At 38.0% G+C, this 279,470-nt stretch overlaps 9 protein-coding genes and 1 non-coding gene across 19 annotated transcripts in view; 4 read left to right on the top strand and 6 right to left on the bottom strand.

The window, feature by feature from the left end:
- Positions 1-2,612: 2,612 nt before the first annotated feature.
- On the bottom strand, positions 2,613-8,531 carry LOC139979798 (post-GPI attachment to proteins factor 2-like). 2 transcript variants are annotated; one of them, XM_071990912.1, is made up of 7 exons: positions 8,136-8,531; positions 7,528-7,704; positions 6,815-7,064; positions 6,075-6,178; positions 5,429-5,537; positions 4,878-5,004; positions 2,613-4,298 (listed from the first exon to the last, which is right to left on the bottom strand). In XM_071990912.1, exons 2-7 carry the CDS (start codon positions 7,699-7,701, stop codon positions 4,289-4,291), a joined length of 774 nt encoding a protein of 257 aa, XP_071847013.1. In that variant the 5' UTR covers positions 7,702-7,704; positions 8,136-8,531; the 3' UTR covers positions 2,613-4,288. The 2 variants fall into 2 exon arrangements, with proteins under 2 accessions (XP_071847013.1, XP_071847014.1); XM_071990913.1 differs by having other exon boundaries at positions 8,286-8,531.
- A 9,862-nt stretch (positions 8,532-18,393) lies between these two features.
- Positions 18,394-41,966, top strand: LOC139979628 (uncharacterized). Of its 2 annotated transcripts, none has more exons than XM_071990613.1 (14): positions 18,394-18,738; positions 21,887-22,015; positions 24,001-24,198; positions 24,891-25,094; positions 26,157-26,417; positions 26,760-27,760; positions 28,172-28,328; positions 29,217-30,958; positions 31,580-32,856; positions 33,437-33,782; positions 34,505-34,731; positions 35,898-35,995; positions 36,387-36,515; positions 36,986-41,966. In XM_071990613.1, the coding sequence occupies exons 1-14, from the start codon at positions 18,586-18,588 to the stop codon at positions 38,351-38,353; spliced, it is 7,290 nt and encodes a 2,429-aa protein (XP_071846714.1). In that variant the 5' UTR covers positions 18,394-18,585; the 3' UTR covers positions 38,354-41,966. The 2 variants fall into 2 exon arrangements, with proteins under 2 accessions (XP_071846714.1, XP_071846713.1); XM_071990612.1 differs by having other exon boundaries at positions 33,434-33,782.
- LOC139979629 (uncharacterized) lies at positions 41,538-47,945 on the bottom strand. Its single transcript, XM_071990614.1, has 7 exons — positions 47,837-47,945; positions 46,518-46,590; positions 45,625-45,759; positions 44,893-44,992; positions 44,186-44,293; positions 43,742-44,012; positions 41,538-42,818 (listed from the first exon to the last, which is right to left on the bottom strand). Coding segments are annotated over exons 1-7 (912 nt in total). The 5' UTR covers positions 47,839-47,945; the 3' UTR covers positions 41,538-42,595.
- An 8,038-nt stretch (positions 47,946-55,983) lies between these two features.
- On the bottom strand, positions 55,984-66,070 carry LOC139979626 (membrane-associated progesterone receptor component 1-like). Its single transcript, XM_071990611.1, has 3 exons — positions 65,765-66,070; positions 59,716-59,871; positions 55,984-57,939 (listed from the first exon to the last, which is right to left on the bottom strand). The coding sequence occupies exons 1-3, from the start codon at positions 66,033-66,035 to the stop codon at positions 57,839-57,841; spliced, it is 528 nt and encodes a 175-aa protein (XP_071846712.1). The 5' UTR covers positions 66,036-66,070; the 3' UTR covers positions 55,984-57,838.
- Positions 66,071-70,340: 4,270 nt separating this feature from the next.
- Positions 70,341-125,945, top strand: LOC139979625 (sodium- and chloride-dependent glycine transporter 1-like). Of its 6 annotated transcripts, none has more exons than XM_071990606.1 (16): positions 70,341-70,740; positions 90,763-90,881; positions 97,742-97,845; positions 110,307-110,477; positions 111,043-111,174; positions 111,688-111,982; positions 112,141-112,273; positions 112,802-112,936; positions 115,038-115,141; positions 115,840-115,964; positions 117,591-117,703; positions 118,176-118,316; positions 119,142-119,241; positions 119,614-119,714; positions 120,601-120,771; positions 122,827-125,945. In XM_071990606.1, exons 3-16 carry the CDS (start codon positions 97,755-97,757, stop codon positions 122,959-122,961), a joined length of 1,947 nt encoding a protein of 648 aa, XP_071846707.1. In that variant the 5' UTR covers positions 70,341-70,740; positions 90,763-90,881; positions 97,742-97,754; the 3' UTR covers positions 122,962-125,945. The 6 variants fall into 6 exon arrangements, with proteins under 6 accessions (XP_071846707.1, XP_071846706.1, XP_071846708.1 ...); XM_071990605.1 differs by lacking the exon at positions 70,341-70,740 and adding an exon at positions 88,499-88,685; XM_071990607.1 differs by lacking the exon at positions 70,341-70,740 and adding an exon at positions 89,531-89,800.
- Positions 125,946-129,279: 3,334 nt separating this feature from the next.
- Positions 129,280-170,165, top strand: LOC139979624 (sodium- and chloride-dependent glycine transporter 1-like). Of its 3 annotated transcripts, none has more exons than XM_071990604.1 (14): positions 129,280-129,415; positions 147,664-147,870; positions 149,306-149,437; positions 149,729-149,987; positions 150,825-150,957; positions 155,560-155,694; positions 157,508-157,611; positions 158,602-158,726; positions 159,588-159,700; positions 160,183-160,323; positions 161,727-161,826; positions 162,727-162,827; positions 163,659-163,829; positions 164,763-170,165. In XM_071990604.1, exons 2-14 carry the CDS (start codon positions 147,804-147,806, stop codon positions 164,928-164,930), a joined length of 1,749 nt encoding a protein of 582 aa, XP_071846705.1. In that variant the 5' UTR covers positions 129,280-129,415; positions 147,664-147,803; the 3' UTR covers positions 164,931-170,165. The 3 variants fall into 3 exon arrangements, with proteins under 3 accessions (XP_071846705.1, XP_071846702.1, XP_071846704.1); XM_071990601.1 differs by lacking the exon at positions 129,280-129,415 and adding an exon at positions 132,189-132,401; XM_071990603.1 differs by lacking the exon at positions 129,280-129,415 and adding an exon at positions 146,869-147,024.
- Positions 170,166-175,436: 5,271 nt separating this feature from the next.
- LOC139979587 (uncharacterized) lies at positions 175,437-205,578 on the top strand. The gene is made up of 8 exons (XM_071990534.1): positions 175,437-175,886; positions 179,905-179,947; positions 182,357-182,399; positions 189,885-189,944; positions 191,594-191,741; positions 192,674-192,824; positions 196,044-196,216; positions 197,698-205,578. The coding sequence occupies exons 1-8, from the start codon at positions 175,748-175,750 to the stop codon at positions 197,868-197,870; spliced, it is 930 nt and encodes a 309-aa protein (XP_071846635.1). The 5' UTR covers positions 175,437-175,747; the 3' UTR covers positions 197,871-205,578.
- Positions 205,579-211,863: 6,285 nt separating this feature from the next.
- Trnay-aua (transfer RNA tyrosine (anticodon AUA)) lies at positions 211,864-211,935 on the bottom strand. Its single transcript has one exon. It is a non-coding gene; the product is annotated as a tRNA-Tyr (tRNA).
- A 2,327-nt stretch (positions 211,936-214,262) lies between these two features.
- LOC139979549 (uncharacterized) lies at positions 214,263-244,948 on the bottom strand. Its single transcript, XM_071990472.1, has 3 exons — positions 244,543-244,948; positions 228,674-229,586; positions 214,263-216,138 (listed from the first exon to the last, which is right to left on the bottom strand). Exons 1-3 carry the CDS (start codon positions 244,663-244,665, stop codon positions 215,822-215,824), a joined length of 1,353 nt encoding a protein of 450 aa, XP_071846573.1. The 5' UTR covers positions 244,666-244,948; the 3' UTR covers positions 214,263-215,821.
- A 29,067-nt stretch (positions 244,949-274,015) lies between these two features.
- LOC139979586 (uncharacterized) overlaps positions 274,016-279,470 on the bottom strand; it is a 22,200-nt gene continuing 16,745 nt past the window's right edge. Inside the window, exon 2 of the mRNA XM_071990533.1 lies at positions 274,016-276,406. Coding sequence (XP_071846634.1) covers positions 275,533-276,406 — 874 coding nt within the window. The 3' untranslated portion in view covers positions 274,016-275,532. The remainder of the gene's footprint in view (positions 276,407-279,470) is intronic.

Here is a 279,470-nt window from a genome sequence, read left to right as displayed (position 1 = left end):
GACAGTAGTGGTAGAGGGACTTGCATTGATTAGACAGTAGTGGTATAGGGACTTGCATTGATTAGACAGTAGTGGTATAGGGACTTGCATTGATTAGACAGTAGTGGTATAGGGACTTGCATTGATTAGACAGTAGTAGTAAAGGGTCTTGCATTGATTAGACAGTAGTGGTAGAGGGTCTTGTATTGATTAGACAGTAGTAGTAAAGGGTCTTGCATTGATTAGACAGTAGTGGTATAGGGTCTTGTATTGATTAGACAGTAGTAGTAAAGGGTCTTGTATTGATTAGACAGTAGTGGTATAGGGACTTGTATTGATTAGACAGTAGTGGTAGAGGGACTTGTATTGATTAGACAGTAGTGGTATAGGGACTTGCATTGATTAGACAGTAGTGGTAGAGGGACTTGCATTGATTAGACAGTAGTAGTAAAGGGTCTTGTATTGATTAGACAGTAGTGGTATAGGGTCTTGTATTGATTAGACAGTAGTAGTAAAGGGTCTTGTATTGATTAGACAGTAGTGGTATAGGGTCTTGCATTGATTAGACAGTAGTGGTATAGGTTCTTGTATTGATTAGACAGTAGTAGTAAAGGGTCTTGTATTGATTAGACAGTAGTGGTATAGGGTCTTGCATTGATTAGACAGTAGTGGTATAGGTTCTTGCATTGATTAGACAGTAGTGGTATAAGGACTTGCATTAATTAGACAGTAGTGGTATAGGGTCTTGTATTGATTAGACAGTAGTGGTATAGGGACTTGCATTGATTAGACAGTAGTGGTATAGGGTCTTGCATTTGTATGAGTGATTCAGGATTTGTTGGGTGCAAACCATAATGAGTATCTCAAAGAATTAATTCACTACAAAGGATATCCAGTCCTTGGGTTCTGAAATCTCTCTGCCGCGGTTGGATGGCATTCTAAATTCCCAAACTTTGTACAACTTAAAAAATGAGGAAATCTGAGACCAGTTAGTTAGTAACATATATCTTCCTTCTTTAGCTCATAAATATATTTTTACTTCTTCAGACATATAACATAAATAAGATATCTAACACTGACAAAGCTGACACTAATGATCCATCTTGACTTTTGGCATCAACCAGTAAAATCTGTTTTGGAATGAGTTAAAGGTCCAAGAATGTAGAGTCTTAAATAGATGACTTGGGGCAAAAGACAGTAACCTTGGTAACGTTGCAGAGCGTTAATAACAAGCCCGCCATCAGTTCAGGTTTTCTATACCATTCTTAATATTGATACATGACCCTTTCAAGCTAAAAGAACATGTTTTTGATTGAATTATGACAATTTATAAACAAAGGATTAATAAGGGGTTAATCAACAGTCTAGCGTGCGTTACTCACAGGATTAATGCACGATCGGGGGATAATGCAAGCGATGCACGAGGGCGGAGCCCGAGTGCATCCAGCGATAGCATTAACACTCGGAGTGCATTAATCATGTGAGTAACGCACGCTAGACCGTTGATTAACCCCGTTCATTCATACACTACCATTTGTGTGGGGGAAAAATCATAAAACAAAACATTTCTGGTTACATATAACCAAAGATTTATTTAAGTGATGCCCCGTAATTTTACCGTGCGTTACTCACAGGATTAACCACGGTCAGCTGACCTGAATGGACCAATAGGATTTAGGAATCTTTACTAAGTATGAATGAACATCATTTAATACATGCGTAACTCATTAGGGAATTTAAAAAAAATGTGATTCTTGACAGATTTACATATTAGTATGTTCCCCAATTTCTTATTGTCTGGAGAAACCAACCTTAACAAACTCTTGCATTTCTAGTCACTAGTACTGAGCTAACTATGAGCAAAACCAAGGGTGAATATTACTACTGCTCTGTTCATAGTAGACATGTTGAACATTTATTACAAATCACAACAACATGACGGAATTTTCAACATTAGTCTATTCTGAAGGCTGATAGAAATATTCACACTTAACAGTAATTTTCCAAGGATTACAAAAATAACTATTCTTGATATGGGCATTAGCTGGAAATATCTAAGCTTGAAAGAACTAAGAAGAGGCCAAAGTCAGAATAGCAAAGCATCATATATTCATTTAGACTTCAGAAGAGAAGGAAAGAAACAACAACAAATATTGCATATTTATCCATCATAGCTTAAACTTTTGCATAACAATCAAAAATTTCTAAGATACAATCAAGTTTAAAACATTTTGACTTCTTGACCTGAGTGAGTCAAAGCACATAGCTCTCAAAAGTCATCAGTATTGCTTCCAAATATGCTAGAGTCAGAAAATGGACACCCAATGCGGCATTTACAACCAGTTTTTTCCTGCAACCGTAAAAATTGATTCCATACTATGATAATCAAATGTCTATTTTATAACAATTCCCAATGGCTGGTACTAATCACAGCCTCTAGGAAGTTGCTTTTGAAAACTTCTAGCACTTTTAGCATGCTAAAATTTAGGCTCATGTCAATTTACTTCCAACCCTTGGAATGCCAAATGTGACAATATGTAGATACTTATATATTGGTAAGAAAATAAAGGATACTAAACCAAGAGCACGAGTGATGAATCAGTTATTCTTAACATGAGAAGTACCAGGGGAAGATTCCGGATTTGTTAATGCAGGGGGCATGGCCCTTTCTTTGAAGCCAACTCCCATGTAGGGGGTCTGGGGGCATCCTGCCCAGAAAAATATTAAAATTTTAGACGTCTAATGGTGCATTAAATGCAAGGTTGTGCTAGTTACTACCTTAAACAGTAGGAAGGATGCGGGGGCAGGCTTGCAAAAGGGGTTGGCAGGTCTGACTACTTGACACGACAGATGGAATCTGGCTTGGCCTAATTTAGAGGCAAGATCACTGGAAACCTGCGAGCACAAAATTAATTGTCAATCTGCCTAGTGCTATTTTAGAAGTAATGATGTTATAAATTGTTATACATTGCAAATTTGTGACAACAACCCATAAGATCTTGGCCTAGAAAGTGGTGGTTCAGGAATCGTTCTGCATGTTTTCCATCTCTGTAAAGCATTCCTGCATTTCACATGGTATAGCGATAACAATCATAACATTTCACAGGATGTTACTAATGAGAATTACTGCTATATTTGAGCTGATTGATCAAACGGATAGATCAATAAATTGATCAATGCAATCAAGTTAATCAATCAAGTTAATGGCAAGGGCTCAAAGTAATAAAGTGAGCTTTCTCTAGCTCAAGAAAAAGATATTCAAATTTCTTCATCACAAGGAGAGTAAAATAATCTTACAGAAATTTTTCATTTAGAAACTTTGTAGTACAAGTATGTTAAGTATAGCAGAAGTTCTACATATGACGGAAATATAAATGGCTTACCATCAAAGCGTACGAGCGCTTTCATATGTTTATACTGCAGCAGTTACACATCTCACAAAATTTAAAGACAAATCTGGTTTTAGATCGAACAGCACAAAAAAGGGCAATGAAAGCAACACATGCACAAAACATCATTAGTCTTTCCATATCTACTAAACAAAAAGTTTGATTGACCATGATCTGAACAAGTTAAAATTTTTCTGCTTATCTGTTTATCCACCAAAGCAACGGTAAAAGCAAAACCAAATGATATCAAGCCAGATTAGGTGGGAGTATCATTCATGGATGGGCCTTTATTAACAACATTAATTTTGACATGCTACACTGATAAAAACACTAGTATCAGTCAATGTTATATTTCTATAACACTTTTCACTTTTTGAGAAATGAACATTGCAACCGCTCTGTTTTCATCTGCTAAAGTAACTGGACAATATATTTATGAGAAAACCGTAGACTTTCATTGGCTTTAAATGACTATGTTTTCAATGCATTGCAAAGTTGTCAAAGGTAAATAGTGTTGAATGACATCCAACGGTGATCCGTTGTTTATATGAAATTAATAGAACCTGCTCTGATTCAGTTATTAAAAATTGATAAACAATGGATTAAAATAGACATCGACATTAAGGCCTACACTGAGGAGCAGCACACATCATTATTAGGTTTAGTCTTAAAGGAGCACTCCAGAGATTTAGCATAATTTTAAAGGTGAATAACTTGAAACTGAAACAGCTGTAGAAACACTACCAGCACTCACTTTCTTCATACTTCTTGGACTTTAACAAATCATCACTAAAATTCTTCCGCCTAAAGGCATCCTTTAACTTGATGAATGAGCCTCTGAAGTAAGGTTCTCTAATATAAGCTGACATCATTTCTGTTCAGTTTTATGAGTAACCGCTTGAATTTGTACAGGAGCTCAGTCATCTACACCTTCAAAAAACAGAAGAGATCAAAATATGGACAATGAAGCACTTCTGTTTCAAATCCATTTTTATACTGTGGATGATCTTTAAACTCATTTTGAAAGCTAAACATGCAACTCCAACACAACTTTTAATCAGCAAGCCAAAGATGCAAGACTTGAAATTTAAAAAAAAAAATCAATTTCCACTGAGTGCCTTCAGGGGAGAATAAAAACACCCTTGAATTTGTTGCACCTCAGTTGAACCTTCTATCACTCTGAAAGTAAACTTAGTTTAACCTGAGTATAAGAGAAGAGCAAAGATTCGAAATACCACTTGGCCAGCAAGTTTTTTCATAGCATGAATTATTGCCCAAAATAATCTTAATGTAAATTGAAAGAGACAGTTATATATACTATATATGTACTCTAAATATCCTATCGTTGCTAATGACTGTCAAAAAGCTCAACATATCCATCAGGTAACTTGGAAAAAGAAAGAACCTTGAAGCCATTATGAAAGCACTTTATAATAGTGAAATCTTGCTTATTGCACTGTATATAAAGAAAGAATACATTTATCCATTCCGAGGACCCTTGATACTTACGAGTTTTTGTTGCTTTGTCTGACTCCGAATCGGATCTCCCTGTCACTAAAGTCAAGGCTTACGCGTACATGGTATGCAATATTACTCAGGACAATAATGTACTCGAAGAAGGCGAAGACCGTATACACTGTAGGAAAGGAACGCACACCAAAACAAGAAAAAGATACACATTATTAGTTAGGGCACCTAAAAATTATAAATGTAAAAAAAGGTAATCCTGCACCTTCATTCAACTTTTGACAAATTTTCTGTTATAATGTACCTCTCACTTCAAACAATTAACTTTGACTAGCAACATACAATAGAAATGCTACACGATGATAGACAGAGCCTTTGATCTCTTTTCCTGTTGATTCAACTAAGTATCCTCTTTCAAGCTTTCTTATTGTAAGCAGGAGTTGAAAAGGAACCAAGGGAGGGATTTGGGAAGGGGGGGGGGGGTAGGGTGTGGTGGATGATCAGGTTGTGGAGATACTTATTTTATTCTAGTTGGTCATATAAACTGACAGGCAGCTTGTAATTAGTCAGTGCAACTAGTCCAACATACTTACCGCCTGGTCTACAATATGCATTGTGAAGATAATAAGAACCCATCGCTAAAACGAAAGCAGCAACGTTTGTCAAGAAAGCCCCCCACTTCCATTTGAGTGATTTTGTGTTCTGTAAAAGCAATAGTAAAAGAATATATTAAAGCAATAGTAAATGACGATACTAAAGCAATAGCAATTGACAGTGAATCTTTTACTGAACACCCAAACTTTGGTTAAACTGACACCAAACCTTATAGCACTACTTTAAACACCACCCTCCAGTGCAATAGTTACTTCACAATAAATATTTTAACATTAAATGTTGCAATACCCCTTGCATGTGTTAATTGATCCATTCATGACACAGACTAGGCGTTACATGGGTACAGCAACAGACTGGCAGTGCATAATTTGCTGCTGCTCAGAGATCCAACCGACATCACTGGGTATTGGACACAAGTGACGCATTTGGGCACCACCTCATATGAAACTAATCCCTTTCGTGACCAGTAAGCCAGTAGACTAATCCAACACTCACATGGGTGGTCCGAGTGGGATTAAATTCTACCAAGTTCCACTTACCACTATAGGTTGGCTATTACAGGCATCAGCAAACTGCTCCAACATGTGATCTGAGACAAAAGAGTATAACTTATTGATTTCTCACCGAATTGTCTTCTGACATTGTGGCCATGCTATACACAATGCACATGAGAAACATAAAGATAACTGCGAACAGCTGGAAACCAATGAAGAACATCGCGTGCAAGCCTGAAATAAGACAGAGAATACTAATCAATACATAAATTACCAAACAAAGATTAATAGGTTTAGGGAAGAAAGTGAAATAATCAAAATACTATATTTAACTTGTTTTCCACATTATCAAAAGTCTCCTACAATAAATAGACCTGCTTTTACTACATGTACCTAAGAGGGCATGAAAACATATCTGTCCTAACTAAAATTCATCATGAATTCCTTGAAGTTGAAAGCCAGAAGAGAACATATCTGAATCAAGCAGCTTTAATTAGTGTGCACATAGTAGTGGTATTGAACTCACTGGTAACCAAGGTAGAAATGAAATTCTCTTTTGTGGTCAGTAATAAAACTTAGAAGAGCCAAAAACAATTTCAACTAAGTCAATTTATTTAGTAAGTTAGGCTAGCGGACAGTGCACAAACTGTTAGGCCCACACCTCAGTAGCTTGCACGAAGACTGCGCTACAAAACACCAGACAACCACCCGTCCGATTTGATGCTCGGAATACATGAAAGTTACCTTGGAGGCTTGGACTATGGACAATAGCTATGTAGCTCTGAAAATTAGATACATTTTCTGACGCCTGGGCAAAAAAAAAAACAATACGCTTAGGAAACAAATACTATGACTAATTTCAATACCTACCGTGGTTTTCTGTTGATGAAATACATGTTAAACCAATTAGGCAAAGATTCTCCAGAAACTCAGACCCAAAACAAAGTTTACACAGTCTTCTGTAGTATGAGTTTGGGACAAAGATGTTGGAATAATGCTTGTGATGAAAAACAACAGTACATAGTCTTTGTGATGCACAAGAGGCCACCACAAGCCTCCATATATATGCAGATGGTGGTACAGATATTGCAGCACTAATCGATGGAAGGTAATTGGGAACCTGGAAAAAATTGAAACATGACCACTTACTTTTTAATACATTGATTGAAGTGCATTGATAGGTTTACATGTAAACTATCTAATTAGCTCGTGAATGTCTATATGTCATGTTTGATTATCTAGAGCACTAGAATGTGTTGGAGAAAAATTTCTGAAATCAATGTTTTCATTCCAAAACTATCCTATCCAGCAGTCAAAAAAATGGACAATAGGTCATCTGAGGTCAACAATTTTGTTACCTTCAACTTTGGTCTCAAAGACTTTGTTGGAGTTTATGTTAGCTTTTTAAAAAATGGATGATCATCTTGGTTGATAAAACTTGAAAGCCAAAAGGCTTTGGGTTTCTTTGTTTGAAAAAGAACCGATCTTCTTTAGAATAATGATCAGTAAGGCTTGTGAAAATCCTCAAAATTGGATTGTTAAGTTATCATAATAGCAACTAAGTATACGTTGTAACATATTACCTGACAATGTGTCCAAGTTGTACGCTCAAAGTGATATACTAATGCAAGAATTATGCAAAGGACGAAACCACCGGACACTATTATCGAGCTCACAATGGTAGCCCCTCTAAACGGAATATACACGACATCATCTGTCATCTCAAAGGGATCTCTCGAACTTTTCTTTGTCATCATGACCTGTGAAAATAAAGGAACAAAATGTCAAACTTGGAAGAAAACTGAATTCAAAGCAAGCTTTAATTCTTGAGTTGGACTAATGAAATCTTTAGACAAATGATGAAAAGACTCATTTAGCAAAGCCGGTTTTGATTCAAACGTATGCATTAATGGTAAAAAATTTCATTACAGAAACTGTCAGACTTTAACAGTCATAAATTTGATCTGACATCTCAAGCTTCATTATTCAAAAAGACTCTAAAGTGCCTCTTTCAATAATTGATGAGCCTTCATTGCCTATAGGGTATTTTTTCAAAAGCTCTGAAATGACAGACGGAATAGATTGGTATAAAATTAAGCATACAATAGAGCTAGCCGAAAAGACTAGGCTATTCTAACTAATTTAGTGTGGCACAGCCTATAAATGTATTATTAATCAAAAATAATCTTACCTGAGTAGTATCACATAGTGGGTCGGCAAAGATGCTAATTTTTGCTAAACCATCAAGTTTTCGACTTATTTTAGGCTACAATTAGGCTAGATATTTTAAAGACTATACACGGAGATGGTAGTACCACTAGAACAGGCCTATTTTATTTACCAGTTCCGCGAAATCAGTCGATTTTATGTTTGCAATGCATCATTGAAATTGTTCGGCAGACAAACTTTATCCGTTCTCCAAAACAGGCATAGGAGGATTGCAAGCAAGATTTACACAAAAGGATACCACGTAACTCATAAATATTCCATTTCCGTAATGGATCAGAACTACAACAACATGTAACTGCTAATTAGTAATATAGCAATATCTTCCGCATACACAGCTGTATGATAACAGATATATGTACGAATCAGCGTTACCAGCGACAGTTGACGAAAAAACGCTAGATTTGCGAAAATAAAACCCTAGAAAACGCTAAATGGTAGTTTCCCTAACATTCGTGTTGTTTGGAGTCAATTTAGCACAGATTCGTAGGATGAATGGTCACCGATCACAAAATAGATTTTGAATAGTTGATTTGAGTGATAGTCTGACCCAGAAAATTTGAAAAAAATATGGAAATTTTCGGTAGGAAGTTCCGAAGATTGGGCAAAAATACTCAAAATAAATTTGGATGGGTCTCCAAGTAAGAATTTTGTCTAAATAATCTGAAAAGTGGTCAATTTTTGGTAAATTGAACTAGTTTTAGGCAAAAAACGGTAGAATTACCAAAATTAGAAAAAACGTGCGCTAGAACCCCACAAATGACTAAAAACGCTAGATCTAGTGTAAAAACGCTAACTCTGGTAACACTGGTACGAATGCTGTGGATATGATAGAACTTGCTACACATGACCATTTGAAATACATGAAGTGAATGGAATTTACGAAAGCCGAATAGTGCCGTTAACAACAACAATGATAAAAAATAAATTAAATAAACAAAACACATACATTCACAAAAGAATAAGCAAAGTGATAATTAAATAAATGGTAAAATAACAAACGCAATCAAAGCCAAAGATAAACACGAAAACAAAACCAAAACCGTTCACGAAATCGAAAACTGAGGCTAAAACCAATACCGACAAAAGCAAACATCACACCTTGGAAACGAAAACGAGAACACAAACGTCTTCTCTCTATCTTCAAGATGTATATATTGTGAAACTGTGAGAAACATATTTTGGCAAAGTTGGTTTCCGAAATATATTTATTTAACTAAAGTAACAAATGACATTTCCATACATAGCTGATTAATCCATTCATATAGGGCTGGATTTACCTTAAAGGCATTGAAGACCCGCCCCAAACCGCGTGCCGCGCTCTGAAAAAGTTAACTTTCCGTTGCTTGCAAGCTTGCAATCCAGGGGGGGGGACGGGGGGACACGTCCCCCGTCCCCCCCTGGACACGTCCCCCCACATTTCGATGGGTGGGGGAAACAATATCAAATGTCCCCCCCACACACACATTTGGAAGAAGAGTAATGTCGAGTCTCTATTTGGTTAGGACTTACACATCTCAGGATTCATATCATCGAATATCACTCAATGTTGCTGAATGGAGAATTCCACCAGATCTCGTGAGTTGGTACCCTGAGCTCTCCGACAATCTTAAGCTTAGTCTGCCTTTCTTTCGAGGCCAGTTCCAGTTGTTGTCGGTTGAAGGGTATCATAGGCGTAGGAGCCTCATTTGATTTGGGGGGGGGGGGGCTGTAACGACTTGCCCGAAAAATATAACCAAAATTTTTCGCGCGCTCCGCGCGCGTTCCGCGCATGTTATTGTGCATATCATGTAGGCATTCATCCCTTATTACATCACATGCCAATAACATAAAATCATTTTTCGTGTTATTACCCTTCCATATTGGTTATAATTATTGGGGAAGTCGTTACAACAATAATAATAATAATATAAGTTTAACTATTGAAAAACACATTGCAAATTTTTCTTCTTTCAGTAGGTGCCAGTGGCGGAGCTAGGGGTATTGGTCAGGGGGAGAGAGAATGGTCTGTAGGGGCGCTTTCGACACTATCTAAGCGGAGCGCCACCACGGGTTGGCGCGGAGCGTGCAAAAAATTTTTGAGTAAAGATACTCCCTAGATCGCCGGAAATCACCCTTTCCAGGCCTAGCTAATTTACAGATAAACGAAGAATAAATAGGTGTCATCGCCATTTGTCAGAAAATTGCACCAACAAAATGTGACAAATGTCAATAGGTATTTCAGAGCGCAATAAAAAAGTCAATAATCGCGAATAAGTAGAAAGTGGTAAAAAGCTGAAAAGGGCGCCAGCAGTCCGTTTGAGTCCGTCAGGGGGGCATCCGCCCCCTCTGACTGTATGGACGCTCCGCCACTGGTAGGTGCCCAAAAAATTCTCAGCGTATTGTCCAAATTTTCACCCAAAAAATTGAAAAACACACTGCAAATTGTTACTCTTTCAGTAAGTGCCCGAAAAATACTCAGCATATTGCCGAATTTTCACCCCCCCCAAAAAATGAAAAACACACTGCAAATTATTATTCTTCCAGTAGGTGCCCGAAAAATTCTCAGCATATTGCCCGAATTTTCACAAAAATAATTGGTTGGGGGGGCTGCAGCCCCCCCAGCCCCCCCCCCCCCCCCGCCTCCTACGCCTATGAAGGGTATAGACAAATATTCAGGTTGATGAACCCAGCGGTACGGGCTATGTTTGGTGAAGTCGAAGCTCTCTTGTGGTTGCTCCTCGTCTCCTCCGCCAGTTCGACGGAAGCCGAGAGATCTTTTAATGCTTTGAGGCGTTTGAAGACATGGCTATACGGAGCACCATGACTCAACAGAGGCTGAACCATGTGATAGTGTGCTATATTCACCGCGATCGTCTAGCCCAGTTGAAGCCTGAGGAGTTAAGTTCGTTGGTTCCTCGGATTACAGACGCCGCATCTTCGGGCGATTCCAGTTGAAAACTATAATGCGCTCCGTCATTATCATAAGAGACAGCACTTCATAGCTAGAGCCAAAGCTTGTACATAGTGGTTGTTTAGTTGTAGATGGTGTTTCAAAGACGGTGCCCGTTCCCTAATATTGGAGAAATGAAATATGGAGCATATTCCGTGGCAGCGCATCCCATGTTACCTTGTTGTTAAGTGATACCGGAGTTTACTCCACAGTGAGAACACTGGGTACACACAGGGACGTCGCTAGAGGGGGGTGTGTGAGTGTCTCACCCCAAACTTGGTCAAACTGACGATAGTTGGAAAATTGGAGTGCGACAGTCGGAATTTCCGACTGTCGCACTCTAGTTTATCTTGGCCTATTCATTTATTCCTGTGATTGTGCATGACCTAAAAATTGAAAAATGTCGGTCAAAATTTACCTTTAATCTGTCATATTTACCACGTTTGCCTTGCCACTTTGAGAAATTGTATCTCGCGATTCTTATACTCCACCGTACAAAACTTCGTATGATTTTGAATACTCCAATTAAAAAATGCCTAATAGAACTACCGTCATAGGCGTAGGAGCCAATTTGATTTGGGGGGGGGGGGGGTTGTAACGACTTGCCCGAAAAATATAACCAAAATTTGTCGCGCGCTACGCGCGCGTTCCACATGTTAATGCATATTATATAGACATGCATCGGTTTTTACATCGCATGCAAATAGCATACAATCATTTCCGTCTTATTACCCTTCCATATTGGTTACAATTATTTGAAAGTCGTTACAATATTAATGGTAATAATAATATAAGTTTAACTACTGAAAAACACGTTGCAAATTATCTTTCTTTCAGTAGGTGCCCGAAAATTTATCAGCGTTTTGACCGAAATTTCACAAAAATATTTGGTTGGGGTGGGGGGGGGGCTAATAAATTTGTGAAATGAGTGCCACAGTGGGTACAAATGTATCGAAAAAAAGTTCGGAACAAAAGTGCAGTCGCGAAAGATTGGGTGTCTGACTGACACTGACCCTATCGTTGACGAGTAGCGCGAGGGTGGGGGGGGGGTACAAAGCAGCAGTCGGAATTTTCTGGCTTAAACCCATCCAGTTGGATTTTCAAATACACCCCCCCCCCTCAATCATCAGGCATTAGCTACGTTCCTTGGTACACGGTGGTTACATAGTACGCTCCGATCAGAATTCACCCGATTACCAGATGCAGATCCACCTAGCAACCGAGGTAACTTGCGTGAGGACTCCAACGAACAACCACTGATTTATTTGGATGCCCTCATCACTTTAGCCCCCCACTCACATGGGACCTTTTCTAAGTCTGACGATAAAATTTATTCACAGATTGTTAGTTGTCATGGGTTCGAACAATTGAGGGGTATTCTATCCTAGGGCATAATGGGGCTGGGGTTCCAGTTCGCCACATCATTTGTCAACTTGCACTGGGTTCTAATGTTCATGTCAATTGGAATCACTAATAAAAGAAATAATCCACCAAAAATGAAGGTCGCATGAACTTTATTGCAGATTTCCTGAGTGACGAATTTGTAATTTTCACCCGATATCACGCAACTAGATGGCTGCTATCCAGCCTGACAAGTGCCATCTCCAGCGATCTGGCAGGTATTGAAATCTGAAATTTTCTTGGCACGCTGCGGGCCAACCGATGGTGGCGCTCCGCTTAGATAGTACTCAGAGCCTTATATAGAGATCTCTATATGCGGCTCTGATAGTACTTACGGCCGCAAAACTCGAATCGATTACGTCCCCCACCACTTTTCAAATCGGATTGACGCCCCTGCTTGCAAGTGAACTTTTCTGCTTGTCGCTACAAAATGCAGACAGTAATGAAACCATGGAGCTCTGTTTATAGCTCCATGATGAAACTAAACGTGATACATTGTTATCTTTAGCTGGACATCATCATGAGATGTCCTTGGCTGTATCGTTTGTACACTGTGCTGTGGGTATTGACCGCAGCTGTATATATGTACTGACAGTAGCCTACACTAGTATCTAATTACCGAAGGTAGCAAGCTCTGTGCTTATTTTCTGGGATCGATGGTGGTGTCTAAAACTTTCGTTACACCTCATTCGAAACTAGGTCAGATTACCGACATTAGACGTTTCTTTTTGCGCGAGTCTTCCCCCCCCCCCTTTAATTAATTCCTTGCGCCCCGGCTCTGCCTCAATTCAAGTGCCCAGGTAGCAAGCCCACATGGGTATCATATGGGATGCATATGGGCCAAGATATGGGTCCCACGTGGGATGTAACACATAGGCCCCATTAAATTTTGCACCAAAGATTCATATGGGACCCATATGGGTTAATTAGCCCGATAGCCCATGTTGTATAGAAATGGGGCCCACGTGGGCAACTAATTGGTTAATAATTAATATAGGATTATATATATATGAATCATATGTGGGCTTAGTATGGGCTGATAATGTAGGGTTCATCTGGGGCCCTTTTGGGCTACTTATTTGGGAAATATATGCGCTGAATATGGGTTAGCCCATTCCTAGGTCACCCAGGTAAATCCCATATGGGCTCAATATGGGCTTGCTACCTGGGTGAGCAAGGCAGCTTAAATTTACTGTATAGCCGTATACGGCTTCGTTTACAGGCGCGCAGTGGATTACATGATAAAGGTCTCATTCATATATAGCTTTCTATCGGTGGATAATTTACCACACCCTAAAAAATCGTTTATTGAAACGGATATTCGGTAACAGATTTCTCTATGACGAATTAAATGTCTCCCCGGCCTTTCCTTTTATTTTTGTGTCTCATAATGTTCGAGAACCCATAAAACAAGGGCCTCGACTTGACCCTTGCCGGCTGGCACTGTTAAAGTATTGTTGTTCTGCCTCTATGTACGTGGTAGTACACCAAGCTACATGTGCGATCTTGCATGTGGGGTACAGGTCTAGGGCCTATATACAGACCAAATTTATGCGACTTCCTGCTGATTGTAGCGTCCGATTAACATAAATAATGTTTCTAACTATACTCGTCCAAATCGAATACAAATGCAAGTATTTTGACAATCGAATCCGAGTTCTGAACATACAGCCTGCATAATCGCGTAATCGTAATTGTGTAATCGCCGTAGCCCTTATCTACAACAGCACTGCTATTTATACCCGGCCTTTGAGGATTGGACTCTGGAAAAGGGCTGTAAGCAATTCCCGTATAGTTCGTATACATAATTTTGAAGTCACGATATCAAAGCTACATCTCAAAATGCTAAGATTTCATTATAAATAGATATATGTAGGAATTTGGAACAAATTGATACCGTGAAATTGCACCAACATTACAGCACTGAACGACGAAAATAGAGATAAACCCCAAAGGTTTGTAATAATAATAAAAACAAAACTGTCATAGTCCCGACCGAAAAAGGTCTTGTTGTTTAGGCTGAAACGTGTATCCTCTGTCTCACTTTCTGCTCGAGGTGGTATAAGTTAAAAGACAACGTTTCTTGTTAATAAAAAATTGTAAGTGCAATCCAGCGCGATCAAGTCAATGTTAACTCAATTGATATGCCCTTATATATATTGTATCTAGTACATTTGGAAGGTTCATTAACATTTGCAAAATTTTCGAATAATGTTTTCGTTGTATTCATGAATTTCGTGATTATCTTACACGTTCTGCCTTCAGCTAGTCGGTACAGGCCCCAAATAATAGCATGCTATAATTGCTTGAAGTTTTCAAAAAGTACATTCCTGGAGGTGTTTACTCTCCGAATTGGTCTCAGACATATTTAAGGAACACACAAAATGATTGAATGCCCCAGTGAGGAAAATTTCCTCGAAGGTTGTAATAAAAACAGTTTAAGAATTTTGACCCAAGGTGACCATATTTGAATATCTAGCAGAGAATATATGACTGTATGAAGTTCTGTTGCGCCGGGAATAACTATTTACTGACTTTGTTTGTACATTAAATCAGTGGCTGAGCCATGGGACCCGGAAGCCCAAGAATATCCCCCCCAAATATATATTTAAAAAATTGTCATAAAAATATGTTTATGTAGAAGATAAGTTGTACCTGCAGTTTCCCCTACAATAGCATCAAGGGCGGCGGAACCGGGGGGGGGCACAGGGGGCACGTACCCCCCCCCCCCACTTTTCCTCAGGTTAAAAATGTGCCCTTTTCTACATAAAAATTGAGGTGTCTCAAGTAAGCAGCCAGGGAACCAGAATGAACACTCAGGGGCGTAGCGAATGTTTTTTTGTTGGGGGGGGGTGTGGAGAATTTGATTTGCCGACGGATCTGGAAGTGGTGACTGAAATGGGGGAGGGGTCTAAGGGGAGGGGGTGTCCCCTCCCCTTTGGCAATTTTTTAGATTTGAAACGTCCTTAGATGCAAACTGGTGTATATTTTAAGTCAAATTTCAATTGCCGACGGATCTGGAAGTGGTGACTGAAATGGGGGAGGGGTCTAAGGTTAGGGGGTCTACCCCTCCCCTTTGGAAAATTTTTAGTTTTGAAACGTCCTTAGATGCAATCTGGTGTATATTTTAAGTCAAATTTGATTTGCCGACGGATCTGGAAGTGGTGACTGAAATGGGGGAGGGGTCTAAGGGGAGGGGGTGTCCCCCTCCCCTTTGGAAAATTTTTAGTTTTGAAACGTCCTTAGATGCAATCTGGTGCATATTTTAAGTCAAATTTGATTTGCCGACGGATCTGGAAGTGGTGACTGAAATGGGGGAGGGGTCTAAGGTTAGGGGGTCTACCCCTCCCCTTTGGAAAATTTTTAGTTTTGAAACGTCCTTAGATGCAATCTGGTGCATATTTTAAGTCAAATTTGGGACGGAAGAAGCTCCCGTTCTCCCTTTCTCTATTCAGCTTTCCTTCTTTCTTCCCCTTCCGCTCTCTTCACCTTTTCTCCTTTTGCCGACAGACCCAAAATTTGCCGACAGCGACCAAATTATTGGGGGGGTGTGACACCCCCCCCCCCACACCCCCCCGCTCGCTACGCCCCTGTGAACACTCGGGAAGGGCCGTTTCCGGCCATCTGAGGGGTTTGTAAAACCACAAATTATCTTGTACTCTCCGCGCCAACTGATGGTGGGGCTCCGCTCAGATAGTCGTTCATACAAAAAATACAAAAAAAATTGTTAAGATATTAACAAGAATAAACTCTAATTCGGAAGATTCCTACTTTAGCAACTAGCCAGGCGCGGCGGAACGGAAAAATTATTGGGGGGGCTAATGTGTGGAGACTATCTAAGCGGAGCGCCACCATCGGTTGGCGCGGAGCGTACAAGAAAATTTTGGGTTTTTTCAAACCCCCAGATGGCCAGAAACGGCACTTTCCGAGTGTTTAATGCTGCGAATACCTAGCCCTAAAATATGGGTCTCAAGCCTGCAATTTCTCAGATTGCACGTAAAAGTCTGTAAAAACATTGTAATTTGTATATTCGATGTTTTTTTAAGAGAGTAGCTATTACTCGTAGTGTACTCGCAAAGATGTTTTTGAGTGTAGTAAGGGCAGTGGCGGAGCTAGAGTATTGGTCAGGGAGGGCAAGAATGGTCTGTAGGGGCGCTTTCGACACTATCTAAGCGGAGCGCCACCACAGGTTGGCGCGGAGCGTACAGAAAATTTTTGAGTAAAGATACTTCCTAGATTGCAGGAAATGACCCTCTCCGGGGCCTTGCTAACTTGCAGATAAATGGAGAATAAATAGGTGTCGTCGCCATTTTGTCGGAAAATTACACCAACAGAATATGACAAATGTCAATAGGTATATATGAGAGCGCAATAAAATAGTCAAAAATCGCGATTAGTAAAAAGTAGTGAAAAGCTGAAAAGGGCGCCAGCAGTCCATTTGAGTCCGTCAGGGGGGGGGGGGGGGTATCCGCCCCCTGACTGTATATATGGACGCTCCGCCACTAAGTAAGGGGATGTTGGAGAACTGGCTGAAATGAGGAAAATCATTGGCCTAAGACGAAATTGTGTTACGCTTACCGGTACTCACACTCACTGCTTCCACTTTTCACGGGGCGTGAAGACGCGGTTGGGGTGACAATGTGGTCTATAGCCAGGGGACGGGCCGAGGGTCCCCCAGCAATTACTTAAATTATTACACCTATAGAGTATACGTGTGCATCGGACAGATCGACAAGTATGCATTGAAAAATGGGCAGATGCACGTTTCGGAGCCTTGGTAAATATTGGGGGGGCTTATCATGCATTTGCCCCCTCAACTTTTTTATTGGGGGGCTGAGCCCCCCCAAGCCCCCCCCCCCCCGGTTCCGCCGCCACTGCAACTAGCATGATTTCCCCTCATTTTGTCTCAAAAGCAAACTTGTTCCTTGTTTCCCATTTTGCACATTGGTTATTGCAGTGCTAGTATGCATATTTACCTTCAAGGGGGGGGGGGGGGCGTTGATGGAGTGATGTGTATACGCAAATGAGAGTTATAAAGGGTACTAAATATAAGGCAGCATCAGTCCAATCGAATTTCTGCAAAGTGCCCTTTGATGTCGGTGCCCCCCCCCCCCCTAGATTAAAAGTGCTTTCGCCGCCCTTGAATAGCATTGAGAAATAAAAACACGAAGTTTTCTCTAGCTACGCCTATGCTTTTGATGCTTTCTGATCGGAGACTTAGACAGAAGTTGGCGATCGGGATGTGTCGAAACTGAAAACATATTACGCAAGACGACAAAAAATGTAAATGTCATCGACGTTGAAAATATAAGAAAGATTAAAATATGGTAGGAACAAACGGCGTGCCATTGTGCAGTTGTATTGGTATAGTTCTTTGGTATTCACCCAAATGCATTCTCCATACCATACCAGAGCTATAAAAACTTCATTAATTTCTTGGTATCGGCTTAATAACAACAGTTGAGCCTTTCACCCACACACATATGAAACAATTGTTCAATTCTACTAAGCCATGTCCAATGCTACAAATAATTCACCTACACGACCGCCGTAGCTCAGTTCTAAATGTTTGTGAAATACGAGATCGTTGATTGGTTAAATGATATTCATCAGAACTCAATTTATTTGGTATCAAATATGCAAAAAATGTTAAATTCTGTAATAAAAGTAATTTTATTGTCTTTATATAATTATTTCTAATATTTAAGTTACATATTTTTGGTTAAATTGTATTTTTTGTCTTATACAGGTGAACTATAGCTGTTAAGTCCCCTAGATTTGGTTATTGCAATGGGCCAATCAGATTCAATTGTAATTCTCAACCCTTCGTTGAACTATGTAACATACGCTAGACCTGCTGACTGATATGGGCACCACGACATGTTAATAGATATAGTGCACAGTACATATTTACAGCTAATCAAATGCGCAACTATGTGTACTCCAAAGAAGAACCATCGAGAAGAGACTGGCGCTCCCAAAACTGTTGCAGGAAAATAATTGTCAACTCCGACTAAATGACATTTGAATTGCCATGTAATTTTTAATTCAACCAAAATACAGCCTCTGGAACACAATCAAAATGGCAGCGGTGGTGTGCCAAGACTACGAAGCGTCTTTAGAAGACCTGAAGATCAACAGTAAACCGCTCATCAATATGTTGACGATGCTAGCCGATGAGAACAAGGAACACGCCGTTCATATCGTTCGATTGATCGAGAAAAGAATGCAAAAGGTCGCTAGAAGTTGCCAGAAATATTAATAGTTTATCACCGATCCAGTTACATGAACACTCTAATGTTTAATTAATTTTTCTTTTTAATTTTACGATATCTAGGCTAGGGCACGTAAGCCTTAGCCTAGCCTGTGAATTTTCACATGGTAGGCTAGAGCCTAGGCTAGTGCAGTACAGTAGGACTTGCCGGAACAGGTCTACACGACCCGTCGACGCGTTACATGACAGTGTCGTGCTACAGCTGTCGATCACAATGAGAGCGTTAGACTACACCAGTACTGTAGTGGTCGTCTTGTCATTGTTGTTGAATGTATCATTACAAGTTTGGATGTTCAGTAATATGTGCGTATGACGTTACAGCAGAATATGATCACAATAATTCCTTGTCTATATCATGTTTGAAGCTATGCAAAAGAATAGCTTCATTAGTTTTTACAACTGTGTTAGCCCCTAAGCCCTCATATGCAAATACTGCACATCTAGTTTGCAATGGTATGTTCATTTACAATGATGTGATGAAAACTAATGGACTTCATCCCAAGGCAAATCTTAATAGTTCTAGCTTAGTAAAGCAAACTTCTACTTGTTATCAATAGGTTTGATGTTACCACCCAGTTACTATCCAACTTTCCTGTCCCACCCCTTTCGTTCAGCCTAGGTTAGAATAGTAATAACAATTCAGACGGTGATTTCATACTTAAACTTTACATGACCTCAAACTTTGCATACTATGTAAAAAACATTCTTAGCTGCTGTGATCAACACATAAAACCCCTGTTTGAAAATCAACTTCAAAATGTAGCCTAGGCTAAGCACTTTTGCAATATAAACTTAAACTTTAAATTACCATCTCGATGAAAATTACCTTCAGGCTAGGCATGAAAGTTGTACAGCAGAACATAATTTCTCTATTATGTGGCTTCCATGAATTATTTCAACCATTTATCAGAATTAGTAAACTGTCCATGTGTGATGTCAGTGAAATTGTTCCTTCAAGCAGGAATATTGGTTATTTCTGGTGGGATCTTATCAAGACATCTGTGAAATCACATAGTTGCGGAAAGTATTTAACCCCAGAGCAAAATAGAGCAATACCCGTCACTGCTGCCCTATACATCAACATTTATGTAGTTAACATATACCATCGTGCCTTCATTGTCATTTGTTGGCTGTCGTTCAGAATCAAACAAATGAGCTGTTCTTACAAAAGGTTTCATCACAAAAGTGTTGGAGTACTACAGTCTTGCCATCAAATTATTGTTATAATTGAACAAAAGTGATCACTTAATGTCATTGATTGAAGTCAACAGTAGGATTTCTTAGGCCTAGGTGAGCTCAGTTGTTAACAGTTAACTGAATTACAGGAATCTGTGTCGCCCGTTAGATACTCTGCAATAAGAGAGATTGTCCTAGCAACATGTTGGATTAGAACTGTAGTTTCTCATAAACAAGGTTTTATCTTTATTGCAAACTTTCAGCTTCCTGAAATTTGTTAATAAAAATGCCCTAAACATTTTGATACAGAAGGTCATCTGCCTTTTGCTAACAAGTCTTAGTTTACCAGTGCATATTTGTGATTTTTTGTAAGATTGTTCCCACTTTGTTATCACAAAATTTACATATCAGTAATAGGAAATTGTCAATTACAGGACCGTCACCTAAAAATAACTTCTTCAGTTGAAGGTGCCTATGCACACAGTCATCTTGTCTCAGTGTGTCCACAGCTATGTTATTTGCATCTGTACTTGCTATGCCTGTAATGATGAAATCTGACAAGGAGGGCTTTTAATAAGTTTCTGTTGATTGCTTTGTCACTTTGCATGTGGTCAGTGATATGGAAGCTCTGCATTTTGGAACCAGTACATAGCATGCATAGATTTTGTACTATGTACTTTGTACTATGTGTGAAGATAAGATGTAAAAGCCCAGTGTATGGCAGTAGCTTTATATTCTAAATAAATTCATTGATCATTTGCCAAATCTCTTTTCTTCTCTGAAGGGACTATGTGAATAAGATTGTATTATGGAATGTTCATTTAATACCTTGTTATACTATGATGTATGAAGAAATATATATGTGTAATTTACCATTGCATTGGTCTCTCTCTGCTGGTTTTCAACTGCTAGTAGAGGTCATATAACAAACATACTTTCTCCGGCTCTAGAGTGTAGTGGGTGATGTGAACTATTTGTCCCATTCTTCTGTAAATACAAAAGACCTTAAACTGATAAGGCTGGAACTGCCGTATTACATGTCTATGAACAGGAATTTTGTTTCTGATTGCCATCCTCTACACTCGCTATCCAGGGAAAGTCTTTTGGCACTGCTTCTAATACTTAGAAGTCTGAACTCTGCCTTGCTGTTTCTTGTACAGAAGTACCCAACTCTTTGTCCCAATGAACAAAAACTTGAAATGGCAATGTGCAAACTGGATCTGCAAATAAAGGACCCTCACTAAGTTGTTGTTCTTGCATATAACGCACATCAAGAAGAAACCAGGATGAAGACGTGGCACCTTTACATATAAAGGCTTCGCTGTTTGGATTGATGGAGATTTCTACCAATATTTCAAGTCAAAGATCCTGTCCTTGAGGCATGAAACTTGCAAACATGACTAAGAAGGAATTGGAGTAGATGGTCTTATAGTCTTGAAGAGCAGCTTTGAAGGCATTAGACATTTGTGTTGCTATTTGCATGGCAAGAATTATTGGGTAGAAAAAAAGGGTGTGGCACATTAATATAAACAATGTGTGGTCGCAAACAGCAAAATTTCTAAAACATCACTTGCGTCTCATATTCTGTTTGACCCCTTTGAACTTTAGAAAAGAATTATAGCTCAAAGAAAGTGGCTATTTGAGGAAGTTTGCAGAGGGAAGAATCTGAGATGACAAAACCAAATAGGTTGTGATTTCATATTTCAAGATGGTAAGATTAATATGAAAATCAACTAGTCGAGTGCAGTAAATGCCTACTGGTGTCCAAAACTGGATATTGAATTTTCATAAACCCATTCTTGATACTCATTATTTAGCATAAAAAAAAAACGGGGAAGGAAGGGAAAAAATGTTGACTAAGGAAATGTCCTTGAAAACAACACCCCAGTTACAAGGGAACGAAAGGTCATTGAATATTCTTCTACCTACACAGGCTCAAGCTACTGAGAAATTACCAGTCGTCTATCTCATGGATTCCATCATCAAGAATGTCAAAGGTGGACCGTACCTGGGGTTATTTACGAAGAACCTTGTCCAGAATTTCAGTGGAGTATTTGCCCAGGTAATATAATATGAACAGTCATGGTGGGGTCAGTGCTTGGTTTAATCAGAGTTGACTACATTTGGAAAATGGCTGAAAATTTTATGCCATTGGATATAGTTGGAAACAAAAAGAAATTGGCACTTGTAAACTGATATGGTTCATGCTGTCTAGTCCAGCTAGTGCTAACCAAGAAATATTTCTCAACAATCTCAAAGGTGATTTAGCCATTTGGTTGCCAACTTTGCTATAATGGACATTCAGCAGTTTGAGATATATATTGCCATAAAGTATATTCTCACTTTTAAGTTGGGAGTTTGGCCACTACCATTGAGATCAGTGTAGGTAGTCCTCAAAATCAATATTTTCTAAACCTATGAAGGGAACCCTTGACCTAAACCCCCTTCCCTCTCCTCCAGGTTGAAACTTGTCCCAATATCTTCGGATAAAATTTGGTAACTCTGTACATAGGACTGGCAGTACCTCGTTGAAAGTAACTCGTCATCGGAGATTGTTGGGAGAGAGGATAGATTGAATTTTTCCAGCCTTTTGGGATGAAGTAGACTGACTACTTATTGTACAATGTAAAGGAAAAACTAATTTAGGCACATATCCCCATGATATTTAGAGATCAATACTTACAAAATGGGGTTCAATAGCAGATAACCTTGCTATATGTGAATAGTTTCACGGTAAGTGGACAATAGGGCGATTGTTAACAAGGGAGTAGCTGCCATAACATACATTGAGTTGAAAGATAACTGGGGGCATAAAGTTTGATTCAGCAGATCATTAAAAGAGTAACTTCTGTTCAGTACATTCCTACACATTCTTAGTTTGTGAGAAATTGTACTTCAAGACAAAATTTGCAAAAATTTAGGTGATGGCTTTCTTTAGTACTTACTAAAATTATGACAGCAGCATGAAACAGTATAAATCCTTGACTTGAGTAGCTTACTATGCAGCAGTACCAGAGAAAATTTAATGAAGTTAGATGCTAAACTCTTACAGGAAGATCTGTAATGTATTTCTTAGCAATGTATTTCTTAGCAGACTCATAGCTGGTAGTTGTTGACCAGCTAGAATTACAACCTGAATTCTCCAGACATGCTCCACTTTCATGAGTGTCTAGATGTATCTACAAACTTAAGAAATCTCCTGATTGTTAGTAAGTACGTCAATAAATACAGTAGAGAAAACCTTGATGATGATCCATTGCAGTTGGAATTGTTGTTATTTACAGTGTATGCTAGATTTAGCTGTTTTACTTTAAATTTAGTACAATTTTCATGAACGTACCATCAAAATCATTGTTTCCATCAAAGCCGGACTGTCAAATCTGTGCAGATTTCCAAAGAAAATCTGGAGATTGGTGCCTGAAAACCTGAAGATTTACAAATTTGAAAATCTTTGTTTTAACATTGTATAAAGTTATAAAGTGCATTGTATTCCTTTGCAACTTTCTTTGTCCTATTATACAAAAAAAAATATACTTAGTTCACCGGCTTAAGATGTTTTATATACATGTGAGATTTGGAGATCCCACTGTGAAATGATACATGACTCTGTGATTCTAGTAGTAGAGCCGTGAGAGTTGGCTGGTATTTCCAAAGTGTGGGTGAGAAACCCTTAACTTGGACCCCTTCCCCAGTTAGGCCTGACAACTTATCCTTATTTCTATAGATAAATTGAGCTACAATTCTGACTAGCTGGTGTACCACGATCTTAGCTGTATCTTCAGAACCTTTTAATGTGTACATTAATTTCCTCTGACATCTGCATTATAAGTAGGATGCAGTTATCTGATCTAGATGTTGGTCTTAAACATGAAGTAGTGCACATGTCATCAGTATATCATTTAGTAGGGTAAATCGAAAAGGTTTATAGTTTGAAGTTCTTTTTAGATTTGTCAAATCTAGTCAGTCACATATCAACAGTGCTCTATTCTAAATGAGCAAAGTTATTAACCGATTTCTTGTTCCATTAATATTCCTGGTCATGTGCAGGTTGGAGAAAAGGTGCGTCAATCGTTATTCAAGCTTCGGTCAACATGGACTGAATTTTTTCCGGCCAATCAGCTGTATGAATTGGACATGAAAGTTAAGCTGCTGGATCCTGCATGGCCAGTAATGGCTGTTCCAACCAACCCACCTGTTACTGTGGTAACTCCATCTATTCATGTCAATCCAAGGTTTATTAAAAAGGTTAGAAGAGCAAGTCTAAGACAACTGTAACCGTTGACAGGATCTATTTATATATCTCACAACATTCTTTAACACCAACTGGAAGCTCTTACATTCAGTAATAATGCTGATGACCTACAATTTACTGTTGTATAATTTGTTTGGCTGGTAGGTCAGATGAGATCTTCATTTATTATATGAAATCATAAGACACTTAGAAGTCGTGATTAGTCAGTGTATAAAAAAATCGCAATGAAATGAACTGGTGAATATGCTACTACATGAAGAGAAGCATGCATATCCCATGCTACAAGAAGCTTATTATTTGTGGTTATAGGTTAGTTGGCGTCAACAGAAAAATTTGAAATTGTTGTGAATATAAGTTTATGTATATATGTTTATATATTTATTTACAGTATAAGAGATCATTCTAGTTATAACTTTCAATGACAGTTACCCTCCACACCCTGCATCATCTATTCAATTGCCAAATAGGTCAGTATTCTTCCACACTAGCACCCAGTTTTTATTTGGGTTTTTATGAAAGACAACTAATTTATCATCATAAATTAACCTCTGATTTACAAAATGTAGTTAGCAACAAAATCCATGTCTTAATCTAGCTGTTTCAAGTCAAAACGTAGATATTTGAAAATTTAAACGATAAACTTTAGTATCTCCTTGAAACACAGTAATTTTTTTCTTCCATTCAGCAACACGAGGCTGCTGTCCAACAAGCAGTGCCGAAAACAAAAGCGACTCCATCAGCAAAAACAAAGCCAAATGTCAAGGATCTGCAGCAGAAGGAAGAACTGATGAGGCACAATTTAGTTGCTAAGCAACAAGAGCTTTTACACATTCATAAGCAACGACTAGAATTGGAATTGCAACAAACAAAAGCCAGACTCCAAGAACAGGTAGAGTAAAAACTTCAGCCATGTGAACAAATTCATATCCCAAAGCAACATTCTATGAAAATGTTGGTCATTGTATGTTGTTTTGATGTTTTATATAACCATACAGGCGTAAAGGTAGGATGTAATATTTTTAGGCTGTAATATTTTTAAGCTGTTATATTTTTAAGTTGTAGTATTATTATTTTATGTGATTCTGTGAAGTGCTTTGAGATCATTCTTTTGATGTAAAGTGCTGTATAAGAATAATTTATTATGATTATTATTGGTATCTCTTGACTCTCTCCATAATTCTCCTGTCATGAGGTATGAGTCATTAAGTCTTCTTGTTTCACTTTGGTTTGTTGTTAGTCAAATCTCCAAGCAGTTCAAGGCTTGGGAGCATAGCATTTCCAGGCAGTAAAAATGTATTTCTGTGTGTGTCAGTGGAGTGCTCAGGATTTCAGGTGTTAGGGGGGTGGGGGTGAGAAGGGGGTGGCAAATCCTAGATTTCCCTTGATTAAAGGGCCAGAGGCAAATCAATGTTTAACAAAGGAAGGTGTGTTCACTAAAGGTTGGGGGAAGGTTGGGGTCCTTCCCCTTAAAAGAATTCAAAGTTTGGATGTCAAGTGGTGCTTTGTGAGGCATATTTAGAATATAATTAGCTTTAAATAGAAGGTTTGGCTAATGAATACTTGTTTGAGGTTAACAGAGGTCATAGTCCTAACATCACGTCCACAATTACAACGGCTGTTTAGTTTGGTTGGACTTCATAGTGAGCATTTAGATATACCTTAGAGTGTGGTAAATGTTATAAATCAGAGAAGTGTACCAAACATGATGGAGGTGCATTTATACCTCAATGTAAGCCACATTAATCAGGGAAGGAATCCTGCTGATCATATGAAGTCATCAATGGTAAATACTTGAAAATCTACTGGTATTAGGAATCACTGAAAGATTGGCTTTTGGGTCAGTCACTTTCATGTAATAGTGTAACATCATATATTTTAAATGAATCTCCTATTAAATTTCTCCATCAATAATGTTGATGGTTTAAATTGCTACATTCTTCCTGGTGTTTAGGCATTGGAATTAGATAGGAAGAACCTTGAATTGCAGAGACAGAAGATATTGCAACAACAACAGCAGCAAGTGTTTGCAGCCCACGCAGCACTTGCTAACCCGACTCCAGCTCCATTAGCTCCAGTAGCAGCACCAAGAAGTAATGAAGCGATAACCAAGAACCCCCCATCTGCCAGTGTTGTTCCTCAAGAAAGCTACAGTTCCTCCCCTGCGGGCTGGGGTAGTACAGAAATAACTCCTCCTCAACCAGGCTCTGAACATGTAAGTAATACATGCATTAAGGTGCTCTGTATATCTTGGCATTCCAGGTCTTAAATCTTTCTAGCCTTTCAGATGTGTCCCCCCCCCCCCCCCCCCCCCGTAAAGTCATGGTCTAAAGTCTTTAAAGTTTGCCATCTAAGATCAAATGTCAAGTTATGAAGAATTGCTTTGACTCTTCAACCTCTGCCCTTGCACTGGCCTGGTTATTCTATCATTAAGCACCATGTCCTGAAGACAATTAAATTTTACAGTATCATTTATCAAAGTTATTGCCCATTACCATTATTAAAACGTTGAATAAATGAGTCTCATGTCTTTTCTGTTTGTTTGCCCTTACTACAGGTCAAAACAATGTTTGGTGTAAAGAGGGGTGATCCCAGAGCTGCCCCCCGGGATCCTCGTCTAGCAAGAGACCCACGCCTCAGGGGTACTTCTGCTATTTCACAACCAACTAAAACGCAACAAAACGCAATAGCTGTCCCGGCAGCTGCTACCAAGCCTAAAGTCACAACAGTACCACAGAAGCCTACAACAGTACCTGGAAGTACACATGTTGGACAACAGGCTAAACCAGTCATTACTGCTAATCAGGACACTGCAAAGAAACTGCAGGATCAAGGAGTCAACCCCCAAGTTGTAAGACTAAATAAGGCTGTCGTCCCACCTGTCAAAAAGCAGCAGGAAGCCACAACAGGGAACAGAGCAGTTGAAAAGAAGCTAGAAGAAATCATCGTAAACGTGGACTTGACGATAAGCGATGAGGATTCCTCATCGCAAAGTAAACCAAAATCTAAGGAAGAATCTCAACGCTCCAGAAGTAGGGAAAGCTCCAGAGATGGCTCCAGGAGCCCACGCGGTGGCAAACCCAACAAAAACGACAAACGCAAGGACTCTGAATCCAGGAGCAGAAGCGACAGAAACAGGAGGTCTTCGCGTAGCGGCAGATCGCGGTCCAGGTCCCGTTCCCGTTCCCGCTCCCCTCCTAGAAGAAATTCAAAGTACGGAAGGTCTGGGAGAAGGAGAGGCAGCGATGAGAAGGATAAATACGACAAGGATAAGAACGAAGAGAGAATGAAACTCAGGGATAAAAGAGAGGAGAGGATACTGAGAGAAAAACGGGACATATCCAAGCTAGGTCGTATCCCACGGAAAAGCGAGGCCAAGAAAGCGGAAGAGAAAGTTGCAGAAATTGGCATGAAGAGAAAATCGCCTCCTCGTGATAGAAGAGGAGAGGAAAGAGGCAGACAGGGAACCTTGGAGGTTTCGTCTGACCCAAAACGGGCTAGGGTGGAGCGGCTTGATCTTTCGGATGGGTTTCCAGAGAGAGGAGGTGGATTTGGACGGTAGGTTTAATGAAGATTTCAATATCTCTTGTACTTGAACGGTTTGATTTGTAGGATGTTAATTAATGATTTGATATAGAAGTCTAGAGAACTGGCAAGAATTAAAAAAAAAAAATTTAGTGGTAGACTTGCCATTTCTGTTTGTTGATACTGCTTTTTATTCCAGTTTTCTTTCCGAGATTTATCAATAACGGCTCCTTTGAGCTTTTACTGCCCCATTTCTGATGTTTGATCCAGGCAGAAAAGGTTTATGCTTCACTCTAGGATGAGTCTCAAGGAATATGGAAGCTTAGTAGAAAACTGTAAAATAAGTTTAAATAACATTGGCATTTAGAAAACTTTGAAATATGGTCTTTGATAGTGATTTAAATTGAGTAAAGTGCTTATCTTAAGATCTGTTTTCGTTTACAGTGGAGGAGGAGCTAGACTTGAGCCGTATGGAAGAAGTAGACCTTACGATGATAGAGTCGTTTCTCCTCCTGGAAGACGAAGGAGGAGCAGCATTGATCCATCTGTTGTAATACCAAAGGAGCTTTCTAGTGACAAAATGTCAGCTATACTAGCAAAGGTAAAGTCTGGTGTATGTGTGGCTGTGAAGAGGCTGTTATTGATCTGTTAGAGTTGATAAAACTGACATGAACTAATTCTGGTACATGAAGTGCAATAATTACTAATAGTGACTCACACCGAATGCACTTATTAAGGGGATGGGGGTCGGTGGTGGTTGGGGAGGGGGGGGAGTTATTCAAAGTGTTGAAAAACTAAGTGGGAGGGAGGTGACACTGGGTGTATTGTCCTCACATTGACAATCATGCGGTTCAGGTTTCTTCACCGTTTTTATTGTCTCCATCAAACAGTGTCCACTGATATGAGTTCTTCGTTGAGAAGAAGTTTCCCCTCATAGGACTGTGGTTTATTAGTTTCACAACTTATATGAAAAGGGTATATTTCATTCAGTATCTTATCGCTGTGGAAAGTGCTGTACAAAATAGTCAAATCGCTATATAAGTGCCAAGATGTATATCACAGCAAACATATCGATTTATAGCAGACAGATTTCAGAACCGTCAAAATAACCACACAAAATTTTGAATATAAATTATTCCCTGATAGGTGTAGTAGATACTGCATGATAGAGTTTTTTTGATTGAAATGAGTTTCCATCTTTTCTAATACACATAAGCCTGATATGAGTTTCGATATCTATGCAGATGTTAATAATAATCATAATAAAGAAGAGGATGTTAGAGACTTATCACTATGGACTTATGTTATGTGTTGAAATAAGGATAATGGATTGACCAAGTATCTTATCTTAAATTTCTGCTTCCATTAAAGAAGAAATCAAGTATGTCTCCTTCTCTGGTGATGTCTTTTATTTCATCTCTATTGTTCAGTCGGTTATTATCCTCCGATGGTGACACACCACACTCTTTCCGTCTTCTCTTCCTCTCAGGCTGATCGTCAGTTGCACACAGGTCAGATAACCCACGAGGAACACCAGAAACTTTTGAGTCAACTCGAAGATCTCTACCAGTTTCAAAAGTCCAAAGAAGAGCAGCGAAGTGTGCCGTCGCTGATCGGTGGCCCCAGAATGCGTTCCTTACTCACCGTGGCCGAGGCTGAACATCTAGGGGCTGGTGATCTTCCAGAGTCAGACGACTCATATGTTATGGAGGTCGCCAGAAAACTTGAGTATCAAAAGAGGATGGCAGGGCCCAAAGTGGTGGAAGCCATGGATGTCGAGCAAAGTGGATTTGACAAGCCGGCAGAAGAGAGTCCTTTTGGTTTTCCGGTCGGAAGAGACGTGGATTTGCGCGTTCTTGATCCGAGCTATCAAACAAGAATGCAAAAGTCTGTAGGGGATCAGAAGCCTGATGCCAAGGAGGATGGAGAGTCAGCAGTGATTGAATCAGTAGCAAAGACAGCAGAGGTCACAGAGAAGGTTAGCAAAGAGGAACAGGAAAAGCAGAAGGATGAAAAGGAGATCGTATCTAGTCAATCAGCAGATGAAGAGAAGAAGAAAGAAGTACCCGCAGCATCACCAAAGAATGAGGAGATGATTTCCCCAATGTCCCCTCCACCCGAGGACAGGGACGAGAGAATCAAAGCAGTGGTCGTTGAAAAGGTAGCAGAGGAAAGTAGTGGTAAGGAGGACCAGGGTGGTTCTGAGAAGAAGTCACAAGGTGCAGAAGGAAAGGAATTATCAATCAAGGAGGATTCCAAGGTTGCTAGGGGTGATGTTGACCATAGATTGACCAAAGAGAACAGTGATGTGGATGAAAGGAAAGTAGAACATTCAAGGGATGTGGATGTTGCCAAGGTCGACCTAAGGAAGGACAAGACAGAGTCAAAGAAGGATGTTGATGAAAGGAAAGTCAGTGATGTTACGGACGGGAATATACAGAAGCAAGATTTGAAGATTCGACGAGGACCTGCAGCTGGGGAGGATGTGGATGAGAGATTCAATAGTTTGGAGGAGGAGAAGGAGGATGGAAAAAAGAAAGCAACAGAAAAGGATGTGGATGACAGACGAATTGCTGTCGGTGATTCAGAGGAGTCGACCGAAGTGGAAATGAAGATGACCATCAAGGATACGGATGAACGCAAGTTAGAAAAGACTGGCCACGACGCTGGGGAACCAACGAAGGATGACAGAGGGGAGGATGAAAAGAAACAGATAAGCAGCGATCCAGTATCAAGTGCTAAAGACAAAAATACAACAAATATAGAATCACAAAAAGAGCTAGAGGAAGAAGCGGCAGCTAAAATGGACGTCGACGAAAGAAACGACTCGGCAAAAGGTGACCTTTCCAAAGCAGATTCATCGGATAGTAAACCCATAAATCATATAGCAGAAGACTCTACAGTACATCCAGGTGATAAAGTCATACCCACGGACAAGGACAAGCGATCTAAGGATCCAGGGATCGTCGAGGAGAAAACAGATGACGGGTCAGAAGTTAACAAGAAAGTGCGACAACCCCGCGATGACCTTCTTCCCGCTGCCTTTCGGGATGCGGTGGAACCGAGTGCAGTAGATCAAGATTTGAGAGACCTAGATGCCTACACCCGTGGCCCAAACGATGCATCTCCCAGGGCAAGAAACTGGGGTGATGTACCGAGGAACTTCTTCGATGCTGAAGGCAAAAGAGGAGCAGATGTAACAGAAGTGAGGGAGGACATTGATCTGAGAGGGTATGATGTCATACTTTTTAAAAGTAGTTTTTTTTTGGTTTTGTGAAGATCCTGTTTTCAAAGAATACTTTATTTTTTTACTCCACTTTGAAGATGAGTAATTTAACAAGAAATCACATGACCGTTAAGAATTAAGCTGTAAATTATCCTGTGGAGAACATGCTATAAATCTGTGAAATCGATGATAAGAACTAAACATTGCTACAGAAACTCTGAAAGCTATAGTTTTACAACAACTCTTGTGCATTTGGCTTCTCCCTCATTAATCTGTATTAATGAGACAATGAAGTGTCTAAAGTAAGATGTTTTTGCTGTCCCCGTACTAGTATATCTCCTGGGACACAGGAGACCAAATATTGGTCACTGAATGGATGCTATGGAGATGCCACTTATTTAAATCCTGTTTTAAAGTAGTGTTTTTACTTCCATGACTACTGTTAACCAAATAATGGGAATTTAATATCAGTCTGTAGCATCAACAACTTGCTATAAAGTTAACAGAGTTTACAACATTCAAACTATTTCTACCAGTAGAGACCTTTTACGTTCCTCAATCCATCCAAGTAATACATCTAAGATGAATAATATATTAACCCTTCTGTTCATTTCTACATCTAACAGACCCAGAATGGAGAACCAAGGAGCCGAGAAGCAACCTGCCATCCCTTCTTTGATGTCTCTGTCTGGCATCGCTGAGGCACATCCGAGATTTATCAGATCTTCACAAGATGTCGAAAGAAGACGGCTGAGGAGGGTCGAGCTCGCAGAGTCCGAGGAATACCATCGGATCATGGAAGAAGAGGAACAATTCCGCAGGGCAAGGATGTTCCCGGACAGGAAGAGGAAAATGCTACAGGAGGATGAGGAATGGGCATTGAGGAGGGGTTCCCCTCCCCCTGAATTCCCGGAGCAGATGGGACCGAGGGGTACATCAATGAGGGTTAGAGAACGACAAAAGGTTGTCGGAACGAGAGGTCCTCCACCACCACCACATATGCGAGGACCACCTAGAAGGAGACGGGAAGAAGAACTTGAAATGATGCACGAGGAGAGGATGCATAGACTCCACCCAAGACGAGGGCGAGAAGGAAGTCCCTATAGAGAGGACTTTGAATTGAGGCATAGACGTCCACCTCCTCACAGGGTGCACCATGAGGAGCGAAAAGAGTTTAGGTTGGAGGAAGAAAGGTTCCCTCCACGAGAGTTCATGGAGGAAGATGATCGTCGTATACCAATGAGCCGGCAACATCCACAGGATCCAAGGAGGGATCCCAGGAGGGATCCAAGGAGTGATCCCAGGAGGGATCCCAGGAGAGATCCCAGGAGAGAAGGGTTGCTCCGTCACCCCGACGAAGACCTTTTACCAAGAGGTTCCCCACATCACTTCCCGGAACACATGCAAGATGCTCATCCTCCTCGTGGTATTCATCTCGATGCAGCTAGGGTTCACCCTGATCGATCATCTCCTTACATGGAACTGAGAAATGTAAGACCCCCTCCACCTGGGGTTGGACTTCAGCGGGTTCCACCTGATGTCAGTGGGTCACTTGCATATGACCCATATCGACCAGCCATCCCTCTCCCAGGTTCAATTTATCAGGGTGCACATGGTCTGGATGTACCCAACTCCCAATCAGTGATGGAGAGGCAACACATTCCAATGCAGATGGTACCCATGCAGGGACTAGCACAGAGCCAACTTCAACCACATTTGCAAACTTCTGTTCCTCAGTCTGAACTTCCAGGACGTTATAATGAAGCCACCCCATTAGGGTATGGAATGCCTCCAGTTCTACCTCAGCCTATCCCTACCTATGTACCTACCCCGTCTTCAGCTTCGAGTGGCTTTCTGGGCAACCTGCCTGTTGATCCAATGCAGCCATCTGTGCTACCCATGGGTGAGTAAAGAGTGTTTGTTGGATGTCTTTTCTTTTTAAGTGTTTATGCATGATGATGTGAGGTTGTTAACATGATGGTTACCACCACAAAGAACCAGATTATAAACATGGCCAGGTAGCATTATACTGTGTAGTGTGTTCAAGATCTAGAATGTTCTTCTGGAGACAATTTTCTCCAAGTAACTGGCATATCGTAACCTGCCTGTACCACATTTGTTAAGGACATTGGAGGTTTATCTTGGACTTGATCCATTGCCAATTTTAATGATTTTGATGATAGGAATGTAAAAATAAGTTTAAATTTCTTCAATCTAAAAAGAGGAAGGGTACAAAGTATTTAGTCAGGTCGCAATTAGAGACAAAAAACACACTCATATGAATGTAATTTTGAAGAACTTTGAAAAAAAAATTGGGTTTGTGTCCTTGGAAGTCGGTTTCTATCTAGCATGCTTAGTGATGTTGTTGGACTTGAGGAAAAATAGTAATCATATATTAAGAGTCTGTTACCCCTTAACCTTTAGTTTGAATAATCTCCATCGATCATCCATTCACCCCATTTCCTTTTCCTCCTTCTAAGTAGAGGAAGCGGCCCCCGCCAACACATTGAAATCTCAAGTTGACATCAACGACCTCTTGAGCAAACTGATGTCGTCAGGAATATTGACGAAACCTCAGTCACCTGCTGCTCCCGAGCAATCGGGGACTCCTCCTCCTGCTCCTGCTGCTCCGGTAGTGGAGAAAGAAGATAAACCGCAAGAGAAGAAACCCACGAACAGGAATCGCAAGAAAAAGGCAAAGAAGGAAGAAGGAGAAGACGGTGAAAACGTGGAGAAGAAATCCAAAGTGAATTTACTAGAGGAGCTAAACCTACCGCCGGAGCAGAGGGTAGTTCCCCCTCTTGCATTAGGACACAGTGATATTAAACAGTAAGTGTAGTGATAGTTTTAATTTATGAATTATACAGCAGCGAAAAAATACAGGAATTAACATTCATCATTAACTTTGCTTCTAATTTGCAGGTTACTTTTCAAAGCCTCTTCAAATCCCAACATTAGATTCTCTCACTTTGACATATGTGATTCACTGAATTTTTTTCTTGTGTGAAATCGAAAAGCGTTGTCAGTTTTCGAAAGATAGGACACTTATGATTGCCTGGACAAAGAGAGACAACCACAGGGAATAATTTATCAGGTTCTCACATCGCAAGCTACTATGCTATATGCACGTATTGCTATACAAGTGCCAAGATTCATCACAGTTTCTGTACACAGGAATCAGCATTTAATTTGTGAGACAAAGTTCAAAATTTCAACACTGAATTATTCCCTGTACAGGGGTCATATCCAGTTCACATTTGTTGTAAATTACTTCTCGATTAGTTAGGATATAACTAGGTGTATTTCTTTCAGAGTGTTATTTGAATGGCAATGGCTGCTTTGTTCATTCTTTGGTGGACAAAGTTTCATTTAATTGAAAAGAAAAGAGAGCCTATATTTGCCTAAACTAATTGGCTATTGTGTTCGTAGGTTAGCTGTAGTAGGTATCGAAAGAAATGACCACAAAAACAGTTTTGGGTCAGTCAGTGTTTAGGATGGAACGATTGTTGACGAGCAGTTCCCCTTTCTCTCTTTTTTCTTTGGACGGTTAGACGATACCCTGGCGTCATCTACTCCATCATCTCTGGTACTCAGTGTTCGTCATGCGGGATGAGGTTTAGCATCGAACTGATGGAGGAATATCGCAAACATCTCGACTGGCACTTCAGACAGAATAGGAAAGACAAGGATGGCATAAAATCAGCAACCTCCAGAAAGTGGTACTATGAATTAGATGAGTGGCTCCTGTATGAAGAGATTGATGCATCAGAGGAAGGATGTAAGTAAAGAACCCCCTCATCTACCCCCCCCACCCCCCTCCTGATAGTATTAATCAGATAAGTGGCTCCTGTATGAAGAGATTGACGCATCAGAGGAAGGATGTAAGTAAAGAAGGATAGGTTATTAACCCCCTCATCCACCCCCCCACTACCCACCCCCTCCTGATAGTATTAATTAGATGAGTGGCTCCTGTATGAAGAAATTGATACCTCGGAGGAAGGATGTAAGTAAAGAAGGATAGGTCATTATCCCCCTCATCCACCCTACCCCCACCCCCCACCCCACCCCCTCCTGATAGTATTATTAAGATGAGTGGCTCCTGTATGAAGAAATTGATGCATCGGAGGAAGGATGTAAGTAAAGAAGGATAGGTCATTATTATCCCCCTCATCCACCCTACCCCCACCCCCCACCCCACCCCCTCCTGCTAGTATTATTTAGATGAGTGGCTCCTGTATGAAGAAATTGATGCATCAGAGGAATGATGTAAGTAAAGAATGATAGGTCATTGTTAACCCCCTCATCCACCCCTCCACCCCACCCACCTCCTGAGAGTATTAATCAGTTGAGTGGCTCCTTTATGAAGAGATTGATACCTCGGAGGAAGGATGTAAGTAAAGAAGGATAGGTCATTATTAACTCCCTCATCCAACCCTCCACTTCACCCCCACCTGATAGTATTAATTATATGATTGGCTCCTGTATGAAGAGATTGATGCATCAGAAGGATGTAAGTAGAGAAGGACAGGTTTTAATTATCCCTGGCCCCCCACCCCCTCCCAACCATCCCTTAGCCATCCCCTCCCATAGTACCATCCCCAATATCAGTACTTGCACCAGTTGTGTAGGTAGAAGAAGCAAGGAAGGCAGTGAACACCATTACTTGCAGATACCCCACTATTGGTGACAGGAAATTAAGTCAATTTGCAAAGATTTGCAGTTCTGGATATGTATCTAAAGTTATTATTGTGTTAAACAACTTTTTAAGGGTTTAGTTCATGTCTCGTGTCAGTATAAATTGAGTGAATGTAGCGTTGATGCGGATGACAAGATTGCTTCTCCAGTTGTCAAGTAACATGGTACATTATAATTCACAGTATACAGGTCACATTATTATACCTCAACTTTGTATACCTTACGAGTGTGGTCTTCTTATCTTCACAGATCGAAGCGCCTTCTTTGAACAACAGGCCGAGGAGGCTACTGTGGAATCGGAACAAGAAGGGCGAGGTGTTCCTGTCACTGGTGTGGAGGAGGATGAGGTAGGCACAATGACAATTTCTACAGAGAGTTCTTTCTCTAATTTTGTCCTTCACTTAACCAAAGTACTCAATTGGATTTCTGGCTTCAGCTACTTGAAAGTTCAGTGTGTTGTGATTTCATGATTCATCTCAAGCAAGCAACTTTTACTTGACATACAAACCAAAGTACTGTAGCACTGCTCTTGCAATTTTTAGTCAAATCACAGACTGCATTTTGAAACTGACATGAAAATTTAGTAAAAAAATTCTCACTCTTTTTAATGTTTTAATTTTAGTCTGTATTGTGACAGTCATAGTAGTTATTATAATGAGTATTGATAATGATTATCATAGTATGAAGATTCTCAACCTAGACTGACTTTGTATTATATCTCTCCCCCTCCCCCCTTAGTACTGCAAGATTTGCCAGGAACAATTTGAACAGTACTGGGATGAGGATGATGAAGCCTGGATGTTGAAAGATGCAGTGAAAGTAAACAATAAAACATATCATCCTACCTGCTTTGAAGATCTCAAGAATGTAAGTATGGCGGCGATCTGGAAGTATGCATAGTGTTATTTTTTTTTTTTTTGTAGTTTTGTACTATTGTCAGTTCAATTGGATTTACAAGTCAATGACGTTACCGTGGGAACCATAGTAATATGTCTTTCTATCTATCTGTCTGTCTGTCCAATTTAGCTCAAATGCTATTGGTTGTACAAACCTGTCATCTATAATATATTTTTGAAAGTTGCTGGGGTTGTTACTCATGTCCGAGGTGGACTGGGGCATAAATTGCTATGGGCACAGTAGTCCAACAAGGGGCACTGGGGCATGAAAGCAAAACCAGCCACTTAGTGCCTTGAATGAGACTAGCACCTTTTCGTTACTAAGAGCTAAGTCCTCAATCTGGTGGCATATGGTTATTGTGTTTCGATAATGTTCTAGTGAGAAATAAGACCTAGGCTCATTCTGCTTGTCCATTTATTTTCATTTTGTTTTCATTGCAGAGTTCTGTATTTGGAGAATCTTCAGGCAGTTTCCACGGGATCCCTGGAATGACAGATGGGACCCTTCCAGGTTTAGACTCTGACAACGAAGTGGATTCACAAGATGGTGGCACAGAGTTGGAAGACAACAAACCAACCGTTGAAGAAATATTAAACCCAACTTGGAAAGTCACCGATGAAATAAAGAGTGATGCAACCAAGGTTATAAAGGAAGAGCCCCCCCTATCTGAGATTATGGAAGAACCAACAGTAGATATCAAGAATGAATCAATAATAACTGAAATTAAGAAAGAATCTGCATCAGAAGAGATGAGCTCACAGCCATCTGTAGTTAAGGGCACTGCCTCTAATTTAGTAGAGGGTGTCATCTCTGGTCTGCAAGAGGGTGCTCCCTCCGGCATGGCAGAGAGTACTACCTCTGATGTTGCAGAGGACACTACCGCTACCAAGAGAAAGGAAGAGGATGTTAAATCTGGTCTTGTAGAGGGTGTTCTCCCTGGACTTACAGAGGGTGCTATCCCTGGACTCGTAGATGGTGCAACCCCTGAAGCCATGGAGGGTGTAATCCCTGGACTTGAAGAGGGTGTAATCCCTGGACTTGAAGAGGGTGTAACCCCTGGACTCAGAGAGGAATCTGCCTCTGATCTTGTGAAGGATGATACCTCTAATCTGGTAGAGGATGTTGCTCCTGTTAAAATGGAACAAGCAGAGGAAGACTCTGGTCCTTCCAAGATATTTGTGATAATGGAAGATGATTTACCTCCTATATCAAATGTGCCTAACCAAGCGGAGGAAACACCTGTCATAAAATCAGAGCCTGTCGATAATGATATGACAGAAATGGAAACCATGGACAGTTCTTCTGAGGTCAAAGGTCAACAAGCTTTGAGTAACACCAGTCTAGAACTGCCAACGGATTTAGCTAAAGATACACGTGCAATAGAAGAGACAGTTGTAGAAGCACAGAGTAACGTGGACGATCCCAGAGACATTAAATTCTCTGATTCTCAGAAGGACAAAGGAGAAGAGATTTTACAGGATGTTGTGAAAGAAGAAGACAGTACAAGTGCATCATCTAGTGTAGTTATAGGAAAAGTGAGTGAATCTGCTCAAGACACTGACCCTACTACTGTAGTAGTTAACCAGGCCAGTACTTCAAATCCAGTGAATTCTGAAGAAACTGAACCAGTTTTAGCTAAAGAAGCTACCCCCTCTGCGGAGAGTGACTTGGCCGGAGAGGAACCCTCATTGGATGAAGGAGCAGAGAGAGGAATGAAGGACGAAGATGACAAAGATGAAACTAGTAATGATACAGATTCTAAGCAACACACTGCAACTGAGAGTCAGCAGGAGACTAGTATAGCATAGCATCCCATAGAGTAGTAGTACATAGCATGCCACATGCAATATATATAGTATTACATCATGAATAACAGCTGAAATATGAAAACACAATTAAAGAAGTAATTGATAGGACATAACATTTAAGACATATTCATTATGAATAAACAAACATTACCACAGTACAGGCTCCGTCAAACTAAATGATCTAATATTTCTTTTACAAGTTAAAACACTTCCTGCAAGTTAGAATCATCCTGATCAAGAAAGAAATCAAGAAAACCTCAGAAAGTTATCAAATTTCTGATGATTGGGAACAGGAAACAATGATATACCATTCCCCCCCCCCTAAAAAAAAAACAGAAAAAAAGAAAAGCACAGATTTGATAATAAATTGGGAGGTATGAAATAGCACTCATTCGTATTGTTGCCTTAGCAACGACATTGCATTGCCATATTTGGACTATGTAGAGAAACCACTTGTACATTTAGTTTAATGGTACTGATGCAAAATAAAAAGGCAAAGAGATGAAACAGTTGGAACTGAGATGTGTTCTTAAACTTGAAGAAATCGTTTGTCAATTCCAAAGGTGTATTTGATTAAATTTCAGGAGAGCCAAATGATCATTGTCTGATACTTATGTGGTCTTTCATTCATGCTGATATTTCACTAGCTCTACTGTCAGGAGTATTTAATGTTTATAATTCTTGAAGGTGTTATCTTTGGCTCTGTATGTTTCGTTTTATCACAAGTGATCAATTTTGTACCCTTGAAAGCATCGACCCACATTAAAAGGAGTAAATTTACCAGAGATGGTGAGTATATTTGTATATAAGAGGAAGAAAACATTTGTCGTTTAATATTTCAATTAATGCTATAATATGTTGTTCACAAATGCATTCTTCAAATGTGCAGGAGTTGTTTGTATCAGGTTGGATGTGTTAAAGCGGCAGTCTGCAAAGTTTCAGGACCCAGGTTCTTCCATGAGGACTGAGGGCCCGACACAGGAGAACCCCATCCCTGATCAGAATGCATCAATCTAGCCTGGATTATGGACTGTAGTGTGTCAGTGCAGTTTGCTGACTGTGGTGTTGAAGTCTACTATCTTCATGTTCTTTAAAACAAGATATCATTGCCTTTGCTTGAAACATTTGAACATTCAACAAAAGATTTAGACACAGCAGATGTTGGTGATAGTTTTCATGGGCACCTCTGGTTAGTAGATATAAGTGTTAGTTCATAAGGTGGATAGTTGATTACATAAGCATGTTATAACACGTATTATAATCCTTGGTAATTCTCACAATGTGTTCACATGTAAATATTCCCATACAGTCAGTGTCACAAAAGTTTGGAAAAGTAGGGACTGCAAATTGACTCCTCCCTCCCTCCTTCTCTCCCTCCCAAAAAACAAAACCAAAGAGCATCTGTTGATTGCACAGCACTTTAGTTAAGATAATCTAGCTCAGCTTGTGACTCTAGCACAACATTTGGAATACAAAATTCACTCAAATCCTTGCATATCATGGGGATGGATTGAGAAACGTGAACATAAGTGTGTTTAATGCTTTGTGACCATTTTAGCATCTCTAACAATTTTTGAGCCATTTGATAGTGTCTTCAAGACACAAGGCTGCTTCAAGCCCATGTTTATTTATAACACATGTAGCAATGTTGAAACAAGCTGCTATTGTTAATGGTTGTTAAGCCCTCAAATCAAGCATACTTAAAATTGCTAAAAGTTTGAAAAATATGCTTTTGGGAGGTTCTGCCCCACTAAAATCACCAGACAAAAGTAAACAACTAAGAGATGGAACAAATGCCACGAGGGTGGATTAAACAACTAAGGGGTGGAACAAATGCCCCAAGGATGGAGTAAAAAACTAAGAGGTGGAACAAATGCCCAAGGGTGGCAGTACAATGCTTCTTGAAGTTTGAACATGAGTGACCGTTATTTGATTTCTAGCATATCTGCGGGCAATACCGATGCCCTTCAAGTAATTTGAAACTCAAGTTTCTGTTTTAAGTTTGTTTACAAAAACAGCCATTTAAATTGTTTTTGTTGCAGGATATATTTTTCTTGCGATTATTAAACCCTATAAATATCAGAACTGAATAACCCATTACAGCCTCTTGCAACGGTGCATTTAATACTGAATTAGCTGTTGTAGCAATGCATTATTCTTAGGGTCTGAAGTAGGGGAGAAAGGAAGGGGGAGCAGGTGAGGCGTGTTAAAGTCTGGTCACACCGGTCAGTAGTTTGAAATGTTGCTTGCAACTTTTTGCTTTTGTTCAAGTTTGCTACTTTTTTTTACATTTTATTTTATTTGTTATATTCTTACCGAACAGAACTGGACATTGAATTTGATTTCATTTTGCATTGGGTTATGGTACTATTATTATTATTTGGAACTCCAAAACGTTTGGTTCAGTTCGGCTATTGACTTCCTTCGGATTGAGGTGTCTTTAAACATGGTAATGTGAAGAGTATATTGTTGCATTAGATACATCTATTTATTGTAGATGAAATTGGACATGCTTGGTTTTTGTTGAATACCTGACTGGCCCAGTCTTTTGCAATGTTTAGATAGGTTTTCTGTAGCAATTGAACTCCAAATAAAATTGAATGATTTCATATTTGTTGTATAAATGAGAGTGCCATAGGCACCTACAAGCAAAATTTCAATTTCTAATGAGTAGAAACTGTCCTCAGATAGAAAATAGTCTAAATGAGACTTAACATTCCTTTTTTTTTAAATGACAACTCAAGGCTAGCTTATTGAAGAATATTGTCCGAATGGCCATCAAAGAGTAATACATTCACAATTTATGTTTACATAGAGAAATCCTGGAAATTCTCTAAATGTTTACCATTTTCTTCATATCATGTGATAAAAGAGTGACCGTCAGGGGTATGTGCCTTGAGAAATTTGCAGACTTATTTGTGAAATACCAATGTTTTTTTGAGTTTATACCATTTTTCATTTCTGTTACATGAAGAAGTCAAATTTATAACTAAAATGAATGAATTTGTGACTTGTAGATAGTAGATGGAAAAATATATAAAAGATAGATAAAAGATAAATAAAAAAGGAAACCATTTTACAGATTTGCATTGAAATTGTTGTTTTTTTATTTTGGTATTTTGTGTACAGTTTTAATATCATTCAGATATGTTACCAGCGGAACACATTAAATTAATCCTGTAACAGTGATTGGTAACTCAAAGCTCTGTTGTTGCCTGTATATGATATCATCTTATCGGTCTACTCTTGCTTTGCAAATGTCAGTTTGCATAATGACTGCTACATACCTCCTTTGTAAGACAGATCTAGAATGTTATATTAATGCTATATATTAATGTTATATTAAGTGTCTGCAACATTGTGGACTGGGTCAATCACAGATGAGCTCTTGCAACTGAGCTGAAAAATGAGCTGAATCTTGATAAAAATGATGAGTTCCAATCTCAGCAGAAAACAATCACTATGTGATGGAAAGTTGAAACAAATGACGTTGGGAAGTATCAAATAATAATTTCCAAATTGCATCGCAGTCTTCAGTTCTCCTGTATGTCAAAGGCATAAATATTTGTAATTCTCTTGATACCGGGACTACTTTGACAGTACAAAAAAAACCCAACAAATGAAAGATATATTGAAGGACCAAGGCATCAGACCCTCTCATTGTCCGACAGTCCTTGGTGACATCATGTGAAAACTGGAAACATTTTCTTAGATTTCCAGAGAATGCACCATTATACTATTTATTCCTTTGCTTGACAAGTAAACAGAATTATTTTATACTTTTGAAGCCCTCTATTTATAAAGCTCAGTATGTTCTTCAGAGCATCAGAGACCATCCATGTTGATATCTCATTGTATCCATCACTGTGTGGATACTTCCTTCTGTTGCACTGTATTACAAGTAACTTTAACATCACATGTTAAAGCATACTCACCACCAAATACACTGAAAACAGCTAAGAAGTTTAGTTACCTCTAATTAAATGATAAGCATACAAATACACCATTCAGTTTCTCCAGTGTCACTCGCTTGTGTTATTCTGTGACAAACTTAACAGATATACTGTACAGCATGTTTTTCTCTCTTTCTATGGTAACTACCACATATGCATATCAGCGTTTACTCTCAGTAATCTGAGGAATTGTTCTTCATATTTTTCTAAGCAAGGAACCTGTTTCCCTATGGTGACTTCATCCTTTCCCCATCTTTGAATCGACCTCCGACAGGCTGATAATTTTCCGTCATGTCTCGTCTCTCTGGCGTAGGCTTCTTCCTCCACCCTTCATTTTCCGTTTCTTGAACCCCACACTGACTTTCTCTCCTGACGAAGAAGCCATTGCTAATGAAGGTATAGTTTTTGTTCCAAATTCAATTTCCTCGACTGGCTGTCGTTGTTCCACCTGTGGTTGGTATTGACTTATGTAATTCCTGGCACTCTCTGGAAGCTGTAGATCTACTGGAGTACTGAGAAACGGAGCAGACACAAATCATCTATCCATCATCGTCATAAATCAACAATTATAATTAACGATAGATTCGCACATCCCGGAGTTTGCTTAATGTTTGTTCTTCATTGTATGTATCCTTTTAAATGTGTTACAATTCTACAAAATTAGTCAAAAGTATGACTTAATGCGCAAATTCTGATTTTCATATTTTGTAGAATGATAATACAAAAACATAATAAGAGAATACCACTATCAATTCAATAAGGGGTTAATCAACGGTCTAGCGTGTGTTACTCACAGGATTAATGCACGATCGGGGGATAATGCAAGCGATGCACGAGGGCGGAGCCCGAGTGCATCCAGCGATAGCATTAACACCGGGAGTGCATTAATCATGTGAGTAACGCATGCTAGACCGTTGATTAACCCCGTTCATTCATACACTACCATTTGTGTGGGGGAAATATCATAAAACAAAACATTTTTGGTTACATTTAACCAAAGATTTATTAAAGTGATGCCCCGTAATTTTACCGTGCGTTACTCACAGGATTAACCACGGTCAGCTGACCTGAATGGACCAATAGGATTTAGGAATCTTTACTAAGTATGAATGAACTTCTATTTAACACTTTTTATAAGTTTTGAGAAATGGCCCTTCGCAACATGTTAATCAATTTAAGTGGGAGGCAACACAAAAATCAAAAGGAAAACAAAACCATGATATGCCTCAAATAACGTATTTAGAATGCAAGGAATCAATGTTCTTAAATACCAAAATGACACGTTCACATTGAAATAATTGAGAGCATTAAATCTTTATCCATGATGTTAAAAACCTATATCTCCTTTTGATTTGGTTCTGTTTCCAGCTCTGGCTATCCTGCCCCTCCTCTGTGGGGGGGTGGGGTGGGGTGGGGTGGGGGGCTATTAACTTACCTCTCCTCATTTACTATCTCTGTCCACTGACCGTAAGCATCTCCCTTTCTCTTTCTCTCTCCTTTATGACTTGGTTCTGCTTTCTTTGTCTCTTTTTCATCCTCTTCCTTCTTCACACTCTTCTCGACACTATCTTCATCTTTGATTTCCTCTTCTCCTTGCTTCCCTTCATCCTCTTCAGTTTTAACTTTTTCTTTAGTATCACTGTCAGCTGTCGTGCTTGATGTGTCCTGGTAAGGAACAAACTTGGCTGGCTCTTCCCATTGTGACACTGTTGGTAAAACAAAGAACAATGTCAGATGATAAAGAAAATTGCAACATCTACAAGGTGAACATATTTCACTGGCAGATCTGAAAACTATTCCAAACTAATCATCATCATCATCATCGTTCAAGGGATACTGCACATTTTGGACCTAAATTGTTTTGACCAGATGAACTAACCTTCTGTTACATCATTCCAATAGTAAGAGTAGCCATCTTGGTTCTTGCATTCATACCAGGTGCCATCCTTTGATTGTTTGCTGGGTCTGGGCTCATTGGCTGCTTCTTCTACAAAAAAAAATACAAAAAAACAAATGTCAGTAAAGGATTAACAAAGAGGATTAAGTAACAAGATTTATTAAAGAGGATTTTGGTCATCATTAATTAAATTATACCGACGATGGCAGAAGCTCGTGGGCAGCAGAGTCGGCCAAATTTTTTATCGAAGAAACAAATGACAATATCAATAATTTGAAAAACTGCAAAGGAACTGTCACAATCGAAAACAACGTGACTGAAAGTGATATCTTTCAATGGATCATGCTGGAAACCCCCGTAAGATATGGTGAACACACTATTGAAAATGACTGTTTGAGGCTAAGATAGCAAAGAGCATGGTCTGACAAATAACAAGACCATGAAAATAAAACTCAGGTATGAGTTGCTTGATCTCTTAATCCCCACCCCCATCCCACCCTGATCAAGAAGAACTATACTGCATGGTGAAGCTAATTTTCTTCATTAATTTAATGAATTTACAAATAAAATTAGAGATAAAATAAGAGATATTAGAAATAGAAAGAGGTCAGAGAGTGATATAAGAAACAAAGGAATCAGAATGTCAGAATTAAAAGAGTTTACAGCTTGAAGGAGAGACTGTATTTTACCTTCAAACTGTCTGACTTTAAATTCAACAGCTGCTTGGTTGTACTGAGTGACCAAACTACTGTCCTTCTGGGCATCTTTCTTGAAGGCCTTCAATGCATCCTAACGATGCAAGCAAAAAAGAAAATGCACCCTTTCAATCATTTTATTTACAACAAGGGAGTATGGAGGGGGGGGGGGGGAATGGTTGGAAGAGGAAGGACAAAGAACCTTCTACGAATGTTCCATGAAACATCTGTCCCGTGGTTAAATACTGAACACAAAAAATAATTTGATTGAGGTAATGTATTTCTTGGCAATGAATGAAGTGTTATGGTGGATGCCGAGACAGTAGAAGGTTGTGTTTTCGAAGTAAAAAACAAAACAAGAACAAACACATCAGCAAGGTATATATGGACAAAATTTTCACATAAAAATCAGCAGAGACTAGACAACATTGATACATTATGATATATACTCTTTGGGCAAAACTAGTTTTAGGATCGCTCCCCAAACTCACCACCATACACTGGACCCAGCGTATTTCAAAGTAAGGAACTATAAAATCGGTTATATGCAAAAATAGTGTGGGAAAGAGGTAGAGACTGTATTACCAAGGAAACTATAAATTTCACAATCATAATGGGGTAGCTCAAGAGTAACATACTGTACAGTATGAAACATTTTGAGAGAATAAATTAGGATCCTTGGAAGATATTTGTAGCCATTTCAAATGATTTGAACAGGTCTTCTACCTCTTCCATTTGCTGTAGAAAATTCTTTGTGTGTTGTTGAGCTTCATGTTGCTTTAGGCCTTTCTTCGTCAATTCTCCTATTTTTCTCTGCACATTTTCTTGGTGCTTCTTTCCACGCTCATGAAAATCGATGCTCTACAAAGGAAGGCAAAAAAGGAGGGTGTTATCAAATTTACAAGCTCTCTGGCAGAAACTTACATAGAGTTAGCAAAATTTGTGGCTTACAACTATGTCTCTGAATAGCTTCAATGTTCATCTTGAAGGATTCAAGGACTGTTCACATCAAACGCAACAAAGAAGTAAATACTCAATTTAGAAGTCGAATATTGAACTTTGATACCAAATTTTCATGTCTTCTTTGGCACAGTGAGAAAAATAAACAAGCAATTTAAATACATGGATTGCATTCCCGGTAGTTATGAGTATGAAAAAACCTTATAAAGACAGCATATATAACTTTAACTTAAGAAAGAATATAAAAGGAGAAGGCTGAGTCCATTACTTGATTTCATATTATTATTTTATGAATGAAATACTGGACCAAAGCATAAAATGAAAGACAGTTCAATTAAAAATAACCTATTGTCTACTAGGAGAAGAATATAACATTCAAATGAAAACCTTCATAGATACATCTTACTCTTCCCTTTATAAGGTCGAGCCAGCAAATTGCAAAGAAGACCTATCAAACTCAAAATGAAAGGATCCAATTGGTTTGCACCATTGCCCACTATAAAAGTATAAACAAGGTTATATATAATTAAAACTATTATTTGTACTTAATTGGCTTTTTTTTGAGATATTTACTTAGAGGAGCTTTCAATACAGTTCATTGAACTTCATTCACAGCACTTGCCACTTAAAACTGAGAATTATAGACAAAGGCAACTTACCGACTTATTATCTGCAAACCAAACTCTGCAAAACTCACAAAACTTTTTGGGATTGGACTTCCAAAACTCAGTCCTACAAGAAGACGATTGATAGGAATTGCATATTATGATAAACTGAGCAACAAAATGAAAACGACATTATCTTATTTAAAGCATCTGACTGAGTTGAGTTGGTTGCCATGGGAACAGGGAATTTGCCAACATGTTTGAAACCCAGCAGTAAGATAGCTTGGATAGGTACTCAAAATATTCATATAGCTGCCAGCAAACAAGGAAATGCAAATGTTTTCTCTTGAATCTTAATGATGAAGTGAAAAACAGGTTCATGCTCATTCCCACCTTGTTCACATTTTATTGAAAGACATGCTTCAAAGCTTAGGTAGGTAGCAGACAGCCCTTCAAAGAAATTGCACAATGTTCTTTGCAACACAACACTTACCATGTTGTGAAAGAGTCAACTCTCAAAAAGTGAAAATGATCTCTTATCTAGCAGATTTTTTGGTGTCTGAGAACAAACAATGGGCTTGAGGATAGAAACTTTCAAATTATTTACCCTCAGAAGTAAGATGTCATATCTATATAGAACTACCACTTCACCTCTCCATCAGCAACCTGTACTGCCAGAGAGACATGTAACAGCGTAACAGGTTGATAATTCTGTAATGGGTCCTTCTAGCTGATTTCTAATACATATCGTTTAACTGGCTTTCAACAAAGGATTCTATATTTTTTGCAGCTGCTGGGTGAATAAAGATTCAAGGAAATGGGCCATTTTACTTTTCTGACAGCCTGGTGAAAAATGTGAGCAGTACCACTGTTCGCCTGGCTACCATATGAATAAAATGGTGCATTACCTAATTTCCCTTGTTACTGGGCTAAAATTGTAACATGAACACAACGTTAGGACCAAATTAGTCTACAGTTAGGCCTAGGCTAGACCCCACCATTATGTGACTCCCAAGATCAACAGAAGCAATGATAGTTCATGTTATGCAATGTTTTTCACGCACGTATTATCCGATTTTAAACATTCGGCGAAGTGAAGAGGAATATGGACGACGGTTCAGTTGCCACAACGATTGCATGATTAGCCTCGATCACGTTACGTCCACTATATACGTGACTACCATCACACTTTCCTTTTTCGCGCAACTACTTATAATGTTGGCTGTACCTGTGGTTTCTGTTTATCAAGCCATACATTAGGAAACGTAAAAAGGCTACAAAGTTACATTAGGTTACGTAACCAAACCGAAGTTGTAACTAGAAGGGAATTAGTAGTACACATTTTATGTTTTCAAGGAAATAAGGTTACTTACATTGTGATTTGCCACAAAAGCCTAAGAATGAAGTAACATTTACTAAGCTACTAGCTCAGTCGCCTAACGATTGTTTAGTGATGGCGCTACGCTACCTAGTATCTTAGAGATCCTACAATAGGGTCTCTATATTATCTCAGAGCCGTATATTCTCTACATACGGTTATTATTGGGGTATGATCTTTTGCTGTTGCATTTCGATAAGTTATTTGGCATAAGTTACCGTACCTCATGAAAGCAGCCTGGTCCCGCCGGTATAACAGATTCAAATGATATGTGATCATGACAAAGATTTTGGATCACTTCCCATAATTCGGCTTCTAGTTGTTGACTGTTTAGTGGCTGTTCTAATTTCTCGTCCTTCTTTGCCCTGACATAATCATGCACGTAACCAGGCCGGAGCAGAGGGCGACCTGACACCCCCTCCCCCCCCCCATGCATACTATTTTGCACCCATCCCACCATCTAAGCCAATATTATGTGTAAAAAGGTATAAGATACGAGTACTTTGACCCTCCTTAAAGGTATGCTGTATTGGCCCAAATAAGCTAGATATTTAAATATGGTCACCTTTGGTCAAAATTCTTCAACTGTTTTACTATTACAACCTTCGAGGAAATTTTCCTCTCTGGGACATTCAGTCATCTTGTGTGTTCCTTAAAAATGTCTGAGAACAATTAGGAGAGTATAAAGACCTCCAGGAGAGTACTTTTTGAAAACTTCTAGCAATTATAGCGTGCTATACTTTGGGGCCTATACTGACTACCTTTAAATTGCCTGAGTATAGACCATTCTTATTATCATCTTCTGTGTTGACCACAGAGTAAAACTAGAACTGCATTTGCCTGCAAATATGTAGTATTGTAATGCGCATGAAGAGTTTGCAGTATATACCATAAGGAAGAACTTTTCGGTTGTTCATTCATTGTGACATTTTTTGGGCGGAAAACACACCAGGGAGTATAGTCATATTGTAGGTACCTACAAAGTGAGGGCGCTTGTGACGCCGTGACAGGCTCAGAATAAGTTGGCTACGCAGCTAGCCTTTGGAACTGCAAATGTACAGAGACTATAAGAAACTTTAAGTTTCAACGTCCAGTCATGTCGGCATCGTTCACTTGGCCAGCAATGCCAATATTGTAGCGCGCAAGCGCACTACATCACAAGTACAATCATCGATTGTTTTGAGAACAAAGAGTTAGCGTGTGGTATTTTCCTTCATCTCTCAAAAGCTTTCGAAACCCTAGATCACTCTATTCTAATCTCTAAGCTTTTTCATTATGGTATTCGTGGAACTGCATTAAGCTGGATTAAAAGATACTTATTTGGTCGTTCTCAGTTTGTATCTACGTCTAACTATCATTCTCTTTTGAATTAAATAAAATATGGTGTGCCTCAAGGCTCTATCCTAGGGCCATTACTATTCATTATTTACATTAATGATCTTCCAAACTGCACTACCAATTTTAACTTTACCATGTATGCTGAAGACACGGATATTTTATCTTAAGGAAAGGACTTAAACAAACTTATACATAATATTAACACTGAAATTCCTAAAGTAATTACCTGGTGTAATGCTAACAAGCTTCATCTTTATGCTAAGAAATCTGTCTGTGTATTATTTCATCATCATAAAAATATTACTCAATCTTAACGATTTAGGCATCGTTATTCAGGATTGCATAATACCTTTCTCCCATTCCTTGGTGTAATAGATACTGCACTCGCATGGGTTCCTCACATTAATGCTGTTTGTAACGAAGTAGCTAAAGGTACATGGTATTCTATATAAAGTGAAAGACTGCCCCCACTAGCACTAATTCTTCCATATATTTCCTACGGTTCACCGTCTCTGGGGATTCTCCTTTTCTTCCTATGTTAATAAGATTCATATTTTACAGAAACGTGTTCTCAGAATTATCTGCGGTACTTCCTATCTTTCTCATTCCAGTCCTCTTTTTTATTGATTGAGAACATTAACGGTAATTGATATCACTACTCATCAGACTGCTACGTATAGTTATCAATATCTTCATAATATGCTCCCCCATAGTTTCAACAGCTACTTCATCAAATTCAATTCAGCTTATCATTCACGATCAGAAGGTACCATTCTCCTTCGTTTTTTATCGTCTCAAAAATAGCCAACGTTTTATTAAATACATGAGCCCCAAAATATGGAATTCTCTGCCGGATAAAACCAGTCTTATCTCATTTAAATGTCATCTATAAACGTTATCTAATTTCAAAGTATTCAACCGACGACTAATCTGTTATCAATTTCATATTTGCCTTTGTGTTATACTTTTTGCATCTGCATAATTAAGTGTAATTGTCTATTGTTGATGTTTCCTTTTGTCTGTTTTCCCTGTATCTGTCTTTTGTTCATAGACCATCTGCATAAGCTAGTTATAGCTTCTTTGGTATCCCCTCAACCTATTTTATCATTTACATTCATCATTTCTTTATTTTCAAGCTGCATAAAGGTATACACTTTATCCCACATTTTTGTATAACTATTCATACTTATTTTGTTAAGCGACGATGGTTGAAATAAAGTTTTTTTCAAATCAAAACAAATCAATAAACATGTAAAAGTAAGTGGGTCTGACGTTTCGATCCTAGCAGGATTTTCTACAGGGGCTGAATGACAAGAAACGACACTAAGGGACAAAATACAAAGAATACAGATAGGAATAATGAGCAGGGTGAAAACAAAAGAGATTGATGTAAAGGAACCAACAGGGGGAACTTGAGGAGAGGTACGTAGGAGATAAACTGTAGAAGGACAAAGACAGGAAAGTGTGGAGAAAAGAGGTGGAAGAGGGGTTAACAGAGAGGGAACAATGGGGGGGGGGGGGTGGCGGTGTGAGCAGAAGAGAGGTTAGTCATGTCCTTCCTGAATGTTGAACCCATAAGGTTGAATGGTGCGAAGGCGTTGCATCCACAGTCTCTCTCTCTCTCTCCTGAGTCGTAGAAGAGTCAGGACGACTACCCAAGGACTCACTCCCCTGTAGGGACATGTCAACATTAATAAACATTAGCAGTCGGGTCATATTGCAAAGTTCAAGCTTTGTTTTACTTTCAAACAAAGGTTCCGGTCACCGGTACTGTCGTTAATATGCCAAGACTATATACAAAACGGTCATCAGTGATCAAAGTTGCCGACAATATTATTGCCACGTGTTGGCGAGGTATGTGATCTTAATTAGCGGTTAATTAACTGGCTAGAGACAACTCTGTCAACTGACTTCTCTTTACTTTGTACAGAACTTTATTCTCATGAAATTACAGGCATTAAACTTTCTCAGCACGTTCCATACAGTACGTATAACGCAGAGCGCTTAGGCATCAAGGTATATATCATGAGTAACAGTGTTACAGGGATAATGACTAGGATATGTTCAAGAAATGGCTCGAAGAGCCTTCATGAACTGACCGAAGTAACCTATGAATACATTAAATTCGTCAGCAATTTCTTTGTACCGAAGAAAGTAACATTTGTATCTGATATGATGAAGCGACCGACTTTCAACAGATAACAGGATGAAGCTTTAGTGAAGGAGCAGATTAATGGGAATTGATTCAAGGGACAAAGCTAAGAGAAATCGGATACAGAGGGAAATCAACAAACTTGTTCACAAACACTGAAGTGAGCTAGGCTCCAGCGCAATTAGTTCGAACTATAACAGCCTATCATGGGACTTATTCAAGACAGGTCGAGAACCTGAAAAGAAACAGTTTTATATCTAAAGAACTCGGTGGGCAACTAAGTGATCATATTGGAGGATTCAATTCAGCAGTTATGAAAGATGTGATCATATACTTAACTGATCAGTAGGCCGAACCTCCTTGGGTTCAGTGGACGAAGTTGAAAGACAACTTAAGATAGTCGGAAATGGTGTTTCATCGGACTGTGACCAAATTCCTTGGTGTTTTTTTTCAGTTTTGCTCTGGTGAACAAGCTGGTACTTTTACACATATTTTTAAATGAACGTTTACACCAATGTCACATATACCCAGCTTCTGTAAGAATACCGTAACATCCCCAATACCTAAGGTTAAAACACCTTCCTCGGTTAATGACTTCAGACCCATAGATCTTGCCAGAAGATTTTATAACCATATTTAACAAATGCCATTGATACACATGTAGACCGATGGTCAGGGTGCTTATAGGAAGGGGCCGACAAGGGCGTAGGAACCGGGGGGCTGCAGTGAAAAATATGGAGGGGCGGAAGTATCATTCCGCCCCCCCCCCCCCCGCTTCGCAAGTCAGAAAACCCCTTTTTCATTTCCAAATGAGAAAAAAATCTCATTTGGAGCACCAAATTGCAAAATGCAAAATGATATACAAAATGGAGTGGGTGGGTTGAAGTGTGCTATATTGCACCAAATTGCATCAGAGGCCACCTGGAAATGCAAAAAAAAAAAATCCAAAGGGGAGGGGCACACCCCTCCCCTTAGGCCCCTCCCCCAGGCCGGCCATCAGTCTTCAGCCCCCCCCCCCACTCAAAAGTACCTTCCTACGCCACTGGAAGGGGGTTTCTTGTACGGATGCCGTCCTCACATTAGTCCATAATATTGTTCCCACTCTGAATCATGAACACACAAGCACATCTAAAGTTCTCTTTCTTGATGATTTTCCAGTGCTTTTAATACCGTACTATACCTTATCAGTTACTTCATGATTTAAATACCTTTGTTGAAGATCCCTGGATTATGCACTGGCCGGCTGATTTCATGAAAGGGTGGTCAAGACAAATTAAATTGAAAGAGGGTTCATATTACAAATCTGAAATTAGCGTTGGAGTGCTCCAGGGAGGTCCATTATCAGCACTGTTATTTACAGTTTACACTGACGAAATAAGATCGCAATGTAATTGTTCTGTCATCAAATATGTAGACGACACAGCAATCTCTGTTAAACTATCTAAATCCTCACATAATGTGGATCAAATTAATTATGAATCTGTGGTATCTCATGTTGTTACTGTCTGTGATAAAAAGAACTTACTTCTGAACCTCAAGAAATCTAAAATTCCAATATGAAATATGAAGGCATACTCACCACCAAAGCGAGGAGTCCGTGAGTTGACCGTACTGAACACACGATGTATTGGGGGGGGGGGGGGTGTATAGACAATAAGCTTAATTTTACGTGTCATGTTTCAAGAATTTTAAAAAGGGTTTATTATATCATTTCTACTTTATCTTTTATTGTGCCATATTTTAAGTTAGACGTAAGAATGGAAGTTTCTAATACCTATATTTTACCTCATATTGTTCCGGCCTGGTACCATTTTTACTTGTATAAAGGATCAGAAAAGAATATAGCGTCCTTGCATTAACTGTGACAAAATTTTAGCCTAGATTTTTAACACAAGTTAACGATGCAGCCATGAGAGATTTTGAAAGGCTTTCTCATAAAATTCATAGAGACGAGAAACACCCACTCCATAACGATCTGAAATCACTTCTTCAACAGACTAGTTATAATTTGAGAAATAGGACAAAATTTCGAACTGTACATTTTAAAAATTCTTTCCTTTATATGGCTGCCATATTTATTCAGGGTGTTGTTCCACAAACCTGCTTTCATTCTTTTATTAACTTTTGATTTATTATTTGTACATATATTGCACGGCTATTTTAATCTGTATCACTCTAAACTGTATTCATATCCTATTTATAAATATGTACTTTTATTAAACTGGATTTAATAAATTTCTTGAGTGTTCACAGACTTAACAAAAATAACACTAAACGTATAACACAAAGATACAGTATATATAACTATACAGTGTGACAAAAGTGGACGACTTTTATTTTAATATCACGCTCACGTGATCATCACTGACAGCTGATCTTCAATTTGACCTAAGAAAACATAACTTATTTACTAACTTCAGAGACCTATAGTATACTAAGTAGGGTAGTCAACATCGCTGACCTCACGAGGCAGTCTTAAAGGACCTCCCCCCTCCCCCACCACACACAGTTAGACAATTTACGAAACCTATATATCAACTTGACTAAAACATATACATAACATATACATATACATAACATAACATATACATAACACAATATATCATGCACTTGAGTATAAGTGTTTTAAAGTTCCAAATAAAAGTATAAATCAACCATAGAAATTGACTGGCCGAATATAGTTTGTTTAAATCTGTATTATTACAATTAACCACTGCTTGACCTATTTATATACGAAAATCATGTAGTTTAATTGCTATGTTAATAGGATATCGTTGAAGTAGCATATATGCTGGCTAAAATGCAGATACATGCTATAGTACATTACACAATTGAACATTTTGTTTTAGGACGAATTCACATTTGTGAAAACCTAAAACCATGGAGGTACCTGCACTGAGATTCAAGGGTATACGTATAGAATTACACACCGCAACGTAGATAGAATTGCAGGTAGGAATGCACACATTAAACGGCAGACTTTTCGCTGTATATATAGCTAAAAGTATAGGAAGAATAGCGACGGTTTCAAGGAAGTACGGAAATATCAAACTATTTTGGTCATAGTTAGAAATACAAAGATACTGAACGCGATAAATTAACTTTACAAAATCAACGAAAATAAAATGTACAAAATAGAGGTATCGCTTTTAGCACGCCGGGGCACTTTTCAATAAATACACATGGCGTGCGTAAAGGGCGGTGTCCCCACTCCCATCGTCAGTCGGGGGAAATGGTTCACACGGAAGCCATCGAGGGATATAGTGGGCTGTGTGTGGGGGAAACTATAAACTTACCTCACAAATAATGAAAAAAATTGAGCCCAACGGTCACTGTGGCTCCTTGCTTAGTGGACTTGCTTTGTGTTGTATGTCATCACCCTACCGTATATCATAATTTTTATTCCCACATGTACCAGCTACTAACCAACAACTGTATTCCAAGTTTGCTTCAATACGACTCAAGGTCACACAGAGTTATTGCAATGTCATTTCTATACGTTTGACCCCATAAGCTCATTAATATTCATAAAGTCAGCGCCAAAAACGACAGGGCACACTTTCTCACTAAAATACATCCACATTGCAAGTATGACAAAATTATATCCATCACTAAGTAGTTGAGTTATCAGTGTCACAGATGCACACACACACACACATACGCCAACCTGACTGTATAAATTCCTTTGTTTCCAACTAGGAACCAAAACTAATGAATCCTAACAAATGAAGGGTGCATAATTAAAATTAAGTGCACGAGCTGTCGTTTTCTTGTAACCTCTGGTCAGCTATTGTAACCAACTTTCACGAATAAATTATAGGTTAAGTCTCCCCCTTTTTGAATATTTCTCAACAAAAGAACACAAACCCCATTTTATTGTTATCAAAATCATTGGATGCAAAGGGTACTTTTCTTAAGTTAACCGAAAACGGTCACTTTTCAATCATGAAAGTTCGTTTTCTGCCACAAGAGTGGGCTTGGGGGGGGGGGGGGCGAGGGGGCTACGATCCGCCGCCCATACGCGTTACACCCATTAATAATTCTGTAATTGCAACCTCAACTGTACGCAAATGCTTGTACTGATACTTGACAGTTGAACGAAAACACCTTCCCTGTTCCCACTCCACCCAAACATATTAATCCATTCTTTTATATATTTTTCTACATCTGTCATACATATTCGTTTCGCATTATATGTTCGCTAAGAAACCCGAAATAAATGCCAGCATCCTTTTCCTCGAAATTTGTTTTAGATACTGTGTAAACATTGATTTGGGGTAGACTTCTTTTTTTTGTGCTGCTCTGAGGACAAACTTAAATGGACTGCAAAGTGAACTACTGTAGGTGGTCCAGTCACTTTGATGAACGATGAACGTTCAATAATTACAAGAGAAATTTCAAAAATTAAAGAAAAAGGGGGTAATAGATACAACTTAACTCGTCAATAGTTGTTTTTGATGATTTGTATATCATATCAAAATTGAGGAATTATGATCTTACAATCATACAATGACTCAAAATTGATTTTTGAAAAATTCTGAAAAATTCATCAAAATTCTCCCGAAATGTCTCACAGTTTGAAACCAATAATTATAAAAACAAAAAATACATAAAGATGGTCTGGGAAAGCAAAAGTGATAAACAAAATATGGTCATGGTCAGTTTAAACCAGCTACAAAAAGCAGTTAGGTCGATTTTATTTTGAACAAGGGCTTACAAATTGTCTGTATTCTTTTAACTTAATTCCAAATCTAGGTAATGGGCACCATACTTGTATTACTAATATAGTAATTTAATACAATAACAATACACTGAAAGTTTACTTTCATTAAATTAAGAGTAAACATCTCAAAATCCTTAATTACAAAACAAAACAAAAAATGAAAAGATTGCTAAAGGTATCTATATCTCCAGAGTACACACTACAGAATTGTAACTTTCCAGGTAGGGGTGGAAGGGGGGGTGGGAATACTTAGTGGAAATGTCCCCGACCCCCCCCCCCCCCATGATTAGTTAGGGCAAAGGTTCATGCAGGGGAATATTCAATCAAGGAACTTTTTCTAAATTCAAAAATTAGTAATATCACAACCTCGCCATTAGACCTAATCTATGCTTCAGAAGGCACCATTTGAACTCTCAACTTTGAATTTTTCTGGGGGAGGGGAAACACCCCAAGCCCACCTTATCTGGGAGTTGCATTCAATGATCCAAAGCCACACCCCTCTTTCGTAAAATTGGTTATCCACCTACATAGAGGTTCATGCGCATTCCTCACTAATTTGAGGAAATATGCAAATTTGGTCCCCCCCCCCCTCCATCATATCTCTAGAAACTGGACGAGTGACTCCCAACTTGTCTCATTGGCAATCCAAAAGTGATCAGTGAAGAAAAGGAATTTACTGCACATGGTTTCAAAAAGGTCTAGTGTATGTTAAGATAGAATACATTCACTGTTGGTATCTGTGGGGTGATGGAGGGGGGAAGGGGAAGGGGAACAAACTTTAGATCTTAATGTAGTTTAAGAAGGTTATAAATACTACAAAGTAATGATGGTTCTTCTGATGACAAAGGGTAGGTTAATTATCATAAGAATGTACCTATAAGTACAACACTTTATCACATTTTTTCTTAGCATTTATTGTCAAGGGAGTTTATACAGAAACCAAGTATGGACCTTGTGTGGTCATATAACGACAATTACGTCATACAAAAAGTGTAGCAAAATTAGCAAATGCATGTAAGTTCTCTAAGTGAGAGATCTAAGTGCATCAATTTTTAACAGGCACCTCAGTAAACTGTAGCTTATCATTAATTTATTCATTCTTTTCATTACTGTTGTCATCTTACATTCTATACTAGCATTGTGGTTGCTTCTCTCCATGTTTACCACAGACAGACCACCAGTCATTTGCTTTTTACCGATTACTGTTTGTACAATGACCCTGATTAAACGACACAGCACATGTAGTTTGCCCTGGCGCTAGTCCACAGAAACTGTGTTCAATGCCACAATAGTAGGCAGTTAAGGGAGACAATATGCAGTGTCCACCTACTTCCCGTCGCTCTTTTCAAAGTTCGTAAACCTTTGCAAAAGAAGTCTGAGATGGAACGGAGATTTTGCTTTGCTTGCAAACATTGGTGCCATAATTGTTTTTACATTGTGAATGATAATGATATCTGATACAAGGTGCAGTGTTTGGTGTTACTGATTAGTACGGCTGTATGCCAGAAGCGCTCAGTATGAAAGAAGAAAGAAAAAATAAAAACCAGGAAAAAAAACCCTCCCTGTTTAGAATGAAAGATTTAATGTCTAATTTAGAACTGAATCACAGTTTTACTGTGCATCACTACTCCCTCTTTATTAGCAGTAGTACCTTCAAAGTCATAATCATCATCATCTGATCATGCGATTCTCTTTATATAGTAAGAAGCATGCTAAGCTGTAGCATGTTATACTACGGTACTATTTAACTGTCTGAATCATTAACCAGCTTGCCAGCTAAATTACTAGGTGTCTTTCTTATCTCCTTCAGCATTCGATTCTTCATCTGAATAGTCAGTGGGGGCTTCCCCTGGCTTCAGCAGTTTCCCGATGTAGTCGTACTTTTCTGTAAAATGAAACGATAGATAAATTTGTAAATAAAATATAAAGGGAGGAAGAACGAAAATGACGAGTCAAGAATGAGATATATAGTTTGTATGTGTGTATGTAAGTATGTATGTATGTGCATATATGTATGTGTGTATGTATGTATGTACGTACGTACGTATGTAAGGCTGCATGCACGTATGTATGCATGTATGTATGTGTGTATCTATGTGCGTGTGTATGTGTGTGTGTGTACGTAGACGTGCATAAACTCATATAACCAGTATTAGCAATAGTTTACAGTATGCTGTGGCCGAGTGGATCAAGGCGGTGGCATTTGAAGCAATGAGGCGTAGCAATCAGGAGGTTTGATTCCTGGCCGGGTCATAGTAAGGTGGGTTTTTCATCCAAGAGCAATCTAGGGTTTTCATATCTGAAATGACTTTCTAAATTAAAAAGATTCCAATTTTGATTTAACATGTTTAACTGGAAGCCACCCAACGTGTAAGTTGTAATCCATAAGCCCTTGCGGGTTTCACCCACATTTGTGGTCGCATAAGCTTCATAAAAATAACTGCTTATAAATATTATTATGTCACTAGCCTTTACTTCGTGGAACTGGCTGTATGCATTTCATTGTGTACAGTAGTTAGCCTACACTAGGTTAAGAATCAGCTGACCCTTTATTCGATTGACCTGATATGAATTCTTTTTTTATTATGATCTAAGCCTCTGACAGAGTTATTCGTTGCACACCAAGATGGACAGCCCCTTGAGACATCCATTTCTAATAATCGCATGTAACCCCAAGTTGCTAGGTAGATCAACGATGTGTGTGTATTCCGCTAACTGTGCGTCATTGGCTACAGCTGTCAGCCTGTCAGCCTTGGAATGTGATTTGGAAAATCTTATTCATTATAACTTGTTATAAGAGTATAACTTGGCATATCAGTCTGTCAGCATGGACATTAAAATCGAATAGCTTAAACCATGAAACTTGAAACAGCATGAAACAAGTTTTCTACCATAGCACTGGTAGCACAGAATGAATGCAAATGATATCTAAACATCACAACAGACACACACATTACCTAACATACCTGAGGCTGAGGAGAGCATACATGTACAACATATAAACATCAGTACTTCACAACTGCTCCTTATGTTAGAGCAATTACCAATATTTAATATGACAGTTTATATTCCCAAGGCTGAAGGCCACAGCTGTTATAGCACTTCCATATATTACCAAGGCACTCCTAATGCAAATTGTTTTTACTGTGTAGTAAGAGTGCTATTTCTGCAGGTTCAATAAACTAAACTTAAAGGACTACTCCACTTCCCACACTTTGTACAATCATATTTCCCTGAAGTCATTAGTGTGATGCTTTGTACCAATGCTGCATGAATATTACCTCTTGCTAAAACTGGTGAAGACCGCTTGTTGGCAGAGGCAAGCATGGGTACCACCGTTATCTGCTTTACTTGAGCACTGTGAATGCTACTGTACTGTATACAGTATAGGCCTTACTTAAATCTGGACAATCAAAAGAGATTATCAAGAGGTGGTGATGTTCACACTACAGTGTGCACATTAATGTAACAAACCCATCACATACTGTACGTGGTACTCAGGCATTTGAACCGTGGAGATACAATACACACAGAACCACAAATGTAAATTACTTTGTGGATGTTCTCATCGAGGTACTGTGCTCGGCACTGCTTGTCCAACATTGTTTAAAATTCTCTGGTTATTGAGAGACTATGGTTGTTTATAGTGAAACGTACTAACCTCTAAACTGCATCTGCCATTCCCTGACACTTTCCATTTGTTCAGGGTTAAGGTTAGTAAGGTCATCAAATTCCTCAGGAAGAGAGTCTTTGTCGAGAGAAAACGTAGCCAGTGCTCGAGATGCATCGTGACCTCCAAATATACCGTAAGGCCCATCTGGAAAATGGAAGTCAAGATCTCAATTTAAAGTCCGAGTTGGATATTAGTGAATACAATCAATACATGAAAAGATTAAAAACAAAAAAGACAGTTATGACATTTGGATTGAGAAGGACATCAGCCTGATAGTTGTTTGTGTAATTCTCTCATTTAACTCTGAATATATATGGACACCATTGAGCAATGTCGGAGGGCTCGTCTAGATTCAAGTCACTGAATCCAGTCCGGCTGGCTCCGGTCTGGTTCACTGGACTCGGAAGTCTTGGCTTGGACTCAGCAGTAGCTGGACTCGTACTTGGAGCCGAGGCTGCCCAGTCCTTCACATTTACATTCAAGCACTCTGACATATTATCGCATGTCCTATACGGGACATACCCATTACTTTAATTGTACAGTAACTATCCAATACCCCATCAGCAAGTTACTTTATTTGTTGATTCACAATTTTAGTTGTATAGATGTACATGTAGGTCTGTCCAATCGCTTGTTGTACAGTATGTTAGTGGTGGTCTAGAGAGGCAGACATGGCTGAATTCATAACCAGAAAATATTTCAATAATTGTGAAATCAGTAATGTACAGGTTAATCAGAGTTCCACTTCCATCAATCCATCAAACTATTGCCAATTCATAATTTTTTCCGCCTACATGCCATCCCATTCAGTTTCAACTTCTCAAAGACAAATGAAATTGACAAAAAGAACACTGTGGTGACCTGTGTTGGTTTTGACAGAGTTCTGAGAGTATCTACAGTATATACTATACTTACTAATGACAAAACTATAGACCATTTGATAAGGTACAGAATACTGCTGAAAGCTCAATCATGTACCAGATGTGCTACACTGTACAAATCTCAGTCCTTCACCTCTTTTCAGAAAGGCCTTTCCAAGATGATTACTACTGAAAACTAAGTTACCTTAAACAAAATCAATCCAGTTGAGACACTTTTTTCATAATCTGACTGAACATGTATGAAAATGCTGCAAAGCACTTCTACCAAGAGTAGAGCTGCTCGGTTAACCGGTCTTAAAACTGGTTTTAAAATTAATAACAGCCCGGTTTTAACTTAAACCATGCAGCCTTAACCAAGAGAATGAGCAATATGAATCTTGGAATATGCATATGGATCCTGTTTCAATTAGATTATAACTTCTAAAGGTGCCACACGGTGTCAATATGATTGATAACTTGATGCATGATATGAGATGTAGCATACTGTACATGTACAGTACAGTAGTACTAGCATTAATCAGAAAATTTGTCTCAGGTGGCTGCTTAAAATTTGATTAGTTCTCTGTAGTCTCAGTAAGTGTAAGCACCATACAATAGTGTACGTCAGAAACTACGTGGTACATGGTACTCTTAGCCTGGAGGGCACTTTAACTCTAGCTAATGCGCACTCCAAAATTTACACAGCTCTATGACATGACTGAGACTAAATATCACTGAAGCTAGCTACTGTACACAGTACTTACAGCCTGCATACTAACTTTAGTGTGTTTAAGTCCTACTAGACAAATTAATTGATGATTAATCAGTACTAGTTTGTGCAAAGTAATCTTTCCCAAACCACAGTCCTTAGTCTTTCACAAATCTATAGAACTGTGTGTGATTTTGTGATAATTTTTCACTAGAGTTATAGAAATCGGGCCTCTCAGGTAAATCTGTTACCATTTTAAAGGTAAAGTTCTCAGTTAAGGAGACTCATGGTGTAAAACAACCTGATTTTATTTTACTAGTCAATGGTTTAGCCTCGAACAAACTAGTTCATGCTCATTGCAATGGTAGTACCACAGACCTTCATTACATAGATCTGCTACTTCCAGCTTGCTGCTTGCAGCAAATTTGAAAACCAACAGTTCACCCAAAAGCATCAACCTACACTGCCAGTTTACGCAGAGTCTCAACTTTAGGCGATGAAGTGCCCATGTAATTTTCCAGATTGTAAGAAAGTCTTGAAATGGTGAAAAATTAAATAAATACAGAATTGTGAGCCATTTCTCTGGTTATACTGTATGTATGGCGAGTGGAATTTAAAGGAAACGGAATCTGTATCATGTTACTATTATAAAGAACTTGGTTCCACGAAACGGTTTGTTGCCGCTAAATATGTACTGCTGGGAAGTGACAACACTTGACAGGGCCTATCTACGGGAGCATCCCGAACAGTCAACAACGTTTGTCTCAAGGTGCTAAGAAATTGCACTGCGGCTTCTAACTGAACAAATTTACAACTCGTAGGATGAAACCAAAGTTTTCTTCGATCAGTATTAGATCACCGCAAGACTGCGTCTGTCCTTTGGCATTTCACTGGCAGTGACACAGACCGGGTATAGCATAAGGCTTGCCCTAGCTTAGCCACAAGTTAACTAGTATTAGGTAGTATAACTATGAAGTTATCTTCGTAACTTAGTATCAAAGCTACACTAGCAACTAGGACTAGGCTATATTCAATTGCTAGGACAGGAAAGCAGAATTCAACTGAAGTAATGGTGACAACAAACTTTGTTGGGAACGGGATGACAGTCTGCTCTTGTTGTTTGTCAAGTAGGCCTGTATAGGCCAAACTGATTTGAATTTGCTAATTAATAAGAATTAGATGCAACACGACAGAGTCCTTGTTGTAACTACCTAAAATGACGATGAAGGTTACACGTTTGTGTTAATGTAGGCATTTTTTTGAGATTATGAAGGGCTAATTATTTTTATTTTCCTAGCACCTGCATCATCAGCTTATTTATAGCTTGTACATAGCAATAACAGCATCTTTGTTGTTTCATTACAGTCATTGTGATGTACCTTGCAGCAATGATTCAAAGTGGTATGCCCCTTCCTCTTTCAGACTAGTGATCACCCATCCATATCCCTTAAATTTGTCCCATCTTCATGTGAACAACCACTTCACAAGTAACAGCACATGAGTATTGTGCCCCTCTTTAAACTATTGGTGCCCCTCCATAAATTTTTGGTGCCCCTCCATAAATTGTTGGTGCCCCTCCAACTCAAACTTAGCATGGTAAACAATGTATAGACAGCTGGGCTCTGTGCGTTAGTCCCTTACCCAATATAAGCCCTAACATAAGTTTGTACAACATTTGAGAAAAAGCTAGGATGTTTTTTTATTCTTCAAAAAGAACAACTGTATAAGACACCTCACCCTATGCATTTGTCATTGTTTTGGGTGTACCAACATGGTGCGAGTGACCTTCAAATCGCTGCAAAGCATATTGTTGTCACCAGGTGCGAAGTGCCTTGTATCTGTAAATTTCTGTGGGTAATACTCATTAATCAACCATCCGTATATAATCTTCAAATAAATCAAACAATTACCAGTTTCAAGATCAAACACACACATTGTATTTTACACAAAGATTTCTATTATCGTTATCAAGTTCCATGATTCCATCAGTTCAGCAAGCTTTTACAACTAACATTCTTTTCGCATGATCAGAAATTCTGAATCAACTCATTCTACTGTACAATAGGCCCAGGCATACAGTACACCTTGATGTACAGTAAGAGCTCTGTGATATTGCTACAGTAATGTCTACTAGGTTCAAGTAGGTTGGTATGCCATGACGCCATGCCTTGTACAGTCTACTATTAAACTTACAACAATGCGATGACATTCATAACAGGCACTTAATATGTAGCTCATGATACAGTATGAGGATGGCCAACTTAAAACAGTTAAGAATGAAAGACTTTGGACTCCTGTCAGAACACTTACTGCACCAGTGGCAGTACTAGACTTAGGTCACTGCACTCCTATGGACCTATACAGTAGCTAGATGGAATCAACAGGGCTTATAATTTGCAGTTGGACAATTGCACTAGCAAATAAGTAAAGAAGAAGAGAAAAGAGACAAAATAAACCCAGAAAAGATTTCAGATCACTCTTTCAAAAATATCAGTAAAATATTCAGTTTTTTTTAATATGCTTCACTATAATTTTGCCAGATCTAAATATCTAAACTAAACATTAATTAGTTCAATCTTATCATAGGTCAACCGTTGAGACATCTAGCTACACTTCATAACAGTAATATTAAACATAAATCTGACATGGTCTTCTCGAGGTCTCTGCTGGTTTGGCAAGAATTGAACCTTACAGTATCATATTTAAGTCGTGCATACACTGTTCAGTCTCAGAGAGTTCTATTGCAGCCATAACCTAGCCTAAATATAAGGTGTGGAAGATTGTCTCCTTGCCTGTATGGCAAAGTGTACCTTAGGGGCGCCTGTGGTTCACACTTGAAACTGTCTAAAAATGTAACTGTACAGTCGTTTTGATATCCTCTTGCCACAGTTTGATCCTAATTTCAGTCGGTGTTATTATAGTCTGGTTTGTTTGTGGTTGACCTATGGAATTAAGGATCAAATTGTTGCTTAATTAGCAAGACAAACTTAGCCTAGCCTTAGTTAGACCCCTCTAAGGTAAGTTTTTGCTGGAGTATTCCTATTGCAGGCCATAGGCAATCCAGTATGGCACATGTCTTTATGTAAGTTGTGGTGCAAGGGGGTAGGGGCATGGTATGGTGGTATTTGTACCCCAATCATCATGTTTACCCCAGTAGATTACTGTAAAAAATATTGAAATACTCTCCCTTACATCCATATTTCCCAGACTTGGGTAACATTGGGCGAACAATAGACCTTCCGGGGCTTCATCCCCAGCTGGACCCTGATGGGTATTGAAGTACATTTCAATTAAATAATCCTCTCTGAAATGTACAAGTGTTTTACTTTAAAATGGCTACAAGAGAAGTGTCTGAAAGCACCACAGCTTCCCGGCTTGGAATATTTTCCACAGAAATTAAATTCTGTTTTCTGACATGTGTTTTTGTGCTTTAAAAGTCACTATGAGAGGATAAGAAATTTCAAACCAAATTTATTGGTTCCCCCAGCACCCTCCCCTCCACTTCAATGGAAATTCTGATGACGCCACTGGCGAGAAGATAACAGGTAACTTTGCAATTTAAATATAGTACGTCACTGGCGATGTTTAGAGTCCAGTTTACCAATGTATTCAACCACCATGTATGTCTGCTTTACTAATTGGCCAGTGAGAACACTTGTATAATAAGCATAGCTATGTATACATCCGGCTGATTAGTAATGCTGGTATGGCAGTTATGTACATTACTTCAAATGGTATAACTGGTCGACTGTTTCTGGTAACATCTTTTCATAAATACAAAATTTGGATGTTTTCTGCATTACATCCATCAGGAATAATGAGATATGAAGACTAAGTTTTCTTTAATAGCTTAACAACATTCTTGTAGGTTGTCCAGTGTCAAGAAATGAAAAAGTATAAAGACCTCATGATTACTTAAATATCTCAGAGATGTCATTCTAAGAAACATCCCCTTACAGTATAGTAATTGTGATAAGTTAGTGTTGGACTTTGCTTAAAAGTGCCCAATTTATGTCAATTTTGTTGTCCAAATTCTGATCTCGGTCCAAGGTCTCCCGTCCAACGTTGAATACAGAGGTTTGTTAACTTTGTACCTAGCCTGCATGCACTTTTCAAAACAGTGTGTCTGCCACAAATATGAATTATGATGGTACAGAAAGATGTTGCTTATGAACAAGTTAGGAGAGCAGGTTATCTTAAGGTGGAAGCTATACTTATGGCTGAACAGTTTCTTACCGTCCAGATTTCCTGACATTATCCACAACACTGTGGCTTAACCTGATCTGTCTTTGGCTACATCATACGTTGGCACCTGCGCTACCACAGCGGAATTTCCATATTTTGCTGATACAAAAATTAAAAAATTACGCAGGGCCAAAAAACTTAAATGTATAAATCACTTGAAGGACGGTCCTTCGGCAGCTGTTAGTGCTAGCTTGGAGCTCCCTGGTTTAACGCTAAAGCTTACCAGGTCCATAGAATTTTTTCCCTCTTGTCACATCAAACACCTGTCCATTGACAGCAATGAGAATACGTTCGTCGTCAACCCCGTTGTACTTTTTAAGATCTTGCAGCGTGAAATCCCTTCTTTTCATTCGGGGAAGTTCGGGTGGCCGTTGGGGTTCTGGCTGTTTCCTTCCTCCAGCAAATATTTTGTAAAGAAGAAAGACGCAAACAGATAGTAAGGCAACATTGATCGGATTGAAGAAGAGTTCTTGCATGAGCTCCGTGACCGCCATTTTGTCAGATAAGTGTGATGTGTGTTAGATTACGTTGCCAGGAAATTATTGCTTCAGAAGATTTATTACAGAGAAAGATAATAATTATAATGATGCATAATTTTCGCCTTGATAATCATTCTCAAATACCATAATTCCGTTCAATAGCGGATTAATTTAACATTTTTAGATTTTTAGATTAATTTATCCTAAACATGAAAGGCCCTAACCTCAAAATTATCACGTATTCTTCAGAAGGCCTTTTGAAAACATCAGCTGATAATCACGTGACATTTATAAAAGGCTGACTATTGTAATACAGTTGTAATATGCTAGTAATCAATTCAAATTATGCTAGTTAGAGAAGTGAAAATTTGACCAACTGCCCCTGCTCAGATAAACCTATCTTTGAACTCGTTGGTCAACATGTCTAGTATCCAATGACTAAGCATTCGGAGCCTTCAGGAGTGGGATTGGAGAGGATGAGGAAGGAAGATGGGTTATGACCATGTGATGTTCCTATTTTGTGCCTTTTACATTACAAGGCCGGCATAACTATCTCACAAAATTAATCAGTGATGTTATCAGTCCACACTGTATCTCTATTTAACTGTTAATATTTATTCCAGAAATGAACATTTTGCTTGATAGCTGATGTTCGGCAGTAAACAAATGACTACTCGAAAATCCAACTCGATAATCGAATAACCCGAGTAATATTTTGCAAGTACTCCATACTCGTACTTGATATAAGTTATTCGGATGCTAAAGAACTTGTTCTCCATTTGAAGTACTTGGTACTCGCTCATGATGATTTTACGAGTACTAACAGAAAAAAATTGTTATGAAAATCGAACGATACAGCAGGAAGCCGCATAAGTTGTCAATCCTTTTAGTACTATACTGATACATCTTTATCCCATATATGTAGCATATCTGAGATTAGTTATTATAACATACCTATATGGAGATGCCAAAAGTACGAGTGATGTAGCCTATGTTAACTGAATATAACATACCGGACGAATAGCATTATGATTGCAGTATTACTTGAACCTCTATGTATACGTCAGGAAGTTGCTTGCTAATGTCACCTTTGGTCGTCGCCGCTTCAGCTGTTCCTATCATTTTCTTACAATGGTAATCGGGGAGCTCTTAGATAATAATATGGTCCTTGCATATTTAATAACCGAAAAGTACTCCGGGGTGAAAAAGTACTCGTACTATGTACACGAAGGGCTATCATTCTAAAAATGACACTGGTACTCGGTCTATAATAATAAGTCTATGATATGAATGATGAGACATGTGTGTTATAAGCAGTAGGCATGGGATGTATGGAAAAGGACATGGGATAGAGTTGAGATGTTTAAGGCACTATGTCAGTGGCGGACTGGCCCCCCCCCCCCCATTTGGGCAATGCCCGGTATAGGCTGGTGGCCCGGTGGGCCGGTGGGCCGTTGGGCTGGGAAGCCTGGTAAAAATTACAGCCCATTTTCACAGTAGTTCATAGAATACAGACGGGCTGTGTAAAATATGTTTTAACTGTGGGAATCAGCTCATGAAATCACCATGTTAGTTAGTCTGTTAGTTCGTAACAAAAGAACGTGCAATTGCATGGCAACCCGTCCGTGCTAATATTTTTACGACAAGATATACAAGTATACGGTGACCAATGCATTCTGACATATACATAGCATTGACAGAGAATACAGATTTTATTAATCTGCACCTTGTCCTCAAGAAAACGAAGTAATAGAAGGTAAAATCTTAGTAGATTATTTGGATATCACTCAGTAGCTAAGTCCTGAGAGATTATGTATGAATAAAATATGACCTACATACAGTAGGGTGTTTGTACAATGACACAAGAACATCTTGAGGCGTTCATGTTGATGTCAGTGGAAAAAAGGATCTTGGTCATAAACTTGACACTAAAAATAGCATTCATGGTGTGGCTGCCAGAAGCAGCGAACTGCGTAGGCTCCTACTCTAGACATGACATGTGCTCGTGTTATTGAACATACCGTATATGTTTTAGTGGATTTTATTTTATTTAGTTTTTTTTTCTTTTTTCTCAAGAGAGCTGTCACAAAATGCTTGAAAAACTAAACAAAATCCAGTCTAAAACATATATTTTTGTATATTTTTTAACGTTTCTCAGTTTAATCAAGTGTTGCTTCTGGAAAATTAATTTTGGGTCTTTTTTAAAGGATTATTGTAACCTAACAAATTGAGAAATATAGCATCATTTTGAATCTAGGCATTCCTTAACTTCAAAAATATCTCAATGGGGAGGGTGTACACCCCTCCCCTTAGACCCCTCTCCCAGGACGGCGAACACTATGTAAGTAACATATCAATGAATAATGGGCCGGTCTAGGTGAAAAATGCCCGGGCCGGTTTTAGGACCCAGTCCGCCCCTGCATCATTTTTATATTTCTTTAACACTATACTTCTCTCTCGCATGCACGGCGGTCTGCATGAAGTAAGAATTGGACGGCGTTCGTTCCTTTGTTCACAGAAAGTACGAATGTACAAACAAAATAATAATAATGATTAACCCAAGTAAAAGGAAATGAATAATAAATAGATAAAAAAGAACGAAGGAAGGTGATGTCCATACAAAATAAAAGAATAACGAAAACCTAACGAATTAAAATCGTTACAAATCTTCTTCTAAAAGCTTTAACCTGAATACAATGAATCAGGGAGCCGGGAGTTGGAACTCACCCTGAATGAAATGAAATCTTATCTTACTTTTTACTTCATTTTGATCATAGCCTATGTAGAAAGAGAAGTTTTCCACATTTGAAGTCTCTTTTGTTTTTACTGATTTCATTTTGTCTCGGATAAAACTCCGGTGTAGCCGGATAAATCCAGTCGAATTATATACGTAAAAATCTGGTTCCGGCCGGTACATCGCTTGCAGTTAGTAAAGTTTTATTGCGTGCATCGTGCACTTGATGTTTTAAGACTATATATAATAATAAGTAAACCACTGTGTTGATCAACTGTAATCTGTTAGAGATATAAGTGTTTAAAGTACGGATATATTTGGGGTAATAAAATTATTCTTTAAGCAAATGCGTATTTATAAACCTTCCAACAAACACAACATCCAGATATTGATCTCTTCTAACCGTTTATCTATAAATGAACCGCCTTGATCTGCTTCCAATTCGTGACTATAACTGGGCGAAGTTGAATCGCTCCAGTCATTAATTAATGGACACTAAACGGGCGCGAGACGGGGCATAATTGCACGAGTAGGGGAAGAGGACCATCGCAGTGAGGTCGCGACGGGAGGGGGAAGACTGTCGAAAAACGTATACAGTATACTGTATACGTTATAGCCTATATAGATGGAGGAAATTGACTTTCTTTCTTTCTTTCTTCACCTTTTCAACCTTTCAACCTTTCTTTCAACCTTTCTTTCAACCTTTCTTTCAACCTTTCTTTCAACCTTTCTTTCAACCTTACTTTCAACCTTTCTTTCAACCTTTCTTTCAACCTTTCTTTCAACCTTTCTTTCAACCTTTCTTTCAACCTTACTTTCAACCTTTCTTTCAACCTTTCTTTCAACCTTTCTTTCAACCTTTATATATTATCATCATTATTATTTCATCGTCACTCATTCCAACTGATTTTGGTATATAGGCTATATAGGGGTATGAATATTAGACACGCTGCATGCAGGCGAACATGAAAATGTTCGAATGACGAGTGTGGCCATGAAGGGGTAGGGGTATATGGGATCCTCCCCCGGATAAGAACTCCCTGGTAAGATCATCATCATACCGGTACGTCACTCTCTCGAAATCAAAAATTCACTTCATATATACCAAGAAGCAATGTATATTTCACATGTGACGTCACAGGTTATTGAACAAATTGCCTCATCTCAATAAAAATGAATATGTGTCACTTTATCGTTCCAAGAAAGGCACAATTTAGTTAATACATGCTAGTTTAGTACAAGCTAGTTTAAGAAAATAAATTAAACCCTCACATCGATCAAGACCCAGCTTCTCTCAGCCATGTCGATAAGCAATAGGACCACCATTTTGTTTATTTTTTTTTTATTTCTGATATTTGATATGTATCAGTTAGGTACACAAGAGACATATTGACTTTGCGTATACATCAGAACGATATTTCCCTTATACCACAGCCAACACGTAAACGATGTACCAGTTGTGGTTATAACACATTGCGATAACCAGCATTATTAATATTTGTGAGCTTCGATATCATTCCGTTATACGTAACTCGTGATCATATAGAAGATGTCATATATCGTGAACGTTTGACCTTTTGCATCCATTTATGCTTTACCAGTTGTTAACCACGAAATCAAATCGATTTCAGGTTTGCTCGCGCGCTCCGTGTCATCAGTCTTTAAATAGCAATCGTATACGGTTCCATTTTCATATATTAAGTATCTGGATTCCAGTTATGATATTGAGCTCCGTACATTGAATGAACAGGAGATATAAAATAAGGGAAATAACGACCAATATTTATCAGGTGTTTTACAATAATATATACTATCAGAATCTGGCGATCTAGCGTTTTTTGGTGATTTCATCTTCCTGACTAACGGAATCCTGATTAAGGCATCGGAGACCAGTCGATTGTGAACGGTGATCGTGTAACAGCCCGGTTACAATCCGGTTGACCGTCGCACTATATTTGGGCTGCAAGACGTAGCTGCCCAGACAGGGTATGTTAAATCGATAGTTTTCTCATTTTCTCAATCTAAATATATATATATATATCTATATATCTCTCTCTTGCCCCTTTCTACTCTATTTCTCTATAATATATATATATATATATATATATATATATATATATATATATATATATATATATATATATATATATATATATATATATATATATATATATTATTTATCAAGCCTACATTTTCTGTTAACATTAATTTATTTTAAAGGTTGTTACCGCTTTTAAATTTTCCCTATCGATTTTAATATTTTCATATTTGACTATCCAATTCATCTTTTGTAATGCAAATGGAAATTCGTTCTGTTGTGTGTGTGTTTGTTCAGGAGGGCCGGCGATTTCCATTGCACATTCTACAATCAGGATCGACGAGGACGATGGAAAGTGGGGAGGGGGAGGGGAGGATCAGGTGGGTGCTATACAGACCGAATAAAGAATAAGTTATTAAAGGAATCAGTGAAAATATTGAAAGTCTGCCTTCACCTTGAAAAGTTCGCTTTTATTCACTCTGAATTTGACGTTCTGAGCCCTTGAATGTAATATAATATGGTACCTTTTTTTATGTTAACGAAAGTCAGGCACTGGATATTAGCTTGGGCACTTGAACCAAACAACTTTATGCACTTTCTCAGCATCAGTCCCCTTATATCGAGACATATATAACCGTATGACCATGACTATGTTACGTCCAGCGAAATATCACGGGTCCATTGGAAAGGGATATAGATATGCCAACTATGCATGATCTGGTTAAAGGTATACTGTGTATAAAACTGTTGACACTTGATCACATTTTCTAAGCCGATGTGACAGTGTATATAATCTCCCTCTGAGTATTTTACCCGGGGATTATTCTAGTTTAGTTTGAAGCTTCCTACCGGATAAAATAACAATAAGTTGCCAAATATCCCCTATTTTTAGTGTACAGAGCATGTGATCGGTGTTATTCATGTACGCTAAAGGGACGGGAATTTAGACTTGATGAACTTCTAGACATCACGACAAAATTATCATTAATGTGCATAACGTGTAGATTTTGCAATTAATTCGGACAAAACAGCACAAATGCGTTATGCAACGGTAGTCGCAATATAGTTCTTGTGTACTAACTACAAAATCCAGAGACCTAAATCAGCAGCTTTAGGTACAGGAAAATACACAAACTATCATACTGTATGGTATTGTATGGATACAGAGTAAACTGCCTGACAGTGCGAAGTCGAACTATTGGGTTAATGTCAGATCATCATAAACACCATGGCAACGACGATATATGCAAAACCGTAATGATCACATGACCATCATACGACTATCCAATTAATGTATAGGCATATAGAGGATAGGTGGTTCGAGTTATTTGGCGTTCATGAAGAACTGACCTAATGGTTTATGCATTCATATCCTGAGAGAATTACACTGGCTCCCGATCAAAGACAGAATTATTTTTAAAATATTGTTTTTCACATATCGCTATTTCGTTAGAACTTCCCCATTTCTACTTGTCAGAACTTCTGCAAACATATCACGCAAATGGCAGTTTCATGAGATCACACAAGAAATGACTTCTGTGTGAAAATTGTTCAAATCGGTCATGGGGCAATAGAGCTGTTGCTGCTGATGCCCCTTCTCTGTTATAGTCTTGTATAAAGACCCTAGTATGTGCAGCCGTGGAGTTATATAAACTGTTTATAGCTCCATGCTCTATGGTACATCCTAGTGTACCTTTCTTTTTTTCACAAAGTTATTCCCCCGTATCTTCTGTACTGCCAAGAGAACGCCCGCGGCAACGCTTTAGATTGATACTAGGTGGTTTGCATATAAGTTCACGCCCCCTCTTTAGAGAAATGTCAATGACGTTTGTATCGGACAAATCTTCGCACATGTAAAATACAGTTGGCAAGCACATTCGTGGTAGGCAGAAACATACTCTCAGCAGGGAGTTGTTATGGAATTACTCCCTGCTCTCAGGCATGTACAGTTTGCACGCGAGAAAAAAAAAATTATTACAAACAACTTGGCCAAGACTACTTCTCTGTGAATAAGCCTTCCAGAACATTCAAAACACCAGTCCAGTCCATCTCTTGCTTCTTTTAAACGCTCTCACCTGGCATTGATTGCTGAGGCATTGTTCTACATAAGGCCTTCGCTAACTTGCCTAGTTGAGAGTGGTACCTGGAAGCTGGCCCAGCTCCAAGAGCAAAATGTAAACAAGGAAGAGACCTGCTGTTCAAACTTATCTTGTGCTACATATAGACCACAAAATCACCTGATGCACTACATATATGACGGCTTAACCGATTTTTTAAAAACATATCTAATTTCACCAAAAATTAAAAACATATGTATGCAAACACGGTTTTTGTTGTGACTATACAGTAGGAACTGTATGCAGCGTGGGTTTTGTCGTAATCTGTACTTGCCCAGATGACGTCGTTCGCTATACTGTTCAAAGTATATTTGAAATATCCATCCTAAACGATTAACAATTCGTTTCTGTCAAACGCAATATTAGCGTTCCAATACTTGGAAAACATGTTTTGGAAAATTGTTTATCGTGTTTGAAGGTAACTTCTAATGGCTACCAGACAATTCTTTTAACTGGTTCGTACCCACCCGTAAGTCATCCAGGCGTGGACCACAGTAGGTGGTCTGTGATGTCATAAAGGCTAGTGTCCTTCCGTAACTTTACTTAATTTAAAGGGCTATTCTGGTGTCAAACAAAGTGAAACTTATATTGAAGACAAAAATTCGCTCAAATCGATCATGGGGCAAAAGAGCTTTTGCTGCTGCTGCCCCTTCTCTGTGGAACAGCCTCCCAGAACACTTAAAACACAGTCCATCTCTTGCTTCTTTTACACGCTTTCTCAAGACTCATCTGATGAAAACTGTTTAATTAAATGTTCACTGTTGCCCATTTTTGCTTGCATTTTTGCCTTGTACTATGTTTACTATTTTTTTATTTTTTTTTGCTGTCGCACTGTTTGTTGTCACTGCGCCATGAGCGTCTTTTTTGACGGATACTGGTGCATTATAAATGTCCATTGTTATTATTATTATTATTATTATTATTATTATTATTATTATTATTATTATTATTATTATTATTATATGTTAGAGTAAGTAGTCCAGCCGTTTAGTTGATGAACTTCAGATGTTTAAGAGCTCATTTCTCAATATTCAAAACGGTATATAGGAATGCAACCTGGACTAACAGCAGTGTTATTTTCATGTTCTCCAACATATGAAAAATTTAATTTCATCCCTCAAGTCATCCTTTGAAAGTATCTTCTAGTGGAAGAAGTTGATTGCTTCGCAAAAATGCTAAAAATGTTATGATTCCTCATGGGTTCGGCAAAACCAAATCCTTCATAGCATTTTGTATTGTGAAGATATTATGTTGGCTTTTATTTTTTTTACATTTTCTTTTTATACTTTGCAAATGCACCTGGCAACAACGAGGTGACTGGGGTTGGACAGGTGCAGTTATTTAAAATCTTAAATATAATAAAATTACAGTATAATCTTACAAGTGAATAATTTTTGTTACCCCTTTGCGGGCCTCCAGGCCAGAGATCCTTGCACAGTGACAGTATTCACCAGTTTTGTTGTGTAGGATCAGGGAGCTGCTACTTAGAGTAACAGCTCCTGTGGTAGGATTTGCTGTATAGACATTTTCCGCCTTGAGTATATCTGGAAGGAGTTCTATACAGGCTTGTACTGAGGCCTGATATGGTTGGTCGTTGGGCGGGGGGGGGGGGGAGAGGGGGAGGGGGTCACATGCGATGAGGGTTTCGTCCGGCCATGGGTTAAAGGTTGGAATTGTAATGGGCTTTAAAGCGAATACCGAGAGCAAGAGAATACTCTTCTTGTCTCTATTTCTGTCATGGTTGTCAAAGCGAGTTTGTTTCTAAAAATTAAAACTGGATTAGAACTTAAATTGTTTCGAAATGGCAGAAAAAAGATAGCAGAAAATTTAAAAAAAAAAAGTGAAGAAAATTCACAACTGACAATTGACGAGGACTTTGACTGCGTTGAAATCAACTTGTTTCAACTTAGGAGGAAGTTATACCTGATACTATATATGAAAGAACTTAGTAATTTGCAAATGACACTGAAAGGCAATTTGATGCGATTGAAGAAGTTCATTATGAATTGTTGGAGTTATTATCTGATGAGGAGTTTGAGAAAGAAGAGACCTTTTAATTTGTTTTACTGGGGAAGTACGTACAGTAGTATAGTAATCAATCATTTCGTATTTGTATTTAAGGTGTGGCAAGTAGCTTTTAGAGAGACATTCATGCAGAGAGAAATGAGTTACTTAATAAAGCGAATACCGGGAGTACTAGAAACATCTTCCTGACCATACTTTTGTCATTTCTCGTCCTCGAGAATAGATGTCATAAGGTCTACTGAGCGGGAAATGTCTTTTGGTTTCTCTTTCTAACAATTCAATCATTCATCCACAAAGGAAATAATATTTCTACAATAGAGTTGCATTTTTTAAATTCTACCTACAGAGAACATTGAAATATAATCAAACACTCCATTTGTATCGGGGAGATAAATCAACAAACACGAGTAAAGTAGTCTTAAAGGAATTATCTGGTGGAAGAGTTTGATACATTGTCCTCATAGTTCCAATTTTTCTCTTTCTAACCATGTGAAAATTGTCCCCATTCGACGAATTCTTCTTCTTGTAGAAATCTGGTTTGCAAATTCACCAGTTTCTCACCAATATGCACCGTTTGTTCGAACGCATCATTTTGGTGAACTTGAATGACGTAATGCAGGCAAATATGCAAAACGAGCGACTTGAAGTTAGCACTCTCTTTTCCTACCTATAAACCATGCCCAAACTGGTACGTACATTATCATTGCACATAATACACTCTCACACTCAAACCACAGTTCATAAACCGTTCTTCCCATTCGCTGAAATAGATTCACGGATCATCTTTACAGTAAAGGAAGCTTTTTTACTACTTGAAAAGTATTTGGAACATGGAAAGGTTAAAAATGGCTGAATCAATGTCGAATTTGTCCTTTCCCATCGCACTAATCCACATTCTATACACAGTTCATAGTTTTCCTCTTTTTCAGGGTCAGGAATAGCAAAATAACATTATTTTCTCTCCCTTTTCATTCACGCATCCATGCGAATGACTACATCATCAAAAAGCCTGGCACTGATTGCTGAGGCATTGTTTCATCAGGGAGCTGGTACGTTAGAGCAGGGAGATGTTTCCATAACAACTCCCTGGTTAGAGTAGCAGCTCCCTGGAAAGTTTCATAACAACTCCCTGGTTCCACACAAGGCCTTCGTTAACCTGCTTTGTTGAGGGTGGTACCTGCAAGCATGGAGCTATAAACAGCTGCAAGCTGGCCCAGCTCCAAGAGCGAAATGTAAACAACGATGAGACCTGCTGTTCAAACTTATCTTGTGTTACATTAAGACCACAAAATCACCTGATGCACTACATATATGACGGCTTAACCGATTTTTTTTAAAACATATTTAAATTATAAGAAATTTCACCAAAAATTAAAAACATATGTATTCAAACACGGTTTTTGTCGTGACTTCAGTAGGAACTGTACGCAGCGTGGGTTATGTCGTAATCTCTACTTGCCCAGATGACGTCACGTTCGCTACTGTTCAAAGTATATTTGAAATATCCATCCTAAACGATTAACAATTTGTTTGTGTTAAACGCAATATTAGCGTACTCATACTTGGAAAACATGGTTTGGGAAATTGTTTATCGTTTTTAAGGTAACTTCTAAGGGCTACCAGTCAATTCTTTTAACTGGTTTGTACCCGTAACTTCCGTAAGTCTTCCAGGAGTGGACCACAGTGGGCGGTCTGTGATGTCATCAAAATGTACTATTTGTATTACAGCGGTTCTATTGGACGTTTTCCGTTGATCTAGTTGATTTTTTACTATGACCAATCTCAATGCGAAATAATTGTGTAAAATGGTCTTAGTTTGGCAGTGATCAGTTCACGAGCTTTTGTTTGGATCGGCTGTTGATCTCAATTTGTGTAGTCTCTTCCACCAGTTTCAGCATAGCTAGGCCTTAAAAGTAACGTTCGACTTTCGTCACGTTTATGATTATGGGACAACTTGAACAAACATGGCTGGGCCTGTTAGCAATTTTATGTTGTCTAGGCCAGCAACGGTTCGGTAGAATAGGGTTCGTCAACACAACAACGTGAAGAATACCAATACACTTAAGATGGCAAAACATCTCCTTAATTATTTCTTAAGGCATTTTCCTACAGTCATAATTCGCAAAGTATAGAACAATTTAAGGAGCTTTGAGACAATTTTGCTGTTGTTGCTGCTAAGATTTTTGGAAGAGAGAGAATTTGTCGAGGCCTGAAAACAATGTGAAATTTTTATTGAAGACAAAAATATTCCACACTGCTCCATCTCAATATATACCCGTAAATATAGCGTAGTGCGCTATATAAGATTTTATTTACATTACATTACCCCCTAACTCGTGATATGGTTCATTGCAGTAACCTACTTTGACTAGCTAAACCCCCAACTGCTCCAGGAAGTTGGATCGCAGTAGGGGGGTCTGTCATGTCCGCTGCGCAAATGCATTCTGGAAGCTTTAATTAGGCTCTTATATTCTTCTCGATGATTTATCCTTGAAACCTGATACATTTGAAATGTTTGTGTGGCCTTGGTGAACTGTAAATAAGTGTATTGTGTAGGCCAAAGAGTGTGATCGAAGAAGGTGGACCCAGGTTGTCAACTATAGAAGTATCTAAACAAAATCAATAATTGGTGACAATAAAATGCAATGAGAATGAGAACAAAGACTAACAAGATACTAAATGTTGCTGGAAAATGTATGTCTGCCAGAGACTCACATTATAGCCTCCCCATGCCTCCCTATACTCTCTACAACAGTAATAAATGGGTCTCATAGGTCACCGGTTACTATGGCAACCAGCATGGCAACCAGCATGGCAGCAGTTAATGCTACTGTGAACTAAGATCAAACTCAACAGCTACTAACTGTAATGGAGTGTGTTGGTTATGTTGCACCGCGCAAATAATAAGTAAAATGAATTAAGAAACAGACATATGGTAGTGGGTTTCTATTATTTTAATGTCTCTCTTGCACAGCATCCAAGATCTAGACTACTCATATGCAATAATGGTAAATAGTAAGCATTATTGACAATCAGACTTGGCAGGAGTCCAGAGGGGTCAGGAGTTGACCCTGTCGGTATGCCAGTGAGATCAATGTGTCGGACAGGTGGCAAAGTACATACAGTGGCTAGTCAGATAAGATAAATTGCTGAACTTCAGTAATATATCACAGAGTGACAGCAACAACAATACATAATTGCAATAATAGCAAATGGTCATTGACTCCTAAAAGATCTGCTACATAGACCCCAACTATAGCACGCTATCATGGAAAAGTTTCTTTAGATTACGTAATCGACCTGCCTCGGTCGTACAATGACCTCCCTTGGCCAATTAGTCTGCAACGCCTTCCACATTTTTTTCTTGTACGAGGGTCTTTGTGTGAGCCCTGTATGATTAACTACACTGTAGACATGAACATATTTTTAAACAGTGTTTACACAAAGAGCCTAACGGTGTTAAGAGCATACGTATAGGCTAATCTTAGAGCCTGAGGTGGATTTACGACCTTGGCATGTCGACAACGTTATCACAAAACTTTCCTAACTATAGCGTCATATAATTGGAGTCAATAAAGCAGATCTTTAAAGGTTACAACAATTAAAAGTGAAGCTTAGCTAATCAGTTGTTGGATATTTTCCCCTCTTCTGGGGTGGTGCGGAATCAAGTCGATTTGCGTCCCGCGATCGCGTTTGTATACATTGGAAATTGAAATGTCCAGGATCCAAACTACCCGACACAATGTGCAGTAAGGTTTAATCGACTCACCGGTCCATTTGAAAGAAATCATATTAACAGTTCTCTTTGATGAGATTCAGAACACTGGATACTTGAGATGTTAGAGATCCAATTTACCAATAGGTAATCAGCTTCAACAGGTAAGTTCAAACTTACTATAGGAAGGAATCGTCATCTCTAGTAGTAAGTGACCGAGTTGTAAACATTTTTAAAAGGTTACTCGGTCACTCTTCCAAACTTAGGAAAACTCGCTCTATAGTACGGTATACAACAACTTTGTCCGGTGCAGCAACTTCAAGAGTGTAGTGCATTGAGGTTATATGGTGCATATACAATATTACAAAATGTGTAAAGAAAATATCTAAATCACATTTTTAGACTTGAACTTTCTAGCCAAAAGAACCAGAGGCTATGTAATACCGATAAGGGATTCTGAGATGAAAACCTCTCCGGAGAAAAGGAAAAATGAACCTCTCTCTTCGATAATAAATATTAAAAATAATCTTCTTCTCCCTCATCTCATGGTATGCTTGGATTTTAAAAACAGATCAGGGTGCCATAAGATCGCCCCATGACAACTTTTAGGGGTTGGTCAACAAACGTTTTAAGCCAATCAGCCACTGTTGGCCATTGTATATTAAACATGGACCACCAGCTTCTCAACTGGGTGAGAGAACCTGGACACCTATGGTTTTGTTTATAAGACACAGGATGGCCCCGTCTAAGAAATTTACAATGATTAAGTTAAAACAGCAATTCCCGGAATAGGAATTGGTCAGACTAGCGACTGCGTCCGATACAAGGTAACAGTGAAGCGCCATATCATTCCCAATTCCACATGATAGGAAATGTTAATAGATTTATACTAAACGGAGTCAACCACCATTCCAAAACTGTGTTTTAAGTCATGATTACAGAGAGTGGTTTATTGTCTCTTTGGCAATAATGAAACCAGTTTAATGAAAGCTATGTGACCTTGCTATACTCATCAGTTCTATATGACTTGGTCTGACAAGGCAAATAGTTACAGTATAATCCTCTGGACATTCACTCTGTGGATGCCTGGAATATCCATAGGGTTATATTTGCATAGCTGTGAAAGTTCTCTGTAATTAGAATTTCATCAAAATGTATCTCTTTCGTAGAATTATTTATTATGTGTGTGAATAAATAATTGAAAAATTCACAAAAAAAACAATGACATTTTTCTTTCAACTGAAGTGCCCTGATGACATCATCCACACTGCTGTTGCCAGATGCATTTTAAAAAATATCACTAAATTTAAAAATCTCATATATTGGCAATACTCAATGCTATGAGGATGTGGTTTCACAATTAGATTCAGAAAATGTTCAGCAATTTTGCTCAGCAATCAACTAAACTTAGGCACCAGAAAAATCTTTTAAAATTGTTAACATTCAAATAACTACATATCTCAATTTTGGGACAAGATATTGAGAATGTAGTTATCAACTAACAGCACCGGAAATATTTTATACAATCATGTGTCTCATCGGAATTTCCCTTTTATTAATTATAATGAAAAGACGCCACTCCGAATAGAGGGAGACAAATACGATTATCAAATACAATAATCGTTAAGTGGGAGTGGCCCATTTATGCGTGCTAAATATGACAAATTTAGACCAAATTAAGTGCAACAAAAGCATAAACTTGTTCTACAACTGCATAATGCCATTGGTTGAGTCGCGTGGGGCAGCGACTCCGGAAGCTGCGGCATTTCAGAAAACAAAAATCAAAGCGTGGATACAGCCCAAGTGGAGGTTGTAGGGGGAGGGGCAAAACGATCAAATATTCAAATCAAAGCTAGAATAGAAAAGCTTGCACAGTGTCTTCCGGACGAAACCCGGACAGAAGGTATTCACCATCTCACCACCGAAACATGCAAATCTCATTACAGCACAGCATGTTGCAGATGCTGCGTCAATTGACTTGACATTTATAGTCACATACGTCCCAAATTCCAAGCTGCGCTCTCTCGCCTACTCCCACCAGTCCAATAGCATTCCTGCAGATGAAAACAGCTAGCTAAACTGCTGGACAAGGGTCACGTTGACATACCATTCGCCATGCCAAGGGAAAAAATGTGTAGCAAGTTTGGAAGTATTTTGCCGCCATGATATACTAATTGTGTCCGAATCTTTGGATTTAGGATCCGTTTTTGTAGCTAGGCAACTGTTGAGGGAGTTATACATGAGTTAAATGTTGCTGATGCAAGGGGAAGGGGAGGGAGGGGAGGAGTTCGTATATACAGTGTCACACCGGGAATCATCTAATTTCACCTCTTTTGTCACGGTACAATCAAATCGAAATTCCTTTCATCAAGAAGCTGTAATGTTTTAACGGGTTAATTAGTTGCTACTACTTGTTGAACAATTGGCAGCCCTTCTGATCAGGCCTGATTGTTAATGTTTCCCCCCTTTGTTCCAAACAATTCCAGTAAGTCCCATGGATGGTTAGGTTACGGTAATACAGTTTTAAGAAATGTCACCCAAGACTAAAACACGTGCACGAACACCAAACTACTTGAGGAGCAGTCCAGCGATATAGCATATGTTAAAGGTGCATATCTTGATAACGAGAATAGCTATAGAACCAAATATGCCCCCCTCCGCCCCTCCCTACCCCTTCTTTTCTGAACTATGATATATCACGACATAAGGTCTGCATTAAGTCATCTTTTTAAGGTTACAATAAAGACAAAGAAAAAAAAAGTGTAACACCAGGAATGTTCTCTCGCAGTGAACAAAAGACTGCCTAAAGTATTTGCTTAACCATATATGGGATATAGGTAATAGTATGAATTATCGCCTCAGTAATGAAAATAAATGTAGGAATTGTGTTGAAGACATCGCTAACAAGAAGCTGAAAACAGTCAATTCACCTGTCACTATTATGATGATGATCCTTTCAGCCACACAGAAAGCGGCAAAGGTTTGCCTGTATTTCATCTTAACATACGTATTGTCTTCCTTAACTTTTCACATGAACTTTTTCGATTGCCTTTCTCCTAATTTTGATGTTATGATGCTCTCTGAAATAGGTTATACTGCCGGCCACAGCCAGTCTTTCTGTAGTTATTTGCCTGATTATGCCTCTGATTTTGTATCCCTCCCGCCCCCCCCCCCGCCCACCAACTGTGGGGGTGTTGCCTTTTTTTTATTCATAATTTTGATGTCATAATGCTCTCTGAAATAGATTACTGCCATAACCAGTCTATGTGTAATATTTTTGCCTGGTTATGCCTTTTGAGTTTGTATCCCAGCCCACCGTAACCGTGGGGTGCTGGCTTTTTTTGTTGATAAGAACAAATTTAGTAAAATTAAACTTAATAAAGATGTAACTATAGCTCCAGTCATAATTGCCAGTGTCAAACGTGTCAAGTCGAAGATTTCTAGCTTGAAGTCAAGTCAACTACAAAAACAACAACTGCTACAAGTTCGTTTTCTGTTACAGACATGATCCTAAAGGAAATGTTAAGCACTATATCATTGAAGCTTTGGAGTCTGCATTATAGTGTCACTAAAGACTATAGTGAAGTAGAGGGCGTTGTGGTCAAGTGGTTAAGGTAGTGGACTTGTGATCTAAGGATTACATGTTCGAGTCATTGCGTTGTGTCCTTGGGCAAGGCACTTTATCTCCATTGCCTCTCTTCATCCAGGTGTATAGATGGGGACTTGCCAGTGTAACTTGTAAATATAGTTGCGTGCGCCGGTTTGTGGCTGCACCCTATATGGGAAGTCCCCCAGGGGAAACGTGGTTGTGGTGCACAATGGTGCCCCAGGGGAGGTTCATTGAATTGTGCACACTTTGGTGTGTAGGTGTGAAAAGTTCCCAATGACCAGGGTTAAGTCGTGTAAGAGGGCCTTGGCCCTGAACAAGACTGTAAACCTAAATAATAATAATAATAAATATAGTGTGTACATTTGGAGGAGATCTTGACATCAATCTCCTTAAAAATGAATACTATTACTGCATGTAGTTAACAGCTTATTTTAATCTCATGAGGTGCAACCTCTTAACACCGCCGTACTTTGCCAACCAGACTTATAACTGAGAGTTCTAGTATACTCCCATCGACCATATCTTTGTTCGCCTGCCAATCGGTCGCACAACACAGATAATCTCTGGTAATTTGTAAGTTGCGATGTAAGCGATCATTTACTAGCTAATTTTGGCATTATCAGTGGCACTGACACCCATTGAGTCTGTTTTTACCTCCATGTGACACCTAACTCGAACCAAACTAGACAGACCAATGGTTAGGATTTCCAAAAGTTGCGATATCGCTCTCTTCTTTCAAACAATTGATTCGGCAGATTTTTCCTATGTTTATGCTGCAACGGACGTCAATGATGCTTATAGCACCCTTTTTTCTTTCTTTAAATATATCTAATCACGATTCTTTCCTTGAGTTAAAGGGTGTGAAGATTCGCGCACAAAGAAACGTCTCATGCCGGTAATCTGACCTAGTTTCGAATGAGGGGTAACAGAAGTGTTATAAGACACCACCATCGATCCTGCAGAAAATACACACACAGCTTGCTACCGTCGGTAATTAGACACTAGTGTACAGTCAATACATACAGCTACGGTCATTGAATACCCACAACACAGTTTACATAGCGGCGATGAACATCTCATGTCTAGATAAAAGATAGCAAGGTATCACGTTTCATTACTGTCTGCATTTTGTAGCGACAAGAAGAAAACGTCATTTGCAAGCAACGGGAAGTTAACTTTTTCAGATCGCGGCACGCCGTTTGGGGCGAGTCTTCAATGCCTTTAAAAATGTCCCGTTTAGGAACTCAAAATATAAACCATGAATTACACTGACCTGGAATTAAAAATTCAGTCAGTCACAAAAAGGACCATTGTCCGTAAATATATCAATTACCCCCCCCCTTCCCCCACCCCATCCCCTAGAGAGGAAAGCGAATTTGACAAATACAGATCATAAAGTATTCAGGCTAAGTCTTCATACTACAAAAATATCATTCAGGGTTTAAGCAGTACTCGGCTCAGGAAACTTGGTCAGTCCTTAATGAGCTTTTGATCACTGAAGGAAATACGCCTCCTACCATTTTTATTTACGACAATGGTACCATCACTGATGAAATTGGTATAGCTAATGCTTTCAACAACTATTTTTCGACTATTGGAAACAAACTTATATAGTCATGCCATTCGGAGTGACACTAATCCTATGCAATTCATGCATCCTGCAGTATAACCCCAAATATTGTCTTTCTTTCGCCCATCCACTTCTGATGAAATCTACAACAAAATTAATTCCTTTGAACGATGGAAAATCGCCTGGTATCGATGGTATATTCCACCTAAAATATGGTAATCTGTCTTCGATGTCATTGCTCCTAAATTCTTTGTCCTATTTTTAACCTCGTGTTCACCACTGGTACTAATCCGGTTGCCTTGAAGGTTGCTAAAGTTTACACCTATTTTCAAAAAGGGGGATCAAAAACCCCTCCCTGATAATAACCGCCTAATTATCACGCTGCCTTGCATTAACAAGATCTTGGGAAGATCTATTGAGAAACGTATGAGACCGTTCTTGGACAACAATCAACTGTCTCTTTGATTTTCAATTCGGTTTCAGACAAGGTCACGATACTGTAGGTGCCCTTTTGTATTCGTAGACACCGGTGAGAATGTCTTGGGTCTTTATCTAGATCTCAAGTAAGCCTTTGATACAGTCGACCACTCAATCCTCCTTTAGAAATTATCGAGTTACGGTATTCGTGGTATCGCTGTTGATACCATGCATATAATCTGCTTTATTGGCTCCAATTATAGCAGTAGTACGTTATAGCTAGGTGAGTGTTGTGATTAAATGGATTATAAGTGTTGTGATTATATAATCGACCTGCTACGGACGTTAATCCACCTCAGGCTCCACAATCAGCCTGTATAGCTTCTTAACACCATAAGGCTCTTGTGGAAACACTGTGTGGAAACAGGGAGTTGTTATACCACTCCCTGGTTGAAATATGTTCATGCAAGTCTACAGTGTAGTTAATCGTACAGCGTTCACACAAAGACCCTCATACAAGTAAAATTATGTGGCAGGCGTTGCAGATTACTTGGTAAAAAGAGGTATAATTTTCAAGTTGTATTCCTTTAAGCATGTGAACGGACGGTGACCCTTCCCCGTGTTTTAAGTGATTTTGTTAATCATGGTAATGCCTTAAGCACTCGTAACAGGACAAGGAATAATACACACTTTTCTGTTAGTATACGAACGCATACAAAACATGGTAAATTACTACTGAATAATTACTCTAATAAAATATGCCAACTTCTTCCTAATGATATAAAGTTGTCGAGTAAAGATATGCTACATTCAAACGCAAACTAAAATATCACTTCATTGAAAGTAATACAGACTAAATACTGTTTCTCTCTCGTATTACACTGACTGAACGTATACTGCTTCTTCATTATTTCTTCCTTTTTTATTTTTCCTACTTTATTTTCACTTTCTTTCTTTCTTTCTTTTTCATTTGGTCGCTAGCTCGATAAATTTTCCTTGTTTTATGGTGTCTTGTTTATACTATATACTTCATTTTTATTGTAAGCATATATAGACGAACTATTTATTTGCAACATACCATTTCCCCACGTTGCACCACTTCCTGTACCCTATTTGAGGAAAACATTGTCGACAAAGTTTGGGTCAGTTTCTTCACCGGGTTAGGCTAATCCGCCTACCGTTATGTAGACCCTACACCACCGATGTAAATATTGCACTAGACACAGTATATAATCTCACTGAGATGTAGCCTATACTATCTGACCGCGTTGTTACAATGATTCTATCATGAAGTGGTACAACTACATGCTCGTTATCTTTACAGGTTGTAACAATTTTGTTGTGATATATTTTATTAACAATATTTAATTTAAATTAGTCCTAATTCTTAACAGTTCTAAAAATTGAGACATCTCTACATTTTTGTTTAACTTCAAAAGCAACCATAAACCAATTTTCGTTATTATTGTTAATCATTCTCAATTTCCAATCCAAATTTCTGACCATAGTACGTTCTTTAAAGCGCTATGTGAAGATTAACGATGTCATATTGTCTTTAAGAAAGAAAGCTATATATCTTTCTTTTTCGGTAGGTAAACTTTTGTTGTAACCTATTTTGAATTACGATAGAACATCGTAAGCCTACGCTTGTCATGGTTCTCTTTTCCCCCAATATTTGTGACTCCAAATATATGGTTAACAGCACAAATTCAGTTTCTTGACACCATAAACTGGTGTCAATACACCGAGTTAAATAAAGACGATAACTGAACGTTTATAATATGCGCCTATAGAGTGCCCCGAGTACTGAAATAGACACATGTCGATTTAAATCGGCGTATGTTATTTTCTCGACCTTTCATTGCCCAACAACTTAGCTGATAAATGGACACTTATAGCCCACTCGGTGTGTTTGATCGTTTCCGCGAACATTGTCTGTCTGCAAGTGTAACCAGAACCATTGTCGCTTATTTTTTGAAAAAAAAAAGTAATTCCAGTCTCCTCATCACTGCAACTCTCGATCGAGAACGTTCGTCCTTGTGATAGAGTACCGTATGAATATGCATTACGTAAATATTCATTTCATAAGAAAGTTAGTTAATGCACGATACTTTATGGCGATGACTGCAAAACAGTAAAGAAAGTTAATCAAACCGATGACAACTGGTAAAGAAAATGCCCCCATAGGACTGTTGTGCCCTCCCTGTTCCCCCCCCCCCCCCGAATAAAAAGTCTGTTGAGGCCACTGGTTGAACACTATAGGCGTCCGCGAAAATGGAGGACGTCTTTTGCACTTGTATGACGCACTTCTCTCCTATTGGGAATAACGAATAACTTTTTACACATTATGGATTACGAACCCTTTGATCGATTATGAATATCGGACCCTTTATCCTTAAATGAATAACGAACCTTTTTTCCCATTATGAATAACGGACCCTTCGCTCCATTATGAATATCGGACCTCTTTTCCTATGAATAGTGAACCCTTTTGTCTATTATGGATTACGAACCCAATGTTCTATTACGAATATCGAACACTTTGTCCCGTTATGAATAACGAACCTTTTTGTCCATTATGGATATCGAACCGTTTTGCCCATTATGAATATCGAACCTTTGTTTCCAATATGAATACCGGACCTAATGAATTTTGATCCCTTTTTATTATGAATAACGAACCTTTATTTCCATTATGAATAGCGAACCTTTTTATCGAAAAAATGCACGTTATGAATAATGAACCTTATGAACAATGACCCTTATGAATAGCGGGCCTTATGAATATCGGACAGACCCCCTCTCGAGCATTTTGGCTAGTTCTGAAGCTCTAAATTCTTTGAATTTGTATACGTGTTTTTACGTCATGAAAGTCAACAGCGCAGTCAGCATCTAAGGAGACAACAACATCAAAGGAGACAACATCATCGAAGGAGACACCAACATTACAACAGAGAGAATAGAAGTAAACAACATAATACATGACCCTTTCGGCGTTCCATATTCTAATACTCCCTGTAGTGAGTCACTGCTTCCGGATGCCATTGTTGAACTCAGATGACACTGGGCCAACATCGCTGGACAAGAGGCTGGTATTTAGGCTGGAGCGAGATCAAGTTGGGATCGGAATTTCCGAGTTGAGGCAAGGGGATTGAGGTATAGAGTCCTTTACGGAGCTGTGCAATAACACGACCCAGGGTAGTATTTCCACGGACAGAGCATGTCACATGTTGTTAGTAATGCAAAGTACTTTCCTTTTGTGAACAGTGATTGAAATCTCCATTGATGACAATAATAGCATTTGGCGAGGAATTTTCAATCTCTTGAATGGCTTGGTACAACTCGTCAGCACCGTCCTTAGCAACAGAGCGATCGGGAACATAATGGAAATAACATGAGAAAACTCATGGGGCAAATAATATGGGCGTTTGCTAACAGTGAGAAGTTCCAGATTTTGTGTGCAGGAATGACCCCTGGTGACCCCAAATGACATTTGACCGCCACCAAAAACAATAGGCTTCTTGTACTCAATGTGGTGCGTACAGGCATACGCACCAAATATTAGATTGGTCAAGTTTCCCTTCTTGAGATATCGTGTTTACAAGCTGGGCGTCACAAACGCACACACACATTTATACATACGTACATACATACACACATACGCCATCATAAATGCAAAGATTACAATTATCATCGAAACCAAAAAGCACATTACTAAAATACACAATTGCATACACACACCAACAGCCAGTTTTTGCCGATAGCCCGACCAAGTAGTAGAAAAATTGAGAAATTGAAAGGCGGGACTGCGAGGCTTTGCTGCCGTCGGCCGCATCAGCAGCGCCAAGAGAAGAAAATTATTGCTACTGCTACTACTACTAATACTACTACTGATAATAATGACAACTACCAATAATAATAAAAACAAGAATACTACCATACTACTACTACTACTAATAACAATAATAATAACAACTACCAATCATAACAATAACAACAATAATAACAAGATACTATACTACTAATACTATACTACTACTTTACTACTAATACTATACTACTAATACTATACTACTATAACTACAACTGCTGCTATACTTTTCGCCCTACAATTACTATTCTACAAGGTTTATTTATTTTTTTTATTGAAAGGAATATACTATTCGACGTGTACAAAACCATCACGCTTAACTGACTCAGTTGACAATGCAACAACATAGTTGAGCTGTGTGTCATTCCGCCATTCAGATATTAGCCATGGCTGCGTGCAGAATCAATGGAAAATTCCATAAATCCAAGCACGTGCATAGTAATAATAATTAGCGGTATCGCTGTAGTTTAATACTTGGTCATATATGCATAGACCACTCATTTGTGTAGAGCTTTCACTACTTTTAGCATCTATTGGTGTTACTTCGAGACCGTTCTTTCTCCATTCAGTAAGTGGACTGTTCTTTTTGTGTTTAATTACTATATTACGTTCTCTGTGCATAATTAAAGATGTACCCAAGTTTGGAATAGGCATATGTATTGGCAATTAAAATATGTTTCTTAAGTGTTTTCCGATTTTAAACGATACTGCTATGAAATTATTGTGATCTTTCAGTAAATTTTAAAAGGGAAGCGATCACTTTGTTTTCAAGGTAAAATACACTAATTAGTTACTAAATCCACTGGAGACTTCCGTAGGTGCTAACAATTTGTACAAGTAACCTTATACGTTATAGATATATTCGGCGAATCCATGAAAACTTGCCATGAACTGTGTTATAACTGGTAGGTTATTTCATGGCTTTATTATACGTACAGAATATGTGTGCATGGCTGTTATCGTTTTGAATATTGACGACTTAAGTATACAACAAAAGTTTTATAAGCCTACTTGTATACAGCTGGTTGTTTATAACATGTTATTAAAGAACGCGAAGTAAACATCCAAGACACGTGGTACCAACTACATACATGAAGTATTGGAGGCGGCAACGTGTGAGGGGGGGGGGGGGGGTTGGTGAATTATCCCCAATCAAGTTTCCCACTCCCCCAGTCGGCTGCGGTAAAACAAAACTGAATTTCCAAATTTCCTTGCTTTGGTTAATATTAGGTGAATTTACGACCTGGTTATACAGTGACATTGTGGCATTCCAAGTACAAAATTAAAACAGAAAGTAACATTTGTTTGGCACCGATATTTTAATTTTGTCTTGTTCTGGCAGGAGATATATATGTAATTGCTGGCAATTTTGAACGTGAGTCATAAAGGCGTGTATATATATCGCTAGAACTGTTCAGTCTCTCAGAAGGCTGCTTGTGTATGCAGGAAATCCTTGTTAGAACATCCTGTGGATCGTGTATACTTAAACAAGTTAATCGGCAGGGAAAGGACAGCCATATACAGGTCACTTGAACTATTCAAATGGTTCTATAGCGTGTTGAATTGCAAATAACATTCCTGACAAAACACCTGTCTTGCAAACCGCCATGTTTATTCTTTGTATAATATCGACCATCTAGTATTTTTCCGTTCACCACGAGTTACGACAGCGAATCCGCCTCAGTAATAAGTTGTTGTTTATGTATAGTATTTTGTATACACGCCTTCAGCGATCCATATGGATTACCGTACGTGTGCTGGTATTGAATTTCTCCTTCAACACAGTGAATGAAGTATGGAGCAGTCCGTGTACACTACTGTTTGGAAGTAACTGAATAATGGAAGCACCGGACTGTGTTACCTTCGAATTTGCTATAGATCTAGATAAAATTCCATGGGTGCAGCACTAGTATATAAAGTATATTCCTAGGAAATATGCTACATTTGAAACGGGTATCAATTTTATTATTACCCACGAGCTTCTCTGCTTTCAGGTCATGGAATGACTGGCGTCGGTGATTATTGTTTAGTCATATTTTCTCGAAAGTACAGATATCAATATTTATCACTGCATTTATAGTACACATCTCAACGTCTTTTAAGTAAAAAAAAGTACAATGTCGGACAACACGTGCCCTTTTACAAATTGATATGTTATAATCTTTCCTTTATGCCATCTTGGAGGAGTGTCAAGTTATCTTTGATCACAAGCTGTGGACTCCGCGTCAACAAGAGACTATACAAAGGAAGTTATTCAACTCATACCATAATACGAGAGGAAGTGGCCACGGGGTAAAGGGGGAAGAACGAGTTATAAAGATTTGACCGTGTTGTAGTTTACTACGACACATCTCGACAATAATATTAGTGTAACAATATTTTAGTATTATAGGGCAAATATTGTGTTATGAGCGTGCTATCCAAATAAGTACAAACTGCACTGTCATAAATTAGACCTTCTTTATTGTCAGGTTAGCGTCGTAACTTGACAAATATATTTTTGACGTCTTGCCAAGCTGAGTGCAAATTCACAACTTTGCCAAATCTGTGTGAAGGTGTACAATTACAAAACAGTCGGTAATTTGATAAGACCACGGTACATCATAACTACTATTCTACAGTTGTATATTATTTTTTCTTCGAAGGAAATCGACTATAGCGAAGGAACTACGAGAACATATTCTATTGGACATCTCTACTATAACAGCTTGCAAAGGCGAGAAGAACAGCTGTAAGAATCTACTTCTACCAACCTGTGCCGAACGTAAGTTATACATTTGACCCTGTAAATGATAGGCCACCAAAATCCCCATTTAGTAAAGTCTCTAGAGAAGTACAGTAGGAAGTTTGTGGACAGTCCGAAAGGCTTAGAGTGACCCCGGTTGCCAACATGTGACCAACGCGTAAAATATAAAAGGTTGCTGAGGGTTTATATTTAACAGTGGCGTAGGAAGGTACTTTTGAGTGGGGGGGCTGAAGACTGATGACTGATGGCCGGCTTGGGGAGGGGTCTAAGGGGAGGGGGGTGGATTTTTTTTTGCATTTCCTGGTGGCCTCAGATGCAATTTGGTGCAATATAGCACACTTCAACACCCACTCCATTTTGTAAACTTAATTTTGTATTTTCACCTGGCCTTAGATGCAATTTGGTGCTCCAAATGAGATTTTTTTCTCATTTGGAAATGAAAAAGGGGTTTTCTGACTTGCGAAGCGGAGGGGCGGAATGATACTTCCGCCCTCCACATTTTTCACTGGGGGGCTGGCGCCCCCCAGCCCCCTGGTTCCTACGCCCTTGATATTTAAGATATGGTCACTTTTACAAGTTCTATCCATAATCATGGCTAAAGGTCTGTGTTAACGTCATCTTTATAGGCCTATATGTGCCGAGGTTGAAGAACAGAATTTCATTGAAAAAAACGATTTTCTAACCTTGGGGGGAAAAAGTGGAAGTTTTTACCTATATAAGTATCAGAGAAGCTCCTAATTTAAATTGTTATAAACGTTTACTACAGCCTTATATTTAATGTATATTTATCTACTTTACACATTATAAGACTCAATATATTTATTTTATTAATTCTTTTCATTCCTAAACCCCTTTCATATTTTACTATCCAATTGAGGGTTTTGTTTGTTTTAATTGTTTTCTCTCTTTTTTATGTTTTCTATTTCCTGTTGTTTCATTCTTCCGCTTCTCTTATTGTCTGTATTTCTATACCCGCCCTTTTATGCTCTTTCATTTTCTTCTTCTATTTGTGTATCTTAATTGTCTTAATTTGATTTTAATACCATTCTTTTAATTTCTCTTTGTAAATGAGTGGCCTTGGGAAGATAAGCTCTGGCTGACCGAGCCATCCTCAATTAAATAAAGTTTAAATTAAAAAAAATTAAAAATAAATTGAACTTCCTTCTGTTCTCTACTCCTACCATATAAACACGTCCTTTCCTATCTGGCTTAACAATCACACGTCTCCTTTGTCCACATAGAGGCCTCTCACTCTTAATCCAACCGCCCCCCCCCCCTTTGTTTTTCACTTAGTGTGCACAGTGCAGTGCTTTACCATATAAAAGTACAGTATCACAACAAAGAGTAGTGTAAACTTGTATGAAAATACACTATGTAAAGAGCTTACAGTCTTACATTTATACATATATATATATATGTGTGTGTATCCTGTCGTAGTATCGATGGGTTTTGTCACTTTTGTGTGTGGTTTTCTGTAGTACTGTGGGTAAACTATACGTATATGCCCCCATTGTTCAGTGGTGTACCGTATTCCACGTATAAGCTTCATACATCGTACAGTTTGAGAAATACCGGTACGTGTATATATGCATATAACTGTTGGTACTAAATATGTAGAATAACAGGGTTGCAGTGAACTGAACAACAAACGTTCTTCAATCGGAGCCATGCTGTTTTACGCTGCAGTAGGTCTCGTTCCTTTGATTTAGATCTCTATACAACGTTTAATTGTTATCGTTAAATTATCGGCAAATATACATAAAGCCTATATGGAGTATCACAAGATTGCACTTAATCCAATTTTGACCACCCAAGCGATTTTGGCCAATAAAACATAACGACTTCTTCATATCCTACAACATTTAATCGAAAGAATAGCGATCGATTGCGGAAGTTGATGTGAAACTTGGTTATTCTTGGTATAATGGAATAAATTAATAATTATAAAGGAAATTTAGGATATGACCGTGTCACAAATTGTTATAAAATTAAAGGAAAAAACCGTGGAAAATTAAATCATGCACCTTCACCAATGAATGTGACTCAGATATATGCGTATTGTGGACACCGTCCTCGATAAGCCCTCGAGAGACACCATTGTTTTGTAGTATGTTTGTTTCATATTGAAAACTTAGACTTCAGCAAGTCTAAATTACGTAATAAAGTCAAGTGCGTTAACAGTAGTATTTTGTTTTTAAATCTAAACATTTCTTTTTAATACCATCTTTTTAATAGTGTTATTTATTTTTCCTTTGTAATATTGCTTGAAAGCAGTGACACTGTCTTATGTTCAGTTAAACCATTTGGAGTTTTTAACGTTGTCAACTACTTTTTAAGAAAGAGTCGCCCAGGAAAGAACCTGGGCACGAACACCAAACTACCGAACGACTGATCCACTCTCAATCCCAGTCCCCTTGCATAGAGACTGTGACTGTGTGATCATCGTCAGGTGTGCATCACCATTCCCAACAGATAAGCCTACTACACATGATCTTAGCCAAAAGCATACCAGCAAGTTTTCAAGTTTCTTCGTCTGTAAGAAGTTAGGCTATATCGTAGACTGGTGCCATGTTGTTGAGATACATAGGCCATGGAAGAAACTGGTTTTAATAATAGAAGATAAAAGGTGATTGCTGAATATAACTCCAAACCAATTATGATCTGATTCCCACATCATAAGCTAGAAGAAGAAGAATTGATACGTATAGCTTACTACGGTAATTTCACAGTTGGCTATACTTTGTTACGATTTTATAGTCGTCACGGAATATGTGGCACACACGGCATATTTTTGCATGACACGACATATATAACAGAACATAATACGTGACATAAGCGCAGGGTATGTGACGTGCACAACACGGTACATTTGGCACACACAGAGAATATGTGGCACACTACCAGAATAGTTAGTTGACAAAGGCAGAATCAATTCATGGTCACATTGCTAAACTGTTTGTCTGAAGCACGTCTTGTAATTGTAAAGATCACTTCAAGTAGCCTATAGATATAAGTGGGTCTTTCATTTGGTATATCCTACACTTAAAGTCCAAACAATGTCAATCACGGTAGTCTCGAAGTCTCTACCATTGTCTACTGCTTACATTTGCCGAAGTTGGTGTTACATTCCTAACCTAAGCAAAATAGTCTGTAAGACGACACGTCGTTGGGAATATTTCTATTCTGGGGGTTGTTTATAAGAAAAATATGAAGATAAAAAACTCTGAACAATTCTTTTACCCGCGGCCGCAGTTCTTCCATACAGCAAACACTTTTCGTAGTCAAATATTCTACTTAACTTCAAAATGTTTGCGCCTATAACAGTGAAACGATTCAGTGAAGAACGGGCAAATAAAGAAATTGACAAAATATGTGAAAATGTGGATATGCTTAAGAGATAGCAAGGGCTATTTTAAATATGAAAGAATTGTATTCGACAATGGATAACATTTTCCAGTTTCAAAGTCGTTCGTGCCTCATAATTGAACGTACCATGCATGCTACTGCAGTAATGTGTATTGTTTTCGTATAGTACTTTACAAACTTGGGTCAATATTCTCCGACTCGCCAATCCTCGCAAACAACCACTTCCCGGCCCTAAACCAATTTAGTTTGACCCCTTCATTAAGGGTAGCTATATGCTTTTCCATCAATTTCACATGCAACTTGAAATATAATGGTCTTTCGATTCTGTTCAGACATATCTGCTATGAAAGCTTTCCGAATGAGGTCACTAAATAAAAAAATATTTTTTTTGTTTTTGTTTTGACATCAGTCTTCGTTCTAGAAGTTACATTAATGTAGTCATTTATTTACATGTTTCTGTTTATTAGTGTTGTATGCCAAACGAATTAACAGGCGACAGATGGTAAACATGGAAAGTATAAAGATCTTTGCTAGTTGAAAGGGAGTTCTTGCATAACGTGTTATTTTACTTCTGGATCCATTGATGTTGTGCAGCACAGTCAAGGATAATGTAATGATTCTTACTAAACTGATGTGTACAGAATACCATAATAATGAATAAAACAGACGGGCACCCGGTTACCATAAGGCAATTAAACTGTTGTGGGATATTCTGCGTTATGAGACGAGCAAGAATTTTTTTTCATTCAAAAATATTAATCTAATAAAGAAATATACAAGTCAGAGCCCGGTACATTGAACGCATAAACTTGAATGAATCCTCATATCCAGAATTTTCGGTAGTGGAGTCTTTTTTTTAGTTTTCAAGTTTATAATTTGTATGCGTCCATAGAACTGTTCCACCAGCAGTACTCTGTAAGGCAACACATATTGCATCGACAGTGCTCTGATAGGAAGCACATAGTGCATCAGCAATGCTCTGAAAAGGAAACACACAGTGCACCAACAGTAGTACATCAGCGGTACTCTGAAAGGAAATACATAGTGCACCAACAGTACCCTGAAAGTAACACATAGTGCACCAACAGTACGTGCATACTCTGAAAGGAAATACATAGTGCACCAGCAGTACCCTGAAAGGAAATACATACGGTAGTGCACCAACAGTACCCTGATAGGAAACACATAGTCCACCAACAGTACTCTGAACGGCAACACATAGTGGACCAACATTACTCTGAAAGTATAACGCATAGTGCACCAACAGTACGTGCATACTCTGAAAGGAAATACATAGTGCACCAGCAGTACACTGAAAGGAAATACATACGGTAGTGCACCAACAGTACCCTGATAGGAAACACATAGTGCACCAACAGTACTCTGAACGGCAACACATAGTGGACCAACAGTACTCTGAAAGTAACACATAGTGCACCAACAGTACTCTGATAGGAAACAAATAGTGCACCAACAGTACTCTGAAAGGAAACACATGGTGTACCAACAGTACTCTGAAGGGAAACACATGGTGTACCAACAGTATAGTACATCAGCTGTATTCTGAAAGGAACGACATATAGTGCACCAACAGTACTCTGAAACAGGGGTAGCGCCAGCTGTATACTTAGGGGTTCTTATAATGCTTAGCACATCCCTGAGTAATGTAATAGACAAAAGTGCAACACAATAGTGTTAAGGAAGGAATGTAGGCCTTGGGCACTTCCTTGATCTTCACATGCATCATTGTTAGAACTAACAAGATCAAAACAGAAGTGAAAGGTTTATACAGTGCCCTCACAGCTGTTCGCACGCTCAGCCACCTTTACCTGGTGTATTGCAGCAAGCTGTAGTTTGTCATCATCCAACACGTCTTGAAGTTCCTTATAAGTTTGTGCGTCCGTTTGGTTGATTAACGTATTAATCGGACGCACAAACTTATAAATCGCGATTAATCGCGATTAATCGCGATAACGTCAAGTCACCGAATATACGACGAAAAACCCAAAACCCATCGACTGAATAAAAAGCATTGGTTTGCTTTTGCCAAGGTCCCTTTTCCTTTAATCATGTTATTTATTTCGTGTGTGGATAAAATCACTCACCACCGAAAACGAAAATATTATACCGGGGAAAATTAGGCCTACTCGAAGTTAAAAGCTTCAATCCATCGCCAGAGCAACAATGTACGTAAAATACTACAGTCCCACTTCACGACATAGCACACACCTTAAACTACTGCCGAATTCCACCGAAAATTAACTACAATGCTACCCAAAATTGTTATTTTATTTTTGCAAACCGATGGTTAGGCAATATTTTCCCATTGACTTAGTGTGGTGTTAGGCTACCATGTGGTCGACGGTAGCGGCAATATCGAAAGTAGTCGGTGAATATTTTTAGTGCGACACAATTTGAGCGAATAAACAGATGGTTAGGCTAGATTTCCATGTTGACTTATTGTGATCTTAGGCTACCAATTGGTCTTAGACTTGTGGGTGTTTTGGGAAAACATAGTTTGTCGAGTGCACGTGTCTTTGTTGTCATCAAGCAGCTAACTCTGGCAGTCCATAGCAACATGTCCTTTGCTCTCATAGTTATAGCTACTGTATACGTTCGTCGTGATTCAAGCGTTAATATTGAAATTATTCTCATAGGAAATTGACGGGATGTTAAGGTGGATTATAGACGGGATAACTATCAAAAAAAATACTAACCGCAGTTACTTTTTACTGAACGTTATTCCAAATGCGATCGTTTAGAGATTAACGTGCTTCCTTTCAGAGTACTGTTGGTGGTGTACCATGTGTTTCCTATCAACTGCTGGTGCATTGTGTGTTTTCTTTCATGACATTGGAGTTTAAACGTTGTCAACTATATACACTGGCCAGTACATGCTGTCATGAGTTATATAATCTCCTTTTCGGTGAAAAGAAAAACAGTGGCAAAAATACGTGAAACAATGACATCACACACCGACAAAGGGTCATCCCCCTCCCCCCCCCCCCCAACGACCCTATGTCATGTCATTAAAAGCTATTTATCTGCCAAAAGGAAAAGGACTTTTTCTTAGGGTTTGAAGTAGCTGTTCATCAATAGTCTCTCGATCTCATATGCATTTAGGGGCCATTATGATGCCTGGGTTTTGCTTCTTTAACTGACGGAATATATATGAAAAGAGGATCATTCTCATCTACCAGGCAATGTGATATGACTCATTGATAAGTGTATGCAGGGCTATATGTGTGCAGGTGTATACACTGAGCGACTTGAACAAGTATACCAGCAACTTTCTTCTTCGTCTGTATAGGTATAGTAATTTCGTTGAAGGTGCTATGTTGTTGAGATATATAGGCCATGGAAGAAACTGGTGAAAACCAGTGAAAAGATAAAAGGTGTTTGCTGAAGATATCTCAACCCCCCTCCCCACCCAATATCATGATCTGATTCCCACATCATCAGCTATAGAAGAAGATGAGTTCATGCATAGTTTTACTTTGTTAATTTCACAGTTCAATATTGAAGATGGACTTTCTTAAACGTTTCGGACGACAAAACGAAGCAGAGGAGAAGGCAGATTACAGGGAAATCCACCAAGATGGCAAAGAAATGGGTGGTGAGTATATATAGTTCTAAGTTCTGTGTACGGTGTGTTATGTGTCCCTTTCTCGCGGTTTATTGCGTCATCAATTGTCACGTCGTGAAGTAAGTGTACTTGGCAAGCTATCGTCGATAGCCTATAGCATTTATAGTGCCTGCCAGCGATGGGAAAAGAACATTGCGTTTTGAGAATGTTGATTTATACGTTTGACCAGCCAGGTAAGCTACTAGAGATAAATACCCATCAATTACAGAATTATATCGAATCATATGCTTGCATGAAGGGATAATACGTGAGAGCGTGTCGGCTGTAGTAACCTCATTGCTCAAACAAGCAGGCGCGTATAGTCATAGCCAAGGGGGAAGGGCGAAAGGGGGCGACCGCCCCCACCCCCACCCCCTTGAGGATATTTTTTTTGTATGTTTTTATGATATCGCTAGTAATTTTAAAAGAGAAAATGGTAAGATGCAACTTACAAGGTCTGGGAAGTGCCATTTCCAGCGATCTGGGAGACATTTTCGGCAAAAATGTTCTTGTGCGCTTCGCGCCAACACATGGCGGCGCTACGCTTAGATAGTTTGCAATGCCGTATCTACGGCTCCGATAGTTTGCCTTATACAGGTTCGCCCCTCCCTTGGCAAATTCGCCCCTCCCTTGGCAAGTTCCTCGCTATGCGCCTGCAAACAAGTGTTTCACATCGAACCCTTACATGAAAGGGAACAAGCGCTTGGGTGGGACGTAATCCTTCATCCAAGCATACATGTTTGATAGAATTGAGATAATTGAGATACTTTAGATAATTATAATTAAAATAATTGAGATATTCAATCTCATCACATGCTTTGCATTCTAGGAATATGTGAGACTTCAAAGCTATCGAGTTGAGCACGACAGAAACAAAACTTCACTGGTGTTTAGGAAAAACTATATGTACAGAAAGTATTTTCTGAACTCAAAAGTGATTTGTGATAAAACTGAGCAATTGTTTTTTTCGCATTTCCAGCCAGCTTTCTGTAAAATATCTTGCAAAAGGACCATTCTTTGTAAAAACTGGCGAAGAACAGCTGCCCGTGTATACTGTGGGCTTTTTTTTAATAGTTCAGCATTTAAACCTGACGCTGTCAGGTGGGCATTGAGGTCTCTTTTCAGACAGCAGTTTGCGGCTCACAATAGCTTATAAATAACTGAGAATATTTTCTTTTTTATTAAAAAACGTTATTACAGATAGCATTTTCTGAACTCAAAAGTGGTCTTTGATCAAACTAAGCAAAACATTTCGTCGCTTTCCCAGCCAGCTGTCTGTACAATATCTTACAAAGTAACTTTCTTTTTGTAAAATCTGGTGAAGTTTCAGCTGCCCGTGTACTGTGGGCGTTTAATAGTTCATCATTTAAGCCTGACGCTGCCGAGAGAGCTTTACTTCATTTACTTTAATGTCTCTTTTGAGACAGCAATATCCGCCATATGGGAAAGTTTGGTGCATATAAGTGTTTGGTTCACGCCCTTAACTGTGTGATCCACTCTGATAGATATCATATTTTCTCAGAAACTGATCCCCTCTTATATAAGCATATAACTAAATCAACTCATTTCATTCACCATGGAACAAGTTAAACCTTTCTCTTTCAATTGCTATAAGTCTCATTCTAATATCCTGAGTAAATCCCTCGTCAAAAGAACTGATTCTATGATTAAACCTATTGGAAACACAGATCTTACTGTTGATTTCGGCACACAGCAACCAAGAAAACTGTGTATAACTTTTGCCCCTTGTCATTGGTCAAACTCATATAAAGTGTTCTTATAATTTACATATCTCTCCCTAAAACATGCATAAAATTAATTTTGATTGGACAGGAAGAACCCTCGTCATTTTGACATCGAATTGGAAACAGGTTTAGAAATCTTTAAACCCTCCTCTCTTTGTATATTTCTTTGTTTTGGGATTGCGTAATACCTCATCCGCGTATTCTTAACGATGACGCTTGTCATGCATCTAGTACAAGCGTAGCTTGCATTTTTCCGATTCTCTGTTCCATTGTGTCAGCATATAATTTCATTTTCAACGGTGTTTTTTTTTAATCACTTTTATTCAACTGAACTCTCTTTTAAATATAGGCTGGTACACTTGGGAAACATATCACTTGGCATTTGCCAGAGTGTATTTTGTCGTTGTAACCTCAAACTTTTTTCTCCAGATCGTGAATCTTATAGGGCAAATTTAGCAAGGCAGTAAATATTTGAGAACGACAATTTTGAACGAAAACTACCATAATTCTAACCTGTATTATAATGGAATTGACCAACATATTTGTTACGTGAGTTGCAACAAGAACTTGTTTGTTAACTCACGATGACCTCAATTGCGCCAATTCACAGATAGATTCCGAGAAAAATCCTGCTACGCGCTATTTAGAAGCAAACATTCCTATATGCTCACAAAGCTTATAGAAAACCAGAATCTTTTTTTTCAAGCACTTGTAACATCAAAGTATATTTTTCTAGAACGGAAAGTCAAAGCACACAGCTTCTTCTTAATAATTGTGCACATTTTGGCAAATTGAAAGCCTACGTTACCTGTACGAGACTGTTTTGGTTTCTCCAGTTCGAATCTTGTAGGAAAAATTTAGCAAGGCAGACGAAAATTATGAACGAAAACTACCATACTTCTTCCCTAATGATGGAATTTTCCAACATCCTTGTTACGTGAGTTGCAACACTGAAGAACTTGTTTGTTTTAGCACGATTATACCTCAACTGCGCCAATTTACAGTGCGGACTTTGGCAAATCGAAAGCCTACGAGCCTGTTTTAGTTTCTTACTAATATAGAAAGTAAAACCTTGTTTAGAGTTTTCCAAATAGTTTGAATCTGAAGGAAAAAGTGCAAAGTGTGACATTTCTGTGCAGACGATAGAGCAATGAGCGTTACTGCCATGTTGAAAGTTAAATATTTCAAAGACAGCGAATCATTCCAAACTCCTGCGAGATAATTGAAAACAATGGACACGTCGCAAACACTCCTCGGTTGGGGTGTATACCTAATTCAAAAACATAAATTGTTATACCATATATGGTTTTTCCCCAACTTCTTCTGGGTTCAGTAGAACGGCCGATAACATACTTCCGTATGTATCGCATTAATACCACTAAAACTGACACTTTCACTTAACAGATTCACTATAGTAGCTCAACTAGTACCTCATGAACAGGAGACTGTAAGGGATTAACTTTCCTTTTTACGACAGTAAAATATCCATTTTGGATAGATACACCGAGTATTGTTTTTGGGTGTTCTTTCTCCATGCATGGACAGTATGATTTCTGAAGCCGCACGTTCCGAGAAATGTCGCTGTCGCAAAGCTTCCTTGAAATGCGACATACCAAATGTAGAGGGAGTGAGCCTTTTTTGCCGTAGAGAGGTATCGGTAACATGTCCACGGTTCAAGTCAGGTTCAACCAGCTCTCGACTAGCTAAATTTTTAATTCAAGGTCACCACCCTGAAGCAAAAAGGCCAGCGAATCAAATAGAACTCATACACAGTAGTTTTATCAGCACTATAGGTATATTTAGCACCTGGTGAGATGTCTGGCCCAAAACAATTATGGCTTTAATTATCATCAACTGCACTTTTTTTGACGTTTCAACTCTCTGCCCCTTGTAGCACCCGCGTAGATTAACTCAGTTGTCAGGTCGAACTTAGTTTTGATACTTTTCTTTTAGTTTGTCATCTGACATTTTCCATTTTAACAATAGTTCTGTAATAATGCCAACAACGTTAGGTGAAAATGGCGGCCCCCCTTTCGTCGCTTTCCAAAATCAAGGGCGGCATTGTCTAGCACCTCTCCAAAAATTGAGTTGAGGCTGGGTTTTATATAGCATTAAACATGCTTGATACTTCATCATCAAACTCGGCAAAATCAAATTGTTGGTTGTCGGTAAATCACTTTGCCCCACAAACTGAGATTTTCCTGAGTAATCAGGTTCTTGCATAATCAGGTTCTTTACTGCACTTCGGCGTCTCTTGAATTGTCTCAAGAATGGGTTTTTTAATAAATCGAGAAATCTCTGGGGTTACACCCGCGGGAAGCGTCTCCGACTGCGTAAGATTAGCCGAACATCAATTAGCTGTTCAGAATAGTCAAGTTCTTCTTGAAACACATTTGGCATTAAGCATGCATGTGCAATTATGCCTGCTTTAATCAGATTTATACTGTGACTTATTGCAGAAGTATAAGGCTAAAAGCAATTATATATCTGCCTTAAGGTTTTCTTCTAGTGGGTAACGTAATTTATATTGCAATTATGCTTGCGAATTGCTTTCGTATAAGGCCTATATGTCTAACTGTATAGCAAGTATTTCTGCTTAAACAGCACTCTGTGTAAGTGAAAACGTGATTCTGCATCTGATTCTTAGTTGTTAATTAAGGCTAAAGTCCAAGAACAATTAAGTAACTGCTATATTTTAGCAACAAGTCTGATAAATGCAATGCAGTACTTCAATGATTCAAAACAATTATGCCACTGAAAGGTATACAAATAATCCACAAGTGCCACATAGAACATTGAAAACGCATGCACTTAGAGGCAGAGAGTATAGCAACTATTCGTTTGTTACTTATATGAATAGAACGGCCATAATGAGGTGCTTCTCCTAAGATGGCTAAGAAGCAACAAATATCACGTGAGGCTACTAAAGCACCACGCTCTCACGTAGTCCTGGAATGCAAAGCATGTGATGAGATATCATGCGGATTTTTACACTGGTTACTACACTGACCAGGCGGAAAAGTACTGCCATGCAGCGGATGCATATAATTAACACATTGAAAACAGACGAAGTTAGGCGCAGCAGCGTGTAGGTGTATGGACGTCGAAGGGCTGAATCGAAAAATCATTGTCTAATTTCTCTTATTCGTCTATACTTTCAAGGTCATTGCACAATTATTTGGATGCACTCATGCGGCTGCTCTCATGCAGTACCGTAATGTACGGTATGGCAGTTCAATCTCATTGTTAGTCAAAACTAGCCTAACCTTAATAGAATAGAACAGTCTTTTTTATCGAAATTTACAAGTTTCGGTTTACGAGTTCTACAACATTTAATTTTCATATTGGATGATATTGTGCTCAAAGACTTGGTTGGAGAACTGATTTCCGTCTATAATTCAATGTCAAATCGACTGCTTGAATCTGGCTAGTGAATTCCCGATACTCTCAGAAAGTCCGCAATCCCTTTGGCAGGACGACTCCTGCACATATCGACACGAGAATGAAATATGGATTTAAAGACCACCTCTCTCCTCCCCTTCGGCTCCTGCCAAAGAAGACCTTGATTAGCCTAGCGTGTGTTTAAATCTTGTTGCCATAATTATTTCTGTCTGAATTATCTACCACTGTTGCTGACATATATCAATAATGCATTATACGTAGTTTATATAGTTCACCACACTGAATATATGAACAGTAAATATGATGTTACCCCCATGCACATCATTGACACCACGTATCGATCAAATTAGTAGTACGCCATCAGTCTTTAGGCTTCCTTAGACGGGGGTAATATACAGTTCAGATACAATGTTTGGATTTGTATGTACTTTTGGTAATGACTGCGATATCTTTCGAATGTTAATAATAGAGACCCTATAGTAGGATCTCTAGTTAATATTATAGAGTAGCGCCCTCTCTTCTTTTTCTTCTTCCCCTCCCTCTTCCCCTCCCTTCTTCTTCTCCTCTTCCTCCTCCTTCTTCTACCAACTTTGATGTACTTTTCAACATTTTATTTGGAACACTTGCAAGTTTTTTTTCTTCATGGATACATTCTTTGAGCCCGAATTTGTGGGGACCAATATTTTTGGGACAATTTGAGACCACATTTTGTTTACATTGCAAATTAATTCCTCAACCGTTAGTCGGATTGTATAGCAGCCAAGCTTGGTGTACAGTCTGTTGTTGGTTGATAGCTGGTACATGTAGGCATAAATATTATGCGGTTGGTTGATGACATACATCACTTTAAATTAATATTCCACTAAGCAAGAAGCCATAGTGCCCGTTGGGCTTATGTCTTTAAAATGTATCTTTTCTTCATAGGGCTTTAATGCCATGCCTAATAACTGAACGCATGTGATAGTATAATGTTGATACTTTTAGCACGTCTAGTATGTGAAGTAATTGCTGGCATCTATATCAAATCATACCGTACACATCCCCAATGCTATTGGCACCACGCTGCTGGATTCTATTGCCTTACTGTTCTTACATGGTTTAGGTCTTTCCTAATACAATCTCATACATTATTTCAAGGCTTTGACCAAATTACACGGTTAGCCCGTAGTAGCAGGCGCAAAATCGTTGAGATATGAACCGCGCGTGTTACAACGGTGGTGATTCATCAATATACAATGTCCCTTCTGTGCCTCCGTATGTATTGTTGCTTGTTATCGCTTCCTGGAACTTGAATGGAAAACTGAATGGAAATTTCCATTACGATATTATGGAACGCGGGAAGCATACTTGGCACGCGATCAAGTGAGGTCATGGAAAACACACTGGTGGGGCTGTATTTATATATATTTAATCAACCGGCTGTAGGTAATTATTTTCTATCTAGTTCAGTGTTGCGAAATTATTCTTTTGTGACTTCCATTTATGAAATAAGTCGCTTTGTGAATACTTTTTCACTGCACGCCGTTACATTGCAAAGACAGTACAGAACAAAACCAAAAAATATTTAAAAATTTCCAACTCACTCACAGTTTAAAAGTGCAAAGTGGTCGATGATGGGTATAGGCGCGGCCTACGGTTTCTTTATAGTTGATATAAATCTGTTGTAACCACTGAAACAGGTGGGTTGAGTTGCATTGTGTTTAATGGTGTGTAAGTGGGTTCAAGTGAAATACCCTTGTATTTTGGTGAACTGAGACCAGCACAGTTTAAGTTCAAATTTTGAAATCTTGAAGTCATGGTTACCAACGCAAAGTACAATGAACGTTTCACGAGTTACGTCGGTGTTCTCGTTTATATGTCCCCGATGATGCACAGATATATGAGCATCGATATGTAACAACATGACAACAGAACTCAGACAGATGCTAAACTAAAATTGAAATATTAATTTATAACAATACTTACAGTATGGCAAGGTCACTAAAATGTGTAAGTAACAACAAATGACTGTGATTGGCCTCTTTAGTGTTACATTTGTCAAATGATTTGTTAGATTTCACCAAACATGGTAGACACCGATTCTCAACAGACAGCCTGACAATCAGAATATCCAGACCTGACTACGATATATATACATAGAGGGCCTGCAGGGGAAATATATTGTGTAGCAGTGTGTTTACTGTGTTATAATTTTCATCGAATATTATCAGTGGCGTAAATAGCCATTTTCATGGTGGGGCACGGGGGGGGGGGTCTGGAGTGTGTGTTCGGGGCGGGGGGAGTTGCGCCCACGAGCAGTTCGGTCGTTTTAGGAACTTGTGCAATATGCCCCATTCCCAAACACTTGCAACCGTGGTAACGGTACTGTTATGAAGGTTGTTTTTTTGTTGTTACCCAAATTGAACAGTTCCATCCGCTATATATTGTTGAAGGGATAGTCCAACTAAAACTATGATCTTGCTATACTCTTAGCTGACAACCAGGGGTGTGCTCTGTTCTCATGCTGTTTACAGTACATAAATGTATCGTTCACATATTGTCTACAAAAGCCTTAGTATTTCCTTATAATTGGATGACTCCGTTTTTCAGTGAAACTGTATCATTTGCCGAATCAAATTTAGAAATTGGATAAACTTAATAAATCAAATTTGCTATAGTGATGGGATTTTTGAAAATTTGGGTTCACTTTTCGTCCATTCAATTGTTTTGTCTGAAGTTCTCATTTTGGTCTGGACTTTTCTCATTTTTCAACAGTACAGTTTTTCCATTAATAGACAGCTTTAGGTGAACTTTCGTCAGCTTGTGATAATTGTTCTGCAATTTAAATGCACTTAAGCTTTGTAATAGCTTAAAATAAATAAATTTTTTCCTTATATGGTAAGTTTCCACTGAGACGCTCATTTTGCAATGTATTTTGCATTAATGAATATAAAATTAACTCTTCGAGCTAGGTGAAAGTGACTTTGTATGATGATGATTATTATGATTTGTTTGAGACATAAATCAACACAAAGCGTTCTGTTTAATAGTTAGTGAGTGGTATCTGCAAATTTTCACTTCCGTCATAAAAAAAGTATACACGGATATTTCACTTGTTGCATTGTGGTTATATATATACCAGCAGATTTGCGTGATGGAAAATGTTAGCTTTATTACCTATCTTTGACGAACTTTGTTAAAATCGTGAAGTAATCCACTGTGTAATATCTGTGAATATCTGTAACCAGGAAGTTTCCATAACAACTGCCTGCTGTAACCATCTTTTCGTTGAGTTTACAATGTACGCAGTGACCATGCGAAATCAGAAACCCAATATCTATGCTCTGTCTTAACTAACTAGCGTACATGATGGAGACGATGATTGTTTGGGGGGGGGGGGGGGGGGAGGACTTGAGCAGGATTAAAAAGTGATTTAGCGTCAGTGCCGCCCTCCATGGGTCATGTGATCAGAGGATGTGGAAGAGCATTCAAGGGCAGTGGAACAATGTGACTGATTTTAGGGTAAAACCACAAACTCACCTCAAACCCGACGAGACCTTTACCCCATCTTCGCCACTCACTTACAGAATGCAACCGCCCATGCCAGTACCCTTAAGGCACGGAAACCAAACAACTTGATTCACTCTCAACCCCCCCTCCCAACCCCAGCCCCCCCCCCCTAAATCGAGACTGTTACCGTATGAGCATAACGATGTTACTACGTCAAGAGTGTATCGAGAGTTCTTAGAAAGGGAATTGAACTTGAATGTTATCCACAGGGTCAGGTTAAAGGTTGGTGAGTAAAAGCTATTGTTACCTATACAAAGTAATGTTAATGTATATCATGGTAAAGAATAGTACATTTAAATTAGGCATACATGTCGTCTGCTCCTCGTCTGTCCGCATTTATTGTAATAAACACATGTGAAGTATCTGCATGCATTGAGCCACCTGTCTGAAAAGATTAACCACGTGATCAACTGCAGGGAGTCAAAGGCATTGTTGTATTAAGCATGTAATATATACCATACCGCTGGAATTTCAAGTAAGACGGTTCCCATCGTAGCATCACTTCTGCATTCTTCACCAACGGTTAGACTTCTATTGGACGTGTGTATTTGTATCCCCTAATTGCTGTGCGAATCCAGTATAGACATGAATTCAACAGTGAATTCAACAGTGAATTTGTGTGGTGAGTAGCTAGCATCAGATAAATTAAAATTACTTTTTAATTTTCAAACCCACACTATTCTTCAGTGTTAACTTGTTTTTGTTTTTTAATTGCCGCGCTCTATAGTCTTTCAGATAATGTGGAGTAGAAAGTGCTGGTAGATACCAGGGATGTTCTCGATCGCATTAAGATTAAAACATATCAAATTAATAAACATGGCCATTGATAAGAATCAACGAGTGGCTGGGTGAAAATCTATTGTCATTTCAGCTTGGGAGACTTTGGAGTTTTGCTGTTTTCGTAACTTTCATTAAGTTTACAGTCGTAAAGCTCGAAACGGGCAATGTTAGATTCAGTTCACAGCCGTTGATGAATAATTACCTAAATCTAGTTCAGACTTCACGTTGTATAGTCATCTATATATAGGGCCTTCATTAGCATTGCACGGGCCCGACACAGATTGGATATTTAAAAAAAAGGAGGGTAGAAAAAGGGGATCGGGTGGGGTGGTCAAGGAGTCCAGCCAGTCTAAAATAATGTTGAAATTGCCACTTGTTGCGGCACCACACCCATGTGGATATATCAGATGGGAACCTCCCCGGCCTCCAAGGCCCCCAGAGTCGGGCTTATTCGTTACAGACCTATATCACGGATCAATAGTCATAACTTCCAACACGCGTGCGACTCAAACTAAAGTAGCATATGTTCGAACTTTGCCCAAAATAAGAACAATGAAGACAATTTTGACTTATGTGGCACTTGGGGTAATTTAAATTGGTGAAATTGTCGTAATTTTAACTTTGGTTGGATACATATTTACGGTAACGTTTGTAGGGTTAAATTTTGTCCCAACTTTTTTTCTTTCTTTGAGTTGTTGAGTGCTTTTCTGGATTGAATATCGGATCAGTAGTTAAAATATATTTTCAGTTTTGTCAGCTTTTCACAATGCGGATTTCTCTATATATATATGACATAGGCTTATACAATCCGAGATTCAGTATTATCAGAAAATCATTTATCTGCAGGTATTTTCAGTATAGTGAATTTATGCGTATATGAGCAAGACAAATGTTTTTTGATGAATACTGCAGTGTCAATTTAGCTAAGAAACATTGTAAATATTTATAGCAATTTTCAAGGCAATGATTAAAATGCAGCAAAAATGACAAATCCCTTATTGCGCGTAAGTGACGAAATCAACATTTTGCTGCAAAATGACTATTTATCAGATGTCATCAATTTTGCAGCAAAATAAAAAATTGATCACTTAATGCAACGTTTTGCAGCCAACTGATAAATTACGCTCAGAAAGTCATCATTTCAACAATTTTTAGGAAAATGCTAACTTTATCACTTTCGCCAACTCAACCATTTGCAACAAAATGATCATTACGTTCGCATCAGAAATATCATCAATTCAACATTTTTTAGCAACATGATTAATTGAAACGGAATTGTAGAGAAAGACGGCCCCCTAACGTTTCCATACAAACATTTGATCACGACAACACATTGAAATGCTTTTTATTAAAAAACTCGCATGATATTATTGAGTTTTTTTGTATAGTACTAGTGGGATTTTTTATTACATCACATGCAATTTGAACTACCATTCCCCCCCCCCCCCCCCAGTCTATAGCACGCTATAGAATGTAATGTATTTGCTATATTCAGGATAAGTTACCGCTGAAAACCACGTAATGTATTGTTCGATACTCGCATGCTGAGAGAAGTCACATAATCCATACTGTGAAAGAGCTGTTGTTATAACTTATATAGCTATAAATATAGCTATATATTTATAACTATATATATATATATGTATATAATGTATATAAGTATTATATATTATATATCAGATATTATATCATATATTATATCTTATATAATTTATTATATATATATATTTATATATATATATTTTTATATTTATATATATATATATATATGTATATCTATATATGTATATAATGTATATATAGGCTATATATAATATTTATTATATATATTGTATATATAATGTATATAATATATATATATATATTTATATATATATATTTATATATATATATATATATATATATATATATATATACACAGGGGCATCAAATCTATCTCAAAAAGGCACACTGTGTACTGTTTCTTCTAATCACTGAGATAATTCAACTTTGTTATATTTATTAATAAATATGACATCTTTGCCGATATTCGAGAAGCATCGAAACAGGTGTCCCCTGCAAAGTAGGGTCAAAAAGACAATCAAGCTTTCATCGGAGACTTCAGAGAAGCTCCCTGCTTAGATGGAGGTAGTTTTTTTTATATATAGTTGAAACCTTGCTTCCATTGTCTAATGTACAAGAAAACCACATAGGGTTACTGTGATGACCTCAATCAGTATGATGGCGGATAATGATGTCGTATTAAATCTCTTGGACATTTTAGAGTAGTGCAAGAAACAAGAGATTCTAGAGCTATATAGTGACGAAATATTTCGATTCATTTCCTCTTAACTTAAATCATAATATAATTAACAAAACTAATTTACCACATTATGAATAGCTCTATAAATACAAGATGCTGAATTTTACGTCATTTCTATCATACCTGGTACCTGTACGTTTGCACTCCTTAGCTTGCGACAATTGGTAACAATTTCTGCACTGCGCCCCCTCGATCTTTTCGGGAGAAAAGTAAGTATCGTCACACCCAGACCAGTATTTCTGTTATGAAATCGGACTCAAAAAAGCTAGTCCGTCCCAATAAAAACGCACTACTCTCCCCTTGAAAATCAACCATCGCCTTACCCAGTGTAAGTTTGAGTAACTGGGTCTCAGAGGCCCATGCAAAAAATTTCCACTCAGGGTAAAAACTACTCTAACTTCCTTGCATGATGACACGTGTAATTATTCCTTTAGTTTTTTCGTAAGATTTGAAGACGGGAGCTCAAGAAGTATTTAAAGTATTTAATACATATACTACTAGTGTAATTTATTTTCTTGCATTGCGTTTCCAATGACCCACTATGGCGACACACGTGACAACCTATAGGCATTATCTTTACTTAGATCATGAGCTTTTGTTTTTAAAATAATTAACTGTATAAATTTCTTATCGCCCGCCATAAAAAAAAAAATCTTATCATTTTCTTGTCGCAGAGCCTAAAGATGAGAAAAATGACGCGGAAATCAAAGACGAAAGCACCGACTCAGAAACAGGGCGGGATAAATGGGGTAGTAAGATGGATTTCATACTGTCATGTTTGGGCTACGCCATTGGTCTTGGTAACGTCTGGCGATTCCCGTACATGTGCTTCACGAACGGCGGAGGTAAGTGTATAGTCTTATTCACATCTTAAAGAAGAGATACTTGAATTAAAACGTGCTTGACTCATGGCAACTATATCTAATACTTTTTGCATGGGCATTATGTATTTTACCATATCAGTATACTATAAGAGAGACACCATTTTGCCAACTGCAGAGTGTTGATATTTAAATATTTGGTGTATAGTCATTTATTTACTGACCCCCCCCCCCCCCCCAAATAAAGAGAGAGAGAATTTTATGAGTATTGTTTGGCAAATGTTAACGATATGGTGAAGATTATTGTTTAATGAAGCATTTCCTACTAACGTGTGAGGGGACGGTGAGAGGATAGAAACAAACATCAGTCTACCACCCCCCCCCACCCTATCCCACATGTTCCTACGCCTATGGGAGTGATACAAAGGTGATCTTTTACAATTGTCCTTCTAAGTGTTGTTTTCTCTATTATTATTATTATTATTATTATTATTATTATTATTATTATTATTATTATTATTATTATTATTATTATTATATTTTATTATTATTATTATTATTATTTTATTATTATTATTATTTTGTGTAGGTGCCTTTCTGATGGTTTATTTATTAATGTTGTCACTTGCTGCTTTACCGGTCATGGTTCTCGAAATGCTTTTCGGACAATTTTCAAACCTCGGATGTGTCAGTGTCTGGCGGATGAGTCCCCTTTTCAAAGGTATGTTATCGAAATAACAGTTGAACGAATTTGTGTTATCGATATAATAGTCCATATAATAGTTGAAGGAATGTACGTTATCGACTTAATATTATGTATGTTAGACCTTCGCGCATAAATTTTCATGTACAAACTATACAAACCTTTCTGTTAAAACGAATATAATATCTGACTTGGGGAAGGAGAGAAGGAAGTAAAAGAATACCGACTAATGACAGAAAGCATTCAGAATGTAACCGTAAGTTCGATGCACATATGATGTGTTGTTATGTGCTAAAGGTAACTGTCTGTTCAAAATAATTATCATTTAATTCACATAGCAATCAGGATAACCCAGCATTCTGTTTAGTGTACATGGCAACAGACAGTGCAGAGAACCAAGAATTACATCGATGTTTTTCTCACTACCACTTCATGCATATTTTGAGCTGATCGTTTGTCAGCCTATCACAGTGACAGATTGCAGATAACGACCCCTAACCAACAATTGTCTCCTTTTTATTCACACTACAGGCATTGGTTTCGGTATGGCGCTGATATCAATGTACTTTTGTATGTACTACAATATCATCATCGCATATACAATATACTACATGGTAGCTTCTTTTAAAAATCCATTACCTTGGTCTCATTGTGGTAATGAATGGAATTCAGAAAACTGCTACACGGATGCATCCAGAACGAGCAATATTTCTGCTACGGATGCATCTGTTACGGATGCATCTGCTACGGATGTAACTCCATTCAGTACAGAAGATACAATGCCTGATAACAGTTCGAAAGTATGGGCTGCAGAAGAATTTTGGGAGTACGTATATTGAATAATTTCATCATAATTTTCAAGTTTTAAATAATTTGAGTATTTCGTGCCATCTTTTAGTATGCCATAAACAATATAGAAGAAAGCATTGTTATATTGTTTCCTGAAGCTGTGCAATCTAAACAGATAAGTTTTTTTCCCCGTAGGAATCATGTACTCGGAATGACTTCCGGTTTGCATGACCTGGGTGGTATCCGATGGGAGCTTCTCGGTTGTTTCTGGCTGGCCTGGATTGTTGTTTATTTCTGTATCATTAAAGGTGTCAAAACATCTGGAAAGGTGAGTTTACATACCTACAACCTCGCCACCAAATACACTGGAAAGTCAACTAATATCCACCAATGTTTAAATTTCTAAATTGGCCACCGTAAAGACTTTTTGTCACTAAAAGATTTGATTGTCTTAAAGGAACACTTATCAATATCTGTGAAGATAACTTAAAGAGTCAGACCCTCCAAGAAAACAATTTTTAGCACCTTAAGATTTTGGGCCAATGTTGATGATTTTTGGATTTAGATCTTGCGGTTATAAAGTACGTCGAAAGTTAAAAGTTGTGCGGGCGTTTAGTAAACTTCTCCAGTAAATATATATATATTTTTTAAGTTCTTCATTCTGCAATTGCCTTAAGATTGCGAGCAGAAGTATCATTATATATTCAATGGCTCGATCTCACAAACTGAAGTTTCCATATGACGTCATTGGACCCTAGTTTATACTTATTCTCAAAATAAATAAATAAATAAATAAATACGAACTATTTCTTTTCATTGTTTTTCTCTTTCTTCTCATTCTTTTTCCATACTATAGGTTGTGTATTTTACGGCAGTATTCCCTTTTGTAGTCCTCTTTATCCTACTCATCCGAGGGGTTACTTTAGAGGGCGCTGGTCAAGGAATTATTTACTTCATCAAACCAAACTTTGAAAAGTTGATGGATGCTCGGGTGAGTCAAACCTTAACTATTTTCAAGCATAGCATAGGAAAATGAAATATATGTGTAAGTCGTCAATTCAAGGTCACCCGGGACCAAAGACCCCAAATACCATCGATATAGCGACACCACGTTGTTGTTTTTTGTTTGAAATTTTTCTTCCGTCCACTAAACACATTCCAGACAAGCATATCCTGAGCCATTTTGTGACCTATTGAAGTACGATGAACCTGGGTAGAAAAATACTCATTCAATACATGATAATGATGATCGTTAAGACATACCTTTAAAGTTAAAACACTCATATATAAGATTGGCTGTGGAAGGTCTCTTATGCTTGCTGGGGACTAGGGCTTTTCTAACACCTTCAATACCTAGATGCTGGTGGCATTCTAATGTACATGGCCTTCACATCAATAGTGAACATATATCTGTCGTGGTTGGCAAAGTGACATTTTCATTGAAATTCATAATGCGTCTTAAAACGTCCTTTGAGTCTTTGCCAAAAGAGTCCATCTTTCGAATTTCTGGGTTGATGTAGAAATCTACCATTTCTGCGAGTCTCTCGATAGGGGAGCCACTTCACGAACTCACAGGGCGCATGTTCAATTTCCCGCTGTTCGTCAACTTCTTGTATGAGGTTTTGGCAAAATGTAGTCTCTGTATTCTTTGGGTACTAGATGATGAGTGGTTTCTTTCTCGACATCGCCTTCATTCAGCATCTTCAAGACTACTGCCTGGACCTTTTTTAACGCTTCCGGTGTTTTGTCCATATCATTTTGTCTGTAAAGAATTTGGCATTGGTAACATCATGAGAGGCCCTATCAACATATGACGTGTTGTTCTGAATCACAAAAGCATGTCCTTTTGTCTTCTGGCTTTATAGGACCCAATGGCCTGTCCTTCCTCTTTATGAGAGGTTGTCATGGGTATTGTTGGGGGCTTCAAATTGTCCACATCCTTTTGTATTATTTAAGAAAACATCTCTTCCATAAAGTTCTGCTCCTAAAGCAAGGAGGTTCCTGGCGAGAGGCATTTTCATCTTCGTCATTAGCGTGTAAAAAAAATTCAAAAAGCCGGTCTTCTTTGAAGTTCCCTCTGAAATTCTAAATGGTCTAACTGAAGAGGCGTGGGACAAAACTTAATAACTTTACTTAAGAGGGACTCTGCAATTTCGGTTAATAAAAAAGGGTTGTCTGAAAATTGAAAACCTGTAAGTAACTTGGAGACCTTCAACTCGACGCTTTTTAAAGCGATGTTGATTTTAACCTGATGTTTAAATTTGCCACAACTACCATATAACTTTTACGATATAACATCATACACCCTACCTCATGCATCCTGCATAAAACTCAACGGTGGGCTAATCTGACTTCAAACTCAACGTTTTTTTCTCAAGGGTTACGTTTGCCATCACGACAGTAAAACTGAAATTCTTTCAATCGAATCTGTATTATATTGTGCTATATTGATTTAGTTATCTCATATACGGGTATTGACTATTAATTCTCAACCTCAAGTTCTGAATCCCTGCGTAAACAAAGTAGAAGAAATACCTGTGGACAAGATATTTCAACCATCTCCCAATATTTACTTTTTTTGGCTTCGTCAATATAGGTCGGTGCTTCTATAACGGAATCTGCCCGAATTGTACCCCAATAAATTGCCCCCCCCCCCGGCCCACTTTCAAGTATTTTTTATCTTTAAAAATTAACCTTTGCACACACATCTGTTATTAAATATGGTATCATGAATAACTGGGGTTTTATGGTAGCTTAAAAGTGCCATCAAGATAAGTTGTTGCAGGATTTCACATATAAAGCAGTAGTTGTTTTGGCACTGGGGCCGTTTAAGACCTTTAAGTTCCCAGTTTTTAACCACTCTGGCGGGAGTTTGAAAAGGGGTGCGGGCACCAGAAACCATGGATCAGCGCCTGTATCCCCATACAGGGTGCACTCAGATATTTTATATACCCTATCACAACACAAGGAATATAAAAGAAAATTATAACCATGAATATGACGAGCAATATGATGAGAATATGATGATGATTGGGTTCCTTAATCAGAATTTTTCATAATTCCTTCTTTTCCCCCTCTCTCTCTCCTTCCAGGTATGGACAGCTGCAGCAAACCAGGTTTTTATTTCGTTTGGTGCTGGCTGGGGAGGTGTGCTTACGTTAGCTAGTTACAATGATTACAGAAATAACTCCATCAGGTAAGAAACGCATTTTCTCGATTGAGTTCATAACGTTGGAGTGCAGGAGAGAGTTAGGAAGTTTGGCTATACTTGTAAATTTTCGCGAGAAATGTTAACTTGGAGTGCTGTGGCAAAAGTGTAGGTTTAGTTACAAGAAAGTTTACAGGATATAGGACACTATATTGACGACCATCAAGACAAACTCAATGTAATGTGCTTACTTGAAGCTATGCAGTTTACAAATGACCTAAACTGACATGGTCCAAACTGCAAATTGGGTCTCTTCATGGACTTATGTGACGTTTGTCATAATATAACTCTTCAGATGTGTGCCCAAAATGTGAGATTAACAAATTCCCTTCAAAGATCGACTACATAAGTGAATTATGGTTTTGATTTCCTTATAATGGTTAGTAAACACTGGGAGCCTGGCTATCACGTTTGTTTCTTTTCAAGCAAAGACTTTGAAGGTTTAAGAATTCTACATATGTGTTGTATATCGGGCTATAGTTTAAATGGTGTATACTGTGTAACGCGCTGCAGTAATGTTCTTTCATTTTATTATGATAACATAATCCCGATTTTTTTTGTTTTTTTTTGGCCTATTGACAATAACCGTTATCATTTCATGATATGATGCTCCTGATATCATGATATCATGAGGCTAGGCTATAATTCGATCGGTATCGTAAAATATCCATTTTTCCCGTTTTCAGGGACTGTATGATTCTGGTGAGTCTCGGAGCATTGACAAGTGTCATGGCGGGTTTTGTTGTGTTTTCTGTCCTCGGTTTCATGGCGCACGATACCGGTTTAGCTATTGAAGACGTTGTCCGTGCTGGTAAGTACACGTGGCATGTCCACGTCGCCTTTCGATCTGTTTAGTTTATGTAATTCACAAGAGTTTAGGAAGACGACAGATGCTCATTTGAAACCCCATCCTCTCGGAGCATTGACTATAGTGTCATGGCGGGTTTTGTTGCGTTTGCTGTTCTCGGTTTCATGGCGCACGATACCGGTTTAGAAGTTGAAGACGTTGTCCGTGCTGGTAAAGTACACGTTTCATGTCGAGAGTGTACCTCTCAGCATCCGACCACGACGAATACTAGAGGGACGCGCAGGCACCCAATTCATTATCACTGCAGTGCAGGTATGGAGAACGAAGTTAATCAAAACCACAATTGACAAACCAGAAACACAAAATCCACGGAAGACTGCGCCGCTTGACAAAACGATACTGAATTTGTAAAGAGGTCACGATAATCTGGTTCCTGGTGAGGCCTTCATTTTGGATGATAATGAATGTGGAACAAACCCTCTAAACACTTTACTACAACAGTTTTTTTTTAAACCATAAATTCCCCTCAGTGCACTTCCCATCCACGAGATAAACTTGTTGTTGTTCTTAGTGTTTGGTTTGGACCAGGGGGTAGGAGCCGGGGGGGGGGGGCACTGGGGACACGTTCCCCCTCACTTTTTTACAAAATAGCAAATGTGCCCTACTGGCAAATAAAATGTGCCCCTTTGATGAAGAACTGTCTTTTGGATATCTTAAGCCTTTTTTTAATTTTACTATTTTATTTTAATTATTTATTTTTAGTCTGTACATGCTAGTTTTAAAATGATATCCCATATCTTTTTGTAGCAATAAACAATCTCAATAAATTAAAAATCAATGATGCAGCGCATCATAATAGTATTGATAGCATACTTACACATCATATATATGTAAGTAATATGGCCGGTGTGTATCGGTTTATAGCATAACTATAGTGGTGGTTGTGGAATGAGAAAGTGCCCCTGTGGTGTTGGTCCCCCCCCCCCCCCACTTTTTGGAAGCTTCCTATCCCCCTGGTTTGGACTGATTGATCTAAAGCGCCGATTTATCACATAAGGCCTACACTTTTTCTTAAGGAATGATAAATTAGCGCCTGTTACACTCAATGCTAAGTGGCTAAGACTATACATGCAATGTATCGTTCTTTGTATGACAGAAATCGTTATAATGGAAACCAACTGAGGCCTGCTTTAATAAATACTCCAGTGCATTTATCGACACCCGCTAAGGATATGCCGGGATGACTGAGCCTACAGACTTAACGATTTCTGTAATTTTTTTGTTGTCTTATTGTTATTCCTTATTTGTATATAAAATTAATGTGCAATAACAATGAACAGATATCTTTCCATCTACACCCACGCACCCAATTACCTACTCCCCCAATTACCTACTCCCCCCCCCCCTCCACCTCCCAAAATATCTATATTCGGCAATATGCCAAGGAAATGTCATTCTTTTAGTTCGTTCGTGGAAATGGAGTTTCTGTCGGATTTTAGCTTGAGATGTCACCTATTTGTTGTGATAATAAGGAGAGACAATTTCGATCTATATGATATGCTTATTTCATGCAAACATAAAATCTTACATTTGTGTGAAGAAGATCCTTTTTTTTTCGTTTTGTTTTAGGTCCAGGATTAACTTTCATAGCCTATCCAGAGGCTTTATCTAGACTACCACTGCCTCAGTTATGGTCAGTTATATTCTTTTTTATGCTGTTCACCCTCGGATTAGACAGCCAGGTAAGATGATCATCAGATCAGTGATCTGTAACAAATTAATCTCAATATCCTCCTCATTCTCCGTGAAGATTATCTAGGTTATGAGGCATATGTAGATTTTTAGATTAGGTCTATAATGAGGTATGTACACAAGGTTGTGCTAATAATAATTTAATTTTGTTTGTGAAAAAGGTTTGTTAGTATCCCTCTGTAATTTATTTGAATGAAATGTTTAACAGACACGCATGTGTATATTATGATTTCTTTTCGATTTTACATATCTATACATGAATATTAAGTTACCAACGAGAATTAGGATCTATCTATATCAAGATATATCTGGCATTTTCTTATCTATAGAGTCTGGTCAGCAATATTACATGTCATCATTTCTAAATTTAGAGACCGAAAGAAACTTTTTCCTTGAAACAAAAATCAGGTACGGTATGAACTATGTTTTGATCAATTTTCTTGATTGCTTATTTCCAAACAGTTCGTTACATTGGAGACTGTTATCACAGCCATCGTAGATGAATTATCAGAGATTGCTCCTTGGGTCCAAAAGAAAAGGTTCTTCATCATATTAGGCACGTGTGCGTCTATGGCAGTCATCGGGTTACCGCTCTGCTTTGAGGTGAGAATATACAAAAACCAACAAAAGTGATTTGTAACTTTATTATGATATAGATTTTCCCTTAAATCTTATAGCTCAACCTGCACCTCCCAACAATGTAGTTAATGTCCCACATTTACGGACCGGCGAGCTAAACTGCCGCGGTAAAACTCATCGCTTCGAACAAACTGTTATTATAATTTGAAAGCTATACTTTCCTTAATTTACTTGGCCATTTTCCGCTGTCGTCGATGAGAAATGAAATAAAAGCGACTATTTTTATTTCAAATTGTCTCTCTGTGATTTTTAAAGATCGTACCTATCTTCATCTTTCGAGCGACACGTCATCACGTGTCATCAATAAAGATTAAGTATCCAATCGAGTATACTATGGGTCGCCGCAGTGTTTAGAGGGAGCTATTTTGCTTTACAGTGTAGAGAGGCTAAGGTACTGAAAACAGTATATGGTCATTTCTATATAGCTTGTTGGACTATAGAAGTTCATTGCAGTGCCCTTATACAGTTATAAAAGCATTAGTTGTCATATTTGATCATTCTTTGTATCCAAATCATCTATCTCATCCCTCTTTCACCCTTCCTTTTCACCTTTCCGCACAGTCAGGCCCCACCAGGGTGTCTCAATTTTAATTACCCAATAAATAAATAAATATTTAAAAAAGGGAGGGGTTGGGGTAACAATAACAAGATGGAAGAGGAAACTAGCGATTGATTATGTTGGTGCAACGTTTTGTTCCTAAAACTTTTTTTCAGAATAAAATAACTTTTCGCAAGTTTCATTTGAAAGATTGTTTATCGGTATTATTTTTTTTTCTCTCTCCTTTCTAGGGTGGAATATACGTCGAGCAGTTATTGGACTGGTATTCTGCAGGATTTTCTCCAATTATATTAGGACTCATTGAAATTGTCGTTATCTGTCACGTGTATGGTATGTTTAAATTAAAGTTTATTGTTTTCCTAATTTAAGGAAAGATATGTTCTGTGTCTATTTTATAAATTTTTTTTTTTTACCGATTTTGAAATCATTTGGACGGGTTTAACGTTAAACGGGACGTCTTTAACAGTGTGTACTACCATGAATCTATTCAAGACTTATGCTTACCCACATCTACCCTATTAACGCACTCTCATATCTCAATGTGAATATTTTTGCTTAATTTTGTAAACTCTGCTTTATTGTCTGTTTTACTGTATGTATTTTCAGTAAATGTTTGTACACTACGTCTTAGCATAAAGAATGCTCGACGGATATTAGTAGCTGATAAAATGATTTTACTTCTTTTTCTCTCTTCTATTTTAGGTTACAGAAAATTCAGGCAAGATTTGAGGCATATGTTAGGATTTTATCCGAATAACTTTTGGTTCGTTTGCTGGTTGGTTATTGCTCCACTCTTAATCGTGGTGAGTATAGTACTCTGTGGTGGTATCATTCATATGTGTACTCTCTGTTAGTCAGTGTGTATACTTATCACCGTTACTGGATGTTTATTCTCTGATGAATGTGTACTCAACACGGTGTTGGATGATGAATGTGTACTCAACACGGTGTTGGATGATGAATGTGTACTCAACACGGTGTTGGATGATGAATGTGTACTCAACACGGTGGTTGATGTGTACTCAACACCGTGATGGATGTGTACTCAACACCATGGTGGATCAGTGTGTACTCGTTGTGGTGGATGTGTACTCAACACCGTGGTGGATCAGTGTGCACTCGTTGTGATGAATGTGTACTCAACACCATGGTGGATCAGTGTGTACTCGTTGTGGTGGATGTGTACTCAACACCGTGGTGGATCAGTGTGTACTCGTTGTGATGGATGTGTACTCAACACCATGGTGGATCAGTGTGTACTCGTTGTGGTGGATGTGTACTCAACACCGTGGTGGATCAGTGTGTACTCGTTGTGATGGATGTGTACTCAACACCGGTGTGGATGCAACCCAAAAGATTTTTTTTTCTTGCTTGCGTCCATAAAGGCTTGAAATGAATTATTTGCTGGCAGTAACAATTTTCCCCCGAATCGTTCAGTAGCATATATTTATTTACTACTAAATGATTCATATGTATGTATATTTAATAATAGACATTAACAGACTTTATAGACTACTCTATTTACGTAATGCTACAAATTATTAACATTGTTTTCGTTTGACTCAAGTCATTGCAAGAAAGTGGGAAATGATGGCTCCTGTTTTGCAATAATACACATCAGAGAGAGTACGGGTTAATTTCTCACCCACCGAGCTGAATTTTCGTTCTTTCTTCTTCTTCTTCTTCAAGGTGGTCCTTATTTATACGTTTGTGGACTACACACCCGCCTCCCTCGGTGATTATTCATACCCGCCTTGGGCCCAGGCGATCGGATGGTTCCTCACCTTTACGAGTATACTTTGTATAATATGCTACGCCATCTACAACGTAATCTATTTACAGACGGGCACTATAAAGGAGGTGAGCGAATCAGTCTTATGATTCCGTTTCCTTAAATTTTTGAAAAAGTTGATTTTCTGAAACTTAAATAATCGGAGATGATTCAGTGTGAGTAGAATTGACTAGTGGAAATACATTAACGCACCAGATTGTCACGGCATCACTAAACTATGATACCGCCTCTTTTGGTCTCGCCAAACCCAGTCTACAATCACTTCCATCCATCCACCCACCAACCTACTGATCCCCTCCTCCCTCCCTCCACCCCCCCTCCCCTTCACTTCGTACCCATCTTCAAACCAATGTAACGAGTCCTGGTTCTCTTCAAAACTTTTTGAAATAAACGAACAAACCTTTGAAAAATGTAGGTAGAATTTCCGTTGATTTCTTTTCTTGACCATCCTTGAAATCCTTGAGAGTATATTGTTACAAAACAAGAAAACATAGATCAAGTTGCCGTATAGAATATTTCACCTTCCCCACGGTACTTGCTCTTCTACGGGGTATGTTGGTTCAAAGAGGTCCTGGTATACGATACTGTTCCAAGCGAAACGGAACCAGTATACACATGGAAGAATGGAGAAAGAGCTTTCGCGTCCTGTACTGCTTGATGGTAATTAAGGGTCAACCAGCAAAAGAAACAATTTCAGAAATTGTTAGGCAACACTTTGATTTGAGACAAAGGAAACTATAGAACTGCATTTTTCTGCAAATAGGCAGTATTGTAATGCGCGTGGAGTGCTTGCAGTATTATGAAAAAAACTTTGCGGTTGCTCATGGTGTTATGTTTTGGGCGGACAACACACCAGGGACAGTGAGTATAATCATGTAGTTACCTACGTAGTGAGGGCGCTCGTGAGCGCCGTGACAGGCTCAGAATAAGTTGGCGACGCAGCTACTGTATGTGTACAGAGACTATATAAAACTTTATAAGTTTCAACGTCCAGTCAGTTAGGTATCGTTCACTCGGCCAGTATTGCCAATATTGCAGCGCGCACGCGCAATACAATAATAAACAGTCGTTTAGAAACTGTTTATTAATCGTATCAAAGAGCCAGAAACAGGAAGCAACAGAAAGAGATAGTGTCAGTGCGAGTGAGGGATGCGAGGGATTTCCCCTTCTTTGTCCGACGTTCACTTCTTCCGGGTTGTGAAATTTCCATTTAAGGTTTTTGAAAAGGTTGACAAGCATTTACTTTTAATTCCAAAAAAGAACAAGAAATGAATAACTAAATAGATACTTGACGAACTCGTAAGTAAGTAAAAACGGATCGATCGCAACTATTTAATTGATGATTTTCTGGCCGAAATATCGCTTGGAACGATGGACAATTTTGTTTAGCCTTAATCGAGATCGATATAATGGTCTCCACAGCAAATGACTGAATGGAGAGTGACAGTTTGTTATGGTCGCTAACGAATGAATTTCGAAGTTTATTATGGCAAGTCGTGGTGGCACCGAGGGCAACTTGCCGTCCGTATCGTCGGTTAATTCTGTGATATAAGACTGGCGGTATATACTGGAAACGGTGGGTTGTCATATGACAGCCAGTTAATATATCTTGTGATTAGCTTTGTTTCCAAAGTTGGCACATCCTAAAACATGTGTGGAAGGGGCACCACGTTTCATCCATCCAAACCCCTAATTGATAGGGGGAAATTTCAGAAATAACCAATGAGGAGTAACGCACACCTTTTAGTGCACGATATGCGGTAAAGACAAAAGACGAGTCTCTCTTAGCGCATGCGCACTGATTCCTGTATTGACACATATTTATGTAGTAAGTCAGTATGGACCTTGCAATGTAGATAGGAGTTAACGTCACGAGAGCTAGTGCTAAAGGGTCTCCCCCACACTGCTGTGCGCCTCGTCCTCAAAATTTGTTACGCCAACGAATTTGCTTAACAGTAATAACATTTTGCTCTGATTTCTACATCAAGTTCCTTGATCTTGTGAGAATATATCAGTCTTCTAGATTTGCCCCCCCCCCCAAAAAAAAATGAAAATGAGAATGAGAATAAAAGGAACGGAAAAGAAAGATAAAACAGTTACATATTTCTCTTTTGACTTTTCAGCGGATCATTGCTGCGTCCAAGCCTGCTCCAGAGTGGGGTCCTAGTCACAATGCTCATCGGATCGAAGCTGGTTACAGACCCCTTCCAGGTCGAGGGGCGAAAAGCATACCTGGGGACACTGACACCAAAGTCTGAAGTTTCTCAAAAGTTGCCTTGTTTTTGTGTGTGTAAATATTGTTCATTACTTGCTCAAAGCATTTAGTTAGAATTGTCATGATGTTTTTCTATTTCAATCCAGTAATTAATTAATGAATTAATTTTCGACTGAACGCTTGATCTAATCAATTCGCTGTTGTAACAGCTATCCAGTTGTTTTGGCAATCAAGCAGTATTAGTTTAGGACAAGTAGTTTTAGTTTATTTTAGTTTAGTTTAGTAGAAAATGGATCAGGAGGGATACATCTTTTTCCTGAAAGGGCTTTCGCTGAAGAAGGCTGAACACAGAAACCTTAAAACTCGATTGTAATTCTTGAAAATAATTGTCCAAAGCATTTCGCTTTATTCGCTGAAAGTTGTGTATATCACAACGGCGACCCGGACAAATCATTCCATGTAACTCTTTATTCAAAAACCTCTGCAAAAATGAAGTTCCTAAACTTTAATCTACTAAATGCAAACTTGCTTTGCAACTAAATCGTATAGTTATAAATATCCTGAAATATCCTTAATATCTATATATTGCTCCATTGTTTTATCAATTCTTTTATGAATTCTAACAACTCAACCAAAACCTTTTGTCGTCGATAAAAACAATGACGAGATAAAACAAATTACGTCATATAATTATGATTGTTTCATTAATTACAGTCACATCGAAGTCCAATAACCAAAATAAAACCCCAAAATAAATCAATGGCAAAATGGAGCGAAACTCTTCTGCTATTTGCATAAATGTGTCTTCACCAAGTTAGGACAGTTTTTGCTATACTGCATTTGCATGTCCTGCTTGAAAGCACTCGTACTGACAGTATCAGCAGTATGAATAGCATGTTTTAATCAAATCAGATGTATACTGTTAGTACGAATGCTTTGAAGTATAATAAGGGGAGGACAGTGTATAGAATGGTATTAACAATAAGGAAATTTTCCAAACCTGGCTGTGATTGCCAGGAGCAATATTAATTTTTAGAGGCTTAGAAATGAGAAAGTTGTAGATAATTTGTATTCTGTAAGGAGTTGAACTTGAAAGGCTTCATGCTACTGCAAAACTGTGCATGTTTCGTTACAAAATCATGTCAATTGGTCAAACAGGGCTCTCACTTGACCTTATAAAGGTTGAAATTAATATGAAAATGAACTACATTCAATATTTTATATATACTTTACAAGCTAATAGCAGGGTGAATATGTGTGTTTCAACATTTGTATATAGCCAGTACAGGCTCCCCGGAATTTCTCTGGGTTTTTCTTTTTATATCGTTTTTATTGTAAGTATTGAGGTCTATTTCTTATGGGGTATAAAAAATTATGCAATGAATTTTAACAGGCAAAAAAAAACAAAAACAAAAAAAACATTTCTACTATCAAAATGATATTGTATCGTACAACTTTCATTTCGATAATTTCGGGTGACATTAATATTCACATATAAAGTTTTTTTATTTAAATATTCTTCAATCAATATGCAGGGTACAAAACATCATTGATTCCGTTCCGATGGTAACAAGAGTCTTTGCGATGGTGATGGTATGCTCTATGTGTTAGAGAACGAGTGCATAGCTCCATAAACTACGAGCACGAATAGTTTTGCATTTGTAAATATAGGCTATTTCCCGCATGAGTAAGATCATCTGATTCAATGAAAGACAAGATTCTATGAGAGATCGAGTACAGTTTAAATTTGTCAGAGTTCTTGTACGAGTCTGATAAGAAATAATTTCTGCGCTAAATAACACCTTTAGTGACGATTGCTTGTACTCCTGGGTGAGTTCATAAATTGGACGTTGAGTGGTTAAAGTCTGAAAACCTTGTAAACAAAAGTGCTAAACTATCGTATATGGCAAGCAATCGCAAAGACTCTTGGCCTTCTGGTTGGCTTAATCATAAACAATCATGATAGGGTGTATAATGTGTGTGTTCTGTGTGTGTTTGTATGTGACAACTTACTTGAAAGCATGATATCTTGATTTTGGGAGCTGGGAAGGATTGTAGGCCAATACTATATAGGTAAGCGATGCGCCAGATTGGGTATAAAACCCCTATCGCATTTACATGACGGTTAAATATGAAAATCACCTTGCAATCGCGACATCCGAAGCAGAAAACGTCAGAGAGCTTCATTCTTAATATATTCAAAGAAATACGTGAAACGCCATTTTGCTTTCTTGAGCGTTTCCTACTCATTAAAATTACTTTTATGTTTGCTACCGAAAGATATCTGCTTATTTTAAGGAATTCATATAGTTCATAATCAATGTACAGTTTTTAGAATTGTTGTTGATAAAAGATTGTAGTATATAGTTTTAAGATAAAAATTTATGCATTTCTTCAACTGTGGTAACTTTATTCATATTCTTATATAAACAGCGCCCCCAGATCCTTCGTTGTGCCAGAGCCATGTAGCTCTGTTCCCAACCAATAACTTTACCGAAGGCATATTTCGTAATCGAATAAAGCCCACCACCTTATCTTTAGTGTTTTTGTATTTTACAGTAAGGGGTAGTTTGCACAGCGTTTCAGTCTACGTTTCGACATGCATCTTAAAAACGTACTTTTAGCCTCAAAACAATTTATCTCACTATTCTAGTGATAAAACTTTTCCTGTTCGGTGATAAAAACTAATAACAATGATTTCATTACTCGTTAATGTTGGGCGTCGCTCTCCCGCCCTTCCCTCACACCCCCCCCCCCACATTAACCCCACTTCTCCTCATCCCTGCCCACACTGTACTTTTGTAAGGTATGAAAACTTGCCGATAATTCTGACCAAACCTAGGTCTTTTGCTGACATATTTTGTATAGGCTACTACCTACGGCGAAGAGAGCTATGAGGGTGACAACAGTTTGAAGTACAGCTCATGTGCATAACCTTTCTTAGGGCTAATTACACAACTTGCTGCTTTGTATAAAGTTTTCTTTTACTGTAGTAATTTCAGGGTATGAATAAATCATTCAAATTGACTTCAATCGTGTGTGTTATTTCTTGTATCATATAATATAGCTATATCTTCACAGTATTCCTTGCCGGGCGGTCACTTGAGTAAAGGGCAGCGGGGGAGGGGGAGGGTGGTAATAAAAACGAAAAAGTAATGCCCCTTTTTTCAGAATGAGGACAACTGTAATTACAAAGTGCCCGTTTGTTGAAAAAGATTCCAATTCAAGAAGTGACGTGCAGCCAGAATGCACAGATGTTCTATTGTTGGGCAGTTTTGAGGTCAGTTTTGCGTTTGCTTCCTGAAGTCACTGCCTTTTGTTTAGTGCCCCCGCCCAGACTGAACCCTCTCTCCCCACCTTTGAAGAAACGGATACGGTATTACCGAAAATCTACACTGATACGTTATTTCCCAAGATCGTACCAGAAAATTCACATGTTCGCATACGAAAAAAAAAAAGGTACATTAAATTAGAGGTAAACACAACATTTCTTTGGTGGACTTAATGGGTAAATATTCGCTAGTTGTGATAATAAATCTTTAATAGATCACGGAGCATTATGCGACTATGTGTGAATGTTAGATGACTAAGTAGGCCAAAATAACCCAAAATGGTTTCCAATGTTACTAGCCAAACTGAGACGTTGGCGAAGCAATAATGGGGAGGGAGGGAGGGGTTGGGGGGTTGGGTTGTCACTTGAAGAAATTGTACGGTTAGAGTACCTTTTCCTTTTAAAGGAAAGTCTCAGTGAACACAGCAGATACAACACATCTTAGCCACAAGTCTGAGAAACGATATGGCTATGGTATGGAAAATTGACAGTATCGTGACCGTAATGACTGGTAAACATGTCAGCCATCCAGTATGCGTTGATATTCATTGTGCCAGTCATCATTCTTCTATCAGACTAAGGGGGAAACATATAAGCCTACCCAAACTGTCGAAAACAGACTGGAGAATAATTTACTCGAAGGATGTAACCAATTTCGTCGGTCGAAACCTCGTTACTATAACGCAGGCACCCTTTGCGCGAGTCATTGTTTTGGGTGTACCAATATGGCACGATCGACCTTCAAATATAGCTGCAAAGCGTATTGTTGTCAACAGGTGCGATATGGCTTCTATGTATTAACTTTTGTGGTTAATACACATGCCAGGTATTAGCCTATACTGTAATGTGATTGGTAGGAGTAGGACAGCGCCCACCGCCACAGGTCAGGTCACTTCTCACATATGCGGCGGAAGTTCTCGCGACGGAATGAAATTGGGTATAGCGGACTGAAATTCCTACGGACGTTTCCTCGACGTCAACCTAAGTTTCTGCGACGTTAACCTAACTTTCCGCGACGGCAACCTTAGTTACCGCGACGGCAACATTAGTTACCGCGACGGCCACCTTAGTTACCGCGACGGCCACCTTAGTTACCTCGACGGCAACCTTAGTTCCCGCGATGGCAACCTTAGTTCCCGCGACGGCAACCTTAGTTACCGCGACGACAATCTTAGTTTTCGCGACGGCAACCTTAGTTACCGCGACGGCAACCAGCTCAGTATCCGCGACGGTAACCTACGTTCTCTCTACGGCAACCTTAGTTACCGCGACGGCAACCTTAGTTACTGCGACGGCAACCTAAGTATCCGCGCCGGTAACCTAAGTTTCCGCGACGGCAACATTAGTGTTGTACAAACGGCGTGCCATATGGATGGAAAAAACACATGCAGAAACATGATCCTTTACAGTTCTTGGTCATTATACATGGTTTCCGCATACATGTGTCATAGACTTCTCATGTGAAGCGTGATGATTATTTGTTGGTTGGCCATCCATAGTTACTTGTATGATAGATAATCGTGGCATTCCCGGCCTTCCATACTTAGTGTTTCCTTGTGGCCATAGTTACCATACTGTCAGCCGACATTTCGCTTTAATGTACTTCTTTCTATAGTTGGAACTTTTTAGTTGATTAAAATTTCACTAAAGGTCAATTAATCGTATTGTGAAGGACCTTTTTTTGCAGGTGTAAAATATTTGATTTATGAACAAAAGATCAAACGGCAGGGTCATCCCCTGTATCAGTGGCTCATGTACCGTATTTCGTAGTGTAAACTTTGAGCATGTTATGCTATATCAGCCTTTTGGTCACGATCATACATGTAAAACGGGGACATGCAAGGTATACTCTGCCAGTGTCTGCTCAGTTTCCAGGGACAATATACGTAATGTCAACATGATACATGGTCACCCTGGTTTCAATGTAGCATATGGGTGAAAAGGGCCGGGGTGGGGTGGTCAGCTTGGGAATGGATGTTCGACTTTTGAAAATTATGATCTGGATGATTTCTCTTCTTTTTTTTTCTCCTATAGTTTACACTATTTTATCTTTATTTTAAAAGGAAGGTTACCACTCTCTTTACTCAACGCTACAACAGAATTCACAGTTGCAACAACACCGGAATGACAAGAAGGGCCGGGTCATCTACATGAGGTCTAGGTGAGGTTAGGTAAAGTCTGGAAGAAAGAAGGGATAAGATGGAACTACCGCTTTTCCGTGAAGTAAGTTGGAACGTTTTGTTATTCCTCGATGGTGTTCTTGTATTTGCATCTGATTAGCATATAATGATGTCATCATACTGCATGTTCTTAACTTTGCAGTAGGCCTATAAATTGAAGGATGGGGCCAATTAGTCATATATCGGTAAATCGGTCACTTAATGATATAAACAGTAAACGTTGGGAGTGAGTCAATACTATACTACTACAGCATATACCAAGGTATCCGATTTAACCATTGCACACACTCTGGTATGGCGCTTATGATACTGAGGCCGGGTGACACGACAAGGCTGTGGTGAGAATGATAGGAACATATATTAACATGACATAAGTTCAAAGGCTAGATATTGTGGTTTAACTTTTTATAAACACAACAAGATTGATATAGCCATGACGGGCGAATGAATTGTTTAATACACCACAAGTCCCAAGGTGGATATGTACTGGAAGAGTGACTCTGGTGTCAGTAAAAGGCTGCAATTAGTTGTCACATGTTGAAGTTCACAGTACGGTGTAGCGCCGGGTCTGTATATCTCAGGGGACTGTCGGCTTGAGAGAGTGAATAAGGTTGTTTCGATGATTTTTCTTTCAAAGTATTTCAGTCTTATTTCGCAAAATACCTTTAAATCTAATGCGAATAGGATAGAATGCATGCCATAATATACTCTTCTCTTAGTGCTTATTTCATAAAATGGGCAGTTATTGTCTTCATACAATGTGAACAAAGCTATATAATTGAAAGAGCCACCAAAAGGTTAGCCTATATCAATAAATCACCATTCTCGGATTATGTGATTGTTTTTAAAGTATTTGCGGCTTCCTTACCTTCTGCAAGTCCTTTGTTCTGGTGAAGAAATCGTAAAGGAGTGAGGGCAAATGTTATTTGAAATACGAACTCGGCGTCTGTACAGATGAGACCATGTGTAAAGGAAACCGTGTCAAGGTGTGTTAAGTCCACTTTTTCTCCCCCACCCACCCCTCCCCACCCCCACACACACCCACACCCCTTGAAAGAAAATTACATCCCGGGATTCAACTAGGGCAAAGACAATTGATATTTCAATTTGTTTCTTTTCGAGTTAGAACATTATAAATTTTCTCACGTCATTGGGATCCGGCAGTAACCCGCCATCAGGGTAGGTCAATACAATGTTACCCAGTAAGGCATCGAAACAGCGGTATACATTTGTTTAACACAGATACCAGAGTTAGTTGGTTACGTGTGATTTGATATCAATTTGTTATCACTGTATACCTCACCCCCCCCCCCCCCCTTTCTCTAATTTTACTATAGTGTAGGCTTTGATGCGTCTGAAAACTTTTCATTACCAGTTAACGAACATGGCAAAATTATTCCGCCCATGTTAAGTTAAGTTGCAATATCATGCTAAGTCTGGAGTAAGAATATCCACTAGCTGCACGGACACGTAGTACTGTGCGCTCCCTGAAAGGAACTTAGTCATCTGTTTACACATTTAATTCCTAAATGCGATTTTATAGATACGCAATAAATATATATGCAATAAATGCATAATATTGACGCAATGTGACGTATATCAACATAACAAATCAAAAAGCAAACTGCGGTGCGGTTTCGATGATGCTACATGAATAATAATAATAATATATGAATGTGACACACTAGGCTGTAGCGTATGGCCAGAATGAACAACATACTTCAACCTAAGTACTACAGCAAAAAGGCTTGAGATATGACAAACAATATTCACATTGGCAGCCGATGACTGAGATGGAAACTAGCTTTTCTTGTATTCAGCCTACGGATTGATCTCTACCAAAGACAACAGGCTTCTTCAAGTTCTTCTACTCAATGTGGTACACATACAAGCCGTACATTAAGTATAGGCGCCGGTCGACTTTTACCCCCTGGTCCCCAAGATGTTGCGTCCGGTTTGTCTCTAAATTTTGCATGGGGTGGGCAACCTTTTTGAATGAATGGGCCAGATATAAGATGTGAAAATTTGACTGGGCCGCACCTAACCAACGACCTGCTGTTGTTTTTAAACCTTTGATTCCGAGGATTTTCAAGCAATAGGTGTGTGTGTTTAATCTGTATTAAAAAAAGCATAATGTCAATACAGTACCGTTGAAGTAATTGGGATAATAGGCCGAACTGACAGCATCATTAGTGCATAATTCTAAGCAGCTAGCTCGTTTTTTGTGATGATGTAAAATAGATTGATTTTTATTTCTTTTTCTTGAGACATCACTGAGAAAATCACTGGCGGGCCGTAGGTTGCCCACCCCAGCTCTAAAACATCTTACTAGGTGACAGTTAATTTTCGTAAACGGCGCCTGGTCATTTCCCCAACGTTACTACATCCAAACCTGAAGTTGTTCTTGGGCACTGAATCTCGAAATAGAGGAATACTTCAACAAAGGAAGCAAAGATATAATACCAATGATTCACAATGATATCGTCCATTCCAATAGCAACGTTATATACAAACTTTACGTTTATTACACAGGCATGTATGCAGCGACGTATTCATTTAGCGGCACACTTAAGTCAACGGAGATTTGGTCAACTTCTAGATTCTACTCTACGGATGACCTTAAGCTAATTTCCAATTACCAACAGCCTCTCCTATTCTTATGAGGCGTAACGCACGTGTTATTTAATAGGCTGATCGGTGGGAAATACGGTAGATTATAATACAAGGTTTCCACAATTTGAACTCTGGTGACTCCAAATGACATTTGACCTCTACAAAAAACAATAGGCTTCTTCTACTCAATATGGTACTACGGTACACCCCAAATATGAGATTGGTCCAAGCTTCCCTTCTTGAGATATCGTGTTTACAAGCAAGGCGTAACATACGTACAGACACACGTACTGGCACACAAACACACACTTTCAACCGCCTGCATATGACTACAAAGGTTACGATTATCATCGAAAGCAAAAATGATTTTCCCCCTTTATCTTTCACTGTATTGTGTCGATCTTTTATTCGGTTCTGTTCTAACTTTAACAATGATGATTGTAAATCATATACAATACATGTGATCACGAGCGTGTTCATGGTCTTATCACTTTTAAAAAAAAAAAAAAAAAAATTGATAGTTTGAAGAAAAGCAAACCTTTTTATTTTATAATATTTTTTTGTTTTTTGTTTGTTTAACTTTTGCCTTCATAATATCACACTTGCTTGCCAAAAGTTTGCTTTTGGTACAAAACGTATATAAGCTTCAAATGAACACCTCCAAGCCCCCTCCCCTTTCCCATATATAACCGAATAATATGTTTGGCAGGATTTCTGTCCCCTTGATAGTGACAGGTGGTGGGGAAATGGTGTTCTGACGGAAGCCAATTAGCATTTCTTTAGTCTTACTCTTAGAAACATTCCAGTTCACGAAAATTTAAATCACAATAATTTACAAAAGATTGTAACTGACTAAGATATGCATAATGCATCTAACCGCGATATGGTGAGGTCATAGCGAAGGTAAAATGAGGTTACTTTTAACCATAGAAATTCACTTGAACAATCATCATATTAAATGAATGGTTGAACTTCTATCTGTATGAAGGGTCACAACTTAACACAAAGTTTGCTTAAGCATACAGCCAATAGCACTATTGTATAAGATCTTGAAGAACGATATCTCTGAAACCTAAGATTAAGAGACTTTAAGCCTCGTGCATTTTTTTTATAATTTGAGGAGATTACAGTAGGCCTACCAGACTGTAAACGTTACCATCAACTACATATGCTACATCAGAGACCGTCTATAATCTTGGGGGAATACTAAGGCTTCCGTAGATAACATAGCACGAGGTTTATTATAGCTACATGTTTCCCAACTTCTAGCATACTGTGTGTAAACACTCAACGAACAGAGGCAGAAAAAGTAAACCAAATTTATTCATTCAATCATGGAAGAGAAAAAGGAACATTGTGGTAAGTTTCTTATTGTGCTGTGTATTTGTTTGTATTGGCTAAATATTGATGTATGCTGCATGGTCAAACGTTATTTCCGTGGATCATTTCAACTTCACGTTATGCCTACATTGTTCTGTAGTGCTACGTTAGGAGATATTGTATAACTAAGTTGAGAATCTTTTTCATTTAGCGTGCCTTAATTTAATGGCAGTTAGTTTTCATAGCTTGCGGTCTCTAAATTCCTAACAGTCTTATCTGATTTCCGCTGAAAGTTGGGAATGTTCTAAAGTTATGCAAATGGTAAATAAAACACAGGTATTCACTACAACTTTAGGGTAGTCGCTGTCAACCATGGTGAACCTAGGCATACTGTGTTTTTCGTTACGTTAGTAGGCGGAGTCTTGAAAGACCTCGATAATTCAGTAACCAGAATGTCAGCGCATGTACTTCAATGTTGCACTTACTGGATGCATTATGGTCTAATGCCATCTGTTAATGTCTTTTGCTTTTCAGTATTTCCGTTTTCATTTTCCTCTTTTTGGTGAACGATCACACTTTTGAAAATGCTTGATACTCTTCTTGATAGGGAAGTGATATACATGTATTAAAGTGGCAGTAATGACTGAGTCAAGGCTAGTCGTAGCCTAGTAATTATACTGAGTCAAGGCTAGGCGTAGCAGCTAGTATCACTATCACAGTATCAGGCCTAGCTGCAGAGAGTAGTATATAGTGTCATAATCATTAATGTGCATACGTTAACGTTGGCTATGACATTAGTACTAGCAGACATAGCCTAATATAGTAGTAAATAAGTAGTAATGTAATACGGTACTACGATACCTAAGTGTAGATCAATCTTGGCAGCTGCATAAGAATAGTGACCTAAGCCGACAAAGACCTTAGTATATATGCCGTGGGTAGGCCTATATCTGATTAACTACATTCAACTACAGCGTTTGGTAGATTGAATGGAATATTTGTAGGTTTAAGGCTAAGCGTTTGTTTTTATGGCGCTGGACCTACAAAGTATTGCTTTAGGGAAGTAGTGGCCTGGCGGCTAAACCACGCAAGGCGCGTGTAACTCAATACAGCTACGGTTACCATATAACAAAATCTGAACCTGTTATGAGGTGAAAAGTGCTCAGGGCAACAGATCGTTTTTCTTTCCGATTTACAATCGCGGGACTAAATCCAAATGTTTTGTGTGACACTAGCAAAAGGTACGCAATGGTGCTCATATATAGTTCCGACAGATATTACATATATACCATGCAATCGACGTAAGTGGAAAAAAATGTTATTAGCTTTATTCGAAGCAAAGCGAACAAGAACTTGTATGGTACAGTCATCAATTTTGAGCTGTATATTATCAACAACTGAGTTAACGTTTAAAAACATCTACAGTACATATATATATGGACGGACTCTTTGAAGAAGGGGAGTTTTTGGAGTGGGGATGTGGGGGGGGGTGGGGGCTAATTCTCTGTCATCTGCGACTTTTGACACATTTCGTTTGGATTCGGAAAGCCCAAATGTAAAATTCGTTCGGTTATTGCTATTTTTTTTCACTATAATTCGATAAAGTTATAACAACTACTCTAGAATGAAATTCGAGGAGACTGCAACCAGGGCTTAATTACGGGTTCACATTTTGTGTATACATGCAGGTTTGAGGTTTGTGAAATTTGTTTCTCATAAAATACTAAAAACGATAGGGCCCAGGGCCCCATGCAGTCCGTGCATGGCATATCTTAGTCTTTGAATTTGTGTAGCAATTTTCTCATGTACATATCGCAATGTGCTACATTCGATTTCCGAATCACTTATTCACTGTGCAATGATTGCTATAAAAATTCCTGTAATTGCATAATGTGAGATAAGTTGGGTTACAATTTGATGGCAGTTTCAAAGATACTATATAATTGTTTCAAATTATCCAACGTTTCACATGGTGATGCAGCGATTTTCTCTTGAAACCTCGGCCGTCATGTTCGATATATACTGTAAACATCATACATCAGGAGAACAATGCGACGTTGGATGGATAACTTGATTGAGATAAAGTGCTTAATTGGTAAATATATACAAGGCCAGATAAAGTAGGTTTAATCTCCTTGAATAATCAGGTTCAAAGGTTGAGATAGTGCGTGTGTACTTCTTAAGTGATCTGTCATCATTTTGCCCCTGATTACAGAAGTAGATTTGAAACCAAATTTATCGTTAAAGGGGTCGTTACATGATCGTCAACAGATCCTTCTATACGAGGAATACGTAACTGCTAAAGTCCACCCTGTAGAGGAAATGTGATATGATAATTTCAAAAAGGGTACCGTACGTACGAGGCTCCCTTTTCTTATACCCTTTACTTTAACTTATACCCTTTTCAGGACTTGCTCTCTTAGAAGTAAACCTTTTCGGCATTCAAGTTATAAAATGTAATAAAAGTGGTGTTTTATGAAAGATGTCATCCCATTTACGAGATTGTAATCTTAGATACTAAGCACATCTTGTTGTATCATATGCTATATTTTAATACTTGTATTCCCGGGGACAAAAAAATTGTATTATAGGGACGGAATGAGCAGTATGAACAGCTTGTCTATATATGATGATGGTTCGTAAATACCATCAATAGTGTTGCTTGCGAGCCAAGAAATATGCCTGTATAGCCTAGAATTAGACAATTGACTGAACTGTTTGATCCGCGGGCAGGTGCTTTAATATATGGAGAGCATACAATGGCCGATAGCGTAATTAACCTTCTGTTCGGCACTATACGTACGTTGGTATTGCGAGTTCCAATACTTGCAACTTTAGTAAAATCTCAGATTCTTTTCCTGTTTCATGTTTTCCTCGATATAAAACCAGCCAGTAACACTATGGCCAATGGTGATTGATGTAGGCATATATATAGTCAATACGCCAGCGTATAGTAAGAAGAGTCAATCTAGTCAATAAGTGCCCACGGAAAAACAGATAATATAAAACACGTTACACAACCTTGGTGTAACGGTTTTATAAGAATTGACAAAATCTATTGCCCCTTATTCACTGTTTTCCTTCTTTTTTCTTTTACAAACATAAGAAATAAATTTGAAATTGAAAATAATATTTTCCCAAGTGTTTCATCCTGAAAGTATTGCATTCGTTTTACTTGACGGAAATTTGGCAGTAGAATGTGAGACCAGCGGTCCGCAAAAATGTATAGGCCCAGCGACCCAGTTGACCTCCAACCCTCCAATGCAGGGTTTCCCTAACTTTATCCCCCCCCCCACCACGAACCCCCTGTGGATGTCAGAGTTGTCCACGAACCCTTAACTTTTCGAGACACGATCTGAGTCATTATTATACTATAATACGTATAACAGTGCTTCGTTAAAGATCAAGTTCATAGTGTAATATTGCAGAGTTTGTCGACTTTTGTACATTACTAAATTATGTGATATATTAGATTTTAGTTCAACAAAAAGTACTCTAGTTTTGTCTTTCAGAAACGTCTCACGAACCCCCTGGGATGGACTCACGCACCCCATGGGGGTTCATGCACCCCAGTTAGGGAACCCCTGCTCGAATGCGATGCTCAGAATGCATGAAAAATTCAGTAGTCTATAGGCTAAAAACGTTATAATAAAATAACTTCATCGTTCACCATTTTCCAATTACAAATTAAGAATATTTACACTCGAAAGGAAAAGGAAAGTTTAGTGCGTTCCGTTATGTTCATCCGAAATCACTCTTTGGAAACGTCTCTGATGTTATTCAATATACCGGTGCTGTGGCCGGTGTATACCGGTGCTTATACCGTTGCTGTGGCCGAGTGGATAAATGCGGTGGCATTTGAAGCAATGAGGCTTAGCAATCGGGAGGTTCCGGGTTCAAAACCCGGCCGGGTCATGTAGTAAGGTGGGTTTTCACCCAAGAGCAATCTACGGTTTTCGCCATCTGTAATGACTTTCTAAATTGAAAAGATTCCAAATTTGAGTTAAAATGTTGAATTGGAAGCCACCCGACAACGACGTGTACGTTTTAATCCAAAAGCCCTTGCGGGTTTCTCCCACATTTGTTGTCGCCTCAGCGTGGTAAAAATAACTGTTGATTATTATCATTATTATTATAACATACAATGCAATATCAGAGGGTATACATTCCAGTCAAACGCTTTGAAAATAGCGACCATTGAAGTAATTAATTAATAAAAATTAATATGTTACTTAGTTTGATGGATGATATCACATAATAAGGTAGTGGCTTCTGTTTTTGTTTTGTTTATTAATATCTTGACCTTAGAGACCAAGTTCGTGAATTACTTTTAACAAGGTCACATGCATAGTACGAAACTCCAGATGCAGCCTTGCCACCAGGAAGGAAGGAAAACCTCGTAAAAACCAGATCTTTCGCCAGCTGGAGCTGTTTGCCATCGGACTCATTTGTCAGATATACATATTTTATAACTTGATAACATTTGACTAGTTTATGATACCTATAAACTGTAGCTGTTGCACGTGACTTACAGTAGTATACAGTCAGCATATCAATACAAACAAGGTCGTAACGAATTCACTAAGTTGTTTACTGTATTCAATTTTCGTCAGAGGTTATGTTAGCTAATACAATTTTCCCAAATGAAATGTCCAACTAAAACGTAGTACAGAAGACTAATATTTCAATCAAACGCAATCACGTGTTGGGGGAATGTAAACTATACATAGATCTGTTGGTTTGAAAATAACAAGAAAAACCCAATATTGTATATGGTATATACGTTTCCTCTATATACTTGAACACTTTAAAGAACTTCTGGTGATCGGGCAAACGGAATGTCAACATGTGTTATTTGAATTTTCCTCACAATGAATGCATAAACACTTCCAAATATACCATGCATGGTTGGCATAATGTCTGTCGCCATTTTGTAAAGACATTTATATACCTTCGAATAACATCCATTCTTCCGTCCAATATTTTTTTACCCTTAGTTGAGAGATGTTTGATATTTTGTTTGCAAATTAATTCGATAAATGTATACTAGTATATTAACAAGCCGACAAACAACATAACTAAATTGCACATTGAGTGATCGTCATTAAAGTGGACGGGGTCGGTTTTAAGTTAACTTTAACCAGATGAAGTTTTTTTCTTTCTTTTGATGAAAAGTTTCTGTTGATATTTCCAAATGCCGAGTCCCCGGAAATTAGAAATTTTCAAATATCCTGAGACTCTCGAAGTTTAAGTGAATATTAAATGGCTATAAGCCGCTTCTTTTCCGTTACGGTGATGCCCATTTGAAGCAAAATAAAACGACTTAACCATTCGGTTCATTTTGGACCACTTTCGCTGCAAGCCTCCCAGTGAATATACCTTGCGTAAAATCACGACATATCAGCCGGAGAAAATGGCTTTAATTAAAATAAGCGCCGAGTTTCTTCATTTTTTCGGTATTATTAAAGCATATTATTCAATAATAGTGTGGTTTATATGTTTATATAGCTCTACTGTGTCAAGGTTCAATTGCATTTTCAAAATGTGATAAATAGCGTACTTTAATACGAGAGAGAGAGTCAAGGCGACGACATCTCTAGGATCGAATATATAGCATGAAAGGTGACTTTGCATAATTGACAAAAAAAAAGGGGGTTCATTTTGGTGAGAAGAAGCCTCTTATGGTGTGTTAGTTTAATCAGTTGTTATCTTATTCTTGATTAACGATCCGTATAGCTCTGGTATATAACAGTACCAGAAATTGGCAGACGAATTTGAAAGAAGCTCATTTGCATATTGGTGTATTTTTGTGTTACCAAAAAAACTGAAGTTTGATAATAATCAATACCATTTGTTTTATCTTCAAACACATGAAAAATGCACACCGCCCTCTATACTAAAACTCAAAACAATGTGTTTCAAAAGAATTGAAGTTTGATAAACAATACCATTTTTTCACGTTATCGCACGAAGCGCTAATTTATTTACAAGCAAATTGTCGTAGTTATCCGAAACCAGCATGACTCAATTCAGGTACTGGTATGTGCTATCCGTACTTGACAATAGCATTATGACATGGACTTGAAATTTCTTTTATCGCTTAATTGAGTCATTCGTGCAATGTACTATTATTATTGTCTTTTTGTTCGTTGTGACTTGTATGGCATTCATACCGCACATTTTTCCATTGCAGACAAACCTGAATATCCTCGGGTGTTTTTGTTCGAAGCATGAATGTGGTACATACGTACGTAAAGCTTTTAATGCCGATACCCTTGTGTGTTGATATATCTGCGGCATGGCGAGGATGACGTATATGCAAATGTTTTAAAGGGATACGTTTCCCACGTTCAGATGATTAAACCATATCCTTCCTCACACTGGTGACATTACAGGAGGTGTCTTTGGAGGTTTTACAGGTCATAGGTATTGGTGCCAATTTTAAGCACTCGCAACAGAGGGAATCAATATTCCTTTGCTACAGGCTCGGGTCCTCAGAAATATTGCCAGACATTGAGGAGTATTCAAAGAGACAGATCACAGTGGTAGTAAAGTACTTGTTAATGTATGAGCATGGATGACCATTTTCTTGCCCTTTTAGCATATCTGAGAGCATAACCAGTATTTGCCCCTAATTTTTAACAGGGTAAGAATTGGTAGAATTTGACCAAAGTACTTGTTCTACACCTCCAAGTTACTTCCAGACATCGAAGAGTGTGAAATTAGACAATTGAATGTATCAGAGTGTGGGGGGGGGGCGGGAAGGGTTGCGGGTCACATTGAAGGTGGTAGTTCTAGCATATTTTGGGCCAATACTGATGACCATTAAACCATGGATGATCATGGACGGGTACAAAGAGCCGTGACATTGCAAATTTTCAGAACTTCACATCTCACGTGTGTTTACGTGCTATACATCGTTCGTGATTTGCTGGTTTCGTATCATGCATTCCTCTGTATTTTGATCAGGGAGTTGTTAAAAACTACCACCAGAGTTGGCCAAACTCAGTCAAATTTCAGTCTAGCCTGGCTGGCGCTTATACTTTATACAGGGAGATACCACTGCAACGTAGTATCATGGAGCTGCTATAGTATATTGCATCTGTGCACGCGAGATTTTCAAAGTGTAATTCATCCATTCCGCCAAATTGAAACACGATTCGATGATACTCCTGCAGAAACGGCATGTGTTCCAACTTCATGTGCAAGACATTAGTCTTGGCACAATTAACATATACAGACCTTCCCTCAATGTTATTCCATTCTCCATGGAAAAAATACTACTTATGTTATCCACTCACAGTGGGGAATGTTGGTGAAACAGTGTGCCATGCATGACGCAGACCCAGCTACATTTTTTTCATTCACAAAATGATGTGAACGGGGGTATCAAAACCCTCTTACCGTTGATGGATGTTTGACATGTGAGACGGTGTCGCTGCCTGGCGGGAGATCAGACATTTCTCATCTCGTAATCCCTCAGGAATCTTGGGGAATTTCCATCATTCTCTCCGCTCATGATGGTCGGACAAAGGTATAACAACTGAGCCCATACGTTCAAAGTCATTAAAAGCCTCCGGAAATCCGATTGTGTTGTCACGTTAATTTATGAGGGCAAGTTCATGGGCTAAACATTGGCGAACCACCAAAACAATAGGCTCAATGGTTGGACATTGGACAGAATCTTATTGAACCGAATAGAAGAACAAGGCCCAACAGTACAGAACAAATAAACAATGGACATGAGAGAATGATGAACCTGTGATGTGGTAGCAGATCAATGCCCAGAAAGCAGAGTAATTATTTTTCACAGTTTGAGAAATATATTTCTCGGAAATGCATAGTTCTAGAAAAGTGGAATATATAGACTTATACAATTAGTTATTAATTTTATGATAATTACAATTTTCTATGATTTAAGTGTCCACTGTTTGCAATGTATTTCCCGCCGTCCCAGCTCAAGGGTCAACACGCAGTCCAGTTGTCTTTTTACTGTTGTTCCAATTTAATCGAAACCGAAGTGCTATTTGTATGTTGAATTGCAGACCGTGTAAAAAGCTGTGTGACGTCAGTCAACAAATAATCTTTAAAAATAAAGGAGGTTAAAGTTGAAGGTTAAGTCTTGTATGAGGCTAAAGCCTCCTCGCACGACTTTACAACTTACCCCCCCCACCCCCCTGGTCATTGGTAACTTGTCACACCCATGGGCACACACCAAAATGTACACAATTCAATCGACCTCCCCTGGGGCACCACAGTGCACCACGTCCACGTGTCCTCGGGGACTTCCCATAGGGTGCAGCCATGAACCGGCGCACACAACTATATGTACAAGTTACCTCGTCCATTTATACACCTGGGTGAAGAGAAGCAGTGGACATGAAGTGCCTTGCCCAAGGACACAACGCATTAATCTGGCGAGGACTCGAACCTGCAATCCTTAGATCACTGCCTTAACCACTTGACATCACAAAGCTCTACGTAAACCTATGCGTTACCGGCACACGGTGCCCCCCCCCCCTTCCCTCCCGATACTCCTGTCCAGACGTGTATTATTGAAGCACGCCGGGTCCGCAAACTGGGGCGCATCCCTGTGAAGCGCGAGTCCCAGCGGGTCGCGATAGCTGTCAAATCTAGCTTTCATACATTCGGAGCAACGGGTCTGTTGATCGTGGCTTGATCACTTCACGGAAGCTCCTGATTGGCCGTTCGCCTAAAACTTTGCGGACCGTTGTTTGTAATATAGCATACGCTAGTCTCTCCAGACTACGGTGACTGTAACCGGTTGTGTAGGGAGACGAATGGACATGAAAACCACGAAGGCCTCTACTGGATAATTCGCATCTGTATTGCATCCGTGAAAACTACCAAAAATATATTAAATTCTCAATTAACGTACAAAATACGTAAAATAATCAATAAATCGCAAGCAGTACAAAATATACAAAGTGTCACATAAAGATTAGAAATACTATGCAAGCCTCAAAACGCGCAATTCAAATAATTTCTACAATAACACCGTTACATTTAAAACTCCATTAACCATAATAGTTAAAACGTACCTCTTTGATATCTCTTAATCCTCACGCATACTACGCTGATAATACAAGGTAACACTATTACATGTGTACAGGCTGCCACGCCCTTGCATGTACGGTATGAAATAAATAGTTGAGGCAATGTCACTGAACCTACGCAGATCAAGAATGCGAATTAACCTTTAATGCTCCTTATATCACGCAACCGAATAATGAAGCAGCAGAAGGCATGACCTTACCTACTGAATATAGATGAGGCACTTTCTAAAAGGCAGCCAGTTGGGACAATTTCGTAATGCTAATATATACCTCTCTAAACTGTACTCCAATATTATGCTCTCTAAGCACTGGTGTTGACAGTACAAACAGTTCCTAAACTTGATCTGATGGAAAGATGATATTCATTCTGCTCGAACTGACAATACGAGTGCCCTGAAGCGGAATATGACACTACAGTATAGAAAAATTGTCCCAACTGGGTGGTAAAAGGGCATGAAGAAACTATGTATACATTCTCTAACAGTAAACCAGAAGAAACCCAGTATAAAGAATCAATAAATACACGAAAGAATTTAAAACGAAAAGAAGAAAAAAAGATGCAACCCCATCAATGAATTTAAGATATTTCAATGAATTTAAGAAAGGTCAGAGAACGATACATTTTATAAATACAATACCGATAACAGGTGAGAACGCCGGAGGAAGTGCTATAAATTTAGCTGTATCATTGGAGACATTCTATGTACTCTTCCCGTCTGAACAAAAAAGAAGATGAAATTTATGGCATGAGAACAACATGTGTCCACCAGGATATATAACCACATGACATGCTTAGTATGCACAGAGGTAGTATGATGTCTGGTTCAAGTATGACGCGCCTTAGAGTTTTAGATGAATATTTATAAGTCCTTGGCAATTACATTTCTGTAAAATTATTTTGGTAAAAATGTCGAGCTTTTGCGATGTCTTAACGACATGCACAATCACATTTTACTCAATTTTGACAAAACATTGATGAAATTGTGTGAGATTTCGTAGGAATATATCTTTACATATAGAAGTTTAAGGTTCGTTGACCTTCGTGTAGACAGTGAGCACATTGTCACTTTCACGGAAGTCGCGAAGTAAATTTAATTACAATAAATGGCAGTAAATCATTTTCTTGGGAATGTTTAACGGAACATGGTACGAGGTCCTTTATTGGTGAACTGCAAGACATTTGATTACAGATCTTCCAAATTATTGGGGGGACAAATTCTTACAGTCGCTGTTTCGTGCTTCTTTGGCCCCGTTTTTTTTTAATTATGCGTCACTTCTCGGCCACCGTAGTCTGAAGAGGGGCCGAACCGCAGACTATGTATATACCATACCGTGTGCACTTTTACAATGGTACTTCGACGCTGATGTTGGGAGCTAAAAGTGGAGGGACATTTGCCTGACATATTTACATTTACCCCGAAAACTAAGCCCACTGCATGCTAAAACTTTCTGTACATTACAGGTTTGTACTAAATTATGTTCTGACCTACAAATTAAATTAAAAGTGATATTTACTTTAATGTAGGCCTATACCAACCAAAAATTACACCCCTATAATAACTCCCATAATGTCCCCATTGCTACACATTTACCCCGTTCACTCCACTGAATAAAATAATATATATAATATATTCCGCTTAAAAAAAAATTGAATATAAATCGTCGAATTTTTAATGTCAAAGTTCATTCTATAACCATTACAGATACTCACCAAAACAAGTTAATTTATAGTGGACGTATGTGATCGGCATACGAGAGTACCAACTTAGCTATAATTTTGGCAAGGTGCTTTTGTCTTTATGGTATGTACACGTATGGAAAATTTTCAACGATTGCTTAATTTTTTCAAGATATCGCAATGGTGGTTAATAATATTAAATAAAAAAAATAAAACATAAAGAAAATAAAACGACGTAAAACTCCCAAAAGGCACAGTTCCAGCCAGATCACAGTATGGTGGAACAGGACAAAGAGAGGATAAGTCACAAAAGAATGTTTCTCAGTAGAAAAATTCGAAATGTGCAAATAGATATCCTCAAGGCTGATTTCAGAAATATAAATATTGTTTTTATCTGCAAATGGATAGTAGAAGCTTTCGAGGTTGTTTTGAATTGTATTCTTTGGAGAGAATTTTGTTTAGATAAAGAATTAACAGTGCTAGAGGGTTCAATCCTGTTGTCGTGTTTCTATAGACGTGTCAGGGGTCTTACAGCTTCTGGAAGTTTATTGAAATTCCTCTCTTATTCAAATTCAAATCAGAACTTGCCGTATCTTTTGCAGAGTGAATAACTTTCTTCGACATACTTAGCCGGCTTGTTCTTTCCCCTATACCAAATACTGTCAAAGAAGCTCGGATACTTACACCATTTGTGGTGTTTGGTGTGTGTTTTTAGGTGGGTGGGTGGGTGGGGGTGGGTCATCTAGGAAGCCCTCGGCTGCGAAGGAAACCCCTTTAGAATACCCCTAGATTTCAAGAACGCGGTCACAAAGTTTTTGGAACATTTACCTGTATTAACCGACATAGTATTATGTCTGTAATCCAGGACTTCTCGGCCCGAGGAGACAAGTATATATCGGTACGAAAAGCGGTGAATAAGGGCAACGTCAACAAGAACAGTAAGGAATGTTCGCACGCGAAACGTTAAATTATTCCACCTTGTTTGTAGCAGAATTATCATATGTTGCAGCTATAGTGCCACCAAACTCACAAGCGAGGGGTCCCGGGCCGCCTCGGTCGCGCCCCGGATCAGCCATAATGAGGTAGTTATAATAAATCTTTATTGGGTACAAGAAACCTGTATCGAAATTGGTGGAAGTCAAAGGTAATTCGAACCCGGCCGACAGTGGTCAAAGATCGAAAATCTTGTAAACACGATAATTCAAAAAGTAAAGCTTGGATGAACTGCCTACTTGGAAAGTAGGTGCGCCTTATTTAGAATAATAACATGAATGTCTTCCATGTAGGCCAAACGGTCATTAGAGGTCACCAGAAATCAGAGTCTGCCAACTTTGTAATGATGATAACTCAATCTAGCTGTGCGGACCAATTTGGTACCAGGTACAAAGAATGAAAACCCGCACGCAGTTATCATGGACAGAACACCCCCTGAGAAACCATTAACTATACACTGTGAATCAGAGAAGTTGTGTACGTGGGAGGGCGTAGTAATGCGGTTGGTAAATAGGCCGATCAAACCTGTCAGAACTGTGACGGTTATATCTCTTAGCCAATGGCTCAAAGCGTGACATCTGCATGCTTTAGAATTTAATATTACACATACTTGTTAACCATTGTATTCAATTGTCGGTAGGCATTTCATTGTATTCAACTGACATCTGTATTCCGGCGAACTAGCTCTGAAAATTTTCCATCACATCGACCACCGCGCCAGGCTGCATTACGCATGCGTACACGTGTTCAAAGTAGATTAAATACGTTAAGATGCCAGAAAGTACCGCATCACTAATGAAAATAAAGGAAATTTCGCTTTGCTTAGAGTTTGCAAGATGTTCAAAATCAGTTCAGATCCCTGCTACGTATTCCCTGTCTCACCTGCGCATGTCTCGTTGCTATGACTGATATGCCTGTAGTCGTTCTCTCGAAAAAAATTATATTTTTTGTCAACCTACCTGAATGGCAATAAATAGTTTATAATCATTATTATACGATAATAGTTGTGGGCAAAACGATATTAATTATATTTGATATATCAAATAGTATACCCCGAGTTGTGGTCGTCATGTGGGTTGTGGTTTAAGAAAGCTTTTCCCGGTCCACGACACAGAAGCTTCCATGAGGGTTGAGGCTGAGCCACAACCCACATCCACCCCCCGCCCCCGCCCCACGTCCCTACCCCTCGAAATCGATGCTTTAAATGCATGAAAGCTATACAGTTTGGTCTATTATGGAATTGATATAAATAAAATAACTTGATCCGTTGCCAAGCTCCGAAAACTACAAAGGTAAACTTTCCGACGTTTGAAAAAGACGGAAGTTGTTTGTGACCAACGTTGGGTTAGCAGCCCCTATATGAAGTTTACCGACCATCGTATTTACTTATTCATGGCCTTCATATGAACACTCTCAGGAACACATTGTCATATGGCGATCGAATGAGTGGAACCACCGATCTTCCTGACACGGAGTTTCGGATTTATTGCTTTGATTTCCATTTAGTCGATACGAGAAGAATACTCCAGGTCAATTTTTTTTCTTTTTCGATATGTTAAAGAGGAACATAAGCTAAACATTCTGGTGAAATTTGCATTCAATTCCTCTGTACCGTTTTTGAGATATCGACAGTTTGAAGTTGCCACCTTTCGTACCAACTTTATTTGTTCAAAATTGACCACAGATTATACTTTTTTGCATGTGGGTCATTCCATAAGTTTAGAAAAGCTTTCGTGCCTCCGTTACAACTACAGTAAGATATCTCTATTTAAAAATAGCAAGGAAGGGCAAACGTGCACGTTTGACCTCAACAGGTTGCAGCTAATCCTTCTCGAGTTCTAATTGTTGCAAGTATAGCCTACATATAGCTTGACTTAGTTGGCTCTAAGTACAACGGATACACCGCGGTCATCACTAATCTTGACCCTTATGCAATCTTTAGAATGACCTACATTGGAAAACGTGATATCCTCTTTATCTATTCAATACAAGCAAACTGTTTACCACTCATTACCGGTCACTCGTAATTAAAAAAGATCGGTGGGCGTTTCCTTGGTCGTATCCTTTATCTGTAAATATTGTTGGTTTTCGATCCACCGTTGCATATCAGGCTGTGTGTACATTTATCATAGTCTTATAGTACTCATGTATATAGTACGGTCATGCGTTATACTTTGTTTCAATATTAAACCTATTGAATAAGTTGTAGCATTGTGGTTCCTTCGTGGATGAAAACATTCTAACAAAAAATATTCAACTGCCATTCAACATACCAAAATTGCTACACAAAATGAATTATGTGTAGCATATGTGTTCTACTCAGCTAGCTACACGCTGGGCATAGATTTACCCTCCACCCTCCCCTCCCCCTTAGCCTTACACAGGGTCACTGTTTTGCGATTCGAAACAATTTATCCAAGAACCACTGCCAGTTTTGACCAGCATTTGCTGTCATGATTCATTCTTATAAGTTATCAGTTAATTGAAGTTATTGCTTTTCAAAGAGATCACTTGACGGCCATGTGAGGTCACCTGAGGTGGATCCACCTTAATGAGTCCAAGAAGCTGGATGATTCCGTAGAGTTCAAAGGTCACTGAAGGTCAAAGATCTGTAAGGGGTGATGAAGAACCCTGTTGTTCTTTGTAGAGTTCAACTTAGTAAACATCACTCAGCGAAAAGTTTAATCAAGTCTATTTATGATGTGTGGATCGACCTTATGGAGTACATATTATTTTGTTTGCGCCCGAAGGCCAAATATCTTTTATGTTCCAAAGGTTGAAAAGGCTGTAAAAACCTAGTAGACTTAACCCCGAAGTAAAGATTTGATGAACGTGTGTAAGGTCAACTTGGGCGGTCACATTCCTCAGTGATATCTATGGTGCGGTCTGTAAGCAGCTCACCCTGTAACATACGGTAACCACTGGTACTCCTCATTAAAAAATTATAGGGTTTGGTTTGCGCATTGTGAAATCAACAGGAAACGTACTTAATTATTCCGACTTCTGGTTAAAGTTGACTTGTTTATTTATCGAAAGTTTTCGTAAAACTATGTTTTCCGTGCTTAAGTTAAATTGTTAGTTTGTGGTGTGTTCAAAGTTCGTTTTGGCCTAGTTGCGCGAAATATTAGGTTCTTGTCTCATGCCTATTAGTGTAGCGTAAGGAAACAGACGAGCCATGGTTATTTACTATTCATCAGTAGTTCCATATCGCTATTGATGTACTGAGAAAGTACGAAACGCAATGTGGCGATGGTAATTAAGAAACATTGGTTGATATAATTGCTTTAGAGATAGTTCGTGGTCGTAGGGTCTGAAGCAGCCATCGTATGAAATGTATGGCCCTAAGGACAAACAGCTTAGTTTGGATCAAATTTATGGTTAAACTTCACTGTAGCAATGAGTAGTAGCTTTGTCAGCCTTCCTGCTAACCCATACATACATGATAAATGTATGGACCTTTACCTCCATTATACTAGTTTCACGCTGCAATGAGAGTTTTGTGGAATTAACTAGTTCTAGCATTATTTCATTTATCTTCTAATTTGGTTTTCAGATGAAGAGAAGGCAGACATTTCTAATGGTGGTGCAGAGATAAAACAGTCACAGTTTGAACCAGAGGATAAGGATGTTGAAAGCATCAAATCTGATGGACGGGGTAACTGGGGCAACCAGCTTGATTTCTTGTTGTCCTGTATGGGTTATGCCATTGGTCTTGGCAATGTCTGGAGATTCCCGTATCTCTGCTATGAGAACGGAGGAGGTAAGTCAGAGTCACCTGCTCAGTGTACTAGAATTGGTTTTGTTAAGTCTAGCAAATTTATGCAATATTCATTGAGGTTTGTCACATCTCCTAGAACTCTTGTCATTTCAAATGCTACCCTCTGTGTTAAGGACCTAAAGTAAAACCAATAGTAACATTCAGTCGCCTGTTGTGTGCTTGTGACGGACATATGCCTGGTCTTGTAACAATATTAAATGTATGGTGTGGAGTGCTGATGTGTTATACGTAGATCAGAGGGAGAGGTAGGAGAACGGTGGGAGACATTGCTGGACAGATATATCCGATATTGAATCCATTTCTATAATCAGTGACTGGAAAATACCCTCAGTCAAACATTAACTGAATCTGAAGTAATCGAGACAAAGAGATCATTATGATCAGTTAGTGGTCCATTTGTATTACTGTTTTCTTTTCTGCCCACAGAAAATGGGTAAACCTTTGATTGACTTGAGGATAATATTCCCGGACAAATTTGCCCTTCATTTAACAGTAATTTCATTGCTTTTATGTCTGTAATGTTGTTACCCATGATTAAAATTCAGAATGTAAATTACCTTGAAAATAGCTCGGCTATATTGTGTGGTTTTGTAACAATGGGACTATTGTTAATCGATACTGTACATTAATGCTACCTCACTGTTCCTTAGAATGGTAATAAGGGAGAAGTAAGAAAAGGATACAGTATATGGTTGAATTCACTGAAAGTTTACCAAAAATCTAAGATATGTTTGAAACGTTAAAAAAATGATTTCACACGCCTCAATGAAGTGACTGAACATTAGGGAGAGCTACATTTCATTCGACCACAATACATCCCCCCCAGCATCATACACACAAAAGAGGGTGGGAAGTTTCCCAGTATGGAGAGGAGTGTAAGGGGGGGGGCATTCATGAAACAATTCCACCGTGAAATTAACTTTACTAAAAATAACATTGTTGATGCCTCGCTTTCACTACTTATCTGTATTTTCCCTGCATCCAATGTCTAAATGTATATATACTTTCATAAAGTCCGCTAAAGTTTGAGATACTTCATGGCCACCCTTTAAAGTTATACCATATGTTGTATTGAACATGTCTTGATAATTAGAAACAACACTGTTTATCAGGAACTGTACTTATATTTTATATTAAATGTCAAACTGGTTAGGTAGTTAGGTAGGTCTTTGCTACAAGTTTTCTGAAGTGTATCCGGTGGGGTGGGGGGGGGGGGTAGATGGATGGTCATCATACACCATCTATTAGTGCTAATAATAATTAAGGTCAGAACACGTTTTTAATTTATTGATTTATAATAGTACATTTTTGGTGCAATGGGACATCGTGAAAACTCCCATAAGTTGAGTGAGTGGTTGACCAGCTATGTTTGTAAGTGACCTCATTGTTTTGTTACATGTTTTTCACCCCTTCATAGGTGCTTTCCTGTTGGTTTACTGTCTGCTGTTGGTCGTTGCTGCCCTGCCAATCATGGTGTTGGAGATGGTCTTCGGTCAGTTTACCAGCACTGGGGCCATCAGTGCCTGGACCGTTAGCCCACTTTTTAAAGGTACTGTGAGTGTACAGTGGTACACGTTTTGTTGATATGATCCGACGATTTGTACTTTACTATTCTACAGAGTCATTTATCAATGAGATAATATTGTTAATGGTTTACATTATGGTATGCTGTGTTAGCTGCTACAGTATGATTGTAGGAGGTGAATGCATCTTTCATCAGGTTGTTTAGAATGGTCAGGTCAGACAACAATTAATTTCCCCCCTTACTATGCCCCCATAAGTTCTTCATCAGTTGATAACATCGTCCGTATGATACATTTATTCATTTTTCTTTTAACAGGTATTGGATATGGGATGGTTCTGCTATCAACGTATTTCTGCTTGTATTACAACATCATCATAGCCTACACAATATATTACATGATAGCATCATGTAAGAATCCGTTACCATGGGCTGGATGTGACCATGACTGGAATACAGAAAATTGCTATACTGATCAGGTGTCTGATACCACAGGAGCAACTCCGACTCTAGCTTCTAACGTAACAGTTGCCAGTGGACTTGGAGGAAAAGTCTGGGCAACTGAAGAGTATTGGAAGTGAGTCATTTATTCAGTTAGTTTTCTCAATTTTCTCTCTAGGCTTGGGCATATAAGTCAGTATCACGTTCATCCCCGATGTTAGATACAGTATATTGAACAATTCATCCTCTTAAAAGTCACTACTCTTGGATAGATGAGTATTTATATAATCGACTGTATAATCATTACTTAAGTGTTAGCTACATTGAAATATTTTTTTCTTAATATGGTCACTGGCCTGGGCAAACAAGTCCTTAATAGCAAGCATTGCCAATGTTAAGACTGCCCGCCGCACACTGCTTGCAGTGTTGTTGCAGTGTTGACTGTTGTTACATGGAAACTGTGGACAGTCGGGCAGTGCAGTGGGTGTGCTTGAAACTGCTGTAGAACTGTTCGAGATTTTGAGAGTTTTAAGTTGGGGAAATCGAACATGTAGTATAGTAACGGCTGGCTTAAGATAAATATTGCGACATTCATCTTTCGCGCTGATCACTAACTTGGCTCTTGGGTATTAAATGAGTCTTTAATAATCTTTGCAAATGTATTTAGCAATATTAAACATTTTGTCTATGGTAAACTTGCCTGGGCATATAAGTGTATAACCTTTGCAAATGTTATTGAAATATTTCATGTCATCTCTCTCTATGGTTTTTCTCTCAAATTAAATTCTTGCTTTCTTGATGTTATACTGGTGTGTGTGTATGTATACAGATGTGGTCATGAGAACCTCTCGATTGCATAACTCTGCACAAGTTTGATGATTCATTTGAAACAGTAACAGAACAGGTTTACATGGAAGTGCGACCCATTCTGGCTGCAGGATGTGATATCTCTGTACTCTGTCACTTTCCGCAGGTACCATGTGTTGGACATCACAGAAGGACTGCACGATATGGGAACCATCCGCTGGGAAATCTTTGGCTGTTTCTTAGCGGCTTGGCTTATCGTCTATCTATGCATCGTTAAAGGAATCAAAACCTCCGGAAAAGTAAGTTTTGATCAGAGATCACATCTCTCCTCCCGACGACACCCTCCTATCATGAGATCATGAAAAGGTCATTTGCTTTTAATAGCGAGATGTTTAACCAGTTTTATAAGTTACCTTCTGAATAGACCCAAACATTTTTGTTTCAGATTTCAGATTTTTTTATTATAAATATTTTACATTAGTTAAGCCATAGATGAAAGATGAAGGGTTTCAGAGATATATGAAAAGATGGAAGTGGGATGGGAAGTGTGCAAGGTAGGAGGAAAAAAATTTTGGTTGGAATGAAAGACTTAATCCAAAAAAGTATGGAATTGTTTTTTCTCTGTTTCTGAATGTGACATTACTTCATATAAACACCGTAAAGGGCCTGGTTAAGTTGCATGTGAAATTAGGAGAAAAAGACTGGGAATGTGTCATCTTTTGTTGGAAGCAAAGTTTACATTTATTACAAGAGAACATTCTGAGATTCAGTAGTATAGCAATAGCTAAGTATTGGCTTCACTTTATTCCAAATACAAGTGCTAGAAGTGGATTGTGATTTTCATCTCAAAAGTTTTGGTTTTGATAGGGCCATTTTCGTTGAATTTATTTTTACTCAATGATGACTACTTTTATTATGTGTTTTGATCAAAATACCATGTATGAAGGTGGATGAACCCATCCAGAATTAACTTTAAGAGAGCAAGAAATTTTTTTTCTCTATCCAAAGATAGCATTTTCAAGTTTGTCAAGCTTTCATTGCTGTCAAGATCTTGTCTGGACAATATTATATGAAATATAACCTGAGAAACACATGAAGAACTGGAGCCTCCTTTTGAGGGCGACAGACAAGTTGAGGTCAACTCTTAGATCAGCTCTGGTCATCTTACATTAAAAGCTGACACACCCAACCCTCATCTTTAGCTTATTTGCAAAAAATCTTTATGAAGAATAGCTCCCCCAAGCAGCTAGAAAAAATTATTTTTCCATTTGATAGATATCTTGTATTAACTTCAAAAGCCATGTCTGGGAGCTGCCATTTTGTAAATTCTGTGATGTCATAGTGCCAAGAAGATCTGAAACCTTTTTACTTCCCCTTTTGTTATTCTCTCCATATATTTTCAAGGTGGAATGTTGACAGTATTGACCCTGAAACAATTGCCATCATTATGTCATGTGACCAGCTTCAATATATTTCAGATTCAGGGTTTGCAAAAGATTTATATCGCCATGATCAAAACTAAATGCAACACAACAATAAGAGAGAAAATCATATAAAAATTGAGGTGCATGTGACTCAAGTATGTCATATTATGAAGACTTGATCTTTTGAGCCTGGCGAGGGAAGAAATATTAAATCTATGATATGTAATATATAAATATGGAATAAGATTTTTCTGAGCTGTTTTGGTAAGTTGTTCATGACAGTTAACTCTATCCCATTATCAGATCCAAAACGATGTTTAGGTTTGTCTCTCCTTTAAATTAGTAATGTACAATTGTGTCATCAACCTGTATCAATTAACAATGACTGACACTTTTTTCTTAAAGACACTATTCAATGTTCTTAAAATGTGTCCTTAGTTTGAGTTAGTTTTGATAGTGTGGCTAAGTTGTTATCATATACATCAATACAGTTAACAAACCAAAGGGTGATCTGTTTATACACTCCCACAGTTGCATGCGTAATCATAAGATAACGCAATAAGCAATGTACTTTGTGCAGTGGAAATTTCCATCACTGATTAGCAGAGACTAGGTGTGATGGAAAATTCCATGGAAAGAGCTTTTCATAAAAGAGATTTAATTATCAGCAGCTGTCGATAATTAAGTTGTCAAGATTGACATGTAAACCTTAGTTGATTTTAATTGTATCGTATTAAATATGGTCTTGTTTTTCAATTTTCATCTTGTCGATGTATTTGATATGATCAAAATCATACTTGTGCTCAATATATGACTACATGATTCATAAGTATGAAATCCATACTAGTGTCACAAACAAATAAGGAATCAACCAGTTTAGAACTCATCGTAACAGTCTATGCTAGAACGGAAACAAGTCTGGCCGTTGTTTCTTCCAGACCCTTTTGATTAAATGAATGTTCATAACATGAACACTAAATTACTGACTGCACTATTATGCTGTTGTATTTATAACCTCAGCATATATATGGTTTGTCAAGAGCACACAGAAAAAACAAGAGCACCTTTCAAAAATAGTTTCTATATACATTAATGGAATTCCTCTCATTGAACACGACAAACATAATAAAGGAGAGGTGGAATGGTCCAGCCATAAACCAAAAACGAAGGTACATGCATAGGTCTGTACATACAACACAAGACGTACAATGATAGAGGAAGGTATAGACGTAATAGCTCCTTGTGTTGATTCTCAGCATTGCGAAGTAACCCATCATTTAAGTAGTCGCGGTAACAAGCAGCCATGCATGTAATCTTCAATATGTTCAAAATGTGAAAACAATTTTTTCTTTTTTTAGCTGCTAACTATATAACCAGTAGTAACTTTGAAAATAAGTATGAGGCAATCTGCAAGAGAGAATGTACTGGGAAATTATATACTATAGTTTTCTAAGAAAAAAACTGTATTTTTAAAATTGTCTCCCTGAACTTGTTAATTGCACTGACTTGAATGGTTTTGCAGTGCACCATTTCTTAATTTCAATCATTACACATTGGATGTCTGGCAGTGTACTGTAGGTGCACAAAAGACGCATACGAGAGGCCCCGAAGATTGACATTGATTTCACGCTCTTATTGTCTGTAGTGGGGCAATGAACAGTCAAGAGTTTAAAGTGTAGGGTGGCAACATAAATCTATGTGACTATTGATATATAAGTATTAGATGAGCCATAGACGTTAAAAGGAGTAACCTGTGCTATTGGAGAAGGTTACGTGTCACACAGTCTGTGGAAATCATGTTTGCTTCGACATCAAACCCTCGGGAAAGATTATTATCCAGGCAACAACTGATAAGAGCGTGATAAGATATAATCCAATCGGAACAAAAATTCTGCTGGTTATACAACGTCGTCATGGCGTTGTTATAATACTGAAGGCAGCTTGGATGCTAGCCTGCCTGCTGATCAAACAAGTCTCTAGTTATTAGGCAAGAGTCTTTGTGCGGATTAATGTAGTACCATCCCATTTGATATTTTGTTATGACTGTTATCTACCATTGTTGTTTACAAACATCCAAAACTGTAAATGGAAGGAATCATTGTACAATGTTTACAACATTTTGTTTGCCATTTTAGGTCTTAAAGGATAAATTTTAAAATTTCTTAAGAGGTGTCTTAGCTGGATATTATCAAATTATCGAATACACAAAGGGGCATTGACAACACCTTAATTAAACAAAGTAATGAGGTCAAATTTGTCTACCACTCTACCAGAACTTGGAAACAGACAGGGTTCATGTATACACACCTCCCATTAGGGCAATAAATAAAATAGCATAGAAATACATTACCTCACCTGAAATGGTGTCTGTCATACTCTTGCATCTAAGTTCCCTCCCCTTTACCAAAATTTCTCCAAGGAGACCCCTCTTCTGGACAACATAACATCTAAGGCCCCTCCGCCCCCCCATACCCCACCAGTATGGGAAATGGTGGTTGCACTCTTGACGTTTACTGAGATCGGATTGATTCAATCATCATTTGGGTCTTAAGAAGTTAAGACACTCCTCGAATGATACTGTAGTAGGGCTTAACAATACAACTGAAGATTGAATATGTGAGATTTCAAACTATACTCCTAAGACTATCAACCAAAGAACCTAATAGGAAAGTCATAAGACATTGCATATCTGGAGACAGATTCTTTCTATGCCAATTAGGCACTTACCCATGTGGGTGTCAATTGCCCTAAAGGTGTTTACCCCTTATCCTCAATTGATATATTAGATTAGTGAACATGAGTAATTTGCCAGAACTACTCCCAGGGCAGAATTGACTAGTTAGTCTAGCCTGATTCCCCTGTGTTGTTGAGCTATGTATCAGTGCTTTACTGCATTGGCCATAGAGCTGTATTCATAGATTAGTTAATTAATCATTGCATTCTATACAACACTGTACTATAGACTCATGGCAGCCTTCCACTAGATTTTTCCTTTTTCAGATGATGGGATGAGCCAATGCAGCATTGCTGCTCTAGTTTCCAACTCAAACGCATTTTGGGACACATTCTTTGGGCCTGAATTTGTAAGGCCCAATATGTTTGGGCCCATTTGGGTCCAATAGTTTTGGGGGTTCAATTTTTGGGGGCAAATATATATTTGAGCCACTTTGTCTGGGCCAAATAGTTTTTTGACCGTGCATGTGCAAAATTTTACCTGTCCCAATTTCTTTGGGCGGGACCAAAATCCTAAACTGGCAATAACTCCATAAACTTAAGTCAGATTATATCCAATCTTGGTATACAAGTTGTTGTTTAATATTTGGTACATGTGTGCCTAAATATTATGTCTTTGGGTGATGGCATACAACACTTTAATATTCCACTAAGCAAGCATGTTTCCTGTTTTTTTATGTTTGTTTTTTTGGTACTTTGGAATAGCTGTGTGTTGCATAACTTTCTTTTCCATCTTCATTGCAGGTCGTTTACTTCACTGCCACCTTTCCTTTTGTCGTTCTGATAATATTATTAATTCGAGGAGCGACTCTAGATGGTGCCAAGGAAGGTATTCTTTACTTTATTCAACCAAAGTTTGAACTTTTGGCGAGTGCCCAAGTAAGTTGCTTTCTCATTTTGTTAGACATCTCTATTTTTTCACTTCACCTTTGACCCCATGCTCAAGTATAAGATGTCATAAAGTGGAATATTTTATTGAGTAAGTGCAAAGATGTATAGCAGTTTATGTACACAGGTACCAAGGTACTTTGTAAGGGAGTGTTCAGAGCCTTCATAAGTGCTATATACAAATTTCGAGCACACATAGTTCGTACATCAGAAAAAGTCCCTGTGAATGTACTGGAGCAGTGGCAGAGCAAGGGGAATTGGTCAGAGGGGGCGAGAATGATCTGTATGGGCGCTTTCGACTTTATCTAAGTGGAGCGCCACCACAGGTTGGCGCGGATTGTACAGAAATTTTTTGAGTAAAGATACTCCCTAGATCGCCGGAAATGACCCTTTCCAGGCCTTGCTAATTTGCAGATAAATGAAGAATAAATAGGTGTCATCCCCAACAAAATGTGACAAATGTCAATAGGTATATGAGAGCGCAATAAAAAGTCAATAATCGCGAATAAGTAAAAAGTGGAAAAGGGCTGAAAAGGGCGCCAGCAGTCCATTTGAGTCCGTCAGGGGGGCATCCGCCCCCCCCCTGACTGTATGGATGCTCCGCCACTGTACTGGAGGACTGTGACAAAGATCTCCTTCATAAAAATTCAAATGGAGGGAGGGTGGGGGTGGGTTGTGGAGGGAGGGAGGGAGAGCATGGGTACTGATCATCTATGGTGTGTTTCATGTCTGTGTGTATATGTAGACTTTAAGGGAGTCTATTCTCACACTGGTATTCTAGCATTGTTGCCTCTACCCATGCTGGACCTCCTGGATTCGTGCTAGTACTTGTGGCTTGTTGTAAATCTAGTATGAGTTCTAGTGAACGAGTTAGTACTTTCACTCACTCTCAGAGCCTTGTACTCCCTCTTTGAGCCTTTTACTCGCTCTTAGAGCCTTTTAGTAACTCTTTGAGTCTGTGACTCACTCAAAGAGCCTTTTATTCGCTCTATAGAGCCTTTTACTTGCTCTTAGAGCCTTGTGCTCTGTCTCTTAGAGCCATGTATTCCATTTAATACTGTACTTAAAGGTGTATCGTACTAGTTTCATAATCTTATATAATAATAATAATAAATGAGACTTATATAGCGCCAAATCAGTAAACAAAAGTTACTGCTCAAAGCGCTTAACAAAGAAAGTAAATTAATTTACAAAAGAACAAGTGAAAAAATGGGTCTTAAGTAGACTTTTGAAAGTAGAAAGTTTATAGCATGTTGGAATGTGATCTGGTAACTTGTTCCAGAGATAAGACCCAGAGTATTGGAAGCTTCTGTAACCGTAGTTCTTCAATCGTGGTTTTGGAACAGTTAAAAACAGTTTGTTGGAGGAACGAAGTGTGCGAGTTGGAGTATATGGCAAGAGAAGTTGTGACAGGTATATATACAAAAGGTATACACGAAAGGTGTATTAACGTTGTCATTTAAAATGTGAGCTGCAAGGTTTAACTGCAAACCTTGGATCATGTATCCAAGTTTATGCCGGCCAGCCCCGAGCCATCTTGGCGTGTCATCCTCTCTCCTGGGTTGTCTACATATCCTCCATTTTGATTCTCTATAACTGGTACGGTCATTCATCTCTTGATGGTAAAAACCGATTCCTGTTTCTTTTATGGTTTCTGATTGTGTAGACTAATTGCAGACAATGTCTCAGTCAGGTTTTGGCTTCAGTCAAGAGCTGGCAATTCTATACACCTCAGCAGTTTGTGATGTGCCCTATTACACTATGTCTAAAATTCCTCCATCTCAATTATCTTCTCCCCCGACAGCTTTGGACAGCTGCCGCTAACCAAGTCATCTTCTCTTTCGGTGCTGGATGGGGTGCTGTACATACTCTGGCAAGTTATAATAATTACAGAAATAACTGCATCAGGTAATTGAAGACTTCTTTGGGGTGTCTAGAGTCCGTGGAGGTTGTCGTAAACTATCCTCTATCCTCTCTTGAAGAGGATTTTGAAGCACGTGCAGTCTCATGCTTAACCCATTAAATGCTAACTTATCTGGAAGACGCATGTACTGTAATAGCGATATTATGTGAAATAAAATGCAAAAATATTATTGTGTGAATGGGTCGGTAACTGTGGTTATGTAACTTACAGCACTCTCATGAAGATATTCTGTATATTGTGTGCACTAAACATACCTGCTTAGTGTAAAGTGATAGTATTTTAGTGATGTACACCCTCCTATCTGCCTGTAGCTTTCCATCGTGGCCCATCCAGCTCTAAATTTAAAATTTTGGCCCACTACGCTCGTAAATTATGATTTCCACCTTCAAACAAGCTTGTACTTTACTCACCTACAGTATCTCAACCGTTTCCAAACTCAAAGCAAATTAACATTCTCAAAGTAATTTAAATTTTTCTAGGGGTTGTCTAATCATCCTACCAGTCTAAAAGACCCAAGTGTTTGTCAATCTAAAGACCCTTCATTATTTCATATTTTTCCGATCACCTTTAATACGTTTTTCGCGGACATGCTGAACAGGAAACATCGGATATTCCTAAACCGACACAAACTTCCTAGTCTCACCTCAAATAGTCTTTCCACATAAGGGTGATATAGGTTGGGGAAGCAATCAAGGGGTCCCGCCCATGGTACTTTAAGAGAATTATTATTATCTGACATGAGCTTTTTCGGAATATCCGTGATTTCTTTTCTACCTCGGGGAAAACAACTATTATCCTAACACACTGTAGCATACTAAAACTGGAGCCTATACCGCAATTTTTGAAAAGTGTGATTTTATTTTTACCCCAGGCTCATCCCTGTATTATATACATTTATATATATATTTTTGGTGTTTCAGTATGTGTTTAATGTAATGATTCCCTTATTTCTTATATTTCCTTCTTCCTTGCAGAGATTGTTTATTACTTGTATGCTTTGGTGTATTCACAAGTATCCTGTCAGGATTTGTAGTATTTTCGGTCTTGGGTTTCATGTCCAAGGATGCCGGAGTTCCGATAGAAGATGTAGTCCAAGCAGGTGTGTACGCCAACGGTCATTTCAATCTCCTTTCTCTCTCTCTTTCCCGTAAAGCTGCTTTTTGTGTTGACTCGGGTCAATATTATTCATGAACCATATTTGTTATTGTTTTGATATTAAGCAAAACTAGTTCACTACTTGGAGGAGCCAGTTTCCATTTCGAAACTGGAAAGGGAAAAAAAATACAGTATGAATTTCTGTATTGCCGTTTTGCATATGAATAACACTGATATGCGAATGATTGTGTACCTTGAATTATTCACAATGGAATAGAATCATTTAGTCGTGCGATAAGTAGTACTGATTTGGTGAAAAACATCTCGAAGATAATCTTTGCTTTGATTAATTGTAAGTTTGTGTTGCGCAATACTCGGTAGCTTTTGGTTAAATAATCGTAAGTTGGCAACCAAACACAGGAGGCTGCTTTAAAAGAGAAATCACCATCTCAATCAAGCTGGAAGATGACAAATGCAACTCATGAGTTCCAAACTCCCATCATCGTCGTAGCTATTTCCAAGAATCAATGTTCTTTACTGCCCAGCATGTAGTCTAATACTTGTCAGGTTCATGACCACTTCAAGAAATTTCTAAAGCTGTTCGTCCCTTTTTGCATAACAAAAGACAAAACAGGTAACAGTACAGTTTGAAGTATGGTTACTGCATGTCAACATATACACGTTTCTTTATGATCTCTTCAAAGTGACAATAATTTGTAGAGTGTTTCTACAAATTTATTTCATGAAGAGAGCGTAACCAAATGTAGGACTGAAGAATTTTGCCTCAGTCCGGGCATCAAAGCACTTCTCATATTCTCTTTACATAAAAACCTTTACACTTGTTTTGTTTTGTGCGTTTCTGCAGGACCTGGACTGACCTTTGTTGCCTATCCGGAGGCGTTGTCTAGGTTACCGTTACCACAGTTATGGTCCTTCATCTTCTTCTTCATGTTGCTAACACTGGGATTGGATAGTCAGGTGAGTTTATTAGAGAGAAAGTTCAGAATACTTGCTTAAAAAAATGTTGTCTCACTGAAGAAATGTTGAGGCCAAAATGATGTAGTATTACTCTGTTCATTTATGTCTGTCCTTACACATCTGTGAATGAATTAAAGACTCCCCCTATAATATTTGGGGCATATATATAAATATATATATATATATATATATATATATATATATATATATATATATATATATATATCCATATGTATATATATCTCCTTTACTAACGTTATGCTGGATTCATCTCTTCTCATGAACAATGTTTGTCAAGTATTAACCCAGTGTTGATTTCTTGTATTGTTCTGTTAAACTAGATTACATTATTTTCCTCATATTGTGTGGGGTGGGGATAATTTTTGTGTATATATTTTATTCCGTATATGGTTGATTTTGATGACAGAATGCTATTCCGTTAGCCATGATCGTCACTTCTTTATTTTACTTTCTCTCTGTAGTTTGTAACCCTGGAGACAGTCATTACTGCTGCAGTTGATGAAATCAAGAGGACCTACCCCGCAATTTCAAAATATCGCTTTTGGGTTATTCTTGGAACCTGCATCTTTTTATCCATCGCTGGACTTCCCTTATGTTACCAGGTACTTCAGAAAACCAATGAAATTTTGTCTCTTCCAATTAAGTGTCCAAATTAAGCACCAACGTAATCATAAATCTGGAAGATCTGTGGACAATATTTTGGTTTGTGGGTGTTGCAAATTCAAATTGTAATATCATCATTAAGTTAACATTCAGTCCTTGAAGCAAATTTTTGTGTTGAAACTTCATAAATGTTTTCTGTGCTATAGGATACTAAAAACCTGTAACAGTGTAAGTCATACATCTCACTGTAGAAGTTATCAATTCAAATAATGAAGTAGAACAAAGTAGAATGAAAAGTTGTTAACATTTTACTTTTTTTCATTGTAAGAATGTGATTATTACTACTGTGGTGTGTGAGTTTTCCCATTATGCAAAGACTTGAAAGGATGAAAACAGATCAATACCAAAAAGGTTTATTATGAAGTTGGAACCTGTGGATGTCAAGCAGTGCTTCCAGCTTCAAAGTTGCACTTTTCATAATTCATTGGATTAGTGTCCCAACAGATTACTTTACAATTGCTGCAGACAGGTTACATATGTATCCATGAAAAATAAAAACCTGCAAGACTTTCACAGACTTAAACATAGTATACTCGAAACAAAAAGTATTTGAGTTAATTGCCAGGTTTTCACACTAATCACTGGCTAATTGCTGGCCTGAGGCTTGGTGGCTAGAAGCTTACTAATAGCTAGCTATTTGCTGGCTATTTAGCTAGCTATTTGCTGGCTATAAGCTAGCTATTTGCTGGCTGGTAGCTAGCTATTTGCTGGCTATTAGCTAGCTATTTGCTGGGTATTAGCTGATATTTGCTGGCTGTTAGCTAGCTATTTGCTCGCTATTAGCTAGCTATTTGCTGGCTGGTAGCCAGCTATTTGCTGGCTATTAGCTAGCTATTTACTGGCTTGTGGCTACCTATTAGCTAGCTATTTGCTGGCTGTTAGCTAGCTATTTGCTGGCTGTTAGCTAGCTATTTGCTGGCTGTTAGCTAGCTCTTTGCTGGCTATTTGCTAGCTATTTGCTGGCTGTTAGCTAGCTATTTGCTGGCCATTAGCTAGCTATTTGCTGGCCATAACCTGGTAAGTTGCTAGCAGGCTAGCCGGGCTAAGCGATGACTAGCTAATAGTAATAGCTGAAGTTATCCACCTTTGTAGGTTTGAAGAAATTCAGGGTTTAGTTAGTGACACTGTATCAGTCCACTCGCTTTAATAACTCAGAGGAGAAAACAGAGTAGAAATCTGATGAACAATGTTTACGATTACCTCAGAAATTGGGCTAACGAGCAAACCAGCTGTTCTGTTTAAGTCAGCGACTGATCTTGAATTATTAGAATCTCATTTTTTGCTGGCCATATGTTTGTGAACAGTCTTGAAGTAAATGTTCTTTTGTTTTGCACTTTTTCAGGGTGGTATCTACCTACAGACATTATTAGATTGGTATCCAGCTGGATATTCACCAATGATAATGGGTCTTAGTGAGATTCTGGTCATTTCTTATGTCTATGGTAAGTTCTTATTGGTTCATATAACTGTAGTACACTTAATAACCACACATGTTTACTTTGTTAATACGATATCCACAATTTGTCGTGAGTGTTACAATTTTTGATTGTTACAAAACCAATGCTGTAATGAAAGCAAAGATTGATACTTACTTAACATTCAATGGAAAGCAGGCACTCGTTGTAGGTAAAAATTGTGAAAGAATTGAAACAAAAAAGATGTGGCAAATGTGTATGCAATGCAAACACTTACATTAAATCCATTTTCAGTTTTAAAGGTTCCTTACATAAAGTTTGATTGATATAGAAGAAAAGTCTAAAAGACTAAAATGCTTGGACCTTCATTTGACTCAGTAATTTCTGTAAATTTCAATAGCTTATGCAGTTAATAATACATGAACCAGTTGAAGAAAATGCTTTCGTAGCAAATGTTATTCACTAGGAACCAACTTTCTCTATAGTAAGGAAAGTTATAACAGTGACATTATAATTCAGTAAGTGGATAAATGAACATGAAGTCTTTCTCTCCTCCTGTCTTGTTCTGTTATTTCCTGTCAGGAAACTTGACTTTATCGCCCTAAACTACCATTTACCTTAACAAAATGGGTTATTCATCTGCTTTGATGTCATTAAACCGTAATTTTCAGTTTTATTCAATTATAGAATTGTAGAAAAGAAAGGGTGTTAGGTTAGCATCCTGGATACATACATTTTAGTTGAAATTTTGCTGAAGAGGGTGTGGTTGGGAGGGGATGGGAGGGGGGGTAGAGTGGGAGATTGCAGAGAAGGTTAATGTTTGGGTATTCATTGCCCAGGTAATGAAGACATGTACAGCCATCTTCAGTTTTTACCAAAATTAATCTGTGATGAAGATCTTAACAGTCCCATCCTTTATCTTTGCAGGTTATTCAAATTTCAGGAAAGATATCCACTGTATGTTAGGCTACTATCCTGGTATCTATTGGGTTATCTGTTGGTTAGGCCTCACTCCTGGACTTTTAATAGTAAGTAGTCATATGTATTCCCCCCCCCCCCCCCCACAGAATTCTCCTTATCAATGTCTGCAGTTTTAGCAAATAGTCATTGAAAGTGGTAATTTATGTGTGGTTTGTTTTGTGAGGTTTCCAAAATATTCAGTAAATAACAGGTAGTCCCTGTTAATAAAGTGAGTTCTGCCAGTAATGAATATGGATTAGCATACAAGAATGAATATGCATATTAAAATGAATGTGGAAAAGATTTGTGGAATTAATGGAATTGGTCAATAGGTGGTTGCCTTAGTCTAACTGTCACCACCAAGATGAGTAAATTATATTCAAGAAGTATTTATTGATTCTGTTTTTTTTTAAACATTTTTTGTCAAACATTTGTAAATAACTGTTACTATGTTTCCATCGTTCATTCTCTTTATCTTGGTCAGTTTGAAGTTATACAGAAATATTCACCTAATATGAGGCATTTTGTCTTGTATCTGTTTTTGAGCCAATGTATTTCTGGACCCAATTTTGGATAGTGCCATTGGGCTCTTGTGTTATCATTTACTTACCTATTGGATTGACTGTCATATACAACACATTTATTTTCCTTAAAGCAAGGAACCACAGTGCCAATTGGACTCTTGTCATAATATGTCAACAAATAGACTTTGTCAACATAGATAACTGATTCCTGATATCTTCCTCTTTATGTTGCCGCATAAGTCAAAAGATAATTTACTTCATTTTGGTGTGCACAAGTTTATGAATATTAACAAGTATTGCTTACCATACTATGAATACGCTCAGTCATCGAAACCACTAAACGTCATTTGTTCTCTGGTTCTTTTTATCCCTTAGTGCGTTCTCCTGGCAACGTTCATTGATTACACCCCTGCCTCCTTCGGTGACTATATCTATCCTCCATGGGCTCAGGCTATTGGATGGTTCTTGGTATTTACCTCTGTGGCTTGTATAATTTTCTATGCTATTTACAACCTAGCTCATCTGCAAGAAGGCTCCTTTGTGGAGGTACGTATTCACCTTTCGGTTTCTACAACTCTGCAGAAATTTTGAGATCTTTCATTTGGGGGAATGGTTTGATGCTCAAGCAGTGGTTCAGACAAACGTTCCTCTTTGGAATGTTTGTAGATTGAAAGAATAAAAGTGAATATAAGAAAATAATAATGATTCAAGACAGTCCCAAGAGATCAACAACATCCCTCCCCCCCCCACCAATTGCTGGGAAGCAGAAAAAAGCCTATAATTTCAGATAAACTTATTTTACAAAAACCAAATCTTTAACACAAATCTTACTGTTAACGGTTGTAATAATTAAATCTGTATTTACATCCAAAGACTCCGAAATAGATCTATAAATCAAGATCCCAATTCACTGAATAAACAATAGCTTCCTTTTGTCTTGGCTTTTCAACTACTATCAATAAAAATAATAACAAATGATATCTTGATTGTACTGCGATATGATTTCTTTGCACAGCAACCATGTGACGACCTTTGAAATAGCCTGCAATCTTTTGATAGATCAAAGGTCATGATCAACTGTTAGTTCGTTATCCTGTTGTAAGTCAATCCCAATCCATTCTATGCAGTCGCAAGCAGAAAACATTTCAACCCAATTTGTAGTGTTTTATATGTTCAGTAAAGTTCCACTCAAATTTTGTAAAACAAAAAGGGAAAAATCTGTTAAAATAGCTTTCAATTCTAAATTCCTGAAAAATTTGTTAAAATAGCTTTTCAATTCTAAATTCCAGAAATGTGTGACATTTATTGATCTATTTTTTATATTTCACAGTTTTTTTTTTAAATTTTTGTCAAATGAATCTCTCCCCCCCCCACTGTCCATCCTACTCCTATCCTCGTGTCACCTCCCGCCCCCCCCTCCCGCCCCACCACTCCCTTCATGTCCATTTACTGACCATATAATTCGTTTTCATGATCCAGAGATGGAAGGCTGCCACCACACCGGCAAGAGAGTGGGGCCCTGCATTAGACGAACACCGTATTGAAGCCGGGTACGAGCCCCTGAACACACCCAAGGATGACATGGAACTCAACGTAGCTTATGACAACATAGCCATGGACAGCAAAGAGACACAGACACCCATGTGATCAATTCATGAAGACCGTAGCAGAGTAGGATAGGTGATTTGTAGGTGAAACCTGAGGCTAGGCTTGTTAGGATCAATTGTAGCATTGCCAAATTTTCAGGTACTTTGACACCATGTACATAAAATTGATAAATCTTTCCAGCAACATGGTACAGTTGCTATGGTAAGTTTATTTATCCAACATTTCATGGATATGGAATTTGGTAGCTATTAAGTATAAACAAAACCAGGCCCTTTCTTGTTTTTCATATACATGCAAGTTAAACCACAAAGTTGTTTGATAAGTTTTATTCATAGCCAGGAGTTATGAATTTACAGAATATTTTTCATGAAACAATTCCTCCTTTAAAAGCTTATTTGGGGGGTTTTATTCAGAAACTATTGCTGCAAAAAAACTGCAAACATATTGAGAAAAAGCATAACACTGGTATAGCTATGCTCCTTGAAGAAAACATTGCTGCACCTTTGGCACCACACCTTGTAAGTGAGGCTGGTAGGGGACAAAACTGAATCAAGTGATTCCCTATGTGGGTGTCTTAATCATGTGATTCCTTATGTGGGTGTCATAATCATGTGATTCCTTATGTGGGTGTCTTCTTCATGAGATTCCTTATGAGGGTGCCTTTATCATGTGATTCCTTATGTGGGTTTCTTAATGGTGTGATTCCTTATGAGGGTGTCTTCATCATGTGATTCCTTATTGGGATGTCTTTATCATGTGATTCCTTATGTGGGTGTCTTAATCATGTAATTCCTTATATGGGTGTCTTAATCATGTAATTCCTTATATGGGTGTCTTAATCATGTGATTCCTTATGTGGGTGTCCTGAATAAAATAAACATAAGAAAAACATGAGGAGGCAATTTTTTTTTTTTTTTTTTAATGAACATTTTTCCAAGGCACATGCTATTTTTCATTTGTAGGTTAGATAAGTCCCTGAACTTGAGATGATGATTTCTTCTAAGAAGTTGTCTACTTCTAAAATTGACAAAGAGCAAAGAAATTAATATTTTGTCTTTAATTTGTGTTTAAGTTTGAGTTTTAATTTCCCAGTCAGTTTCAGTTGTTCATTTAGTTCTTGACCTTGCTGGGTTTTTTTTTAAGATTAATGTGGGAATTCTTTTTTTTTTTAACCTTATGTTTATTCATAGCATTCAAAGAGGTTTCTGACAAAGAATACATTATCATTCTCTGTTTAAACATCATAAAACACAAAATTTCCTTAACAGATAAGTAGGAACTATTGTCAAATATATTAAGACCACAGATTTGCTTTACAACATAAAAAGTTGTAACGTATAAACAATGCAAGCATGGGCGGGCGGGCGGAATATCAAATCGATACCCGCATATTGCTCCACCCTGCGATGCTGGGGTCAAACTAACACCTATTGCAATCAAGAGAAAATCTTTTTCCCTGACTTTGGTACCTCATGGTGGGAACCCTAAGAACCCCAGACTAAGCATCGCACCGTTTTCAAGACTTGACACCAGTTCTGCCCGTTCTGCCTTAAGGGTAGGAGACGAATCTCCGTTGGACCAAAAATGGATACAAAGTTAACATCAAACTTGGTTTAACTCCTAATTATTCATTGTTTTCTCTGGGTTTTTATCTTTTCAACTAGCACAAGTACCTCATATGTCATTTAACATCTTATATGTAATGAAAATATTTACAGAAACTACACAGTACAGTATGCACAAAGAATGCAGAACAGGTGCAGCCAACTTTCCACCCATCGGTACATTTAATAACGTGGCCAGTGAATCTGCAGTGTGATTTATACCGTTACGCTTTTTATTCACCGTGTATATAGATTATTTGTACAAGGTCTAACATTTACTGACCAGTTAGGCCAATATGTGTGTGTATTCCTGCCAAATTTTAAGACACCTCTCTCATGGTCGACCAAGAACTATGTTGGCACATAGTAATATGTGGTGTGGAAAATATTGGCCCTGAGATTAAATCTGGTCAGCAACCCTGTGGTAAAGGGGGAAAAAATGATTTGATAGGAATGTCTCATCAGTTTATCAGACTGAAGAATTGATGAGTAGAGTGGCATGGAGGGGTGGGGACCTGTCTTAACACCATTTCAAGTCATGTTAACGGCATGTACTAAGTGGGTCAGGTGAGGAACTGGATCTCATCGAGTAATGGATTCGTTGGAGTGGGTGGGTGGAGTAGCATGAAGGGGCCCACGTATACAGCAACCCGATCAAGTAATGGATTTGTTGGAGTGGGTGGGTGGAGTAGCATGAAGGGGCCCACCAACCCAACCCACCAACCCAAGTCAGATTGCAGACACGTTCAGAGTGCCCCAGATGGGTTACCTGCATGGGCCCACCTACACACCCAACCTACATCATATTGAATTAGGGTTTCTCCCAGTGAGGTACAGTCAGTATTTAGTCTGAAAAGAGCCCAACTTCACTTTGTCAGAGTATTAAAGATCATTGTTCCATAGGAGAGGGGGAGGGGCTTACCATGGAGGGGGGGGTCTTGTGTCTTTCTTGTAGCCTATAGTTGCCTTTTAATGGTGCCTTATGTATGATATGCAAGTAAGAGATTAAGCTTTCTAAATGGTGCCTACCTTCATCATCGGTGAATATTGTACAGGTTTCTAATTTTTCTTCTCTTAAACCTGAAGTTGATAATCTTGAAAAGTTTCTGAGCTTAAAGTCTTGGGTATGCTGTTTACCTGACAATTAAGCCATGTTGACCTGTTCAGTTCACAATATCTTTCAGTACTTAAAAATTGTTTTCTTAAAAGGAAAAGAGAGAAGTTAAAATATACTGTTTCAAAATATTTAAACACTGTATATTGACAGGCTGCCTTTTTTTTCTAATGAACAAATCAGCCAAGACGAAGCTTGGGCATTTTAAAACCAAACGACTTGATTAGCTGCCAATCCCAGTCACCTTACGTGGAGAGTATCTGTGTGATCCTGACTATGTTTTCAAAGTGAGGTGCCACGAGTCTTGTACCAATTATTGTACCTCTGTGAAAACATAGAAAAGTCAGAAAACACAAATGAGCCATTTGGAGTCATCTTGCTAGATATAGATAGTTTGGTAGATGGCATTTTGGCAATCTCTTCACGTGGTCGTCAGGGTTGTGATAGATTTACAGTCTAGTATATATTATTACAGCAATTTTCATTGCATGAATGGGTTGCATGTGCTTACCTGTTGTTTGCATTTGCCCATGAGATGAACAAATGGTGACTGTCAACAAATTTATTTAAACTATTGTGGAAAAATCTTTACAAAGTGCTGCATCACCACCTCTTGTCATGGGTGTCAGACACTCCATCCTAGATTGGTAGACAAGAGGGCGGTACACACAACTGGCAGCAACCTTAGAAGGTTTATAAATGAGAATGAATTCGTTTTAGAAATTCAATTGGCAAAATGATTGATTAATGTCATTCTGTGTATCAGGGATTCATTCAGCTTCGATAATGTTTATCAGCGTGCATACATTAAACATATTCTACAAAGAGGTATGAAACTCTGGTAAAATGTATAAATAATTAACTGTATAAATAAAGAAGTTTTGAAGCTTAAATTTAAAAAAAAAAATATGTGTGATTTGTAAGAGATTTTGAAAGAAAAAAAAATGAAAAAGGGAGAAAACTGCCTTGTCTCATAAAATTCTGTTATAAACAGTCAAAAATTATTATTTTAAATTCCAGGTCTGATTCCATGTTTACAACCAATCCTTCCTCGTAAACAATGTGTTCATCGGTTGAATCAGGGTAATTATGGAATGTTGAGCCCAACAATGCAATCAATCATGTAGATATCTTTGTAAAATGAAGTTTTTAGTTTGCATGTAAATACTCAAACTTTAGCAGATATTAAAGGTTTTCAGTGAAGAAGTAGCTGTGTAATATGTATTACACGATAATGTACATTTGTGTCATAAGCAAGTTCTGGTGACCAAAACTGGCCACATATTTTCGATCCTATACATTTAAGAGAGAAATTTGGTAGCTTGGTGGTCAAAATCTAGTTTAATAGTACTCAAGTCAACACAGGCAATTTGTAAATGGTTTATAGATGGTATACAGAGAAAGTGAAGTGATGATCTCTTTCTAAGTCAAATAACAACAAGTCAAATAACAAGTCAAATAACAACGAAATGTAAACTCTTCTTTTTAAACTTATCAATGAAACATTCCTGAAGACAAACTGTTATCACTCTTGGAAAAGGTGATATCATTCAATCTTGTTTTAATAAGACAGGAAGGTTGATTGATTTATTCTTGCAAAATGTACAGTTGTACAATTAAAGTAGTTGAAACGGACATCTTTACAACAAACTATGCATGTCGTAATAATCAGGGATTTTACACTACGGTTTAGAGCCAGTTTGCATATATGTTGACCTGGTCACCAGACCCTGGGTACTGGCAGACAGGGACCTGGGTACTGTATATGTTATAAGGATGTAGGTAACAGCTCACTAGTGCCTCGGTAGTGGCCAACCATGCAGCTTGCCAAGATCCATGTCCTACTTGGCCAGGTCTTGGGTATGGTCAGCAGTAACTGGATATTAAATAACCAGTTGCTTTAAGGGTACCACTCCACCAGAACCTGGGTACCAACTCACCAGTGCTGAGGGTACCAGCTCACCTTTGCATGGGCACCAACTAATCAGTGCCTGGGTACCAGCCAACCAGCATCCTGGTACTACCAGCTCACAAGTCACAGGGTACCTGGTACAAGCTCACCACTACCTAAGTAATGCTACCTAGTACCCGGGTACCGCCTAGGTAGCTCCTCAACTTAGAGTTTATATAGGAATGACATAAGTTATAAGTTTTGTGATGGGATGGCGGGGGGGGGGGGGGTGTTTAGGTGGCAGTGTTTTAAGTATTGCTATGAGGCATTGGGCCACACATAATCTCATTTGATAAGTATTACATCATTTTAAAATAAGCAATCATTAGGGTATATTTGTCCTCAATTTATGATGAAACTATGCCATTAAAATGCAATCATCTATGCATATTTTTTTTCATGCAGGTCTTTGATGTGTCACCTGCACAAAGGGATTAAGAAATTAGTACTGTAGGTATGCCATAGTAGTAGTGGGGGTAGGGAGGGTTGCGAAGTGGAATTATTTATTCCTTTTCTCTTAAAACCTTGACCTACAAATTAGTAGTATACAAAAGCAAACCGTGTAATTACAGAAATAATGTAAATAAAAAATATGTTAATCACAACTTCCTGTATTTATTTGATATCTGTTGTTATTTTCCATAATAGGTGCACATGGCCTGCTTGTTAAATTCTGTTCTTGCTTTTTTTTCGCGATAAAAATAAATAAAAGCATACGACGAAGGCATAGTTTTTCGGTACTCGCTCAAAAGGAGAACCAATGTTCTCACTAAATGCAGAGGTGGACCAACGGACTAATAGGAACCATCTCTATTATTCCAGAACTGTGATAGCTTCTATATTGTGATTTGGGTGATCATAACCTCAGCAACCTGTTTCATTAACCCAGTCATTCTTTCCTCTTACTCGGTCGTTATCGATAAAAGTAAGGGATTAACAATGATAATATAATTAATATTAATTCATTCAATTATCAAAGGTTAGGGAGTGAAGTGTTGTTCTCAAAATAATTTGAGGACGACAAAACAATGACTGTTTTAGATTGAACACAAATACAAAACACCCCTACATAATAGTGGAATGTTCCAACCGCGACGTATGAGACTGATCCCCAACAATTCACATCCTTAACTTATAATAATTAAAAAAAATCTCTTTTGTGTTTACCATGCTAATTAACCTATCTTTATTCTGTGCTTGTATTTTGTCCCTTGTAGTTTCTGTTACTTGTCATTCTGCCTTTGAAGAAGATCCTGCTAGGATCGAAACGTCAGGCCCACATACTTTTACTCATTGTATTATAATTTAGTGAATTAATATTATTTATATTATTATAAATCTCTATCCGGATAGACTTTTGGGACAAAATTGACCATTATCTTGGAACCCTTTTAAATTAATTGTACAAACCAGGCGCTGAGCCAGGGGGCGACCGCCCCACCCGCCCCCCACCCCCTTCAGCAATTTTTTTTTGTATGATATCACTAGTAATTTCAAAATAAAAAATACTTGGATGTTACAAGGCCTGGGAAGTTCTATTTCCGGCGATCTGGGAGGCATTTTGGGCCAAAATTTTCCTGTACGCTTCGCGACAATATGGTGGCGCCACGCTTATATAGTTTGCTTACAAGCTTCGCCCTCACTTGGCAAATTCCTCGCTACGCCCCGGGTACAAACCTTGTTTTTTTTTTTTTGCCATGACACTGCTATTTCGACAATTCTTAATCAAGTAGCCCTAAACTGTAAAATAAATAAAATAATCACATTTTATAGCATTCTCAAGCTATATTTTAACTGGTACAACAAGAGAGAAAGTTTCAAAATATTCCACAATTTTCTGAACGAGTATGCACAAGTCAATTGTATATCTGTTGCCTCTACATAGATACCGCACCACAATTAGAGTAGTGTATATGTTCTCGAAAAGTTAACCAATGTCCGAAAAAAAAAGAGCTAAACCCACCTAATGTAATGCTTGTTTAAGCATATTATCAGGGTCGATCATTGTTTCTTTCTGCCTTAATGTGAAAGAGCATATCATAAAGTACAGATGGTGTGAAAATAGGGAGGATTGAAAGTGATTTAAACCATTTTAGAAAACCTTTTGTTAAATGTTGATATTACTCCGAGCGAGCACATGGAAGGGTTGGGGTTCAGTTTGCTAAACTTGTTCCTCTTCTACCTCACAATCTAAACGGTCATGATATGGAAGTTTGCAAGTGCCATGATAGGACAATATCTCAGCTATCATGTGGCGGGTAGGATATACCAGTTGAAAACTTCTATGATTTGGCAGGTCTTTGACGGATGAACACTAATCTTATTTTTGTGGTGCGGTACCTGTAAGGCAATGGGGCTTTTAACGGGCGTATGCTGCCCTATACCGCTCTGGCTGGATCAGAATCTCTGCATTCGGCTCCGGCTGGAATATTGTGTTGACGCCCTCTATTTTACCTTACTAGTAGAGTCACCAACCGCCAAATAGCGTCTATTCAATAACTTAGGGTGCCGAAAAGAAAAAAAAGAACAAAAAGGAGGATATCTTTTAAGAAATGCTTCAAGGTACGACTTTGATTTTGGGGGAGTAATGGGGGGGGGGGGGGTGTATAGCGTAGTACGTTAAGGTTGCATACATAGTCCATGTCGAGCCGTCCAAATGTTCATATAGGCCCAAGTGTAATGAGACAACACTGAGGAAACATTTTCCCCCGATAGTAATCAAATCGTTTTTTTTTCGGAAGGGGAAAGGAGAGGGGGTTGCTTGGGTGTCTAAGTGCACAAATACAAGTACATGTGGCACGATAATTTCGGACATTGAGGCAATGTTAGACCACCTTAGACCTTCCAAGACCATCACAGAGAATGAGGCTGGTTAGGAGTTACGTAAAACTGGTCATTCGTGGGTAACAAACCACTTAACGGAATACGGAAACTTGTATGTTCCATGATTTTCCAATATGTTAGCAATCCAATGGGTATAGGGTGTACTTCTACTGCAGGATTTGGACATGACATTATTTTGACATTTCTATTTAGTGTGCGTCCATTTGGGTGTGTTTATATGACGTATGCTGCCTTAATAGCAATATCTGCGGTGCGAAATTTAGAAAATTTTGAAAATTGATACTACTAGTTATTCGGTGAGATTAGTTTGTAACTTAATCACATGCCTTTAGATATTACATAACATAACGATTGGGAAGTCAATGGGGCAATTATTATATAGAGTATATTATACCTACAGTCTCCAGTCGGGCTGAGATGTAAAAGCATACACATAAGAAACTCTTGATATAGTACCAACATTTATAGAAAGACTACACTTAGCTCCACAGCAATTGGAACAGAAGTTCTCTCAAGTTTGTGAAACAGAACTGTAGGGGGAGGGGTAATCGCCAGACGCAGTATTTCCCCCCAAGTCGGGGCATAACATATTATGCTTCCGTATGGCAAGCCAGTTTAGATTTTAATCCCACAGCCTAGATATAATTAAGTTAAAATATTTAAAGATATTTAAAAATATCTTTCAATTTATCACAATATCAAATCATATGGGAAATTGAAAATCAAATTTAAATCTGCGGTTGTGTTGCAGTGAATCCATTAATTAAGTTGGAATACGTCAGAGCGCCAGCTTTACACGCAATTTATCCTGGTTCCAACCATTACTGGAAGCGATTTGAATGCCCCGCCCCAACCCGCCATACTGTTCGGGCGAGGAGAGGTCCCACAAAGTATCGAATTCCAACCCGCACCCCCACTACCCGCCTCATCCAACCCTTCGCGATCAATACATCTTCACCACAAGCGATGACAATGACAAGCATGTTAACCTTGCTCATACCAATCTCTGATACGTCACTAAGTCTTAAGGTGACAAAGGTGACTATGATTAATTTTATGTCTACAATATGAACCCCCACCCCCAACCCCTAATCAGGCAAGGAAAGAAAAAACTGCACTATCGAGGAGAATCGGATCAATGATGAAATCATCTCATGTTTTTTTTTACATGATTTAAAGAGGTTTCCAAATGGTTTATTATTATGTATTTGGCTAAAAGCCGATGCTGCCATATCACGATTATGTAAAAATAATTGGTTTATGGACTTTGAAACAAAACGACACAAATTAAATGAGACAATATATAGAGGTAAAGCGGAGATGATTATTTAAATGAAACCTTTAGAGATAGGTGGTGCAATAAATCATGAAAAGAATTAATCACTTATTTAGGTAATGATGAGTAGTAGATACACTAGTCTTAGCATCTTCTAGTATCTGTAATTAGTCAATAACTTATTTCGATTACATTATCACCATATATCCCACATGATTAAATATGTATAATACAGAAAATTTGTTAGGCGATATTATATTTCATTTAGATAAGGCTTGTTGTACAAATGATCTGAGAACGGTTGCCATATACCCCTCACCTTTCCCATCCCCACCATGAAAGACAAGATGCAAAGACTAGTTGCTCTCATGATCGTTGATGTATATCATGACTTACATATACATTAGTTAAACGCTCAAACACATACACACACACACACACACACACAGACAAACACACACACACACAAGGGTTGATGATGGAATCGATGATACTATATGGAATCATATGACTCATGAGACACTCAATTAATATATAACCACCCCCACCAGTCCCTCTTCTCCACCTCCTACCTTACTTAGTAGGAAACACGATGCACGTGACAATCTTGACAATCATCCTGGCTGGTACCCTCCACCCCTCCCCCCCCCCAACAGCCTCAGCCTATGTCACTGTAGTCACTACCCCGATTTCAAACCCACGTGGTAAACATCCGTGCCAATGGGCAGTTCAACAGGGAGGCGTGACGTAGGGTTATGGTGCTTCTGTTGCATTCTTTACAGGAGGTTTTGGCATCCCGTCGCCAGAGGTGGAAAGGTGTTAATGTGGGCATTTTCCCTCAGTAGTGATGCTTACCTCCCAGTTTCCCCACCCCCAGTCGGCTGCCATATAAAACAAAACTGACTCCCCTTACTTTCACCTTTTCTGGGGGTGGGGGTAATATTAGGCTAACAAAATGCTACACCTTGCGGCCCCCCTTTTGTTAGTTAATGTTTCGATATGTTGCTTTGCTTGTCATTACAGTCGGTCGCCAAAAACCAAGTCGGTCTTGAAATCGACCAAGATCTAGGCTCTCGGTTAGATGACATAGACATTGGTCACAAGTTTGAATTTAATGCAACTATTTTTATGTCTTAGGATATTTTTTACAGTTTGAGGTATACGTTGGATTATACAACAGGTTTACAAAGCTATCTGGTTTAATAAGGGATTTGATGACGTCATCGTTTGCTATGATGTAATAATTTTAATGCTACCCCCCCCCCCCCCATTCGTTACCGATTCACAATATATGATACCGGTGGACGCACATTACAATTGTCCGTCATGTAGGACAATTACAGATCCACTTCCTGTTTGAATTACTCCCTGCCACCAATTGTTTTTATCTGAGTTAGGTTTGAGCTTTTGCCCTCTTCCCAACCTCATTGTCATAACCATTTGAGAGGAGAGGGATATGTCTCTCTCAATCCAACATTAAACATATTTCATAATTCAATTACCGAAGAAGCATCCAGGAAAGTTGTGAAGTACTGTTGTAGTGTGAACAAAATTCGTTCACTTTTATTTTGCATTTCATTTGCATATTAAAAGTATATAAGAGAATCTTTTACACTACTACAGTAATATCATATCGGTGGTAGCACGATATTATTTCTTCCACTTTGAAGGTGGATATTACAAGGAGAGGAAAGAGAAGGTTTAAAACTGTCTTTGAAAGATATCCGTTTAAAACTAGCGATCGTTGTGGTAGGATCCCAGTTCTGTCCTTATTGTCAGTTAGTATAGGCTAAGTATGGGAACATCGCGCTAGGTTTCCAGGATCATGTATGGGGTTATATCGCGTAGATTATTGTATGGTTGTTTTCCTGCAAAATTCACACTAAAATGTACTTGTAAAATGTAATGCAGGTTCCCTGTGATAGGTAACAATGAGGTTCCCAGGGTATCGCCAATACGTCATTGTTCAACCATGGCAATTCCTGACCTTGGGGCGGAGTCAATGTCCCGGATGCTCGGTGGGTGTGGCAATAGCTTTAGTGGGCGAGTCTCGCCTTATAACGTAACATGGCGACTACCGTGTCCCGTACACCAGAGGACTGCTGGATGACAGATAACACCACGACTGAAATATCACACGAAAATGGGCTCGTAGAATATTCTGATAGAAACAAATACTGTAACTATGATGAATGCATCGAAAAAGGTGAGTTAATTTTTATGTATAACTTGAGGAAAAGTTGTTGCGTTGTTGGTTGTGTTTACGTACACACCCTGCCATGCCCATGAACAACGCCCAGTGCAGTGACGCACACACCCAGTACAACTCGAGAACTGCTGAATTAGTACTGTTGTATACTAGTGTTACTAGTAATATATACTTTAATGTATGTATCCTTCCATTACTAAAATGCACCTGTGTCTTTGAGTTAATTTAATGTTCCTACTTTCCAAACATTACACGAGTGATAATGTTCTACCCCAAATTATGCCAAAAGGAATAAGATACAATTAGCATTAACGACCATTTCAATGAATGCTTGTTTCGCAAAACCCAGTTACGAATTGAACTGCCGTGTTCGTTATGTCTATCGTATAATGTCTATGATGTTAGGCCTAACATTATGTCGTGGTATAGGGCCTAAGTACATGCAAATTTAATGCACGCCTTAAGTTCGTGGTTTATACATTACACTTCGTCACTGTTGTAGATTGTCTGTACACTGCATTCGAGCAGTATTTCCAGCAAGCCTTTAAAAACAAAGGAATATTTGGAGCTTGTACGATTGAGAATGATAGTCATAAAATTAAGTATCATCATAGACTCACAACAGTGACTGTAGGCCCTAGGTCTATGTTGTAACCCAACACTGTGGTGTTCTGAAAATAATAACCATTTGAACTGAGCTACGGTTCAGTTGATATGCAGAAAATTAAAGAATTGCAATTGGTACCAAGAAAAGCATAGGCTTCCCAATGACAGTTAGTTTCGATCTAGTAAAATCTGAAATCCCCATTTCCTCATCCAGTTAGTATTAACTGTTCTTAAGTTAAAATTTAGGCTCAGTTCAATTCAAGGTTTATAAAATCATATATCATATATCTTACAATTATTCATCCTACTAGTGCATGAGCATAATCCTAGAAATTATCAATTTTTTTTTTATTTAACAGGCAGAATTGGCAAGATCATAGACCCCATTAGTTTCAGACACATATTTCAAAAGTTTCCATTGTGTTGCCATCTTGCCCTTCCAAAGGTTTTTCAAAATTTAAGGCACAAAATACATATGAAAGAGAGAAATATAGAAGAAGTACAAAGATTGTTAGTGACATTGTTATGATACACCACTCTATGAACACAATAGTACATGCAGTTCTTGGTCTTGACACATAGATTATGGGCAACACAAAGTGTAGTGTGGGAAAAGGGGGGGGGGGGGAATGAAAATAATGTCTTGCTATAATGATACAATCTACAATGCTGCTTTGAGACTGCGAAGATATGGTTTTAATTTTCATCTCTATATGCTGTTTTCAAAGATTTGCTGAAATTTGCCTCAAATGTGATCAGAGATTTATAATAGACTGTAAAAAATTGTGCTGAGCAAAGGTTGCCAAGCTAATATTGTTCACTGTATGCGCCATGGTAGTATGATTAGCAGTGTCAATTATACACGGGGCCGGCAGGCGATTTGCCCTCTGAAAACCGACATGAGAGCGAAGAAAATAGAGCTGCGAGCAAAGTCACCCCCATTGTCAAGTCACTAAGATATGTTATGACTAATTTCAGTCACCCTATCATACAAATCAGTCATTATTTTCCAATTATTTCTGTTTGAATACAACATTTTCAGTCCAGGAAATGTTGATGTTTTCGATGCACCATGCTCTGCGAAATTTCATCAGTGCCGCAATTCAGTCATTGCAACATGTGGTATATGCTATTAGAGTATGTCCAGTTGGAATTTCTCCTGATGCACACCTTGTGTTTGTATAGCCTACGTCCGCTTTAGGAAATAGTTATGCACATGCACGTTAAGTTTCAGCAATTCCCGCCAATAATGATTGTTTATTTACTTTTTTCGTGATAGCCTACAGTATGTTATGTTAGGGCTATACGTACGGATAATCAATCAAGCATAGCCGTGGCTCTCAGCCTGAAAGTACAGATCTGGCAAAATGGAGAGATATAATTTGCCACGGTCCCCCCGCCCCCCATTAAAGAAATAACAAATAATAAAGAGATCACCAAATGTAAAAAAAATATGAATCGCTATTTCCACATTCGGATTACATATTGTTGTTCATCCTGTCAGATTTCATACAACATTTGATACATTTTCATGATTGATTTTTCGTGTGAAAAATGTTACAAACTCAACTCATAAAATAGCTCCCTGTGCCCCCCAAATAGTCCCCTTAGCCCCCATAAAATATATTTGGGTTTCACCGTCATGATAAGGTGACCAGATGTCCCCAATTTGTGGGGACAATCCTCGGGTGTCTTGTACCGTCCCTAGATTAAAAGTGTCCTACAGAGCTCTGTGATTGTTTACAACTACAAATGTAAAGTTTATTCACGACTACCCTGTAGCAGATAAAAGGAACCAGATCATTGACTCATTTCACAGCATCTAATTCACATGTTGTACTACAGTAAATGATGAATAATAAGATTACTCAGTTACCCTCAAAGTTTTTCTGGCATTGTAGTTTTTAACTTGGATAGATAGATTATTCTGAATGAGGTGTTCTAAACTTGGGCATTTGACCAACATCCTTGTAGCATAGAACCACCTGGCACAACCTTTAAACATGCAGTGTAGGGAATTACCCTTGATGTCATCATGACCAGGGAGGGGAAGGGGAAGGGTCAAGATCAATACCATGTTCCTGGATTTCCTGAAGAAAATATGGCCACCTTATGGTATGTGATAGTATGAGGTAGCTTTATAGCAATGCTGAAGTCTATAGAAGGCATTTATATACATTCCTTCAAAGACATAATGATGTGGACATAGGGTTTTAGCCTTCTTCAGGTCTGAGCACTAAAAATTCCCTAGAAATGAGATCACAGATCTATTCAAAATATCACACCATTGAAATCTTTGATCAAACTTGCCCTGAGCAAATATGTTAATTTCCAAATGCATTCAGATTAGCATTAGAAGGTGAAACAAAAGAATAATGCCTGTTATTGAGTTACAGTACCTGCATTCCTTTCCATTGAAGTACTCCTAGTTGTTTTGATAAAAGAGTGTATTTGAATTTCGAGAATCGTTTCGTTTTCAGCAGCTAAGGTACAGTACATGTGCAGTATACTTCATCAATTCTCTGCAAGTACCCTGTGGAATTTCTTCTTTCTTTTTGGGGGGGGGGGGGGCTGGAATCTGATAGTTCTCTCATGCTGTTCACTTTGTTGATTATAGATAGAGACACAAAGGGATCCAAATGTATATATATATATATATATACTGTATATATATATATTTATATATATTTATTTACACTGCTAGTAAATACAGGTGGTGTGAAAGGTCAAAAGTTTAACCCTGGTTGACCTTGACCACTGTCAGCTATCGAGGTGATAAAGCAGTTAATTGACATATAATCAGACATGAGCTTTTTTCGACAGGAACACAGATTTCCTCTTTGTTGTATATCACCTCCCACTTTTCTTTCCTTAAATTTTCCGTGGTTTTGTATTTTCCAGACTTATGCAAATTTTCACACATCTTTGTCAAAGAAAGAAAAGAAGATGAAACATCGTTTCATCTAATTGGGAAGAGAATTATCGTCAGGGAGAATATCGTCAGTGCTGTTATTTACAGCGTCGGTCCCTCGATGTACAGTTCCGAGAATTTCATGACTTTATATATCTTTACATATATATATATTCATGCCAACTCCCAAATCGAACATTCGCACAACTGGTACAAGCCTACACAAAAGGCGTATATAATGCAATGTCCATCATGTGTGTGGTCTAGTTGATATTTGCATGCAGTGCGCGAGCTGGCTTAGACTGTACATCTCATAGTGCGAACACTCACTCTGCCATACACTTTCATAGTGTTTTTTTTTAAGAAGTCAGCCTCATGTCTGAATAATATTGCTCCAGAACTTCTCCTACGATATCTTCTTTGCAGGCTGTGACATATTGTTATGCGGTAAGAAGTTTTTCATATTGTTTATGTCCTATCTGTTTTTTCTTTACACAGACCAAACTTACTTTGCCTGTGATCGGTGTCAGAAAACCTACTGGTAAGTTTATGTAATGTGATGGTTACTTTAAAGTCCTTAGGTTCAATTTCCTAATATTCACTGACTAATATCCAAAATTTCTATTTTGTCTGAAAGATATCAACAAATGTGTATGCACTAGCGAACTTGACATTGGAGAGTAGAATTTGACACTGGTAACTTGAAAAATGCATAAATTGACACTCTACATTTAAATAACAAGTGACTCAAAGGCTTCTAGTGAAACCTCAGTGTATATCAGTACCTTTAGTTAGCCAGCACAATATTAGTACGCGTATCGTACAAATATTTTCTCCAGCAGATTCACCAATCGCAAAGGAAACTCAACAAGGAAAGCGATAGATTTCTCGAAATAAGTGATGGTATAGTATTTATGTATAACGTTACCGTACATTTAGACTGGAGATATAGCCGATTGGGAGTGCTTCAATATTCAACATTTAGATGAGTGTTACATAATGCATACTGTGGGCTAGTTGATCGACAAGTGTGATGTAGTGATTACATGTCTTGTCTCGACAATGCCACTCCAGTCTCCAAAGTTGCAAAAACTTTTTGCTTTTGCCTTTGTTATTGTTGCACATACTGTAATACACTATACTTGCGTGTGTGTGTGTGTTGGTGATTAACTTTCACAGTGGTTTTCAGTGTTATCTTGATACTTGTACATTACAGATTCTGATTCAAGCCTTAAGGAATAAAAATGTTTACGACACTTTATTATCTATGGGAGAAACTGTACAACTTTTGATCGTTATTAAAGCTAGAGCTGAAGATATTTGGTTAACGGCAGTCGATTCATCTTCCTAATGAAAAGAAACCCCTTCCTGTTTTGTCCTTGTAGTCTTCAGCAGGAATGTTTAATCGTGGCAACAGTAGCCCTGCTGACAAGGTGATTCCTTGCCAGGATTGTTTGAACTGTGGTATATATATATATAGTTGTATACAGTAGTACATGTGTTGAAGGAATCGTAGTCAGCAAGGGCAAAGTGCTCAGCACAATTACTAAAAGACTGTCTGACTGTAAAATTCATTGTATATCTATTGTTAAGTCCTGATGCCCCATGAATATGTTGGCCCTGTTTGTAGTGTTGGGATTTGCTTTGTCTATTCTTTTGTGTCTATTTTGGGTCTCATATGTACAGGTGTCAATTCACATACATGTACAGTTATACTACTGCACCAACTGTTATAGTAAACCTTTTTTAAAACAGAAAGGCAGAAAGAAATTGTTAGGTCTCTAGGGTTGGGGAAGAACAAAGTTTTCACTTCAACCATTCTTGAGGAGGTTCTGAAAGCCAAAGGACATGATGTTAATTTGAGGACATTCATTTTTATGGCTGCCTTGTTTGCACCACTCTAGATATAAAGCTCCATGGTCTACTTGGTGATCGGAAACTGCTATCCTGTTTAGATTCTGTGTTGATGATCTGGAACGAACTCAAAATATTCTAATCTGGGAAGGGATACCGTAGACCAAGGTCGAGCGAAGAGCCTGAATCACAGTTGTAGCAGTGAATGATGGTTAGCTCAGGTTCAGAAGTGAGCTCGACATTCACATAAAAGTTCTTTAGCTATGTAACATATATATGTATTGCACCTTATTAGTACAGTCTACTGCATATAAAATTCGAATATCATTTCCTTAGATACAGTCTGAGGTGCTGAATCCAGTGAAAACTCATAGCATTTTAAACTTCACAGAAACGTGATCTCTCAAATGGTCAGGTCAATACACTGGTTTACATGCTCAGCGGGCCCAGTGGTCAAATACTGTTTAGTAATTCCTGATTCCTGTTATTTGCTTAAAGGAAAACAAAGACAAAGAGATAGGAGGATCTCTAAAATAAATTACTGTACTGTGTTTCTGGGTTTTACTCTCTGGGTTTTACTCTTTTGACTCATGAGATATTGGAGGAAGCAATTTGAAAGTCACCTTTGACCTTGGCAGTGAGAAGTTGTTACATGTGATGCCAAGGAAATCACCAGAAACATAGTGGCAAATCTTTTATTATTTTACCTTGTTGACTGTTCTAATACTTAAGCCAAAGCTGGTCGTGATTCTGTCTTAGGCTCCCAACACTACACGGAAGTACATGTAACTATATATAGTTCGAGCATTGAGAGACTATGTACATCATGGCAAATTTGTCTGTTATCTAAGTTTTGATGTGAACAGATAAAAAGCAAACAAATAAAATACAGTTCTAGTTTCATTTCATTCATTGACTGCTTTTCAAAAGTGCAAAACGTTACGAAGAAAATCTTGAATGCCTTTTGTCCATTTTGGCTTTCCATGAAGTTAAAACAAAGAACTTGATGATCAGTGGTTACATGTTTAAGGGTAATATTGAAGAATAGAAATGATTTTTAGTATAATAACTCACAATGTATTGTTCTTTCTTGCAGTGCTGCACATGTACAAGACCCATGCCATCCCTGTATAAATCCAGTAAGTATGGGAGGGGGAAGTATGAGATATCAAGTATGAGATACCAAGTGTGATATGAGCAACTTATATGAGATATCAAGTATGAGATACCAAGTGTGATATGAGCAACTTATATGAGATATCAAGTATGAGATACCAAGTGTGATATAAGCAACTTGTATGAGATATCAAGTATCAAATACCAAGTGTGATATGAGCAACTTATATGAGATATCAAGTATGAGATACCAAGTGTGATATGAGCAACTTATATGAGATATCAAGTATCAAATACCAAGTGTGATGTAAGCAACTTGTATGAGATATCAAGTATGAGATACCAAGTGTGATATGAGCAACTTATATGAGATATCAAGTATGAGATACCAAGTGTGATATGAGCAACTTATATGAGATACAAAGTATCAAATACCAAGTGTGATGTAAGCAACTTGTATGAGATATCAAGTATCAGATACCAAGTGTGATATAGGTCTAGGTTTGAAGGAAAAGAAATTTTGAGAGAACAAGTAAGGATGTCCAAGTAAGAGGAAGCTAAATACAAGAGAAGAAGCTTTACAAGACAATCACTTTTAAAAAGAAGAGAGACGAGGGAATAACTATGAGGTGAGAAGTATGAAAAGGTGTTTGACAGGAACAAGTGTTTTGGGAAAGCATGCATCAAGCAGGAAGTGCAAGAGAAGAAGTTTTATACAAGAGAATCATTTTCAAAGAAAATCTCTGAGGGACAGGCGCGTAGCCAAGGGGGGGGCAAAGGGGGCAGCCGCAACCCCCCCCCCTTGAGCAATATTTTTATATTTTTTTTATTAATGTTTTTATTATATCGCTAGTATTTTCAAAAGAGAAAATGCTAAGATGCAACTTACAAGGCCTGGGAAGTGCCATTTCCAGCGGTGTTGGAGGCATTTTCGGCCAAAATTTTTTTGTACGCTTCGCGCCAAATATGGTGGCACTACGCTTAGATAGTTTGCAATGCCGAATCTACAGTTTCGCCCCTCCCTTGGCAAAATTCCTGGCTATGCGCCTGGTGAGGGAACAGCAATTGTGTACAGTACTTACAATTATGTACATCAAAAACCAGCATGAGAGAACAAGTTTGAAAGTATGAGAAACTACGACCAAGGATGATGGATGTGAGAGAACAAGTGTGAGGCGATAAACATGATAAGAGAAAGATTTTGAACTATGGTAAGATGGAATAACTATGTAACAGAACAAGTTTGATAAAAAAAAAAAGAAAAAAAAAAGAGAAAACAAGCATAGCAGGATAAACTATGCGAGAATGAGAAGGAGAGAACAAGATGAGGCAATAGCTATTAGGTGAGAAATATTAAAACATATTTGAGGGAACAAATGTTTGGGGAAATCATTATGTAAGAGGGTGGAGGGGGTTGTGGGGGAACATGAGACAACAAGTATAGGAGAATATGGTTAAAAAAAAAAAACTGGCATTAGCACTTTGCTGCTTAGTGAGGGCCATGCCTGTAACCAATGTAGAAAGTTAAAAAGCGTCAATGTTTCTTCCTTAATCAGTGTTTGCTTCCTGGTGTGTTTAGTGGCTGTTGCATTATGTTAAAGGAACACTGTTGCTTCATGGTTGTGTATGTCTGCTGTTGTTTTACATGAAACCATCACTGTTGCTTCCCTTGTGCTTTTGTGAATTATGTTAAACTATCACTGTTGCTTCCTGTTGTGTTTGCTTGCTTTTTGTAAATTATGTTAAGCCATCATTGTTTGCTTCCTGGTGTGTGTTCTTGCTGTTGAGTTATGTTCAAGCATCACAGCAGCTTCCTGGTTTGTATGTGAGTGCTAATGTACATAAGATAAAATGTTTACCACCTTTTACCCACCCCCCCAAATAAAAACCCCACTCTCCCCAAGACAGAATGTATAATTTACACCCGTGGTTCAGATTTCAAACCGTATATGAGTGTGATGGGTTGTATTAATTATTCATGTAACAATTTCAAGAAGAATGTTTCTGGGCCTCAGATCCAGAGAAATCACAGCAATGGAAGAGCTCTAACTGTTGGAACTTCTTATCAGCCAACATTTCCGTCGTCGATTAATTATATGATTATCTGGTAAATAAGTTACCGATATTAACAGAATAATCGTAGATCTGTCCACATACAGTAAGGTAGGCCTACATCAAAGAGTGACATTGTGAGAAGGATGTGTGTATGTACAGTGTAAGTAGTGTGTCTGTGGAGCTCTTTCCCCTGCAGGAAATCAAAACATATTTTTAGCCTAGTATTCTCATGGACTGTTTGAGAATCCAAAGTTCTGTAAAGAACATGGTAACAATACAAGGGGTTAAAGCTAACCCTGGGTCTTCAGTATTAGTGCATGGTTCCTGTTATTGATCTTCATTATTAGTGCATAGCTCCTCTTATTAGTTCCAGATGATAAAATGTTTAAGCTGTGAGACATAACTGCTATGTAATATTAGTGCTGCCAGTTAAATGGCCTCTATTGTTTTCAGAAAAATTCAGTGCTATTTTAAACCTGTAATTGAATAGTCTTTTATGTAAAGCGATATATAACATACATATAGTTTAGTCAATGGACTGTATGGTTTACAGTATTGACAGTGTGTGATGATGTCTAAAGGTGACAACAAAATGGTATTCATTCAGGGATTAATTAAACTGTGTTCAAAAATTTTGTGTCACACCTTTGAAGGCTCAGAATGTTGTCTCTAGTTCATGTGTATAAAGGTACAATACATGTTTGGATTTGTATAGCAATTTGACCATTTTGCATAGATAGCATTTCAAAATGCGACTCTAGCTCATAGGTGTGTTATGGGCCATCAGGGGCATAGCTAGACTTCTTTGCATTGGGGGTCCCAAAGCTTTTTTCCAGGTGCTGGCAGAACTCATTTTCTAAAGCAGAAGGTCCAACCATTTTGGGGGGCCAGATGTCTATTTGGGAGACCCAGGCCCCCCCTTCTTGCTATGCCACTGTGGGCCATACTTGATGTTTTAAATCCATGCTTGCAGTAGCACACTAAGACTGACGGACTGGTTATCACCATCCAAACTGTGAGCCACTCTACGTCTGTACCTACAGTAGAAGTATAGTCACAGTATTATCCATATTGTACATTAGCAGTCACCTGTATGGACTGTATGTTGGAACATCCATCCTGTCTGTCTTCAATATGGCAGGCACAGGCAGCAGACCTGTTTTAGCTGAATGCTATGAATATCCTCTACCGTACTACTCGGTCGGTTTTCATGAATATAAACGATGTCCTGGTTTGAGGGGAAAGGGTTTCTGGATAAATGACTTCCTGCCTGGAGAATAGTTACGTGCATGCTCGTTGGCTTGACCTTTCTACAAAATCTGTAGAGCTTTGCTAACACTCTCCATCGTAAGAATTCCAGCTCGGTGGAGAGATACTGTATCTACTGCAATGCACATAGTTAATTGTAACTTTGTGCGATGATGTCGGCTTTAATGATTACATTGATGGCGAATGAATATTACGCTCTCTGTAGCCTCTGGGTAATATCCAACGACAAGAGAATAAACACTGTTTAGTGTGTGATATAGTAGCTCAGTTGTGGGATCAGAACAAACACTCTCCAGTGTGTGATATGGCAGCTCAGTTACGGGATCAGAATAAACACTCTTCAGTGTGTGATATGGTAGCTAAGTTTACGGGATCAGAATAAACACTCTTCAGTGTGTGATATGGGAGCTCAGTTTACGGGATCAGAATAAACACTCTTCAATGTGTGATATGGGAGCTCAGTTACGGGATCAGAATAAACACTCTTCAGTGTGTGATATGGGAGCTCAGTTACGGGATCAGAATAAACACTCTTCAGTGTGTGATATGGCAGTTCGGTTACGGGATCATGTATGCTGTAGCGTTTTTCCTCCTACTGATAATTGAAAGTCAGCGAAAAGCAGACAGAATTGTTTACTAGACAGTCAGTCTAGAAATGCAAAATGCAGTAGTCTCTCCACATGTACTGTATGATTCTCACCGGGTTGTTACAATGTATAGGACCACTGATTTGTGTCATTTTAATTCAAGTAGTCATGGATACACCTTGGTCATACTGTAGACTGAGCATGGAAGGATAAGTTTATGTTTTGTCAGGGTCTGATCTATCCACACACACACACACTTAAAAAATAATACCAGATGTCTTTCACGAAAAATAGGGAGATCTACAATTTTCCAGCTAACAATTTCATGTGGTTAGGGAAAACTGGGAGGAATTGGGCACAAACCAACAAAAAGGAGACAACAATAGGAAAAAGAAACCCAGCAAAGAACTTTTAACGCCAAAAATGGGAAATCTTGCATTTTTCAAATTTCTTTGGCAGGAGGCAAAGAAACTGGTCCAGTCAAACAGTATTTTGGCTTTCTTTTTAATAGCCTACCAATTTAAGAGAAGTTACATAGCAGAAAATTGTTAAATACTCCCAAGAGAATTTTGTTTTCACCATTTTCATGCTGTTCAGTTGGACTCAAGCTGGTGTATAGGCTCTTAGCATTGGTAAAAACATTGGGAATTGATGATCACAGTTCACTCCATAGTGTTCAGCTAGATTGAGGGCCCACACAGTTCCTACCCTTATACAGGGTCAATTGTCATTAGATAACAACAAGTTGGTATTTGGCTTTTTTTTCACCCTATTATTGTGCTATAAATTGCTAAAAGTTTTCAAAAGAATATTCCTTAGAGTTTCTGACTCTCCAATTAATCCCAGATAACCAGCTGTCTCCAAGTAAACAATTAAATGAAAATTAAATTAAAGACAATTAAATTAGGAACAAGAAATTCTTTGAGGGTCAGAGTTGAAAATGCATCTTCAAGTTCTAGCATGTGTGACCATTATTAGACCTTCTAGCATACTTGAGGTCATTATTTCTGATGACCTTTCAGTATTGGTCGTGCAGTCCACTGCTGAATCACCACTGGTAGAATGTGTTAGTATTGTAACACTCACTTGTACGGTACTACAAGCGCTTGCAGGGTAGCCTATTCTAGAATGTTTCAATCTTGTTCACACTTTGTAGTGAATGCTAAACACCCCCCCCCCCACCCAAGGCCTTATGATTCCTCATAGCCTGGTACAATCAGCATGTACAACAAGGTATTTTTGAGGATAAAATTTGACCCTGACAGTATGCATGCAGTATTTAAGTCTCTGTTTAACATTTGCTAGTTAATTCCAATGTTGTTGTTTGTGACGCTGAAGTTAGTGTTTGGATTCTTTAAAGCAGCATTTTGCGTTTGGTCGCCGTTTTCTATTTTTTTGACATGTCCATCGAGTTTTTTACATATATCAATCACAAAACAGCAAACTAAGATATCAGCCAAGTTTTTCCCTGCCAACATCGTTAATTGGCGAGTAATTAAGGATATTTGCAGAGAATGAGAAATGTATCCACGACAAAATTCCACATTTAAAATTAATCGCATACAGTACCCCAAACCCACTAGTTTGAATTCAACCAATCAGAGATGCAGGTTTAGTTATGAGCCATTGCTAAAAATAGATTCAAGACTTTGCGTTGGCACAACCAGGTAGTTGTTATGGAACTCCCTGGTAGAGCTGCCATATAGACTGTACACAAATCAAGCTTGTTGTTGGATTACGTATTGGTCAATGACGTTCGTAGTGTTTAAATATTCATATTATGGGCGTGGTTAATTGGGATCCCAACGGAAAATATCTTGGAGAAAAACAAAGTTGAAAGTTGCAAATTTTTCGACTTTTATGCCACCATTTGAAGTCAGATTTAAATAGATAAGCTAGTTATGTATGTCGTTATGGCATAGTGGAGTCAGTGAGGTTGAGAAATATCATAGAAAAGGATGCAAAATGCTGCTTTAAGGGAAGCCTTTAGTGATCTCTCTCTCTATATATATATATATATATATATATATATATATGATGGTGTCTTTCTTGACTACACTGTTGCACTAATAGTGTATTGGGATTGTTTGACAATGCGTGTATATACAGAGATAGTACAGTGAGGTCAGAGATGTGTTATTTTATGCATGAGTAAGTTTACCTGTTTGGAAATTGTTGGTGGAGAAGAGGTTTTCACTTGTTATGATCACTCTGTTTTGTTTGGAAACAGGTTACAAGCTAGCAGAATATATCCTAACAGACCCATAGTTTATGGTCACCTAATTTGAACTGTCATCAACACCGTTGTGTTTAGTTGCCCTGAAGGGTCATTGCTGTTAATCTTAGATGTATTAATCCTAAATTGTGAATCCACTGGGTGCTTGAAAATAACTGATAACTTAATATTCAAATTTGCTAGAATTTAACCCAGCAGTGGTCACCTAACATTAACTGTAATCGCAATTTTTGCTACTGATTTGCTACATCAGAAAGATACATAGTCTGAAACAATACAGTCACATAGCCAAGTTTGGTGTTGCTAGTGTTGGGGATACATAGTAATGTGCATCTTTTAAGTGTTGGTTTATTTTGATATAGATCTGTAATAATTTTGTGTACAGTACATGCTGTGTTTCAATGCAATACAAAAATCTAACAGGTGATATTAACCCTGAACTCAATTGGACAATACCAAATATCTGTGTCTTGATGAAACTATGTTGGTTAAAGGAAGTCAGTATAATTAGCACGCTATAATTGCTAGAAGTTTCAAAAAGTAATTTCCTGGAGGTCTTTACTCTCCAAATTGTTCTCAGACATTTTTAAGGAACACACAAGATGACTGAATGTCCCAGTGGTGAGGAAAATTTCATCTAAGGTTGTAATAAAAACAGTAAGAATTTTTACCAAAGGTGACCATATTGGTATAGCTAGCATATTTGGGGCCAGTACAGCATACTTTTAAGTGCAGCGAAATAGATGTTGTTGTTGTTGTTGTATTCATATGCACTGTCAACAAAATATAATACATAGAGCTCTATCCATCCATCCAGCAATAAGCCACACTGTCCCACTACAATATCTCTAGAGTCTGCATGCATGGTGTCATGTTTATTGCAATATAACCACTCCCTGACTACTATTGTTGTGTGTGTGTGTGTAAAGACAGGTATTAACATATGTGTGTTCACAGTAGTGAAGCAACAACTTTACTATGCTGCACAACACACATAAAGTGCTTGAAAAAACTTCCAAAGTTGTGTCAGGTTTGCATTCTCTTTGCTAACAAAGAAACTTGTTTTTCTTCCAAGTAGACAAATGTTAATACGCTAAACCATTTCTGCTCCTGGAATAAATCTTGTGCTAACAATTGTTTGTCATATGAAGAGAAACACTTGATAATCTTTAGACATACAGAAGTGGATAGTCCGTCTTCAGAACGAACATTTACCAACGTCCTGTTTACCAAGCCCTGACTCAAAAAATTGATTTAATTGGGATGTAAATCCTTAACTTCTCTGTCTTGTTCGGTACTAAATTGATCAAATTTTGCACATTCCTTTCATCATAAAATTTTCATTTTTATGTCTTCTCTAGGAAATGGACAACGAAGAAGATAGGCCAGAAGTTTCTCATCCTCACCAAGACATGGCTAAGGTATCAATTCATGTTTCCGTTTCTCACACAGACTTTGCTGCTGAGGTATCAGTTTGCGGTTGCTTTTTGCACCGTCACTCACATATGACTAAAGCTATTAATTCACCATTTCGGTTCGCACACTCGCCCAGACGTTTCTTGGGTATCAGTTTATGGTTCTGTTTGGCGCCCTCACCCAGGCATGGCAGTCCATGGTTTTCCTTCACACGTTCACACAGGGTTTCAGTTCACGGTTCTGATAGAGCAGCAGTCCGCATACATTTGAGGTCCATTACCCAGGCCGAGGATTGAGCCACGACCCACCAAAACCCCACCGCTCGGAATCAATGCTCGGACAGCTAGCTTGTACTTAATGTTACTTAATGTCGTTAGTTCTCTGTTGGGAAGCTCCGAACACTGAAGATGTATTTTTGGATATTTGGGAAACTCCCACCATCCACCCAAAATAATTTTGTGAACCACTTTAGCATCGCTCCCCATTGTCAGCTGACTGAAGTGATATGAACACCCTTTTATGTACATGACATTAGAATCATAAGAAAATATCAATTAGAGATATGTATCTCCGACATCTAAATCGAAGACTACCATTTATAAGATTCTTGTTTTTCAACGATAGCTTGGTTTGGCACTGTCTGCACACACTCAGTTACAGCTTTATGATCTTAGTGTGCTGAGCACTGTTTAATTTAATTCAGTAATTAAATATTACCTTAGAGCTGGCCTTCAGTTGCACCGAGCAAGGAACCTTTCGGCTTGAATTACTAATGGTTAGGTTGTATTGACCCGTGTTTGTTTTGGTGTGCCATGTCAACATTTTGAGTAAATAGAAATTGTGTTGCAATCAGATTGATCTTACTGTGACAAAGAGTTCAACCTTCCCTCAAAGAAGAACATCAGTTTGATTACCAAACCATCTTTCAATGTTGTTTTAAGGCAGTGTGTGTTTTTTATATATATATTGTGTGTTTTTAAATATATATATATACTAATGTATCAAGTGTAACACTTTACTGTACCTGCTGTCAGTGGCCTAGCTAGAGGTTTTGGCACCCAGGTGCAATAGTATAAAATTGCGCCCCCTCCAACCCCCTCCCCAACTACTGAAAGAAAGATAAATTGTGCACGAATTTTTTGGTGATATTTTCTGTGCAAGTCGTTACAGCCCCCCTCCCCCCCCCTAAATCAAATTGTGCACCTACGCCTATGATATTTCCATATTTCTAAATCTACTGCCTTGGAACTGTATACTGAAATACCCAAATTTCTGTGACATGTAGTCATTACAGACTACAGAACAGAATAAAGAAAAGAGAAAACGGTTGAAATGGACTGAAAAGAAATCACAATCTATAAATTTGCTAATAAAAACAACTATATTCAGTTCAGATTCTTATTAGTAACTGGAAAATTTTCTAAAAAGTGCTTATTGTTTTTACTCTCATTCTCCCATTTTGGCGCCCTCCTAAACCTGGCGCTAGGGGCATGTGCCCTCCCTTGACCCCCCTTAGCTACGCCACTGCCTGCTGTTCCTGTATACAAACCATCACCACAGGTACAGAAAATGTCTTGCAGTGTAGTGTAGTCTTCTTATAGTGCTCAAGAGCAACACTGTAATGACTTTATTTTTTGTCTATTTTTCCCCACAGACACCGACAACACTTGTGCACATAGAACCTTACCAAACAGAACCTGTTGATTTGTCCATAAATGGAAGAAATCGCAAAAGGAAATCCAACAGTCCAAAGAGATATCCTAACATGTTAGGCTCTGCATCAACCACACATACCTCTGCAGGTAGGTCTCCATCATGTGAACCTCATGCCAAGGTTAGATATCCTAACATGTTAGGCTCTGCATCAACCACACATACCTCTTCAGGTAGGTCTCCAACCTCATGCCAAGGTTAGACTAGATGTCCCAACAGTGAATGGGAGGGAGGTTGGCAGATTATCCCCATTTTTGCAGTTGCTAAGCATCCTGACCAGAGGCAGTCAAGGCAGGGGTAAAGTACTGATCGGAAAACTCATGTAAAGATAGTTCATGATACTAGAAAAATGTTTTAACCCTGTTGTAAATGTTCTAGAGTTTAGAGTTTCATTGCAGTATTGTGTAAAATACACAATATTATCAACCCAACCACCATTGACCAGGCGAGTTAAATTGTTTAAAGTGTGTAAACCCTCCTTCAAGTTTGTCCCCTCGTGACCTTAAGTAAACTCTGACCTAAACCCAACTGTGTTAAACCTTGACACTACATAAGGCGATCATATGTGAAACTAACGAAAAATGTTTAGAAAGAAGACGTCAAACGTCAATGAGGTGTAGGTTTAGTAGATAACTAAGAATTCGAAAGCGAGACAGAGATAGGATGGACATGTTTTCATATTTATCCTCGTTACTCCAATCCATTTTGTGTACGGTAAAAAGGAGAACAAGATCTTACTAATGTGGAAAACTCAGGATCTAGTGAATAGCAAAAATTCACTGCATTTTTTTGTTGTTGACAGTTCTTAACTTTTTCTCAACTTTTATAGTCACCATAGAAACCAGTCGTTAGATAATCTATTTTGGGAGATGAAATACTCAGTTCTTTTAAGTATGTAATGCTCCACACAAAAAAACACATTAAACTTGATCCTTTGGTCAAACGTCCGTCTCTAGTCGAAAGAAACTATTTAACCATTGACAGTTACTTTACCTCCTTTTCCTTCTCTTCATCTGGACAGCTGACAGCAACTCCATAGATCTGACCGACTTGGTGTCTTCTCCAGCCGTTATTAATATACCCAAACCACCTCTGGTTAACACAGCTAGCCACACTAGAATTGCCATGGAAACGCACGGACAGGATGCAAGTTTAAGGTTTCAACAAGCTGAGTAAGTGAATCATCCATCGTTCAAATGGTGACTTGAGGCTTAAAATTCATTTTGATAAGTTGTAGACTATTAATAAACAGTGATATCAGTAGAGGCTGTATTGCAATTCAACTTTTTAAGTTTTGAGAGCTGACCCTTTAAAACAGCTGATGGTCATCAATGAAAGTGACTGAACTGTGTAGTCTAAAGCACATACCATTCAGTCATTTTCCTCAGAGGCAACACAAACCTTAATATGAAAACAAGACTTTTATGGGCTCAAATAACATGGTCAAAATGCATTCAAACTTTGTCAAAAAAGGACAAATATTGTTGAATATTATATAGTGGTGCTCTGTTGTTTTGGTTGAATTGTTAGAATTTATATAAAATGGATAAAACCACTAAAAATTTGGCGTGCACTGAGGAATCGATCAAAGTCATGTAACAAATCTTCCAGATATTTGGCAATTTACTTTGTTCCTCGCTTACCTGTCTTCCCACAACCTTAGCACCTTCGTTCTATTGTGCCTAGAATGAACTGGTAACCTTTAACACTGTGCACCCTATATGACTAGCCCCTTGGGTTAATGCCCTTCCTTCTCATTCTACCATCCAAAGGTTTAGGATTTTTGTAAAGTTGTATATTTTGAAAACTTGAACAGCTGTAGAATTTTACTAGAATTCAGATATTTCTGTTTTTCTTTAACTCTCAATTTGTATATTTATTAATTTTTTTTCTGGTATTAAAGTCATCTTTTAAGCAACACCTTGGTGCCTTCAGTACGCTGGGTACTTCCATGTGAAGTCACCATGAAGTCTGTAGTACCTTGAGACATCACATCAGATCTCACGAAAGAAGTTTTGAAACAATTTGGCAGTCGACAACCAGCACTACCGTTCTTTTGTCCAAAACGTTCATCTATTTTTCATTGATAATGCTGTAATCTTGGTGTGGTGTAGGCTAATGAAAGCTCGTAGCCAACCTAGGACTTTTATAGAACAATGCTAAGTCTGTGCATGTCACTGTGTAAGGCACCTTACAAACAAACAAAATAATCTTCTTAAACAATACTCAAGTCTTTACTCCACCCATTTGAAATGCCATTATATTGCAAAATCCTCAAGCTCAACCTAGTTTAGAATATAAAATTGCTTTATTAGTTTTTAAAAGATGTTTTTCTTTGAGAGTTTGGCAAGAAAAAAGAATATTGATCTGTGAATTGCTGACATAGAGAAACCCTCATGCAGATAACAGTTGCAAAATAGTAAACCATTTCAAACAGTTCATTCCCATTGAGACATTTTCCGGTGTACAGTTTGATTTTGAACAGTGTAAACCAAAGCTAAGAAGACAGTTCATGCTTCTGATTTCTCTTCATTCTTCACTCTCTCCGCAAATTTAAAGAAAAGCTACTTAATCAGGTAGAAACCAACCTCTTTTGGACTTTTTCTTTAATTCGTCCATAACGAACACAAAATTGAAAGAAAGAAATTTCAAAAAACTACAAATACTTCATTTGCATAATGTTCAGTGTTTCAATGTTAAAAAGTGTTTTTTTTTTCTTTTTCACAAAGCCAAAGCTGTACTTATTATTATTAATTTGTTATTTAGTTATCACACTGTAAAGTTTCATAAGATTCCATAAGACTTTCTCAAAGTTATTAGCTTCAAAGTGATTCCCGGGGTTTCCTCCTAGGTAAGTAAGTAAGTAAGTCAACTTTATTGAATCCCAGAAGGAAATTACATATCTGCGGTGAGCAATACAATGAATGATTCAAAATACAACGAACATTGATACAATGAATGATACAAAATACCAAAAAACATTGATAATATACAACAGTTAACAAAATATGCACTAACTAGCTCCAACAGCCCAACTAAGTGGAACGGCCACCCCCCCCCACCTCATGAAGTTCTTGTCGTGAACACTAATGGCAGTGCCTTTAAACGAAGAACTATGTCTATTTGTGTGTGGCGTCAGCGACCTCAATCTACCGCTACGAGCAATGATAAGGCTGGTTAGATGATTGTGCAATGGGTGACTGTGATCTTTAAGGTCGGGCTCCATGCCGACATTGTACTGCTCTGAGCTTGCAAGGTTTCTGCCTCGTAAAGTGGATTGAACCTCTCCTATTGTCAACTTTTAAAACGTTATGAAAGCAAGAGTTGTTAGTTGTGGATGCTACTGGAAACTTGGTATTCTCAAACTGTCTTTGAATGAACGCATGATTCTTGTCCAGACAATGGGTGTACGAAATGAACTTTCTTACTTTTGACGATATTTGAGCAAACGAAATGTTTACTCGTCGGTATGAGTCATAAACGTTCACTGGAAATAACATTCTACCAATTGGTCTAAGAGAATGCTTTGTAATTTTTTTTTCCAAAATTTTATAAGTTTCTCCAAACTACTGTAGTCTAAAATAGTTGCCTAGAGGGCAAGGAAGAGGAAGGAAGGTTTGCTATTGTTCAGTCGTTCTCTGAATAGAGAGTTTTGTTTCGAAAAGATGTTTCTGGTTTACACAAACTAGCGTCATTTAGTTTTATAGGCATTTGAATCAATGAATTTTCTTATGGTTAATTTGTAAAAAGTCCCTTATATGTAAAATTGCAGTAGCCCACCCTCCCCTCTGCCCCTTCTCACCTCAGTAAAACAAAAAATACAATTACTTTTAAATAGTAAACCTTTCGAGTAACCTTGAATAACGTTCTCTTTGTAAATTCACTCTTCTCAGCTCTTACCTGTTCCACACAATATATGCAATTTTTCACCAGTCTACAAACTTGGTAACAATACAGTGGTGAACCAACCCCCACCCCCTCCCCAATCCTTGTCTGGTGTTATGCAAATTTCTTATTACCACCCAATTTCTTGTATCTTATGTCTAGGTATCCATACTAGTTCATTTGATCTCAAACAGTTCAAACAACAAAGTAGGTGAACCTCAAATTGGTTTCTACATGATTACTATTTGAACAACATTTTTAGTTCTCATCAGAATTTATAAATTTAATTTAATTCATTTAAATAACATTAAATTGAAATTAAAAATATATGAAAGCAAAAATTTGAGTAAATTCAGTACATGGCACCAAAATAATGCTTCTGAAGAATATTTCAGCTAATAAATGAATATCGTTATAATCCAGTATGAAAATAGCAATAAAATGTTTTTTTTCTCTTCTGGACCTCCGTTATCTGTGGTGACATAAATTTTGTTTCTATTTGACAGTTCTGCCACCAGCGGCTTCCCATCACAAATCTGGCAGGGGAGACCAAGAACCCGAGACACAAGAAGTAGGACCGCCGACCCACGGAGGCGAACCCACCAGTGTCACTTTGTAGGATGCGGGAAGATGTACACGAAAAGCTCCCACTTAAAGGCACATCTACGAACACATACAGGTAAAAGGAATGTTGGATTGATTCTGGGAGTAGTCAGGACTGGGCTTTTACAAATCAAATTAGTTTGTGATGCACTGCATACAGGTAGCCCTTGCCTCTAGTAGTTATAAAGATCGTTGGTGTATGCTTCCTCAAGTAATATCGTTGTTAATTTCTGTTCTGTTAGTTATGTAATCTGGATGCCTGAATCTATAACCTACTTTTCATGTGTCGGCCCTGATGGTCAATTGCATATAATTTTTTTTTTCTGAAGTGAAAACTTTTATTTTTCACACCTTCTGTGTTTGCATCTTACTTTATTCGTAGTATGAATTAAATTTTATATAAAATTACAAACAACGTGATTTTTTAAAAGCCTTGTGAAAATTATTAGGTTACCCTTGTACTTGTGCTGTCTAATTTTCAAGTTACAACTGCGCGGCTGTGAAATGTCAGAGTTGCATTGGTATTTTAGAGTAAAGCATATTTTCCTCCAAAATCAGGTCTGCATAACTTTGCAACCGGTTTTCTATCTTTATTAGTCAGTGAGCCTTATGAAGTTGGTAATGCTCTGCGATAGATGAGCTGTTGATACTCTTGAAGTCATAGTTAAAAAAATTAATGAATATGTTAAAATTGGAAGCAAATCATTTTTGGTTCCCCCGGAAAGGGAAAATGATGGAGTCACTCTTACCGACCTTGCAAAACTGGGAGGGGTACAACGGATTGCAAAGTTGGCAATGACTATAACACAGATCACAAACTCGGTAATTACTAATTACGGTTAGAATCGTCCAACACCGCAGCACACAGAAACATTGTACTCAAAGCCGAAGCCAAAGTAATTTAATCAGGTCACACACCCGGATTCTATGTCACGCTAAGTTCTTCAAAACCGTCCTCATTTACCTATTGGGAACATTTCATACTGTAGCTTTGATTTTATTATCGGAGGAAGATAATGATATCAGCACTTGGATACAGAGAAACAGTTGCTTGCATATGAAATGTATCCCTAGGGTGATAACAAAATCTCGGCGGGGGTGATTTTCTGGAGCCTGATAAAATGATGCTGTAGTATTGTTGGAGTAAAAGATTCATCAGTCTTTTGCAGAGCAAAGAATGACAGAAACTTTCACAAACAAAAGAACTATTACTCTGTGAGTGTTTTGTTTTTGTTCTTGACAATTAGCAAAAATCTGAAATTCACTCTTGTTATCTCCATTTCCTTGTTCCCATCCCCCCCCCCCCCCCCCCTATTGAGAAATGAGTCATTCCATGTAATGGTGACACAGACCAAGGATACATGTTTATGAGTTTACTTGTTCGATAGATATAATGGGTTGTGCAAACGAAGGTAAAGTGGAATAGAGGGCAGTATGAAAGAATGGTATGTCATTGCACCCAGTAGTTTCTCACTCTACATTAGCATATAAATATTTCTTTTCTGTCTCGTCTCGAATCATTCACTATATTATCCGTTTCTTTTTCTTTCGTGACAGGAGAGAAGCCGTACAAGTGTACTTGGGATGGCTGCGGTTGGAGCTTTGCCAGGTCTGACGAGCTCACCCGACACTATCGTAAACACACAGGAGACAAGCCGTTCAAATGTCCTCATTGCGAGCGAGCATTTTCCCGATCGGATCATCTGTCTCTGCATATGAAAAGACATTGAGCGATGTCAAAAGTGACCATGATTTGGTGAGGAAAGACTCACATGCAGGTTTGAAAAACTCTCATGCAGGTTTGATAGACACATATGCAGGTATAAAGAACACATGAAGGACTAAACAACTCACGTATAGGTTTGATAGAGAGACTCTCTGGTTGCCATGTTTGATTGGCTTGTCACTTTTTTGTTTGAAGGATGAGAATCAAGAAGAGGAAAGATGAAAGGCAAGAATTTACGTTGTTAGTAAAGACTATTCCCTAAAAGCAATATATGGATGTGTTACTATGACAACAAAGCAGGAGCAGAATAGACGGGAACTTGCAGCTGAAGGTTTCCAGTGAGAATTGCATACTGAAGTGATAAGGGGATCAGCAAATTTTTTATCTGCAAGAAAATAGTTGATGGAATTTGTTTTTTTCCCTGAATGATTTTAATGGCTTTAAGCTCAACTCGCTTCAAGCCGATGCAGAGAGTAGAGGTGCCATACTTTCTCCTTTGTTTTTGTTCTGTTTTCTATGGAATTAAATTTACACTGTTGTGTTTTGTTCCTACTTTGTGTTTACAATGCAAGTCACAACATTTTTTACTGACCTTTGTGTCATTGTGTTATTTTTTTTTGATGTAGTCACCAAGGATAATATCACCATAGAAACGTGTCAGTATTTCCTGTTGACTTGTTGGTTTATCCATCGTTAATGATGTCTTGAATGAAGCAAACATACCTCAGTCTCCATTTTCTGTAATTGTGTGAGAATTGAAATTAATTAAATTGTTAGCAAACATGTGTAAAGTTTGCTTCATAAAAAAATAAATAATAAACAATTTCTAGTCATGTGAAAGTGACACGAACTACAACTCCAAATGTTACGGGTAACTTGAAATAATTAAAAGGAATAGTATTTTTGGAACTTTATTCTGTAAATTATGAAGTACGATCGTTTTTGCAATTCAGTCACTGCCTATGCTCCGAAGAGGAACTTGAAAGTTTGCTGTCTCAGCGAAGTTAAAAGTAAAAAATGGCAGCAATTTATAGGAGACACCAACCACCAAGTATAGCTAAGATTTCAAACTACAGGGTCTACATTTTTAACATCCAAATGTCTAGATATTTACACTTGCATAGATATGGTCACCTAGTTGCTGATTGTTTAATTTAAGTCAACAAACAAACATGTCTTTGATAGGTTTACATGTAATGATAGAATGTGCTGAGAGAGGAAGATGGGGTCTTTCTCATTTGCCAACCTTTGAAGTTTCATTGTTCATTTGGCAAGCTTAGGGAAGTTTGTGTACCAGATATCTGTTCAGGTAACTTAGTTTCGTTTAACTGTTGAGATTGTTACCAGCAGATTGTGGCGCTACCGACAACGAAAAAGTGGACAATTTTAAAGTGACCTGCTCTTCCAATTCTGGTCATTTTAGGTTGTTACCAGGATGATACTTCTGTTTCAAAGGTTGTTGTATGGGTAATGGAGAATTGTATGCATAAGGAAGAGTTAAATGGGTTAGGCAAAATGGTAAGCTCATCTTACGTACAACCCTTCAACAAAGGCTTCCTTCACAAAATTGAGCCATTGCCATTAGAACGGTATCTTCAGCTATTGCCATTAGAATGGTACCACCAGCAATTGCCATTAGAATGTTACCACCAGCCATTGCCATTAGAATGGTACCTTCAGCTATTGCCATTAGAATGGTTCCACCAGCCATTGCCATTAGAAAGGTACCTTCAGCTACTTTCTTAGATTTCTGTTTAATTTGCTTTAATACTCTATTCAACAGAACCCAAATTTGAAAGGAGTCTCTCATTTTAATTAAGTCATTTCAGAGTTAAGTGTCATAACAGAGAGACCTTCTTTAGACGAAACTGATAGGTATTGGTTTGTTAACACTGTAGTTACATAGTTATCATTACGATATGGAGTAGCACACTGTTCTGCGGAAAACCTCATGTTGAATACACATCAATACACATTATCACTACGTTATTTGCATTTACTAGTGCAAGAAGAGAGTTGGTGGAAGTGGGAATTGGTCAAGTCAAAAGCCGTTGGTGGTGAATTTCGTCGATCAAAAGGTAATTTGAACTCTTGAAATCAACGTCCAACATTGTTCTAGAATCCCTCGACTGTTGATCCTGAGCCACTTAGGACCAGGTGTTTACTTTGAATGCTTACACAGAACCTACGAATCTCATTTCCTTTTTGTTTTCCAATGTGGCTCCCCAGCCTTCTAAACTGGCACTGACAATATTGACCAAACATGCATGATCTGCACTGTCTGCATATCTCTGGAGTCAGAATAACACAGTTCGCCACGAGAAGACTCGCAACCATCTGTGAGTGCGTGCGCGGGAATCTGTCGACCCTGAAACTGATACAAAACTTTGAAAAAGATATAATTTTGATAATTGTTCAAACTATGCAGTGGATCACCTCGTGGAGCTCTGCCTTGAACAGTCAAAGTGAAACAGCAAGCTGATTAACAAACACCATCAGCAGCTTTTTCATTGTTGGTCGTTAATCTCAGGCAGTTTCACGGAATCGACCGAGTCGTTCCCCAAATGGGATTGCCATTGATGAAACAAAGACACCAAGAATTTGTCGCCAAAATGAAGGATTGCAGTAAATTTTTTTGGCTCAGAAATTTTTCGTTTTAGTGTTAGTCGCACTCAGTTTGCAGATCATAATCTTCCTGCAGTTTCTTTTTAGTGTTTCCTGTTTATTTTTGACATGACTATCGAGATTACACTACAGCAAACATGGTACAATTTTTAATTTTTTAATTTTTCTATCGAAAGTTTAACCGAAATCAACGCAATAAACTGCTACACACATTTGGAATGATTTTGAAATGGGTGATGTCCATTAATAACTATTATGAATGGATATATCCCATCACTTTAATTCTTTGCCAATGTGATTTATCATTCATTCTTCTAATATGTGTGTGTGTGAATGCTATTATTAATTAATGACTATAAGTTAGGTTACCACAAAGACAAAAATCCATTACAGTTACCATCTTTGATGTTCAGTTTTTTTTTTTAAATCGAAACAAGTTGCCACTAAAAGGAGGTTCAATCAGTGCCGATGTAACAAATTTTTTGCACATTTTTTAAGTTTTATTGTTTTTAATTTTACTCAGAACTATATTTTAAATCATTTAGACATTTTGTTTTTATTTCAACATTATTTTCGTGTATGTGTTTATTTTGGTGTTATTACTGTATGCAGTCGGTGCTAATCTGTACAGTAGTTTTATGCTTCAAATCAATAAATATAAAAAGTATAAAATTTTGAAATTGTGTGGAAATTTGGTGAACAAATAAAAAATTATGATAAGTTAATATATCACCCCATTTAGCATATGGTTTGCAAGGTCAGATGAAGGAGAACCATTTTTTCATTTCATGATAATTAAATCAAGACTGTATGATACGTTTGTGATATTTGAAGAGTTGTTAGATTTTATAAGGCTAATCTACGAACAATTTTACCTATAACGTAACAGGCAAATTTTGGCCTGAAAAACCCTTTAGAATCTCAATTGTATTTTTCGTTGTGCTAAAGGGAACTTGATGCACTTTCTGCCTATGCAGAGGGTATCATACCTTTCAAATTGTGAAATCACTCTCTTGCTATATTTAGTAACCCCTGTTGGAGGGTTTACGTTATGCAGATGAAGGAACACAGCCAGTGTTTTTATTGTGATGGTAACAGGTTATGCAAGTTTATAGTATGTTGTTGACTTTACTGGAAGTATCTAAATATGTTACTTTAAGATAAACCAGGATGTGAAAGCCACTACGTGTGATGAAAGAACATTCTAGTTTGGATCGGAAAAATGGATTATTTTAGTATCTCTTACTTGGGTGTTTTAAGCAGTTTTCTGTGATTTCTACTTCTATTGTGACTGAAGTATCCAATCGTGTTACTTCAGGTTTACTATTTGATGCAATCTACGCATATATCTTTGGGTCTCCTCGTTGGATGTCGGTAAAGGGCTAGCGATCTTAAAAGAGAGCTGTAACAAAGAAATTATTCTGAGAGGCAAATTTGATGCATCAGTGGTAAGGTCTGCTGACAGGGTATGCTGGGAAATATTTCTTCACACTGGTGCGCTGAACTGCTCTATGATAATGTTAGCCTGACTGATTATTCTACTCTAGGCTGGGCTTGAGGTACATCTGTGTAAGTTACTGTCGAACGTAACTTCTGTAACATCAACAGTAAATGTTGACTGCTACTCTGTCATTTACCGTTGATCTCCTGATGTAAGTAAGTGTTGATGTTTGTTTTAATATATAAACAAACTTGAATAAGGTTTCACAGTTTCATGTTTTGAATTAAATTAGAAAGCAGTTGTTTGGTGTGAGGGAGGATACATATATTTTTATTCTGCTTAATCAATCACCTGCTTAAATTCTTCTTGTGGTAATTTTTGACTTTCAATCATGTCTCAAATCAAGACTGGCTATTCTCCAAGTAAAATCCTAGGTATTATTTTTGATTATTAGGTCAATAGTAGGAGGAAGGTCAAAGGTTATGTAGAACTTTCTTAAAATCATGGTGGAATACATTTGACACTCACCGTGCCAATACACGACTTGGTTATCTTCATTAAATAAATTATTCAAAGTTGCTGTCACCTCTGCTCTAAATGATTGAGTTGGATTTTTGGGGGAAAAAATTGATATAGTATCCCTAAAGCCATAAAGACTGAGGGTAAAATATGAGACATGGGGTGGGGGGAGGAGTGATGTGGATTCACGGATTGGGAGAGGGGAGGGTGGGGTGCAAGGGTTGAGAAAGAAACCAGTTGGGACCCACATAATTTCTCTGTCAGGGAAAAGTTTAGGGATTACTTACAGAAATATAGCAACTTTAAAGGTTTCTGATTTCTGGTCACCATAAAATATCGTATTAGTGCAGACAAAAGCTGGAAGCCAAATTTGCATTTGTGTTACAAGTTGCTTGTTTGCATAACATTTTTTGTTATGCAGTAACAAGTAAATATATTCCTTGATTCTGCAATGGGAACCTATTAGGTTGTTCTTTCTATCTCTCTTCCAGATATCAATCTATAGAGAAACAAATTGTGACTGTTTTGATAAATCATTGATAAATTTTGTGATTTTTTTCTTGTCACTTCAGTGGGCATTGGTTTGTACTGATTTTAATCATTTTTTTAAGTCTAACCTTTCTATTTTGATCCACTATTAATTTGTTTTGTTTTTTTTTTCCTATTAAATAGTTAATTGAGATTATATTATTTTCCAAAATTCTTCATTATTTCCAGATCTATTTCTGGCCTTCTTTATCAGTTTCAAGAATTTTATTTTACACTGGGATTGTTGCAACGTTCTTATATGCTGACAAAAGACAGCTTAATAGGACAAATAATTATCTTTTGAGATGGGGTTGTGAGTGGTGGATAGAGCCATAGGTAGGTAGACATTTTCATGGTATTTAGAGTTAAGATACTAGTGATAACAAAATCAATTCTCTTGTGGTAAATATCATTTGTCATTTCATATCTGGAGCGAACTTTCTGACAGTACGCAGAATTATTATTTTTAGTTCCAAGCAATCTATGGTATCATATTGGAATTCCAGTGTAAATGTATGAGGTGTTTACGATTCCCTAACTACTGCTGCTGTCAGTGGTCTCCGTTTAGTTCAACGAATTCTATCACACATTTGTACCTGTTTGAAACTTCTGTCAGCTTGATGTGACCATCCTAGTATAGACTGATATGCTGTGATGTTACAAATGTTTAGCCGCCAGGGACGAGGCAGATCGGTCTTAGATACTTGTGCCACCATATTTCAATACATAGTTAGCTTGATATGGATCGATATTGCTAACAGTGTAAAGTTATCTACATTTCACCATTACAATACATTTGTAATTGTCCGTGTGAGATATTAGCATCCTGGCCAGTCACAGCTATGCAAGAGTTAGGGTGCATGTATGTAGCTACCTATATTGTGATAGTAAAATAAAATTGTAGCTGTCGGTAATATTACTGTACTTATAAAGCTGTTTATGGTGTGATATTACAATGCATTAATGGCTATCTATTCAATACTGCAGTACATGTGTAGTTGTGTAGGGTGTGATATTAGGATACATATGTAGCTATTACACTATGTTACATGACATGTACAATTGTTTATGGTGTGATGTTTGACTTACTCGGTACACCCACTAAGAGTTTGATGATACATTTCAAGTAATGTTGGCATTCATTTATAAATATATATATATATATATATATATATATATATATTTATATTATATGATTCTTTTGTTGTAAGTTTGTATGGAAAAATCAAAAATATTTTCAAATAGTTTAAAAAATTTCTTGGGCAGTGTTTTGAATTGGTATTTTGATGTCATTGTGTTGTACAAAATATATTGAATTAATTATGATAAATAAACAGTAAGTGCAAAAGTTGTAAATATGAGCAAAACATTTTACAAATAAGTATCATATGTTGGATCCATTATTAAGGAAAAAAATTAAACCAAAATGGATGCATGGAAAATGGATGAGTGACATAGAGAAAATTAAATATCAAGATTCTTGCAATTTTAAATATTACTGACCAAACACAATGGATGATTTTTTTTCTTCAAATGGTAGAAATTAATTGGGAGCAGGGAATGTGGTAGGAGGGGGAGGGGGGAGGGTGAGTCGAGAGAGTCCGATGAAGTGACAGATTGGCAGATTGAGCTATTAATTGCTGCCGTTACGACGTGTTTGTCTTTAATCTATATCATCCACATCTTCATCTAAAGGTCCTATTTAACTCTTACGACAAGTGTGGAGTCAAAAGGGTCTCAATGAAACATTCTGCATACAAAGTATTAAAGATAAACATTTCTTATTACAGTGTTATCATTTTATGCAAGTTTTTTTTTAGTTTGGCAATTAAATGGGTTCATGTATGTGTACCAAACATTGTAGGTATATATATGTTCATAACAGATGTTAACGTGGTCGTGTGAAGAGATCATGCAAGCAAGGAAGGATATTTTGCATCGCCAAGGTGTTGGGGGGGGGGGGAGGTAAGGGAGGGTTTGGATTGCAGGAGGATATGTGCAGGGGATGACAGTTGCATATGTTTGGAAGAAATGCTTCTTGGAGCCCTTTATGTTTAATGGAGGTTACAAAACATGAATTCCCTTCCCAGCACCCTTAGTTTAGAGGTGTCACATTTAGAATCCCAAAACTCTATACTTTTATACTTTGTCTTATATTTCATGATCTTTGTCTTTTTATTTGGGGTCGGCTAGGGGGGAGGGGGTTTGTGATATTAAAATAATGACATTTTTGTGATCTGAATGTTAATGAAAATAATTTGTTTTGTTTTGTTTTCAATTTTCTTGTCATGCAGCCTATTTTTTGTTTCTAATTTGACATTTGTATTGGTACTTAATATGAGTGTGGGTTAATTAACTAGCAAAGACTAGTTAATTTGATTTCTTCATTTGATATATCTCTATATATAATATATATATATATATATACATGCTGCATAATCAGTCCAATTTTGTTAATTTTTTTAGTTTTTTTTTTGGTTTGTTATTGTTTCGTGGGGAAGTTGGTATGATAACACAGATTTTATTGATGATGTAATGTTTTCCACTTTCTTTTGAAAGGTTGGTGTAAAATAGAAATATATAAATCAATTGAAATGAATTTACTTGTGTCTTGTAATATGCATTAGGTGTCACTGTAAAGGAAGCGAATGAATTGAGGTTAAGATGAGAGCGGTTGTATCGTAACAGAAAGACAAAGCCCTACTGACTGGTAATTCTGTATCTGAAAGCGGCTGATTTGAGGTTAGGTTTAAATAAGCGCATTCACCCCACAATCACAGTTGTGATGTCAGAAATAGTCCATAGTCTATGTGTTCTTTTGTTTTCTGATTTGATGCCACAAATTGAATATTAATTAGTGGGTGGAGCTATGCATAATTACTTCATGTCTGAACTATGGTTTGGAATAGTACATGCTTTTGATATGACTGGACTCGCTGTCATAAATATTCATATGGGAGTGGCTGAATCTGTCGCTAATACATGTAGTCAGCGTGCATGCAATGAGGTCAAAAGTAACAAAATTGTACACCTTTGATTTTTATATTTGCAGTGTATTGCCACTGTGTCAATACATGACCACAGAACAATGTAGTAATTTGTTGCAACTCAGTGCTGAACAATAGGTGTGAAATAGTCATCTTGCAATGTGTCTGAAATTGTTTGCAAATAAAATGTCATCATGCATGTTTGCAATACCTTCACAGTAAACTTCTAGCAGGCTCTGTGTACTTTATGAAACTGGTTGCTAGGTACATAATGCTTTGTTTTTATTTACTGAAGGAAGCCGACAGAAGCTCATTTGAAAAACTATCCATTATATTATTATGGGTGTAGACCTCCCTCTATAAAGCTTGTCTTTTTAAAAAAAGAATTAAATTGTTATTCTTTGATTGAATGTTCAGAGAATTATGAGGAAGGCTTGTAACTATTGCTTTCTATTCCCATTCATGGTCTGCCACTTAATCATCTCCATCTGACGGACCCACAAGGGGGAGTACCACAACATCTGACTACTTTCTCCCAAAATACCGAGAGAGGTTGAAGGCATCTCATGCATCATCAAAGCAGTGCAGCCATGGTTTACAAAGTTGTTTGGAAGCACCATTTCTCAATCCCAAACCAGAAGTAAAACATCAATGCAATAATTCCCTCAACAACACAGCACAGCATCAATTCTGAGTAGTTCTAGAGAATCTAGTTCTTGGTGAGGCTTTGAACCTGGAGGCTGTTAGGTGGATACTGCTACACCAATTTTGAATAGGTCAAGAGAATCTGGTGTTTGGTGAGGTTTTGAACCTAGAACCTAGAGGTTGTTGGGTGGACACTCTAACTGCTACACCAGTTCTGAATAGGTCAAGATAATCTGATTCCTGGTGAGGGTTTGAACCTAGAACCTAGAGGCTGTTGGTTGGACACTCTAACTGCTACACCAATTCTGAATAGGTCAAGAGAATCTGGTTTTGGTGAGGTTTTGAACCTAGAGGCTGATGGGTGGACACCCTTACTGTTACACTAATTCTGAATAGGTCAAGATAATCTGATTCCTGGTGAGGTTTTGAATCAGGAAGTTATTGGTTGTGCTGCAACAGTCTAACCACTACACCAGACCTAAACCAAATGTCTTCAGGTGGCAGTTGGTGAGATTTCAAGTTTAACAACATGCCCACACCTCTCATGTATTGTCTCCCTGTGTGATACTCAAATCTCATATGAATTTGACTTAATAAAACGTTTTGTGAAATCTCCTTTTTTTGGGGGGCACCATCTCGGACGAGTTTTTTTTGTATGTTGTCGAGTCTCTCAAGGTTCACACCTTTGGCAGGTCTGAGAAATACTTTGTGGGGGCGTTGTCAATATTTGACTTCTCATTTTTTTTGCCCGAGCAACATGCTGGTCACAGGTTTGGTGTGCACTCTTACTAGTGACAGTAAGAGTTTTCATCACTCCTGCTGAGATGTTAAACACCCTATAGATGAAAAACACTATAGATGTAAAACACACTATAGGCCTATTTGGGGAGAAAATCTATTGTTGAGGTTCACAATGATTTTGACGAGGTAATACATACGAGCGATATATGTGGTAGAATTGTAGGACGAGCTGCTATTAACCTTTGTAGCCTAGTGTTAATGTGCAAAGAGGAGACCCATACTATGGCATGGGTTCCAATTCCAATTGTGCAGTACAAAGCAAGGAGCTGAGATGTTGTAGTCATACCGTTAGCAACCAAGGACTGTGATTTTTGTTAAGTTTGTTTACATATTCAGATCTATACATATTCATGATAATGAGTTTGTTTACATATTCAGATCTATACATATTCATAATAATGTGTGACCTAAAACTGGTGGGCTCTGACCGTACTAAGCATAGAACTATACTCATGCACTCTAACTGTTATGTGTGTTTGAAAACCGGTTTGGTGTTTTGGCCAGCCTGGCTGCATATAACCATGGCAACATAATAAAAATCAGATGGCTGATATTCAACACAACACACGGATTGTGCCATATCTTGATCCAGCCTATCAATTTAGTAAAATCTTTGTAGACAGTTTTTGCTCATTTGTTTGGTGATATTCTGCTCACCTCCTTTTAAATTCAGTTCTGAACCGCAGTCTGAATTTTTCTGTCGATGTTAATAGTTGTTCCTGTGCCTATTTTGGAAGGTAAAACAAGCCAATAAGTTTGGTGTATGAAATGTCACCTCTTGAATAGTAAATAACTTGCAAGCAGTGAAGAATTCACCCATGTGTCATCAGGCTAAGGTAAAGAGTGGCACCTACTGAGAGCATTGAGTTATAGTGTGAGGAAGTTTGTGTGGGGGTGTTTATAGCGAGGGCAGCAAAAGAGAATGGAAAAAACTTAATACAGATAGATTTCTAAGTTGATACCAAATATGGCAGAAAGAATGCTGAGACAAGGCAGTATCATGCTTGACTGCCCCTTCCCACATGCTCGTCTAATGAGGACTTATTTCTGTTAATTGTCACAATGAAAATATGTCTCATACAATCGTGATTCAAACCCAATTAAGAAGGGTGGAGGGTGTATCCGTGATTTGAAAGTCACCACCCCTTGTGTTGAGGGGATTCAGGCTGTTATAGGAGGCCCCTATTCTGTCTGTGTTTACAAACTATTCGTAATATAAATCAATTGTTCAATATGACTGAGGTGACTATACACCAATTCTATGGTGTGGGGACACATTTGTAGTGTGTCACAGGTATGATTCAAGTAACCTAGCAGAATATCGCCCAGGTAACAACTGATAAGGAGGTCAGTGTAGTCAGGGGGGTAGGAGCCGGGGGGGGCACGTGCCCCCCATTTTTTTCCAATATAGCACTTGTGCCCTACTGGCAAATAAAATACAACCCTTTGCTGAAGAACTGTCTTTTGGATATCTTAAGCCTTTTGTTAATTTCAATATTTTACTTTAATCATTTATTTTTAGTCTGTACATGCTATTTTTAAAATGGCATCCCATATCTTTTTGTAGCACGGTTAACAATAAACAATCTCAATAAATAGTATTGATAGCATACTAACACATCATATATATTTAAGTGATATGGCAGGTGTGTATCGGTTAATAGCATAACGAGTGGTGGTTGTGGAATGAGAAAGTGCCCCTCTGATGTTATGCCTTCCCCCACTTTTTGGAAGCTTCCTACCCCCCTGAGTGTAGTGGAATACTTTGTTGTGGCTTCATGCTCAACGCAGTAGCAACAGGATAATGCTTTATTGCGACTATTAGTCTAGGGCTACTAGTGAATGCTTTTAACATACATTGTTGAGGTGAAAGGGAAAGGGGCAAATTATGTCTAAAGGGTTATACAAGGAGACCGATCTCAGACAGCGAATTTGAATCTGTTAATTAAATTACTGCCAGGATTAACATAAATTCACTCATGCCAGAGGTCAGCTAGCTATTTTCTTGATGGACAAAGGGGTGGGGTGGATGGATGGAGGAAGGGGGCCATCTGTCGCTCAGATAGCTGTCTGATATTCTGATTATGCACTCTCAGCCCTTTACCAGATCCCCATTATTCTTTTTCCTTTTTTTGTTGTTTTTGCTTCTTTTTTTTTTGGATGCAATTTGTTTCTCTCTCCAAACCCCTTCCCCTCCCTCCCTCCCTCCCTCCCCTAACCCATCCCTGTAACCGTCACTATATAGTTTGTGGATCATTCTGAGTCAAACTGAGTTGGAATCAATAGATTAATGAATTAATTAATTAAAATAATTAATTAATAGATTAATCCCGGTTGGGTTTAATAGACATAACAGTTATGAGACACAAATGCACAAATCAATCATGGCAGAAAACACTAAAAGAAAAGTCCAGAAGCATTGCAATTTTGATTGGAGTAATTTCTACAACTACAGTACTTTATTGGAAGCATTAATACATCATTAGACAGGTATATGGAAGACCACTGCCATCGTTGTACAATGAAACATAGCTGAAAGACTGCAGAGCAGTATTGTAAATTGGAAGTTACTAAAAAAAAACAAGAAAAAAATAGGGGGTAAGCTACTGACTATACAAGTTAAAAATAAATATTACCAGCTTATTACCACCATTTAAATATAATAAGGGACATACTTACAATAAGGGACATAAAATACAGGGGACCTCATCCCAACATCATATTTATTGTTATTCAAAAAAATATTTAAGAAAAGTTACACAATATTTCTCAATCTTAAGAAGAGTTACTACTTCAAAAGATCATCTCTCACTGGAGTGTGTTTGCTCATTCAAGGCACAGTTTTAAATCACTTGAAAATTTCATTAACAAATCCAAAGAGGAAAATATAATTAGTTTAAATTGTTCTTTACAAATATTCTGGGAAAGGACAGATGCAAATGTCTAAGTAGAAAAACCCATAATTGAGCTGTCACTTTGGGGTTACATCCATAGGTTACCTCCCATGAGGTACCACAGAAAGATTACAGCTATCACTTAATTGACTACCTCAAATGTAACTTTTACAGGGAGCATAATCTCACAGCCTCTTTTATCCAAACAGCTGCTGATAATGACAGAGAACGACTGATATAAGACTAATTTAGTTTGTAAAACCAATTACAATACCTTATTATTAACTCCTCCCACTTGCCCAAGGCAAACACATTACAAATTCATTTTTGAGGCTGCATACCTGAAGAGTTATTAATATCGTTTTAAATTATCATGGTAAAGCAGTTTGTGCTTACAGATAACTTTCACGATGAAATAGATTAATACCAATAACTTTTTTAAATCATTTGACTATTAACACAGGCAGGACGCAATATTCTATAAATATATATATATAAAAAAAAAACATTCTTTGAATTAAAAATGTATCAAATTTATGTTATTCTCTATAGAATTAGACTACTTTATCTCCTTTATTTATTTATGTTTTTCTTCTTCTTTTATACTGATTAACTATATCTCAATTCAAAATACATTTTAACCTATCATACAATTGAATGCTTTTACTATTGCTATACAATATAGCTGATAAATAATGAATGGAAGAACAATATACAAAATACAACATTAAACAAAACAACACAGGCAGACAATCAGGCATATATATATGAGTACCTGCATGAGAGCTGGTGATATCAAATTGGGTTTCAGTAACATTTTTTTATAAAGTCAGAATTGTCTCACTGATCCTGAAACAAAGCACAATTTAAACCTCAAACATTTCTTCCACAATTTTATGTAAAATACAGAACTACTTAGGTTTAAAATAAAATCATTCATCTGAAAACTACCAGAGAAGGAATGTTTGCCTTTGTTATACCTGTACCTTCAAAGTGGAAAGGTTTTTTGTCAATATTTAGACCGTTGGGACCTCGTGCCTTTTCTTCAATTCATTGTGTTACTTTTAACACCATAAAACACCATTTCTGAATATGCCAGACAAAACTGAATAATGGAATACTTTGATTCAGTCCTAATAGAGGCTGCTGTATCTATAAACAGCAAAACAGTTACCAAATAATACTGGCATAGTTGAGCAATAACAATTAGTCGGCATGTTAATGCTTGTATCGATATGTAGAGTCAATGTTTGGAGGCAAACAGCGACACATTCATGGATGGATTTCGTTGTCATGGGTAGTAAACAAGTTGCTTCCCAAAATGTAGTAACGAATAAAATACCATTTCGACATTCTTTAAAGTCAACATATATTTCAAAGAAGCTGAACATGTGAATGTTATCCTCTTCAGTGTAATACCCAACCTGCATACTGACTGAGTGGTAGCGTACGACAACTCATCTACCCATCTACTTTTATTCACCAATTCAAAGCATTTGAGATATATAATTTGAAAACATAATGAGAAGGAAAATCCAGAACAGTGAAAAAATTTCCAGCCTCCACCGGGACTCGAACCCGGGCCTCCCGCTTTATATGCGGACACCCTAACCACTAGGCTATGGACGCTGATTGTATGTCCAGAGGTTCGAAACCGATAAGGAAGGTCGTAATTTCACTGTAGGCGTTTGTCACCTGTATCGAACAATACTAGTTCTTTTTTGGTGACATATTTGCCTTACTCTAAGAGATCAAACATGATTGATAGAACTTGTAAATTAGTTGCAAGGAAGAATGATATGAGGTGTTAAATCAATGTGAAAGGCACAACAAGGAAGCAATCTACAAGGATGGTAACGCAAACACCAGTGATGTCCACAACCTGTGGCAGTGATGTCACCACGACTGGTCACAGCGGTGGGAAGCTTCCTGGAATGACTGAAGGAGCAACTGACAGGCAGGTACAAGGTACAAGTAGTCATGATATAAATAATTACCGGTCACTGCTGGAATGTTTTCCAAAAGAGATGGATGAGTAATGCAGCACATTCAGAAGCAGAAACAGTAAAAAAGAAAAGGGTCCAGTTGTATTGGTCTACTTTAATGGCAACTTTACTGGCAGTGGCCAGAAACTGCATCGTTGATAGTCGGGGCGTGCCCTTGTATGCAACTAAATTTACAAAAAAAATTACGCTACAATGATTACAACCAGGATCTAAGCATAGAACAAATACAATCCTCTAAACAACACGACCCAGAAAGTTCACTTGATGCTTGCTGTTGAGGAACACAGATCACTTCTTATTATTTGGTGACAAAACACTTCTGGTAAAATATGACAATTAAACTAAGTTATTAGTCCTACATAAAAAAAACGATATCGTTTTTCATTTAGTAGTCTGTAAGGGAATGGAGAGAGGAGTGAAGTGATATCTGGAATGTTTGATAATTTTCTAAAAGGCCCAAAGAAAGAAAAAAACCTAAAAGCTGCTTGTATTTCCTCAATAGTTCCATGAAGCCTCTTTTAGAAAGATATTATTTACTACAAAACTAAACCACAAAAAAATTAACAACTTGGCCTTGAAAATTAAAAGCTGCATATTTTGACGATATCAAGACTTTATTCCAGAATTCACGGCAGAAATTTCATATGCAAGTCAGGTACCTCTTAGGAACACCCATCTGTGAAGAGTGTTTTGTTCGCAGTGCTATAGGCTTTAAGGGTAGACACCTTTGTTTTGATGTAAGTAAGAAAGATTATCTGAAGGGATTAAATATCTGTTATGACATATTGCAACAAGAAAAGCTACGGTTTAATCACTTCAAAATCCTGCTCAGTTAAGGATGAATCAATGTCATTGTTGTGTGAAACTGGAGCAAAATAAATTGCGGTAGACACAGCCTGGTTGAATAGATGCGGCAGCCCCCATCCGCAGCCCCCATCCGCAGCCCCCATCCACAGCCCCCATCCACAGCCCCCATCCGCAGCCCCCATCCTTCGCAGATCCTACCCTTTGAAATCGTATCTAAATGAAACACCCGTCTTGTCCCTGTATTTGCATTAATGGTAGAAAGAACTTGTAAACACAACCAACAACTGCAAATATCAATTTACAGCAGGAAAATTGTCACAAGGCAAAATATTTATCAGAAAAGCTTGTAAGCCATCGGCACTGTATTTGGAAGATTTTATTGAATTCCCGGCAAATCCGAAAGGAAATTTAATTTTAAGGGAACTACTTGGTATGAGACTAGTCCTGAGACAACCTGAATAGACATTACAAGACATTAAAGAACCAAAATGTTGGGAGAAATTATTGGCTCGAGACAAGTTTTGAGGTGAATCAAATAACATCATGATTTGGACAAGTTGCAGTGATTGATTTTTGAGAGATACTGATATGCTTAACTCGGTATTGGAATAAGCAGAAAGAGAGGGCGACCTTTTAAAACAAAAAGTGACACAAACACTGCGGTAAAAATGTTTCAGACGTGATACACGTCTAAAAGTTGTTTTCTTATCGAGAGAGAAATTTACCTTCTCTTTGAGTTAAATTATTGGAAATATTATAATGGAATGGCTAGTTTGAAAAGTTTCAGTACACAAAGAAAGTTCACAAATTTATTGCAACAGTACAGTTGCTATGAAAGACAAAAGTTAACGACAGTGTGCAACTGAACTTCAAAAAATATACAGTCATTTACAGGAAAGGAAATATTGGCTTCCACTATTTGAATTTTTTAAATTTTTTTTTGGTTTGAATTTGATTTGATTTGATTTTTTTTTTAGAGAGAGACAGAGGTCTGAATTTAATTAACCCCATTGTCAATGATATTAAAAGAGTTAGTAGGCTAATAGAAAGATGATACAAACTATATGAGTTGTTTCCACTAACAGACGAGTGAATCATATATATAAATATGTAGCTAAATATATTCTAACAATATTTTATGGGTTTTTAAATGACTGGATATACAAGACAGCGTGATCAAAGCAATGGGGAAGAGAGGTCTCAGTTAATTGCATATAACCACATGAACACCCACAGAAAGGTTTTCTATCAAATTTCAGAGTTTTAACAGTTTCACCACAACAATGGTCCATTGTGGACTACACTGTTGTGTCAATACAGTGAAAGCCAACATGTAGAGTTCAACCAGAAGGTTTAGTTTTTAATATATTACATATACCCTAACAGATTCAGTTCCAGCTCAATACAAAGATTATGAAAATTTCTTATAAAAAGTGTTTGATAAAATTGACAGATTAGAGTATATGGTAAAGAAAAAAGGGCATTTCAAAATTTTCAAACTTCAAGAAAATTCAAATACTTCAGTAACTATTCTTACTTTGTGTACACAAACACATTCCTTGCTAAAGAGTTGAAAAATATAACTAATGAGTTGCTTGTCAATTTAACGGAAAAATACTGTAAAAGGTTCAGATTTGAAACCTTCATTTGTTACAAATTATGGTGCAACAGAGGAGAGTCATAATATCCTAGTTCCAGCGGTTCGTAGGTTGATAATATACAGTACGGTCTGTTTACGCTAACCTGATAATAGTGTGGTGCTGCAATGAAATGGATTTTGAGTCACATGACACCGCCCAGCTGAGTCATCGGACAGCCCATCGAGTCACCGGTTATAACCACGTCACTTGTTAGATATTCGATGTAGTTATAACATAATAACTTGCTGTTAAATATTAATTATTAAATATTAATTAAGAGTATTTTCTTCCAATAACAAGGTCAACGTTTGATAGTTCTCAACAAACCCCGTTACCACCATTAGATGATTCAGTATGTAATTTTTGCATACAGTGTACTCTCCTGTACAAGAAATAAATCTTATTATATCTATATCTATATTCTCTTATCTATACAGCTTATTATCTAGATGATCTAGATAATAACCATTATGGTCAGCTATATGCAGACTATGGCCTACCAGACCTGAGAAGCAAGTAGGTTAACAAAGTCTACATATTAATGAGAGTAACTGTCAGAGAGTTTAGTAGTACTGGGGACTACCTGTTACTACGACAACACCCTGGTTACAGCTAACTGATGCTGTTTCTGCAGTCACTGATATACAGGCTGATGACAAGACAGAATAACAGTAAATCAGTTACACGACCAAAGAAGATGACCGACCAGTAAATGTATGTGAATCTTGATTTAATTGTTCCTAGCTTTCTTGGTGCATGAATGATAGCCTAGCTGTTTATTGACTAATGCAATGCCTCCATCACATGTACTATCCTAACACTAAACAACACTGTAGATCCCTGGCATACTTGTTTCCATCCAGTCTGCAAATAAGTTAACGACGACAAAAAGTTACTTTTTGGCTATATTGAGTTGATGATGAATGGCACAGCTATGTGTACAGTAGCTTTGCTATGATGTAAGGGAGCAGATCACACATGACTATTTCAGCTTGAAAGAGACCGACATTAATAGATATAGCTGCATAGCAGCGATAAAAGCAGAAGATTTTTCCATTCAACTTAAAGAGAAACTGGTTGGTTCATCAGGGGAAGGCAGAACTCCATTCCTTGCTGAGCTTGAAGCGCTTGCAACCTCATCTTCTCTTGATGTCTCTTCACGTGGAGCGCTAAATGGTCCGATCTCGAGAAGCACCGGCCGCATATTTTACACTTGAAGGGTTTAGCTCCCGTATGTTTTCTATAGTGTCTGGTCAACTCATCGGACCTGGCAAATCGCCAGAGGCAACCGGGCCAGGAGCACAGGTAAGGTTTCTCACCGGTGTGTATCCTCTCGTGGGCCTTCAGGTGTGATGACTTTGTGTACACTTTGGTGCAACCTATAGAAGGATGGGAAGAAAGAAAACAGATAGATAATAATGCTCATAATGAAAATCATAAGTAAATAAATACATAAATAAATAATACATAAATACAAGTGTGGTTATTTTAACATGTAAGAGCTTCTCCACATTACTTACACACTACCTGGTGAACTCTATAATTGTGTTATAATGACGGCATTATTAAGAAAATAATTAATTTATGGGCAGGGCATACAAAAAAGACTGATCAATCTTATCAATGTAATGAAGACCCTGAATTGATCAATATGAGCTATTATCTTTGTCAAGTTTATGCCCCTGTCAGTAACTGCAGACCAACTTAGACATTTGTTTTAACTCCTCAACCCACTCTCAGCCCCTTCCTATTTCTCTCAGCCCCCTCGCCTCCCCTTCCCCCACTTTATTGACTTCGTCCTTGATATGCCACAAAACAGGACTGGTTGCACATAGCAACAACAATACCCAGGTACCAGTAACCATTGCTAAAGACAGACAGAGTTAGGTCCTAACTCCAGACAGAAGCTCTACTCCAAACAATAACAAATCTATAGAAACCAGTTATATTGTACACAGCTACTCAAATTTGAACAGTCTATGAACTGTAGGACAGAAGAACAAACAGTGTCTTGCTTTAATACTGTACACAATGTCTGTGCATACATATCATATAACGCTAGATTGACTACTCATGAACCGTACCCAGAATAAGAAGTAACATACGTCATTATTTTTTATGAAGTTAAAATGCCACACAGGTTAAACAAGACATTTTCCTTTGCATATAGACTGTCCAGAAACCAACTCCCCCTCCCCCCCCCCCCAATCTGCTATTCCCCCAATCAAAAACAAAAGTGGACATAGATGAACTAATTAGGCAGTGTTTCTAAAAAAAAATGCATGGGTGGAAATATAGCTGGCGTATATGTTCTTCAACGTGCGAACAACATTGATCAGCCCGCCATTCTGAAATGCTGATGTGTCCAAGGTGAGCTTTTATTGTTACTGCGCTGAGGATAACCAAAATCCTGATCCCCATGATTAATTTCTTTCTCAAAATATAAACGAGGCTTTAACTAGCAAAACCAATAGCGTTGTATTAATCTGAATCGCTAGCATATATGCCAATGAAACAGTCAAAGCATGCTCCAATGGAGACACATTAATTGGAGAGCTTCAATAGATCATTGGAGTTCTATTTTCAACACACCAGCAAAAGTGCATTCATATTCCATGCATGCAAGAGTGACTTTTAACAATTTTTTTTTTTTTTTGTATCACGGTTAATTCCCTTGCACATAATGCTATTGCTTTTGTAGATGTTACCAACAGTGTCTAGACTACTGAAATGAGCATACATTATGTAAAGTCAGGGGTATAACTATAAACTATATACACAACTACACAATGTAGATCCCACAGTCTGATATTTACTTCCTAATAAACAGAACATATTGTACATCAAACATATCCTACATATTGAATCATTTAGTGTTTTACAAAAAATATTAGGAAACAGCTCAAAACTTGGTCTGGATATCTCCAAAATATTCTTCCTGAAAAGAAAATGAATGCCAACTATATAAATTTACAAACTAGTGTCTAAGAAAATAATTACCGTATTTGACTCAGGGATAAAAATTTAAACTGGATCTCAAACTTGAGTGGTTACTTGCCGTTTCAATTTAATACAACAGATACATACCTCAAATATTGATACTAGGGAAATACTGAAGCATAGAGAAATATTGATACTAGGGAAATACTGAAGCATAGAGAAATATTGATGGGGAATTCAGATACTGATACAGTATAGCTAAGCATATAATGTTGTATGAAGGATCTAGCTGTTTGGGACAGCTGTTAAAGTATGCTTAACTATGGTCATGAAAAAAAAGGCATAGTCTGTTTTAATTCATTCACTAAACTTCATGTTACAGGTACTACTGCTGTACATAGCTGTTTGGCAGCTGGTGATTACTTCTAAACGCTTGTTTGGAAGCTCACGAAGAGGTGAATTAAGACCGCAATTTCCACCTTCTTCGATGCGCTTAAATTGTGCACACAAAGCCCACAGAGTTAATTCCTCAGACCTCAGAGATAACAGATCTCTAAGTACATTAAACAAATGTTACCAATACTGTACGACACAACTCGAAAAATTATAGGGGTCAATAAAAATGGAACGGCTTTTATTTACAAGAGACATTTACTTAATATTAAACAGAATCCAATGACTCTGTTTCCTGTTTTCTATGAATGTAGACCCAAATTGCCCTTATGGACTTTATTTTATAAACCTCCCATTCGTTAAGGCACCATAACTAACGGTTTGACAGGATCATGGAAGCAACGCTACAGTATTATTTGAATAATGATTTTGCTTGTTTGAATTCAACCCACACAAAATACAGTGTGTGCTAACATATCGGCCAGGTGCAGAAACCTTTCAATCCTCTATATAGATAGACTGTTTTCTGCTGGTAGGTAATTTAAATGAAAAATCTAACTTTACATACATGTACTAGAATGTTTCCATTACAGAGCTCTTTTTGTACACTGTACCATAGTGTACTGTATGTATGTATTCACGGGGGAATCAACGCCTCAATTATATACTATCACAAAACTTGTAAGCATGTTATCACTCATGATGAACAGTACAAGATGGGATGATTAACATGAATATTCAGAGGATGTAAGCTTCCCAAAATGTACTTTACTCCTTAACTGTAGTCCCCACCTCTAACCTTATCTATTCACTGATAGTCCCACATTCTTCCCACAGTCCCACATTCTTCCCACAGTCGCACATTCTCCCTACAGTCCCACATTCTTCCCTGTGTCCCACATTCTTCCCACAGTCCCACATTCTCCCCACAGTCCCACATTCTCCCCACAGTCCCACATTCTTCCCACAGTCCCACATTCTCCCTACAGTCCCACATTCTTCCCACATTCTTCCCATAGTCCCACATTCTCCCCACGGTCTCACATTCTCCCCCCCCCTGTCCCACATTCTTCCCAAAGTCCCACATTCTCCCCCACAGTCCCACATTCTTCCCACAGTCCCACATTCTCCCAACAGTCCCACATTCTTCACTTCAGCTGCATGACCAAAATGCCTCTACTACAACAGACAACCACAATGTCCCTTAAAACCAACTCACATTGTATTCAACTGTGGCATTCCTATAGTCAGACTCAATTGGCTTATTTCTAATACAGTCAGTTTGATTAATTCTGTGAAGCACCTACAGTACTGTAGTTTATCATAATTAAGAGAGATGCAGATCAGGTTCAGATGGGTTTCGAGCAAAGCTACTCTAGAGTTTATTTACCTTGACTAGCAGAGGAAGGAATAAAAATATATCCTCTCGAAAGATTATTTGTCAACTTTGATCTTTGTATGCAGGTTTGCACTTCTCCACAAGTACAGTAATTGGGTTCCATATGGGACAGTGGGAACAAAGCATAGCACCTATCCTTCAGCCAGCATATCAGCCAGCATATGGCTATGCCTAGTGTATGACTATATATCTCTGTGTACTACTATTATTGCAAAAAAATGAAACTCAACAATTCTTACTTTTGCTGAGATATTTATAAATGCAAATTGGGTGCCATAGGTTCATCTGATCATATATTGTTAAGTAAAAATTATCTCCAATTCTTTCTCGACTGCTTACCGTTTATAACAAATCAATGTTGAACCATTGTTTACAAAGAATGGTTTCTAGTTTTTCAGCTAGGGAAAGATGGTGTCATTACACTATAGTGTAAATATTTGTACTAAATAACTTGTCATAAATCTGAGCGGATCATTGGTATTAAACAACCTGTAGTACTTGAAATAATCCATAAGTCAGTTGAGGTGCGTGCAACTGTATAATTTACATTTCATATATCGTATATGAGATGTAAATTATACAGTTGCACCTCAACTGACTTATGGATTATTTCAAGTACTACAGGTTGTTTATATACAGTTGAGCTAATCTGCAACGTCCTGGTACATGGCAAAAATAATGTGCCATGAAGGCAGGCAGGCCGATGTCACCTACACAGTGAGTGGCAGCATTTGTACCATGTGAAAACTTCTACAAGGTTTTAGAGAACACTTAAATGTTAGTTTGAAACATTACTATTACAGGGAATGGTATTAATTCAGTTAACTATCATCTCTATAGGTAACCATACCGTTAGGTAAGTTTACTGTAACAGTAATTGAACTATATCCGTAGCCAATCAGATCGAAGACTAAATATTAAACGATTACAACTGCCGTCATCTTCCATGAAATTCACTGATGTGATATTAAAATTTACATAAATAATTTAATTTAATTTAATTTACATAAATTTATTGTCATAATGGTAATTTATTGTCATATAGCACAGCCTCCATATATAGTCAAATTTGTTAGGCAGATTAATTAATAGAGCTGTAGTTGACTATATTATATTGAAGAAGATAAAAAAAACATATAATTTCCTGAATTTCAGCTGCCTCGATCAAGTAGCCAGTATTTGTTTGGTTTTTAACTATTTACTGATTAACAAACACACTAATACATACAACCAATACCACTGAAACCTTACACAGCTGTCCCTATGCGCGTACTTGGCATACACAATATAAAACCAAACAATTTATACAGCTTGCACAGATTTTAATGGTAATTAATGTCCTCTTCTGTCCTGTTGTTCAAGAGATACATATAGTCAACAAGAAAAAACATGTAAATAAAGTAGAATTAACAACAAAATCGTGACTTGTTAAGTGACTTGTTAAGTTTTGAGGACACAGACGAATCCAACTGAAAGGTCACCGCTGCTGCATGCTAGAACATGCTAGAAACTACAAAAATCGGTCAGCCATTCTCAACCATTTTAAAACCATACATTTCCTTTTACTACAGTACAATCCCTCATTCATAATCAATAATTCATATCCCTGTCTTTTAAATATTCAACCCTCCTCCGCAATGCCTCAGAAAGATCTCATATCATGCACAATTCAATATTGCAGTACTTAAAAAAGATTTTTAGCAGTTTTTCAGCACGCCAATGACTTTCAATGAGATAAATACTGAAATCAGAAAAATTCAGAAAAGGGGGATCGTTGAGAGAGAAGTGTTATCAATATTTACTTCACTCCTCTGTTACCTGTCTCCAACTACACTAACCTACTTTCCTAGTCTACCAAGACGCCACTGGTATAATTTTTGCACTGCGCCCTTGGTGACCCTCACGGGTCACTGTGCACTATAAGATCTTCCTTTTGAATTTACCATTCCGAAGTGAAACGTGTGTTTTTCAAGCTCCGTTTTCTCTCGCGCCTTGCTGCGTTTTTCTGCCGCAATTCTTCCGTTTTCAGAGCAATTCAGGTTCTCAAACAAGTTTGCAGCAAATACCAGTTAACTCTAGACATGACTCGAGGGAAATTAGTGCTAATGATGTCTGAAGACAGGAGGAAGTATGCAAGGAGGCAGAGTAAATACGTACATGTGTACCATGTAAACAGTGTTAATGTAGTATGCATTCAATCACCTGTGATTATTCAGTCCTGAAGCCACCATTTACTTAAATTACAATTACAACAGTTTTCTCATACAGTACAGTATTTTAATACATGTACGAATAGACTGTTCCTTTGGTCCAAAAGTGCCATAATTTCGTCAAAATTTGGAGAAAACTTTAAAATGTGTAACCAAATTTTTTTTTTGGGGGGGGGGGATCTCATTATACTCTCATATGAAAAGCATTAATTCTTGATAGATGTCAGAAATGATGACTACTAACGAGTTAATAACTTGGGACAAGTTCGTGACCATGTTACTATAATACTATATAGAGAGCGTATATTTAGAATACTCTACATCATTCTGATAGGGAGTAATTATGGCATATATTTTGAGTGTGGAAGTATCAGAATATGGAGACAGGAATTATATCCTAGAACTTACTGGTTTGGATATTTACGAGTGACAAGCTCGCTCTGCCCTGCCTGGAGTGTAATATTTTAATAGCACTGTACACCCTGGTATGACTAGTGAATTCTAATCAATGACCATCGTTATTCTACCAACCAAAGTGCTTGGAATGTTTTTGTTCGTTTTGCGGTTTCTTTCGGACAGACATTTTTATTTGTTCCAATCTTAGGGCACTCACAGGGTCTAGAAATTTCTGTCGGTGTTCATACACAGTACTGATGAGTTGGATTAATTGCTGGATCATCATTTCTGAACAGCACGAAAAGTGTCAAATGCAAATTTGGGTTTCTTGGGGGGGGGGGCATGTTTAAGAGTTCCCACCTTTTATCACATATTTCTTATCCTTCCTGGAATTCCTGCTATATATAGTTATACTTGACTTTATAAACCCAGCAAACATGTCCCAATATACCTTCTTGACGAGCAATCAGTGACAACATTTTATAGCCTAAACAAACTTTTTCTGTGTGCATATAATTATACCAAAACAATAAGAGCTTAGGCTTCTAGTTATTGTAGTTTACAAACATTGTAGACAGTATTTCAAAGTGAAATAGCTACAGTACTGTAGGACAATCGATATTATTGTTGCATACAATTTGAGTGTTCTCGATTGGCATTACTTTACCTTTGAACGTGAAATAATCCAAAGTTGAAACCTTTCATATTAAACCAGATGGTATTTACTTAACGTAAACTCAAATGACTAGACTGTACTGTGCATAATGGTCTGTGCGAACTTTCTTCTCATCCCAGCACTACCACCACTACTGACCATAATATTAAATGATAACAGACTTATATGCAAGTTATCACTTTAATACAGTAGCTTATAGCTGTACATCTAATATACTGTAAGTAAAATAATTGTGGAGCCATACAACTATATATATGCACATTTCATTGTCTGATAGGAGACACTGACACTTTATGGTACTTACATACCTAACAAGTTACACAGCATGCTACTTTAATATCCTGTATATATGCAAAATATGGTTTAAGGTCTTCATACTTAATATTAGTGTATTGCTCTTAGGTCAATTAAATGTTTATGTTATATTAGCTCCCATAACTACCCTCTATAATGCATACATATTCCTTTAAATTGATAACCACTATACTTCAGTCAGATTCAGACTATGGTAATATTCCTAAACCCCATGCTTGCATGTGTAAATTTGCTTTGTAAATCATAGGCGACATACAGTAAATGTCATAGTGTGCATAGTCTGGCACCAGCATATCACCCAAATCATCCATGTAGTTCTATTAAATAGCAAGAATAAATTAATAGGCAGAGATATATAGCCAGCTGCCTACATTGTACATGTATGATTATCACACTACAGTACAGTAACAGACACACAAAGTTATTCCATGTAGCTACAGTAGCTGTACTCATATGAAGTTAATTCTATACATAGCTAGCTGCAGCCTGCATCATATGACCAACTCCCACAACAGAGTACAGACTCACAAAGTTATTCCATAGCTACAGTAGCTGTACTCATATGAAATTATCCATATAATAGCTACTGTAGCCTGCTGCCTGTACTCGCCTGTAGCAGCCTGGCTATAGCTGCCTCTGTAGCTGCCTCTGTGGCTGCTTGCTGCATGTAGCTTACTGTACTGGCAGCCTGCATTATATGACCAACTCCCACAACAGAGTACAGACTCACAAGTTATTTTAAAGCTAGCTAACATACTCATATAAAGTAATACCATACCACCATTATGAAATATTTGGTCATGACTTGAAATTCATAACTATATCAGCTGATAAATACTCAATGCCAATCACTTAATGACAATGGGAAACTTAGTAAGTCCTTAGTAATGTTTTCTACCATGCTTAGAAGGTTGTAACACACAAGACATTGATCACTTCACAGGATAGGCCTATATTATTAAACATACATGAACTACTTTACCACCCCCGAGCATTTGCCATCCCTGAGACATATAAATGTTACAAATATGTTACTGTACAATAACAATACGAGTGACCATATTCAGCTGCATGTCTACTTAATATGCATTTTCCTAATCTACCTTAGAATAAACCTTCTCAGCATTGGTAAACATTTGAGCACTGCACCCCCAATCCCCACATCCACACCCCCTTCCCTGCTAACTTCCCCCTTCCCCAATCCCACAACCCAACCCAACATCCCAAATTTCTATCAAGTGGGGCTTGGAAGAAGCGAAGGAATTATACAATGTAAATTGCGTCCTTATTAGGCTGTAGTCAGTGAATGCCAAGGAATTGTAAGAGGAGGGGACATACTGTATATACCACTATGTTATTAATTTACATGACAAAATACCTTGTTCCTTTTCCATTTTGTCAGTGTTAACTAGCTTTCATACTTAAAAACTGTTAAACTCTTTGTAATCCCCAAACACTGAATTCCGAGGGAGTGTCCTTTCGTTTAACATCATGAAATACATTGATCAACTACTTTTAATAGTTTATATCATAAATGTAAGGTTCTGACTCGTAAAATATGTACAACAAATCGCAGCCAGCCTTATGAAACAATTGCAGCCACCTTTACACACACAAGTATTATATTTCACAGTAGTTTGTTCATATATGTTGAGTTGCCTCATCAAGGCAGCTTAACTTGTTCATTGTCCTAAAAATGATATCCGATCTCTCACTCTCAACTTTTTAAGTCATGCAGTTAGTTTTGTCCTTTTTTTCTTTTTTTAATTCTTACAAAAAAATGTTGAACTTACACCGAGATTCTTCTCCAATCACTACAGTAACATTAAACAGAAGAAAAGAAACTGAAACAAACAGGCATTCATTTCATCAGGGTCCAATGCTTCACATTTTAGAGATTTATAAACTAAAAATGATAAATTATACTAGTATACAGCACATGTATAGTTAAGAATGCACAGAGTCCATTATTAAAGTAGCACATTTAAAGCGACTGTTGAAAACTGTGCATATGCATACGGACTCATCACTAACATAGTCACTGCATGCTGAGGCACTTTAATCTGAGCTAAGTCTTCATGAAGGTCAGGCTCCAATGTAATTTGCATAATTTAAACTTGAAAATTGCACCACCAAACTGTGAGTGTCAACATATTCCACCATATATATACCTCACTGTACTGTACATAGTAGAACTGTTAACATAGTAAACAAATCATATATGACTATTGTATGGGTTGCCAAAGTGTTCACCAACGCAATGGCAGACGTTAAATGATGTAAATTAAAGATAGGTCCATGATCTCAATGCTATGTACTTGGTCATGTGATTGATATTACCTGATATTAGCCAATGAAAACATTATACATTGTACACTGTACACAGCACACTATATAGCCGCATTGAAATTGCTTCTGAACTCCCATGAGTTTAATGTTAGACCCTGGGCTTGGGTATCAGACACCCCATAATCAGTGTGATGTTCAGCACACTGCTATTCATGGCCACCTCTAATGTGAAATAGTACAGACATAACAAACCACAGAGGGCGCACGAAAAGGTCAACACGGATAAAGAGTCCCCAAGCTGCACAACTTTTATTGCTAATTTAACACCGAGTGCCATATTGTATCCAGTGGCGTACTAAGCCCAGGGTGGGGGGGTGGGGTCTACCCCAGGTACCAGTCAGAGGGGAGATGCCAAATATTACAGTTTGAACAAAAAATTACGAAAATTAAGAAAAATTTATAAAGAACATTTATAAAGAAATGCTTTGTGAAAGAAGAAGGAAAGGCATTGACTGTAGGAGCTGGTTATAGAGGGCACACAGTGTTAAAAGGTTACCAGTTCATTCTAGGCACTGTAGAACGAGGATGCTAAGGTTGTGGGGAGACAGGTAAGCGAGGAACGAAGTAAATCCAGAAATCTCGCAGCTATCAGAGGTTCCATCAATACCAGTTTCTGGACAACCACCCTTCTATACAGACGTTTCGGCCATCAACACTGTCGATCTCAGATCGATATTAAAATGGTGCCTCCATTGCCGAATTGTAGAACTACTATACCTGGCATGTTTTAGCAGGAATTATTGCAACTAGCTTTCTGGTACAAAACAACAATATTTGGCCATTCCATAGAAATATTGCACTCAGGCATTGAAATTCTTGGACCAAGATAATTGAGCCAAAACAGTTTGGATCTTTACTAACAATAACAGTCCTCTTAGATATTTCTGCCTACTGTATATCTTTTCATCGATTGATACCAGTATAAACTAATTGAGGGCCTCCCTATCTATTATTAGATGAACGTTAATACCGTTTCTGACCGTTTCCATTTCTGACTTGATGAGGTTCAAATATGACAAAAAATACTGTGTACTTGTGTACTTGATCATACCCATAGCCTATAAGAGAGCTCTACAGCTACATGTAAATATGTATGATGAATTATTGTGTTGGAAATATTGATAAGAAAACTTTGTAGTCATGCATGCTCAATATATGCAAGAAATGTTTTTTGAAGTTACCCATAGGACAGACAAACTCAAAACCATAAGCTCAATCATAAGGCAGTTATACAGTATATATAGTAAACTACCATTACCATATTCACTATACATGTACAATATGTAGACTCTCCCCTCCATCCTCTTCTCAATGCCATCATCCACAAGAACAGATCAGGTGATAGAGATTGAAATGATCATCATCTCCCCACTCCTCCCCCCCCCCCATCACCCACCTCCCCAAAGCCACAGGTGTTGTGAGAGCCAAGTCAGGATATTAGGAAAAAGTCTTCATTTTCCCTTTCGGAACAGTATATAATGAAAATGAGAAATATTTTACTCCATCCCATATTTCTCTGGGCCCCCTTATTAACCCCTGCAGCTATAGCCCACCACCATCCACACCCTTACCCCTCTCATCAGGTCTTCTTACGGTCACATCTCCCCACCCCTCCCCCACCCCACCCACCTCCCCAAAGCCATGTGCAGGTGTTGTGAGGAAGCACAATGTGACAAGTAATCTCTGCCATGTATGGATGTACAGTATACACTGTACAATATTTTAATAATATGACCGGACTCTACATTGGAAGGACTAACCATCTTCATTGTAGTATTTGGGAATTTTCCAATCATGCATGCCACAAGTGCTACTGTATATTATCAAACAAATCTTAAGATGTCTTTCTCGCAGTATGTAAAGTTCTATCTTGCCTTTATCACAAGGATGGATTTTTTGTTATTTGTTTTGATTTTTTTTTTCTGTTTTCATAAATTGATCGAAATGTAAACTCTTAGGAAGTGTGAATTTTACAGGTTGGTGTATTATATATTGATCATCGAGCCTCTGCAGAACGCATCACCAGCTCTGTGAAACACGAAACACTCGGTTGCAATATGCCAGCGACAACATGGCTGTAAACTGGCAAACCATTTAGGCAGAAATAATTAGCATAACAATACTACTTCACAGGCATCAAGACACAAGTTGTCAATTGGGATGTCACACACATATGTGCAACACTACAATAACTTCATCCTTAGAAAACATTTCGCACAACTGCCAGTGGCTTTCCATGTAACTAGAGTTCACGTTTGTAAAGCCTTACATTATGTACAAAATTTGTAACGCTATTTGGTTGCAAAAACTTTACGATATGTCGAAAGTGTCTGCTACATCAAAAAACTTAAAAAGCAGATACATTGAGGACCTTTGAGCAATAACGTGAAAAAACATCTGTAACATGCATTTCTCTTCAGGCTATTAATCGTTTCAGATCTGAAGGAAAGGAATCCTTTTATCCAAATTGCAGGGGAAAAAATGGGACATTTTCATCGCATAAAAAGAAAATATCAATTATCGACACCTTGAGGGGATGTGAATCTTTGCATGACCTTTGACCAGTCCTGCAGGCTCCATAAATATTTAGGGAAACTATCAAAACTGACGGTATATTCCAACCTTCATTCTTTTTCCAAAAATATCCAGGGACATCTAAACATTAAAAGTGCTCAGTCCTATGTGCATATTAATACCACACCATGTAACATGCAGAGTGTGCTACAACACTTTTAATCGCAAACACAAAGCAGGTTGGAATAGGCTGAAGAATTCTTATATCTCCGGCATTCATTATAGTACTATATGATTACCATTAGGAAGGACTTAGAAATGGGCACTAGAGTACATCCTTACCTTACCATCAAAACACAGACAAATTTAATCAATGATGATAGAAAGTTCCTACATCAAATGTTTGTATACAGCTGTCCTGCAGGCAGTAGCAGAAGTATGGATGCGAAAAGTCAATATTTGGTTTTCAAAATCAAATTTTAATACAGCCCTACAATATAATATTATCCACACTTTTGCTTGTGATGGATAAAATTCTACTCAAAGAAGGTTTTCGTGTCATATTGTAAAACAGTTTCAAAGTCAGCCAATTTTTTCTTCTTCCATTTGTTTTTTATTTGTTCTTAATTTCTATCACAAAGTTTCCATTAAAATATATGAAAATGTTGTGATAATTTTTTTTATTTTTTATTTTTTTGGAAAAGTAATAGAATTTAGTTTACCTGGATATTCACAGTGATGGATTCTCCTTCTTTCCAAATCGGGATTATTTCTGCGGTTGTATTTCACTGGATGCTGATTCAGCAGAGATGTAGTGCTTGTAACATTGTTCGTATGCAAGGCATTGGAAACAGAACCAACCGGGAGGATCGGTCTAGTAGGCCTACCTTTGCTAGCAATTGCCACTTGATAGGGAGGCGGAGGCGGCCTGAGGTCAAGGGTCAATGGAAAGTCCGAAGGAGAGCCTGGGTGAGAGTTAGGGGGTGTGGGAGGCAAGACTGTAGGAACAGCATTACCAGTGCAGCTGCTGTTCAGTGTATGAGCAATAGGAGGCAACTTTGTATCACTTCTCGTAAAAGGAAAGTTCAACGATGGAATGGCTGGTAGTGACAACGATCTAAAATTTGAATTCATGAACGACTGTAGACTCGGTAGAGGCGTCTCTCGTTTCTGGTTTGCTCCTGCGACAATCAGGTTCAGGGGTTTCAAGTCCCCTCTCTGGATCGCGGTGTAAGAGCAAGAAGATGGTACGGGGGAGACCACTTCGTCTATCGTACAGGCTTCTCGCTTGATCACCGTTCCACGTAAATCGTTCGAGACTTGCTCCTGGCCTAATAAAGATTCGACGGAGACAGTCTGCATGGCTTCTTCTTTAACGCCTTCCTCGACTTGCTGGAGGCACATCGGGGGCGAGGATGTTGTACTGTCCGGCTCCTGTTTGATGGTTACCACTGGTTCCTGGGAGTTTTGCTGAAAGGGTGTTGGTGAGGTCAAACATAGGTGTGAGAGCTCCTCTGTGTCCTTCAGGATATCCTCCAACAAAGAAATGCTCTGGTGATGCGGGCTACTGGAATCCTCCGATCTGGGTGGGCTCTCAAGTTCTCTCTTGAAGTAAGGATCCAGATCAAAGTCAGGCTGAATGAAGAAAACAGAGGAGTACCATTTATGAAATAGTTATGGAAATATAAAAATAAAGCAAAAAGGCAATCTAAATTCAGACAATAAGTGGTACAAATGTAAGACAACCAACCCAGCCATTTTTTTTGGGGGGGGGGGGAATTGGGGAGTGTGGAAGGAATTGGGGAGTGTGGGGAGTTGCTAATGGACTGATTTAAATATTTTCACCAAAATTTGAAATGAATATATTTGGTGCATGAAAGTACAGTAAATATCACACCATATTAGACAACTCAGATTGCCAATTGGGACAACCTTAAAGTTCCATATTGCATTTAACTGGAATTTTTAGCATTCCATTGTCACTTACATTCATTTACATATATCAGCAACTTGCAATTTATGACAGAGAGATTACTGTGATAGAATTTTTAATCGGAGAACCCCAAGTAGGACAAAAGTGTACTATACTGTGCATATAAATATCGTTCTAACACTAATACAGTGTAAGAGACTGTTAGTAATCCAGAAATTTCACACATCAGATTGCGCAATACTGAGGCAACCCGATGTGCCCTTCATACATGAATGCAATATATATGTAACAGAGATGTGATGTGGCTTATTGTTGGATAATTCTAGGCACTGCAGAGTAAGGTGCTAAAGTTGTGGGGAGACAGGTAAGCGGGGAACGAAATAAAATTAGCCATTTTGCTGACGAATATGTTTATCCTGATTGCTAAATTTTGTAAGATTCAAGATGTCTTGCTCGCAAAATATGCCTGGTACGTGTTTGGAATAGCGTAAGGATCACAATGAATGGTAGTGTAGGTGTAACTTTGGGGTCATATATTTAAACACAATATACTACTTTAAACACAACAGAAAGTCAAAATATCCCAGGTAGGGAATTGGCTCAAGACATTCACAGCAAATGTGATCACCTTTGTCTCACCATTAATTAATTTTCATCGTTTTTAGCGATCTAGATGCAATCACTAAAATGGCATATTTGAAGGACACTTAATTCCCAGCAAAATGATGACACCTAGCTAGCTTCTATTGTGTGATGAACAGAATTGTACATTGAATATAATACAACTAATGCGTAATTGAATCTCTATACTTGGCTATACATTTCAAACTCAAGTGTACATTACAACTGATGGACTAATGAACCTGTCCCTTATGCTATAAATAGCACCATTTATAACAGAGTGAGTGCAAACTGTCCACAAATATATTTTTATCTGCAGAACAATCTACTTTAGTTATTTAAGTTGGTTATTTATGAGTGACAAGCTTGTACATGTGTCCAAAAGACATGAAAGCCAGGGTAACCTACAGGGGATGAACCCAAGGGGATAAAGGGTAACCAGGGTAACCTAAGGGTAACCTAAGGGTAACCAGGGGAAACCTAAGGGGATAAAGTAAATTGTAAGGATCGATAAAATACTGAATGCTTTGTATATCAGGTTTGTTAAATGTTTTGCATTTAATCCTTATCATGTCACATCCGAAATACCCACTGAACTATCTTCCTTCCCCGCCCCCACCCACTTTTCTCTTGATAACCCCTCTCCCCAAGGCACTATACCCATACCCTGCTTGATTCCCCCCCCCCCTTCCTCACTATAGCAATGTAACATTATGTGCATGTATAAACAGACACAAACATTTGCTTCCAGTTGTCTGATGATCGCCGCACAGGCGTGAAACTCCAGTAACAACATGTTGTAGGTTAAAAATAGACATACTATATTATATATAGTCTATAGATAAACTAAATAGATAAACCATGTACTCCCTCCTTAACCATTTTTATTGTGGACAATATTATCGACAATGTTGCTTGGAACTGGTATTTTATTTGTATTCATTTACACTTATGGGTTTACTGGGGAACCAAAACTTTCAAATAAATTCTTTTTATTTCATACTCGTCAATTCAACTTAATACTAATCTATGTCCTTGTTATTTTACTTGGTTTTTTATATTTAGTACAGTGCAGGAAGTGGGTCAGGGTGGACATAGTGCAATAAAAAAAAAGTTAACAATTTGCTGGTAAGTTTTTAGATAAGAAAGTGCATGATGTAAGCGGAGACAGGTAGGATGGTAATTAATTAACCATTTTTAACAGTAATTAATTTCTATTCATAGTTTCTCCTTTTTAATGCAAGGTTATCACACACAGATGTATTATGTAGTAAGAAAATAATAATTTCAAGTGAAAGATGTTTCTGTACACTGTGTACAGAATACTGCTGTGTCCTTCAAGCTTAGTATTTAGTTCACACATAAAGTACAGTGAGACAACATGAAAGAGTTCATTATAAACAGAAGCATTACAACTTTAACACTTTACATTAGTCTGGCAAACTGCCAAATTACAGCAAGTACCGCAAAGTGTTAGTTATGTCTGTGTCCGTAAGCCACAAAACAAAACACCAACTGAAAAGGTGTGAATAGAATGCATTCTGATTTAATAGTACTCACAGATGAATACATCACATTCCTAACAGACCACAGAATATAACCAACATGATCATAATTAGGAAACTGCACGGATAGTAATCTCTCATAGACAATAGAAATTTCAGCCTGATATAATTATATATATATATATATATATATATATACATATATATATATATAGATATATATAATATCTTACATTGGCTGACATGTAATTTACTAAACTAACCGTTGAGTCGTATTTTGGAGGGGGTTGAGGGGGCGGGGGGGAAGGGAAGACAGCTATCATATACTAATTATACATAACTTTAACAGTTACAATGCTTGTTTTCTTACAGTGTAACAGTACAACAGCATGAGGTTGAGTACAAACTACATTACTCCTTGGTGTGAGTATTATATGAGTATGATATACCAGTGTGAGTATGATATGAGTATAAGACTCTACAAATGAGTATTTAGGCTATACTTAACCATTTGCACTGCAGTACTTAGTATCTGGACTAGAGTACCAGGATGAGTCTAAATCCATCAAGGCAAGTACCTTATGGTTATACTATATAAGATAATGTATAGCAAGTGTTTATGATATTGAAATTTGAACAAATATTATAACCGTTTTGAAATAAGTTTTCAAGCCTTAATGTAGGACACAGTACTTCAGGACAGAACCCATCCATGCCTTGCATCCTGTTTTAGATATATACTGTACACATATGAGGTTTGTAACAAGATATGGAATTGTTCCCGAAATAATCCTGCACTCATTTCGCCTAATGCAAACTTCCTGTCTGATGATTACATCCAACGCATTGTTTGCATTAACTGCCAATTTTCCACTAAACCTATTTGTCGTGGTACCACAGAGCAAACATACTAATTTCAGGTACTTCTAAACATCACAAAGAGCATTTGCGTTGTTCCTTCACACGTCATATACAAGTAAAGCACAAAAACAGCAAAAACAGACGGACAATCCGCAACCCATTCATCGGATGGATGCTTAGAAATCGATATCTCACTATAACAGACTATGCATGTGTACAAAACAGAGAATGCGATTAAAGCGACTGTCCATGTAATTTAGGTCGACCTAGACTGATTTAGCAGTGCTTTAATGCTCTACAACTAATCAACGTTAATTTGTGCACTATTATCATTCTAAATGAATCGCTCATCTTTTAAAAGTTTGCTTTTGATTAACTCACACGGAATAAATTAATTTCAACACCGAATTATTTACATTATTGACATTTGTCGATTTCAAACCATGTCTCTTTAGCTAATTTGAACCAAGTGAGAGAGAGAGAGAGAGAGAGAGTAATTTCATTTGTTTGGTAAATTTCAAATTCCACAATTAATCAGTTGATGTGAGTTGATAATTGCCAGAGTCTATCAAATTGCTGGTTTATACTGTATATAAACTGTAGTGAATAGAGTATGTATAGTATTACTGTGTTAAACCACTTCCTTGCCTGCTATAGTATCTATGGGATGCTGACAGACATGTGTTTACACACCATGTTAACACCTGTTCAACCCATGGCAACACTGAATCAGTCACTTTTCACCGATCTATTGATTGCCACATGTAGTTGATACCTACGACAGTGTAGGGGCTCATGAAAAAATTGGTTAAAATGTTTTTAATTTTGCTAAAATTACACCAAGATATTTCACATCTTGTCTGACTGATTTATTCAATTTTACAGATTGGTAATGTCTTATACGACAGCTACAAATATATTTCCTTCTTCCACATAGAATTGCAGACAAAAATCACAGCAAAATTCGAACTTGATAATTTTAAATTAGACCCAAATGACTTGAATCAAATCAAGAAAAGAAAACCTTCCTTGCTCTTTGAAATGTATTTTTTCTGGTAAATTACTTTCAACCATTTGACTTCATTAGTGTCACAGAATGCAAACAATTCATGGTAGATTAGAAAATGCAGAACGGAAAGTGGGGTTGGAGAGGAGGTGCAGGGGTAGGGGAGGGGACTGCCCAGGACAGTAACTGACAAAGCTAAAAAACAAACAAACGAACGAACAAACAAACACAAATATTTCCATGAGTGACCCTGCACTTGCTGCAGAAAGTGATTATTTTATCAAAAATAATAAATTTAATGAAAAATAAAAACAGTAATAAAAAATTACAAAAAAAGGAATAAATTGTTGTGGGCTATTGCTTCGTGGCTCATAAACCCACTCAGCCATAATAAACTCTGATTAGTATCTGAGGAGGTTTATAGAGTCTTTCACCCTTTTAATCCCCTTTTTTTCTTCTTCATACAATCTACAGTATAGTCACTTTATTCAGCAAATAACAGGCAGCATGAAGCAAAAAAATTCGATTCCTCAAAACTGTACTTTTAATTTAAACTTTATCATCACCAGATGGTTCATACATCTTTTGCCCAAAATTGACCTAAGAAGTAGGGTAGGGGGTAGGGTGCCATTGCAATATAGCCATATGACGTGATAACTTCTGTTAAGGTTTTACTGAAATATTCAAGATTTAATTGACACCATAATCTAAGGACAGTCAGTCAACTTCTTCTTATTATTTCTACTTGGTGTGATTCTCTTGTCTGGCCTCAAACATTTGAGGTTTCCTTTCTAATAAAAAGGACAGGAATCTGAACTGACAGGATATATATTTTTTGGGTCTTTTTCTTATACATCTATATTATCCACGCTTTACAGTATAGTAGTAATATTTATCCGAGCATACAGCGGTCTACGATTAAAATCAATGAGTTCTGTTTCTTCACCTGCGAGTCGATTGGACTATTTAAACATATGCTGTCATAGTCCAGGGCTGATTGCGTGGGGTCAAGTACTAAATATTACTTCGTTAAAGTGCTTAATGACTTCCTCTGTCTGTGCAGGCTCCATCTACCATTTACCAACCAGATGGTAACTTGACATGTCAGTTGCATTTTTGCAGGTACCATTCAGTTTAACTAGCTACAAAAACTCTCAGAGCAAGAAATGCTGGAACAGAATTTAGTGAAATTTTTTTTTTTTATTCTACACTCAATTTTGCCATCAAAAAGTACTTTTCATCAAGGACATTAATTTGGAAAACTCAAAACAAGCTCGTTGAAACATTAATGCACCATGCAGATTAGTTAAGCTTGAATGTGAAAGAAATGTTAACATGTACAAAATATCCCAGTAAAGGATGAGTGATGTAAATAAAAAAGGTAAAAAAAGCATCAAGAAATTTGTTTGGAGTGGAATGCAAAAGAGAGTTTATACTCGGATATTGACATGGATCTGAATGTAAAAAGGATTTGATAGGCTAAATTTCATTAAAATAAACAGATGGCGCCAAAAACAGAAGATAAAAGTTGCCATACAGAAATAAGTGCAATCAGTCTTGACCTAATCTGAACTGTAATTCTTAACTGAGACAGCAACATCTCTGAGGAAGTACATTTGTAGAGATTATTCCAATAATTTTAAAAGGATTTGATGAGAAGTCTGTTTGATATTTTACACCAACACTTTTCACATGTTCATTTACTTATAAAAAAATATATATATATGGTTAATTTAGAAGGTCCTACCAAAATATTCTCCTTATTCCCTGCAAATATAACATAACTCAAAAGCATAATTCCATTAATAAATAAACAAATAAATACATAAATATCATGTTAAAATACTGATCAGATTCTAAGAGGGAAGAAAGGATGGAAATTGAAACAACTTTGTCAAATTGTTTACAATATTTAGGAAATAAGAACCACTGGTAAACATATTCAATGATATTAATTGAACAATGTGTCGATAAAATACAGACAATGCAGCATTTTTAACATTGGAAATTAATCGATGTTATTCCGCTCCAGAAACTGTAGCTGCAGCAAAATTCTGTTCGGTCGAAAACATGAATGTCAATTAATGTGCCTACTACCAACGAACTGCATTGAGGAGATGAAGGAGGGGGAAGATGTAGGAGGAGGGGGAGGAGGAGGGGGGGATGTTCTGAAGCTGCCATAGAATACCATTAATACCACATTGTTAGAGAGATCTTTCTTGTGATAAGAGTTTTCTTTGCTTAAGGTAGAATAAAATAGCATGATGACACCAATTATATTATTTGATACATGTGGCTGTTGGGTAGTATTTCATAATTCCCACAGTAAATTGTTATTGTTATGAAACATAGTTTTATGTATGTCTCATTTTGCAGTCCATAACACGTGCATGCACTTTCTCTATAAAGCTTCATGGCTCTGTTTTTAATTGATAATGCCTACTCTAATCAACAACCATGACAGAAGGATCAATCATGTCAATAGGAATTAAATCCACCACTGACGACTGACGGGCAATGTAGGTTTCTTTCATGACCTGACCTACACAGAGAATGTCCCTGTTTAACTATCTGGAAAATCTGTCTTATTAATAAAAAGTTGGTAATCTCCTGGCTGGCTGACTGGCCAGATAAGGTCTTCTATGGCTCCTCGATCTCCTTTTGACTATTTTTTTTTTATGTTCCACATTCAAAAGTGAATTTTGAATTGTACCCAAACACAATACATCAAAGTATAAAGTACTCCTAAGTAGTAACAGATTTACCTGTCGCCATGGGTACATTTGTTCTATTTCACAATCCTACAAGCAACTTGTCTCCTGCAAGGCCAAATGTTGTGGCAAGGCACCGCATATGGCCCTAAATGCCATTCAACTAAGTTTAAATTTAATCTCTGGGACACTGATGGTAGTTTTGTATGTTGGTCATCGACTTGCTTCAAAGTTTTTCCAAATTTTCATTTTTAGTCAAAATGAGAGTACAATTGATCAAGGACCTTTTTCTTTTTTTTTTGGTACAATTTATTTCTTTTTTTTCCCCCACATATTCTATTTTAACATTTTTTGCTTTAAATATCGATAGATCATTGATCTGTCTGAAACTTATCATGTTCGTCCCCAACACAACCTTTTTTCATCTTGGTCTTGTTCACATGTACAAACAAAAGTCAAATTAGAATTTTTACAAAAAGACAGATTACTTTTTTTTTCAAAACCAACTAGACGAATGACATTCAGTGACTGACTTCACCATACACTACAGCAGACTTGTGGCTCAAGTTAATTTGCAACATCCAACCAGGGATGAGTCATTTAGCCATCCGTGATCCAACGACTTGTAAGATCTGACAACCGAACTATGGCCACATGCAACTACATGGACTGATGCATTATGGTCTGGCCTTTTAACAATATGTTGAACCTAAAATGTAGCCCTTTGGGTTCCTCAAGGAAGGCTGGTCATTCCCCCCACATAAAAAGAGAAAGGATTTGGCAGAAGACATTTTACGTTTGTTGGTGCTGACTTTATAGACAACACTGTTCCAAAACCTGTTAGACATCATTGAAAACGTGGGAAGTCTGAAACAGAAAGCACTTTCAAAATCGTGAAATATCATGTAAACTGTATTCATAGCAGTTTCAACAAGTGTGTTCAAGGGCAAATTAACACACCATGGGGGGTCTTAACTCAAACAACCAGTTGTACAATCAAAATTGTTTCTAAAAGAATCTGTGAATCTGGTTGTGTTCCCAGAGGGACACATCCACAATTTTGTTTTCGGAAAGGAACGTGTCAGTCTTTCTCGACCACAACCTTCAAGACTTTTTTTGGAGCTGTTTGCATCAAGGAGACTTTCTTGGGTGACAGCCTCTTGTGTGACCTGCCACAGAGCGTTGAAGCCGAGGAGAAAGAGGAGGAGCCTCCACTGACCACTGGTCAGGACGAAAAATAATTCACAACGTCTTCGTCAGCATGATTCAACGGCATGAATTAAAAAGACCAGGGTACAATTATTACAAACAGAACAATACAGAATAATGAATGAAGCTGGCAGGGTGCCATCACGTTGGGCGATCGGTAAAGATAACAATGGATCCGCTGGAAATGACCTTCGCTTCACACGAGGTGGTGCTCAAGTCACCGTGGCGACAATTAAAGTGTCTTTTGACTTCATCTTCTACGATTGTCTTCTACTAAACCACTGAAAGGGAAGTCACCAGCCATGTGTCAGTAACGACACTTTGTTCCGTCGTACATTTTTAGCTTCAGATCAAAAGTCTATGTTCGGTTTAATAAACTAAAACGGTTGCCTCGTGGCCTTCCCATGTCCTTGTATTCTGTCTGTCTTTCGGTGAGAAATATCAAATCGTTATTCACGTACACAGCAGATAGCTATTAAACAGGTGGTTACCAATGGCTGCATGGGTGTAATATCAAAGAGGTGGTTACCCATGGCTGGGTGTAATATGACAGAGGTGGTTACCCATGGCTGGGTGTAATATGACAGAGGTGGTTACCCATGGCTGGGTGTAATATGACAGAGGTGGTTACCCATGGCTGGGTGTAATATGACAGAGGTGGTTACCCATGGCTGGGTGTAATATGACAGAGGTGGTTACCCATGGCTGGTTGTAATATCACATGGACCTTTTCTCTCTAGCATGAGCCTCAATATTTAACCACAGACCCATTTTCTCCATACAAGGGGCCCCCGGGGATTCAGTTCTCTTTCTATTTTTGTGCAATGGCTTTTTTTTTCTTCACCCCATTACCATTTCAACCGACTGATTTAGTGAATGGTTTGCAGAAAATCCTGTTAAATTATCAAACCACTATCCAAAAGGTTTCTGAAGGAGTCGTAGCCCCCGCAAAATCACTGCAGATGATTTTCCTGGACGACCAGTCAGGGGGTGCCATTGGTCAATTTTTTTTGTTTCTTGTTTTTTATTTTTGGCCATTTGCTTTGAGAAGGGAAGCAGTGATTGTTTGATCAACAAAAGATAAGCCAAAATGAAGAGGCAGAAAACACAAAGGAAAAAGCTTCTTATCCTGCTCGTTTCTGAGAGGGTCATCAACTGGAAAAGCTGCTATTCACGGGACACCCAATTCTAACCTGTATTTACCAATTCAGTTGCATCTGATTGAAGCTACATAATAACATTTCTCCAATAGTCTCCATTTTCTAGTAAGTATGCAATGTGGTCTCTTGAGGTAGGCTAACCATCTTGAGGTGTATATACAGGAAATATTTGTATCCTAAGGGTAGAGTACATGTGGCCTGCAGTCAGCTGTTACATAATATTGTCAAAAATGGTACATTTACAGAGTTTCTGGTTGCTCATTTAAGCAGAGCCCTAACATTTTCACATAAAATGCACACAAGAAAAAATTCAAGTCCATGATCTAGTAATTTAACTCAATACTGTACAAAACACCATCACCAATGCCTACCATCACCAATACCCACCATCAACCCTGCACCCATTCCCACCTCTATGTCCCTCCCCCTCCCCCCCCTCCCCTCCCAGCACCAAATACAAAAAAATTAATCTTCTTTTAATATGTTCCAAATCCAGAAGAAGGTTTAACATCAGATCCGAAATTTAGTTTGGCAGCTCAAAAAAAACAAATTTGATATAGTAGCTGGATACATAAATTTGAAAACTGTGCCTAATACCAGGAAATCACTATCAATCAATCAATTACATACAGTACATAGTAAGTAAAACACATGGCTCTTCCTCCCCCCATCCCCCCCCAAAAAAAAAACAGCAGATGGTTTCTCAGGACTCAAATGTATTGCTATTGGTGTTGTCGTGTTGATCTGTTTGGTTTTTAAACACCCAGGATGAAATACAGTATATACATACTACAACATACAAGAAAGTGCTCTCTCTTGCCTTGCTGATAACTTTCAGAGGGTGGTTGACTATGAAATGTACGGTACCATACAATGGTACAGGTCTCTGTAAGACTTAATTAATAAGGTCTTACTATTGAAGGAACGAAACATTTGAAGTCTAGTTGTAAAAAGTTCTTACAATGCTAAGCTAATACTAAAGCTTCTTACTGTGTTCATATATTTTCAATTCATTTCAATTCTTCCTCCTCTCACCCCCCTCCCCGCCTGCCCTCACCCCTGCCCTATCCAACCCTCCTCTCCAAACACCCATTTCCTTGCTTTCTAATTTAACACAAGGATTAAATTGGAAGGATCCATTAGCCATCACCTTATCGTGATTCATTTGAACCCTGCACCAACTAATTGGCTGTAGTTTTGTTCCCACATCACCAGTCACGCAAAATTCATTCTGCAAACAATGACAACCCACGCGCCTAACTTCAACTACAAAAACCTGTTTGCTTTAAATCTCAGTCATTTTGGTTCACCGCAACGGTTCTTGTTTTTGATAAACCAAAAACAAAAATGATAACTTGAATGGAAAAGATCCTCATCGTTACAAACACAATGGTAGGGCTCATTCTGTGTCTGTAAGTCGTAAATTAAAATCAGATTGTTATCACTTGATCTCAAATTTTCGGAAGTTTTTACACATGTATCATTCCCAACAAAAACACATCCCCTGACAACAAGTTGAAATTGTTATATAGATTTATAATAACCTGGGACTAATATTTTGTTGTATCTGTATGTACTATAGATCTCAAAATCCCAGGCAAGGCCATAAAAAACTGCAAATTTAAAAAAAAAACTATCGAGTGGACAATTAGCTGAACGTATACTAAAAAAGATATTGTGACTCTTTGAAATGTATTATGCTGGCACAGGCTAACTCAGCACCTAAAAAACACTGTGAATCCGGACTGCTATAGCATCTATAGGTCAAGAAAGAAGGGGAGGGGGAAAGGAGCCCAGGGTAAACGGTGATAATGGATGTGATAAAACTAGACTTTACAAGTTTAAAGATGCATCTTCGGACTGCCTTCACGTCTGATTCACAAGTTAAGCTTGTGGTTGCATGCACAAATTGCTGTGTTCAAAGGTTTAAGTGGCCATCTTTTCAATTCTTTCTATTACATCCCTTACACAAACATCTTAAGCAATGTGAGAATGAATGGTATTTAAATAAAGACAGGGGACTATGAGATGAACCAAGTCCCTTTTTTATCCCTGTCTGCCTGTCATGACAGTTAATTATATATACAGTAGGGGAGTTAATCATGTTTAGGGCCAACCAGGGGGTATCTTAGGACTAAATATAACTTAACTGTGATAAGCTGTGAACTTGCCAGTTGCATTCAATTGAGACTTAACAAGTTTGCTGCATCGATGAGTTACTTTTGAGGCAAGCTGCCTCGGGCTGTCTGTGAGTTCTAGCTCAATCTGACAAGTAAACAACAGTTGTTGACAGAATAGCTTAGCAGAGATTTCTTGAACATTATGCTCAGAATAATTGGTCTTTTGAGCTCGATTGGGTGTACAGTGTGTCTAGGATCGAATTTGTTTTAAGAGGGCATTGAAATGAACTAACGAACTAATGAACTAACTTTAAACACCAATTTTAAATCCATCATTCCGTATCAGAATGTTTGACGGAGGATAAAAAAACTAAAATAAGAAAGATTAATCGATGATTTAAATGGAAAATTCATAGGTGCCTACAGTGGAATTACGACCTTCCTTATCGGTTCCGAGCCTCTGGACGTACAATCAGCATCCATAGCCTAGTGGTTAGGGTGTCCGCATATAAAGCGGGAGGCACAGGTTCGAATCCCGGTGGAGGCTGGAAGTTTTTTCACTGTTCTGGATTTTCCAACTCACTACAATTTCAATTACATATATATATATATATATATATATATATATATATATATATATATATATATATATATATATATATATATATATATATATATATATATTTAATTAGTTTGTTCTAAGTTCTTAATGGGAATCCTTAACCATACGGAAAGTATCTTGTAAAGTATGACTATAGTACATAAAGGTACAGTACCTTACACGTAGCATCTGTTCAACACATATGAAAGGTGTCTTAAATGCCCACAAGATGTTGTGCAGCCATAAGTGACCTTTAGGCTATAATATTTACTTGTAATCCAGCACTTGGGATATGTCCCATCAGGTTAGTGGTTATCTCTGCTAACACAAGTCGAGTATGGTCCTTATTGTGACGTCATTGTCAGTGTGTTAACTAGGTCAGTCTTTATTGAACTATTTGGTCAAACTTTATAATAGTCTCCTTTCAACAAATACCACCCGAGTGTTTGTTCAAATTTCATAGAGTCTGTTTGCTTTCCAATCTCAGCTGAATTAACTGAATGATATGTTGGAATAATCATAACTGCAGACCATAAGGTAAAAAATATAATAATATAATGCACTACTCTCCTCATATTTGATGGTAATCAGGTGGTATTTCTGTCCAATAACCATGTCAAACTGTGTATTAACCCTTAGTATCTTTGATCTTAAAATAAGTCTCCGAAACATATCAATGATTAGCCATTTCCATATATTGAGATGTTTTTCTTCAACGAGTCAGAACAATATATACCTTGTTACAGTAGGTATACCCAATGCCCACATGGCATTAACCATGATACCACAGTGCAGTAACACAAAAAGGGGTATAATATCTTTATTACAATGAAAAGTCTTCTAACAAATAAACTTTGCAGGCTCTAGGGACAAATTTTCTATTCAGACTTGTAACTTTACAACAATTAAGGTCAAAATTTTTGACAAGGAAACCCAAATCGAGAACTGCTTCTACCCCTCGATGTGTAAGAAGAGTTAAAACGTTACATTGAACTTGTGTGATCCACTGTATAAGTCTGAATTTTAATCATAGAGTATTAATTAATTAATTAAGGCCCAATTGACCAGAGCTTAGTGAGTTTGAATGAGTAATGTAATTATCGAAATTCTCCTCCTTAGAGTGACTTCCATAAGGGTAATTGGTTGGTCTGTGCCTTGTAGAGGAGGATTCAGTTACAATGAAACAACCAGCAAGCACTAAAATTCAAGGGCCTTTTACTTGTTAATGAAATCATAGGCAGCACTTTCTATGCCTGCATCTTTTAACATACTAAGTCCTTGATTCTGAAAGAATTAAATTCCTAATTGAAACAAGTAACTCCACAATATACATGTAGTAAGTGTATAAATTGGATCTACACTTTGTAATGCACACAGTTATATAGCGTACCATGTAATTGAGCCTACAATGACCTGTTATCAAAGGTATAGGCCCAACCTCAGTTTTTTTAATCATTAAACCTTAGATGATAACCTCTAAGTAGTAATGCCACATTAGATTTAATAATATCTCCTTGGATGACCATGCTTGCACTATGTTGAGCCCAAACTACTTGAAGAGTCAAAATTGCTTTAATGTTAAAGTACTTACTTCCAATTTCTCACACATTTCTTTTCTTATAAAACAGAATCTCAAACTTCAAATTTCACTATACTACAAGTGCATTTAACATACTTTACTACAAATATTTTTGAGATAGGAAGCTCTGCGTTCCATGCAGACGATACGCTTCAGTGATTTGAAGTGCTAGTGTTGAGGTGAACAAAGATTATGGTTCAAAAAATTACCTTGGCAACAACAAAATTGTTGTGATAAACCTTCCATGGTAACAATATCTAGTATACATGTTGATATTAGCTATGTTGTAACTTCTCTTATTTTACTAATTTGATATGTTTCTTCCCCTAACAAAAACTCTCACAAAGTACTCAAGGTTACACCCTTTACATTTTGTACAAGAAACCATTTTCCTGCTCAGTCAATTTTACATCCATGGCTAATATATATGCTTTAATTGGTTGCTAGTGAATGAAATATGAGAAGCAACAGAAAGATCTGTACAATACATGTCAGTGACAGTCATTAAATAATGGGTCATATTTTCTCCATGCAGAGCAACAATTGGACCACTTACTTTAGAAGCCTTTTCTCTCATGGCTCAAATTTCAGAAACTTTATTGATAATCTACTGTAAGTGTCAATTTATCAGGGATCCCTCACTTTTGTTGGGTCTGTTTTCTTGTTGCTTTGCAGTCTTGTTAAGCAGAGTCTACTATGGATTTGGTACATTTCTGGTTTGGGAATTGGGGTTTGGTTTACGTTTTTTCTCAGTGGTTTTAAAACAACTTCATTCAACATAGCTGCACGGAAGTGATGATGAATGGGGTGGGTGCCTTCACCTCCCTCAGTATTTGAGAAAGTTGCTAGATGTTGAGGTTCACTAGCTCTTACAGGGTATCTGTCAGATGGGGATTTAAATGGCAGTCCCTGCAGGAGCAGGAATGGACGTGACAACTACATGCCTGCCTCATAACTCTCCGAACACTCATGTTGTTCATCCATGGTTTCCACTTGGATAGGGTTTCAAGTGAGCTTCTTTCAGCTTCCTAACCCCTTGGGCAATACTTAACTAAAGTAAAGTTAGGCTTACAAACTCTCATTTACACCAGTATCACTACCTGTTACTAACCATTACTAGTAGCATAGTAGGCCTAACGTTACTGCATAAGTCTCATAATATAGCCCAAGTTCGGCCTAAGTAACGACTAGGTTGAGAACAGGTACAATAAATGTCCAACGACACGGTTGACAATGATCCTAGTTTTAACTAAAATATACCCCCTGAAAACTAAAAGTAACTCACGTCTTCATCTTGCCAGTCACCGAGAGGACTTAGTCGAAGAGAAAGGTCATCATCAATCAACTGTAAGCCTCCATGGGAGAAAAGCGAGGACATCTCCGGTTCTATTCCCATCGTTTGCGCCATAATGACAACAAAATATTGTCGGTGTTTTTCGACTTATACGTATAATTTCACTTTCCTTGAGTGATGAAACATTAGGAAACTTATTTAAGAGACCAAAGAACTATGATAAAGAAGCTTCCTGAGCAACGTATAGCTCAAACCTGGACGTCCCGCCTACATGAAGTGGTACCCTGCAGGTTGCAGTGGATTGTTTGAATGAATGAACCGTTCTATACTACACTGTGTGTATATATGATATGTCGACGCGACTCGTCTAATCTTTGCTACTCGACTCCAACTCAATAACTTTAAACCCATCAGGTTCGTAAGTGCAAGTGAGTGCTGCATTGATTATGCATATTCATTAATAGGCGGGGTTACGGGTGTAAACATTTATCAGCTGTTTTGTTTTTTCTCACTCACGAAATACTAGTCAACGGTTAACTATTCAGATAGCCGTTTTGGGTTAACCTTGACTTTTTTGTGTGTGTGCATTTTAAAAGAATGAAAGGTTGATTAGTCTTGACGATGCACTATGGCTATTTTTTTATAATAATACATAGTGGTTTAAACGTGATGACAGTAATACGCAGTCTCAATGGATAGGGTGCAATTGATGTACTGATTTTCCCACACTATTCACGAGAGATTCGCCCACTCAAAATTCGCAAGAGTATGAAAAGTAACAGGACGTAAAATTTAAGCAATTGTTATAGCTATTTTTCAGACATTATTTACGACACTCGTAAGCCTGTGTGATATCTGTAGACTTTTAACTAGTATCTGTAAAATTTCACCTGTTCAGTTACAACTTGATAATTTACCTATTGATTGTTAACTTTAAGGGGTCATTCATGGTAAATATAACTAAAAGTTGTTTTAATATTTGCAACATAATTTGTTTTGTTTTTTTGTTTTTTAAACATTTTTCATTATATTTTGTATAGGGTCTTTGCCTGTCCCACCTGACCCCCTTAATCTACGCGTTATCTTTCTTAACGCTTTATTGATTAATCTGTGATTAAATATCGTTACACTTGTGAGGGTGAAAGTTTTAAAACAAATGACAAAGCGATAGCGGTTCAGCAGAGGCAAAAGAAACTTGTCAATCTATAACTCGAATATTCATGAGGGATCAGAAATTACACAGGAATAAAAGATGATTGAAGCGTTTTTGTTTTTCTGACTTGTCAAGCCCACACACAACCTCAGGCTCACCCCCATCCCACCCCACCATCCAAAAATCCGACCAATAAGAACATTTAGCCGTTACTATGAGGAAGTACAGTCATAAATTGATAGTAAACAGAGACATGAGTTTCACATGTACAAGCATATAGCTACATGTCCTTCATCTAGTTGTCAGGGGGTATGTCGTAAGGTAACCAATTTGATGAAGCAACTGAAATGCACATGCTCAGGAAAATGAGGGCGGTGTCTACATGGACCAATTAGAGTTCCTCTATAAAGGAACTCTAGAACGGACCAGAGCCGTACATAGACATCTATACGGGCTCTGGGCTCTGCGGGTATGAGATTTATCACTGAGAGCAGATCTCTTGGAGGCAAGCATGTCTCTTTCAAGCAAATTCCACCATTTCACGTCCTAACACTGTAAACGGAAGGACATGTAGTGTACCGACGCATTTGACTGTTTATATATACAAAGAATGTATAAAGGCACTCCATTCATCGTAATTGAAGTTCAGCTATTTATGACGGGACGCGGATGTCTTTTAAAAGGGACAGAACAAACAGCCCCAGTATTCAAAATAAACCAGAAAAAAAAACAGAAGTACAGAATCCCGTTAATCAGGATCAGTAGTATATATAAAGGGCGAATCGTTGAACGCGCAAAGAGCTCGGACTCACTCCCACCGTCCCCTACCCCGCCCAAGATCCCGTTGATCAGGATCAGTGGGTACAAAGGGCGAATCGTTGAACGCGCTAAGAGCTCGGACTCACTCCCACCGTCCCCTACCCACCCAAGTTCCGAATCATTGAACGAAAAATACAGTACAGGAAGGACAGAACACGGATTGTAAACGAGATATTTTTATGACTCGATGAACAACGGAAAATTGACTGGGAAATTATAAACCAACTGGGAAAGAGCAAAGATCGGGATCCTCATCAACTAATGGCTGGATATAGCTCAACAGAAGAACGTCGGGGTCGCCACAAACTAAATTTGTTGGATAGATCAACAAGGGCTATAGGTACTGTCCAGTTGGTAGAGAGCACGGATTGCAAACAAAAGGTCACTGATTCGAATCCCGTTATAGCCGACACAAACAGTTCGTTACTGTTTCGGTCTAAGATGATGTCTAAAAGAAGACGTCACCAAACAAACACATATCCGGTGGCACTGAGTTAAAGAGTCATTCCTTCGGCCAGCTTGGTTCACTTGACAATGGACATGGTGTCGATCATTAAAACTACGAAGTAGGTAGTAAGTGGTCACCCATCCTCTCCCTCGCCTTCATATTGCACTAATATATCTCTTGATCCCTTTTCCATCGGTAGCAAAATATTACTCAAAGCTACGCAATTGACAAATGCGGGTGCGTCGAGAGCTAGAGGCCAATCGCAAAGTTAAGTAAACGTGCCCGCTCTATAAAGTCTTCTTAAATTTAGGTTACATTCACAAAAGTTTTTTTTTTTTTTAATGTGGACGGAAATCCATATCCAGTCCATACCTATACAGATACCCCGGCGGGCCCCCTAAATGACCCCGGGCCATAAATGACCGTAGGCCCCCTAAATGACACTGGGTCCCGTAAATAACCGGGGATGTCGTTTCACTTGACCGTCCAGACCAGACTGCGTCATTCATGTTTTCTGAGTTTGTTAGAGGCCGTGACGATCGTTGAAATGTGAGGGGGAAAAAAAAACCTTGTTTGCTTTTCCAGTCCTTATATTGCTTTACAATAGATTCACCACTAACATATTTGAGAATCACGAAAATGACAAGTGCGTGATATACAAGCTTGTGATCTACGGTCTAGCCTATTGTATCGCGGGGAAGACAAACCTAGCCTACTATATTTACTTATCAATCCGATACAAAGTAAAAGAAGAAAAATGTGTTCGTTTGTTTACATGTCTGTATACTTCGGTAAGAGAGAGAGAGAGAGCCTGACAATTTCAGTCATTTTATGACTGGTTCGGTGACTATGTGGGTAGGCATGGAACGTGGTTTTGTCGTATTGTCTTACGTGTCCAAGAACAAAACAGTTTTGGCAACAATCCATAGCTGAAACTAGGCGTCAACATTTTCATAATTCAAATATTAACTCATTTCCGAATCAGTAGACTGTGATAAATGTTGACGTAATAAACAGGACATAATAATAATAATAAATAGGGGGTTTACACTTATCCTAAGCGAAACACTACATGAATCTCTAATGAATGTCTACTAATTTGTTAATTAATATAGGAATTATGACTCGTTAAAATAAAATAATGAGAATATATAAAGATGGTTTGTTTTATGACATAGTCTTTTTGCATGCAGACCAATGTATAATATAAAATCTATCAATTAAATTGAATATTTTTTTTAAAAAGAGGGCTTGAAAACGTTAATCCTCTAACGGCAGTTTTGTTTGCCTTTTTTTCTGTTCTCGCTTTCTGTTCGGATGTCAAATGATAAACGAATTATCTCGCCTACAACCATGATTTGAGTAATTTTTCCGTTCTTTTTTACATTTTTTTTTTAATTCTCTGCATTTGACTCGGGATTGAATGTTAAGATAAGCATTTTCAATATTTCATTTTGTTTCCTTTCTTTCTCACAATAATACATGTGTCCTGAAATAACTTAGGCTATGAACACCGTAAGGATATGACTGGTTATAACAGTATAGGCCTATAGTGTGGCCAATGTCTAACAGTCGTAAGCGGATTCGTGCAGTATTAAGAAGAAGCACTATATACTTGAGACTTTTAACAGAAATTACAGAATTATGTACACAGTTTTATCGAGAGGGACACATATTATACTTCATGCTCCCGTCATCCTTTAAAGAACGTAACACTAGAGCTTAATTTGAACAACACACAAAATCAAAAGTGAAGTATTTGGTTGGATACTTTGTAGACGGTTCCTATTGAAAATATCAGGAAAAGACAGGTAAGGCGACTTGGGGGGGGGGGGGGTGGTCTTGACAGCATTCAAATGATTGACTTTTATGTTAACAGAGACAGAATTCGACCGTTAGTATAGTTATAACAGAAAGCAGTTCAATTAAAGTATAGGCTATATACATTTGAGCGTTACCTATTTTCGTACAGTGAAAATCAGATTAATGAACCCGAGATTCTCCGCAAACTATTAACGAGATATGTCTGTATAACTATAGCATAGTATAAATAACTATAATCATGATGTGTGCAGTAGCTATAGGTCTCTATAGTTATACTTGTTCACACATTCTTTCATAAGAGAAAACACTTTGACCAGCAAAGTCAACAACTTACATTTACTGTTCAGATGTCACGGTCAGTTGTGGCAGGATTGGGAGGTACAGGAATTGTACCGTATATCGTTTACTTAACATGGACATGCCATATTTACATAAGATATAGCATTGAATAGGCAAATTTTACTAATGCAGTCACAACATGCCATTTTGAATATTCATTTCGGTGACCTGGCTGGACATTCAAATGACCCCATCACTATACCTAACGTGTTTTTGAGTGTACCATGTGTGTGCGTGTGTGTGTGCATGTGTGACTTTACTTTCTGGTCACTTTCAATTTGCGCGCTCATTTCGTCATGAGAATACTATACTTGTCACTAATTAGTCTACCAGACAATAATTAAAACACTTAACGTGTAAGCTGTTGATTATGTATATTGTTAAAATCAGATGTGCGAAGTACGGAATGGAACCTCGACCCAAATGATGTAAGCATATTTTAAAATATATAATAGGCCTACTATATTTATCACTATTCATTCTACCAGACATATATATTATGTTTAATCTTTGCATGCATAGCACCGGAACTTAATATAATAAATATCCTATATATTGTTATAACCGGAAATGACATGAGCTACCATGGTTACTGAGCATGTTATCTCGGCCACGCGATTCCCACATAGGCTATTGTTATATGTACATGCATTTTTTTTTACGTCGGTATTACCGATAGCTTGTTAACTATTATACGTGTATTTTGAGTTGGTTACCACGGTGATAAGTTTTCGGAAAAGGCTCCTTTGCCTAAGCTGATTGGCACTTGAATACCATTATTCACCTATAAAGAAGCCCACACAATCTATTGATGGGAGTCCTAAACAAACAATAGTATAAACTGAAGACCCTATCTGTATTATGTCTATAGTGTGGACTTCAAAAGTACAAAACACAACTCGCGTTGCTACACTTCCATGCATGATATAGGGTATATACACAGTTCCAGGTAAATCAAGGTAATTGAGACCTATAATTGTGTGTTTTGTACTTCCGCTTTTCATCGTAACGAGGTCGAAGTGGTTGTTGCCTGGGCGTCAGTTTGTAACCAGGCAGGGCCAACTTGGTTCAGAATATTCTGTGATAACGGATAGAGGCCATGAGGACAGTCATATACCGGGACCGGGAAAACACCCAGAAGTGGCCCCCGTCAGGCGGAGAAATATTCAAATCGTAGATCACGTCTTCGTTTGATCTTGTTTAGTGGCAAAACTTGCCTCAAATTTGGTTGCCATACATAAAGAGCCCTATACATACCTAGTGATGGGTAAAATATTTGCGCAACTGTTTTTAGAGTGTTATATTATGCTTATTATACATCTACGTATGATTAACACTATTTGACTATAATTATGTAGCATACTTGGGTGTCCTTGTACTTTCGACTTGGGATTGTTCTGTTTTTTAAATATGAGTGAAATGGTTACGATATCATCCCGCTTAGCTGACTGATTCGTTACTATTATTTTGTAAAACAACTGATTTTGACGAAGTTCATGATGTTCAAAATCAAGATCAAATCTTATAAAATACTAACAAAAGTTCAAAACGTATCAAGATATATAGGAAAGAAATTTAGCAGTAAACAGATAAAGGTATTCGTCCAAGAGATATTCCCTTCAACCACCAGGGATTTAGCGTGCCTATTTAGTTTTTTTTTTGTGGGGGGGGGGGGTGGGGGCGTGAAATCGAAAGTCTGCTCAGGATCCTGTGCTTTAGACTACAAAATTGTTCGATTGATATTAGTTTACAGATGTTGCAAGAAAAATCGTCCGCTCCGTCGTTTAACTGTGTTGAACGTGTTTAGTTTAAAGTATTGGCAAATGAATACACATACCGTATAAACAAGTTCCAAATTGTGTATGAACAAATGAAGGAAGTTATATGTGGTATATGTCTGCAGTTGCAGTTCTATATTCGGTACTTAAAAATAATTTCAAATAATCCAAACTAGATAATATAAGATTGCATCATCTTGTAAACCCCAACAAGTTGTTTAGCAATATATAACACACGAGATCATTGATATGCCACGCACGGCTCCATTATTTTGTTTGGTTACATTTTGGTAACGTCGGCTAAAGCACGGAAACTTATACAAAATGTGGGTCGCGAACTAAAATGTGGGTAGCGAACTATTTTTTGGTGGGTCGTATGAATTTTCCAGATGTTTCAGAGATTGTTGACGGAGATCGATTAAGTTTTCTTTCTTTGTTTGATTGTTACAATTACTATTTTTTAAACATCAAGTCCATACTGCCCTAGCTATAGTTTTCATGCATTGTTAGCATGGATTCTTAACGATGAGTGTTTGGTGGATGATGAGTCTTGGCTCTCTCTCTCTGTGTCAAGGGCCTAAAAGATTCCGACCGCTGCCAGTGGCGGAGCTAAGGGTTTTGGTCAGGGGGGCGAGAATGGTCTGTAGGGGCGCTTTCGACACTATCTATGCGGAGCGCCACCACAGGTTGGCGCGGAGCGTACATACTTTTTTTTGAGTAAAGATACTCCCTAGATCGCCGGAAATGACCCTTTCCGGGCCTTGCTAATTTGCAGATAATGTGACAAATGTCAATAGGTAGATGAGAGCGCAGTAAAAAAGTCAATAATCGCGAATAAGTAAAAAGTGGTAAAAAGCTGAAAAGGGCGCCAGCAGTCCATTTGAGTCCGTCAGGGGGGGGGGGGCATCCGCCCCTGACTGTATGGACGCTCCGCCACTGACCGCTGCTATACACAACGTTCACTCTTGTGTTGTCGTGCAGCATTATTACTATTAAGTACATTAGTCGGTATACGTTCCTTTACGACTGTCATCTTACATAATTTTGAAATAACAAAAATCTTGATAAAACCACGTGAAGGAACCTGGGTAATTATCTCGGACAGGTTCTGCTCTCGGGAAAAGAACATGATTGTAAGTGTTGAACACGTGTCTATAGACGGTCCCATTGGAGTCGGTCGGCGCTCAATCGGGCAGTGTGTGGCCGGCTAAGGTGACGAAATAGACTGATTCTGTGAACATTACCTGTTTATTGGTCTACGAGAGCCGTGTTATAGGTCAACAGTTCGCAATCCCTTTGGCCCACCTAGGAACGTCCAGGAGGACAGAGCCACTAACCATCAGACCCTCACCTCTCAGAATCAATGCTCAGAATAGGCTGAAAACTAGCTTGGACTTGATGAGTTACTTGAAAACCGACAATGTTACATATCACTACGAAACAAATCATTCAGTCGTGAATTAAATATGCTTATAAAATTGCATTTGCTTCCCTTCTTGTGTAGTACTCCACGCCCCCCCCCCCTTCCCCTTGTCACCATGGGCCACCAATGTATCCACCTCAACCCAAAGGAAAGATATAATAGCGCAAATATTAACGACTTGAGGCAGAATTTCAGTCTTGTTGTTCTATGGTTCAAAGACAAACGAAAAAATTGAGCTCTAGTAATGTTTCTATAACTATAACTGGTTTGGAAGATATTCCCCTTCAAAGTATGTTAACTCTATGGAACGCTTCTTAAATGTTCTTTTGATGATGCCACCGGCTCCTCAGTGCACACATTATCAGTAAAATATCAATCCATTATTTTATACAGTTATTTTAACTTCCTATAAACGACAGAGCACCCTTAGATGATATTCAATGTCGTTGGTCCATCGTAATCTTGCATTACCTTATTAATATATTGGTTGAGGCCATAAATATAGTATCATGTTTGCCCACTGCATTTTGCTTGTAGCACTACATATAGTACAATCACTTTAAATGATGAACCTGAATAATTTGCAAGGTCATTTGACCCCTTTTCTCAAAAATTGAAAGTGTTAAAGAAATACAACCTGGACTAATAATAGACATGAGGTGTATATTGTGTTGAAGTTAGTTATTTATATTCAATATACATTTTGTATTATATTCAGCTCAGTCAAGAACAATAGCTTTGCTTATTTCATTATTGTGTTTTCTTTTGTGCATTTCACGTTACTATTGTGTATGTATTGGGTTTTGCCAATGGCATTGTCGTGGTATTTTGTCAGGACATGGCAAGATTAGGCTAGTCAACGGGGCCTTAAGCATTCAGCGAAGGCGCGTTCGATTTCGTTTTCAAATGATCTTTGTGCGGCGCCTATATGACTTCAGTTTCAAATGTTTTTGCGTTGTCCATCACATAGATTCCACACTCCCATTAATTACTGTGTTAATAATAATAAATAAATAATAAATAATAACCCCAATTTAAGGTGATAATTGGCTAATATTGCTAACCTTAAATACCCAGTTGTTCATAAAAGTTGAAGGCAGTTTACTTGTAGATCTACAGTAGTAGAGCAAGTGAAGAGTCACTGAATGGGATCGGATAGCTAGCTTGCAAGCATTTAGCGTGGGGCCATTGAAAATGCGGGGTCCACATATCATATGCCACTATTGTGACTACGTGAAGCCAGCACCGAGTCAGGGTAGACTATATTGTTTTCTGCGGAACGAGTAGTAATATTTTGGATTTATCCAAATATTTACTTTATATGTATTCCTCTATTATCCTTCAGTTGATAAACTTTGATTGTTTTGTATATTGTAAGCTCAATTAATGCATATTATTTTATACATTGACAATATTAACGTTTGATTAACTGTAATAGTACTGCATTGGCTGAGAGTGTTTCCCCTTGCGTATATGAAGCTTTGAACTTGTTTTGTCAGGATCTTATGTTAGCCATGTATATACATTGTGCATCATAATACAATTTTTAATATATTTTCATTTTGTTCATTAAAAAATATAATAATAGCTATGATAGAAATGATACTAAATCAATCTAACAAGATATAAAACATCAATTCTGTGTCTTTTAAAGTCGTCCTTGAAATATTTCCACAAATATTTCTTGAAGAGTCCAATTACACGTTGTTTCATGCCGGAGTTAAAATCGATGGAGGCGATATAAGCTTGTGTGAAAACTCACTGATTCGTATTAATTTACGAGTGTTCGGTTAGGAACGATGCAGTCAAATCTCTCACCTTTCAAATAGGAGCATATAGCTTAGTATTTACTTTTATCCGTTTTTCATTAACACAAGTGATTAACTTTTTACAAAGATCAAGGCAAGCTTTGTGTACACAAAACCTCAAAATTTGGTGTCGATAACTTGCAATTCTTTTTCTTTTCTTTCGTTTTTAATTCGAATGACCTAAGACAGTTTGTTTTCTTAATTCGAATGACCCAAGACAGTTTGTTTTCCCTTTTAGGCTCTACACGTAGCGACTTAACTTGGTTAAGCACATGCAGAGCTAGTTATTTTGAAATAATTAATTGACAATTTGGATGAAAACTGAAAGGGTGTTATGGTAATTAGCACACCGTATGACTGTGAATATAAAGCACTACCTGCGATATATATATATATTTATAAATAACAGAACTAGTATTGTTCGATACAGGTGACAAACGCCTACAGACGTGGAATTACGACCTTCCTTGCCGGTTTCGAACCTCTGGACATACAACCAGCGTCCATAGCCTAGTGGTTAGGGTGTTTGGGTACAGAGCGGGAAGCCCGGGTTCGAATCCCTGTGGAGGCTGGAATATTTTCACTGTTCTGGATTTTCCAATATATATATATATATATATATATATATATATATATATATATATATATATATATATATATATATATATATATATAACATTCAAACGGAGAGCTAAAATGAATTAACAACCAAGTAAATGAATTGTATTTTTGATGAATAAGAAAAGATCACACCTTAAACAGTAATAATATATTTAAAAAAAAACATGTTTACTTAGTCTATAAGCTAAAATACACACCACGCTTGAACAGATGTTATGTCCTTTTTCGTTTGTTATTAACGTCGCATGTTAACATATATAGTTTAGGTTCTTCGGAAAAAAAGGCGGTTTTGCATACATCAAATCGGGGCTGATGTTGCTTAACATGTCGTTTAGCATATTAGAGACTATACATAACCGCTACCGTATATCATTTAGATATGTTTTACGTCGAACTCTTTCAAACTTATACTGAGCATCATTACTCATCTTATGGGAGGCGGAGGGTGAACTCGAAAGTGGTGGGTTGTGCTATAGTTGTATTCCTTAGTTTCTTTTCTTTTTGTCTTAAGTTTTCTGTTTTCATCCTGACATATTTCGCAATGTTCTCTACTTTTTCGCTGGTTCCTCAGGGGGTGTGGTCATCATGTCAAGCCCACCAGGGTTTCCTCTTCATAGCATTGTTGTAATGTTATAACAATTTGTTCTTTGCTTTGTATAGTTGTTGCGAAGTAAACAGCGAATGAACGAATGAACGATGATGTTGATATTCGATGATATTGACTTATTTCGGTAATTCTTCGGTTACGAAATTGTTCTTGTCAATATTGATGGCCATGCTATAGCAGTGGGCGGAGAAACAGGGGGGTTGGGTTTTTTTTAACCCCCCACTTTTTGAAGAGGGGGGGGTTGGCCCACACAATCAACCCCCCCTAGTTTTTGCCAGTAATGTTCTGTTATAGCCTATGTTATGTGCTCCAAATGGCATAATAAATCAAATTATTAATTTGAAATTGTTAAAGTCAATTCAACCTTTTACCTGGTAGGCTACATCAACAATTAACGACCGAAAACCGAGTTAGAATTGACCCACACATTATTTCTAGCCCCTTTCCCCCACCTTGCGCATTGGAACTTGTAGCTCATAGCGCTAACTTCACCCCACAACATACATACACAAAATAACGTTTTGTTGCTGTTGAATATAGCTTTGGAACTGTATACACTTGCCAACTTCAACGAGGTGAAGGAAGGAAAAGAAAAAGAAGAAAGAGAGAAAAGGAGAAAAGGATGGAGTAGAAAATACGGCAAGAAAACGGGAAGAGAAAGAGGAACAGTGACAAAATTATTCGAATTTGTAAAGCAAACAGCAGATATCACATCATATCAGTGAGCATGAAAATGGCGTTCCACGATAAACAGCCTCCAAACCATGGGCGCAGATCCTGGTGAGGACAGCGGGACGCGTCCCCACCAACTTTTGCAGTAGTGGGGACATGATATACCGTGGCCCCACCAATTTGTCTTGACCAATAGCTGCATTTCAAGTTCCCCTGTATTGAACTTTGGCGCAGTTTGATCCAGCATTGTGCAAATGACATGCAGCAGTTCTCAGTTTATTGTATTTTATCCACAGTTGTTAAATATAGGACGGAAATCGCATTTGCGGCAGTCTATATTTGTTTTCTGGGAGAGGACCCCAGACCGATCGTATAAACATAAGTCTACTTGGATTATTTGTCCCTGATTTTCTTTCTGCAGACGCCCATGTATTTCTCCAAACTAAATTTCTAAGCCATGAGATCTAAAACTTAAGGAGGTTTAGGAGCATCATTAGGTCTGGGAAGTGTTATTTCCGGCGATCTGGGAGGTATATTTGCCCAAAATAATCCCACGCTACGCGCGAACCCATGGTCGCGCTCCGCTTAGATAGTGTCATAGAACAGACACGCGTTCCACCATTATCCAAGACTGATCTGCGCCCATGCTCAAAACTGTCGATGTGTGTAGTGTTCGGTTTCGGAAATATCTGGTATATTTTTATTTCCTTCAACGAAATTTTTTAGTAGCCGTCTGAATTTTCGAAAATTCCCTAACCAACATTCTTCATCATACTTCATCATACTCGTGCAATTTTGACCCGTCTGTTAGGGTTTGAAGGAGGTTTTTCTATATCGGTTGTCCATAGATGATATTTTGTGCAACATTATGGGTATGTTTTGAAGTGAATTTATTCACGAGAATTGTGAATTTTCAAATTCTGAACAGTGGGGCTGACGGATATTGTGGGCCGCGATGAAGAATCACCTACAAAAGCAATGATCCACAGGATATGTGATGAAGTCGAACGTGATGTGTGACTGGTGACAATCTTCAAAAAGGTTAGATGAGAAAAAAGTATTTGGAAAAAACTTGGTTCTCAGGCAAAAGTGTACATATGGTTGGTCAGTTTCAAGCCCGAGAAGTGCCATTTCCGGTGATCTGGGGGTACCAAAACCAGAAATTTGCTTGTACGCTGCGCGCCAACCAATGGTGGCGCTCCGCTTAGATAGTAATACGCGCCCACCGGGTTAGCAAATCCTGCATACGCCCCTGGTTAAATGCAGCTTTTCAAGGCCTGGGCAGTGCCATTTACTGCAATCTGGGAGGCAATATTTGCCAAAAAATTCTTGTGCACTTCGCGCCAACTTATGGTGGCGCTCCACTTAGATAGTGAGCCAGCAGTTATGACTTTTTATTTCATCAATGGCCTGCACCCCCCCCCCCCCCCACTTCTGACAAGAAATCTCCGCCACTGTGCTATAGAATTCCTCCATCGACACCTTACACATCCTTAAGCTGCAGAATCTTTTTAAGATAAGGTTTATTTACTTCCGTTTTTTTTTATATATTAGTTATTTGTTTGTTTTTATCCGTCTGAGTTTTTAGACTAATTCCGATAAGTATATGCAATATTCCCAGCATTGTTGATAATTATTCAATAACAGGGTTTATAATCGTACAACTCCCTTCCAGCTAACATTTGCGGAGGTAAACTATTCCTTGAAATGTTTATCATCTCACTGATAATTTGTTTTATATATTTATATTGTATTTTTGGCTATGTTTCCCTGAAGTGTTGTTTTTTATCTTTTCGCTCAATTTTGGTCAAGCGTGTTTTGACATTTCTTTCCTCATAATTCGAACAATAGTTCTAACTAATTTCAAAACACGCACTGTTGCATCTTACTTTAGCCAAACTTTACGACCTAACAACAGCCAGTATTCCATCAAGGTCCGTGGCATCCCGTTTGTCCTTCCGTGAAATATCAAAAAAGGGCTTTTGAACTATATAGGCGCCGTGACTGGTGTCCTGTGTAAATCAAGCGTGAGAATCTTTTATATGTATTTATAACCAGTTGACAAGTGACCAGTCTAGTTCACCATGGAAACTTAAAGTAATACCTAGCTGGAAATTGAGTTTGTAATGCCGTGACTGAAATCAGTATCTCATTGTACCTATATTTGTTTGTTGTTGTATTTTTTTTTGGGGGGGGGGGGTTCATGGCTTCCCTCCTCCAATTCATGTCCTTGAATTGATTAATCTCATAGAGATGAATACCCTTCTGATAGACTATCCACTCGTTTCTGTAGTGGTGCTGGTGGGAGGTATGGGAGGGGGTGAGGGAGGGGGAGGTTGATAGAAGATAAACAAAACTAAATGTGTTATTCGCAACCAAATATATGGATCCATGGACAATTTGATCTTGGATGAGTCGGAGGGTAGTAAGGGTGCCTCTCAGTTATTATTGTTCCCCATGCATGTCACAAGCAGTATGCTGCCATTAAAGGGTGTGAAGACTCGCGCAAAAAGAAACGTCTAACACCGGTAATCTGACCTAGTTTCGAATGAGGTGTAACAGAAGTGTTAGACACCACCATCGATCCCAGAAAATACACACACACAGCTTGCTACCATCGGTAATTAGACACTAGTGTACAGTCAGTACATACAGCTGCGGTCAATACCCACAGCACAGTGTACAAACGATAGAGTGATGGACATCTCAGGTCCAGCTCTAAATAACAAGGTGTCACGTTTCATTACTGTCTGCATTTTGTAGCGACACGAACAAAACGTCACTTGCAAGCAACGGAAAGTTAACTTTTTCAGATGGCCGCACGCGGTTTCGGGCGAGTCTTCAATGCCTTTAATGTAAAGTGAAGACTATACGTTGTTGCTTAACTATATATGAAGAACATTAACATTGATCTAATAATATCGACAGGATTTAAGCGAGACATAGTTTAAATGGTAGAATGGAATCTATTACACACATGTGATACAAGAAGAGTATTTTCGTTAGTTATCTTCTATGTGATTGGAAACCAATTAGGTTTTGGTTATATGAAAACAATAGAATAAGTTTTATTGTCAATTTCCATATTTGTATTCTCTTGGTTAATGACTGAGTGAAGACTAAAGGATAAATAACTCATGCCCATTCATTGCACGATAAATAAAGAGGGTCAAAAATCCATAAAATAGTTCTTTAATATATGCTATTATCATAATACTTCTATAGGGACTCCCGTGTTGCATGCTTAATGAGAAACGACGCAAATAACTATAGTTTTAGCCCAAATTGATATTTCTAAAAAAGTCACAAGTTCGGCTTTTGAGTAACAATACAATCTCGTCTATTCACCAGTCTGTGACACAATAATATACGCAGATTTTTGGAGTTGTATCTCACACGCAACGCTATTTTTTTCTATATGGCTTGCAATGTGCAGTATTTCTATACTTAACCACAGTCAACAATATGTTCACAGCTCTAGTGTAATAATACAATGCACAGTTTACGTATGGTACTCAAAGAACAACAACCTTTTTTTCGGCTGTGACCCACATTTTGACTTGCCCGCTTGAAATACATTTTTCCGTCATATTCACTTCAAAAGTATGGAAAATTGCTGCTGTCCTCGCTTTGGAAACAAGCATATAGAAGCTGTTATAATCTTACAAACAAGTTGAAGCTTGAACGAAAGCTCAGGAATGTCTGAGGCCCGCAACAGTGGGTTGCGTAAAAATTGTCAGGGGGTCGCAGGATTTTTCCAGTCGTTTGATCTCTTTTAACCGTTTCGGAAACTGCCTATATGTCCATAGTACAAGCTAGCTTCCTTTTATACATTCTGAAAGTCGATTCGGAGAGGTGGGAAGGTGGTGGGTCGTGGCACAGACATCGTGGGCCTAAACATTCGTGGACCGCTGACCATACACAACTCTGACCGTACTTAACAACAACACAATCGATTTAAGTTCCTTTAATGTGAGTTATGAGTAAACTATAAACACTAATAGAAGGCCTGCTATCAAATTATGACAATACCATTCAGCATTAAAGTTTTTTTTTACGCGAAGAGGCACGCATACATGACAACGGTATCAAACATACTCATGTTCAAAGTTCCTTTAAAGCAACATTCAGAGTCTCTGTGCCATATACTACAAAATCTGTGCCATATACTACAACATTCGATCTAAGCTCTTCTCTAAGCAGTATACATTAACATTGAAAGCTTCTTTAAAACAGGTTTCTGCTCCTTGTCTCAGTGTATGAGCGTCCTGTGTATACAAGTATACTCAGACTACGATGCATGCAGCTCCATACCATATATACGGAAGAACATTTGATCGCAGTTCCTTTTAAAACACAGGCGCGTAGCCAAGGGGGGGGGGCGAAGGGGGCAGCCGCCCCTCCCCCCTTGAGCATATTTTTATATATTTGTTTAATGTTTATATGATATCGCTAGTATTTTCAAAAGAGAAAATGCTAAGATGCAACTTACAAGGCCTGGGAAGTGCCAATTCCAGCGATCTGGGAGGCATTTTCAGCCAAAATTTTCTTATACGCTTCGCGCCAATCATGGTGGCGCTACGCTTAGATACTTTGCGATCCCGAATAAACAGTTTCGCCCCTCCCTTGGCAAATTCCTGGCTACGCGCCTGTTAAAACAATAAGTGGATTTTTATTCAGTTTTAAGAATCACGAAGGTATACATAACTTAAACCATACCAAACATCTTAAGCTGGTATTAAGAAAATATGTTCTCTTTTTGCAACGTTAATCGCAAATTTAGCAAAATAACTTGAGAAATGGGAATTATCAACAAAATGGATGACTGACATTTTGGAGAAGTTGACTATACAGTGTTTGTGTCAATCCTTACGAGAAAGGCAACGAATGAGAAAAGTGGTTTGTAATAGACAACAGTGATACCATGTCTGGGATTTTCAGCCAAAACTCATATTTTGTTTGGGCCGTTAATTATTATCGGTAGCACCCTCCCTTCATCACGTATACCACTCCACATTGTTTAATGACTTCCTGGTAACATGTACGATTTAAAACATATCATAAATAAATTATTTACAACACTAGTGAACAGAGCGTGTGTATATGGGCCTGCAGGAGTTTATGCGACAGGAAGGCTATTGGATTGAGAGGCAGGGTAGGATGGGAAGGAGGGGAGTGGGGGTTGGACGGTGAGGAGCTATCGGATAACGTATTACAATGAACAGTCAGTGTGACGTGGCAGCATCGAATGTTCATCATGTAACGAAATTACTTAAAGGGATATCTACACTGCTCATAAAATTGGTAGCAGTTTTAATAAACAAATTAGCCTCCTGTAGGTTCCTTCCATCTACACTATTTCCATACACTAAAGGGTGTTAACTTAAACAAGTATAGCTTATATATGCATGCCTCAAAGGGAAAATAAAGTTCCGCGTATCATATAAATTGCTTGTTGACCACGTGTGACCCTTATTATGGGGTTTTCTTAAAGCTGACTTTGGGACGAGCACTGATAACCTTTAACTTGTATAATCTTCTGTTTTATCTGGTCAATATACACGCAATAACTTCCTTTTGCTATATTGGATTTGAAGACTATAGGCTCCAGTGCTATATGATGTGGCACTCACTTGTTTTTCTTAAACACCATTTGACTGGACAAATACGGCCACGGTGATGTTTGGTACTGAATCAGACAAAAGTGTAGATTTGACCTAACAATCAGTTTCAGGCCCTCTGCTTATCAAGTCCATCTCAATTACACACTGGTAGCTTTTAGTAATTGATCGTTCATATCCTATACTAACGTATAAACTGAACCAACTTTAATGGGAGAACCTCTTTTGTTAGCGTCACTATGGATAGGTTCTAAAGCATTTCAACAAGATTTCTATGGTTTCTAGCAGGTAGTTAGAAACTTCACAGTTAGCGGTCCATCGCGGTTCTATTCAACTTTCAAACTTTTAGAGCTCAGCGTAGGCCTACGCACTTGATTACATCAATTGTTGACCAAAGCTTAACAATCCTATAATAGCAGAACCGCCAATCCTAGCACAGCTACTGACTAAGTCCGGCAGACTACCGTAATACACTAAGTTACAGAGAACTTACAGTATAAGCACTTATATAGAAACCATGGACAGATAATAACTAATTTAATACATGAAACGAAAACGACATAATATGAAGCATTCAACTTTGTGACAAAGGTCTGGATCGAGGGTTCCTTAACTGGGGTGCTTGGCCCCAGGGGATGCGTGAGTCCATCCTAGGGGGTTCGTGAGACGTTTCTGAAAGTCAAAACTAGAGCACTTTTTGTTGAATTAAAATCTGATATATCGTATAATTTAGTAATGTACAAACGTTTTACCTATCGACAACCTCTACAATATAACACTATGAACTTGATCCTTTACGAAGCACTGTTATACGTATTATAGTATAATAATGACTCAGATCGTGTCTCGAAAAGTTGGAGGTTCGTGGACAAGTCTGACATCCACATAAAACCCTGATCTGGATGAAGAAAATAAAACTAAATACGTATTGACTTATTTAGCTGGCGAACAATGAGTGTATAAGTCCAATGTACCACAGAATAGGGTGGTTTATGTGAGGGCATGAGGGATTATGGACATTAAATATTTGCTTAGTCTTAGAATAGTTTTAAAGAGGCAAATGTATGTTTGGCATGTAAAAGAATAACCGTACAATCTTAACAACCTGGTGACTAATGTTCTGAGGTAAGAAAGTTGAAATTTCAATGTCCCATCTGGGCTACCATAGCACATACAGATCTACAACTCTCTACCGACTTCCTACCTTCTTACTTTCTGATAGCTTCCCACGCCACTACTCTAGCATTTGGAAGTCATGTGCGGTAACTAATGAAGTGACAAGAACAAACCAAAAAGGCATTTACCAATTTTTTCCACGACCCGTCCTAACAAAAGAAATGTTCACAGGTTCTCTTTACATATATGCATAGGTTTTGGGAAAGACCATTCCTCTGTTCTTTTTAATTCAATATCTCATTCTTAGGATGCAAGAATCTCAGAACTGCTGTAACTTCACTGATGTTATAAGTATGATATATACTTCGCTGGTAGAGTAATATATGCGGCGATCTTCTTTTCTTTTCCTTTATCAGAAGATAGAGAATTTTTTTAAGCAATATGACGATATGTATATGAGGGTGCAGGTCGAATATATTAAACACAACAAACATTGAACAAAGATATGAAATATGAACTTTTTAGCAAGTTTTGCTAATAAATCATAATTACCCATTTTATAAACCAAATGTAACGGGTCCTAGTGGTGTGTGGGAGGGATGGGGGATGAGGTGGGGGGGAGCTAACAAGTGGATTCAAGGGGCCGTTGCCTCTCCAGTTGGTATGTTAAGAAAGGCCCTGTCTAGGCTCATCATCAATGCCGTGGGGGTAATGGCTAGTATGAAGGTTAACTTATACTTTCCTTAAATCTCTAGTCTGGTTGATAGACACGGGTTGTATATCATCAACCGACACAACCTTCAATTAATTTAATAGTTCATTGGTTGCATCGTTGTTAGATGGCTTACTTATCATAGATCAGGTAACTGTGTGAACTGAAAGACCATTTAGAGGAAATTAGCAGCTGGGATTTTTAACCCTGTCTATGTAGCATTTTGCTCTTCCAAATTCTGGTTACATTTTATCGGCTAGACACTTGTTACATACACGAGACAAACACAATGGCAGACAAAGACGTCGACAAGTTACGGCAAACTCACGAAAATGATCGTCATTGGCAGTTACGACGACAATTTCTCATCAACAACTGGGAATTATACGAAGAACCACAACTGGTGTCATTGTCAATGGTTTGGAGTAACGTTTATTTTGACGGTTGTGTGTAAGTATGTAAAAATGTAAGCTAGCCTAATTTTTCGCGCATTTGGTACAAGTATAGGAAATGTTTTAACTACATGTAGTGCAGGCTGTGCATGAACCACTGTCAGAACCAGAGACATTTTAATTTAAAGTTAGCTCCAAAGGCACTTAACGCAGGACACCAGTAATATTCTCATAAGTAAAATCTTATGTAAAATGTCCTTTTTAATTGTAGCCTATCGTGATGTAAAAACAACTTATACTAGCCTTTGTGGTATTGAGTAGATTGAGATATATATAGCTAGACCAACTGTCCTGAAGGTTAGGTTTTCTATAATTTTAGCTTATACATGTCAACATCTTTGCAGAATGTGACTGTTTAAGTGAGATGGGGGTGATGGATTTCGGGATCAGTTACAAGAATAGGCCTACCTAATTATGCAATGGTGTGGCTTAGCAATTAGAGTCTCCGCCTCACAATCCTTAGGTTCCCAGATCAATATTCCGCCAGGAGCCAGATTCTCTTGACCTATTCAACAATCGCTGCAGTGGTGATGTGCGGAGTCTTCCGTGGATTTGGTATTTCTGGTTTGTCAACTTGGGAAATGGAGTTTCTTTCTGTTCTTCTCTTGGTTTTGAAATAACTTTGTTCGTCATGGCTGCATTGCAGTGATGTGGAATGGGATACCTTTGCCTACCTCAGTATTTGTTAAAGTGGTCAGATGCTGAGGTAAAAATTCTCGTCCGTCGGATGGGGATGTTAAGTGGCGGTCCCAGGAGCAGGAATGGGAGCAATTCACACCCTGCCTCATTATCCTCTCACACTTATCAAAAAGAGAAGGCTTGAAATAAGCCAATGTTCATCCATGATCTTACATGGACAGGGTCTCAAATAAGCTACTGTAAGGCTTCCTGATTCTTGGGTCTCTAAACTAACCTCTCCTTTTCAGAAGGTCCCTTTTCATATGAAGTCGCAGTGGAGTTGTTAACCATCACCATTGTGGCTAAGACTCCAACGAAAAACAAGGAAATCTTTCCCTAATTAATTATTCAAATCAAATGCCAATGGATCTCAAAGTATATTGTTCGGAAGATGTGTTGTAATTTATGAAGTAATATAGGTCTATTTAGTAATGATTTCCCCACCATGACTCGGACTGCAGCTAAACAGCTTTGTGTGATGAAGATATGAAGTAGCCTACTCCAAGGTTCTAATGTATTTCATAGTGATTTCCCCTTCACGACACAAAATTGAGGGGTCTAAAGTTAGTTTCACCTTCTTGTGTATGGGAAGTACAGGAGTCATGCATCTAGTGCCTTAGGCACTCAAATAGATCTTTGGTACTTTCTGTTATGGAAGTGTTTATCGTATGTGGTTAGGCCTAAGTTAGGCCAGATGAAGTTGTTTTCCTACTGACTTGTTACATCAGCACATCATGTCAAAGTGTTTGAGTCAATATAGAAGTGTTAAGATGTAACAAATTCATTTCTCCACTTTGTACATTAAGGAATACAGTATGAGTATAACATAACATGTTTAATTATCTTTGTAGGTATCAGCCAGAACTCATGGCTAGAGTGAAAGAAATGTCCGCTGGTATTGACAAATCTTTCGAAAATAATGACAAGAGCTAAGGGCAGAAATTCGCAACTCAATATCATTTTTGGATTCAATGTTCGATGATAAGGCTGCGACAAAAGGTGGAGAATAGAACTTGAACCTTATTCAGGAATCTTATTGTCTTCTGGAGTTAACATGGATCATGGAGGAAAACAGTCATTCCATAGAAAACATAGAGAAGGATACGCAATGCTGTATCAACGAGAGAGGGAGGCAGATCTACTGGCTCGTAATTTGGCCGTGACCTCAATATTTGAGAGAGCTGTATTGTTGGAAGAGTATCCTGGTAGTGACTAGCATTATGCATCTCAGATATGCATGAATATTCATGATATAAAATGAGATTCAATTACACACTTAAGAAATTATGTCAAATTGAATGATCGGGTCAAAGGTCAATGTCTGAATAAAATTCAGATTAAGTATATTAATGTTTGTTGTGGAAAGAGGTATTGAGAGGAGAAAACAGAGTGTACCTTGATATTCACTTTCATAATCCAATACCTCTAATAGTATATAACGTTTGCTACAATACATGGCTTTTTGTAGTTAGTAATCAAATGGTGGCAGTATACAACTTTACATCTAGACTACATCACATCTTTACTACAATACATGTCAGTTCTGGTCATGTGAGTCTTACATGAATTAAGTAGTCTGGATATGAATATCCATGTTCATTGCTTGTTGTTAACATTACAGATAAAATTATCAAGAAGGGGGGGGGGGGGGGATGACTTCATGATTTTAAAGGTTTAATTCAGGGAACCTCTCAGATAAGGCTCTAAACTTTAATTTAATTCATTTATTCCCAGAAATATATATGTTTTACAAAGTAAAGAAATAAAATTTGAGTTTCCTTTTGAGGTCAGATTTTGCATACAATATTTATTTGAGATGTACTTCATCAATTAAATTTTACAACAGGTCATTATTATGAACAGATTTCTGTAGAATGGACTACTGTAGCAGCCAATAAATTGTATGATGAGTTACTTTGTATATCTGCTTATTGTCTCTCTTTATGATGACAGTTACATTTCCATTCTGTTTAAATATCCACAATTTCTCTATAATTAATACTATTAAACATTACGTAGGTGAGCATTGAGTCTATTTTGCATTAAACCTCTGTGAGTAAGTGATGGACTGGATTCACATATTTCACAGACTAGCTTTTCCTTTACAGTTGCACCTTCGGCGAAGAGACTCAAAACCATTTTCAGTTTAATGACAGAATATCAAACTACGTAGGTCTTTTGTAGAGCGAACCAATTCATTGTAATATTTTAACAGTACTTCTAATGCTTTTTTTTCAAGCTAACTGAAAAGGAATTTTGGTAATGTATTACAATAACATCAGCAGGTACGAATAAGGAACTATTAAATTCCTTCATTTGGTACCCTCACCTGTTTCCTTGTTTGAAATGTGTTAAAATTGCTTTGTAGAAAGAGCGTTATTTGCACAGAACTTGAGGCTCAGTTCAACTTTACTGAATTTAATCAAACATGTGACTTAGGACAGATACAGGAACAATCACAAACCCACCACCCCCCCCCCTTTCCCAACTCATGAAATTCATGATGTATTTAACAGAATACATGTTGTGAATATGTCTTACCACCCAAATTTTGAAACTTTTACTTTTACCATGTTTATGTTACCCTTATCTGGCTATTTCCATAAGGCAATGATGGATTGGCCAGTTAATATGTTACAAGTTTACAACAAGGTGCAAAAGAACTGAGAAATTTATTTTTCATCAATTCATCTGCCTGCAGAAACTCAATGAAATTCTTAGCATATTTAACCATTTTCTGAAAAAAAGTTTTGAAGTGGTCTTGTTAATTTGGCAACTTTACTCAAACTATTGAAAAATGCTCTATTATGGCTTTTAAGTAATGTATCATTTTGCAACAAAATGATAAATGGATTAAATATAAGTTTCTGAGTGATTAAGTAAGAGACCATTGTCCTAACATTGAAAACTTGCCACGTTTTGATATTCTTCAAGGAAACAAACTCTTGTATTCTTTAGCAATAAGATGTGTTTTGTGTATCAGCATATCCTGGTTATTATGTTATTATTACAATGTTAGTATTTATAATAGAGTTGAATCGTATGGTATCTGGATAGGCGACAGAGATAACCATGTATTGTATCACTGTTTACAACTCCCCAAAACTCCACCCAAAAAAAAAATTGTTACAGGAAAGAGGGCGTTAAAAGAGGGCGTCCTTCAGGAATAGAAATTTTAAGAACCTTTTTCATGACAAAGTTTTGATGGAGAGAAACAAAATGTTTAATTTGATTTCAAGGAAGAATAATCTTTACAGTTAACTGAGAGATCCAGGACATGACAGACGGAAGTTACGAAAATGTATTTTGTATTCAAATTTAAAATGCTTTGCAACTTTTTCAGATACAAATCACAATAGAGAGTAAGGTGTGTGTCACATCTCCTTCTGAGGAATGTTTTGTGTTTGAATGCTACAGACGGCCGTTCCTTTGTTTCTTTTGGTATTGGCTCAATTGTAATTTGTAGTGAATTAGAAATAAAAAATAATAATTTCAATCACATTGCATTTCATTGATGTTAAGTTAATGGCTGGGCAGGCAAAGTAATAGTACTATAGTCCATTCATACATAATATCTAATTCTGAATTTTGTTCGCTAGATTTGAGTCAATTTTCATTGGGATTTGTAAATATGCTTATTACCATATTGACTTTTTCGACAGATCTAAAGTTGTATTTGTTTGATCGCGTGTGTTTGATAATAATTATTGAAAACTGTAATTGTGTTCTGCCATTTCTTTAAGAATAAGAAAATGCATGTAGCCATATGTTGATTGTTTATATCGTATTCAAAGGAATATCATTAATTGTCTCTCCTAGTCAATTGTGTAATTCTCCTTTTGGTCTCTTCTCGTCCATTAACCATGCGTTGACGTATTGGGGTGGGAGGGCGCCCTGACCAATGGTCTTGACACTGTAAGGACTGGAGTTTGGAGTGTTGTCCAATGTTGTAACTTGGATTTTCCATTTGAGGTCTGAGAGGAAAAGATTTCAGAAAGTTCTAATCATCGCGCGTCCCACCCCAATTCCCCCTCCCCCTTCTCCCCCTTCAAGAAGGAAGGGAAAAAGAACACCCGCTGTAGAACTTTTAGTAGATTGATTAATTAGGAAGAGGGTTGGCAACGAAAGATACGTTGTTTAAATAAATTATTTTTGGTTTTCTTTTACCACTTCTGTTATTAATACTCTACGTGTTTTCACGGCTCCAACAACTAAATTAATTTCTAGCCACTCTCTCACAGTTGAACTTTTTCGAGTTAAAGAAAAGATGTAGTACGCCACCGTTTTAACCAATATTATAACCAATTTGTCAGAGTGTTGTAGATTGAAAAACCGCGGATACAGACGTATCTGTAGTGTGCTATAGTAGTATAACGCAATCCTCTAATCCCTCTTTTCCCTGTCCCTGCTAATCGAGAGTAAACTTCAGCTACATTTGCAATGAAATGAAATGTTTCAATATTCTAACAGGGTTTCACGAACGTCGCAAATCAAATTTTACGAAATTACAACTTAAATGTGCTTGTCGTCGGATTGGCCTATAAACGCTTATCAAATCATGTGGAGAGGTGATATGCGGGTCTACTTGTATTTAATGCACGCACCGATACCGTACACATATGAACAATGTAATATAGCTTAAAGTGATTCTGTGCGTTTAGAATAGAGAAATACAAAAACCTGTTCTTTTTCAAAAATGTATAAATGTTTTAAAGGCATTGAAGACTCAAACCTCGCCCCAAACCGCGTGCCGCGCTCTGAGAAAAAAAGTTTACTTTCCGTTGCTTGCAAATGACGCTTTCTTCTTGTCAGTACAAAATGCAGACAGTAATGAAACGTGATACCTTGTTATCTTTTATCTAGACCTGAGATGTCCACGCTGCTATGTACACTGTGTTGTGGGTATTGACCGTAGCTGTATGTATTGACTGTACACTAGTGTCTAATTACCGACGGTAGCAAGCCGTGTGCGTATTTTGTGGGATCGATGGTGGTGTCTAACACTTCTGTTACACCTCATTCGAAACTAGTTCAGATTACCGACATGAGACGTTTCTTTGTGCTCGAGTCTCCACACCCTTTCAAGCCAGTGAGCCTGTGCGTTTCGAAAGAAAGGTAATGCATAACAGGCGCGTATCCAGGATTTTCTAACCCGGGGGGCGCGAATTACCATCTAAGCGGAGCGCCACCATCGGTTGGCGCGGAGCGTACAAGAAAATTTCTGGTTTTGATACCCCCCAGATCACCGGAAATGGCACTTGTCGGGCTTTAAAATGACCAACCAGATGTACACTTTTGCCTGAAAACCAAGTATTTCCCAAAAAATTTTTTTTTCCATCCATAACCTTTTTGAAGATTGTAACCAGTCACACATCATGTTCGACCTCATTGCATATCCTATGGATCATTGCTTTTGTAGGTGATTCTAAGTCACGGCCCACAATATCCGAAAGCCCCACTTTTCAAGGTTTTAAGCCCATTATTTGCTGAGAATTTGAAAATTCACATTTCTCGTGAATAAAAATCACTTCAAAACATACCCATAATGTTGCACAAAATTCAATCTATGGACAAGCAATATAGGAAAACCTCCTTGAACCCCTAATAGACAGGTCAAAATTGCACGAGTAGAAGAAAGTATGATGAAGAATATTGATCAGGAAATTTTCGAAAATTCAGACAGAGTTAATTTATTGGTGTAGAAATATTGCAACCTCTTATAATGGCTAGTATAAAAGTTCGTTGAAGGAAATGAAAAATAGCAGGTATTTCCGATATCAAGTATATCAAAACCGAACACTACACACATAGGCGTAGGTCCCGTATAGGAGGCGGGGGCTGCAGCCCCCCCCCTTCCGCAACCAAATTTTTTTGGGCACCTACTGAAAGAAAAATAAACAGCAATGAATAGCTTAAAAATGATCTCCTTGGTAATTAAAATAAAGTTGTAAGCTTGGCCGACATTACTACTGTAAAAGAGAGTTTTGACATAAATGGATCTGTATGGTTTTTCTCCATCTTCATAGGACATTTGGTTGTTTACATTAGCATCCGGCGGTATACTGTGCAACTTTCACGGACCGTGCGGTACACGATGCCATGCAATGTAATGACCGATGCTTGCTTATATGATATTGGCATCGATATGTTGAACGCGCTCCTCGCGCGCGAAAAATTTCGCCTTTTTTCGGGCAAGTCGTTACAGCCCCAAATCCAATTGGGCTCCTACGCCTTTGACTACACACATAGACAGTTTTTTAAGGCTGTTCATCGTGGAACATGCATTTCAATGCTCACTGATATGATGTTATATCTGCTCTTTGCTTTACAAATTCGAACAGGCGTGTAGCGAGTAATTGCCAAAGGAGGGGCGAAGCCTGTAGGCAAACTATCTAAGCGAAGCGCCACCATGGGTTGGCGCGAAGCGTACAAGAAAAATTTTGGGCGAAAATGCCTCCCAGATCGCTGGAAATGACACTTCCCAGGCCTTGTAAGTTGCATCTATGCATTGTCTATTTTGAAATTACTAGCGATGTCATAAAGAAAATTTGCTCGGGGGGGGGGGGCGGTCACCCCATTCCCGAAATGCGTCATGTTCCCCGACGACTCGGTCGAGTTCAAGACCAGCCACAGTTGGTTCCATATAGCACAATTGTACTACAATTTGTACAATTGTTTAAGGCGTCCATACACACACACGCGTTATGATATGCCATATATAGTATTTATATAGATACATTAGTGAGAGAGGAAAAATGGAAACGTCAAAAATGGAGTTGTCGGTGTAAGGGGTAGGGTGAGGCGCACACCCCCTCCGTAATCCTTGATCTGTCACTAGCTACCCTGTGTATATAATAGGGATCAGCGCTTTAACTATGACTGTTCCTCTTTCTCTTCCCGAGGTCTTGGCTCTCTTCTACTCCCTCCTTTTCTCCTTTTTCTCTCTTTTTTCTTTTTCTTTTCCCTTCCTTCCTTCCTTTCTCTCCTCCTTTTCTTTTTTCTTCTCTTTTTTCTCTCCTCTTTTCCTTACCCGGGGGGCGCGCGCCCCCAACGCCCCCCCCCCCTGGATACGCACCTGCATAAAACTGTTCATTTTCCAAATATGGAACTTCGTTTAACTGCTTAGCTGACGATCTAGAAAGGATGAAAAGGTTTAACCAAGCTAATTTTGCCAAAGCGTTTCATTAATTAAGAAATGAATGATCGAAAGTATCAAAATTTTTATCCACTGAAGACAGATTTCATTCATGTATTCTTTACGCCGTACTTCTTGATTCAAACAAGCCAATGAGAGAACGCACTTTAATGCATATTCAGTACCAACGACGCCCTCCTTTTTATTTCAACTGAAGGAAAATTTCTAAGTAGGTGTATGAAATCAATAGCATGCGTGCAGTGCGTGGATTAACAATACCAGTGGCATCTTACCATGCGGTTACATACGTGCAAGATACACTACAATGAGTCATAAGTTATAATTGCTACAAATACAATATTCTCCTTTTTAATTCTATTTTTAAATCTCTATCATAATGAAGTTCTTTTGCATTATTTCAGTGCTTTCGTGAGTGTACAAGCTTCATTTCTGTAACTATACTGAAGTACAAACAGGCGAGTATAGCTGCTCCCTTCACATGTTTAACTGTCGAATGATGACGCCGGAATGAGGTGGGGTGGGGGTGGTGGGTTGGGATTATTTAGAACACAGCTAAATGCCTATACAGGATTAAGGATAACGAGCCCTACTTAATTCGTAACTCCGATAAGCGGATAACGAAGCATTGCTTTTTGATGATGAAGAAGAAAGGAGAAGCAAATAAAAAAAGGCAACACGACACAGATATTTCGAAGTCACCTTGTTTACATTTGATCAAAACCGAATGAATATGTTTATCTTTACCACAAATCTCATCATTTTAGAAAGAAAATTCCAAACTTGAGTATATTAGTTTATAGATAGAGAAAGAGAAATAATACAAAGTTGTTTCTCCAGCAACCTTCTCTCCTGTTTCCCCTTCCCTCGAGAGTGTGGTCAGGGCTGTGTATAAATGCAGATATGCAATATTTTTGCCGTTTGTAATGTATGTATGTATGTATATGTGATCTTTCCGCAAGCAGGAACTCGCGAATGTAATTGGTGATGGTAATGACTGACTCCTCAAATCTACAAATATTCGCTGAATTGGTCATATGTAGATATACAGTGCGAAGGTGGCTATGGGAATATATAGAGACAGTTTACCCGCATGAAGAGATCGTTTCCCTGAATCACCTCGGCCTCTGCCACTTCCCATTCTACTCTCGTTGCTTACGTCACTGGCAGTAAAAGTCATAGTCGAGGTATCTATATAGTCCTGCCGATTGTCTTTGCTTCCAATGATTAGGATTAGAGTTGACAAAGATATCAGTAATTTACACGTCACTTGTTTACTAAGGTCAAAGGTTAAAAAAGGCAATTAAATTTAGCATCTGGCAAGAGAAAGAAAGAAACTACTGAAGGAAAGAACATATAAAACAAGGCAAAGAAGAAAATGTGCACTTAAAACAATAATGAACCGAAGAAATGTGAAAGACACTCTGAGTATGATCGCTTAATTTACATATATGCAATTATCAACCTAGTTATATGGGAAATACCCAATTCGTAAATATTTATATTTCTTACTTTCCAACGCATTGTGGGACCACAAGAAGAGCTTTTCGAAATACCATAATAAATGTGGCATGTCATTCAAACTAAACCAAACGTCCCATGCCATTACTCATCATGCAGAAAGCCAGGCGGCGTCTGTGTTCAATTGGGTACGGCGTCCTTATGCAAATTCCATCAACTTCCCTTATATTAATTTTGTAAGTTTTACACAAGCGTCTTATGAAGTACATGTAAGCAAAAAAAAAAAAAAAACACTGTCAAAATTCATTGCACCATAAGGGCCGAATAATTATTTTTAGATCGCGTACCAATCACAATTAGCAGTGATGACATATAATTAAAATACGCAGCGGATTGGTGAGGAGTCCCTTATGCCCCTCCGTCGTATAGGCGCCCTAACAAACCATGATCAACCCTTATGACACGAAGTAGATAGCTTTAAATATTTATATCAATAATAGTTTGACCAAGTTTATGCCTCAGTAAACATGCCAATGATAATTCAGATCCCCTTAATCAGATGGTTTCGACCGTTTGCCTAAAGTCCATCGGTACTGGCCCCAAGGTAACGTTTTTATTAGCAAAATGTATCTAAAAATTGTTGTTTTAAAAAAAATATTTCTTGGATTTGTTTTGAATCTCCAATTTCGCTCTAGACATTGGAGAAAGGTAAATTAAACACCTTAAAAGCCAATGTGAGTAACCAATAATATAACTAATATGGTGCTAAAAAATATCTCTTTTGCGGGGTAAAAGATGGAGCATGCGGTGGTAATTGTTCGACTTTCTAGCATATTCCTAGCATATTTGACCACTTTCATACACTACTTGTGTTGACCTAGCTGACTCATTTTTGTCGCTGTTTTCATGGTAATCCTTTCACGATACTGTCCTGCTTACGTAAGCAGGTTTGTTGTGTTATAACTCTTAATGGCGTAGGCCATACCGGTATATGGAATATCTTGTTTGTATTTGTTTGTATATGTATATTTTGAAATGAAATCAGAATGTATACCATACCAGCATTTATAGTATTAATGATACGTATGCTATTCAAATTCTCATACTACCATTACGACTGCAGTATAAGTGCCCAAGTTTCGTGTATAGCTGTAACACAATAACAGGAAAGTTGATCCCTGCGCCAAAAACAAGACGGCATTGAGGACTCGACACTTTTAAACAGAAGCCAACGGTTCTATTAACGTCGTCAGTCACGCGCATGACGTAGGACTCTTACTTCATTTTACGTAGATATGTATACATTATTTATACTTATACCAGCTCCTGAAGATCATGTTTCTTGCGATACATGTACCACAGTGACTTGACACGTAAGACAATACCATTAAAGGCTATCAGTATTGCACCACAAATATGCTAAAAAATTAAAAGAAATGATCACCAATGATCAAATTTCAACACGCATTTTACTTCCGTTCTAAACGTCGTTATCTATACAGAGATATTTATTTGTTACTTGTTATTTTCCTTTCCCCCCCCCCTATTTTAACACTCCTGGTTATCTGTGTATATATAGAAAGGTCATAACCTCCGGGAAAGTACTTTTAGGGGAAATGTCTTGCATTATTTTCTAAAGTAAGCAACCTTTAAGTATGGTAATGTCACACTTGGTAGGCGACCATTTACATGTCTAATTGCCCGGATCAATGCCCGATGCATGCAAGCTTATATTTCACTCATGAATGTAGCAGCATGGATTCATTGTACGATCATTGTGTATGATGCAGATAGCGTTACCACGTATGGCTACTTCCACACCATACGGCAACGGCTGCATAGGCCTATAATTATGATTCAACCATTTATCATACAGACTACGATTCATGGAAATTCGCGAGTAATGGTATAATGTACATCTTTAAGAGAAGAGTTATTTCAGTACAATAATAAGTGGGATCAATTCATGACTGCGTAAATGTTATTTACTATATACAAGTAAAAGATTAATCCATTCAGCTATTATTGCGTCCTAACATCGCTTAACTGATTCTATAATGTGCATATCATGCGGCTAACATATTACAACATCCAACCATTCATTTCAATACTTTGAGATAATGACTTTGTTTCTACTGAATCATCGATCTCATTATTTTTATCATGTTAGAGAGAGAGGGAGACATTCTAAGTCAAGTACTGTTTATTTCTGATTTTATACAAGACATCACCAAGATTTCCTCAGCGGCTGTCATCCTAGAGTTGAACGTCACTCGGACGATGACGTCATCAGAATCTAAGGATTAGATATTGCACTGTGCTGATAGGAATCTTCGTTCTCACTTAAGATTATCCCTGCCATGTCAAAGTGACGATAGTCCGATTGTCTTTCTGATTCCATCGTTGAGTTCCTACTTGCTCCGCTCTCGAGATCAACTTCCTGACCATTCGTTGCTACATTGGCAGATCCAGAAATAGCCGGTATATCTGGTCGACAAGCATCCTGATAGGAAGGCGGTATTTCATCTACGCCCTCTTTCAATGTTTCATCCACCGCCTGGACGAAATTTGCATAAGGAACTTCAATGACCCTTGCTTTTCTTTTGCAAACTTTTGCTACGGTAGAGTTGACGTGCCATGTATTAACGACACCGTAAAAAATCAAGGCGAGGAAGAATATTATGACGGAAGAAGGAGGTCTCATGTCGAACGGTTTACCGCCGACGAGGGACACCGCCAACATGCCTAACGGTATGATTGCGCGAAATGCCAGCACTGCATAGCAACCAACATACGTCGAAGCTTTGTAACAAGTAGAATGTTTGTAGCCCAAGTGACGTAACAATTTGTTAGTATTGGTTACCAAGACGTCCCCTTCGCTTATGATAATAATGAACGCCATGATTCCCGCCTTTTCTGTAATCATTGCATTTCCGACCACCAAGATGAATACAATGTGAACCAACAAAGTCACAATCTTGCTTCTTGCATTCTTGAAGATCATCAGGTCCCTACAGAAGAGGAATATTCGGATCCCGCAGACGACAGTCAGAAGAATGACAACTTCAGACGGTAGATCACCATTGAATGGTTTCGACGTCGGGAAAGATGTGAATAGAAGGATGCTAGCGTCAATTACAACAAATGTGTAAACCACCGTATCAAAGTAACTGCAGGTAAACAAGAAAAAAAAGAAGATATTTCAAATAAAAACGAAAAGAAACATTTCATATTTTGTATTCTCGTCCGAACTGTGGTGAGAATTGCCCTGCAGAGTTTCTTTTATTCAAAATTAGGACACATGTTTCTCACCCAGTTATAAGGATTACTTTATTTTCATATAAACTGTACTTTACACGTCCTGCTTCAAAACAATTGTATTGACAGATTAAACAGTATATGAATATCATGTTTCTGTGACATAAAAGATAGCAACTGCTCCTACTGTCAGTACCAGTGCTTCGAAGCATGATATGAGACAATATAGAATGGTATTTGCGTTTAAAACTTGTCCATGATAACACGGGGTTATAATGTTATATATTTATATATTTTGTCAATAGTGATTTTATCAATAAATGGACCATCTTAAACAACATTTATTCGTGTGACCCTGTGTAGGCTAAATCTTTTGTATACATATGGTATTCTGCAAATATATCTTGCCAACATAGTCAGCGAGTGTGTGTGTGTGTGTGTGGGAGGGGTGGAGAGGCAGGGGTGGTGGATGGAGGGGGTAACAGATGCATATATGCTTCATCGCTCTTCTTACATTTCTAATTAATTGCTCTATATTGGACAACATGCATGCTGTAGGTTATAAACTTGTATTACCGACACCAGCTGAAATTCCATTGAAGGAAGGAAACACCACCAATCCGTTTTCTTCAAAACCATTCATTTGTCTGACCTTTCGATTAGATCGTGTCTCAGCTAATCAAGCGTGAAAAGGGTTTGTCTACCGACAGCAAAAATATGATAAATCAGTTTCGCTATAGATGCAGCGTTGAGCAAATCTATGTTCCCTTGAAGCAGTCGCAGTTATGGCAAGGCTTGTTAACGAAAATTGAGGAGAGTGGAACGGTAAAAAGATTCTCTATACACTATAACTATATAACGATAAATATAACTATATAACGATATAGGGCCTATATATATATATATATATATATATATATATATATATATATATATATATATATATATATATATAAAGTTATATATATATATATAAAGTTATATATATATATATATATATATATATATATATATATATATATATATATATATACATATATATATATATATATATATATATATATAAAACTATATATACATATAACTATATATATATATAACTATATATATATAACTATATATTAGGGTATCGGGAGGCCCGGATTCGAATCCCGGTGGAGGCTGGAATATATATATATATATATATATATATATATATATATTTATTTATAAACCGATTACCGACATATATATTCCGATTAAAAATTCTCTTTCGCTGTACCTTACTTTAACAGACTTTTTTACTACTCCGGTAGTCCAAGAAAAACGGGGGGATTTTAGTACTATAGATTATATAGTGCAATAGAGATTCCGGTTTTCAAAATATTCAGTTTTAAAAGGAAATGATATATAATTGTCTGCGTGTTAAACTGAAGGCCAAACCAACTATCGATGAACCTCAGATGTTTAAAGTGTCATTACTCAGAAAATTAAAAATGGTATGAACTATAAATAGTGCCGTCACGTAATGATCTAAAGCTGATCAAAATTAATTGAATGCTTCAAATCCGTGGTATTCAATCGTTTCTGCTCATCGACTTGCAATTTTCACCTTCATGATCTTGTCGACCCTCCCGTGGCGCATATTGTGACCTAGCCCGGACGAAGTCTATGATGAGAAGGTAGCCCCTCCCCCCTCTCCCGCTACCCCTCCATCTTGAGAAATGTTGATATGGTGAAGGGTGCGTAGTTGCAAGTCACTCATTGTCGTGCTGTATAAAATGTCTTCCTTTTCGGCTAAGATTTCTGACTTTGATTATTAGTTTGTAACTTTTTGTGTCGTTGAATTACTTCCGGTGTAGACTTTGTTTGGCATTTCGCTACATGTAAACCACAACGACCTTTACCACTACATCCGTGAGCTATTGATCAATAACATGAAATGAATTCAAACTTATTCGAAGAAGCTCAACTATATCTATATAATGAAACAGTAATGAGTTGAAAAATCCCGAACAGTGAAAGAAATACAGCCTCCATCGGATTCGAACCCGTATCTGAGCATATATAATACTAGAGTATAATGCGGCGATTGTAGTCGTGTGACCATTTGTGGTCTTTCTGCCTTATTGCTAGTATGTTTTCGTATATAACAAAAACCAGTGTTGGTGATTCAGTCAACTATAGAGTGACCACCGATTTATACTTCTATCAACTGAAATTTTGAGCAAGAAGTCTTATCCAAATTCTGCCCTCACCATTGTCGGTTCTTGTCGCTACTTAGCCAAATATAAACTTCATTCAGAATTCTATAAATGGGGGGGGGGGGGGCTGTTATTGAAGTCGACCCCGATGTAGGGGGGGGGGGTCTGGAGACATCCCTCAAGGGACAAAATAGATGTCTGCTGGTGCATTAGTAGGCATAAAGCCTGGTGTTCTTTTCTTTTACATGTTTCGGCGTGGGGAAAGTTTGAGGGCAGTGTAGCAAGTCATCAAGAAAAGTTGATTGAACGTGAGCATGCTATACGGTGGTCCTTAAAGTGTACACATGGGTTTGAAAGTTAAGCTGCATCTACGCCTGTTTTATGGTATTATATATACTCGCCATTTTGCTCTTCATTTTATAGGGGGAAATAGGAAGTCGTTTTGTCGTAAACGTTTTCACGACTTCCCGATTTCCGACTTCCTGTTTTGTCTATTTATAGAACTAGTGTAAGACCAAGTGAAACAACATTTCTGTCGGAGATGGAACCACCCACAAGGGGGCCGTCGTAGAATTTTTAAAGGTAAAAGACAACAATTTTTGCCATTTTTTGTCAAAATGTGAATTTAATATAGTTTCTTTTTCTCCAAAATGAGTGCAACAAAAGTCAAATTTTATTGAGAATTTTCATAATTTGATTCTACATGACTGTGTAATTCAGACTGTTGTGACAGGAAATGTTGTTGAGAATGGAATCAAATTGATTTAATTACTCAATCAATTACATTTCACTT

The sequence above is a fragment of the Apostichopus japonicus genome, chromosome 14 (assembly GCF_037975245.1).
Source record: "Apostichopus japonicus isolate 1M-3 chromosome 14, ASM3797524v1, whole genome shotgun sequence".
In the NCBI taxonomy this organism is placed as follows: domain Eukaryota; kingdom Metazoa; phylum Echinodermata; class Holothuroidea; order Aspidochirotida; family Stichopodidae; genus Apostichopus; species Apostichopus japonicus.
This window is presented reverse-complemented; position numbering and strand designations above follow the sequence as displayed.

What these genes read in the sequence shown, in the direction of transcription:
- LOC139979587 (XM_071990534.1), top strand. Translation starts at nt 175,748, where the DNA reads ATGGCGACTACCGTGTCCCGTACACCAGAGGACTGCTGGATGACAGAT. An exon ending in CGGTGTCAGAAAACCTACTG is followed by an intron (nt 179,948 to 182,356) that starts GTAAGTTTATGT and finishes TCTTTCTTGCAG; the next exon opens with TGCTGCACATGTACAAGACC. An exon ending in GCCATCCCTGTATAAATCCA is followed by an intron (nt 182,400 to 189,884) that starts GTAAGTATGGGA and finishes TGTCTTCTCTAG; the next exon opens with GAAATGGACAACGAAGAAGA.
- LOC139979798 (XM_071990912.1), bottom strand. Translation starts at nt 7,701, where the DNA reads ATGATGACAAAGAAAAGTTCGAGAGATCCCTTTGAGATGACAGATGAT. An exon ending in TTCATCAACAGAAAACCACG is followed by an intron (nt 6,179 to 6,814) that starts GTAGGTATTGAA and finishes GTCTTATTTCAG; the next exon opens with GCTTGCACGCGATGTTCTTC. An exon ending in TGCATATTGTAGACCAGGCG is followed by an intron (nt 5,005 to 5,428) that starts GTAAGTATGTTG and finishes CCTTTCCTACAG; the next exon opens with TGTATACGGTCTTCGCCTTC.
- LOC139979629 (XM_071990614.1), bottom strand. An exon ending in GGTTTGCAGATAATAAGTCG is followed by an intron (nt 45,760 to 46,517) that starts GTAAGTTGCCTT and finishes CTTCCTTTGTAG; the next exon opens with AGCATCGATTTTCATGAGCG. An exon ending in TTCTACAGCAAATGGAAGAG is followed by an intron (nt 44,993 to 45,624) that starts GTAGAAGACCTG and finishes TTGCATCGTTAG; the next exon opens with GATGCATTGAAGGCCTTCAA.
- LOC139979549 (XM_071990472.1), bottom strand. Translation starts at nt 244,665, where the DNA reads ATGGCGCAAACGATGGGAATAGAACCGGAGATGTCCTCGCTTTTCTCC. An exon ending in GTGACTGGCAAGATGAAGAC is followed by an intron (nt 229,587 to 244,542) that starts GTGAGTTACTTT and finishes TTCTTCATTCAG; the next exon opens with CCTGACTTTGATCTGGATCC. An exon ending in CCATCACTGTGAATATCCAG is followed by an intron (nt 216,139 to 228,673) that starts GTAAACTAAATT and finishes ATCCTTCTATAG; the next exon opens with GTTGCACCAAAGTGTACACA.
- LOC139979624 (XM_071990601.1), top strand. Translation starts at nt 132,377, where the DNA reads ATGGAAGAGAAAAAGGAACATTGTG. An exon ending in TACAGAAATAACTGCATCAG is followed by an intron (nt 157,612 to 158,601) that starts GTAATTGAAGAC and finishes TCTTCCTTGCAG; the next exon opens with AGATTGTTTATTACTTGTAT. An exon ending in GGTCATTTCTTATGTCTATG is followed by an intron (nt 161,827 to 162,726) that starts GTAAGTTCTTAT and finishes TTATCTTTGCAG; the next exon opens with GTTATTCAAATTTCAGGAAA.
- LOC139979628 (XM_071990612.1), top strand. Translation starts at nt 18,586, where the DNA reads ATGGCAGCGGTGGTGTGCCAAGACTACGAAGCGTCTTTAGAAGACCTG. An exon ending in GCCATCTGTGCTACCCATGG is followed by an intron (nt 32,857 to 33,433) that starts GTGAGTAAAGAG and finishes CCTCCTTCTAAG; the next exon opens with TAGAGGAAGCGGCCCCCGCC. An exon ending in TGATGCATCAGAGGAAGGAT is followed by an intron (nt 34,732 to 35,897) that starts GTAAGTAAAGAA and finishes TTATCTTCACAG; the next exon opens with ATCGAAGCGCCTTCTTTGAA.
- LOC139979625 (XM_071990606.1), top strand. Translation starts at nt 97,755, where the DNA reads ATGGACTTTCTTAAACGTTTCGGACGACAAAACGAAGCAGAGGAGAAG. An exon ending in AGATGGCAAAGAAATGGGTG is followed by an intron (nt 97,846 to 110,306) that starts GTGAGTATATAT and finishes TTCTTGTCGCAG; the next exon opens with AGCCTAAAGATGAGAAAAAT. An exon ending in GCTGCAGAAGAATTTTGGGA is followed by an intron (nt 111,983 to 112,140) that starts GTACGTATATTG and finishes TTTTCCCCGTAG; the next exon opens with GAATCATGTACTCGGAATGA.
- LOC139979626 (XM_071990611.1), bottom strand. Translation starts at nt 66,035, where the DNA reads ATGGCGGTCACGGAGCTCATGCAAGAACTCTTCTTCAATCCGATCAAT. An exon ending in GAAAAAATTCTATGGACCTG is followed by an intron (nt 59,872 to 65,764) that starts GTAAGCTTTAGC and finishes TCCATTTTCCAG; the next exon opens with ATGGGCCTTACGGTATATTT. An exon ending in ATGGCAGATGCAGTTTAGAG is followed by an intron (nt 57,940 to 59,715) that starts GTTAGTACGTTT and finishes TTCATTTTACAG; the next exon opens with AAAAGTACGACTACATCGGG.